Here is a 248,811-nt window from a genome sequence, read left to right as displayed (position 1 = left end):
GCAGCAGGTGAGATCTACCTGCTCTTAGCCTCTGCTAAGTGACCAAGGGAAGACCTTGCAGCATGTTTTCAGGAGAGTTTTAAGAGCAGGTGACAGGGAGGTTTGAGGACCCACAGGTAATCCCAACACTCAGATCTCAGAAAAGACAGACTGAGGAAGTTTAAAGAGGCAGCAAAGGGTAAAGGGTCCCAGAGTGTGAAGCTGAAGGGAGCCCGAAGATGTGTGTGTGTGTGTGTGTGTGTGTCTGTGTGTGTGTCTGTGTGTGTGTGTCTGTGTGTGTGTGTCTCTGTGTGTGTGTGTTGTTCCAAGCTAGCCTGGAAATTACTATGTAACTCAGGCTGGTCTCGAACTCACAGAGATCCACCTGCCTCTGCCTCCTGAGTGCTGGGACTAAAAGTGTGCACCATCACACCTGACCCAGTTTTCTCCATTTTTGACTGTGATCCACCACAACTTTAACCTTCCAAACCATCTGTGACCTGACCTTGTCATCCCACAAGACTCCACGGGTTCCCCACTGCCCATGAGATAAGATCAATGCTCTCATACTCTATACTCAGCTGTCTTTGTTCCCTGCCGCCCTACCTCCTACGGAAGCTTGTAAGCTTGTAAGATCCATAAACAGATTCCAGAACAGTCTGGGCAGCCTCGGGTGTACACTACAAAAGACTCTTCAGGGCTTCAGGCTTCTTTGGGGGCTTCTCCAGCCCTGGGCCTCCCAAGCTTAGGCCAAAGCACACAAACCTGTTTCCTTGGGTCTGAGCAATGTTTACCCAGTACTTGCCAGTGCTGGTGCCAAGTAGTTAGCAAATGTTTTGTCACAAGGGCTGGGGCACTTGGCTAGGTGGCCTAGAGCTATCCTATTCTAGAGAAGTAGGTGCTAGGTCTAGGGGGAAGGGCAAAGGCCCGGCTTCTCCGCCATTACTCCCCAAGGCTCGCATTCCTATGCTTGGGAACTGTAACCAACCCCAGGGCCTCACAATTCCAACTCTGCAGAACTGGAATTGGTTTAAACCGAGGAAATGAGGTCTAAGATGGACTTTTGGGCTACCTCGCCCTCTACCCCAGCACCCCCCAACCCCGCCCCACCAGTCCGTTTCTCCCCGAAATGGCCCAATCACACTTATTTCCGCCAGGTGGCGCTATGCAACTGCTATTGGCGGTCCGTAGCCAGCGAAGGGAGCTAGACCTGGGCGGGGGAAGTGGGCGGGGCGAGGTCTCGGAATCCTTGAAGGTGGTCAGTTTCCTGTCCTTCCTTTCCACCCTTTGTCTTCCTGCCCTGTCTCATTTTCTCTGAGTTTCTGTTCTTTCTTTTTTCGTTATGCTGATCCCGTCTGCTCCAAAGAGAGGCGCCATGTAGTCTGAGGGAGAAGGTCCTAGCGAGACCTTGTGGATGCGTGCAGGGCCATTACTGCCCATTAGGGTATTAGCGCTTTCCCAGGACGTCCCAGCCTTTACCCAGTGTCAGGATAATGGCTCTACCCCTGGGACACCCAGCTTTGATTTTTTTCAAGAGGGTTGCATATACATTTTTAAATGTTTAGTGAAAAACTCTCTGTTCTATCAGGGGTTCAGGGCAGCCCCAGTCTGGGGTGGTCTTAGATGATCCAAAAGAGGGGAGACTGAAAGATCGGATATGCGAGCTCTTTGTCACACAGGTGATCCAGTTGGATAATAAGCTGTTGGAGAGGGAGAGGCCGAGTGGGCGACGTTCCTCAAAACTTCTGAAGACCTTCTTGGATGGCCTCAGTCTCCCCATCCTTGAGGGATGAAAAATGCCGGGCAGCGGGGGTGCACACCTTTAATCCCAGCACTCAGGAGGCAGAGGCAGGGCCCGCCTGGTCTATAGAGCAAGTTCCAGGACAGCCAAGAGGACACAGAGAAACCCTCTCTAGAAAAACTAACCCCCCCCCCAAAAAAAAAACCAAAATAAAACAACTCTAGAAAAATAAAGTCCACTGACTCTTAACGCCACTTTCCTATCCCATTCTCTGAGGCCCTAACCCCGAGGGAGGATACCCCTTCAAGACTCGTTGGTCTGTTTCTACTTGCTACTCTGCCTGCCTCTCAGGTCCATGGGTATCCTGTCTGCCTAAAGCTTCTGGGAGGATTTGAGAAGGGGTATGATCTTAGAGCTGTGGGGATCCCCCTTACCTCCCGGGCACCAGGGCTCCAGTCTTCTACTATGCCTGACGCTCATTCCTGCTCCCCTTGAAAAACATTAACTGGTCTGGAGAGGTGGTTCAGTAGTTAAGAGCACTGGCTGCTCTTCCAGAGGACCTGGGTTCAATTCCTGGCGACCATCTGTAATGAGATCTGGTGCCCTCTTCTGGTTTGCAAGCAGAACATTGTATAAATGATAGATAAATAAATCTTCAAAAAAAGAAAAGAAAGACACTCACTCTTGGTCTGCCCTCACTGTTTTCTTTTCATTTTGAGGCGGGATTTCACTGTGTAGTCCTGACTGACCTGGAACTCACAGAGATCCAGTTGCCTCTGCTTCTCTAGTGCTGGGATTAAAGACGTGTGCCACTACACCTGGTTCTATTTTATTGTTTAAAGAGGCGTTTTCTTGCCCAGTTTGATTTGCAAGGTGTGTGTGTGTTTTGATTAGGCATATGTATCTGTGTGGGGTGCAGAGGCCAGGAGAGGGCATTGAATCCCCTAGAGCTGGAGCTACATTGTGGGCTACATGAATGGGCTGGGAACCAAACCCGCCCGGGTCCTCCGCGACAACAGTGGTCTTAATCACCGAGTCACCTCTTCAGCTCCTGTTTTATTTTTTTCACGAATCAGATTCTCATGTAGCCTAGGCTGGCCTCACAGTCACTGTGTAGTTGAAAATGGTCTTGAACGTCTCACCCTCCTGACTTCATCTCCCAGAGTCACACTAGGTTTGCGGAGTGGTAGAGATCCAGCGTAGGGCTTCCTGCATGACAAGCAAGCCCTCTCCAGCCGAGCTACATTCCTGTATTTGTTTTTGAGACAGGGTGTCCTCCTGTAGCTTAGGCTGGCCTCTAACCCATGACAACCCTACCTCAGTGGCTCGGCTTCCTACCTCAGTACCTCAGCATCCTACCTACCTCAGTACCTCAGCTTCCTATCAGTACCTCACCATCCTACCTACCTCAGTACCTCGGCTTCCTATCTACCTCAGTACCTCAGCTTCCTATCAGTACCTCAGCTTCCTATCAGTACCTCAGCATCCTACCTACCTCAGTACCTCGGCTTCTTATCTACCTCAGTGCCTCGGCTTCCTATCTACCTCAGTACCTCAGCTTCCTATCAGTACCTCAGCATCCTACTTACCTCAGTACCTCAGCTTCCTATCAGTATCTCAGCATCCTACCTACCTCAGTACCTTGGCTTCCTACTTCAGAACCTCAGCATCCTATCTACCTCAGTACCTCGGCATCCTACCTCAGTACCTTGGCTTCCTACTTCAGAACCTCAGCATCCTATTTACCTCAGTGCCTCGGCTTCCCACCTCAGTGCTTCGGCTTCCTATCTCAGTCTCAGTGCCTTGGCGTCCTACCTCAGTGCCTCAGCTTCCTACCTCAGCACCTCAGCATCCTCAGTGCCTCAGCTTCCTTCCTACCTCAGTACCTTGGCTTCCATTCAGCCTAATTTTAAAATCTTTAAGTTTTTTTTAAATTATTTATTTTTATGTGTGTGAGTGTTTGGCCTCCATGTATATTCATATTCCACTTGCTGGGAGGTCCTGGGAAGGGATGGGACCCCCAAGACTAAAATTATGAATGGTTGTGAGTTGACATTTGGGTTTTGGAAGTCAAACCCAGGTCCCTCATAAGAACAATAAATGTTATAAGGGCTCTTAACTGCCAAGACATCTTTCTAGCCCTAAAGTTCCATTTTTTTAAAAAAATGATAGCTTTCAAAACATTTTGTTTGTTCATTTTAAAAGATCTGTTGTTGGGCAGTGTTGGCGCACGCCTTTAATCCCAGCACTCGGGAGGCAGAGGCAGGCGGATCTCTGAGTTCGAGGCCAGCCTGGTCTACAAGAGCTAGTTCCAGGGCTACATAGTGAAACACTGTCTCCAAAAACTGAACTATATATATAATTTGTTGCCAGGTGGTGGTGGTGGCATGTACTTTTTTTTTTTTTTTAATGTTTGCGCACCAGAGGATGGCATCAGATCCTTACAGATGGTTATAAACTGGGTTATCATGTGGGTGCTGGGAATCGAATCCTGGTCCTCTTAAAGGCTGAGCCATCTCTCCAGGCCCATCGTTTGTCCTTGTTTTGGACACATGATATCCAGGCTGGCTACAAACTTGTCATCTTCTTGCCTCAGCCTCCGGAGTGTTGGGATTGCAGAGGTGCTGCCTCTGGCTGCCTCTTTCCCCTTCTTGTTCTGTACTGCTGGCCCAGGCTTCCTCTGCGGCTCAAGCACACATCACATCTAAGCTGCTGGCTTGTTACCGTCACCTTCCTCGGGACTTTTCAGCCCTTTGGCGTTGGGAGCTTCTTTGGTACTTCTCTGTGACTACAGTGTGGTGTCCCCTCTGGGACCGCATGTTCCTGGTCTGGAGAGCTCCCATCTTGCCAGTCTCTTTAGTGTGACCACAAAGCTGTGGTCGGAGGTCGGGGATGTTCCTGGATGTTGCGGAATAACTTCCAACTTCCGCAGAGGCGGGAAATACAGTGAGCACATGGTTTCTACACATTACCTAACAATCTCCGTGGGTAGCAGCATTAGGCTGTGCCCACAGGAACCAGTCCTAAAACAGACGGGCAAATCCGGATAGGCAGGCAGATGGAGATGGCCAGCCAGGCCAGAGCCTATGGCAGCATCCGCTAGAATCTGCAGAGAGGATGGGGGGCAGGGAGCAATAACGCATCCTCGGCCTAAGTGCCTTTCAGGGGCAGCCACTAGGGTGTGGGGACCCAAGGGGCTGCAGCCTAGGATGCTACTCAGAGGCGGGTCCTGGTGCTTGGGTGGAAGTGGAGAGCCAAGGGCTCTCCCCAGCTCAGGACTCTGGAGAGAGGAGAGGGAGAAGGGAACCCTGAGCTAGGGCTGCGTCTTCTATCCACATGGGGAATTGTCTGAGTTGGCTGTACCTGACCCAGGAGCACCAGGTAAGTGAGGAGCAGTGGGCTGTGGGTGAGCCTGGATCTCAGCTGTCTTCTGTGCCTGAGGAGATACTTCAAGGTCAAAGTGCAGTCTCTCAGTACTGGGTTCTGGCAGAGGTGCAGAACCTCCCTTCTTCAGGCCTCAGTTTCCTGATCTGTAAAATGGCCTGTTTCCTCTAGGGTTGCTTTGGGGAAACTATATAGGAACACATGAGCGATTCTCTGAGGGAATTGTCTGCAGGGGTGGCTGGGAACTTATGCAATCGTAAAAGTAAGTGTCTGGGAGACTCCAGGCCTGGGGACAGGGGATGGGAGACCTACAAGGCTTAACATGGGGCAGCTGATCACCACCTAGAGCTCAGGGGCCAAAGTCCATCCTCAGCACAGTTCACGCTGGGTCAAGAGGAAGGCAGCAAATACCCTCCCATCTCTGCCAGATAAACTCATGTTCCCGCAAAGCAGGGACTATGGAGACAGGATGTTTAGTGGACAAACACTTCCTGGGAGGGGCAGGGGGGGTCACCTAGTCACTGGCCCTAAGGGCCTAGGTTACTCTCACGTCTCTTTAAAGTCTTATTTCTGCCTGTTGCACTCTGAGTTGGGCCGGGACAACTTCGGGGGGATCTAGATTCAGAGGGCAAAGAAGGAGCAGGCAGAAGTCCGGGAGGGTAGAGGGTGCATTCCGAAGAAGGCGCGGCGGCCCCTGCTCTTTCCATCTGGTCTCTGACTAGATCCTTTCTCTACGCTCCCCATTTCAGGAACCTCTCTCAGAGTAGGGTACGCAGGTGTCTGAAAGAGTGATTCCTGGAACAGAAGGCAAAGGTGCTGGCGCTACGGAGCGTGGCCAGAATGGGATGAAACAGGAGTCCCAGGGACTCCGGGTGGGTTGCCTGACCGTGCCATCCTCACTCCGTGGTCCTCCAGGGTTTCTGGGCGCGGAGGCAGGGGCCTAGCTAACGGGGCTTGGGCTAGGGCGGGGGCAGCCAGGAGGGCGGGGAAGGGGCGGGCGCGGGGGCGGCGCTGCAGCAGGAGCAAGGGCCAGGGCCAGAGCCAAAGCCGGAGCCCGAGGCGACGCGAGCTGAGCAGGAGTCACCGAGGCCGCTGCCCGCTCTCCCACCCTCGCCTCCGCCGCCTCCGCGCTCCAGCCTGCGGGTGGTTGGGAGCCGTGGCCAGTCGCGGCCAGCCAGGGGGCAGCGGGTGCCATGGCCGCGCCGGAGTCGCTGCGGCCCCGCCTGTGTCGCCTGGTACGCGGCGAGCAAGGCTACGGCTTCCACCTGCATGGCGAGAAGGGCCGCCGCGGCCAATTCATCCGGCGCGTGGAGCCAGGCTCCCCAGCCGAGGCCGCCGCGCTGCGCGCCGGGGACCGCCTGGTTGAGGTCAACGGCGTCAACGTAGAGGGCGAGACGCATCACCAGGTGGGTCCCCGCACTGCGCCCCGCCCCCGGCTCCCTCCGGGGGGCGCGTCCCTGCAGCGCCGGCTAAGATGCCAACGACCCCCCCTTCTGCGTCCTACATGGTGGGACCCGGCAAGGGTCGCACAGGGGCCTGCTTGGGCTCGGTGTCGAGGTGTGGGACGTGGCCCGCCAGCTGGCCTCCTGGTGAGGAAGCTCGGTCCTGCACTAGCGGGGGAGGGAGGACATCCTGGTAGGGAGGGGCCGCACTGCGGCTACTCTGGCCAGGGCTCTGGCTGCTTCTGCTAGTTTTGGCCTCTGTGTGCCATGGAGGGGGAGGAGGTGGCTAAGGCACCTTGTGTCTTGTGGTACAGATGCTTTTCTGTCAATGTGTGAGTGTGTGTGTGTGTGTGTGTGTGTGCGTGTGCTTGCAGGTCTTTCCGGGGTCATCCATATGAGCACACTACCCAACTGTTCCAGGAGAGGGTGAAAGCATACTTGTGTCAGCGCTGGAATGTGTGTCTAGGGTTGTGTGGACACTTCAAGCATGTGTGCCGGCCATGTGTGTGTGTGTGTGTGTGTGTGTGGTGTGTGTGTGTGTCTGCATGCCTGGTTATACTAGTACTTCTCATAGACCAGTATGTCTGGGTCTGACCAAGTCAGCTCTAGGGGCAGCATCTTCTTTGGTCTCAGAAAGAGCCTCCTCCTGAGAGGCTGCCTGGCTCTGTAGAGGTCACTGTCCAGCTCTTGCTTCTGGGAGCTAAAAGAAGGCTGTTTTCTCTGCAGGTTTTACCTACCCCTGGGGTGTCTGTATCCCACTGAGGGGTAGACGCACCTCAGACCTTGGCAAGGGTCCAGCTTCCCTCCACCGTTTCTGTTTTGGATTCCCCAGTACCAAGCATGTCCATGACTTACTTGTGGGCCTGGAGAAAGCAGGGTGGTTCTTGCTGGGCCACGAGTTGAATTCCTGTCTTCTCTACCGGGCCTGCTTTCTACCTGTGACCTTTCTACAGTGACCAATGGATTTGGTTGTGTGCTAAAGAGATGGGAATAGAGCCCAAAGGTTGGCACACAAGGCAAGGGAGAGGCCGGCAGAGTTGGTGTCACCTGCCTCTCGCAGTTCCTGGAATCCACATGTTTACCCCAGGTTTCTGGGGTGCTAGTCTCTAAAGACTGTCACACGGAGTCATGCTAGACACCTTCTACCGCTCAGGAAGATAGGAAGTAAAACCAAACTCCATTTTACTGACAGATAGTGGGTGACTGGCTTGGTTCCCATTCCAGAAGTGTCAGGGTGCTGGGATCCTTCTGCTCTGTTTGTCCTGGGGGGAGACAATGATCCCTGACAGAACAGGTGAAGATGGCCTTGGGTCTGACCTTCCTATCCGTGATAGCAGATACTAAGTGAAATAGTGATGGGGACCCTGTCTTCTCACCCCCTCAGGCTGCGGGGGTGCTGGTTAACACTTCCTGCCCTTCAGATGTCCAGTGGGCATGTCTCCCTTTGAACTCATGTTAACATCCTGCATGGACCATGGTGGCCCACACGCTCTCTGCACTTCACAGGCACCCATCCAGACACACAGATGGCTGTAAAATCACACCTCTTCCCCCGCTGTACTTGCTACTGTTCGCCTCACCTGCTGGAGCCCAATCCCGCTTCCTTGAAGCTATCAGCACCCTAGTAGAAGCCCGAGGTCTTCACCTCTTTGCGGGTCCAGCAGGAATGGTTTTCTGGTCCTGGTCTGGAGGCAAATTGGGGTTCGAGATCTTTCTGGGTGTTAGAGTCACACTGTATCTCAGAGAAAGAAATCGGCCCAAATACTCACATTGGGGCCAACTCTCTCCTACACCTAGACCAAAAGACAGACCTTAAAATACACACACACATACACGCACACACCCAAAAGCACACACATGCAGATAAGCACACACATGCAGATAAGCACACACATGCAGATAAGCATATACACACATATGCATAGACTAGACTCAAACCCTGAAGCTCAGCTGAATAGTTTCTGACTCTCCTGTCTGGCTGCTCCTGGCTGCTCCTTCCTGTCCTTACCTGAGCTGAATGCAAGGCCACAAGAGGATTCTGAAGTACTTGCAGCCCAGGCTCTAGCTCCAGGGAGAAGAGGGGAGGGAGCTACTGGAAACTGGGGGTGGGGGGTGGAGCTCACAGGCCTCGCAGTCCAGCTACCCACCCCTGGCCTGCTGTCTGTGAGCCGTGCCTAGCCGGGAGTGGTGCCCTTTCTTCCATGTGCTGCCCCGGGTGTTGGCGGCTGAGCTGGTCCCGCTACCCACCCATTCCAGGTGGTACAGAGGATCAAGGCTGTGGAGGGGCAGACTCGGCTGCTCGTGGTGGACAAGGAGACAGATGAGGAGCTCAGCAGGCGGCAGCTGACCTGCACCGAGGAGATGGCCCATCGAGGCCTTCCACCAGTCCACAACCCCTGGGAACCAAAGCACGACTGGGCACGCTCGGGCAGCCTTGGCTCAGACACTGGCCAGAAGGTATGGTGGGCTGTGTGGGGGGCAATGAGCCTTTTCCAGAACTGCCATCGCTGCCTCTGATAAAATCTTCAATTTGATCACCTTTGATCATCCCAGGGCCCTTTCCCTACCACAATAATGACACTCTATGCCCTTGGTGACCGCTGTGGCCACCCTTTCTGTCTTTGTTCCCTCTACTTCAGCTTCCATTGACTGAGGAGCCTTGGCTGGAGCTGCTGGGACACTAAGGCACTGAGTGTCTGTTAGATATCTGTTGTCCTGGGCTCTGTCCATGTATCTGTCTAAGCCATCCACGTGCTCCGAAGGCCTTGGGTGGATTAGATCCTGCTATAGTGGGACGGAGAGTTCCAGGGAAATGGGAATGAGGATAGGGGCTGGCACCCAGGTGAGCTGTATGTGGGTCCTTATAAGGGGTTTCTGGGATGAGTCTTTCTCTTGACTTCCCTCCCCTAGGGAACCCCTGTGTGCTGTCCTGGGTAGAACCTCCCCCTTGTCTCCTTCTAGGATAGGTGACCTGGAAGAAACAAGGGAAGATCTGTTCCCACTTCCCAGTAGCCACCTAGGCAGGACCTGGGGCAGGAGGAAGGGCCCCAGGTTGTTTGTTCTGCTTCTTGGAGGGCCTGGTGTTATTGTCTCTTATGTCTTTTTTTTTTGGGGGGGTGAGTTTTCGAGACAGGGTTTCTCTGTGGTTTTGGAGCCTGTCCTGGAACTAGCTCTTGTAGACCAGGCTGGTCTCGAACTCACAGAGATCCGCCTGCCTCTGCCTCCCGAGTGCTGGGATTAAAGGCGTGCGCCACCACCGCCCGGCGTCTCTTATGTCTTTTAATCTCCACTTCCAGCTCTGAGAACCATTGGCTGAGGGTGACTGGAGGCCTCCCCCCAGTGTCTACACTTTAGCTGGTTGGGTCTGTGCTGATCCCTATGGGACCTGTCTGGAGGTCAAGAGATGACATTCCCAGTGGTGAGGCCAGCCTGGGCAAAGGTGTCTGCTTTGAGCCTGTTGGTGTTTCTTTCTGAGAGACCTGAGGGCCAAGCCCTGCGATCTGGATTCTGCCGTCTGGCTGTTTAAGATCAGGAGTCTTTAGAAGGAATCTTGAGGGAACAAGATGGTGCCAGGCCCACCTTCCTCTGTCTGAGGACTAAGAACCTCCCTTTTTCCCCAAGCACCCATTTCTCCTTCTTAGGAAGAAGATCCCTCCTCCCCCATGTCCAATCATTTAGATGAAAACAGCCCTGGTCACCTTCCTGTGGAAAAATTCACCCTGGGACCTTATCTGGAGATGGGGTGGCCCAGGCCCCTTGACTGTGGGTGGGTCCTTCCCTGCCATTGCTATTTCAGGCTTGGAGGGGCTGCAGGAAGCCTTAGGAGGGGGCTTCCTCTGGGTGTATTTTTAGAGGAACAAAAGGGGGTACAATGGGCCTGTCCTGTTGTAGATGGGTCAGATCTAGGGACAAGGATTCTAGGAGGTATAGGAGCCCAAGGGACAGTCTTCCCATGGACGAGAAAGGGGAGCCTCTTATGACTCCTACAAACCAGGCTTAAGATAGCCTGCCTCAGGCTGGGTGTGGGAGCCTCAGATGATGGGGGGATTGGGGACTGGACAGACTGGTGAGGCATGTGTACCTCTGCTCTGCTGTGGCAGTGTTGGGGTGTCCTCTAGGGGCTCCCATTGGAGGTTAGGACTTTCTCATCCACCCTGAACTTGTGTCTTTTGTCCCAGACTGCAGGATAGGGGAGGTGAGACAGGGGAGAATACTGATATGGCCTGCCCCTCCCTTTGGGGGCGGGAAGGCCTAGTCAGTGGTGACTCAGCCCAGGCCATTCAGGGCTGGGGGTGGCTGCAGCTGCAGTGAGCTGATTCTAGCAGTGATGACAGGGACAGCCCCCAAACAGACCCAGCAGCTAGCAGTGCCAGGGATAGGAGGTGGTGATAGACCATGTCTTTCCACCCCCTTGGTCCTACTGTGTCTGCACCTCCTGGACGACTTGGGGACCGAGTCGGGGATGGTGTAACTCTACAGGTGGTGGGTTCGTGGTATAGGATGCTGTGGAGCAAAATGACAGCAGCCAAGCTTTTGGGACTCCCCTGGTGCCTTCTGTCCTCTTTTCCCTCCCCCAGCTACTGTCTTCTGTTCTCTAGCCAAGGTCCCCTCCCTTGACTCCCTGTCTCCACTGCTCTGGGTCCTGAAGCAGGGCAGGGCCTCCCAGCAGCTTCCTTCCTTCCTTTCTTGGGACGGAAACCCAGCTGGGTGTGGGGGGCGCCGGACAGGGGAGGGGGTTCAGTCACCACCCTGTTACCCAAAGTGAGTCAGTCCCTATGTCCACACCCATCCCCAGGGAACCTGGGCCACAGCGGGAGGTAGATAAGTGGGGTGGCAGTCTCAGCTGGCCCAAGAGCTTGGGCCACTCCAGGCTGGGTCACCCGCTGCTTGCCATTCCTAGCTCACCGCTCATGGCTCGCTCCAGGAATACCATGCTTCCTGCCTCAGCCCCAGGAGCTCCTCCACAGACCTTCCATCGGGGGCTTGTTCAGGTCAGGTCAGGTGGAGTGGGGGCAGAGCCGGACTGTTAGGACCCCAGCCTTAGCTCAGTCTCTGGGAACAGGGAACTTGGGGATGTTTGTGCCTGCAAGATGGACCCCAAGCAACAATGGGGGCCTTTCTCTGCTGGGACTGGTGAGTCATTATCTGGTGGGGGAGCAGAGCCTGGCTCCTAGGGCACCCCCATATCAGCCTTTGTTTGGCTATAGGCTCAGCAGGGGTACTGGGGCTTGCCCAGCTCTATGGCTCTGTGTCTCAGAGCCCGTGGGAGCCAGAGGGCCTGTCTGAAGAAGGCAGGAAGTGTGCTCACAGCTAGGGCTGGGAGGAAGAATTCCAGCAATGCACCCCTCCCACTGCTTGTGGGGGCACCCTACCCCCACTTGCTTGTCCCCCTCTACCCCACGGGCTTGAGGGTGTGTTGCAGTTCTTTTACTTGAGGGTCTTCTGCCAGGCCTGACGCTGCTTGGACTCTGCTTGTGGCCAGAGACCGTTTAGGGATCATTCAGCCCGTGCTGAGAGGGACTGGTCTGACTTGTGGCTGGGGGTTGGTCAGAACAGCCCCGAGTTTCATGATCACAATAGCTTGCCAAGACCTACTTCCCATTGGGGAGCCCCAAGAAACCCTGCCTTGTAGGCTACCACAGAGGCCGTGGGAAGAGGCCACAGGGACCAGTGCCATGGGCATAAACTTGCATGTGTGGGCGGCTGTGTGTGTCCGTGTTGCTTGTTTATAAGTATAAGCTTGGATGTCTTGTCTCTCTGGCCACATGATGTGGGCCTGCCTCCTAGGACATGACATTGTGCCAGGAGTGGCCACACAGTCCCTCGCACTGTGTTGATGCTCTCCGCTCCAGTCTCTCTAGTCTCTGGCTGTCCCAGGGTGCTTTGACAGGTCCCTCTGTCAGGGGCCATCAGGGCCTTGCCCCAAAGCCCTTGTACCTTCAGCTGTGTCCACTGACAGATTTATGCAGTGGGGCTCTGAAGATCTCGGAGGCCTTATAACCCTGAATTCAGCCAACATTGTCCCGCCGAGCCCCCGGGGAACTAGAGAACATTTAACCTCCGTAATTCTTGGGTGTAATGACGAAGATGGTGGCTGTGCAGCAAGGGGTCCCAGGAGACTCCAGCTGGGCTTTGGGGTCAAGGAAGGGGTCTTGAGTGCAGGCTAGACAAAAAGGGGGTATCCAGGTTGAGGGGACATCCCAGAATCCTAAAGCCAGGAGTGGCCCTGCATAGAAGGATGTACTTACTCCTGCGGCTGGCTGCTACCCAGGGACATGACTAACACCACATTTAGGGTTTGGAGCTAGGCATGGTGGCATATGCCTGTAATTCTGGAACTCAGAAGCTAAAACGAAAGATGACTTTGAGTTTGAGGCTAGCCTGGGTTACAACGTGGGACCTTCTCACCAGAACACTAAAAAGGGAGGTGTAGTGGGCAGCTGGAATAGTCAGATGTATTCTGGGTTAGGGGAGACAGGTGCCTGAGATTTATAGCTCTGCCGTGAGACCTGAAGGACCCTGCTCTGTGGTCTCTTAGCAGGGGCAGGGGTAGTGGTGGACGGGGAGGGAAGTACCCCCAGCCAGCACATTGTCACCTGCACATACACCTAGAAACCTGAGCTGCCACCTGACTGCCCACCCCGGCCACTGGCCTTGTGTAATTGGGCACCGGCAGCCGCTGGCCATTCAGCAACTGTCTCTGGCTTGGCCCCTGGCTGGGGTAGGGGGTCAAAAGGCTGGCCCCTGCCTGATAGCTTCCTGGCCCAGAGATCTACTGCAGGATGCCAGAGGTAAATCAAGGCAACCTGGGGCAGTGGTGGGGGCTCCCTGTGGGTACCACGAACCCTTCCGTGTTGTGGGATAGGAAGCATTGTAGTCTAGGAGTGGCCTTCACGGCATCTACTTGAAGCCTCTTTTTCCTGGGCTCATGAGATGGGGGCAGTGGTTCCAGTTAGTGTTGGAATTCAAAAGCAAGCAGCTGCCACACAGCCCAGGGAACCTCTTGGTGGCCTTCGGGAGAAAACAAAGCTGCTCAGGCCTCCAAGGCACCAGCCTTAGGGAAGGGAGGCAGAGGAGGAGGGGGAGGTGCAGCCTGAAGGCAGTCTTGCTCCTGTGATGGGGGCCGGTATCCCATCTGGTTCCTCAGGCTGTGCTGTGACCCCTGTGAATTCTCCCATGGTTTCTCAGCAGCTATCTCACTAGAGGTTTACATGTTTGGGAATAGGCTTTGTCACCAAACCCCCACACAACTAAAGCTATGTTACAGGCTGCTTACTAAGCTCCTCGGTCATGGGGCACATAGAGTATCTGTCAGTGAAACCTGGGGTTGGTTCCTGAGAGCACAGGGCTGGGAGGCTGGGGGCAGAGCCTGATGTCATCTCCTATGTGTCTGCAGGATGTCAATGGGCCCCCAAGGGAGCTGCGTCCCCGACTCTGCCACTTGCGAAAGGGACCCCAGGGCTACGGGTTCAACCTGCATAGTGACAAGTCCCGCCCTGGTCAGTATATCCGCTCTGTGGACCCGGGCTCGCCTGCTTCCCACTCTGGCCTCCGTGCCCAGGACCGGCTCATTGAGGTACCCTGGGTTGCTGTGTATTTGTGTGTCTCCGAGTGTCCATGCCTGGGCTCTGGGTCCCTGCAGGAGGAGGGGAGATGCAGGGAACTTGAGCTGGCACCTCCTCTTGCTGCCTCGGCTGGTGGTGGCTTCGATGAATATTTGATGGCACACCTGGCTGGGTGGCATTGGGCCGACTGGGCCCCTCAGGCCTTTCTGACCCTGTGTGGGTGGTGGCAGGTGAATGGGCAGAATGTGGAGGGGCTGCGCCATGCTGAAGTTGTTGCCAGAATCAAGGCCCGGGAGGATGAGGCCCGGTTGCTGGTGGTAGATCCAGAGACTGATGAACACTTCAAGCGGTTGCGGGTCATACCCACTGAGGAGCATGTGGAAGGTAGGCTACTACCTTAGGGGCACAGGGTAGGCTCAGTGCAGTCACTAACGTGCTGTCCCCACAGGTCCACTGCCATCACCAGTCACAAACGGGACCAGTCCTGCCCAGGTGAGAAGGTGGGCCCATGCAATCCCAAGTGTGCCTCTTACTTCCGCGTCCCCAGACATGACAGAGGATGCGTCTCCTGGAGAGCTCTGCCCTTGAGGATGTACAGTTGTGAAACCTATCTGACTGGTCACCTCAAAAATACCCACTGTGTTAGCCAGTCATGATGGTATATACCATTAATCCCCGCACTTGCGAGTTTTGAGGTCAGCCTGCTCTACATGACAAGTTACAGGACAGCCAGGGCTACATAGAGACTTTGTCTCAAAACAAACACCCACTGTGGATCCTATATGGGGTCAGCACTGGGGCTCACACAGGGTGGGAGGGCACTTGAGGCTTCGTTCCTACGTGACTACTGAGTCATCTTCAGTTCTGACCTTCTTGGGACGCTGGCCCTAGCTTGACATCAGGTGACACTCACGTAGCTAATTCCCATTGCCGCAGCTGCTCTTCCCCATCACGGCTGGCCAGATCGGGCTCATCTGTTCGCTGCTAGGCGCCAGTTACGCTCTGGCCCAGGCAGCGGGAGACGTGTGATGCTCACTGCTGAACAAGGAACAGATGAGATGCAGCTGTGCTGTGTGTGCTCAAAAGTGAGCCGTGTGTGCACGTGAGCGTGTGCATGTGAGCGCGTGTGAAGATCTAGGTGTACCAGGATGGGGACGCTGAAACCACAATCTACCCTTGGTTTCCTACCCAGCTCAATGGTGGCTCCGTGTGCTCATCCCGAAGTGACCTGCCAGGCTCAGAGAAGGACAATGAGGTAACTCTGCTGCGGTGTTCACATGTGGGGTTTCAGAGGCTTAGGAGTTAATCTCTGTGGAAATACCTACCAGGACGGTGGAACTACTGTTTCCAAGAACCCTCTTGGGCTGGCTGTCCTAGGCCTTGAGGTGGCCTCTGGTGTAAGTTCCTTGGGGAGGCAGCTGCCAGGGATGTGGCTCACTGTCTGCACCTTACCTGTACCCAGGATGGCAATGCCTGGAAGCGAGACCCCTTCCAGGAGAGTGGCCTCCACCTGAGTCCCACAGCAGCCGAAGCCAAGGAGAAGGCTCGAGCTACCCGGGTCAACAAGCGGGCACCACAAATGGACTGGAACCGGAAGCGAGAGATCTTCAGCAACTTCTGAGCCCCTCTCTGCCTATCCAGGGGCCCCAGGGTCTCTTCCTGCACGGACCTTGGGCCTTTCCAGAGCTCCCCAAGCCTCAGCCGACTGGAGGGTGGTTATCATGCTACCCAGAAAACACCCATGATCCCATGAACCCTTGTCTTGTCCACTGGGTGCTGCGGCTGTCATAGCGAGATGAGGGAAGAGAGACCCAGAAATGTGTGAGAGAGACAGAGACAGACAGGCAGAAAGACTGACAGACAGAGACACAGTGCGAGAGGGCGGAGCTATGAATGGTGTTTTGCCAAGGGCCTTTGCTGTTTGCCTCGGGCCTGCTGACTGAAAGGAATTCATGTTTTCGCTTTTTTTCCTAAAAGGTCTCCAGCTCCACATGTGTTTCTAGTTAATAGTGGAGCCCCCTCCCCCACCCCCTTGGGACTCACTCTCTAAATAATTGCAATAAAACGAACCTTTCTCTGCAAACCCTTTCTTACCCACCCTGTCAGCAGCGCCATCCTGAGCAGAGACCAGGGACTCCAAGGGACAGATAGCCAGGGGCCAGCCCGCAGGGCCAGCTGTGTCTGTAGGAGCTTCCCTAGTGAGGGATGGTCCCCGGGCCAGGCCTCTCTCCTCTGCCTGGCTACCCCTGCGCTGCCTCCCACGTGCCGGGTTTTGGAATGCAAAGCCTCGGTTCTCTGAGAGGGGAGCTCCGGACCACCCACCCCTGTCCTGCTCTGCAGCCCGGACCCCGGAGATAGTGGGCCTGGACCCTGCCCTCTCCTCAGTGCTTTCAATGCCCAGACTCACTCATTGGCACCGCAGTCTGCCTCATAAGCCATAGCGCACGTGCGCACCCTCAAATTAAACAGGCCTTGCCTTGGACTCTGGCGCCTGTGTCTTTTCTGAGTCTTCAGTTGAGGGGCAGGGCCCCTTCCAAAAGACCCTTAGGTGAGGAATGACACCTCTCCTCCTGCTTCTTCAAGACCGGTCCTGTTAAGCCTGCATCCAGCAGCCCAGAGTCTAGGTCTCTAGAGTTCTCCTGTTAACATGGGGGTGGGTTCCTGGCACAGGCTGAGCACAAGTTCAGAAGCTAGAAGGTTCAGGGAAGTGCTGGGGCTGCAGGACAGAGTGTGAGAGTTCACAAGGACACCCCCCACCCCCTGCAGGCTTCCCAGCAGCTGGCTGCAGCTGGCTCTGTTTCCTCCCTCCTGGGTTTATACTCCCCACGCTTGCTCTTCCCTCCCTCCCTCCCCCACTCCCCAGGATACACTATGTCCCCACATAGCCTCCCAGGCAGTCCTGCCCCTGACATGTGAATGCCGTGCACACACCGCGTTCACATGCGTGCTTCTTGGCCCGATCCTAAATCAATTGCGCTAGAGGTCAAGTGTGAATAACCTCCCAGCTTTATTACACGCCCTGCGGATCCCCAAACTTCACTACCCACCCCCTACAAAGGCACTTCACAGACACTGGCCAGAGGAAGCCCTGGGACTCTTAAAGGTTCTGGGCAGCAGGACACAGGGCTCGGTTGAGGCAGGCCTGGCATTGAGGATGGACAGGAAGGCAAATCTGTTGGCCAAAACCCACCAGCAATCCATTGATCTCACTCCACAGCCCCCTGTGAGGGTTAGAGGCAGGTCAGTGTGGAAGTCAGCAGGGCAGCTCCCTCCAGCTTCATCCAGCTACACTGTACCTGGGTAGCCACTCCTCCAAGGCTGTGCGTGTCGCCTCTGGGGTCTTGGTCACCTTCTTGGTCCACCTCAGTCGGTTGGCGATTCTGTGTACATGTGTGTCCACCGCTGCTTGGGGACAGGGCAGGGTGAACAAGGGCATTCTGCCAGCTGGACTGTATGTACCCCGTCCCTATCTCCAGTCCTAAGCAAGAGCCCAGGGCCTTGCTCACCTGGACCTCTAAGCAAGATGGGAACCATGGAGCCTGAAAGAAGGAAGTGCATCGGCAGGGCTGGCTGAGTCTGAGCCCTCAACCTGGGGTGCAGGCAGCCTTTTTTTTTTTTTGAGACAGGGTCTCTTCATGGTCCCAACTATCCTGGAACTCACTATGTAGACCCGGGTTGCCTCAAACTCTGAGATATACACTTGCCTCTGCCTCCTGAGGGCTGGGATTAAAGGCTTGCTGTGCACACAGACACTCTGTTCAAAGCCCAGCCTGTTCTATAAAGGCCAGGGCTACACAGAGAAACAAAACAAAACAGAGTCTGAGGCAGCCGGGTAGGTGACACAGGCCTTTAATCCCAGGAGTTCGAGGCCAGCCTGGTCTACAGAGCAAGTTTCAGGCAGCCAGAGCTACACAGAGAAACCCTGTTTCAAAAAAAAAACAAAAACCAAACCACACCAAACCAACAGTGTGAGGCAGGCGTAGTGGTTCCTATCTGTAACCCAGCACTTGAAAGGTTGAAGTAGAATTGCTCTGAGTTCAAGGGTAGCTTGGGCTACAGAAAAGACTCTCTCACAAAAAACTCCCTATCCTGGGAAAAACAAAAACAAAAAACCCAACCCCTAAAGTGTGTACTCTTGATCCAAAGCCCCCTCAAGAATGGGGCCTGGATCAGGGGGGCCTTGCTTGGCTTCCTCTGCCATCTTCTGGGGTCCTAAGCACCCCCACCAGCCCATCCACCAGATGTGAGCACCGGGCTGGGTGACAGCAACTCGGCCCAGGGGGCTGGCCTGAGGTCACTGTCACAGAGCTGCCTAGCACCTGCTACTACAGCTCTTGGGGACAGAGTGGAGAGCAGGGTCAGGCTGGCTCCAGCTGTGCTCCTATCAGCTGCCCATTGCAGGGATTCAGCCTTATCCCTTCGCTGGGGCTGCCTGCCAAGCCACCCAGTCAACTGCAGTGCCTGCCCTGCCTTTCCCAAGGTTTGTCAAACATTAGCCAGTCTCCAAGCCCTGACTTGCTTACTGCCCAGGAAAAGGCTTGGGTGCAGGCTGGGGGGGTGGGGTGGGGTGCGGAGTCACATGATGGAAGCTTTAAGCCTCAGTTTCCTTCTCTGTAACACAGAGGTGATCATATTACTCAGAACCCCAGAGGCCCAATCCAGGACCACGTCATGTATGAGCCTCCTACGCTGGGCAGAGGGGCTTCCTATACATTTGTGTTGTTAAGGAGGGCAATTAGGTCACTGGCTGTGAACTCAAGTTCAGAAAGGTCAAGTGTGTGACCTAAGGTCACCCAGCTGCAAGGGTCAGAGTGCCACAGTTCTAGCTTTTCAGTGGAGGGGGTATCTTTTCTCCCTGGCAGGCAACCCTGGGGTCTCACTGAAGGTAATCAGGCCCTCAGACTACAGAGAAGTGGGCGGCCTTCAGATACTGTCCTGTCCACTGGAAGCGCAGTTCCCTGAAGGGCCCTTCCCCCACACAGCCACCCACCACAGCTCCCAGGACACAGGCAGCCGAGGACAGAGGACAGATAAGCTCAAGTGTCGACTAAGAGGCTGAGGCCAAGGTGGGGAGGCCTCGCCGCCCACTTCCTCCTGTCAGGCTCTTCCAAGGTTTGTTGTTCTCCAGGCTCAACAGGTGGCCACCAGCTCCCAGTCAAAGTCCTGGGCCCCTGGCTGCCCTCTACCCAGTGGGCAGGGCTACCACGCCACAGGTTTAGAGATGGGCTGAAGGAACACATCCACCAGGCACATGCAGGAGCCAGGGGCTGGGGGCCCAGAGAGAAGTCAGGGCCAAATCCTGGTTTCTGTGTGACCACAGGAACCCCAACCACTCTGGGCAAAGTTCTGAGAAGGCAGCATGTCTGTCCCTCCCCCAGGGAGTATGTCTTCAACCTAGCTACGCAGAGGTGCTTCAAATGCTAGATGATGGTACCCAGAAAAGGGAATCCAGAAATGACCCTCCTTCCCCATCCCAGCAATCACCCTCTTCTTCCTCCTCCTCCACCACTACCACCTCAGTCTCTGCCTCGATTTGCCGCCCCCATTCTAGAGTTTCCTGTTTGTTTCTCAGCTTTATGTCTGCTATTCCTTCTGCCTGGGACATACTTGTACCTCTTGGTCTGGCTAACTCACCAGAAGCTCTAAACTGGAACATGACTTCAGAAAGATTTCCTGGAGTTTGGCACAGTGGTGCATGATAATTATCCCAGGATTTAAGAGACTGAGGTAGGAGCTGAGAGTGGTGGCGCATGCCTTTAATCCCAGCACTCAGGAGGCAGAGGCAGGAGGATCTCTGTGAGTTCGAGGCCAGCCTGGTCTACAGAGCAAGTTCCAGGACAGCCAGGGCCACACACACAGAAAGACCCTGCATAGAAAAACCAAAACCAAAATCCAAACCAAAATTCAAACAAACAAACAAACAAAAGTAAAAAACAAAATCAAAACAGACAATAACAACAGCAATGAATACAAAAGGCTCCCCAGATCCCTGGAGCCCAGGTCAGGCTCCCCAGATCCCTGGAGCCCGGGTTAGGCTCCCCAGGGCTGTCACACTACCCACCCACCGAGAAGCCTCCTCCCCACAGGTGACGCAGTCTCCACTGACTCTGCAGTAAGTGGTGACCGCATGGCTTCCAGGTCCCTCAGAGACCAGCAAGTGTGAGTTCTTGTCATCAGAACCCTGCTGAGAGCAGGCTGGTTTGCTCAGCACTGAGAACACCCTTTCGATGTTCCGGTTTAACTCACAAAAAAATTGGGGAACCCCCAACAGAGGCAAGCAAGCTCAGAGTTAACTTCTCCCTCTGTGAGGCACAAGCCACTCACCTATGCCTGATACGGTCCCCCAGGCCACAGCCATAGCCAAGTGTGCCATCTTGGGTCCAACACCTGGCAAGGCTACCAGCTCTGCCACGGACGCAGGGATGTCCCCTTCATAGCGCTGCTGCAGGATGGCGGTTGTCTGCTTGATGAACTTGACCTTGTTCTGAAAGATGGTGTGGGTCAGCCTTGGGGTGAGGCATAGCTTAATCGGGGAGGACCCACGGGTACCCAGAGTTGCCCAACACCTGCCCTTGTCCCATGCAGAGGTATCCACCTGCCCCACCTCTCCAGGAGGTGAGGAACCAAAAGCAGTAAAGAGGGCTGAAGGAGCCCCTAGCAGGGCTCCAGTACATGCCTAGAACTTCCTCCCATTCATGTGAGCCAATGACATGTGTGGGAACCAGCTTGGGTCCCCTGCCTCAGCATTCTCTCCCTAGGACCTAGATTCAGTAGCACCTGGACCTTCAGGAAGGAAGGCTGGAGTCTGGGGCTCCCCCAAGCAACTACCAGACCAGCTGGGTGGTTCCCATCCTGTGCTTGAGTGGAGAGGGCTATTTAAAACCAATCTGATAGACGTGGCCCACGCGGTGCCAAGGGGAAGCAGCCCCACCCACGGAGCTGCTTTCAACAGATCCACCCACCACCTTGGGTTCTGTGAAGTGGGGGGGGCAGCCTCTTTGGAGTGCTACACTCCAGGGAGCCCAGGAGGGGAAGGGGAGAAGGGCAAGGGCAGGCAGCTAGGTGGGAGGATAGAGGAATGTAGAGATGTAAACAGGAAAATCCCGAAAGCCTCGGGGACAGGGAACTAGCCCCACGGTGTAGACTCCTGGCAGGTCAGAAGCACGAAAGGCCTCTGTAGAGAGAAATGTCCTGTCCGCCATCTCTGGACCACTGCCCCCTCGTGGCTCTGCTGCCAAGCATACATAAGGCTCACCCTCCAGAAGCCCACAGGGTAGATGAGCCTGCCCAGCATGTCGTCATCTGTCTGCAGGATGTTTTCCACGGTCAAGCCCCGGGCCCGTAGGCGCTGCATGGCACCCGCTGTCACCTGGTCTTTGGTCTGGCTGGAGAGCATCAGCGACAGGAGTACCTGGTACCTCTGCACCTGCTTGTGCAACAACAGGGGCCAGGATGGCGACAGATCTGAGTCAAGTCCCTGACCCATCTCTACTTGGTATCTTGGACCTCTTACCCATCAGGGATAGCAGGGTCTGTCTTGTCACACCTACGTGGACTAATTACCTGCCTCTATAGAGTGTGAAGCCCCCCGTGAATGACCTGGAATCATCCCTAGTACAGAGTCGATACCAGACAACCACTGGCTACTGTTGTTACTATTATTATTCGGTCAACGATAACACTACGCATTTTAGAGACAAGAAGGCCCAGATAGAAGTATTCAAGTCATCCAGCAGAGAAGGTGATTGGAGCTAAGACTAGTCTATGGAACCAGTGCAATGTGAGGGGCTCTCCTCAAACGTTCCTGAATGGTGCCAAATGTCACCACAGTGCACGAGGCCTCAAGTCTCAGGCACTCCTGACATGCACAGTGGTCACAGTGAATGACAGGGGATGCATGGTGTCCAGTGCTCTAAGGTAGACTGTACCATGCAGTCTGCAGGGGATAGTGTCAGTTGTGGGAGCTGGCAGGTCTTGGTCTGTTTTCTTGAGATCAGAGAGGACGCAAGCGTCTTGCTTCCATGGAAGAACAAGGAATCCCCTGGGCAGGTGGAGGTTTTTCCTACCTTTGGGGGGGCACTGGCATCATAGCAGTGCTCGGCACCCAGCTGGTCCACAGGTGCATCCTTCTTGCTTCTCATGATTCGGATGTTGGCCAGTTGCTGCTGCCAGTTCTGGGGCTCCCACACTGGCACTTTGAGGGGCTCAGCATCTTCATCCTTCTCACCACTGGAAGCCTCATAGGTCACATGTAGCTTCCGCGTCTTCCGTGGCAGGTGGCTTTTTCTTCCTTCTGCTAAAAGTACCATTCAGTCTTTGGAGCATGAGCTTTATATGAGGACAGGGTAAGGGTGCTGCTTTCCTGACAATTCACTTCTCTCTCACTTATTCATACAACTGTCCATTATCAGCCATGGCGTGTGTAAAAGTGCTCTGTCCCTGTTACAACATGACATGGTAGTCTGACAAAGTGCCTGCTGGCACGCCGAGCCACTAGTAATGCCTAATCAGCCTCTAGGATGATGCAACCTTTCCCCTGTCCTATGCCCTTTTTTTAAAAAAGATTTATTCATTTATCATGCATATAATGTTCTGCTGACCTGTACAGGCCAGAAGAGGGCACCAGATCTCATTACAGGTGGCTGTGAGCCACCATGTGGTTGCTAGGAATTGAACTCGGGACCTCTGGAAGAGCAGCCAGTGCTCTTAACCTGAGTCATCTCTCCAGTCCTTAAGAGAACTTAACATCCAAACTGCACTGTGCCACTCCCCTCTCAGAAATCCTCGTCCTCGGGATGAGCCCCAAGTCTCCCAGCATCTGCATTTGCTGCCCTGACAGCACCAGCACTTGTCTTCCTTTCGGGGCATTTGTCTTTTGCTGTGTCTCAGCCTGGGTTCCAGTCGTCTCCATGACTGAACCGCTTTGGGGCCATTGGTTTCTATGCACATTCTTGCTGTAATTGCAAGCTTAAATCCTAGCTAGAAACGTGGGGGGCTTTGATAACTGCCCCGAGTACCACTACTTGGAGCATTGTAGGTCCTTAATGGCTACAGAACAAATGAGTGCCATGCCCTTTCCTGTTTTTGCTAGGGGCCTGTTTTCCTTCAGAACCACGGTCCAGCTGGGGGGAGAAAACTTCTGGCTGGTTGTGTTCTTGGCACACAGCCAGGCCTTACAAGAAAGAGAGGCAGCTCTGAGGTTGAGCTGCTGTGCCCCAGTCAGGCTGGAACAAGTAAATGCCCCAAGCAAGGCTGTTGGACTGAAACTTTTCGCTGGTGACAAGGGTGGATGAATGGACACATCCAGAACCCAGTCTTTTTTTTTTTTTTTCGAGACAGGGTTTCTCTGTGGTTTTGGAGCCTGTCCTGGAACTTGCTCTTGTAGACCAGGCTGGTCTCGAACTCACAGAGATCCGCCTGCCTCTGCCTCCCGAGTGCTGGGATTAAAGGCGTGCGCCACCACCGCCCGGCTCAGAACCCAGTCTTACGGACCCCTGCAGATCCTGTGGGTCCCAGTCCCTCGGAAAAAGCTTGAGTGGGGCATGGGCACGTGAGACTCAAGAGTTTGTGGCCGACTGCCTACTACGCGCCGCCTAGGGTTTAAGGTCAGATCATGCGGCCCGGGACCTCAGCTTGGAGCCAAAGTTCCACGTCCCGCCTTTCCTCCAAAACCCCTCCAGGCGCAGTGCTACCTGCAGGAGCTTCTCGCGGCGTGAGCTCCTCCCCACACCCTTCTGCCGTGATCCTAGGCGCGCGGCTCCGACTGCGAGTCATCATCCGAATCCCCGTGTTCATGCCTGGGGCTGTAAACTACACATCCCGGTGGTCCCCGCGGTCCCTCGACTTGCTCAACGCGCACGCGGAACTACAATTCCCAGAAAACTCAACGCAGATAGTCAGCAAAACCTCGCCCCCGGAAGTGCAGGTTGCGCTTCCGGCAGCTGCCGTGGGCGGGGGTGTGCGCCCTTCCTGGCTGCAGGAGGGTCCTGCGCGCCGTGGGCGCGCGCGGGGTGAGTATCCTGCAAGGCTCTGGCCGCTGGTGTGGGGCGGGATGATTGAGTGGCCGCGTCGCGATGAAGGGAACTTGACCCTTCACTATCCATACCTGGGCCGCGCCCACCGCTGTCAAGTCCCAGTGCTCCAAGCCTTCCATTGCTTGTGTGAGCTCGCCTCTGCTTCTGTTGTCCTCGCGACAGCTCCTCCTCCTCCACATAAAAAGAAAACTAATGACAAATAGCATCGGTCTGTGCACCCCCGCGACGGCTGGCGGCTCGCTAGATCAGGCCGATACCTCCTGGGCTGATCCTGGTTGGGATTGAGTTACCCCAGGGGTTGTAAGGAGGATAGCCTATCCTAGACCTAGGATCCTGACAACTGGAGGTTCTTCTCAAGGGCAGGAGGGCATAGCCCTTCCTCTGGTGTATCAAATACTATGTTTCTTCTGTACAGAACACTTCCCTAGTACTGCCCTGCTCACCATGGCCAAACCAGCAAGCAAAGATTCAGGCTTGAAGGAGAAGTTCAAGATACTGTTGGGGCTGGGGACATCAAGGCCAAATCCCAGGTGTGCAGAAGGCAAACAGACGGAGTTTATCATCACGGCGGAGATCTTGAAAGTGAGTGAGCCGTCTCTGCTTTGGCTAGCCCGGCATGAAGTGCAAGGAAGGCTGGGTTTGTCTGTCAGTGGGTTCTGTGGGAGGTGGGTTGCTGGGGACTGTGTGCATAGGCTTGCTCTCCCCAGTACTGTGCAGACGTATGTGCACATCTCTCCTCAGGATCTTTATGACCGGCCCTAACGCACTTGCTTTAGGGTTTAGATAATGTATGAAATCTTACTTCGTCTAGTGTCCTGGTGGACGCCCTGTACTCAGCACGGGGAAGCTGAGGAGATAGGATTATGGAGTTGGAGGACAGCCTGGGGCAATAGTGAGACCTAGTCTTAAAAAAAAAAAAAAGCTGTGTGGTGGTGGTGCACCTCTTTAATCCCAACACTCAAGAGGCAGACACAGGTGGATCTTTGAGTTTGAGGCTAGCCTGGTCTACAGAGTTTCAGGACAGGCAGGGCTACACAGAAATTCAGAGAAACCTTGTCTCAAAAAAGACAAAAAAACAAAACACAGAAAAGAAAGCCCACTTTTCTAGATGTCGCCTGATAGTCATCCTTGCATGGGGTTAGGAACATGATGAGGTGTTAATAATTCCTAACAGCTTTTCTTCATAGTGAAGATGTAGCCCAGTTCTCACACATGGTACATCTAACATACATGGACACATGGACAATTGCTAGTATGTTGGGGCATCACATGTCATATGTAACTCACGTTTGTCCACTTGTTTATTTTTATTTATTTATTTATTTATTTATTTATTTATTTATTGTTTTTCGAGACAGGGTTTCTCTGTAGCTTTGGTGCCCGTCCCGGAACTAGCTCTTGTAGACCAGGCTGGCCTCGAACTCACAGAAATCTGCCTGCCTCTGCCTCCCGAGTGCTGGGATTAAAGGCATGCACCACCACCGCCTGGCCTTTTTGGTTGTTTTTTTTTTTTTTAATTTTTTTAACATTTATTTATTATTTATTATGTATACAATAGTCTATCTGTGTATGCCGAAGGTCAGAAGAGGGCACCAGACCTTATTACAGATGGTTGTGAGCCACCATGTGGTTGCTGGGAATTGAACTCAGGACCTTTGGAGAGCAGGCAATGCTCTTAACCACTGAGCCATCTCTCCAGCCCCTTTTTTGGTTGTTTTTGAGACAGGATTTTCTCTGTGTTTCCCTAGCTGTCCTGGAACTCATTCTGTAGACCAGGCTGGCCTTGAACTCAGAGATCTAACTGCCTCTGCCTCCTTTAGTGCTGGGATTAAAGCCGTGTGCCACAATGGCCCAACTGTGTATGGGTTTCTTACCTGCATGTATGTCTTACCCATAAATAATTTTGAACTTTTATACTTGGAACATTTTCCACTCGGATACAAACCAAATACTCATCATTTGATGATGGCTATAAATAAATATGACACGTCTGCATATAATGGGGTATTAATTAAAAGAAGAAAGCATCAAATGGTAACACATGCCCCAGCGTGAAGCACGCTACGTGAAGGACATAGACAGTCTCCATAATGCATGAGTTTAGTGTATGAAATGTCCAGAACAGGCGAATCCAGGAGGTGGCTGTAGGAGCTGGAAGGAAGAAGGAATTGGTATGGTATGTGGTTTCTTTCTATTGTGATCAAAACATTCTTGAAACAGTGGAGATGATTGTAAGCATTGTGCTAATGCTGAAGTTTGCAATTTAAAGTTATTACAGTGACCAGACTGGTTGTTGTTCATGCCCATAATCCCAGCACTTGGGAGTCTGAGGCAGAAAGACTACCTTGAGTCTTGACTAGCCAGGGTCACATAGGAAGCTACTATGAATAAATAAAGTTGTTATAATGGTATATTTTATGCTATGTGAATTTTATCTAACAAAACCTTTAGTTAGGGAAATAAAGTTACTGCCTGTCAGTCCAAGAGCTGGAGAAGTAAGCTCTTCTGTGAATTCTGGTTTACAGCTTGCCAGGTTTGGTGGCGCACGCCTTTAATCCCAGCACTCTAGAGGCAGAGGCAGGCGGATCTCTGTGAGTTTGAAGCCAGACTTGTCCTCACTGTGAGTTCTAGGCCACCTAGGGCTACATACACAAAAGATAAAAACGAGAAAAGATCTACAGTTGAACATGGTGGCTTTCTCTTGTAGCTGAGGCAGAAGAATCGCCAGGTGATTAAGGTTGCCCTGGGCTGTAATGTGAGTTCAAGCACAGCCTGGGCAACCTTAAACACCTGTAAATTCAATTTACAGGTGAAATGCAGAACAAGTTGTAGGTGGTTTGTGACTGGCAGTTAAGGAGGCCTCTTTTCTAACCATTGCCTTTTCCTTTTCCCCTTTTCTAGGAACTGAGTGGTGATTGTGGCCTCAACAATCGCATCCGTATGATAGGACAGATATGTGATGTGGCAAAAACGAAGAAATTTGAAGAGGTAGGTTTGCCTCAGTTATACTATTGGAGTTGTGTGTGCCAGCTACAAGTCTTCAATTTTCTGTTGCTCTCTTGAGCTCTCTTTCATTTTTGAGACTTGCTGGGTAGTCCTAGCTGAACCGATATTCACTGTGTAGTAGTCCAGACTGACCGTGAACTTGATATGGCCTGCCTTCCTCAGCCTCTTCAGTATGATATTGGATTACAAGTATGTGCCAGACTGCTAGATTTGGTGGGGTTTTTTTTTGTTTTTTTTTTCTTTTTCTTCTTTTCAAGACATGGTTTCTCTGTATAGCCCTGGCTGTCCTAGAACTTACTTTGTAAACCAGGCTGGCATGGAACTCAGAGCTCCACCTGCCTTTGCTTCCTGAGTTCTGGGATTAAAGTCATGTGCTACCATGCCTGGCATAATAGCTAGGTTTGTAATGATTCGATGTTTACCATTCTAGAGACATTTAATGTTCATCTTAGTGATGTGGAAACTTCTGAAAATGGCCTGAGCACAGCCCTGAAAGCAAGAGGAATGGGTTTTCCCTGAATTCCTGGAAAGGTTTATGGATGTGCATGTCTGCTCATCCACTTTTTTGGTGGGTCTGGGTTGGAGGTTGAGACAGGTACTCATAGTGCCCCATGACAGTGGCTCACTCCTTTAATCCCAGCACTTGGGAGGCAAAGGCAGGTGGATCTGAGTTCGAGGCCAGCTTGGTCTACAGAGTTCAAGGACAGCCAGGGTTACACAGGAAAACACTGTCTGAGAGAAACAAGAAAAGAAAAGAGACAGAGACTCACTGTGTAGTCCTGGTTCACCTAGCACTCACTATGTAGACCAGGCTGGCCTTGAACTTATGCCCACATTCTCACTTCTCTTTACCAGGTTAGGGTATGGCCTCAGAGAACAAATCAAGGCACCCCAGTCTTGGTTACTGTTTGGGAAAGACAGCTGATTGATGGCATCAGGCAACAGAAGACATATAGCTGGTTTATTTACTTATTTATTTTTCAATTTTATTGTGTTCCAGGCAGCTTATATAGGGCTCTCTTTGACTAATGGCCATGCCCTAGCTCTCAGGACTTTTCAGCTGCAAGCCCATCAGAAACCACTCCCCTACCATCAGGAACTCATGAGGGTCTCGTGCCCAGAGCAGCTGCAAGCACAGGAAAACAAATAGCTGGTTTATTTTGGTTAAATATTTTTAGATTTTTTTAATGTTATATGTCCAGTGAGCAGTTTCTTTCTGGAAGTCAGGTGCCAAGCGACACCTGAGAGTTCCAACATCCATGCCTAGTGTTTGTGTGTGAGATTCAGGGGAAGATGCAGATCAACGTCCATGCCTAGTGTTTGTGTGTGAGATTCAGGGGAAGATGCAGATCAACGTCCATGCCTAGTGTTTGTGTGTGAGATTCAGGGGAAGATGCAGATCAACGTCCATGCTTAGTGTTTGTGTGTAAGATTCAGGGGAAGATGCAGATCAACATCCATGCCTAGTGTTTGTGTGTGAGATTCAGGGGGAGATGCAGATCAACGTCCATGCTTAGTGTTTGTGTGTGAGATTCAGGGGAAGATGCAGATCAACATCCATGCCTAGTGTTTGTGTGTGAGATTCAGGGGAAGATGCAGATTAATATCCATGCCTAGTGTTTGTGTGTGAGATTCAGGGGAAGATGCAGATCAACGTCCATGCTTAGTGTTTGTGTGTGAGATTCAGGGGAAGATGCAGATCAACATCCATGCCTAGTGTTTGTGTGTGAGATTCAGGGGAAGATGCAGATCAACGTCCATGCTTAGTGTTTGTGTGTGAGATTCAGGGGAAGATGCAGATCAACATCCATGCCTAGTGTTTGTGTGTGAGATTCAGGGGAAGATGCAGATCAACATCCATGCCTAGTGTTTGTATGTGAGATTCAGGGGAAGATGCAGATCAACATCCATGCCTAGTGTTTGTGTGTGAGATTTAGGAGAAGATGCAGATCCATCAAGGAAATTGAGTGACTACGTATTCAGCAGTTTTCTAAGATGTACGTGCTGTAGCTAAGACACCCTCGCAACACACACACACATCGGATCTCTCAAAGTAGACTCCTAACATTTAGTAGGGCCTAACTCAGGAACATAGAATGCTGTTTCTGTGGCAGGTGCGTGTTTAGGGCTCATCTGTGCTTGTTCTGAGCACCATGGTGTTGAGTCCAAAGAAATCTACTAGAAACTCACTGGCAGTCTCAGGGAAGCTGGCACTGTTGACCTGGGCCCAGTAAAGAGTCTTGGCTAGATGCCAGGCACGGTAGTGCATGTCTTTAATCTCAGCACTTGGGAGGAAGAGGCAGGTGGATCTCTGTGAGTTCAAGGCCAGCCTGGTCTACAAGAGCTAGTTCTAGGACAGCCAAGGCTACACAGAGAAACCCTGTCTCAAAAAACCAGAAAAGAGAGAGAGTGGGTTGAGATGATCTGAAAGTCTGGTCACCAGTGCTGTCCTTTGATTGAGGGGCTGAGGTTCTTGGAGATCACAGCCTTATCACTGGCCTCTTTCTGTTGTGGCAGCATGCAGTGGAGGCACTTTGGAAGTCTGTCTCAGACTTGCTACAGCCAGAGCGACCACCAGAGGCCCGACATGCAGTTCTTGCCTTGTTGAAGGCCATTGTACAGGGACAGGTAAGGGGCAGAGCTGGATGAGTCTATGGGATGAAGGCAGGCCGTCCTTGTTTGGACTCCTGTCTTTGGTGGTCTGCCACGGGTGGGGTCTAGTGGTTAACAGAGGCTGTGGAGCCTAAGAGTGTGTGAGGACATCTTGGTGTCACCTTGGCCAGTCACTGTAGCTTCCTGAGCCTCCACCCTCCTGAGAATAAAGACTGCGAGCTGTATCCTTCTAGGGATGGCACACGGAAGCTTGTGCAGTATCTGCAATATGGCCATTGTTAGCTTGCAGTTATTGACCAATTTTCTAGTTAGTTATGGCCACTTCCCCTGCTTCTCCTTCTCTAGCTACTTAGGTCTCAGCTGACCCTTTTATGCCCATGGCCCTTCTCTGTTCATTCCTGAAGGGTCTTCCTCTAGGCCACTCTTCTTCTTAATAGTCTGGCCTCTTAGAGAGGTTTCTCCTTCCTCTTGCTGTACTCAGGTTGTGGCACCTCTCCTGGGGCTCGATCATTGTGTCCACAAGAGGAGGACACAATTCCTAATCAGAACAGGAGCTCTGTTGTCACTGCTGTCCACCTGCACCTGGCCCTGTCCAGAGCTTGATGCGTTAGGTGGCGTATGCATGCCAGTCGGCTGTTGGCCAGTGCCTCTGGCCCCTGTTTGAGCCCTATGATATCACTGACATATTGTGTAAGGCGCTTCTAGAGGAAAAACAGGGCGTGCCTGGGGTCTTGGGGTCCAATGCACTTTTTGACAACTGTATGGGAGATGCTGGCAGGGCTTTATTGACTCGTTTTATCTTTAGGGTGACCGTTTGGGGGTTCTCAGAGCTCTTTTCTTCAAAGTGATCAAGGATTATCCCTCCAATGAAGACCTCCATGAAAGGCTAGAAGTTTTTAAGGCCCTCACAGACAATGGAAGGCACATTACCTACTTGGAAGAAGAACTGGGTAGGTGCCATACAGAGAATGGGGTTCCTTTGGCCTTGGGATTTAGAGGTCTCTGGGATGAGAAAGGCCCTCTGAACCTGGAGGGGCACTGCAGTTCATGATGTGGTCTGTGGGGAGCACAGGACTGCATTGCCCTTGCTCATCGGGAGTCCTTTGTCTTGGGCGCTAATTCCAGAAGCACTCGTAGGATTCACTCAATACCTGAAGTCTTTGGCTTGGGTCCCATCTTTCTCGTCACTAATGGGTCTGTTGTCATGGCTGCGCTAGTGCTGCTTGACATCTCGCCCTGGTTGCTGCCCTTCCACCTGTCATGTGACAGAGGTTTCTGTAAGGTTTAAGACTTTGTTCCCTAGCCGGGCGGTGGTGGCGCACGCCTTTAATCCCAGCACTCGGGAGGCAGAGGCAGGCGGATCTCTGAGTTCGAGACCAGCCTGGTCTACAGAGCTAGTTCCAGGACAGGCTCCAAAACCACAGAGAAACCCTGTCTCGAAAAACCAAAAAAAAAAAAAGACTTTGTTTCCTGTTGGTGAGAGAAAAAGGAAAGAATGGGGAGTGACTCAACGCGGGCTCATTCTGATACCCAGAAGTGGGCTTCAGCGGTTCATCTGCCTCTGTGACATGGACTGTCACAGAGTTTGCCATCAGATTTTCTTTTCTTTTTTTTTTCTTTTCTTTTCTTTTGGTTTTTCGAGACAGGGTTTTTCTGTATAGCTTTCATCTCAGCACTTGGGAGGCAGAGACAGGTGGATCTCTGAGTTTGAGGTTAGCCTGGTCTACAGAGCAAGTTTCAGTACAGCCAGGGCTACGACAGAAACAACAGAAACCCGATCTCAAGAAACCAAAAAACAACAACAACAACAAAAAAAAAACAACAGAAATAAAGAAAAGGATACTTAGTTCTTCTGTCAGCTCAGCTCCATTGCCCACGCAGAGCCAGGATCTATGCAAGACTTGCTCAGACTCCTCTTGAGCATCTTGGGTTCCGTATGTTGCAGTAATAGGATGCAGGATCATTTTCCTGGGGAGGAGGAATACAGCCTTAGGTTTTCTCTTACAGCGGAGTTTGTCCTGCAGTGGATGGATGTTGGCTTATCCTCAGAATTCCTTTTGGTACTCGTAAATCTGGTCAAATTCAACAGCTGTTACCTTGACGAATACATTGCATCAATGGTTCAGTAAGTAAAAAGACTAACTAAGGACTGAGGTGCAGCTGAGTGTAAGAGCTATTGCTAGCATGCCAGAGACTCTGGATCCCACCCCCAGCTCCAGAAGAAAGAAAAGAGCTTTAATGTTATTTGGTGACAGTTCCATTGTCTTGGGTCTTAAGCTTAGCTCTTCAGGGTGAACAGAGTGGGTGACACCACCAGATATGAGGTTAGCAGTAGCCATAACTGTTATCTATCTATCTATCTATCTATCTATCTATCTATCTATCTATCTATCAGATTTATTTATTACATATACAGTGTTCTGTCTGCATGTATGTTTGCAGGCCAGAAGAGAGCACCAGATCTCATTACAGGTGGTTGTGAGCCACCATGTGGTTGCTGGGAATTAAACTCAGGATCCTTGGAAGAGCAGGCAGTGTTCTTAACCCCTGAGCCAGCTCTCCAGGCCAAAATTAGTTTCAAGTTTTGTCTTTTTGTTTTTGGTTTTTTAAGACAAGGTTTCTTTGTGTTGCTTTGGAACCTGTCCTGGAACTCACTCTGTAGACCAGGCTGGCCTTAAACTCACAGGGATCCGGCTGCCTCTGCCTCCTGAGTGCTGGGATTAAAGGTGTGCGCCGCCACCGCCCTATCTCTCTTTTTTACTTTTTTGTTGTGTTTGCACGGGTGTCATGGCACTTGTGGAGGTCAGAGGACACCTGTGTGAAGTCTGTTTTCTCCTTCCTGCCTCTTCATGTGTTCTGAGGATAAGACTCAGTTTCTAAGCTTGTGCACTAAGTACCTACTAGGCAATCCTGCCAGTTCCCTTTTTGTCAGTTTATATTTTGTAACTTTTAGACGGGGTCTCAACTATACAGTCCTGGCCTCTGACTCAGACAGATCCGCCCGCCTCTGCCACCCAAGGGCTGAGATTAAAGTGTATGCCACCGTGCCCAGCTCCTTTTTGTTGTTATTTTTTATTTAATTTTAATTTTAATTAATTTATTCATGTACACGGGTGTTTTGCTTGCATGTATATCTGTGTACTGTGTATATGCAGTGCCTGTGGAGGCCAGAAGAAGACATCAGACACCCTGGCCCTCGAGTTGAAGATGTTTAAGAGCCACTGTTTGAGTACTGGCAATTGAACCTGGGGCCTTCATAAGAACAGACTGCTTTTAACCATTGAGCTGTCTCTCCATCCCCAACTTTTAAAAACCATTTTATATGTGTCCATGATAGTAGAGGCTTTCGCTTATTTACGCCAGACATTCAGCACTAGGCTTGTGGTTGGCACAGAGGTGCACTGTGGACAAGCCATTCAGTAGCTGATGCTGTGCATTGAACAAACAATCGGAGTCTTCTGGGACATACTGTCTGAACGGACATGCTGTGTTCTCTTTTCCCTGTAGCATGATTTGTCTGCTGTGCATCCAGACAGTGTCTTCTGTGGACATTGAGGTCTGTAACTCTCAGTTTTATTTTGGGGAGGCTGGAGTGTGAGGTCAAGTGTGAGGTCAAGCACTATTTGCCATTCCCTGGTTGTGTGTGGATTCTGGAGGCTGCTCAGCTCCTCGATAGTTGGGTTGTCTGCATTATGGAGCAATGGGATGGGAAGTAGCACTTATAGTCTGGTGGTGTGTAAGTGTCTCCCAAGTGCACACTCAACGCTTGCTCACTTGACTGTGGTTCCTACAGAGGTTGCTTGGGCAGTAGGAAGGTAAGAGTTGGAGGCACAAGCAAGATGCTCTCCCCTTTGCAGGTGTCTTTGCAGGTACTGGATGCTGTGGTCTGCTATAACTGCCTGCCAGCTGAGAGCCTGCCCCTGTTCATTATCACCCTCTGCCGCACCATCAATGTCAAGGAACTGTGCGAGCCTTGCTGGAAGGTGGGTGTCTTCCAGGCTATTTCTGGGAGCTCCTTCCCCAGGAAATGTCTGCTGCCAGCACCTGACAGGACAGGGCTGTGTTGTCTTTAGTGAATGCTGCTAGATTTTCAGGATCACCAGTTAGTGACCCATTGAGGGTGTCCCGCTGGCTGTTTCAGATGGTTCAGCTGAAGCCCAGGTTTGGGAGATGTTTTGAGGGCTCTGAAGTTTTTTTGCATTTGGAAGGAGGACACAGTGAGCTAGTTTAGTGGTGGGACTGCAGAGGAGTGTTCACTGCAAGGCAGGCAGAGGCCAGGCTCCCCTTGAGCCTGGGGCATATAAGAGTTAACCCTTATGGTGTATGTGTGTTCTGTCTCCCAGCTGATGCGGAACCTTCTAGGCACCCACCTGGGCCACAGTGCCATCTACAACATGTGCCGCATCATGGAAGACAGGCAAGTGTGAACGTGCCTGGTGAGGCGCCTGGTGAGGGTAGGTGGCAGGATCAGGAGGAGGAGGCTTTGGACACTCGGTTGGCATCGATGAGGTTGGGGTTCTTCCTGTTGCTTTGGGGGGCTGTTCTTTATGACCGCCCATCTCCTGTTTCTACTAGTCCAATCAGGATGTTCACATGTAGTATCTGAGCTTCCCTTCCAACCCTCGTGGCCATAGTGTGACCTTCCTACCCTGCCACAAATCTAGACTTATGGCCCTGACTGATGCTGCCCTCACCTTCACCCCTAGTAGCCAAGCCATTACAGGTCTTGATGTTTTTGTCCCAAGGGATGGCTCAGATTTGCCCGCCGTCTGAAGGGCACCAACAGCTCCCCCTTGTGCTGCTCCCCAACCCTCCATCACTACCTCCTGAAGCTTACTGTTGTACAGCAGCCAAATGAGGCTTCTCTTACATAGATCTGACCATATTGCCCTTGGTCTGAAATCATAGTGGTCTCTCCTATGAATCAGACCTGGAGGATGTCTTAACCCTATCTTAGCCGGGCGGTGGTGGCACACGCCTTTAATCCCAGCACTTGGGAGGCAGAGGCAGGTGGATCTCTGTGAGTTCGAGACCAGCCTGGTCTACAAGAGCTAGTTCCAGGACAGGCTCCAAAACCACAGAGAAACCCTGTCTCGAAAAACCGAAAAAAAAAAAAAAACCCTATCTTATTCCCGTAAACCTCTTACCTTTTCTTTTGGCATTCTCCCCCCTGCTAAGGGTCTTTACATATATGCTTTACTCCTGGTAAAATGTTCTTCCTACCCGTGCTGACTCCTGGATGTTCTGTGAGGTCCTGATATGGGGGTTGCTGCCAGACTTCTTGAAGTAGTTTTCACTATGTCCATGGCTTCTCAGCTGTGGTTTTAGGTGTAGCCTTGTGGGAGTGTTTGTTTGTTTGTTTGTTTGTTTGTTTGCTCCCCGTCGGGGAAATGAACCCCAGTCTTCCGCGTGACAGGCGGGGATACTAGCCACTATACAAACGAGGATGTTTGTTTGTTTTTAAGATTTACTTATTTATGATGTTAACAGTATTCTGCGTAGCATTCTGTCTGCTTGTGTGTCTGCCCGCCAGGAGAGGGCTCCAGATCTCATTAAAAATGGTTGTGAGCCACCATGTGGGTGCTGGGAATTGAACTCAGGACCTCTGGAAGAGCAGCCAATGTTCTTAACCTGAGCCATCTCTCCAGACTTGCCTTGTGGGATTCTTGAGTCTCTGGCTTCACCCTGAGCCTCAGGGTCGTGTTACTCACATCAGAGTTTCGTTGTCTAATGTGAACCATAGCCCATGGTGATCTGCAGTGGCTGAACAGTTCGTGGAGGAATTACAGCGGCTACTGGCCTCCACCTTCCTCCGTGTTCCACCAACTGTGCTTCTGTACCCTAAGTACCAGGTGTCTCCTCGAGACACTGTCAGCCCAGCTACCCCACACCGACCTGGGACTCTTGCTCACATCTGTCTTTCTGGGAACATTTTCAGATCATACATGGAAGATGCCCCACTGCTGAGAGGAGCCGTGTTCTTCGTGGGGATGGCACTCTGGGGAGCTCACCGACTCTATTCTCTCAAGAACTCCCCCACATCTGTGTTGCCATCTTTTTATGAGGTAAAGGGTTTTCCATACCGCAGCGGGTTGGGAGAAGTGGGAAAGCTTACTTCAGGCTTGCCCACCTGTCTGCCTGTTGCAGCTGTGTCTGAGTGACGTGTTTTTAACTGTAGGTAAGATTAGGGCTATGGAAGGGTTGTTCTCAGGACAATGTTTTATCTTACGAATTTCATCTCCTGCCTGTCAGTGCTGAAGTACTCAGTGTTGCCTCTGGGTCAGTGTTCCTCTTCTCAGTGCAGCTTCTGGTTTGTCAAGTAGTAATCTCGCCATCTCTCTAGATGGCGTTCACAGCATTGCTTTTGTTCTGTGGTACCATGTGGTGTCCAGAGAACTCTGTGCGTGCTTGTATTTAGTCACATGACTCCCTGGTGAGCTGGGATCCTGGGATCCTCATCTTACAGCAGAATTGCTGAGACAAACTGTCTTTCGTCTGGTTGTATGGTCTCCTGGTCTGCAGGGGTCTTGTGGGGCTGTGCAGGGTGTAGTCTTTGCACTTACATTGCTGGCACCAGAACTTAGCACCTGTCACTTTGTGCTGTGACAGCACTCCAGGTCTAGACTTTGGAGTGACTGACTCCTCCAAGTGTGGCCTTTTGGAGGTAGGGGCTTTGGGTCTTGGGTCTTACATAACAGATTCTTTTCTGGGCACCACGTATGCATTGCGGGCATGTGTGGTAAGTGCTGCCCATCCATGCATTTTTTACACTCAATTCTAAGACAGGATGGGAGGGGGCTTCCTCTAAGTGAGCAAAAAGCAGCTGATCTGTGTTCCGTGCGCTGTTTCAGGCTATGACCTGTCCTAACGAGGTGGTGTCTTATGAGATTGTTCTGTCCATAACAAGACTCATCAAGAAGTATAGAAAGGAGCTCCAGGCTGTGACATGGGATATTCTGCTGGACATTATTGAACGACTGCTTCAGCAGCTCCAGGTAAGGCAGGCTTGCCAGAAAGGACTAAGACCCCAGACAGGCCTGTCCCTGATGGGGGCATGTGTGCGTCCCTTCCGTGCATTTGGACCTTTCTTGGGGTCTGAAAGCTTAGCCTGACTGTTTGCTGGTGGTTCTCGGTGGTGCTAATTTGTCTTCCTTTGAAGAGCAGATCTTGTTTTTCCAAATATGCTCCATTATTTTGACTCTAAACAGGAATATGTAGTAGGTGAGCAAGGGCTGAGCTAGTTGTCCAAGGCAGACCAAGTGACAGACAGGACAAGTCACCTTCGTGGCTTGAGTAGGTCCTAAGGCAATTTCCAGAGCATCTACACTGCCGTTTGTGACTTTGGAGGACATTAGTGAGTGTTGACCACAGTGCTAAAGAAAACACCAGGGCCACACGTTCCCATGAATGCAAGGCTGTGGGTGATGAGGTTAGCGTTCAGCATGAGCTCAGCCTGGGACAGCTGATGAAAAGGGCATGCCAGGGAAAGGGAAAACTGGGATGTGACAAGGTCCAAGTTGAGTTGTAGTTGGTCAGATGGGCTGACCAGGAGGTACTTTGGGTTTAGTAGAGGAGGTCAGAGGCCACACTTCTGAAACTGAAAGGTATTGGAACCCGGGAGAAGCAGGCAAGGGTATTGGAGCTATGGTATTTTCACCTCCTGTTTGCTCTCGTTTCCAGACCAGCTTTCATAGGCTCACCTTCCATTCCTGTGATAGGAAATGGGCCAGAGCAACGGTTTCCATATCTCAGATAGCCTAATTAAAGTGTGGGTGTGAGTGAGAGAAGAGGGGGTGGTGTGTGTGGGTGTGTTTGTGTATAGCTCCTCTTAAGCTGTGTTCAGAGGGCAAAGGAAATTAGTTTATGTGATATATCTTGGTACTATAGAAACTGGACAGCCCAGAACTCAGGACCATCGTCCATGACCTGCTAACCACTGTGGAGGAGCTGTGTGACCAGAATGAGTTCCATGGCTCTCAGGAAAGATATTATGAACTGGTGGAGAGCTATGCAGACCAGAGACCTGTAAGGACCCTATGCTGGTGGGGCTATGTATGGGGATGGTTCCAGTGGTTCTGGTTTTCAAATAAAGATGGACAGGTTCCTGTGTTCCTGGGTCTGTGCTCTGCAGGAAGCCTGGCAGGCATCAGCTAGCGGGCTTGCGTGGGTTTGCTCGAGCGTTGGTGCTAGCCTAGCCATCAGTTTCCCCCACCTGTGTGGAGGGAGGTTCTGGGCTGGTTCTGCAGAGACCAGTTCTCCCAGGGGCAGCCGTCATTTTGCCAGGATTACTCTGCTTAGCACCATGCTGTTCCATGGGTTTGACATGAGTTCCTCACTTCCAGATCTTTGCTTTTGCTAATTCCCCACCGGGCTGAGGTAGCTAATCTCTGAGCAAACTGGGTTCTCCTGGGCCATCAGCCTCGCAGCAGGTCGGTAGCATCTGCAGGAGGAAATGGCTCACTGACCCTAGAATTGTTTTCCTTTACAGGAGTCTTCTCTCTTAAACTTGATATCCTACAGAGCCCAATCCATCCACCCAGCCAAGGACGGCTGGATCCAGAACTTGCAGTTGTTAATGGACAGGTTCTTCAGGTAGCAAAGCCTCTGTGATCCCTTCTTCACCAGCGACCTGTCCAAGACCTCGGGGAGATTCTCCAAAATCACAGTTCTTGATTAGTGGGGAGGCTGGCTTTTCAGTAGGCTAATGTCCTCCTGTGCACAGGATAGTCCACACAGATGGCCTCTGGCTGGGTGGTGGTGGCGTAGGCCTTTAATCCCAGCACTCAGGAGGCAGAGGCAGGCGGATCTCTGTGAGCTTGAGGCCAGCCTGGTCTACAGAGCGAGTTCCAGGCCAGTCTCCATAACTACTGAGAAACCCTGTCTCAGGAAAAACAAAATGGCCCCTGAAGGCCACCCTTTTACTTGGTCTTGGTTGGTTGTTGAGTGATTCCATGAGGGTAGTCCAAAGCTGGGCTCTCCTGCCCAGTGTGTGCGTGCTGAAGGTGGAATGTCCTAGCCAGCTGAAGCACGTTTGCCTCTCCTAGGAACGAGTGCCGCAGTGCTGTGCGCATCAAGGTGCTGGACGTGCTGTCCTTCGTGCTGCTCATCAACAGGCAGTTCTACGAGGTATGGGTTCGTACGAGGTACGGGTTCTACGAGGTATGGGTTCTACAAGGTAGGGGTTCTACGAGGTACGGGTTCTATGAGGTATGGGTTCGTACGAGGTACGGGTTCTACAAGGTAGGGGTTCTACGAGGTATGGTTTGGGCTTTGTCCCTTCACGTGCACTCGATGGTTCCTGGTCAGGTTCTGCTGGGCCTGAAGGCTGCCGAGAAGCAAGGCAGGTGCTTGTACTTGTGGAGTTCCAGCCTAGGCCCCACTCAGACCAAGAGTTTCTGAGAAATCTGGTCTGATTTCCGAAGTCTTCTGTCTGTGTTATTCTGGGGAAGGAACCTGTTAGGCAGTGAGCTGCCATTGACCCACCCGTACCTGCACCCTTCCAAACAGTCTGGTGTGTGGTGTTTGTTTCTGTAATTTCTCCCCTCCTAGCCTTCCTGTGCCCCATATTGCCCTTTGCTTACCTTTACCACAGTCCCATCCATTCTCCCTCAGGGTTTAGAAAGGGCCTCTGATCCTCTGTTCTCACCAGAGTTGGTCTTCGTGTGCTTTTCCCGTGAAAGCTCTCCTTACGGCATCCTTGTTACAGTAGGATCTTTGATGTCAGGGTTTCCCTTTGCCCAGCACATACACACACTCATACATGCCCTCCACGGAGGAGGGTCCATTGTATATGTGTAGGTCGGAGGTGGGGTCCAGGATCTTACAAAGGCTAAGGGAAGTGTCCTTCATCGTCCAGCTTTTCTGCCATTGTTAGTGACTCCTTAACTGCTTTGGGTCTGTGCCCTGAGGGATCACAGTGCGTCCACTGTGGGGCTGGAAGCTCACCTTCTCCAACTTGTGCCCAATGCAGGAAGAACTGATTAACTCAGTGGTCATCTCACAGCTCTCCCACATTCCCGAGGATAAAGACCACCAGGTCCGAAAGTTGGCCACCCAGCTGCTGGTGGACCTGGCAGAAGGCTGCCACACACACCACTTCAACAGTCTCCTGGACATCATTGAGAAAGTGAGAACCATCTGGAGGTCTGGGCTGGTATGGACAGAGCGTCTCTCGGGCTCTGACCTGTTCTTATCGTTGTGACTAGTGGCTGTCTCTGTGGGAGGGACATCCCTCCCAGCAGATGTGTGGTGTCGAGGCTGTGTTGAGCCACCTTGCTGCTTGGCCAGTGTCCTTCCTGAGGGATCTGGGCTGGACAAGCGAAGGATAGCACAGAGCTGAGGTGCAGGCTGTGGCCCTCCCCTCCCAGCCTAGTCACTTTGTCCTCTCAGTTTTGAAATGTAGCTTGTGAGCAGCCGCTTGTGTAAAGTGTACCTTCCCTCCCGAGAAGCACAAGACAAAGGATTAGATGTGTGGGTGACCGCCTGGGAACTGAACTGGAACTCACGTACTGGTCTCTTGGAAGGTGATGGCACGCTCTCTCTCTCTCCCCCTGGATCTGGAAGAAAGGGATGTGGCAGTGTACTCAGCCTCCCTGGAGGATGTGAAGACTGCAGTCCTGGGGCTCCTGGTCATCCTTCAGGTGGGTGCTCCGGAAGGGTGAGAAGACTAGTTTCTGTCTACTCCTGCTGGAAGACCCAGCTCTGACCGGTTTACAGGGTTGCGTGGTAAATAGGCTGCGGTAGGAAGGCGTGATCAAGGTGTGAGGCCTGCAGTGTGCAGTGCGTGAGCCCCTTGCTGTGTACACTGTTTGGTCTGTACTGCTGTATCGACGAAGCCAGTGCCTGTCTGTAACTGTTTTCATTTGAGACAGCTTTATTCAGATCACTTCACGTAGCACACAGTTCCTCCCTTTACAGTGAAGAGCTCATTGATTGTAAATACGTTCCCAAGGCTATGTAGCTATCCCCACAGTCAGCCTGGGCTGCCTAGTGAGATGCCGTATCAACATGGTACACACGTGAGGACCCAGGGCAGGTGTGGTTTGGTTTTTTGTTGTTGTGTGTGTGTGTGTGTGTGTGTGTGTGTGTGAAGACACACTCATGCCACAGTAGACACTTGGAGGTTAGGGAACAACTTCAGGTGTTGTCCTCATTGTCCACCTTATTGAGACAAGTCTGTTTGCCACTGACCGCTCAGACTAGCTGGCCTAGGAGCGTAGAGGGATCCTCCTGCCTCGCCTGCAGTCTCCCATAGGAGCGCTGGGTACAGACGTGCTCTACCACATCCTGTGTGTGGGTTCTGGGGACCCAAATGCTGGTCCTCACACGTGTATGGCAGGTGCTTTCCCTCCATCTCCATAGTCCCCTTCCCCCTTTTGTAGATGGGATCCATATGGGCTAGACTGGTCTTGAACTCTTGTTCCTCTTCTTCCCATCTCCACGTGCCAGGACCGTGGTCAGCCTGCTGCACTGTGTGGACTTGGGCTGCTCTGCACTGGCTACCCCATGAGTTCTGACTTCTCTGTCAGGGCATATGGTTCTCCACAGCCAAGTCACTTCTGGGGTTTGCCTTGCCTTTATTTCTTTTTTCCTTCTCTTGTTGAAAGAAACTCTCATTATCTTGCCAAGGCTTATTTTGAATTCCTGATCGGTGCCTCCCCTTCTCTAGTTGCTGGGAATAGGTGCACTCTGTGATGCTTAGCACACAAATTTGTTCCTTTCTTTTTCCTTTTTTTTCTTTCTTCTTTTTCTTTTATTTTTTTGGTTTTTTGAGACAAAGCTTTCTCTGTGTAGCTTTGGAGCCTGTCCTGGAACTAGCTCTGTAGACCAGACTGGTCTTGAACTCAGATCCAGCTGCCTCTGCCCAAGTGCTTGGTGGAGTGCTGGGTATGCCACCACCGCCCGGCTACAGTACTCATTGGATGTGCTTCCTAATTTGCTCCCCAATTCCCTGCTGATGAGGTGGGCACATGGAGAGATGGCGCTGTGACTGAAGCGTACAGAGGACAACGGGGCAGAGGCAGCTGCATTGTCTTTTGAGAGCTGATGCTGTTCCGCACACCCGGGTCAAGGGTGTCATCTCCCTGACTGCTGTTGTAGGATTGGTGCACTCTTTCTTGCAGACCAAGCTTTATACCTTGCCTGCCAGCCACGCCACTCGGGTGTATGAGACCCTCATTAGCCACATCCAGCTCCACTACAAGCATGGCTACTCCCTGCCCATTGCCAGCAGCATCCGGCTGCAGGTGAGACTGCCGGGCGGGGCTAGCGTGCTGCCTTATCCAGGTGGCTGTGTTATTGCAGCCTAGAGAGGCAGTAGGTGGTCTAGGGAGGGTCCTGTGCAAGGCCCTTTTCTCCTCGGCATCTGCCAGGCCTGTATTGCCAAGAACCTACTGCCTTTTCTTTGGCCTGTACTCCTTGTAGCTTTGTGACTCACCCCTCTGGGGTCACACAGTTGTCCAGGATAGGGCACATTGGCTTCTAGGGTTGGCGTATAGTTCTAGTGCTAGAGAATCTCTCAGTACCCTATAGCATGGGCTCCCTTGGATGGAGTAGTAGCGAGAGGGCGAGGGGACGGCCATTGGCCGTGTGCCATGCTAATCTGCTGAGTAGAGGTCAGTTCCCAGGCTCAGGGCGTAGCCTGTTCTGTAAGGATCCTGGCCCAGCCTGTCACTGTAGAGATGTGATGGAACTCTGAGAACAGTTTGCCATTTGGTGTTGGTGGCTGTTTGGTGCTACCTGGGAACCAGATAGCTACTGGGGAGAAGTCTCCCTCTGTAGGACACCAGCGTAGACGTTCAGACTTCAGTTGTCTTTAGAGTGCTAATGGTTAGGATTTCTCTGCCTGCCCCAGAGTCAGGCTCCTGGCTTGACTGGATGACCATTTTGCTCTCTGGCAGGCTTTTGACTTCCTGCTGCTGCTGCGGGCTGATTCGTTGCATCGACTGGGGCTGCCCAACAAGGATGGGGTCGTGAGATTCAGCCCTTACTGTGTCTGTGACTGCATGTATGTGTGGCGGTGCCTCTCTTGTGCTCTAAGGGTGGACTGTCCACTAGCTGATGCTGGGTCTTCTCTGCCCCAGTTAGTCTATAAGAGGAACTGTCCAGAGGGATGCTACTCACAAGCTACGTCGGGGGGAACATGTCTGTTCTGGCTTGCACAGCGTGGTACTGTCTCAGTTGCTTGTCCACCTGCTTCCACAGGGACCTGGAGAGGGCCTCCGAGAAGAAGACCAGTGGGCCTCTTTCACCTCCAACTGGGCCACCTAGCCCCGTGCCTACAGGCCCTGCTGTACGACTTGGCCACCTACCCTACTCCCTGCTCTTCCGCGTCTTGCTGCAGTGTTTGAAGCAGGTGAGATGGGCCCTGTTAGGGCAAACTGAGCTGTCCCTGCCCTGTGGGTATCAAATTCTTGAAATAAATCCATTTTTTCACCCTTATATGAGTGAAGTTTTGCAACAACTCAGATATGTAGCCAGATAATAGTAACCTTAAATCACCATGCACTTTGTGGGGTGGCCACAAGTGGGCAGTGTGGCATGAGAGTGGGTACAGTCATGTCTCCGGGACATCCACCAGGTAAGCTGAGACAGGAGTTATCAACGGCTGGAAGCAGGTGGTATGGTTTTGTACAGTAAGAGATGCTAAAGATGCCAGGCCGGAGACCAAGGCAGAGAGAGTGGGGGTGCTGGGAGGAGCAGAAGACCCAGAGTCCCTGGAGATGCTGGAGCTGGCAGGTTGTTGCCTAGGAGTATCCAGGCCACCCGTCACAGGGTGTCAGGGTTCAGGACTGCTAGGATTTGGCTCTGGGAGTAGGGCTGTCCCTCATAGGCATGTGCGGGCAGGAGTCAGAGAGCTACGTTCGTGTCCTCCCTGCGGCTGTGGCCTCGGCTGACATGTTGGCTCCCTGCCTTTGGATGTGTGTACTCCCTTCTCCCCTCTGACGTAGCTCAACTTTCTCTTGCCAGTGTCAGTTGTGGAGGCTCAGCGGTGCAGAAGGTCAGGGTGGGTATCTGTTGGGAAGCACTCAGTGTCATGCAGAGGCGGGCAGTCACCGCGCTGTCACTGGGCAGGTGAGGGAGGCAGAGCCAGACCTGGGGAAACCGCCAAGAAGTGGAGGAGGCAGTGCTGTCTCCTGGTCTTCATCTGGAGGGCGGTCACCACTCCAATGTCCCAGTCTCTCTTTGAGAAGTGGCTACCTGTACAATTTAGGGACACAGGTCAAGGGTCAGGGAGCAGAAATCCAGAAGCTTTGTGGCTGTGCTAGTCACTAGCACACACTTCTGCCCAAGGTCTAGGGAGCCCGCTACCTTAACTATCTCCTCTCCTAGGAGACCGACTGGAAGGTGCTGAAGCTGGTACTCAGCAAGCTGCCTGAGTCACTGCGCTACAAAGTCCTCATTTTCACCTCCCCCTGCAATGTTGACCAACTGTCTTCTGCCCTCTGCTCCATGGTAATGTCACCACAGCCCCTGTGCCAACTCCTCCTGTGACATCTGCAGACCTTTGCAGTAGGCTGTGACCTTGGGCTATAATCTAGGCTTTCTCCTCCAAAATAGAGGCTGGTCCTCACAGATCTACCACCACCACTCGCTGGGGTGCTCTGTCTTTCATATGAACTTTGGCTCCAGACCGTGCTCCTAGTGCCAGCAGGCTACAATGCCAAAACTTCCCTGGGGTTCCCATCCAGTTCCGTGCCAGACATGTGCATTGCTGTCCCTGACCAAGGCCTTCTTACTGGGTGTATATGCCCCTGGGTGTATATGCCCCTGGGTGTATGTGCCCCTGGGCGTGTGTGCCCCTGGGCGTGTGTGCCCCTGGGCGTGTGTGCCCCTGGGCGTGTGTGCCCCTGGGTGTGTGTCCCCCGAGTCTCTGCGACTAGAACACTCCTGCTGTATTGTCACAAGCTGAGAGTTTTCCCAGGAAGACCTCTGCCAGGAAGGAGGGGACCTTTTGGGATTCCCTAGCACCCCCTGCTCCTGAGAAACACTGCTGTGGAGCAGGGTTTCAGGGCTCTGTCTCATGTCGTAGCTTTCAGACCCAAAGACCCTTGAGCGGCTCAGAGGTACCCCAGAAGGCTTCTCAAGAACCGATCTGCACTTGGCTGTGGTCCCTGTGCTGACAGCGTTAATATCGTACCACAACTATCTGGACAAGACCAAACAGGTGAGAGATGGGAAAGGGGGCAGCAGGACAAAGGGGCGCTCTGTAAGCTGGTTGCTGGGCCAGGGGGAGGGCAGCTGAATCCCAGAAAACTTGTAAGTTTTCTGTAACTGAGGGCTTTGATATGGCCCTTGGCTGTGCCCATTGTCCTCATGTCCCCAGCAAGACCTCCCCTTCGAGGAATTCTCCTTGGCAGGTGCCCAGACCAGCTGTAGGAAGTGCGGCCGGCTGTCAGGACTCCTGGTACCCCTTCTTTTGTCCAGAGTCACAGCAGTGCCCTTTTCCTGCCACCTCTGTGTGTCCCCCAGGTTCTGTTCTGGTCAGGAGCCTGCTCACAGTCCCGGCGGCCTGGGGAGGCCTGTCTTTCCCTGAGCCCAGGTCCCTGACTGCAGCACAGTTGGGAACTGACGCTGGGACTTTATCCACAGGTCCATTTGAATGAAATATCCCCGTGCATTGTGCCAGAGGGCAACTGCCCAAGATGGGTCAAAGATCATGGAGGTTCTCTGAACCCAAAATATTTCTGAGGGCTGGCTTCAGGAAAGCAGAAATATTCTGGGGCATTAAAGCCCCAGTCTGTGGCCTGAGCTGTCATTTTGCTGTTGTCTTCTTAGAAGATACCAACCAGGAGGTACTTGCTACATCAGTTGGTGCTTCTCCTCAAGGCCAGTCCTTTGGGAGTCTCAGAATGATGGGGGTATGACCCCTGGATATGTGACTTCATTCTATTGGCCATAGGGTGGTACCATCTGTGACAATGACTGATTTAGGCATTGAGGGGCGCTTCTAAGACTTGCCCCTACTCTCCTCCAAGAACCATCTCAAAGCAGGCAAAAGAAGGAAACAAAACTTGGGGAAGGACCTGATATACCAGAGCAGCTGGGCCCTCCTGGGCAGGGGCTAAGATACCATGTATCTCATGTCTTACTTCCCTCAGCGTGAGATGGTTTACTGCTTGGAGCAAGGCCTCATCTACCGCTGTGCCAGCCAGTGCGTGGTGGCATTGGCCATCTGCAGCGTGGAGATGCCTGACATCATCATCAAGGCTCTGCCTGTCCTGGTAGTGAAGCTGACGCACATTTCCGCCACAGCCAGTATGGCCATCCCCCTCCTGGAGTTCCTGTCCAGTGAGTTTGTATGGTTTGCTTGTGGACACACCTGTACATGGGAGTCGTGGCCAGCTGTGTGGGAGTCGGGTCGTGCAGGCCATGGTCACATATCGCAGGCCGTGGTCATATAGGACAGGCCATGGGCTAGATTTGGTTAGGAAACACAGGCTGCTGTCCCTGGCCAGTGTGGAGAGCTGAGGCCCGGGCTGGAAGGTTATATTTTGATGGCTGTGGACAGTTGCCCTGACTTTAGAGACGAAGCCTAGGGTGCTGGTGCCAGTCAGCTGCAGCTGTGGTCCTTGTTGGCTGGCTGGGCCCCCTGATGGCTGTTCTTGTGCCACAGCTCTGGCCAGGCTGCCCCACCTCTACAGAAACTTCGCTGCAGAGCAGTATGCAAGTGTGTTTGCAATCTCCCTGCCATACACCAATCCCTCCAAGTAAGTCTGGTTGCCCTGGGTCCCCCTTCCCAGCCATGGCTCAGAAAGTCAGTCTGGGCTCCAAGCTCAAGAGTCTCCTGATGCCCTCCCGCCTCTGTTCTGAACTCTGAGCCCCATGACGTTTTCTCACTGATCCAAGAGGGGGTTAGAACTGTGCCTTCTCCCCAGGTTCAACCAGTACATCGTGTGCCTGGCCCACCATGTCATAGCCATGTGGTTCATCAGGTGCCGCCTGCCTTTCCGGAAGGATTTTGTCCCCTATATTACTAAGGTTAGCGCAGGGGCATGGATGGTGTGGGATGTTAGCACTAGACAGGACTGTGGGTGGAGGTGGGGACTGCTTGGAGCTCTGTGGCACCCAGGAGCTGGCTCTGCTGAGCCGCCTTTATTGCACTCAACCTGAGGCTGGCGTGGCTCGGAAAGAACTGATTTGCTTTCCCATGGTTCCTCTCACAGCTTATGTCTCCACCCCACTCCAGGGCCTGCGTTCCAATGTCCTCCTGTCTTTCGATGACACCCCTGAGAAGGACAGTTTCAGAGCACGGAGCACCAGTCTCAATGAGAGGCCCAAAAGGTTCGGGGTCTGCTGGGGCCTTTCCTGGTATCAAGTTGGGTGGGACCCTAGGCTGTGACCTCTAGGCTAGTGAACATGAGACTAGGAATGAGGGGGTGTCACCATGCATGGTGACCTGGGCCTAAAATGCCCTTGGGCAGGACCTGCAAAGGTTGCTAGAACCTCCCATTTCTAGGCTGGCTTGTAGTTTGCAGCCCCATGGGTCGTGTGTGCCGGCCTCCTGGCTTCTCTGGCGCAGGCTCACATAGTGTCATGTTGGAGATGAAGATGTATAGGGCTGGTTCTCACTGCACCGGAAGAGGAGGAAAAGGATGAATGATGGGAGCTGTGATTGGGCCTGGCAGGGAGAACCCAGAGACACGCACTGCTTGGCCCCACGGTCTCTGGTTAGCTCAGCTTTCAGCCCTTTCAGCCAGAGCCACCCCTCTTCGTCTGGAGCTTGCTCACCAGGGACACGCTCTTCACCATCACAGCCGCTTGTGCCGTATCTGAAAGCAGAGCTGTGCTAGTCCTCATTGTTCTGTTTGCACCTCATCGCCCTGCTGCCCTGCCTGCCCCGCTCCCTGCGGGCTGCCTCAGCTCTCCCGGGTGGGATACGGCACTTTCCAGTGCAGCCTGCACTTGAGCCCCACAGCCAGGGCTGAAGAACCGCAGTTTGGCTGGAGCCGCCTCCTCTCAGGGGCTCATGGGCCTTGCGTTGAGAACTAGCCTCTTTCCACAGTGAGTTCCAGGCCTGGCCGCGATGGCCTCTCTGTGGGGTAGGCAGGGGTATCTGGTCAGCATAGCCTGGAATCTGCCGTGCGGGGCGATCCACACACATTTAATTTGCACTAATGTCTTTTGTTTTGGTATCATGCGTGAAACCTTACATTTTCTCAGTCGCATTTACAAGCTGTATTTTTATGCATTTTTGTTTTCTGTTTCTTCCCCTGCTCACTGTCCTTTGGCATGGTTCTTTTGTTCATCTCACCCTCGGGACCTCTCCATCTTGACCCTGTGGCCTGGGACCTTTCCTCCTCACCCCTCCAATGGCTTGTTCTCCCATTCCCGGGAGCTGGGCTCTCTGGGGCTTGGGGCTTCCTTCCTCGCCCGGTAGTTTGAGGATAGCCAGAGCCCCCAAACAAGGCCTGAATAACTCTGCGCCTGTGAAAGAACTCAGAGAGAGCTGTGCAGCCGAGGCCTTCCGGTGCCGCAGCGTCAGTGTGTCTGAACATGTGGTCCGCAGGTAGTGGGGCTGTGTCGGGCGGGGGGCACAGACCCTGGAGCTTGGCCCCGTGAGCACCCGGGTGGTGGTGCATGGGGCTGCATGCATGGCCTCCTCGCCTGCTGGCGGCTCTCCGACCAGAGCTGGAGGACAACCTGGTCCCCGCCTGACAGAGCCTGGTGGCGAAGGGGAGGGAAGGTTGCATTCTGTCCAAGCCCTGTACTAGCACAGTTGGCTGCACAGCCTCCTCGGAGGTCACCGCCCGGGCCCTGACTAGAGAGCTAGGATGGCTTTTCTGAGAGGACTGGGAGGCTAGTGCCCACCCGGCAGGCCTCTACCTCAAAGACAGGGGACAAGAGCTTCCTAAGTCCCAGTTGCACTCGTGCAGGTTGGCGGACGCACACTCGTCTGAGTGTGGCATCACATTCTGTAGGGCAGAGTTCCTTCTCAGGCTTCATTCTAAGGGGAGCTAGAGGCTTTTGTATAGGACTCTGGTGTCGAGGCCAGACTGGGAGGGGAGGCTGTGAGCATCTTCCCGTGAATTTTGTCTGCACTAGTGATGTGCATCTTTCCCTCACCTGCAAGCCCTTTGTGGATGTGACTTCTACCGCCCTGAGATCCAACTCCTTGCTAGTGCCTGCCTTGGGCTTCCACCTCTGTGTGGCCTCTGGTAGCTGGGGGCAGTGAGGTGCTCAGTAGTATACCCCTCTCAACTTCTCTTTTCTGGCAGATTCCTTATCAGTAAAATGTGAGTGAAGAGCTATGGCACTGAGGTCAGAATCAGAGCTCCAAAGGCCTTCCTCTGATCCCTGGGGCGAGAGTGGACCTGGAGCAGCCATGCCGGTTCACTTTGCCCAAGTAATACACAGAGCCCAGCCACTCCCCGTCCATGACAGGAGGTGGCCCTGTGGGCAGAATGCAATCTTGCTCTGTCCTCCTGTGTTCTCTGAGTCTGCATGACTAAGCTGTGTGCTGCAGCCATGGCTAACTCCTGTGTGCTTTGGGGCAAGGGTGTTTTGGTCTCGCCAATCTCTCAGCTCTGCTCCAGCCAGAGGGCTTTGCTGTGAGGCACCTATCTCCCTTCTTCTCTGGGATGACATGGTCCACATGGCTTGTGAGGTTGTAGCTCTACTGGCCGCTGTACCCGGGGCCTGGTGGGCTTTCTGAGCAAGGCCATCTTGGCCAAGCATGCATTGAGCTTTGACTCCTGGTGGTAGGTGACTCAGCATGGTTCTTCTCTTAGCCCTGACCCCTGACCTGGGTATGGTTTCCTTCTCCAGCAGAATCCAGACATCCCTCACCAGCGCTAGCCTGGGGTCTGCGGATGAGAACTCTATGGCCCAGGCTGATGACAGCTTGAAGAATCTCCACTTGGAGCTCACAGAAACGTGTCTGGACATGATGGCCCGATACGTGTTCTCCAACTTCACTGCGGTCCCCAAGAGGTGTGCGCTGTACTACAGAACTGGGATGCTGAAGGTAGGAGGGGCAGGTGCTCTGGGCGCCTGAGGCCCTACTGAGCCGTGGACACTTCTGTTCTTTCAGGTCCCCCGTGGGAGAGTTCCTCCTGGCAGGGGGTCGGACCAAGACCTGGCTGGTTGGAAATAAGCTCGTCACCGTGACAACCAGCGTGGGAACCGGCACCCGGTCGTTGCTGGGCCTGGATTCAGGGGATCTGCAGGGTGGTCCAGAGCCAAGGTGATTGTCCTTTCCTTCTGTGTACACTGTGGTCCTGGAACCCCTGGGGATCGTGGTTGACTCTGTATGGGTGCTTACGTCCTTAGCTCTGATCCTGGGGTACATGTGAGGCAGACAAAGGAAGCACCAGCCAAACTGGAGTCGCAGTCTGGGCAGCAGGTGTCGCGGGGGGCCCGGGACCGGGTCCGCTCCATGTCAGGTCAGTTTTACCCCAGCCAGCTCCTGGCAGATGCCCTTTACCTCTCAGCTGCCTCTCAGCTGGGCCCAGTGCGCAGAAGGCCCCTGCAGCTGAAGGACTGCTGGCTGGCTTTATGACTGGCCACTTCCTGATGGCACGGTTGTCTCAGTCTGTGTGTAGAGGCATGACACTCAGTGGAGCAGGGCCCTGCAGCTGAAGGGCCTGAGTCCAGCTCACCCAGAGCTGTCTCTACCGGGACTGAATGAGTTGTGCTCCAGTGGGCAAGACTTGAGTCTCTTGCTGCTCTCAGCCCGGGAGGCCACCACCCTTAAAGGACCAGAACCAGGGGCTGGGGCTCTCCTACTCCAGCTTTCCTTGGGCATGGGCCAGGTACTTCCAGGCTGGCTGGACTCTGTGCCTAAGGATCTGCTCTGGGTTGGGGACTTTGTAGTGGGCAAGGGGTGGTTACCAGTTCTTAACTCCTTGTCTTTAGGGGGACATGGCCTTCGAGTTGGTGCCCTGGATACTCCAGCTCCCTATACCCCAGGTGGCCCTGCTCCCCTGGGACCACAGACCACACCAGCGGCAAAGCCTGAGAAGGCTTCTGTGGGAACCCAGCTTCCGAAAGCAGAGAAGACGAATCTGGCAGCTTATGTGCCTTTGCTGACCCAGGGCTGGGCTGAAATCTTGGTCCGTAGGCCCACAGGTACTGAGAAGGGAGGCAGACTGAAATCCCTAAGAGGGTGTCAGTGACCCTTCCCGGGCTGTAGACCCAGAACAGGCATAGGGTATTGAGGCGCTCACTCTGATGTTGGTCCTCAGAGGTGGTAGGTGGCCGGGGCACGTGCAAAGTACCCAACAGCGCAGCTCACCCTATAGAGGTGTAGTCTCCCCCTGTAGAGAGCAAAGATGAGACTAGATGTGGGCAGGACTGATTCCTTCTGAGGCCTCTCCTAGGCCTGCAAGTGGCTGCCTTTTCTCCTTGTCCTCATGGTTGAGCCCAAATCCTTAATTTGTGGACATCAGTCATTAGCCTGGGGCCCAGCCGTGTGATCTCACTTGGCCCCGTTTCCACATAGTCACATTCTGAGGACCTGGGTTAGATCTTAGCTTGCAACAGGGGCATGACAGTCACAGGAAGGCTTAATAAAGATCCCCAAGTCCAGGAACAGTCTGTAGGGGTGTGGTACAAGAAGAAGGACATAGCTCTGGGCTTCCAGGCTCTCTCAGGAGCCTCTGCCCTGATGTGTGTCTGAGCCTGGCCTGCCTGGCCTCAGTGTGCTCATCTAGAGCAGCAGAGGGTATGAGTGGGTATCGGTTGTTGGAGATGGTGCTAGGAGTTGGTGTGGCTCTGAGAAGTATGGCCTAAGGCTTGAAGTACTACCCGCCCCCAGGGAACACCAGCTGGCTGATGAGCTTGGAGAACCCGCTCAGCCCGTTCTCCTCGGACATCAACAACATGCCCCTGCAAGAGCTGTCCAATGCTCTTATGGCTGCTGAGCGCTTCAAGGAGCACCGGGACACGGCCCTGTACAAGTCCCTGTCAGTGCCAGCGGCTGGCACAGCCAAGCCACCTCCTCTTCCACGCTCTAACACAGGTGAGCACGGGAGCATGGGCAGTGCTGGACCCCAGATGCCTTGTCCAGTGGCAGCGTGGTTCCCTCTACTGAGGCCTCCCATGCATAATTTTCAGGGTCTTTTGGGGGAGATAGTAGGGTTCAAGTCCCTAAAGTTTAGGAGCAGGCTCATGCTTGCTGAAGAAGCCCACTTCCTTGGAAACGGGTACCTGCTGCCACCACCAGGATGCTACTGGAGTTAGCAGTGCCTGGGTGGAGCTGTCTGGAGCCTTTGCCAGCACTTCCATGATGGGCATGGCTCTGGGTGAGGAGGCACTGCGGACAGCTGAGCATCCCCCAGGCCTGGGGTGGGATGCCTGAGCCTGCCTGCCTGCCAACCCTGCCCGGCTAGGCCCTTGGATATGTGGCCGTAGATGGTACTTGGAGGCTGAGGACATCCGTGTGTCTGCAGCTGACCAGCACTGACCTCCCAAAGGCTGTGCATGCTATTTGGAGAGCTGGGAGCCCTGTGTGCCGGCCCTGGCCGCCGCTGGCCCTCCCCTCTCTCCTCTCCAGGCCCGGGGCTGTGCCCATCCTCTCTGCTCGGCCTTGTGCAGTCTCTGTCGCTGACGAGGCTACTCGCGTGGTTACCTTGCAGTGGCTTCTTTCTCCTCCCTGTACCAGTCCAGCTGCCAAGGACAGCTGCACAGGAGCGTTTCCTGGGCAGGTATTGGCGCATCCCTGTGAGGAAGCCATGTGGTCTGCAGAGTGCTGCTCTGCCTCATTGCCCCTCACCTGCTCACCCCTCCATGGCTGGCTGAGCCTCGCATCACCCAACATCTGTGTAGGACACCTGTGCTTAGCCCATGGGAACCCTTTGACATGTCCTGAGCAGAGCTCTGCTTGAGGTGTATGTGGCCTCTGGCTGACATGTTGGGTAGGTCCCCTTGATCCCTATGGGCAGCAGTTCTTGGGGTTGAGTCTGGCCCTGAGGCTCTACTGAGCTCTACTGACCTTTTCCTAGCTGATGATCTGACTGTCTGTGCATCTCCCTTTCATCAGCTAGCCAAGGACCTTGGTGACAAGGCCCTACCTCTTTGCCACTGGCTCTTAAAGGTTGCCCTGCAGATTCCCTCATGTGTAGAGGAGCCAGCTCTGGAGGGCAGTATGCACATGGCTGCTGGAGTGTGGGAGAGCTGGGGAGGGTGTCACAGGCTGTACTCACCCTTGATTGCTTCTTACCCACACCCTGCCCCACTGTTGGCCTGGGAAGTGCTGCTTGGGGACTTCATTCCTTCCTTCCCTCAAGTATCAGCCGCGAAGCCTCTGTCCACAAAGTAGGTTGCAAGTCTGCATATGGGGACATCCTGTTAGCTTCTCCCTCAGATCCAAAGTCCTGGAGAAACTAGGCCATTTTCCTTAGTCTCAGAGCAGGCTTTAGACATTGTACCCTCCCAAGCTGGAGCCCTTGAATGGTCCTGCTCTCCGACCTGCCTTGCTAGTGATGCAGGAGTGGGCAGAGCTGCTACTTGCATGGCCTGCAGGAGGCACTAGAGCCAGGGCTCCCCAGGCCTTCAGAGTCCATCTCCAGCCTGCTCCAGTGGCAGCCACAGGAAGAGGGTGGAAAGCTCTGCAGGGTGCTGCCCTTCCGGCAGGAAGAAACTGGTGTTCAGAGGCCTCATGAGCGTCTGGCCCTGCCCAGCACACAGCAAGCAGCCCTGTCTGTGTCCTCCCAGACTCTGCCGTGGTTCTCGAGGAAGGAAGTCCAGGAGAGGCTCATGTACCAGTGGAGCCCCCCGAGTTGGAGGATTTTGAGGCATTAGGTACAGACAGGCACTGCCAGCGTCCTGATACCTACAGCAGGGTGAGTGCCTTGGGAAGGCATGGGGCAGGGGATACAGCTTCCATCCAAGACTCATGCTCTGTATGAACTTGATGTGACCTTGATAGTTCCTCTCCTTGACAAAAACATGGCTACTTCTTCCTCCATGTCCCTGCTCAGGCCATCTGGGTCTCGCCCTCCCTCCCTCGGTCTGTGGGGCTCTTAGAAAACACAGCCCACCAGGAGCCTGGTGCTCGAGTGCTTGAGTTCCTAACAGCGTGTCCCCCAAACTGTCTTTGCAGTCGTCGTCAGCGTCTAGCCAGGAAGAAAAGTCCCAGCTGGAGGAGATGGCTGCCGGAGGCATCCCCATCGAGCGGGCCATTTCCTCTGAGGGGGCTCGGCCTGCCGTGGACCTCTCCTTCCAACCCTCACAGCCCCTGAGCAAGTCTAGCTCTTCTCCTGAGTTGCAGACCTTGCAAGACATCCTTGGAGACCTAGGGGACAAGGCTGACATTGGACGGCTGAGTCCTGAGTCTAAGATCCGGTCCCAGTCAGGGATCCTGGATGGGGAAGTGGCTACCTGGCCAGCCCCAGGTGAAGAAGGCCGTGTCACAGCCCCACCTGAAGGTCCCCTGCCTTCCAGTTCTCCCCGCTCTCCTAGTGGTCTCCGGCCCCGAGGCTATACCATCTCTGATTCAGCCCCATCACGAAGGGGCAAGAGGGTGGAGAGGGATACCTTCAAGAGCAGAGCTGCGGCCTCCAGTGCTGAGAAAGTGCCAGGCATTAACCCTAGGTAGGCACAAATCCCAAATTGCCACCAACTCCAATGAGTTTTTTCTCTTGGCTGCAGCTCCCATACATGCCTGGGCAGAATAGGCATGCATGGAGAATCTTATGTCTTCCCCAAGGCTGGTAGGAGCCATGAGGGTGGGTTCTTGGCCACGGCGTTTAGGTCCTGACATTCTGCAGGTCCGGCCCTGCCCTGACCAGTGCCTTCTCTACAGCTTTGTGTTCCTACAGCTCTACCACTCACCCTTTTTTGGTGATGAGTCCAATAAGCCCATCCTGCTGCCCAATGAGGTAGGCCTGCCTTCCGTCTCCACTGTAGGGTGGGTCACAAGAGGGTCTGTGTTCTATGTGGGTGGAGTCAATCATCTTGGGAACAGGTGCTTTGTTTATCTGGGTTGGTGGCTGGTGGCAGGGTAGTCTCTGCCCTGAACTCACATAGGCTCTGTGTGACTACAGTCCTTCGAGCGGTCAGTGCAGCTCCTTGACCAGATCCCGTCCTATGACACCCACAAAATTGCTGTCCTGTATGTGGGAGAAGGCCAGGTAAGGCCCTGGGCCAGCATAGAATCATCTGGTCTCAGTATTGGGTCTAGTGTCTCCTGCCTCCAAGTTCGTTGATGCTCTGGAGCCCTGGGAGTGTGTTGAGCCCTGACCCAGGGGTACAGCTATGTAATGACAGCCCAACATGTTGGTATGCAGAGCTGTGAGGACTACAGGGTGCATACGTGGGATAGCAGACTACTGAGGTCCTGGGTTGAGCAATTGAGTGAATGTAGCTAAGTGGCAGGAGGCAGAGGGACATCATGGACAATCTCAGCCCAGTGATGGACATGAACTATATTTTTCTCTGCATGAGGTGGGGACCCTGTAAAGGGGTCCCCATAATGTCAGCATTTTCAAAGTATGCCTCTGGCTGCTGTTTAGAGTGATGATGATGTTAGGTGATGACCAAGTGAGAGGAACAGGCTTGGGTTTGGTTGCAGGGTTGCTGAGCAGTGCCAGGGTTCTGGGGTGGAGGAGGGAGGTCAGGTGACACAGTGCACATGAACTGGACAGCTATAAGCATGAAGGACTGAGTAGGGGAGGGTTATGACCACCCTGGCTTTCCATCAGTGATGATGGTAAACTTGCTTGTTAAGCTGGAGCTACTCTATCTGGATTTCTCCACAGAGCAACAGTGAGCTGGCCATCCTGTCAAATGAGCACGGCTCCTACAGGTACACGGAGTTTCTGACAGGCCTGGGCCGGCTCATCGAGCTCAAGGATTGCCAGCCAGACAAGGTGTACTTGGGAGGACTAGATGTGTGTGGTGAGGACGGCCAGTTCACCTACTGCTGGCATGATGACATTATGCAAGGTGTGTACTGCTCTAGGCTGGCCTGTTTCCAGCGCTGGGAGAGGCACAAAGAGGTGCTGGAAAAAACCAGGAAATTTGGAGGCATACAGAGGTCTTAGCCTGGGCCTCAGGCCCAGCGTAAGACCCAGCATAAGATGTGATGTCTTGGCACTCAGCCCAGTGTCACCCACCCTACAGCTGTTTTCCACATTGCCACCCTGATGCCCACCAAGGATGTGGACAAGCACCGCTGTGACAAGAAACGGCACCTGGGCAATGATTTTGTTTCTATCATCTACAATGATTCTGGTGAGGACTTCAAGCTGGGCACTATCAAGGTAAGTAGGATCTCCGTGTGCTGGATACCCAGGCAATGACTGAGTTCTGCCACCTACACCACCCAGACTGAGCAGCAGCCCAGGCCATCTTTAAATATGTTTGCTGGTGTATCTTGAAGTGCCCTAAGAGGGGAGTCTCTCTTGGGAGCTTGTTGTCAGGGACACAGGAGACATGATCCCAAAGCCGGTTTCTTCCTCTGTAGGATGAGCTGTGCCCTTCATGAGGAGTAGCTAGGTGAACATGTACCTGGTGAGGGTGTACAGTGCGCAGTGGAGTGTCCACTTGGAGTGGCTTCTAAGGGTCCTTGCTGTGCAAATTTCAGCACCTTTGGGTCAGCGCTAGCGTCACCTGTGAACTTAGGATTTGTGGGCATCAGAATGTCAGAGAGAGCCTGGTACAGCCCAGCTGGCAAGTCTGAATGAAGCACAGACAGTACCAGAAGCCATAGAGGATACAGCAGGGCCTTAGGGAGGTGATCTGGGTGACTATGGTCCTTGTGAATGTCTGGTGAGACTGTCCATGGCAGCTGCTTTCAGGACGAGTGAGGGGAGATGAGGCAAGACTCTGAGAAAAGCCAGTACAACTCACTGAGAAGGGGCACACGGGCAGTGCCACCTTGAGAACAGACTCAGAGTTAATATGGCAGCGTGGAAGCCGGGTCTGGAAGTTCTTTGTATGGACTGTGTGTGTGTGTGTATGGGGGAGTTCTATGTGTATGGACTATGTATGTGTGTGTGTGTATGGGGAGTTCTGTGTATGGACTACGTGTGTGTGTGTGTATTGCAAGGTAGGTTGTATACTGTAAGCAAATCTGTGTTGGGGCCCACATGCAGAGTAGATTGCATTTAGCCAGAGATGAAGACAAAAGCAGATGGCTAAATGCTGCCTGCTGAGGTGACACAGCAGTGAAGCAGGGTGGCCTTCAGCACAAGCTGGTGCCAAGATGACTTTCCTCTTGTCTGGCAGGGCCAATTCAACTTTGTCCATGTGATCATCACACCGCTGGACTACAAATGTAACCTGTTGACCCTGCAGTGCAGGAAAGGTGAGGCCCAGGCTGGGTAGGGTAGTGGTTGGCCTGAGTCAGGTATGAGCACTGTGTCTCCACAGATATGGAAGGCCTTGTGGACACCAGCGTGGCCAAGATAGTATCTGACCGAAACCTATCCTTCGTGGCCCGACAGATGGCCCTACATGCAAATGTGAGTGGTAGCTGCCACCTAGGGCCAAGCAGGTGTGTGGGTGCTCCTGGATGGGAATTCACCATCCTGCTTTGGGTTCCCCAGATGGCCTCTCAGGTACACCACAGCCGCTCCAACCCGACTGACATCTATCCCTCCAAGTGGATTGCCAGGCTCCGCCACATTAAGCGTCTCCGCCACCGGGTAAGGAAGACAGGGCTTCAGAGATGTAATGGCTGAAATCTGGTGGGGACAGAACTTCTGGGCTCACTGCCAAAGCTTTCTCTCTCTGTAGATCCGTGAAGAAGTGCACTATTCAAACCCAAGCTTGCCTCTGATGCACCCTCCAGCCCACACCAAAGCCCCAGTTCAGGCCCCTGCTGAGCCCACACCCACCTACGAGACAGGCCAGCGGAAACGCCTCATCTCCTCCGTGGATGATTTCACAGAGTTTGTATGAGGCCACTAGGGGTCCTGCAGTGCCAGAGCCATGCAGCTGGCCCTTCACTGTTTGACACCACCACCGTCTGACTGTACTCACACATGAAATAAACTGTGGCCATGTCCACCTGGCCCATGGAGTTCAGAGAAGCACAGATAGCAGCAGTCAGACAGCTTTTTTATTTGACTTTGTCTTGTCTGTTTGGGGTTGGGGCAGGATCAAGGCTAGAGCTGCAGCTGAGCCCACAGAAGCAGGCAGGCACTGTCACACATTCTCTTTCCCCCCACCCTGGGGACCAGCCCCAGTGGGGGTCTTGTCCGATACTTCTTGGCATCTTTCAACCCACAGTAGTCCTGGCCTTGCTCAGACCTGATACCAGCAGATCTGGGTGCTGCCTGGCCCCAGACAAGGGAGGAAAATGGGGCCATAGTGGTCCCAATACCATCCAGCACCTGCCCAAAGCCAGACTCGGATCCTGTAATTGGCTGCAGCTTCCCCTGCACCTCTACCACGGGTAACTTCAGCCACTAGGCCCTTCAGCCCAAGTGAAAAATAGTGACATACAAAAATATATACATTTTAACCCCATATAAATTATTGATGGTGGACATACAAAGGGGATGGCGGCTAGAGGCAAGTATGCTGCACAAACAACAAGAGAGGTAATAATTTACGGGACGGACAGGGAATAAGTGTAGCTTAGCCCTCCCTCTAGCAAGGGGAGATGGCCGCCTAGGAGTAGAGCTGGGCACAGCCCGCTGTACCTGAGGACTTGGGAAATAAATTAGCATCTTGGAGACTGGGTACTCACTTGGTCCAATACTGCTGTATCCTCCTGTGGGGAGGGGACCTAGGTCCTGGCTGGCTACACAGCCTTTTTTAAAGTGCTGAAGCCCATAGGCAGACAGGTAAGGCCACAATACCTGTACCCTAAGGAACTTATATGCAGCCATTCTGCCTGGCCCAACCTTGAGGGCAGCAGAAGGTAATACTGAGTGGTGTTCCACCCTGGCTCTGAGAGGCCAGTGTGAAGCCACAGGCCTTCCCAGGATTGGGAATGACCAGGACCCCTTGGGCCTAAGTGCTGCCGGGGTGGATCTTGTTGTTAGATCGCAGGGATGCCCTGCTGAGGCCCACTGCCTGGTCTAGCCCCTTACTGGTCCTAGCAAGGCGGCTGGGCAGAGATGTCTGAGGGCCTGGAAAGCAGCCAGGGGAAGGGGAGAGAGGAGGTCTGCTGTGTCCATGGCCTTGAAGGCTCTGGAGTTGTTGCTCCAGCTGGTAGACATCCTCTGTGGCCTGGTTGAGTCGGTCAAATTGGACAAGCAGGGTTTCAAAGACAGCATGTAGGCGCGAGGGCTCTGGTTCCAGCCTCAATGCCGAGCGGTTCAAGCCTGCACTCAGCCCATCTGGCTGGCTGGATGAGGTGGAAGGGTGTGAAGCATCTGAGCCTGCGCTGGGTGGAGGCACAACCGGGGATGACTTCGAGCCCCTGGATGAGCGAGAAGGCAGTGGCTCCATTCCTTCAAACCGGACTTTGTGGCGGAACTGGGGGCGGCACAGGGGCTCGGTCAGTCCGGCTGCACCCTGGGCTCGTAAGACCCAGGGTGTGTCCCTCTCCCCCCCACTGGGCCGTACCCACCTCCTTGACTTTGCTGAAGCCCATCCAGAGCCGAAGCCTACGCAGAAAAAGCTCCACCATCTCATAGTCCTGGGGCTCCCAGGCTGGACGGTAGAGTTCCCCGCGCAGGGCATGGTACCGCCAACGCAGGAGAACAGCTCCTAACCTTAAGGCACCCCACATCCGCAGAGCCCAGAGCCCCACACACAGCAGAGGGGACAGGTACCAGGACTCAGAAGGGCACAGAGTAGGGACCCTGGTCCCAGGACACAGCACCAGGAAGGCTCGGGCCATGTTGTGGAGAGTGTCAGCACCAGAGGAAATAAGCTAAGGGAAAGAGACACAGGTAAAGGTGTGCCCTGGGTGAGACCCTTCCCTGGCACACCCCAGAACAGCAACCTACCAGAACAGCCATCTGAGCATAGGCCACACCGAGCACCACTAGACCCAAGGTGGCACCCATGAGCTCTGGCAGAGCACGGCACAATGTCTTGCCAAAAACCGACCACTGGCGCACAAACCGTAGCTGCTGGGCAGCCTGCAGACAGAAGGCAGTCAACTTTCACCAGGCCCTGGGTTGATCCTAGTCACCAGCCTTGCACCAGCCCTTTGGCCCTTACCTTGATCAAGAGCAGGAAGAGTAGTGAGGCCGCCAGCCCACGGGCCACAGAGCCCAGCTGAGCCACTTGGTCGAAGCTAGTGAAGTGGCGCGGATAGTCGTGTATAAAATGGGTCCACTGGCGGTCAGCAATGCTCAGCTGGGCCAGGCGTACCAGCCCTGTGGCTGCCGTCAACATCACCAGTAGCCACCGTGCCCAGGCATCAGGCTGTGCCGTGCGTGCACACCCCTCTCTGCGCCAGGTGTGCACCTCGGCCACGGAGAAGTATAGGGCAAATAGCAGCAAGCACACCTGAGGAACGGGGTGTCTATGAGGGGCATGGTCAAGAGTAGCAGGGGTATGTTCAGATTCCTGTGGGGTGTGATTAGGATCCTGAGGACAGATGTCAAGTGGGAGGGCATACCGAGGTGAGTAGTGGCAGTGACAGGCCAGTGCTGAGTCGCCGTAATGCAAATGGGCGGACACTGAAGGCAGCCAGTGCATGGCCTGCTACAGGGAACTCCAGGCGCAGTGTGACAGCAGCGTGTAGCCCCACAGCAGGGCTGTAGCGGGTGAGTTCCACAAACACTGCACGGCTCCTACATGGAGGGTGCTGTCAGCAGGAGGGGCCATGTGTGCAGGAGCACAGGGTGCAAAATGGGAAGTTTGGCCAGTTACACAGGCCTGGGAAGGAGGTCCATAGGGGCTTCAGGGCTAGGTATGGGGACAGCTGGCTAGAGTGAGGCTCAGAGGCCTGCCAAGGGAACAGGTTTCCTGCTCACTTTCTCCTCAGCACGCACCTGCTGTCAAGCCAGTTGTGCAGCTGCAGGAAACCCAGCCGTGCACGGCTCTCCTCCAGACTCAGCCCCAGCTCCTGGACATAGCCTCCACTGTCATACACTGCACAGTAGCCCCAGTACCATGCGCTGTGGAGACAGGACAGAACCGGAAACTCCCCAACCCTGAGAGCATCTGGTAGGCATGCCCTCCTCTGAAGAACTTCCATCACCCAGGTGGGGACTTAGGCCCTTACTCTACTCACCCCAACAAGTCTGGTGCAGAATAGGACCATGTCTCAGAGTCATTTTGAGCCACACTCTGCCAGCCAATGCCATAGTCACTGGTGCTCAAGCTTCCTGCGGTTGAACACATGTGCTCTGAGCTGGAAGGGTCTGGGCTCAGGACATACGACACAATGGGTGACTCCCTGTGCTGTAGACTTTCCTGAATCCTCCCAGCCACCCATTCTGCAGGACATTTGATTACACTGTGACCCCTGAGATTGTGTTATTTACTGGAAAAACTTGTCTCTAGTTGTGTGTGGTGTGGCTCAGCCCCAGCGCACACCTTTAATCCAAGAGCTCTCTGCTTATTGTAAACAGGATTAAATAAAGTCAACCATAGATCAAGAGGTGGAGCAAGCAACCAGTTAACAAGAAGTGAATTTAGGATTAAAGGAAAAAAACCATAGAGAGTAAGAGGGAGTCAGGAGGAAGGCTAGAAAGACGCATAGGAAGTAAGAGACATTTGAGTTTGAGGGGTTTTTTGAGACATTAAAGGAAAAGAGAGGGGTAGAATGTAGGCTGAGGAGGAAGGTCAGCTGGGTGCTTTCTCTGCCTCTCTGAGCTAGCAGGATTTTACCCCAGCATCTGGCTCTAGAGTCTTTATTGGTAAAATTGAACAATGGAGATTTTGTTAAAAACAACAACCACCCCATAAAGCAAACATTATTACTACCAGTTATAAAGAAGAGGGCAAAGGTCATATAGCTAAGTGGAGTTCAAATAGCTGAGCTGCAGTTGCAATGGAAGGAACAGGGTAACAAGCACATATGGCCGTCCCCAGCTTACCTTCCTGCAGTCGCACCTGCCGCAGCCGCGGGGGTCCCAGCTCAGGATTAGACTGGTTCCCGTGGACATAGGGCAAGAGGACATGTGACATCCATGGCCAGAACTCATCAGACCTGCCAGAAAACGTTAGTCACTGAGGTCAAGGGTATCAGGGCCCAAGAGGTGCTGCCTCAGCAGCCCCTGAGATGATGCTGGGCAGATAATTCTTGGACTGCTACTTGGGGCAGATAATTCTGTCCTGATATTGTGCTATGTACTACCCACTAGATACTCCAGCATGTACTCTGGTCCTGACAACCTAACAGGAATCTAGATCAGAGATGTCCAATCTTTCAGCTTATGTGGGCCACAGGGGTTTCTAACCCACAGCCCACAGGTTTCAAGAGTATTCATTTTGTATGACACTGTGATTACGTTGTTGTCTACAAAGTTCAATTAAGTTATAAACAACACAAAAAGAAAATATCTCATGCTTCAAACAGCAAATTTTCTGTTGGGATTCATTCACAGCTACTGAGTTACAAGTGGTTCATGAACGGTAGGACCCTTGATTCTAGATACTTCAAAATGTTCTCTAGAGGCTGGGCTGACTAAAGACAAAACCAATATGGGCCTTGGTGGGCACCAGTGCCACCCTGGCCCAATGCAAGGTGGATGTGTGTGTCCTGAGTGTCCGTACCGGGTGATGGCCAAAAAGGCTTGGCTATCCAGCTCCTGCTTGATGGCACTCTGTAGGCGGTAGGCATGACCATGGCAAGAAGCATCCCCATAGTTGGCCAGGAGCGTCACCAGTAGAAAAAGCATGTATACCAAGAGGCTCTGTAGGACAGGGATAGAGGGCTCTGATCAGCTGATCCCATCCCACAGGGCCAGGGCAAGGTTTTATTTAAGACTAGCAGGCAATGGTAGTGCACGCCTTTAATCCCAACACTCACGAGGCAGAGGCGGGTAAATCTCCAAGTTTGTGGCTAGCCTGGTCTATGGAGCGAGTTCCAGGACAGCCAGGGATACATAGAGAAACCCAGACAGCTGTGCCCAGTGCCCTCAAGGCCAGGAGGAAGCAGGAACTTGAGATGTACAATAACAGGTGGGGGCAGCAATGATAGGAGGGCAGGACTACAAAGCCCCAGTGCTCGCTGGAGGTCAGGAGCAGAGCAAACAACAGTAGAGTGGAGGTTACCTGTAGCCAGAGCTCACCTTCATCATGTCATGAAGCTTTTTGACCTTGCGGGCTTCCTCCTTTGCCAAGAAGAGTGCAAAACCATGGGGAGGCCGTACACGGGGTACCCGTTCACTTACAGGTGTTACAGCAGGGCTTTCTACCAGAGTGTCATCTTCATCAGGGTGTAGCCGCTTGGCTATCAGTGAGAAGTAGAGGGCTTCCAGCAGGACCTGGGGTGGTAGTGGGATCAGCTGGCAAGCATTGAGACTGGCAGCCCCTCCCCTCTAGGAGTCCTCTCACCTTAAGGGGCTCCCAGCCAAGAAATGAGGCCAGGAAGCTGGAGCTGCTTGAAAGAAGCCACATGACACTCACGCTGGGGGGGAAGCCGGCACCAATCCACCCTGAGACCGCAACAGCCACTGCTACCAAGAATAGGCTGAGCCCGTGGGCCAGGGAGGCACACCAGGCAGGCAGCAGTCGCTTCCGAAGGCCTTCCACCAGTCCTGGAGACACACAGACAGCTACATGGCTTCCAGTCCAGGAGGACCTGGGAGGGATGTCCTGGTCTGTGTGAGCATACCTGTCCTGGAGAGCCTTGTCCCCAGGGGCTGTTCCCAGGTCAGGCCCATGCTGGGTGGTCTCTTCTCCCCCAGTGTCTGCAGCATCAGTGTTTCTGTTTTCTCCCCAGGAACACTGGACCTGAGCACAGACCAGGGCCATGAGTTTTGTGCACCCGCCCCCCCCAGAAAGAAGAGGCAGTGATTTCTGTCTGTATTCATGTGGGAGCAGCTCCTTCAGCATCTTAGGAGTCCTGGACCATGCACATGTGCTGGGTGTGCATGACACCCTGATCACTGTCCTTCCTTCCTATATATACACCCACTGCCCAGGGCCCAACAAAGGGACTAGTGGGTCCTTATCTTATATGTTCTGTCCTGGCATGAACCAGTGGCCCTTCTCCAACCTCATACCAACTATACAGGACTGTGGTCTAAACCTTACATGCACACTCCCCGCCCTGTAGAATGTTACAGGGGTGCACATTCCCGTGTGATTCTGTTTTTAAAAAGGCCAGTGTGATCTACACAGTGAGTTCTAGGTCAGCCAGGAATATACAGTGAGACCCTGTCTCAAAAACAAATAAGTAAGCGAACAAACAAGGAAGCAAGGCTAAGGAAGCAAGGAAGGCAAGGAAGCAAGAGGGCAAAAAGAAGACATGAAACTACCATGCTGTCTGAGGGGAAAGTCGCCACGTTTATCAGTGCTTCTTGTGACCCAAGGACTTTTAAATGCATGGCTCACACCAAGTGTGCACTGCCACTGAGCCCTGAACCTGTCTCTGACTCAGAGGTGTCTGGACCTGGGCCACTTAATGAGCAAAAGCATCTGGGTTTAGCTTATTAGGCAAGCACAGAATAGCGAATAACTGGAAATGGTTTTCTTTGAATTAAATTTGCTGAACATAAAAATTATAGAGCATTTAGCAAGTTTAAAAATTGAGGACATTTATTAGCAGCACTTCCGATGTAATAGGAACAGTAATAGTTCTCACTCATCATTCAATGTGAGGCTGTCTACAGAATGGATATGGAGACCAACACGGTTAAGACGCACAGGCTGGGTGGTGGTGGTGGCACATGCTTTTAATCCCAGCACTTGGGAGGCAGAGGCAAGCGAATCTCTGAGTTTGAGACCAGTCTGGTCTACAAAGCTAGTTCCAGGATAGGCTCCAAAGCTACAGAGAGAAACCCTGTCTGGAAAAGAAAAAGGAAAAAAAAAAAAAAAAAGATGCACAGCACAGAGCACCAGGTTTTCATCAGACTCAGCTGCATGACCAAGCTGTGCCTGTCATTATACTATACTATCAGTTACCCAGTACTGGTCCCAACTGGATGTCAGGCACTGCTGGATATTTTAGTGTATGATGGTGAAAAGAAAAAGTCTCTCTGCTCTCAGTGTATGCTCACCAGCAGCAGAAATGGGTCAGTGTTTTGGAAGCAGGAAGGGCCTGGAAAGGCATAGCATGTGTGAGTGAGACTTCACTGTATCCATACCAGGTAAAGACAATCTCTGCTCAAGCCACATCAAGCAAATCCATGAAGGAAGGAACAAATGAAACACCTCTTTGGGGAAGAGGACTCTGGGTAGAGGGAGCAGCAGATGCAGGAGGCAGGAATTTGAAGTGGTATGCTAAGTTGAGGAGCAGCAGGACCTATTTCCTAGCTCTATATGGTATCAGGACTGCACCAGTGTGGGAGGCCACCTAAGAAGGCCCTGTAGATCCCTTCTAGAGTGACTGAGAGGGTCTCTCTAGAGCCAACAGTGTGCTCCTAACAGGGCTGCTCATAAAGGAGGTGGCTTCTGCTGTGCCCTGGAGACCACACACTCCTGGGGGATATTAGCTAGCAGTGGCCACCACGCTGCAGTGAGGCTGGCATGGGGATAACTGGAGTCTGCCATCGGCCTGGCCAGTGTACCTGCTGTCCTTCTAAGCACTGACACTAGAAATAAGGAGCTAGGGAAGCAGGGTCAGGAACCACAGAGAAGTAGAGGACGTCACAGAGCAGGCCTAGCAATGGTCCAAGCAGAAAAGACCTGAGATAGAAGATGCGGCTGGGAACACTTGTCCCTGCGTCTGGACAGAAGCTGAGAGTAGTTGTAAGAGAATGATGGGAAAAGAGAGTCCCGGAGCCAGACTTCTGCCTCGGTGGACTAGAGAGGCAGGAGGGACAGAATACTTCTAGTCTTGTTGACTCTGAGCAGTTCAGCTGCATGAGAGCTCTGGGTAGTGGGCTATGGCACTGACCAGCAATTCCCTGTGTTTTTCCCTTGAACCCTTCCTGCCAAGGTCAAGTAACCCAGAGAATTCTCCTTTTCTGCATCCGGTTTAGTCAGCTCATACAACACTAACCTCTGGTTGTTTAAAATTTAGAATGAAAACGTGGATACTGAAATAGATGCAGATGACAAAAAGAATATATAATTCTACGTGAGCTCTAGTCGCTGAATCGGGAGAAACCAAGAAACTTCATCATTTTTAAGCATTCAAATAATCAAAATAGTCTCAAAATAAAAATAAGATATTTAAAAACTTTAGCATCAATTTTCACAGTGTTGATTCCAAGTCAAAATCCCTGCGTGGCTATGCAGTGAAACCTTGCCTCAAAACAAAAAACAAAATTTCTTTCCAGACCAAGCCCCTGAGGTACATCCTGGTTGTCTTTCCATTTGTCAAATGTCCTGTGTTTCTGTCCCTTCCCTAAAGGGATAACATGCTGGCCCCAGGGGATCCCATGAACTCCCCTCTATGGGGGAAAGTGGAGGCTCAGAACAGTCAAGCAACACAGGCACAGTTCAACACTGGGTGACAGCACAGCCAGGAGATCCTCAGCTTCCTGAGGCAGGTACAGGGCCCCACTACACAACCACCACGAACACCCTACCTCCTTCCAACCATGCCAGGCACTCACAGGCTAGTAAGCAGGTCTGTTTCTATGAGGGCATCCTGAATGGGAACCAGGTTGCTGGCCCCATCAGCCAGGACCTGCTGGATCAGGTTTTCATCTAGAGGAACAAGAAGTGTTGGAGTGGCATGACACTGAATAACTTGTGCTCTCCTAGAGCTTGGAAATCATTCCTTCCCACTCTGGCTTACCTGATGCTGACAAGTATTTAGCAGGCAAAGAAGGGCTAACCAGAGAGATGCCATCTTCCTCTGGGCCCAACATGCAACCAGGCCTATTCTGTGGCAATTGCTGCAGTGTGCTGCTCACAACAGACGGGTCACTGAGCAGGTCTGGCCAACTGAGAGTGCCTTCACTGGATGGCCAGCACACCAGACTGTGGAAAACAGACATCCTGACATGTACCTGACCCAAGTCTAGTCATACAAGTACAGAAAGCAACATACACAAGGATACATTAGCTTTGGAGCAGCCCCACTCCTAGAACAGTACATAACAACACCCAGAGACAGCAAAAACAGGATGAGGATGAGCACACACAGTCCAGCACCCGAGCATGACCTGCCAGGCACTACTGCTGACTCAGGCTGAAGCTTCCAGACCCTCTAGGCAGCCTCACCTTTTAGCATCTTCCAGAAACAGGTCATTCTTCACTTGCCCAGCAAGGGCCTGCTGAGAGGGGAAAGTGCCTCAGTGTGGTTGGTCTGCAGCAGCAGAAGTGACAGCCCAACCATCCCTAACCAGCTCACCCTGCCCTGAGCCCCAGGAGGAACGTTCACCTCTGTGAGGCCAGAGAGTGTAAGTAGGGAGCTGTCAAGCACAGATGGGTCCAGGTAGCTGTCAACATCTAGCGCCTGCTGCCCTGGGGATGTGGGGTTTTGGTCACCAGACACCTGTGAGGAAAGAAGAGTGACTTCAGTCTTCAGTGGCTGGTACAACGGGGCAGGAGTCACTGGCCTGGCTTTTCTGTGTGATGATTCTGAATGACCCACCCGGGGCTCTTTACTGGCTCTAGGGCTACTTGGACTTTTCTTTTCTTTTCTTTTTTGATTCTTTTTGAGCCAGGGATTCTCTGTGTAATGGCCCTGGCTGTCCTGTACTCACTCTGTAGTTCAGACTGCCCTTGAACTCACAGAGATCCGCCAGCCCAAATGCTAGGATTAAAGGTGTGCACCACCACTGCCCAGTCTGAACTCTTTTAAAATTGTTTTTGGGCCGGGCGGTGGTGGCGCACACCTTTAATCCCAGCACTCAGGAGGCAGAGGCAGGCGGATTTCTGTGAGTTCGAGACCAGCCTGGTCTACAAGAGCTAGTTCCAGGACAGGCTCCAAAAACCACAGATGGTGGCGCACGCCTTTAATCCTAGCACTCGGGAGGCAGAGGCAGGTGGATCTCTGTGAGTTCGAGACCAGCCTGGTCTACAGAGCTAGTTCCAGGACAGGCTCCAAAGCCACAGAGAAACCCTGTCTCGAAAAACCAAAATAAATAAATAAATAAATAAAATTGTTTTTGGCAGTTTGTAGTTTGTGTCTTTCTAGTAATCAACTCTTTCTTCTAAGTTCCTTAACCCACCAGTGTAGAATCTGCTTCCAAGCCCCATTTATTTCTCTGGAGGAACTAAGATGTCTCCTCCAATTTATGGTTTGGTCATTTAAATCACTTCCCCTTGGTCAATCTAGCTGATGGCTTATCAGTTCTGTTTACTAGGCCAAAGAATCACGTTTGGTTTCTGGATTTTCTCTCTGGCTGCTATACCAAACAACACAAACTATACTCCACCTCAGAGCTCTGCGGCCCTTGCCCAGCCCACCTTACTCCGTGACATCCGGAAGAGGAACAGGACAGCCAAGTAGACAGGGTAGACAACAACACTGGACACAAGACCAACAGCAACTATGTCGACACTTGGCGGGATCAGACTGGATACAGGCCCCATGCTGAGGTGACAGAGAAGACAGGATGAGTTAGGGAGAAGACTAAAAGGAAGTCAGCCAGGTTGGTCAGCAAACCTCACAGGACCCACCTGTATGTGGTATCTCCCACGACCCCATACCACACAGCATTGGCAGCCAGGAACAGGCAGAGGAGGAGGACACAGCAGGTGACCCTCTGGACCCGGGTGAAGCGGCTGCGAGGTGGCCTGTCCCATATGGAGAGCCAGATGTGCTTGTCAAAGAAGCCTCTCTGCAGCTCGGCCACTAGAAGGCGCTGGAACTGCCACAAGGCAGCTTCATCTGGGAGGATTCAGATTTACAGCAGGAATGCAGTGGGTGCCCACGTCATTCCCCTCTCCCTTTCTCCACTACCAAGGCAGGTGGGTAGCCTTACTTGCCGCAAGCACCTCTTTCTCCACTAAGCCCCCATTGGCCTCAGTCTCCACTGACAGCCAGTCGTTGACCAGAAAGAAGGTGCTTTGGGCACTCTGCAGGTCCCGAACAATGATGTGCTGCAGGAACCAGGCGGGGCTGAGCCCTGTGGAGAAAGGGACCCAGATGAGAACTGAAGCAGGCTGGCAGGATGCAGGGGTGGCAACGGCTCTTACTCAGACCTTTGTTGTCATGCCACACTCGAATTTTCCACACACTCCCAAGGCTGTGTGGGGTAGCAATCTGGAAGATATCCAGACTGTTGCGATGAAAGGCTCTGTCTCCATCTAAGTGCCGGTGACCACTACGATTGTCCTCTCCATACAACATGATGCCTACATGAGCCGTGGTACCTGGAGAGCAGAGAACTCTGGGTTTGCTATTCATTATGTACGAAACTCACATCAGCCATCCTGTCTACAAACAGTACAGGTAGCCCTGAGCTTTCAACAGTTTCTGAAATGGTTACTTTTATACTAATGTAGATTGAACACAGGGCCCTATGATAGGCAAGTACCCTGAGTTCCATATCTAGCCATTTTTTTAAAAAACGTTTTATTTTAGCACAGGATGTCATTAAGACACCCAAACTGGCCTGCAACTTGCCCTCATTTGCCTGAGTTTGTGATTTCCCCCACATCAGCCTCCCAGGTAGCTAGGATTATAGGCATGCACCACCAGGTCCAGTCTGCATAGTTCAAACAGACCCAAATTCCAAGTTCCTTAATTTGTTAACAAACACCAAGCCCACAATAGCATGGCTTTCAGTGGCCAGGGTATACGTGCCGAGCTCAGGATTGTAAACCTGGTCAGCCTGTCATATGTGTGTCAGTGACCAGGCAACAGTTATGTGCTTAGGTAGTCTACTCTCCAGAAATGAAGTCATAGCTTTTAAAACTGAGCACTCAGAAGAGAGAACTTGCCAACAATAATGAAAGCATGGCAAAGAAATAAAGCTGGGCCAGGTGGTGGTGGTACACACCTTTAATCCCAGCACTCGGGAGGTAGAAACAGGCCTTTGAGAGATCTCTGTGAGTCAGAGGCAAGCCTGGTCTACAAGAGCTAGTTCCAGGACAGGCACCAAAGCTACACAGAGAAACTCTGTATCGAAGAAAAAAAAAAAAAAAACACCTAGAAATAAAAACTGGTGGGTTTGGGGTAAAGCTCAGGAGTAGAACATGTGCTCAGCGGGAGGCCCTGGGTCTATCTCATGTGCACATAAACAAAATGAGTGAAAAATTGCAAGATTAGAATAAAAAATAAATAAAATTGTTGAACTAAGCTCTTGCCTTGGACTCTGTCAGCAAAGAAACTTTCCATGCACACGTGGGAAACTGCCACCAGAAAGGAGGAGCCGTCTCCGCAGACAAGGCTGGTGAAAGTTGCCCAGAGTTTTCAGGGAGTGTCCACAGTACTCGCAGCAAAGACAAGTCAATTCGAATATGGACTATGACACCTGCCGGTTTACTTTGTCCCAGAAGCGCTGGAGTTTACTTGTCCCAGAGTGGCTGTAGTCACACTATTCTGAAGTTTCCAAAAGCTTTCAATTCCAGGGTGTGTCTGGGACAGGCTCTTGTTATGAACCCTAGGCTTGTGAGCTTTTTTTTTTTCTTCCCCAAGACAGGGTTTCTCTGTTTAGTTCTGGCCGTACTGAAACTCATTCTGTAGACCAGGCTGGCCTCAAACTCAAGAGATCTGCCTGCCTCTGCTTCCCAAGGGCTGTGATTAAGTGCATGCGCCACCACTACACAAATGAACACCTTGGGTTTTTTCTTAAATTACATTCTATTTATTGAGTGCAAGCTACAGTGCACATATGGATGTCAGAGGATTATCTATAGGGTGTGCTCTCTCCTTTCACCTTGTGGGGCCTAGGAATCAAATTCAGGTTTGCTGGTAAGTCCCTTTACCTGGTGAGCCATCTCTGCAGCCCCAATAGCGAGTTTTAATGTTAATAACAAACATCAGGTGGGGGTAGTGGCACACACTTTACCTTTAATCCCAGCATTCATGTGGCAGAGGGGTGGATCTCTGAGAGGCCAGCCAGGTCTACATAGGGAGTTCTAGGCCTCCCAGAGCTACATAGTGAGACTGCATCCTGCCCCAGCCAATAAATAAATAAACAAACATTAAGGACTGCAGAGCGGTTACAATAGAGCAGTTTGATTTTGTGCATGTGAGGCCTGCCCTACTCTGAAGTGAGGAGCATCTTCTTGGCTCTTGGACCTGTTGTCTTTCTCTTTGTGTCTGTGCAGTGCTGTTGCTGGAACCCAGGGCCCTGCATCCTAGCTAAGTGTTCTGCCATTGAGCTACACTCAGTCTTCCTATATCTGTTGTTTCCTAATCTCTAAGCTAAGTCCTTATCACAACATTTTGAGAACTGAGCACTTGTTTTGTGATACTGCTCCCCATAAGCATCAGACAGGGTCCAGGACCGAGATTGTAGAGTCCAGGCCAGGGGAGACTCCACATCCCACCCCTAATCACCCCTTTCCTTACCTGAACCTCGGCTCCAGCCAGTCTTGACCAGGATTTCATATTTGAAACGGCCTCCCTTCCCACAGAATGGGATGACACGGACTCGGCTAACATCCAGCTGGTCCAGCTTGCGCAGGATCACAGCCATGACCACATAGGTCACCAGGCATATGGCACATGTCAACAGGACAATGTAGTTAATGCTTGCAGAAGGTTCCTGGGTAGAAAGAATCATCAGGTGCTGGTGGCTTCAGCTTATGCACTTTAGTTTCTAAGGATGGAATCAGGATGCCCCAGGCTCTCTCAATATGGAAAATATCTAGGGACAGGAGCATTACTCACAGGAAAGATGAACTGGACATGGCTGGGAGGCACAAAAAGGCTAGCGCCAAAGGCAGTGAGGTGGCGGGTAAGGCAGACAGCCTGGCTGGGTGAGGTCTCCTCCAGGGGTACAATCCCCTCAGTTCTCCACATCATCATGTCTTCATTGAAGTACTGGCACAGGGAGGTGTACAGGCCAACAGACACCTCCAGTGCAGACCAGTGGAAATGGTTGGTCAGGTTCAGGTAGTAACTCCTGCCCAGTGCCTCAGTCCTGCAAGAGACAGAGTAGTGTCACCGCCAGACTCCAAGGCCCTGAGTGTCACACCCAGCCTTCCTATTGCCCTGGCTCCATAATTAGCCCACGTACCTGTGGCTAATGCAGGACAACTTGCATTCACCCTTCTCCCACCTCCTTTCCCTCTGCAACCCCCACCTCTGTGGTCCCAGCGGGAGACACTCACCCTGGGGCAATGAAAAAGGTATAGGGCCTGTGATCAGCACCCTCAAGCACCTCCAGGCTGATCCTCCTACTGGCTGAGCAGTTGTACTCATTGGGCTGGGACACCGAGTGCAAGTAGACAGCCAGATAGGGCTCAGGTTCCTCAGACAGGTAGCGTTCTGGGGGGCCACATACATAGTATCAAACACCCACCAAAAAACTCATCACACTAAGGGCGCCCTGCAAGTTGTTGTCATGGGACTTGAGGGTCAGTCACCTAAGCAGAAGATTCTAAGAACCTCCACAAGGAAGTCAACACATGCTTCTCTGTGACTACAGGTATATGGGCTTTATGGAACCAGGGCCACAGAAAACTGAGAGCTGGTCAGGCCCCCAGGACCAGTGACTGCAAATTTAATGGTATCCGCATAAATACCCCCTCCCTAGGGACAAGGGTGGAAGGAGGCTAGGCGAGTCATGTGCCCACCCCGAACACACACCATTAAGCACTGTGTAAGTGATCCTCAGATGCAGCCCAGCTTGAGGGTTGCTGTTGTCTGCGGTGACCACAGCACTGATTGAGGCCTGGGGCTGTATAATGGTAGAGCCTGCAGAGTTGTGGGAGCCCTGGGCAGCCTGGTCTGAGTTGTTTGGCACCTTCACTGTGATGGCACGCTCTGAGGCCAGTCGCTCAATAGGGATTTGGGTACCAGTCTGTGTCTGGAATGCCATAGACGCCACTTTGGTGGAGACAGTGTAGTTGCTAATGTAGCCGAAGGGAAAGGGGTTGGAATCCACAAGGAAGATGAGTTGCACTATATCACTGAGGTTGGACAGGGCCCCACTGAAGGCCTCAGGAATGGAGAAATGGCAGCTGGGTCCCAAGGTTTTGCCGTAACACAGAAGGCTGAGTGGGTCTGAGCGTTTGCCCAGGGCCACAATCTCCTCGCCCACCAGGGTCAGAGGCTCCTCATTGAGTACTCGGGAACGCATGAGGATACACATGAGGGCTGATGAGAGGTTGTAGGCCTTGGATGCCACAATCTGTGAGGGTGGTTCAGCCCCCAGCTCCAAGGGTTGTGGGCCCTGCATGTCCAAGCTGGCCAGGTGGATGAGGTCACCTGGGCAGGCAAAGAAAGTAAGGGATGTTGAGAAGTGGTGAGAGCTGGAGGGGAGGCTAGGGAGTGGGAGGGGCAGCTTGTGTACCTGTGATATTGAGGATGCTGTCAGCAATGGTAGTGGGTGTCACAGTACCCTCGGTAGTTTCAGCTTGCAAGATGCGCATCATGCCCTCCAGCTTCTGCAGCATCTTCTTCAGGCATGAACGGCACATGAGCTCCCTGCTGGACACCTTCGAGGGAGATGAGCATGACCTCCAGACCCATCCTCAGCACACAAGCTCATGGCATCTACGAGTCCCACCTCCACACCACTAAATGGCTCTGTCTCCTCACAATGGCTGGTATTCTAGGCAGCTTCCTGCCTCTAACCTGCACCGAGGACCTGCCTGGATGGAAGTCTTCAAGGCTTTCCTTGCTAAGACTTCTATGGCTCCTCCCAACCCAAGGATGCACTCAAGTTCTTTCTGGGGCCTACATACTAATCACCTCAGCTATCTGTTTCCATGGCTAAAAGCAAGGAAGATGTCAAGGCCTTGGCTAGAGTCCAAATCTAGATACATACAAGGGCACAGAAGCCACATGGTAACAGTGACTTCTACCCAGAGCTCTCTGAATTCCTGTCCTCTGAGGACTTGACTATTCTACTGGTCCCTGTACAGAACCCACCCTGACAGAGTGCCTTTCTTTCTTTTTTTTTTTTTTTTTTTGTTTTTTTGAGACAGGGTTTCTCTGTGGCTTTGGAGCCTGTCCTGGAACTAGCTCTTGTAGACCAAGCTGGTCTCGAACTCACAGAGATCCGCCTGCCTCTGCCTCCCGAGTCCGAGTGCTGGGATTAAAGGCGTGCGCCACCACCGCCCGGCTATGACAGAGTGCCTTTCTATCAGATACAGGTCATTTGGCTCACAGCTTAGAAAATGTAACCCTCCATAGGTCATAAGGCTTTGTCAGGTAAGCCTAGTTAAGTGGGACATGACTACAGGCCTGATGAGAGGGCACATATCCGCCTATAGTAGCCAGAAGAGCATGTGGACACACACTGGGAGACAACAGTGAGGCTGCAAAAACTGGCAGAGGCTATAAAGATCTCCCTGTCTGAAGCCTTTCTCATGATGCACAGGGCCTGTGCATAGCGCAGAAGGCTGCACCTGTCTTACCATGCACTGGGCCAGTGCAGCAGTGATCTGCTGGATGTCATCCACGGTGTTGACCCTCAGGGAAATCAGGGTCTCTGTGATGTTCTTACGCATTTGGGCTCGCAGCTGCTGCTCATGGTTGGGCTCTGACACCATATCTGGGGCCTGCTCATACTGGAGAAGGCAGGGAACATAGAAGAACCATGAGAAGAGGACAGGCCTCCTCGTGATATTTATCCACGGGGAGCACTGGCATGCACCTGGTGGTGCTACAGTACAGTTATGAGGCATGGGCAGGGATTTAAAGATCAAAAATAATACAGGGTCCAGAGTATCAAGAGGGTACTGTGGGAAAGCTGACCTTGGGAAGGTCCTAGTATGTAGTAGGGTAGGAGTTAGCATTCAAAGGTCTTAGGGAACGTTATTGGTTTGAGGTGCATGGTTTCAGCCCACTCACAGAGCACACCTAAGGGATCCTTTTCTGTCCATATGCACTGACCTCATTGAGCACAGTAATAAGGGCTAGAGAGTACTCGATGACATGCTGAGGGTCAGCCTGCCTCAGCAGCCCAGGCAGCACACTGGCAGTCAGGCTGTACAGCCAGGGTATGAGGTCTGCAGAATTACCACTGGGTTCTGGCAGGACAATGGTCAGAGACCTGGAGGGTGGGAGTAGACTGTAAGTAAGTGGTGGTCAGCTCACGTTCCCTCTCCAGGGTTCAGCTCACCTGTTGAGTGCAACAACAGCAGCACCAAGCTGGTCTTGTACAACCACAGCCAGGCTCACCACAAAAAGGGGTTGGAATCCAGGAGGCAGGACAGCCCCGTAGGTGGAGAGACTGCCCTTATAGATGCAGAAATCCTCACAGTAGCTCTGACGACAGCGCCTCAGCAACAGGGCATATACCAGTGGAGCTCCACCATCCTCTGCATCACGCCAGCCTATGAACACACAGCATTTGTACAGAGTCCAGGCTCACACCAGTCTCTCCAGGTAACCCACACTCACCTGTACATTCAAAGTGCACTTTAGTGGTGAGACCACGTACAGCATCCAATGGGAATAGGTGACAGGAGCCTCCAAGTGGAGGGCGGTTGGGTGAGAGGCGGATGGAGGCACAGCCCTCCTCCTCTCCCGAATGGCCCAGCACAGTGAGTGTGAAGATGTAGCCTTCCCCATCACGAAGCGCACCCCGCCGCACCACCAGGTGCAGGCCAGTGCTCCCCGTGGATGTTGTAGTCTCATCCAGGACCAGAGTCTTATTGCTGAAAGTCCGTGCTGCCCAGCGCTGCATGACGAAAGCATGGAGGATATGGTGAGAGGGGTGCCCTGGGTACCTCCCAGGAGACGTGTCATCTGACTGCTACTCACCACTTGCTTGGAGCCACTGCTGCAGTTGTGGCAGTGACCCTCCAAGTACACGTAGGAACTACGGCTCACTTCATACACTGCTTGTGCCTTGCAGGATACACACTCAAGAGACACAATGGGTACTCGTCCACTTCGAATCAGCACCTGGAAGAGACAAGCGTGTCACAAGGAGGCTCCACCCTCTTGCACCCTGGAAAGCTTCCTAGCCCAGGCCACTCCTGTTTGGCCCAAATTCCAGGTTGTATCTTTGGGTGAGTGAATCAAGTTAGGTAAGCAGCAAAATCCAGAAGGCCTGCCATCTGGTATAACTCCAGGGCCCTGCTGGCCCAGAAGTAGGAAGCATGGGAACCACTGACAGTGCATGATGGAAGCAAAGTACCCAGGAAGTCAAGATTAGTTGTTTCTTTCTTTCTTTCTTTCTTTCTTTCTTTCTTTCTTTCTTTCTTTCTTTCTTTCTTTCAAACATTTTTTATGGTTTATTTAATGTGCATTGGTGTGAAGGTGTCAGATCCCCTGCAACTGGATCTTCAGACAGTTGTGAGCTGCCATATGGGTGCTGGGAATTGAACCCAGGTCCCCTGGAAGAGCAGTCAGTGCTCCCAACTACTGAACCATCTCTCCAGCCCTCTTTCTTTCTTTCTTTCTTTCTTTCTTTCTTTCTTTCTTTCTTTCTTTCTTCCTTTCTTTTCTTTCTTTCTTTCTTTCTTTCTTCCTTTCTTCCTTCCTTTCTTTCTGTCTTTCTTCCTTCCTTCCTTTCTGTCTTTCTTTCTGTCTTTCTTCCTTCCTTTCTGTCTTTCTTTCTTTCTTTCTTTCTTTCTTTCTTTCTTTCTTTCTTTTTTTTTACATAGCCCTGTCCCAGACATGCTTGTGACCTGGGTAGGACCTGGGTGAGTTCAGTCAGGCAAGATCTGCTGAGTGCCCTCTTCAGAACACTTTACTTGGCAGGATTATCTTCAGGTAGGTGACCTGAGAAGGCCTGGTGCTGAGGAGACATCCTCAATCTGAGGCACCAGAATAGCCCAGCACCCCTCCAGACACACTGGCAGGACCCATCCCACAGCAACAGAAGTGGCCATTACTTGCACAGTGGTCTTTACCTTTACAGCAAGTCCAGGGCAGATGTTTGAGCAAGAACTGGCTCGCTGCCCCCAGAAGCAAGGACAGGCTTTGTGGATGGGTGTAGCTACCTAGGCAGGCAAAGGACTTGGCTTCTCATTATTTCCCTTTCATACTGGCAGTATAAAGTTCATTTTTTGCAAACCATAGTGTTTGCACGACTCTTGTACTGGACCCAGGCGGTGGTGGCACATGCCTTTCATCCCAGCACTTGGGAGGTAGAGGCTGGTCTGTAAGAGCTAGTTCCAGGACAGCTAGGACTGTTACACAGAGAAACCCTATCTTGAAAAACAAAACAAAATATATTTTGTTTGGTTTTTGGATACAGATTATCATTATGTTGGTGAGATTAGAGTAGAACTCTTGCTCTTCCTATCTCGGCTCTCTCTAAATGCTAGATTACACGAGAGTGGGCTACCTGCCTACCTGTCCTCTGAAAAGTCACTCTAAATTGTGTCCTGATTTTCAGATAGAAGCAATGCTAATTTGGTAATTTTGGCAAATTAAGTTGGTAATTTACCAAAATTAGCACTAGGTTAGAGAGACCTCACAGTCCCTGGGGATATTATAGCTGTGACTGACAGAAACCAGGTTAGAGCAAGTACTGTCCTGGTGTGGGGCTAAACTGAGGGATTCAGGGCACAACCCACCGTCTGGTTGGTGGCTTCCTCCTTCCGGCCTGCTTTCCACACTATAAGGTTGAAGGTATATTCCACACCAGCTTCTAGGCGCTCCAGGGGGATGGTGACCATACTGCTCCCACGGGGCCCAAAGTTCAGCACACAGCCACCTGCCTCACTCTATGAAAGCAAATAAGGAAAATGGGTATAAGAGCTCTAACCAGTCTCAAAGCAGACCCTGGCTTAGAAGACCTTTTCCTGTGCTGGGGCTAAGGCCCACCCCAAGAATAATCCAAGTGCTAAGGCACTTACTAGACATGGATGCATGAGACAGAAGAGGCAGGAAGGACCTGTCACCCTAAGTCCCCATGGCTGACCTGTGTTGAAGCCACGCAGGCCCAATGAAAGTTGAGTGGCGTCTGGTCCCCATCCTCCAGATTAGGGTCATAGGACTTGCTCCCATCCAGCACCAGGTCCTGTGTGTCTGACCATACCCGGTATGAGCCACCTTCAATGATGGGTACCAGACGTTCAGCAGCTACTGTCACGTTGGCCTGGATGCTCCGTGCCAGTGGTGTGTCCCCAAATGAAACCACAAACACAAAGCAGTAGTGGCCCACAGGCAAAGCCAGCCGTGGCACTACCAGCTGGGGACGGCTCACATCTACACCACGAAGTACCATTTGAGTCATACGTCCTGGCCGCTGACAGCTGGCAGTACGATATATCTGCCAGTGGTACTCAGTTTGGTAGGAGACACAGTTGCGGAGATCAACATGGGCCTCCAGGTAGTTGCGCTGGGAGCGCCGCATCAGCACTTGCAAAGGCAGTGCCACCTCCACCTCAGGCTCCCTGCAGGCTAGCACCTGCACAGTCACTGTGGCCTGCGCCACAAAAAAACTCACTAGGTTTGTGGCATTCACTTCGACGCGGTAGTCCCCAGGATGCAGGTAGTTGTGGTCAGTCCAGGACTCATCTGTGTTCTGTACTGGAGTCCCATCCCCAAAGTCCCAGTGGTAGGCTACACGCCGGGGACTGGGGCTTGTAGCAGCCTCAAACCGCGCTGAGCGGTTGGTAAAACAGCGGCCACTCTGAAGTCTTACATACTGGATGATATCCTGTACTTCCACCATTAGTGTGAGGTTCACACCACCCAGTTCATTGAAGGCACGCACATGAATCTCCAGTAATCCTGCAGCCACAGGCGTGTAGGTGACATCACGGCCCGATAGAATGACCAACGAGTCACCCTGAACCTTTTGCAAAGAGAAGTACCAGGCATAGGCAACCCGGGAGCCCCGCTGTACCCGGGCTGTGAAGTTCTTTTCAGTGCCTGTGGCAATGCCTGGCTCACAGCAGTTGGGTACCTGCAGCCCAACAATAGCCTCCAGCACTAAGATACGAACCTGTGCTTGGGCCCGGCTCACATGGTTCTCAGCCTGCACATTTACCATATGGTCTCCAACCCGAAAAAAGCTATGGGAGAACTGAGGACCAGAGAGTACTTCAGGGATAGACCCACCAACCTGAAGTCGGAAAGTAACAGCAGAGCCAGCAGCCAGCAAGATCTGAAAGTGAACTGACTGCCCAGGTGCTACCACCTTGCTGCTGGCCCATAGCACCAGGCTCACAATAGGCTCCTCTACTGTGAGATTGTACATGGCTGAAACCCAACTGACTGCATTGGAAGCATTAAGCTGCACAGAGAAGTTGCCAGCAGTGGGGAGGCGCACAACAATGTTCTGGCTGTGCTTACTGCCACCCGGCAAAGTCCAGCACCAACTCACATTGGTACCTGCATCCAGCTGACCCCAAAAGGACACAGTGGAGCCAGCTGCCACAAAGATCTTATCCGGATCACTGGTTCTGATGCTCAGGCCACCCACAGGCACCTGTATGGCCACTTCAATTGTGGCATTAACTGAGCCCAACTGGTTCTCAGCTGTGACTCTGACCAAGTGCAGGCCAGCTGTAGCAAAGTTATGGGTGGTGGATGGCGTCAAAGTCTCCCAACTCAGTCCTTCCTCCAGGTACCAAGTGTAAACAATACCACTGCCACCAGCCACTTCAGCACGAAAGGTGAGGCTTACATTGACAGCAGCTGGATTAGGAGATGCATACAGGATTAGACACTCCACAGGCTCCACAAAGTCTATGGTGCGGTTGGCTGAGGCACTGCCCAACATGTTGGTGGCTCTGAGATGGATATGGTAGGTGCTAGCCTTGAGTGCAGTGAGCGAAAAGCTCTTGCCACTGCCAATGAGGGTGAGGCCGCCATACTGCTGGGCGGTCCAGCTGTAGGAGATGTTGGTGCCATCCCTAACTGCAGCTTGCAGCTGCAGTGTGGAGTTGGTGGGGAAGCAGCAGCTGCCACCACCTCCCACTATCTGCAGCCCCTCGATGAGCTGCAGAACATAGATGAAGATGCTGTCCTGGGCAGAACCCAGCTCATTCTCAGCTGTGACAATAATATTGAAAGTACCCACTGAGCGGAAGGTGTAGGAAATAGTAGGGCCACCTGGAATGGGCGTACATCGGTCACAGAGCACCCAAGAGTAGTGAACATCACTACCCACCTCCAACAAAGTGCTAAAGCTCACACTGCCATTCAAGGGCACCACTGTGCGGCTGGCATTGATGGTGAGCCCCTGCACACGCTGCTTCACGGTGATATTGAGTTGGGCCTCACTGCGGCTCACCTCATTCCAGCCAGACACACTAACAGTGAAGTCACCAGTGCTGCTGTACATATGAGTGACCTCAGGGCCCTCTTGCTGGCTTCCATCTCCCAGTTCCCACAGGTAGGTGGCAGGGCTCCCACTGCCCACTGCCGAGAACAGATAAGGCTGCTGCAGCTCCAGCACGTGGGAGCCATTGATCCTAATGCCAGTGACTAACACAGGCTCCTGTACCTCCACAAAAGCCGAGTCATTGGTAGCAGAGATGTTGTTGGACACAGTGACAATCACCAAGTAGGAGCCTGGTTCTTGGTAGATAAATGTCACTTCAGAGCCCCCAGTATGGGTGTGGGTAATATCTTCAGTGCCAAAGTCCCAGGTGTAGTGGTAGGGGAATGGCGGCCAAGAGTAGGCAACCAGCCAGGCTTCATCCCCAAGCTTCACAAACTGCCTCTCAGGTTGCAGGGTGACGTTGCGTATCTCGGGTTCCACACAGATGCTGGTGAAGTAATGTGCCTTGTTCACATGGCTTGACAGGACCAACACGAGCGGGAATGTGCCACTCCGTGTGAAGTTATGTGTCACTACTGGATGCCCATGGACGGTCACATTGGAGGAGCCATCCCCAAAGGTCCAATCAAAGAGATAATGGGCAGGGTTCCCAGTGACATGGGCCATAAGCTGGGCACTGGGCTGCATGGGGATGCAGGTAGAGGGTTCTATGCGCAATACCTCCAGGACAAACACTTGTACATGCAAACTCTGGGACAAGTGGCCAACAGGGCTGGCTGCTACTACTGTCACGGTGCAGTTCTGGGCCCGCAGATATACATGCTGCACTGTAGCCTCAGGGCCTGTGAATACAGTGCCATCGCCCATGTCAAATGTCCATGTAATGTTGTCACCTGACTCCACAGTCGCACTGACTATCGTGGGGGTTCCCTGTTCCACAGATGGGCTCAAACACACAGTCAGGCCACGCAACTCCTGGAAGACATGGATGTCTATATGTGCTGCCACACTGCTCACTGTGTTGTTAACCTCCAAAATGACTCTGTAGGTGCCCGTCTTGGTGTAGGTGTGGCTGAGTGCTGGTTGGCTCTGTACTAGGACAGGAGATCCATCCCCAAAGTCCCATGTATATAAGACACCATCAGCTGAGGGCAGTGGGTATGGGGAAAAAGTGACGGGTCGGCCGGCTACCAGGATGTTGCTGCTCATGCCAATGGTCACGTTGGGGAGCACAGTGCGCACACTCACGGGCACCTGCTGCGTCAGGTTCTCATAGGTATTGGACACAACGACGGTCAAGTTGTACTCACCTGTGGAGACAGGCCCAGGTGGGACTTCCTGCTCACAGAATCCCCACCTAGCACCTGCTACTGCACGAGGACAGTCTTGCTCAAAGCTTCAACTGCTATGCTCTTGGATCAGACCCAGAAGGTGTTCATACCCAGGCCATGTACATGTACAGGGCAGAACACCCAAGGGTCCACAATGAGCAAGAGAATGGACAAGACCGTTTCTAACACACAACTGCACAAGGGTAAACATGGAAGAAAATACCAGCACAAGCAGGAGCAAGTACATGGCATGAATACTACATGCCAAGTGGTGGAGTGGGGATATTACAGTGTGCAGCCTCAGGAGCTTTTAAAATAATTAAACAATGACCCCATCTTACTCTCCCAGGCTGAAATTGAAGATATATATTGAGGCCTTGGGGACCCTGTCAACCCACCCCGGTCCTCAATGTCTAGGTGCCCCTCCTTTACCCAAGTAAGGACTTTTCCCCACCACCAACCCAGGTTAGGTCAAAGTGGGAGTGATATGGGATGTTATACCCAAAGGTAGGCTGTCTAAGCTCAGGACCTGAAAGGCAATGGCCCCGCCCCTCACCTGGGGTGGCGTAAATATGCGTGGTATTGTGTTCCACAAGCACCTGGGCCACTGTGGGGTCCGGGACCTGGAAGGACTCGTTGTATGGAGGCTTGAACTGGCGGAGTACCTGCTCCCCATCCCCAAAGATCCACCTGCCAGGGCAGCAGGCAGACAGTGAGCAGGCAAGATGAGTAGATAGGGTGCCCCTGGCTCTGAATGCAAATTCTATAATCATTCTTTCCTGGTTCATGGGTTCAAGATATTATGTTGGCTCTACCATACGAGGATCTCTGCCCCTCATGTGGTCCTACCCACTAGTACTCCCAACAGAAGAGGAAATTGTAGCTCTGAGCCAGGATTCGAGGATAAATGCTAGGGGCTGAAATGAGAACCTGATGCCAGCCCCAACCCAGGCCCTGCTCAGCTAGCCACTCCCCCTCTCTAGGCCCAGAGGCACTCACAGGAAGGCCACCTCCACAGCTGAGTCCACCAGCACACCACCCGTCAGTAACAGTGTGGCATTGGGAGGCAATACAGAAGGCACTGCAGATACCCACAGCCCCCGCATCTTGTTCATCCGCTCCACAGTGACATTGTAGTTCACGGTGACGTTGCTCACATGGTTAGAGGCTGTCAGCTGAGGAGACAGGCATCAGTGGGTATGGCCCAGAGGCAGCAAGGACAGACCAATGGGTGAAAGGCCTCGAGCCCCGACTCAGCAGCCTCCCCACACTCACCCACAGCTGCAGCAGCGTCCTCAGGAGCAAAGCAAAGCAGAACAGAAGGCAAAGTGAGCACCCAGATATCCCAGGACCCCATGCCTCCCTCCATTGGCCCCTGCCTACCGAGAGCTTGAAGATGGCAGCACTCTGGTAGATTACATTGAAGACAGTGTTGTGGAAAGTCAAGGACGGTTTATCATCAATGGTCCATCGGAAGGTCACATCCGAGCCAGCCTCCACCATGGGGCTGTACCGCTACAGAAATGACAAGACATTGGCCAAAGCTGATTTTGCCCCAGTCTGGAGCTGACTCTGCCCCAACCCCATCTGTCCCCCTCAGACTTACTGGAGAATTTTTTGTGTGGTGCAGAGTGGACAATGTAAGTCTACCAGCTGAACCCTGACTGCAAAACACCCATGCTCATAGTCTCGGATGTTGACCCAGGTCAGTGTAGAACAGGTATATCCACAGGGGAAGCCAAAGCATACAATTGGACAAGTCATAGGAGACGGAAAGAAACGGCCCTTTCTTCCTTCCTTCATTTTGTTTTGAGACAAGGTAACTTTGTGCAGCCTTGGATGCCCTGGAACTCCCTCTGTAGAGCTCTGCAGATCTTAAACTCAGAGATCTGCCTGCTTCTGCTTCTCAAGAGTTGGGAATAAAGGTGTGTGCTACCACCAGCTGGCTATAAATGGCCCTTTCAATGTCTGCTGGTGTTAGGGTGGGCATGTCCAAGATGAGGAGATAGCGCCATCCCCCCAAGGTACTAAGGTAGCTAGCAGTTATCCTCTGAGGCTTCAGGTCCCATTTCAACAGGCACATGCATCAGGTAGCTACAAGCACAGCAGATAGCCCAGAAACACATGGGGATTCATGGAGACTCAGTGAAGGGTGGGGTCAAGTGTGATGTTTCATAAAACCTAAAAAACCTGAAGAATAGCCTAGTTGTGGTGGCTCAGGCCTTTAATTCCAGAGACAGGTGGATCTCTGTGAGTTCAAAGCCAGCCTAGTCTGTAGAGTGAGTTCCATGATCCAGGACAGCCAAGGCTACACAGAGAAACCCTGTCTTCTTTTTAAAAAAAAAAAAATTATTGATTTCTTTAATTTTATGTGTATTGATGTTTTGCCATGGGTGTCAGGTCTCCTGGAACTGGAGTTACAGACAGTTGTGAGCTGTCATGTGGGTGCTGGGAATTGTTCTTAACCACTGAGCTCTCTCTCCAGCCCCCGAGAAACCCTGTCTTGAAAAAACAAACCAAATCAAACCAAACCAAACCAAATAAAAAATCTGGAATATAAAAAAGCCTGAGAGAGTCTGCAGAGCAGCTGCTCTAGCTGGGACTGTCAGTAAAGTACACATTTCTAAATGGTGCTTGGGTGCAGCTCACAACAATAAAACCTGCCTTCCATGTATGGGTCCCTAGGGTCCATCCCCAGCACCACTAAGAGAGATAGAATCACTAAGTAGACAAGGACTCCCAGCAGGTCTCACATGGAAAGCATGTAATAGAAACAGTCAGCACGGCGGTGGTGGCGCACGCCTTTAATTCCAGTACTTGGGAGGCAGAGGCAGGCGGATCTCTGTGAGTTCGAGACCAGCCTGGTCTACAAGAGCTAGTTCCAGGACAGGCTCCAAAACCACAGAGAAACCCCGAAGGGCTTCCTCAGTGGGAGGATTCCTGTTCTCATCATTTAGAGGGCTAGGCTGCAGACCACACTTACCACTAGGATACCCTGCAACACTCGGGCCTCGGGGCTTGGCACAGCACGGAGGCCACAGATGGGCTCCTCAGCTGTCACCCTCAAGCTGATATTGGCCTTGCTGGCTCCATTCTGTGCCACAATCTCCATGGCATGATCCCCTTCTGTAAGCCTGGGTAGTACCAACACTGAGAATAGGGTGCCATTAGACTCTTCAGTGCAGTCTTGCTTGAGAATATCCACCTCAGGAGGGCAGGCATCCTCAAAGGGAGCACTAATGTTGCCCCCAAACCAATGAGCCGTGACAGTGGCATTAGCACCAGAGTCCACCTGAAGCACCAAAACTGAGCCGTTGGTTGGCACGTAGAGGTGACCATCAAGAGGAACAGGGTGAATGACTCTTAGTCCAGCCACTGGAGAGATCACATTGAAGCTGCAGGACAAATTGTGCCTGGACACACTGTTGCCCACTGTAGCCCGGACCTCATAGCGCCCAGGATGTTGTAGTCCAGGGTTAGACTCAAGGCCCAGCAGGGGGGTGAGCTGTTCTGTGGCCAAGAGCAACTGTAGGGAGCAGGCTGGGCCAGCCCAAGCTTCTTCCAGATGAATAGGCAGGTGGGTCTGCCAATCTGATGCATTGGTAGAAAGGTACAGGGCTTGGTCAAGACAACTGGAAGCCAGGGGGCAGTGCAGAAGGGTACCTGGGCCAGCATCATGTTGTATGCCAATGAGGTCACCAGGGAACACAGGGACATCCTGTCCATGGAGGGTAACCTATAGAAGAGGGAAGCAGTATTGAATTGTGTCCCCACGATAAAAGACTATAGGAACTACTGAGAGAGAGTGAACAGGACACCCATCTCAGGTCTCAGCACTGTCAATGGTACTTCATGGAGTCCCTGCTCCAAGGTACTCATGGCTGAGACAAACAGGGTATTATTGTTAACACAGGGAACATGCACAAGGAAGATGTAACAAGAGGGACTGCCACAGGTGGAAAGAACTTTCTCAGGGATAGAAAGATAGAAAGCAGGTAGCTGCTCCAAGGGAGAACAAGAGTTCCCCCTTAGATAACACAAGGACAGAGACCCTGAGAAGGAGATAAGACAGGGGCCTTGAAGCAGGATGTAGGCAAGAGAATCAAGGCAAGGCTGTTGGGCACACACAAGAAGCCTGCAAGGTATCTGATGAAAGACGAGGATCCTGGGCAGTCAGAGACATACAGGCCCACACCAGGACACATACCAAGTACTGTGTGGGAGGCCCTGCAGGCACAGAGAAAAGGAACTCCTTCCATAGCGTGTAGTTGGCTCTGGGAAGTCTCAGCCCTGACATGGACCCATTGATGCAGACATGAGGGTTGCAGGAGGCATCAAAAGGTACACAGACATTGGCTCCAGGACACCAGTGTTCCTTGGGCATACACTTGTGAGCTAGCTCAGTTCTGTTGTCAGATTCGCTGCTGCCTTCTAGGGCCACTGCTGGGAGAAGAATGTCAGGAACCTGATCACTAACAAGCTACTATTAAGAATTCCCTTCTTACCCATTACAAAACCAAACCTGGATAAGAAGTTCCTCATTTCCATCATCACTCCCCTGCCCCTAGACCATGCCCAAGCAGGCACTACCCGATCTATCATTGGGACAAGGAAACAGGAGTTGGCAACTCTGCAGAACCTGCCATCAGTCTACCTTGAAGCTGGGATTAGAAGGCATGAGAGAATTCAGAAAGCCCACCTAAGTCTCCAGCTCCTTGCCCTTACAGAACCCCACCTGCTCCTCTTGAGGGACGGTACACCTGCAGACGCAGCTGGACAGGATCTTTAAGCTCCATGGTCTCAAACTCTGCTGCACTAAGAAAGGCTTCACGGGTAGGGCTCAGGCCAGGAAACACCATGACCTAGAGGAGATGGAACTGCCTCAGCTCAAAAGATCTACCCCTTGAGGTGTAAGCATAGCCCTCTCAAGGCTACCATAAACCTCATTTCTTTTTTTTTTTTTAAAGATTTATTTATTATGTATACAACATTCTGCCTCAATATATGCCCACACGCCAGAGGAGGGCGCCAGATCTCAGCACAGATGGTTGTGAGCCACCATGTGGTCGCTGGGAATTGAACTCAGGACCTCTGGAAGAGCAGCCAGTGCTCTTAACCTCTGAGCCATCTCTCCAGCCCCATAAACGTCATTTCATATCACTTGAGAAGAAAAATCAGATCAAAACTATCTGTGAACAACAGAGAGGCTAAAGCAAGATCATGAGTTCAAGACCTCCCCGGGCTACACAGCAAGACTTCTCAGATAATGGAATGAGATGCTTGTCATCTGCACTCTGAGTATTTTTCTAAATGTCAGACTGGCTGCACTAATATTTAACAACCTCTATCAAAACCAGCTTTGAGGGTTGGTTTTGTTATTGTTGTTTTTAAAGGGTTAGGTGCTAGGAACTGAACCCAGACCCTCACTAATGCTAGACTACTGCTCTACTACTGCACCATATCCCCAGCCCCCAACTTGATTACTGGAGACAGCAAAAATGCAAGGTCTTTGGGTTCTAGAACACAAAAGGGACTGGCCTACCTTCACAGGCTTCAGGGGGTCTTGGAGAGTTTCCTGCTGTGCCAATGGATGCAGGGGTCCGGACATGCCTCCACCAGACACTCCCACAAGAAAGTTCTCAGCATCCCACACAGGCCCTAGGGGTAGGAAAGTATGCAATGGATGCCAGGGCCAGGCAGAGGTGACACTGGGGAAATATCCAGGTTGGGGCTGGACCTAGGGCTGAGTCACCTGGCAGAACCATTTGCCCCACCCTCTTATCTTATTTCTTCTGTCTTTATTTCTTCTGGTTCAGCCCCAACCCAGGCACAAGAACAAACATTCAGCAAACACATGGTCACTACTGAGCCTGAGAAGGTAAGAACAGGGAAGAGCGGCTCCTGCTACAGAGCAGTCCATACCTCCAGGTCTCAGCTCGCAGACATAACTATGTGGTGCCGAACACAGGTCTGTGTTGCACTGCCCAGCGGGCCCCAGACGCACACAGTGCTCTGCTGTGGCTGGGTGTGGCTCCCCTGGCAGCCAGTTCTGACAGCTTTCCAGGCTGAAGGCCTCACCCTGAGGATCCAGGCCTTCCTCTGCCCCCTCCACAGATGAGAAGCCGATCCACACATCCAGGCTCCTGAGGGCAGATTCAAGGGAGGGCCAGGCCATCAGGGAGCAGTTATACCTTACCTCTGGGGACACACCCCTCACAACACCCTGGCAGATGGGTCATATCACTCTCATTTCCCAGGTGGTGATACAACCTCAGAAACATTACTCAGCAAGGACCAATAACCCAGGCCCATAAGCCACATTCAACCAGAATCATATATATAGAACCAGCTCTTCTTAGAGACCTCAAATTTTGCTCAGGATCAAGGGCCACCAGACCTTGTCCTGAAGGGAAACTTTGAGGGCTGGAGCAGAGGATCAAGACTATCTTACCCATGGGTGCTACCTGATAGTTCTACCAAGGCAGAAAGGCCCTTCTAGAGGCAAGGTTTAGAGGTTCATGGCCCAGTTTGGGCACAGGCACATACACAGGAATATATATGCACAAGTACACCCACTGGTACACAGGTGGGGAGTCATAATGGAGCCCTGGTTCCATGTAAGGTCACTGTCACCATTACCTGGATGATTCTGGAGAGGGTTCTTAGCCACTCTGGACCTCTACTTCCCCTTCTCAGCACAGGCAATATAAAGGATGTGAGTGACCCTTAAGACAGGAGTTCCCACCCCACCCAGGGAACAGACTCCTAAGAGAGGAGAAGTGTACCCTTACCACCCAACCTGACACAGAAGACTGTAGGGTCTCAGTATATGTCCCTACAAGCCTGGACAGGGCACAGGAGGCTGACAAGCTTTCCACAGATGGATAGCACTGTCACTCACTGTGTATCAGAGGGTGGTGAGCATAGGGGTATGAGGAGGAGAAAGTATATCCTGGTGGTCACCAAGAACCAGTTCAGGCAGCAGGACTCAGGGCACTCCACTAGACGGTCAGGAAAGACCTGAGGCCTGAACCTAATTCAACCTGTAACACTTCCCGTAAGTGTTTAGAGAAGCTGCCCCATCCACACCCATAATTATACAGGCAGAGCTGCCAGCAATGGCCAGCTGTGGGGCAGGACACAAAGGCCCAGCTGCTCCCAGCTCACCTCCTGAGCTTCTACAGGCCTCAGACTCAGTCCACACCCAGCATCCCCAGCAACCTCTATCCACTTTGGCTCTTCTAGGGTTTGGAGGCAAGTACCTGGTAACCTGGGAGACCAGGAAGTGCTGAATAGCAGGACTGTCCACCATAGCCAGAGCAGCTCCAGCCCAGGTCCGGCATTGCTCCTGTGCTTGCAGCCAGGGTGCCTTCTCTGCTACCAGGCGGTAGCAGTGCCCATTGCCAGGGAAGATCTCTGTGTCTGAGGGGCAGAGTGGGTGCACCACTAGGGGATGGCAAGCAAAGAACAAGACATCAAGGTATGCCTGAGGCTGGAGTAGCAGGCTCTACCCTACCCCAGCATAGAAGAGGAAGCATGAGGGGTGAATCAGGGTAAGCACCTTGAGCAGGCACCTTATCCAAGGCCAGGATGCTATAGGTGACTTCGAGGGCTGAGCCTCCACGGTGCCGTATGCCAAGTTCAAGGCTCTCATCACTGTGCACGGAGGATGGGCACACAAGCTCCAGGACAGTAGGTGCCATTTCTACTTGCACCTCTGTCTCCAGCAGAGCTGAGGCAGTCCCCAAGGCCAGCACAACTGTCACGTGATAGCCCCCAGGCAGTACATAGGAGTGGGTGGCAGCAGGGCCAGCCATGTCCACCTCAGAGGAGCCATCTCCAAAGTTCCAGCGTGTGGAGTTGATGGGCAGAGGGGAAGTGATGTGGAAGTCTGCTGGCTGGCCAGAGGCCAGGGGTCCACGGGGCCTCACAAGGGCAGCCCCTGGGGAGGCAGGAAAGATGTGCTGGAGCAAAGTGGGGGCCCCACAGGCAGAGCTGAGGGACAGTGAGATGCTGGAACACCAGGACGAGCAGGCTGCAGAAGTGTTGGAGGGCTGGCCTGCCCCACAGAGACACTGGTTCTGTTCTGAGAGGGCCGCAAGGCTCTCACCAGCTGAGAAGCAGAAGGCACTGCAGGCCTCAGGCTCCAATGGCCCCTCATGAGCAAAGAAGAAAGGCACTGCTGCCACAGTGCCTGAGCTGTTGTCAGGGAGGCAGGCCACATAGTTTTGACCTGGGAACAGACAAATACATTGGGTCCCAGGGCCTTACCTTCTCCTGACTGCCTCTTGTTTCCTCACCAACTCTCTTTAACTCTCCATGGCAGAGCCCCCACCCCCAAAGAGACCTTCTAGACCATATCTGGCCACTATCTTCCCATGTATGTCTTTCCCTGGGCCTCATCAGCCACCAGGTCGGTAACTCCACTCTCCCAGTAAGGAAAACAGTGTCATCCTTGTCGTTTTGCCCCACATCCCCTGCACTCACCACAGGCACTGTCCAATAAGGGGATACTGAGGAGAGGTTGGCCGGCCAGTGGAATGGGCCCACTACACGTGGCTGCCTCAGGATGTACCACATGCACCTGTTGTTCCTTTGCCCAGCGTGGCAGCCACGCCAGACCACAGCTGCACTCAAATGGGTTCCCACTCAGGTTTCTGCAGGAGAGGGGCAGGTGTGGGGTACCAGGCCAGCAGGGATACAGATCAACGTCCCACTGCCCACAGCTCTCAAAACTGGGAGGAAGAACAAAACAGGGCAGGAGGACAGAGGAGGTGTTGGGGATAAGAGACCAGTTACTGACACCCACTAAAAACAAAGCAACTTACATTTCACTTAAATTAAATAAATTAGCAAACACTCCTTCTTCTAATGTAGAAATCCTATTGTTGCTTATGTCCCTGCAAGAAAAAAGGATTGGACAAGGTATGACCCTTTGGTGACAGGTAGCACTTCCTGCTTGCCCTGAGTAAACTTCAGTGTGGCAGGCATAACAGGGAGGGGACACTCACAGCTCCACCAGTGCCGAGAGGTTCACCAGGAGTCCAGTGTCCAGCGTCTGGAGTAGGTTGTGGGACAGGTCTCTGAGAAACAAGTGGCTGTGGTCAGGACAGGAACTCTGGGCTAGTCGAGGGCATACCTGGTTCTCACCAGAAGCTTCCCAGCATCCAAAGCTATGGTTTCTCACCCCACAAGCCCCCTATTCTCTCAAGCCACAGGAGAGCTTTTCTCATGAAAGACATGAGAAACAATCTGGGGAAAGTGAGGTAGAAGAGCTAAGGACCACACCTAGGCCCTGTTCTGAGGACCACACAGAATAATTGACCTAAACACCTCCCATGTGGCCCCTGCAGCCCTTCTCCCAAAGGAAAGCCTTGGTCTGTCTCCAGTACAACAGAAGAGTCCCACATCATCAAGGTCTGGTTATTCACACCCTTTACATGACATTCATGGTTCACTAGGGCTGGGGAACCTAGCTGGCAGTAGAAGAGAGTCTTCAAGATGTTCCCAAGATGCACTGGGGGCACAAAGATGCGACGAACGAGGAAGAATCCTGCTGGATAACCCGCACCACAATCCTAGTGACAGCATACAATATATCTCCCCAAACAAGCTATCAAAACTCTCAATTCAGGGATGTGGAGATGGCTCAGGATTGTTAAAGCACTCAATATTGTTAAAGTCCTCAACAGCAAGAGGACTGGAGTTCTGATCCCCAGAACCCTCATAAATGCTGGCTAGTGAGACTAGCCATATTGGCAAGCTTTAGGTTTGGTTGAGAGACCTTGTCTCAATAAGATATAAGAGTGGCAGTGGCGGCACAGGCCTTTAATTCCAGCACTTGGGAGGCAGAGACAGGCACATCTCCATGAGTTCGAGGCCAGACTGGTCTACAAAGTAAGTTTCAGACAGGCTCCAAAGCTACAGAGAAACCCTGTCTCAAAAAAAGAAAGAAAGAAAGAAAGAAAGAAAGAAAGAAAGAAAGAAAGAAAGAAAGAAAGAAAGAAAGGAAAAAAAAGAAAAGAAAAGAGAAAAGATGGACGAGATTAATCCCAGTACTTGGGAGGCAGAGGCAGGTTGATCTCTGAGTTCAAGAACAGCTAGCCAGGGCAACACGAAGAAACCCGGTCTCAAAAAACGAAGAAAAAAAAAGATGGAAGAGTGACCAAGGAAGATTTCTAACATCAACCTATAGCATTTCTACACATATTTGTACACATATACAACATACACATGAAAAAAATGGAAGAAAGACACCCCAGACTTAATTTTTTTTTAAGTTTTTTTAAAAAGAAGATGCTATGAAAGTTTGTATACAGGCAATAAAAATCAGAATTAAGAAATGTGGGAATGGAACATGGACCAGGGAGATAGCTCAATCCATAAACTACCTGCTGGGGGATCTGAGCTTGGTCCTCCAAAATCCACATAAAAAGCAGCTGTGGTAGAGCATATTAATTCAACACTAGGGAGATAAAGACAGGCAGATCCCTAGGACTATTAGCTAGGCAGCCTGCCCTAATTATACAAGCTTCAGACCAATAAGAGACCCTGCCTCAAAATACAATGCTCAACATTCCTTTGTTTTGTTTTCTCGAGACAGGGTCTCACTATGTAGCCCTGGCTGTCCTGGAACTCACTACACAGATCAGGCTAGACTCAAACTCACAGAGATCCACGACTCCCAAGTGCTAGGGTTAAAGGCGTGTGCTACCACACCTGGCAAGTGGACAGTATTCCTAAGGAATGACAACTGAAGTTGTCCCTTTGGGCCTATACAGACAGACACACACACACACATAGAGACAGAGAGACAGACAAAGTTGAGGCTGGAGAGATGGCTCACAGGAGGTTAAGAGCTTTTGCTGCTCTTGCAGAGGACCCAAGTTTAGTCCCCAGCATCCACATGGTGGCTCACAACCATCTGTAATCCCAGTTCCAGGGGGTCCAATGCCCTCTTCTGCCCTCTGTGGGCACTACACACATGTGGGTCACATGCAGGAAAAACACATATACGTAAAATAGAAACACACTGTAACAGATAAAGGTATGTGGAACATGAATTGCCACTTTCTACTGTACTGTAAACTGGAGCAGACAGACTGACAGAGAGGAAAGCATCACAGAAAGGCACTGGCCTTTGAGAGCCTCAAGAGAGAAGGAGGAGGAGAGCAACTACTGAAAGAGAGTCTGTCCTTGTTACTCGAGTCACCTGCAACCTGTGATGGGGCCAGGTTGTATTTACAAAGCATAAACCTGTGCAAGCACAAAAGCAAAGCATCAAGACAAGAGAGATGGGATTGGAGAGATGACTCAGCAATTTAGAACATTAGCTGCTCTTTCAGAGAACTCAAATTTGGTTCCTAGCACTCACGTTGGCAGCTTACAACTGCCTGTAACTCTAGCTCAAGGGGACCCCACACCTCTGGCTTCCAGGAACCTGCATACACATGGCAGACTCACAAAACACACATATACACACAAATAAAAAAAATTAAATAAGGTTATTTATTTATTTTTAAAGACAAGAGACATAGCCAAGTCTGGTAGCACACACAGGTGGTAAGAGAATTGCTCCAAGTTCTAGAGCAGCCAGGGCTATAGAGTAAGATCCCATCTAAAAACAAACTAAAACCTAACAGACCCAACTACATTCCAAAACAAGCAACATCTACACAAAAGGTCACAGATAAAATAAAAAAATCAAACTACAGGCTGGAACTCCTGCAGCAGCCAACACTTGGAGTGATAGCTGCTCAGAAGGCTGAGGCAGGTGGATACAGTAAGCATATGAAGAAGTACCAGGAACACAGTAAGATGCCTCAAAACAGTAACTAAAACCTAGGCTTGGAAATGCACTGGTACTTCATCTAACTAACTAACCACCCAACCACATCCTTGCTACAAACACTGAATAAACTATTCAGCAAATGCCAACAACTCCTTTTTATGCTAGTGATGTAGCTCAGTAGCTAAGAACTCCAACCAAAAGGAAGAATTAAAGAAAGTTTACATAGCCGGGCGGTGGTGGCGCACGCCTTTAATCCCAGCACTCGGGAGGCAGAGGCAGGCGGATCTCTGTGAGTTCGAGACCAGCCTGGTCTACAAGAGCTAGTTCCAGGACAGGCTCCAAAACCACAGAGAAACCCTGTCTCGAAAAACCAAAAAAAAAAAAAAAAAAAAAAAAAAAAAAGAAAGTTTACATAGTAACTTGACAACTACTGGTGAAAACAATGTAATCATGCTTTTCATCTACTAAATTTGTAGTTGTGTTATGTCACAAGTCTAGCCCCAAATTCTAGTAATAAGGAGGTAGATAACTTAGGCTTCACCTATGAAACCAAATAACATTGGTATTACTCATTTTAGGAGGTATTTCCAGTGTCAAGCTCTACCCAAAAAACTGCTACTCTCCACCTTCAGAGTCTTGATAACCCTCAGTCAACCTGCCATCCATGCATTGGGCTCTCTTTGCATACATAATCCAAAGTCCAGTGAGGCTTCTGGTACAAGAGACCCTGTATCACCACGACTCAGTGGACACTTTTGGGCCCTTCCAAGTCTATACACCACTCCACAGTCTCGAATTCTCCACAAAATTGTACTTAGTTTTCTGGTGGTGATGATATCTCAACAAGAACATGCCTCTTGGGCTGGAGAGATGGCTCAGAGGTCAAGAGCACTGGCTGATCTTTCAGAAGTCCTGAGTTCAATTCCCAGCAACGACATGATGGCTCACAACTGTCTATAATGAGATTTGGTGCCTTCTTCTTACATGCAGTTATACATGGAGGCAGAATGTTATACACATAAATAAATCAATCTTTAAAAAAAAATGCCAATTGCAAAGATTTCCCTCATCCCTCTCCAGAAATGGAGAAAGAAAACTCAAGAGGAAGCACCTTGCCAGGCTTAATCCCAGCACATGGGAGGCAGAGACAGGTAGATCTCTGAGTTCAAGACCAGCCTGGTCTACAGAGCGAGTTCCAGGACAGCCAGAGCTATGTAAAGAGACCCTGTTTCAAAAATAACCCAAATATAAAAGTAAAAAAAAAGAGTAAGTGCCTGGTACAGAGCTCCAATTCCCAATACTTTATGGGATGTGAAATGTCCAGGATGCTATAAAATCCCCACGGTCTTTATCCATGCACAAGCAGCAGTCTTTTTTTTTTTTTCTCGAGACAGGGTTTCTCTGTAGCTTTGGTGCCTGTCCCGGAACTAGCTCTTGTAGACCAGGCTGCCTCGAACTCCCAGAGATCCGCCTGCCTCTGCCTCCTGAGTGATGGGATTAAAGGCTTGCGCCACCACCCGGCCTCAAGCGGCAGTCTTGCACACTGGCTGTCCCACTGTCCTCTGCCAGCCTATGAGAGGAAGAACAAGTTGTAGAGAAGGACGTTCCTTCAGATGGAAGCAGCACTCTAAGCATATAATCAATGGATGCTATGAAGTAATTTTGTACACTGTGAAGACAAGTCACTCTGATTGGCTTAATAAAATGCTGAATGATCAATAGTTAGGCAGGATTTCCAGGCACGCTGGAAAGGAGGAGGAGAGAGATGCAAGGAGACACGGGACACAGGAAAGCAGGATAGACGGTTCATAGATGAGGTAAACAAGCCTCAGGACACAGGAAAGCAGGATAGACGGTTCATAGATGAGGTAAACAAGCCTCAGGGCAGCACATGATTAACAGAAATGGGTTAAATTATAAGACCTACTTAGAAACAAATCTAAGTTATCAGCTGAGCTTTCATAATTAATAAGAAGTCTCTGTGTGGTTATTTGAAAGCAGGCAGGCAGGCAAGAGAGAAAAATCCACCCACAAATGGCACCCAACATGGGGTACATATTTCCACATAAAACCTGAAAAAGCTTTTAAAAAAAAAAAGTGTTCCAAATACACAAAAATGGAGCCAAACATGGCATCCTAGTTCCACAGTCTCTCATGTGGCTGTGGTACAGAGATGCATTTCCTAGCAGTGCACCATGAGCTAAGTGGCAGAGTGGTTTAGGTTTTGCTCATGCAGATAGAAAAGGTTATAGATATGCAGCAAAGCAAGTCCAGACCGGAAAAAAAAAACCCTCTAAACACAATACAGTGTTTAAAATACGTGTCTTTAAAAATGTGTGCATGCTTAAGAAAGAAAAGAAAATGGGTATAGAGTCATAGAAAAAAATCATATCTAAATAATAAAAAAGAACAAGCCATGTAGAGATGGGAAATACACACAGTCTGGATCCTGTATGGTGTTGTACTGACTTTAAATTTTTTGATTGTTGATGAGCAAAATAGCTGTTGAGAGACACTGGATTATAAAAACTACTAAATTGCCGGGCGGTGGTGGCGCACGCCTTTAATCCCAGCACTCGGGAGGCAGAGGCAGGCGGATCTCTGTGAGTTCGAGACCAGCCTGGTCTACAAGAGCTAGTTCCAGGACAGGCTCCAAAACCACAGAGAAACCCTGTCTCGAAAAACAAAAAAAATAAATAAATAAATAAATAAATAAATAAATAAAAAACTACTAAATTAAGCCAGGCAGTGGTGGCAGCAGAAAAAAAAAAAGAAAAATAAGTAAAAAAAATTAAAAAAATTAAACCAACCTATATAATTTAAAAATGTCTTAACTTCAAAATGAAAGCCAAAAATTATGTTACATTGGAAAAAGGTTATGCTTTTGTTCCACAGAAAACAAAAGGCTGTGGACTTATTCAATGTCGATAGAGATTAGATTTGATTAAGGAGACTCCCTGAAAATCCTGGCTACAGACATAAAGAAATAAACCTAGAAAAACTATAAGACAAGTGATGTATATTTTACCTGTTCAAACAACAACAACAACAAAAATCATCTTTGGATGGTTTGTGTGCAACACACAGTCCATACCTGTGTTAATGCAGATATGTATGTTACTTTTGAAAGTTGATGTTTTTACAGAACAAGGGGACCAGACACCAATAAAAATGGTGGCCCAAGTGATACAGCCTCTCAGAATGCCTCTGTTGCAGTTTCTTCATAGTTCTGCATTCAGAACATCTTCAAGGCTGCTAGCTGAGATGATCCAATCTCACAGTAATCTGTGCCAGGACCTGACCATTATCCTAATTTTCTCAGGGTCCTCCAAAGATGCCAACCTCCTGTCAGACAACAGGAAATAGTCTAGAGAACACAACACCCAATTCCTCAGAGGTGAGGTGGGTAGTTTTGGGTCATTCAGTAGGCTATGGATGTCTGTCATTGTTTAGGAAAGCTGGTTACAAACTGTTATTGGTCATGGTCAGAAAAAAAACTGAACAAAGGAATCAGATTTGGAGATCTCTTTCTGAAGGAAAAAAGAGTGATGTGTATAAAAATGATGAGATAAAAAGGATGAACTGTTGAGTCTACTTTTGAAAAGTCACAAGCCGGGCGATGGTGGCGCACGCCTTTAATCCCAGCACTCGGGAGGCAGAGGCAGGCGGATCTCTGTGAGTTCGAGACCAGCCTGGTCTACAGAGCTAGTTCCAGGACAGGCTCCAAAGCCACAAAGAAACCCTGTCTCGAAAAACCAAAAAAAAAAAAAAAAAAAAAAAAAAAAAAAAAAAAAGTCACTAGTTACATTGGTATGGATTTCTTATATTTGATACAAATTTAATGTTATTTTTCAGAACATACTGTACATATATTTCTACTCTTGTTGAAGGTATTGCACCTATGCAACTCATTTAACAATGTAATGTAAATTTATAGTCCTTGAAAGTTATTATTACAAACTGTTTAGGATAATAAAGAAATACAGATTAGTAGTCAGTCACCTATAACAAACTTGTAGTCATGTTAGGTATATTTTCAAGGTCAAACAGATATATTTTAGATAGATAGATGGTCTTCAAACACTTCAAAGACCTACAAAATATGGTATTTTAAAAAAAAATTGGGGGGGGTTCAAGACAGGGTTTCTCTGTGTAACACCCCTGACTGCCCTAAAACTCTCTTTTTATATCAAACTGACCTCAAACTCACAAAAGATCTGCCTATCTCTGCTTCCCAAGTACTGAGATTAAAGGCATGTGCAAACCATGCCTGGCTTAAAAATGTTTTGTTAACACAGACCTTTTCAGGAAAGTGAGACATATCTGCTCCTAACAGTACCAATTTACTTCAGAGAAATTGAAACTCCAAATTGAGTTTGCTTTCAATGTGGCAAAACTAGCTATTTGGGCAAGAAATGATCCTGTCTTGACTGCTAACAGTATGCTGAACAAACTGGACAAGCAGGACACAAAGGAAAAAGACTATTGAACTTTGACAAGATAAGGTTGGACAGTCCTTTAAAATTCCTGCTTCACAAAAAAAGTCTGTCCCATAGTCTAGGCCTGTAGGCCAAAGACAGATACCCCAACATTACAGAGGAAAGTTGGGGTGATTTCCAGACAGACAGATGTCTCTATCATTTCTTAGTTTTGGAAGTGGCTTACACTGCACTTCTTGTTTACTCAGGTAATATTACATCCTTCTGGGGTCTTTGAGGTATTGAAACCTAGACAGTTATAGTTCTCCCTAGTTATGATAGAAGTTAAATTAGGTACAAAACTTTGGAATCATCAAGAGAAGATAAATAATGGAATATTTTCTCTAAATTTGCTAAATACAAATGGACTAGACATGGCAAATGTAATTCTTACTTGATAATTATTCTTATTGTATATACTTTTATTTGTTAAAGTTAATACCTTTCCTTTTTATTTAGACAATACCCGATCATTGTTCTTTTTTTAACCTTTTTTTCTTTTTATTATTATTATTATTACAAATTTTCACCTCCTCATTGTTCTTATTGTATACAATTTTACTGTGTTAGAGTTGAAATCTTTCCTTTTTATTTAGACAAAAAGGGGGAAATGTTGTAGAATAATCTTTTTGTACACTGTGAAGATACGTCACTCTTATTGGTTTAATAAAAAGCTGAATGACCATTCATTCAGGCAGGATTTTTCCAGACACAGAGGATGCTGGAAAGAAAAAGGGCTGAGATGTGAGGAGACATAGGGGAAGCAGGAAAGCAGGATGGACAGTATATAGATGAGGTAAATGAACCTCAGGGCAGCACACAGATGAGTAGAAGTCAGTTCATTTAACTCATAAGACCTAGTTAGAGGGGCTGGAGAGATGGCTCAGAGGTTAAGAGCACTGGCTGCTCTTCCAGAGGTCCTGAGTTCAATTCCCAGCAACCACATGGTGGCTCACAACCATCTGTAATGAGATCTGGCGCCCTCCTCTGGCGTGCAGGCATACATCGAGGCAGAATGTTGTATACATAATAAATAAATAAATCTTTAAAAAAAAAAAGACCTAGTTAGAAGCAAAACTAAGCTATCAGTCAAGTTTTCAAAATTAGTAAGAAGTCTCTGTGTAGTTATTTGGGAGCTGGTAGGCAGGACGTAAAAATTTGACTACATATGGGAACCATCCCAATGAACAGATTTTGGACTGATACAAAAGACTAAGCTATGTGACATGACTACCCATTTGCTGAAGCCAGAGGCCAGGGTCTTCCTGGCCTGGCCTCCATTCCTAAGCATGCTGCTAGACACCACCCTGGCCCCTTGCTAGACTTATCTCAACTCTGCTATCCAAGTCCCCACATGAGAGACAATGGTCATGCCAGGGGAAACATCAGTTAGATCTAATCAAGGACTTTCCAGTGGCTAAAGAGATGATAGCACAGAAACCTGTACTTTTAGGAGGAACCAGGAAGTAGACTGAGTGGCAGTGACCCTGGAAAGGCTGGTGAGGCAAGGACAGAATTTTATATTTGCCTCTAACATGGAGAGTTTCCAACCCAGTCTCCAAGACTGGAGGAATAAGAGGAAGGAAATGAGGAAGAACTCTCAAATTTCATTTTCTCAGAAAACCACCTCAAGTGTTAGTTGCTAGGGTCACCTAAGAAACCTGTGTGGGAAACATCAGCCTCGGGGGCACAACACTCCTCCCTCATCTAAACGCTTGACTCCTTATCCAGCCAGGTCCTCCAGTGTGACCAAGCTCAATGGAAACACTGAGGCCCCTTCTCCCCAGATCTCACCTGGACTTGGGTTGTGGCCCAGAAAAGAAACAGAGCCATAGGGATTCTGCTCAGAAAAGCTCCCAAACTGTTCTTGTAGAGAACAGGACAGCTTGAACAGGACTCTGACTCTAACCCCTAGGGTTAGAGATCAGCACCAACAGACAGGGTGGTATTAGGGAATGTGAGGAAAAGTAGAGGAATACATAAGATCCCTGCCTAGAGGCCCTGAACAGAAATTTTCCATGTCGCCATCTGTTGTTGCCATCACTGTTCTAAGATTATAGCCAAGACCTGACTAGCCCCATCTTCAAAGGCCTGACTTCCTGCCAGATGATGTCACTACAGTCTGATGCCCAGGAACCATATTTAGATTCCCTATAACTATCAGGAACAAGACAAAGGCAGACACAAGGTATCCTGGCAGAAGGCACACAGAAGCAAGGGGCAGCTTACCTTTGCATTGGTCCCTTACCTGCCATGAAGAGGAAAGCCAACAGGCTAGCCAGAACACTCTGACAGGGCATAAGCCAGCTAGGTATTCTGGACCCTCTAAGACCTAAGCCAGAAACTTACAGAAACTCCCAGAGTCAAGGCTAGAGGGGACCTGAGCTAGGACTCACACACACTGGGACAGCAGCCAAATACTCATACTGTCTCTCAATCTAGCAGGCCATTCCCATACTGCTTGCAACACTGGGACAGATATAACCTCAGTTCCACATGGATGGAGAGTGCTTTCAGCTTGGCCTATCTGCTGCCTCCCTCCTGCTCCACAATGGGTGACTATGTTGAGAATGGTGAATAAAGATCTTCTATACCATATAAATGTGACCCCCACCTCCCAGAGCAGACACTCTGGTGGGGTAAGGGACAAAAGACCACTCATATCCCAATACTATGAGGCTACCTGACCTGATGGGAGGGACCCCAGCCTCCCCAATTATATGTCCATGGGCTCACATACCCCACAAGAGACATCTTGTTTCTGACTCCCGACTTTCTTCTAGTAAAGAAGATCAGGGGCTCTCTGAGCCTCCATATGCAGGCTACACAAGCTGGGGTGATGCTATGAGACAGAGAAAGCAGACACCTCAGGGCAACTCTCTGCAAACAGGACAGCACTAGTATAAAGTCAAGCGTGTAGGTCTATGCAAAGGTGGAGATCAAGGAGGGTCACTGTGAACACTGCAAGTCCTTACTAAATGGGCCAGTTGTGAGGACCAGCCCTGTTCCAGAGTCATGACAGGAGGCCCTCAACAGGCTGCCCACAAGATGCAACCCAGACTAACAGCTAAGCAGCCTCGGTTTCCTTCTCTGCTGAGGCGAGTGGCCTAGGTACCCGCTCTTTAGTCTAGATGTAGGGGGCAAGTGGGATTTAAAGGCCAGCTGAAGCCCCAAAGGAAACATCTGCACATTCCAGACGCATGCAGTCAACAGGCGGGCGAGTGCCAGCCACCACCTCCCCCAGCCCATTGCTGGCCGCCATGCTGGAAACAGGGCTCAAAAGGAACAGCTCTGAGGGGCCGCTTGTGGATGTTATGTAACCCACTCCACAGGAGCCAGCTGCCTCCTCCCTCTGGCAGGTTAGGCCAGCATGGTAAGGAGGAAGCCCCCTGTACTCCTCCAAGGCTCAGCTTCATCTTCTCTCTGGGAAAACAGAGTCTCCTCAACCAGCAAGGATGATCCCCATAAACACTCCCAAGCAGAGCCAGGGCAGAAGAAATGGAAGCCATGATGAGGCAGTTCTAGTCTGGGCAGAGGGGCAGAGGCCCTGGGCTGGCCTCACTCTGGGTGCCTTTCAGCACTAATGGGTCTTTCATAGCCCAGCAGCAGAGCCAATGTAAGTCTAGTATCCTCACTCTGTTTTTGTTCTCTTTGCTTTTCGTTCCCTTCTATTTATGGCAAGCAAGGCTGGCTTCCAGGGCCGGAAATGATGTTTAAATTAATGAATTCAAGTTTAGGAAAGAGGGAGCTGAAGAAAAACACCCCAGCACACTGGTGTCAGAAAGGACAGGGGCAATCTCTGGACTATACCAACTGTTTCTCCAAGGAAAAGGGTCAGAGAGGACAGCCGTACCTACCATCACTGTGCAAGCTCCTTGAGGCCCATCTCTCACCTAGCTCAAAACCAGGACTAGGCACACAGTGGGGAGCCCAGTCTCAGAGATGACAAGGAAAGGACATCAGGATGCAGGGCAGTGGAAATGCCCATGTTAAGAGTCCTTCAGCCAGGCTGTAGGACCTCATAGTTCCAGGGCCAGGGGAGTAGAAGAGGCCCCACATTGTTACAAGATGTTCTGTAGGATCTTTATGTCCTTACAAAGCCCTTTGTCCAGATACTAAGTTCTCCTACAACTAAACTATCACTAGGATGAGATGGTGGGCATAATATAACTTGCCTAAGATTTTCTTGGGACCTACCAGCAAGAACAGAGATCAAAGGCTCAGGCCCCCAAAACACAAGGAATGTGCTAGACAGTGGGTCCTCCTCATACAGAGGGACAAGCCTAGCGTAGTCCAAGAAATAGCTGTTTCAGGAGCTGTTCACTGTCCCCATGTTAATAAGACAGTTGGGGAAGAAGGTCTGCTCACCCCACATACAAACGAGGCATTGAGGCCACTCATTCAAATCAAAAGAAGGAAAAGAACTAACACTGGAGTCAGGCGGTGGCGGCACGCACCTTTAATTCCAGCACTTGGGAAGCAGAGGCAGGCAGATCTCAGTGAGTTCGAGGCCAGTCTGGTCTACAAAGCAAGTTCCAGGATAGTGAGGGCTGTTAAACAGAAAAACCCTGTATAGGGTGAGGCGGGGGGAGAACCAGCATTGATACCTCCCTCCAGACCACTTCCTGGTGTCCATGCACCATGACATGCCAGTACCGTGCATGGCTTCTTGTGTTCCATTATACTCAGTAAGGGCAGGAGCTGTTGCAACCCTGATCTCAAGGTTCAGAGAGTCTGCGGCTTCCTCCACATTACCTGACATGTCCACAGCAGCCAACAGACCCAAGCCCTTGAAAGGGTGTCAACAGGCAAATGGGCCTCAGTGGCTGCCCTGGTTTTCTAGGGGCTGTGGTGTCCTGTAGTGGGCAGGAGCCTCAGTCCAGTCATAGTCACACCTCAACCACCTGGAGGCCAGTGACAAGAACGGGCACAGTACCAGGGTAGTGAAGCAGTATGGGGACTCAGGACCCTTAAGGTCTCTCTACTCCTACAGCTACAAGGTGGTCCCCTACTGTAACCCTTACACTAAAGGCTGCAACCAGAAGAAGGTGTCTTCTCCCACTGCCAGAGGAAAAAACCCTTCCCAAGGCGGCCTCACAGGATCCAACCTGCCTTCTTAGCACTAGGGATATCACATTTTCCAGATCCAACCTACAGGAGCTGATCAGGGAGAGGAAGCACTGCCTACCTTGACCCTCAAGTGCACCCCTCTCCTTGGCAATTAGTGCCTGGGCATCACAAGGCCTCTTTATGAAGAAGACTTCTGCCAAGCCAGAAAGAACGAGGTGTTCCGAGAAAAGACATGAGTTGCATTTTCCAGCTGTATCTCGTCCTTCAGAGAGACTGCTCACGCCCTGTGGCGCCCACACCAGGCCAGCTGGAGCCATAAGGACAGCTGAGGCAGGCCAGGCCTGAGCATGGAGCCCAGACAGCCAACACCCCAGACAGCAGCAGCAGAAGTGGGGTGTTTTCATTCCAGAACACTAGGCGGGCCGGCTGTCTGGGCTCCTGCTGCTGATGTTGGCCACAGCAATGTTCCGGAAAGGAAAATGTGTCTCCATCCAAAATGGCTTCCTCAATTGAAACCCAACCCAAGCCAGGGTTTCCCTCAGGAGCCAGGGTCATTATGCTCCTCTCCCTCTCAGCAAAGGCACCCTGGGATAAAGAAAGGAGGGAACAGAAGGGCCCGTTATGCCCCAGGAATGTTCAGGAAGGCTCAGGCATTACTCAGTGAAAGTCACATGACGACAGCCAGAGAAGGCAGAGGCAGCAACACAGGAAGCACCATGTGAGGACATTGTTTACCCACACTGGATGGAGAACCCAGAAGGGAAAGACCAGCATGGTGACCCAGGTATTGGAACACCACGCAGGAAGATCGATGCCAAGTGCAAAGCCAAGCAGGGATATCTAGTGAGACTCTTCCTCAAAACAAAAACAGGAAAGGGAAACTGAGGCTCACATACATTTTGGGTTTCTTAAAAACTCCTAGCACTGCAAGCCAAGGCTCACTTGGCTCATGGGAGCAGAATGCAGGGCAGTTTCACATCATCTCCCAAATTAGAGAGTGGGGTGAACTGGGACAGCAGATGCCACGGTGTGCTTTCAGAACAGCCTTACATCTTCATACAGGCCTTCGGTGCATAAAAAGACAACACAGAAGCTGAGGTTAGCGAGAGGAAAGCTAGGTGTGTTGGTTTTCCACTGTAATCCCTGCACCAGCGAGACAGAAGCAGAGTAACTGATGCCACATGAGAAGCCAGCCTGCTCTACATACTAAGTTCCAGGCCAGTAAGAGATACAGAATGAGACGTTAAGACCCTTTCTCAAAAACAAACAAACAAAACAAAACAACAGGGAAAAAAGTGAAAAGGAAAACAAAAAAGAAGATAGGCACAGGAACTCATACTTGCAATCTCAGCAGGAGAGAAATGGAGGCAGGAGAATCAGATGTTCAAGGCCCCTCTTAACTATGTAATAAGTTTGAGACCAACACGAGACCATCTCAAAAAAATTAAATAAAATCAGGGACTGCAGAAATGCTCGGCAGCTAAGAGTCCATGCTGCCTCCCAGAGTTTCAAGCAACCATGTCCCCTGTAACTCTAGCTCCAGGAGATGTGACACCCTCTTTTGGCCTCTAAGAGTACTCGCACATATGTGACAAACACTTACACACCACACCACACATACACACAAATAAAAATAAAATCTAGAGTTGGACATAGGGGTCCACATCTTTAATCCCAGCACTCAGGAGGCAGACGCAGGTGAATCTCTGAGTTCCAGCACATCCAGGGTTACACAGACAAACTCTGCCTCAAAAATCAATAAATCAATAAATAAAACATAAAAATTAAAGTAAAACAATATTTTAAAGCAAATATAAATTTGAAAAACAAAACAAATAAGCTAGGTGTAGGGCTCATCCTTGCAACCTCAGCACTCAAGAGGCTGAGACTTCTTCATAGCAAACTCTAGACTAGCCAGAGCTACATAGTGAGAACATAGTGAGAACTTGCCTCAAAAAACAAAACAAAAAAATTAGAAGGAGCACAGCACACTTGGTACATGCCTGTACCCCAGTATGTGGTAGACTGAGGCAAGAGGATTTCTTAAGTCCATTCAAGACCAGCCTGGGCAACAGAGCACAAACCCTTCATTCTCACCCCTACCACACACAGAGGTGAGGGGGTACTTGCTAGGAGTAGGTCTCATGAATCCTCACAGTGTTAAAGGCATCTTCTGAGGTTGGAGTTCTGTTCTCCTTGACTAGATGTTGAGGTATGAACAGGAGCTTGCCTGTACACAGTGATCTGTGCTTCTCCTATCTGTACAGCATCTGGCCTGAACACACATCCCACACTCAGACTCTCATGTTCTATCTGCAATGCAGCAGAATGGTCTTTCAGGTACATTTCCTGGTGGCTGGTACTTGAGGACAAGAGAACAGACCCCAGGAAACATGGAGAAGAAAGGGGACTTACCTAAACAGTTGTAGTGTTAGTATGTTGCCAGTGCCTCAGCCTGTCTGTTGACTACAAACCCTTACCTTTGAGGCCGCACAACCCACCCTAAGGTACTTACTTTATATTCAAGGAAATAGAACAGAGACATGCCCAGAGCTCACTGCTTTGTCAGTTAGAAAAAAACGAAAGCCAGGCGGTGGCGCACGCCCTTAATCCCAGCACTCAGGAGGCAGAGGCAGGCGGATCTCTGTGAGTTCGAGACCAGCCTGGTCTACAAGAGCTAGTTCCAGGACAGGCTCCAAAACCACAGAGAAACCCTGTCTCAAAAAACCAAAAAAAGAAAGAAAGAAAGAAAGAAATAAACCTAACGAAAAAGGACTTAGTTTCTTCTATAACTCAAAAGTAGAAAAAGAAAACTGGGAGAACCTAGCCATTAGCTAGACTCAGGCCACAACTAGTTGTGCTGTGTAGACCTCGTCTGGACCCTAGTTTAAACTACAACAATCCAGAGCTGGGCTTGGGGGGTGGGGTTCGTATCTGTGATTCCAGCTCTAGAAAGACTGGGGCAAGATGATCAAAGGTTTGAAGGTTCAATGCCAGCCTGGGCTACTTGAGATACTGTCTCAAAAAAGAAAAACAAAAAACAAACAACAACAACAAAAATCCAAACAGCTGGGCATAGTGGCACACACTTTTAGTCCCAGGATTTGGCAGGCAAAACAATCAGATTTCTTTGAGTTTGAGGTCAGCTCTGTAGAGAGCAAGTTCCAGGACAACCAGGGCTACATAGACACACACATGTCTCAAGAAACAAACACATGTCAGGTGATGACTGGTGCATGCCTTTAGTTCCAGCACTCAGGAAGCAGAGGTAGGAGAATCTCTTTAAGTTCAAAGCCAGCCTGGCGTACAGAGTGAACTCCAAAACAGCCAGGGCTACACAAAGAAACCCTATCTAGTAAAACCAGAACAGGCATACACACCTAAAACAAAACGAACTTTTAAAAAAAGACAAACAAAAATGTCCACAATTGACATCCAATAAAACCAAGGAAGCATTCCCTAGTTTAGGTGTGTTTTGAGTATTATGAGAGACTTGAAACTTCCACAGATAAAAAAGACTAAGATGCTGGTCTTTGGCTCAAAACATAGGGCAAGAATGACAGGCAAGAAGGGTGAGACTCATTACTCTGTTCTACATACTTTTCACAATAACGAGCCGCAGTAAAGCCCAAAGCCGTCAAGTAGCAGCACCTGCCAGTAATGTCACCTTTCTTTAAGCCAAGAAACGATGGGAAGCTACGTTCTCAGAAGACCAGCTGCCCTACTTCTAGGACACAGCTGTCCTGCCAAGGAGGCACATACAGAGGGGCCTGATCATAGTTGGAAAGAGGGCACTGTTCCTTGGGCACCTAACAATGGCCTGGAAGGCTGCTCCCTGCATCCTTCCTCAGCAAAACCATCTATCTGATTTCCAGTAGTCTGCAGGATAGACAGCCCACTGGACAACAGAGTGGACTCGAGAACCAGCAAGGAAGACCTCAACACCTGCCCCTCAGGCTTCAGCTTCCTATCAGTTGGTTCTCCCAGCTCTATAAGCTCCTTAGAAGCAGTGTTGGAGGTAGAAAGAAAAAATATGGAGTCTCCACCCACCCATCCACATGAAGTTATTCTGACTTCTCTTCACAGTGTGAGAAGTTAACACCTTAAGAAGTCTGTGAACTCAGGCTAAGCCAGGTTATCAGCTCTCAGAAAACGTCTTGCACCAAAACCCAGGGCAACATCTCAAGCTTCACTGTTTTGCAGAGCCCACAGACCTGTAGGTCTCCACTTTTCATTCCCTCGACAGCTCCTAGGAAGCCGGTAGAGGCTGAAGGAGAAGGAACCAATACGAACTGGGCCTGACACCCAAAGAAACCAGCCAGCAGAAGAGAGAGGTGCCCTTATTACAGCATCCATAAATAAAAGGTGGGGTGGATCTGATGCAATTTCTGTGGGTACTGCTAGATAGCTGGAGGGGATCCCTCTCCAGATACAGCAGCACCACAAATGTTTCAGTGGTCAAGGAGCACAATGACAGGCTAGGTGAAGTCCCAAATCTCAGCTCCGAAGGACACAGGGCTTCCTAGCTAAGGGGGAGTCACCCAAGAGCATTATAAAACCTGAGGAAAGGGTCTAGCTCTACTTTAATGGGCCTGGGCATTTAGTGAGTTCCTGAGGGTATTCCAGCAAGGACTTCTGGAGCTGAGTGCCCAGGAAATCTAAGCGGTTTGGATCAGTAGGCACCGAGACAAATATCTGCAACCTGTCTTCCTCATCTTTCTTGATCCAACCCTGGTCCCCAGCACTACAAAAGGTCCACACCTCAAGCTACCATGTCTAAGATGTGATATCTTGGGCCGGGCGTGGTGGCGCACGCCTTTAATCCCAGCACTCGGGAGGCAGAGGCAGGCGAATCTCTGTGAGTTCGAGACCAGCCTGGTCTACAGAGCTAGTTCCAGGACAGGCTCCAAAACCACAGAGAAACCCTGTCTCGAAAAACCAAAAAAAAAAAAAAAAAAAAAAATGTGATACCTTGAACAAATTACATCACATCTCCAACCCTGTTTCCTCGCCTGTAAAACAAGGGTCTAGCGCTACCATCCTCCAGGGAATTAGACTAGGAACTAAGAGTGACAGCCTTTAAAAAAGAGCCTACTTAAGCCTGATTTAAGGCACTCTCTCAGTGAGATTTTCTGTTACTTTCAGAATGCAAAACTGGATGGGTCTCAAATTCTTTCCAGGCAATTAATTTCCCTTCCTTAAGTTCCTAAGAAAATGCAGCTCTACCTGAGGCTCCCTCCCATTACACCTTCTACTTAACACTTCCCAAGCAGTCACCATTCGTGCCCACGACCAGCCTGCAGTCCTCTGGACCCACCTTGTCCCTTAAGCACAGACAATCCCTACCCAGTCGTCAAATTTTTATCTGGACTCCTCCCCCTAGATGTCAGCTCTGGGCCCTGACAGAAATCCCCAACCCCAGGATGCATCTCAATTAGTCTCTAATTAACGTTAATTCCGAAACCTCCTGCCACGCCCCACGCGCCTGTTACAGCTCCAGTTTGAGGAGACCCGCAGCGTAAGACATCAGTCTTCACAGAAACCGGGATCTTTGGCTACCCTTCTGGGTCACGCCGGCTGAGGTCCAAGGTTTTCCTTATTTAGTCGAGCCGACGTCCCTACTGGAGCCTCGCCCTGGGAGCGGCCAGGCCCCGCGGCGTCTTGCGGCCCGACCTCGGGACCGCGCCCACGCCCTGCGGCCGACAGCGCAGCGACGCTGCGGAAGGGCCCTATCTACCTCAGCTCTGCACCCGCAGGACCCAGTAGTGATGCTCTAGCCAGGCCGCCCGCCGCCATGGCAACCGCCCGTCCGCCTGCACTGCCTCGGCGCAACTACTCACAGCGCGGTGGCGTCAGCAGGGATGCGCAGACTAGGCTCAAGCGTCCGCAGCCAGCGGCCCGAGCAATTGACGCGGCAGGCGGCGTCGGGTGCCAGGCTGCAGAAGCAGGGGAGCGGGCAAGGCCCGCAGCCGCGCCCAGGATCTCCGGCCAGCGCTCCGAGCCACAGGCCCAGGCCTAGGGCCAGCGCCAGGCGAGCGGGCGCGCCGGGCGGCATCGTCAGCGCAGCCCGCGCATGGCCCCGGTTCCCCGAGGCCCCGTGCGCCGGCAGCCGCAGTTCAGGAGGGGCCCGCGGACCTCATGGTGCGGCCCGGGACAGGATGCCGCGGCGGCCGTGGCCTGTCTGCGCTGCGACAGCAGCTCAGTGCTCTGGGGCAGGCCGCACCTCAGGGCCTTGGCCGCCTGCTCGCGCATCCGCGCTGCACTGCAGACCTAGGGCCGGCTCCTCCTCCCACCCCACCCCCGGCGCGGCGCGAGGCGGTGCGTCCTCAGGCTCCGCCCCTGTGCTTCCCAGTCGGCCGTGGGCGGGGCTGGATGGAGAAGGCCTTGACAGGTTCCGCCCTCTGCACTGCAGATCCTGCAGTAGGCGGGGCCTGAAGGAAGGGCGTCCGCCTAGGCTCCGCCCGATACTCAAGGGTCGTTGGTGGGCGGGGCTCTACGGGAGAGGAGGTGGCCTCCAAAGGCTCCGCCCCCTGCCCTGCAGGGCCAGCTGTAGACCAGACTAAAGGGTGGAGGAGGTTCCGCCCCTTCTGCTGCGGCTTAAGAGGCCCCACCCATCAAGCTGCAGCGAGAGCCGCAGTGCGGCCGCGCGGGGACAGGGTTTTATAAGGGTCGGTACCCTACCCGCTACGGAGAGGGGCGGTGTGAGACTGGAGGGCGGCGGGCTACTCACCCCGCCTTCCCGAGCTCCCTTGTGGCTCCCTCTGGCTGTTGAGGCTTCCCCGGCGTCAGTAGGTTTCTCTGCTCCCAGCCTTCTGTAATCAACAGTCACATCACTGAAAACACCAATAGCTGCGGGAGAGATGGCACAGCAGATAAAGGAGCTTTCGATGCAAAGCCTGTTGACCTGAGCTCGATCCCAAAACCCACGTAAAGCTGAACTTATACAAGGTTGTCCTCTGACCATAGCATGCTCCCTACACTAATAAAAAATAAATTAATTTTTAGGAAAAGCTGTGGCTGTGGCCCACTGTTTTGGGAAGTTCGCTTTGTGCGTTTCTACTCCGCAAGTATTCTGCCCGTGAAGAGTACCGCTGAGTTGAGCCTACACAATAGTTAATAAATACTTGCGTCATCTCATGGACCTCCCTCTGCCAGAGGATGCTGCAGAGGCTCAGAAGTGATGCGCAAGATAGCGCTCATCTGGAGTAGGTGAAGCTCATCGTGGTGCTCTCCACCCCTAGGCGCAGCCCACCCTACTGCTGTTGAAGTGCTGCAAAGGTGCTGTCCCTCCCACCCAGCAAGCAACGCCAGTCTACAGATCCTTGTACGTAGGACCTATGACAAAACTAACATTAGTACTCCAAACCCAGCACTTCGGATAAACCTTGCTTTTTTTTTTTTTTTTTTTTTCGGATAACATGCTTAGATGATAAATACCAAAAACTACATTTTCGGTGTTTCTTTCTGTGTGTGTGTGTGTGTGTGTGTGTGTGTGTGTGTGTCTGTGGGACAGTCCTGACTCTCCTGGAACTCTCTCTGTACACTTTGCTAGCCTTGATCTCACAAAAACCCATCTGCCTCTGGGGTGCTGGAATTACAGTTGTGCACCACCACACCCAGCAATTATTTTTTAAATTTTTGTTGGCCTAGGCATAGTGGAATCACACTTCTTTAATTCCAGCACTGGTGAGACAAAAAAGGAGGATCTCTTTGAGTCCAAGGCCAACCTAGTCTCCATAACTAGCTCTGGCCAGTGAAGGCTACATAGTGAGACCTTGTCTCAAATATATTTTTTAACTTTACGAGTGTGTGTGTGTGTGTGTGTGTGTGCTCACATGTGGACGTCCATTGCTGCTGGCTAGGGCCATGAGTCACAGAGCTCTGCAAGTTCCCAAAAGATAAGTGGGTACCACCATACTTCTGTGGAGAATGGGATGCATGATTCCACATTTTACGGATGAACTAAAATGTTTGGTTCGACAAGTCCCGAAGAAGAGCGGGTAGAGGCCATGCAGGCAAAGGCAGAGATGAACAGTAAGCAAATAGTGGGCTGGGTCCTTGAAGTCACATGACCCAGAAGCAACTGTAATGTCTCCAGCCAGAAACCTGGACTAGGGAGGGATGTAGCCCATTCTCAAGTTCAACTTTTTTGCCAGACCTAAGGAAGGAGGAAGTTAATACAAGGAGGGGTTCCAACCTAACAGCAATTGAAAATCTACAAACTAATACAGAATTGTATATGGAGAGTGTTCTAGAAACAGCTTGAAAATGCTGACATGAGGACCAAAAGGCCACATACTTACCAGCTGTCTACTGTACACAGAGCACTTGCCCCAAGTTTGTCAGAACCCCAGACACTGGGTTCTCCAAGGTCATCTTGGCCCCGGCCCTTGCTGGGTCACCGTGCATTGCTAAAGTAAAGACGTCAGGAAATGACCTTTACAGAAGGCATTTTGAATGGAAGACTTGGCAGGAAGCCACGTGTCAGCAGGTTGGCCGCATGGAAGGACTGTAAACAAACTCTGTGGTCAGCTCTCCTGCAAAGCTTCAGGTGTAGGGAAGGAGAGCAGAACGGGGTGTGGAAGGACAGAGGAGCACCAAGTCCTTTTCTTAATGTGGAAAGGGTTAACAGGTGAAGGGAAGCAGGCCAGCAAAGAGAGATGAATGGTGAGCTGTGAGGACATCCTGAGAGGGAAGGAAAGGACTGCACATCCCACACTCCTCACTCGCTCCTTCATTGCTGTAGTCTGCTGAATTTCAACAGCTGTAGCAACTGAGACCATTGTTAGTCCTTTATGAAATGAGGTTACCGGAGAAACAGAGATGTCAAGAAATGTTCCAGGCCACACAGCAGGTGAGCAGCAGAGAAATATAATAGAATTATATTTCAAAGTCCAAGTTTTTCACTGCAATCAGATGACAGATTTCTAAGATTTGAGAACTCCAAGGGCAGAAAGATAGACCCACAAGAAAACAGTGAAGCAGACCGACTGGCGAGGCCTTTAATCCCAGGACTCCAGAAGCAGAGGCAAGAGGATCTCAAGGCCAGCCTGGTCTAAACAGTGAGTTATAAGGCAGCAGTGCTACATAATGAGATCCTAGTTCATAAGCAAAAACAAATGAACAAATAAAAAAACAAAACAGTCATAAATTTATATCAATAAAGCAAAATTCTAATTAAAAAAAACAAAACAGTGAAGCTAAGTAAATAGACAAATTAATCAGCTGTTTTAAAAAATACTTTTATTATTTTCACTTATGTATGTGTGTCTTTTTTTTAATTTTATTATTATGTATATAGTGTTCTGGGCACCAGATCTCATTATAGATGGGTGTGAGCCATCATGTGGTTGCTGGGAATTGAACTCAGGACCTATAGAACAGCAGTCAGTTCTCTTAACCTCTGAGCCATCTGTCCAGCTCCTGTATGTGTGTCTTTTATGAGTGCATCGCACATGTGTGCAGGTCCTATGTAGGCTAGATGAGACTATAGGATCCTGCAGCTGAAGTTACACCTGACATGGGTGCTGAGAGTCGAACTGGAATCTTCTGGATAGATAGTACACACTCTTAACTGCAGAACCATCTCTCCAGCTCCACCCCCTTTTTCATTATTATTATTATTATTATGTTGTTGTTGTTGTTGTTATTTCAAGACAGAGTTTCACTATATATATAGTTCTGGTTGTCCCGAAATTCACTCTGTAGACCAGGCTGGTCTTGAACTCACAGAGATACACCTACCTCTGCCTCCCAAGTGCTGGAATTAAAGACACTATGCCCAGCTTCTGCCCCTTTTTAAAAAGACGGAATCTCACTATGTGGACCAGGCTGGCCTGGATTTAGAGCACTAAGATTAAAGGCGTGTGTCACGCAGAACCAGAATAACCATCTCTGAAAGAGTGTTTAAAAGTGTCTGTGACTGGGCTGGAGAGATGGCTCAGGGGTTAAGAGCATTGCCTGCTCTTCCAAAGATCCTGAGTTCCATTCCCAGCAACCACATGGTGGCTCACAACCATCTGTAATGAGGTCTGGTGCCCTCTTCTGGCCTGCAGGCATACATGTAGACAGAATATTGTATACATAATTGATGGAGGTGGGTCTTGTATTTATCTGTTGCTTTCATTGGTTAATTAATAAAGAAAACTGTTTGCCCCTGATAGGACAGAAAATTAGGCAGGCGGAGTATTCTGAACAGAATGCTGGGAGAAAGAAGCCAAGTCAGTCAGTCGCCATGATTCTCCCACTCCAGACAGATGCAGGTTAAGATCTTTCCTGGTAAGCCACCTTGTGGTGTTACACAGATTATTAGAAATGGGTTAGATCAATATGTAAGAGCTAGCCAATAAGAGGTTAAAACTAATGGGCCAAGCAGTGTTTAAAAGAATACAGTTTCCGGGGCTGGAGAGATGGCTCAGTGGTTAAGAGCATTGCCTGCTCTTCCAAAGGTCCTGAGTTCAATTCCCGGCAACCACATGGTGGCTGACAACCATCTGGAATGAGGTCTGGTGCCCTCTTCTGGCCTGCAGACATACACAGACAGAATATTGTATACATAATAAAGAAATAAATATTTAAAAAAAAAAAAAGAATACAGTTTCCGTGTAATTATTTCTTTTTTTTTTTTTTTTTTTTTTATTTTTCGAGACATGGTTTCTCCGTAGTTTTTGGTTCCTGTCCTGGAACTAGCTCTTGTAGACCAGGCTGGCTTCGAACTCACCGTGTAATTATTTCGGGTGTAAAGCTAGCCGGGTGGCAGAACGCAGCCCGCCGCTCCTCACTACACACAATAAATAAACATTAAAAAAAAAAAGTGTCTGTGACTAGATATGGTGGTAGACACCTTCTTTACTCCATTTCCACACAATAAAGTTTCTTTTCCTTTCCTTTCTTTCTTTTTTCTTTTTTGTTTGTTTGTTTGTTTTTCAAGACAGGATCTCTCTGTGTAGGCTTGGCTGTCCTGGAACTCGCTTTGTAGACCAGGCAGGCCTCCAACTCAGAGATCCGCCTGCATCTGCCTCCTGAGTGCTGGGATTAAAGGCATGCACCAATACAACCTGGCACAAGTTTTCTTTTTTTTTTAAATTATTATTTTTATGTGTATGTATGTGGGCCTTCAGACCTTGGTTTAATCAGAGTGGTCAAAGGACTCATCTAGCCCCCTGGAACTGGAGTTGCAGACAGTTGTGAGCTTCAGTCTGCAAACAGGACCCAAACTCAGGTTCTCTGGAAGGGCAAGTGTCTTAACCGCTGAGTCACCTTTCTGTCTCCCTGAATTTTTTAAAAAATATTTATTTATTTATTATGTATACAATATTCTGTCTGTGTATAAAACTGCAGGCCAGAAGAGAGCACTAGACCTCATTACAGATGGTTGTGAGCCCACCATGTGGTTGCCGGGAATTGAACTCAGGACCTTTGAAAGAGTAGGCAATGCTCTTAACCACTGAGCCATCTCTCCAGCCCCCCTGAATTTTTTTTTAAATGTACTGATTTACGTATATGTGTGTGCTTGAGTAAATTCATGTGCACCGCATGCCTGCAGTTGCCCACAGAGGCCAGAGGCATCAGTTCCTGTGGAAATGGAGTTATAGCAATAGTTAGAGTGTTTGTAAGCTACTTGATGTGGGTGTTGGGAACCAACCCTGGGTCCCCTGCAAAAGCAGTAAGTGCTCTTAACCACTGAGCCATCTCTCTAGCCTAATAAATTTTATTTTAAAACATATGTCTTTTAGGGCCTACAAGATGCTCAGTAGGTAAAGACATTTGCTGCCCCCGGTGATCCGTGTTTGATCCCTAGGACCTACATAAATAAAGGTGGGAGGACAGAACTGACTCCACTCCACACCTCTGTTGCGAGACATGCGCCCACAAACATGCACACAATGATATAAAACAAAGAGAAATGAAATTTAGTCTGGTGTGATAGCACACAGACTTTAATCCTAGCATTTAGGAGACAGAGGTAGGGGGATCTCTTAAGAGTTCCAGGACAAAACAAGCTGTGAAGTGGTGGTGCACGCCTTTAATCCCAGCATTTGGGAGGCAGAGACTGGCAGATCTCTGTGAGTTCAAGGCCAGTCTGGTCTACAAAGTGAGTTCCAAGACAGGCTCCAAAGCTACAGAGATACCCTGCCTCAAAAAAACCAAACCAACTAAATAAACAAAAAACCCAAAAAAACAAACAAACAAAACCCAAACAAACAAACCAGATGTCTTGGTTGGAAGCTGGAGAGAAGGCCCAGAGTTAAGAGCACCACTGCCTTTATTTTCAGAGGACCCTGAGTTAAATTTCCAGGACCCATGTGGCAGCTCACAACCATTTGTAACTCCAGTTCCAGGGGATACAGTGCCCTCTTCTAGTCTCCATGGGCACCAGGCGCAAAACATCCATATACATAAGAAAATAAAAACAATGCGTCTTTTGTGCTTTAAAATTTATTTTCTAGCCGGGCATGCTGGCACATGCCTTTAATCTCAGCATTCTAGAGCCAGAGGCAGAAATTTGAAAAAAAAAAAAAAAAAAGAAAGAAAGAAAGGGAAGAAAAAGGAAAAAAATTTCAGATGGATCTCTGAATTCGAGGTCAGCCTGGTCTACAAAGTGAGTTCCAGGACATCCAGGACTGTTACACAGAGAAACCCTGTCTCCAAAACCAAAATAAATAATATGAATAAATAAAATTATCAAAACAATTGCGTTTTGTTACACAGACACTTTCAAGGTTTTGTTTTGTTTTGTTATTTTTTGGTTTGTTTTGTTTATATACAGGGTTTCTCTGTGTGTCCCTGGCTATCTGTCCTTGAACTCAGAGATCCACCTGCCACAGTCTCTAGAGTGCTGGGATTCAAGGCCCAGGATAGTAGGCTCAGCTCCTTTTATTTTTCTAATTAATTAATTAATTTTATTTGGAGTGCTATTTAGAGACAGGATTTCTCTATGTAGCCCTGGCTATCGTGGAACAAACTCTGTAGAGCAGGCTAACCTTGAACTCATAGAGATTGCCTACCTCTCTCTGCCTTCCAAATGCTGAGAATAAAGATGTTTCCAACACTACCCTGATTAATTGATTTTTTTATAATTTATTTAACTTTATTTTATGTGCATTGGTGTAAAGGTGTCAGCTTCCAGGGAGCTGGAGCTACAGGAAGTTGTGAGCTGCCATGTGGGTGCTGGGAATTAAACCCGGGTCCTCTGGAAGAGCAGCTAGTGCTCTTAACCATTGAGCCATCTCTCTAGCCCAATTATTATTATTTTTTTTTAAGCAGAGGCTCACTCTGTAGCTCAATTTGAACTTACTTGCAGCAATTCTCCTGCCTCAGTCTCTGGCATGCTTGGAATATATATAACCAATATATAAAGTTTTTTAAAACTAAAGTGGTAACTATTAACATAAAATAACTGGAAAACTATAAAGGGAAAATAAACAAGAAAATATGATAGCTCGGGAAAGTACTAAAAATAGAAATAACAGTGTATGCTCAAGGCCAGTTGTCTCAAAAAAGAAAAAATAAAAGAGAAAGGAAGATCAGAAGATTGGTATGTTCATCAAAACACACAAAGTAAGAAATAAGAGATGGAGAGATGGTTCAGTGGTTAAAAGTACTGACTCTTTTCCAGGCGACTGGGGTTTGGCTCCCAGCAACTTTCTGCAACTCTAGTTTGAAAAAATATGATGTTCTCTTCTGACTTTTGTGGGCCATACATGGTACATGGACATAAATGTAGGCAAAACACCCATACACAGAAATCGAACACACACACACACAGGATAGGAAAATGTATTTATGTATATATGAACAAGTTAAGGACCACAGTATTATGTCATACAAGAAAATGGAGCCGGGCAGTGGTGGCGCACGCCTTTAATCCCAGCACTTGGGAGGCAGAGGCAGGCGGATCTCTGTGAGTTCGAGACCAGCCTGGTCTACAAGAGCTAGTTCCAGGATAGGCTCCAAAACCACAGAGAAACCCTGTCTCGAAAAACCAAAAAAAAAAAAAAAAAAAAATTAAACCTTATTTGTTGCATGACTTTCCTGGGGATTCTATTTCTACACCTCAGACAGAGAGAACAATGATAGGCCAAGATAGAATTCACCCAAGTCAGCTTTCACCGAAGCCTAGCTGGGTGGAACCAGTGAACGTCACTAGGGTTACTAATAGGAGCATGAACAATATACAGGCAGCTATACCCCTGAGAACGAGGAAGAGACTTTTCTTTCTTTCTTTCTTTCTTTCTTTCTTTCTTTCTTTCTTTCTTTCTTTCTCTCTCTCTCTCTCTCTCTCTCTCTCTCTCTCTCTCTCTTTCTTTCTTTCTTTCTTTCTTTCTTACCAGACCCCATTACAGATGGTTGTGAGCTGCCATGTGGTTGCTGGGAATTGAACTCAGGACCTTTGGAAGAGCAGGCCATGCTCTTAACCTCTGAGCCATCTCTCCAGCCCGAGGAAGAGCCTTTTCATGGGAGAAGAGGGACTTTGTCTTGTATATGCAAGTTTGCCCCAACTTCTCTCATGAGGCAATGTTAAGGGATTCAGTCTTGTGAAAGTCTCGTGACGGTGACCACAACTGCTTTGATTTCAAGATGGTGATGATCATGTTATGGCCAGATGACAAAGTTCTACATTATTAAACTGTATGATCTGTGTGTGTGTGCATATGTGATGTGAGCATGTGCTCTGGGTCTTTCCTCCCAAGGACTCACTACACAGCTCTGGCTGTCCCAGAACTCTCTAGGAGCTAGCCTTGAACTCCCAGAGACCTTCCTGCTTCTGCCTCCCAAGTGCTGAGATTAAAGGCTTACACCGTCACTTCTTGTTACTCTCCCCACCCCTTTTGTTTGTTTGTTTTTGTTTTCCAAGGCAGGGTTTCTCCGTGTATCCTAGCTGTCCTGGAACTCACTCTGCAGACCAGTCTGTCCTCAAACTCACAGGCATCCACCTTCATTTGCCTCCTAGAGTGCTAGGATTAAAGGTATGTGACATCAGGACACTTTTTTTAAATGATTTTTTTTTGTTTGTTTGTTTTTTGTTTTTCGAGACAGGGTTTCTCTGTGGTTTTTGGAACCTGGAGCCTGTCCTGGAACTAGCTCTTGTAGACCAGGCTGGACTTGAACTCACAGAGATTCGCCTGCCTCTGCCTCCCGAGTGCTGGGATTAAAGGCGTGCGCCACCACCGCCCGGCTAAATGATTTATTTTTATTCTATATGTATGAGTATTTTACTTGCATGTAAGTGTACCACACGCATGCAGTCCCCACAGAGCCCAGAAGAGGGCGTTGGATCCTCTAGAACAGGGGTTACAGACTGCTAGAGACTGTTTTCTGGAAACAGAGCCCAGGTCCTTTGCAAGAGCAGCAAGTGTTCCTAACCATGGACTCATCTCTCCAGGCTCTGTCCTAGCTTTTGAGACAGTCTCTTATTGAACCTGGAGGTCAATGTCTCAGCTAGACTATATTATCTCTGAATCCCCGGAACATCCATTTGCCAGCTCTAGGGTTATAGATACATATTGCCAAGCCTGCCTCCTTCTTTCTTCCTTTTTTTTTCTTTTTATTTTTTCTCTTTCTTTCTTTCTTTCCTTTTTTTTTTTCTGAGACAGGGGTTTCTCAGTAGCTTTGGAGCCTGGCCTAGAACTCACTCTGTAGACCAGGCTGGCCTCGAACTCACAGAGATCCACCTGTCTCTGCCTCCCAAGTGCTGGGATTAAAGGTGTGTGCCACCACCGCCTGGCACTTTCTTTAAAAAAAAAAATTCTTTTTATTTAACTTTGTTTTATGTACTTTGGTGTGAAGGTGCCTAATACCTGGAACTGGAGTTATAGACAGTTGGGAGCTGCCATGTGGGTGCTGGGAATTGAACCTGGGTCCTCTGAAAGATCAGCCAGTGCTCTTAGCCACTGAGCCATCTCTCCAGCCCATCTTTCTTTTTTTTTAAATATGGGTGGAAATCAGAATTCAGGTCCTCAGACTTGCCCAGCTTGCACACCATTACCCATTAAGTCATCCCCCAATCCCCCAACTTATACACTTTAAACATATGCAGTTACTGGATTTATTAACTAGAAACCCATAAAACTATTTTTGACAAAACCAGACAACATAGGCCCTGAATCAAAAAGCACCTCCTACTCTCCTCCAACAAAGAAAAAGAGAGAAGACACAATGCAAGTTCAGTCACAGAGATGTTAGTCACGGTGGCTCTAGGGAATATGTGGTAAAGCAAGGGACTGTTTGATCATCTCATGATCTCCAATGTTACTCGAGAATTTGGGTCCACACGACTCCACTCAGCCCCCCATGTTAACAAGGGGGTCCCACTCAGAAGCTGGAAGCCAGCACTGAGAACTGGTCCTTGACTCAATAGGAGTACAGACTTAGGAACCATGACCCCCCCCCACCAAGAAAATAGAGAATGTGACTTTTATTTTCAGTGCTTTGGATGGAATCCAGGGACTCTTGAGTGCTAAATGACAGCTCGGCTTCAGCTGCACCCCAGCCCTGACAATGTGACTTGTGCAGAAGCTCACCTTCCTTTCTGGAGAAACAGCTCTGCAGAGCAAGCGACTGTCATCTTACCCTGCAAAGGAGTTTCTTCAGACAGAGGCCCACTCACCTCTACTCCCAGCCCAGGATATTAGGGCCATGAAATGAGCAGGATACTCGGGCTCTCTTTTCAGAAGAATATATGTGGCTCCTTTACATCTGGGTGCCAGAGTCAACATACATCTGACATCACCTGCTTTCTAGGGTGACTCACCGTTCTCAATTCTCTCTTTCTCTCTCTCTTTCTCTCTCTCTCTCATATAATTCAGGGCTGTTGCAGTTCTTCTGACGTTTCCATGGCAACTTTCACAAGGATTTCATAGAACATAAGGTGTTTGAGCAGGAAGGGCCCTTGGAGATCAACTCCTCCTCCACATTTCACAGAACAGGAAGTAGGTCCAGAGAGACGATGCCAAATACCCAGGGTCACACAGTAAGAAGGGACCTCTGCCCTAGGCGTTTAGATAGCTGGCAGCTGGGCTCTGCAGGTCCGGCTCCTCATGAAGAGCTCTGAGAAAAGCTTTGGGAGTTCTGCCTTTGCTGGCTAGAGGACCCCCGAAGCCCAGTCTAGCTTTCTGCTGCTTAATCACAGGCCAATCCCTTCAGTGCCAGTGGGGACAGGAGCCGGCGACATAGGATCTGTCTCAGGAAGTTCCCAGATGGGTACAGGGGTCACAGAGCTAGCTTTAGGGAACCACTGGAGGACATCCAGGGTGCAGCAAGTAGAAGCAGGGCTGCAAGCCGAACCAGTGAGGTCAAGGAGATGGCTTACATTCCTGCCTGCACTGTGCTCCAGCACAGGCCAGATTCTGGTGTGGAGGTAAAGCTGGAAGCCTAGGGCTGGAAGCCTAGGGCAAACAGAGAGACCCTGAGAGAGGCTGGGCTGGGGACTCATGGCACATGCTACACCAAGTCAATAGGCTCAGACTCCCAGAAGAGACAAGCTGGAAGGTTACAGGAAGCAGGGCTATGTGGCACACACTTTATTTATTTATTTATTTATTTTGGTTTTTCGAGACAGGGTTTCTCTGTAGCTTTTGGTGCCTGTCCCAGAACTAGCTCTTGTAGACCAGGCTGGCCTCAAACTCCCAGAGATCCGCCTGCCTCTGCCTCCCGAGTGCTGGGATTAAAGGCGTGCGCCACCACCGCTTGGCTTGTGGCACACACTTTAATTCCAGCACTTGGGAGGCAGAGGTAGGTGAATCTCTGAGTTTGAGGCCAGCCAGGTCTACAGAGTGAGTTCCAGGACAGCCAGGGTTATCACACAGAGAAACCCTGCCCTCACCCCCCCCCAAAAAAAAAAAGGTTTCAGGAGCTGAGGGACATGAAGTCTGAGCTGTAAGTAAGAGGTGAGGTTTCAAGGACCATTTGTTTGGGGACAAGGACATGTGCACCTTTTTTTTATTTCTATTTTTATTTATTTATTTTGCATGGAGCCATCTTTGCATTCTGAGGCTGAGGGCTGGACCACACTTCCCAGGGGCATACAGCCAGTCCTAACGTCCTGCATTGGGGGTCCCTGCCAGCAGTGCTCTTCTTTCCAAGAGATTGGGAGACTCCAGGCCAGACTGAGGCAGTCACTCTCTCCTGACCCTTTCTTACCAGACTGGCCCCTTCCCTCGAGCTTGCTCTGAGCTGTCTTAGTTATTTATTGCTATGCAACAAACATCTCTCAAATAAACCATGGTTTAAAAAAGGCTCTTCTCTGGAAGGGCATGGTGGCCTGGTAAAATCCCAGCACTTGCAAGGCTGAGGCAGGAGGATTATGTTTGAGGCCAGCCTGAGCTACATAGCAAAGTCCTGTTCTACATGGCATCATCCACTGAGCTTGTGTATCAGTCAGAGATCTGGCTTAGTTTCTCTCCTCCGGCTGCTTGGGTGTCTTCTAATTCTCAGGACACAAGAAACTTAGGGTTGCTTCTGTTGTATCATTGCTATTGTTCAGATTCAAGGGCAGAAGACATAGTCACTCTATTACTGGGACAAATACCAAAGAATTAGTCGTCTTCTTTTGATGCTGTTTTGTATTTTAAGACAGGGTCTAATATAGCCTTGGCTGTCCTGGAATTCACTATGTAGATCAGGTTAGCCTCAATCCACTTGCCTCTGCCTTCCAAATTCTGAGATTAAAAGTATGCCCCCCCCCACCTACCCAACTCCTTATTTTTATTTTAATTATTTAATTAACTTTGAGACAGGATTTTTGCAACAGGATTTCTTGGATTGCCAGCTCCCAAAATCATGATATGGAGACTTGATATTAATTATGAATGCTTGGCCTTATCTTGTGCTTGTTCCAATAGCTCTTATAACTTATTTTAACATGTTTCTCTTCATTTGTGTTTTGCCTCCAGGCTTTTTCTTTTTATTCTGTATGTCATACTTGTCCTGCTTTTTCCATGTCTGTTTGTCTGTCTGGAGGCATTTCCCTCTCTTTCTCTGTTCTCTCTTCTTTCCTCTGCCCTCTTTTTTTTTTTTTCTTTTGGTTTTTTGAGACAGGGTTTCTCTGTAGCTTTGGAGCCTGTCCTGGAACTCACTCTGTAGACCAGGCTGGCCTCGAACTCACAGAGATCCGCCTGCCTCTGCCTCCCAAGTGCTGGGATCAAAGGCATGTGCCACCACTGCCTGGCTTTCCTCTGTCCTCTTGATCCTAGATTCCTCCTATTTATTCTCTCTGTCCTCCAGCCCCACCTATCACTCTACTGCCAGCTATTGGCCATTCAGCCTTTTATAAGACCAATCAGGTATCTTTAGGCTGGCAAAGCAATATATCTTCACATTATTAAACAAATGCAGTGTAAACAAATGTAACACACCTTTACATAGTTACACAATATTCTGCAACATAAACAAATGTAACACATCTTTGCCTAGTTCAATGTTCCACAAGGAAGTTTCACTTTGTAGTCCTAACAGGCCTGGAGCTTACTCTGTAGGCCAGGCTCACCTTTAACTCACAGAGATCTGCCTGTCTCTGCTTCCTAAGTACAAGGATTAAAGGCATATGCCACCATGCCTACTTTCTAACTTACATTTCTTTCACCAATTTAGTAACCGCTTATTGAGGCCAGGAGCTGGCTGCCAGGGATATGGCAGTGACCAAGACAAGCTGCTTCCTGTGCCCAGAAAGCTTACATTCCCGGGTGAGAAACAGATGGGAACAGAAGAGCCATGAGATATAATGATCAAAGATGAGCTGAACTGTGGGGAGGGGAGAGATCTGGGGCTCAAGGTTTCTCAGGAGACAGCAGAGAGCTGGATTTTATGTAAACGCTCCTCATTTTAAAGGGAAGTCTATCTCCTCTGCGTCTGGAAGCTCCTCCTCTGCTGCCCTCCCCCCTTTTCTAGCTCCCCTGTACCTTCTTCTCTCGCCCTGGTTGCCTGTTCTCACTACTCACACCCAGAATTTCCCACTAGCAGCCTCTGCCCCAGAGCATCCGAACTTGAACTCTGTTTTCCTCCCATGTTCTGGGCTTATTCTGGGCAGCAGCTGAATGGAGGCTGTATGCTCTACTTCCTAGAGCAAGTAGGCACAGTAGGCACAGGTCATTGAGGTCCCCAGCTGAGATCCTGAGCCAGTCGTCCTGAGGCTGTCTTTGTGAGAGCAGGAAATCTGGCATCCTCGGGGAACACAGCAGTGAGAGTCCAGGACCCACACTCTCGGTCAGGACATCCAGATCTCGAGACTGGTCTGAAAGAGATTGGAGGTCAGTGAGGGGAGACGAGGGAAGGAGACCTGGGTTTGCGCTACAATAACAGGTCCCTGAAGGGTGAGGCCGAGACACGGGACAGGGTGACAGAGCCCAAGAGCGGCCTAATCTCTGCCGTGTGCTAGCGTGGTGATCATGAGCAGCAGCTCCTGATGCCTTCCTGGGCTTCAGTTTTCCCATCAGACCATTGGGGACTGTAGCAGGACCCACCACAGAGACCAGCACACTTCGCACACGACAGCAGTCAGTGCAGGGAAGCTTCCCAAGGCCTCTGTTGTGCAGACCAAAGCCAGGCCCTGTCTAGGAAATACTCTAGACGGTATGCCTTCTCCGTCAGGGTCCTTCTAGGCCTTGAGCCCTAGAGGGAGTGAATTATTTATGCTCTGGTCCCTGCCAGCTGAGAAGGCTCAGGAGGCCTCCAAGAGACCTGAGTTTTGGTAACAGCTATCACAACTTGGAGGACAGCTAGGCCATTCCAGAGGAACACCAAACACCCTTCCTCAAGGGCACTGCCCTCCTGCACCCACTGACCTTCCCTCTGATCACTGAAGTCTCATTCTCCAGACTGGAGCGTCTTGGAGAATCTTGAGTAAGAGGCTTCAGACAGAGCTCCTCCGGTCAGCATAGGTAAGGGTCAGATCCTGGGGGTGGTCATAACAGGTCCTGGACCAGATTGGGGTGAAGAGAATCAACATTGACCACTTTTGGGTAGGAACCTAGGATGGGAAAGACTGTGGACCAATCGCTTCTGGGGAAGCAACCTCCCATCTCCTAGGCTCTCAGGGCAGAGGTCTTGCAAGGGTTATCTCATAGAGCCTCGTGCTGGCTGTGATACCCACTTCCTTTCCCCGCTCGGATACCCATGCTTTAGCCCAGACAGCAAAGTCTGTGAGGAAGAGCACCCTACCCACTGTGCCTTAGAACAGCTGAGCCCAGAGTGCTCAGACATAGCAGGGATTGTTTGTGCAGCCTGAGTGTGGGAGCTTCCTGGATCTACCTGCCCTGGAGGGTACAGCATTGAGAACAAGTAGGTCAGGTGGCTGGCATCTCTTGCTGGGAAGAAACAGAATCTCAGGCTGCCTACACATACAAGCCTTCTGCCCCAGCACCCTCATCTCAGAACACACCCATGGCCCAGGTCTGAGGCCCAATCAAATGAGCTAGATTACTAAACTGGAACACTGACGGCTGGGGAAAGAAACTGCACCGAGAAGACCCAGAATCCTGGTGCTTCTTCACACGATATGTAGACAGCTGGGGCCCTTGAGTCTTAGCACAGAGCACCAGAGAACGCTTCTTGGGTGAACACTGGAACCTCCTGACTCCGCCCCCGGAGCGGCGGGATTATTTGCATGGCTCCGCCCCAGAGTGGCCATTGGTTGCGGCGGCGGGAGGCCGGGCCTGAGTGGCTGCGCCGCCAGGGAGGCGGGGGCGGGGCAGGCGCCGAGTGCTGGAGATGCTGCTACCGCTGTTGCTTCGGCTGCTGCTGTGGGACGGGTTCGGGTCCGAGTCTGACTTGGCCGGCACCGGGCGTGGGACGGCCCAGGGCGTGGTGGCAGCAGCAGGAGCACACTGAGAATCATGTCCAGGAAGAAGACCCCTAAGAGCAAGGGGGGGAGTGTGCCTGCTGCTTCTACGCTGCCCACCGCCGCCAACCGGTCCCGTCTGGCACATCCCAGGACTCCGTGTCCTGGCTCGGAGGCGCTGCCCAACGGGACCCCGCAGTCCGGCCGGCCCTCACTTGGTGGCACTGGAGACTTCTACGACGTTGCTTTCAAGGTGAGCTAGGCGCCTCCCCGCCATGGGAGTGCAGCAGGTGTCGTTGGATACTAGACTACTGGGAAGGCCTCTGGGGAAGAGTGGCAGGGCGGTGCGGACCCTGGCTGCTGAACTGGCCAGAGCAACACCTCACAGCTAGCTAGGCATCGGCTTACATTGTCGCGCGCGTGCACACACACACGCGCGCACACACACAGAGAACTATTAGGCTCGGGTCTGGGGTACTCAACAGCTGGCAGGGCCTGTCCCCACTCCACCTACTGTGAGACCGACCAAGCAAGGGGTTCTGAAAGATCGGAGTCCTGAAGCTGTCCCTCCCCGACCTTTGGGCCCTACCGGTGCTGCACTCTCATCAGGTCCCATCCATATGCTGCCTTCCCTCGCCCCCAAGGACTGTTAGTCTTTTTCTGGGAGGGAGGAGGAAGAGGGCCACCCCCAGTCCAAAACTGAAGCTTGTGTGACTTTGACCTCTGAAGGCAGAGGGTTTTGGAGCTTTTGTCAGCAGGGGAGTGGGGGGGAGAGACTTCGCCAGTCTGCCTCTTAGGCCTCCAGATTATCCCTAGCCCCTCTTCACTTCAAAAGCTGACTGTTTAGCCTCTACTGAGCCTTGCTGCTGAGATTTGTGTCTCTGCTGGAATTGAAGAAGCCCCTGGCACTGAGTCCCCACAGATCTCTTAGGAGGTTCCAGCTGCATTCTCATGCTGTGCTCCCCATAGGCCCCAAATGCTGCCCTCCCAGATCAAGCATGATGTCTATGGAGGAGGGGTAGGTAAGATCTTGGATGGGGACAGCGGTCCTCACTCCCCATTGATTGAGGTGGCATTGTTGGAGGGAGAGGTGACATGGGACTACCAGGGGCAGAGAAACTGGGCATCCAAGCTTTTGGGACCATGGCTGCTATGTTTCCCCAAGCTATGCTGAACCTACAGGCCTGGAACACTCATCTCTTCTCCTACCCCTCCCCCATAGCTCAAGACTGACCAGAAGGATCTTTTTAGGTGGGCAAGGCCCTCATCTCCTAGCCTGACTTCAATGACCCTCCTGTCTGCTCCAGGTCATGCTGGTGGGGGATTCTGGTGTGGGGAAGACCTGCCTGCTTGTGCGCTTCAAGGATGGGGCTTTCCTGGCTGGTACCTTCATCTCCACTGTGGGCATCGACTTCCGGGTGAGAATGGAGATTGATGTCCCGAGCTCTGACTGTGTCCAGCTGTACTCTGTGGTTCTTATACATAGTCCTCCCAGCTGACTCTCCATCTGCTGATGTGTCCATAGTCCCAGGGGATGAGAGCTTAGCTACTAAACCAGCTGCTTCCCAACATCTGAGGGTCCTGGGGAAGCCTCCTAACTGCATCCAGCTGCAGCAGAGTTCTACTCTTAGCACGGGCTGATGCTATACTGAGCTATACCTGTGCCCACGGCTGATGCTCTGCTGAGCTATACCTGTGCCCTAGGGTAGTGACAGTGAGAGGATCTCAAGGCTGCTGGTTCACTTGCTTTCCCACCAAAGAGGGCACCCAAGGCCATGGGAGATACTAGGAACTCTCTAGTTCCTACAATGCAGTGCAGCTTGGAAGAGACCTCCTTAGGATCCCAGGCACGGTCCTGGCAGCTCCAGTCATCAAGGGCCTCCCAACCCCCTTGCCCAGTCTGAATCTCATGTGCTGAGGTGCTGGTGTGTTCTTGGCAAGTCCTGAATTTGCATTTTTCTCACCCTTTAATTAGACCCAGTTAGCAGGAGGTTGGGAGAAAGGCCCATTCTGGGGATAGAAAGGGGGGTCCTCCTAGTGCGAACTGTTTCTTATTGAGGATTGCAGGTTTCCTCAAGCCCCCTAGGTCCTAGAGTCCTGGAAGAAGTAAAGGCAGAAGTGCCAGGGAGCAGGACAAGCTTGAGCAGGTGTTTCTTGCCCACCCTGGTCTCCCTACCCACCTCGTCTTGGCTCCTGGGTGGAAGGTGAGGGAGGTAGGGCTGTGTGGTTTGCACCCCTGTTCAGGGTGCAGGAAAAGCAGATGGATGAGCCTGGTTCTCTGGAGACCTAGAAGCCTTGACAGCAGGAGTTCTGGAGAAAGGGGGAGCCAGGCATCACCTCACCTGGCCCCAGCCTGTAGTCAACCCCTCTCTGGGGTGACGGGTGGGTGGGCACTCCAGCCTGGTGGCTCATCTTGAAGGGACTGGTCTAGATTTGCAGATAGCAAATTTATGAATATTGCCTATGTACCAGCCGTAGTTCTGGGCTCAGTGGGCACAGCACAGAGTCAGGCAGGCTTAAATTAAGTACTGCCCCTTAGAAATGGGTGTCCCAGTGATTGAGAGGTGGGAAAATGAAACTAGCTCTCCCAGACGGGGTGTAGTTCTCAGTGTACACAGTAGCTCATTAAGTTAAAGGTGTCTTTCCTCTCCCCATCTACAGGTGGGGAAACTGGGGCACAGTGTAGCATCCGTACCATCGATGACTTTAAGCCAGTTAAGTCTTTAAGCAGGAACAGCAGGAACAGCACACTAATATCGCTACTACACTCTTGGCAAGTGGGAACCTGTGTAGGACCCGGTGGCGGGGAAGGGAATGGGGTAAACAAGGGCCTAAAGTGGACGTAGCTGGCCATGATAACCTAGTATCAGGGCAGGAAGGGCCCAGGCAGGGTCACCTGGAGAGAATCCCCCTGGGGTTGATGCTGGAGTCAGTGGCAGGGAGTACCAGGCAGCTGCTAGGAACGTCTGATTTTAAACATAAATGTGACCTGTAGGCTGGTTTAAGTTCTCAGAGCAGGAGAACCAGGAGGTGCTGCAGAAATGGGATGGGGGGGTTCCCCCAGCCTCCCATCCATGGGGGTTCAGCCATGACTTGCATGACCCCCTCTCCTACTTCAACCTTAGGAACCCTCAGGTCAGAGGATGGCAGGCATCCTTACTGTTGCTGGCTGCTTCTGTTTCAGAATAAAGTTCTGGATGTGGATGGCATGAAGGTGAAGCTGCAGGTGAGCTTACAGGAGTACAAGTTTGGGTCTGAGACACCGGGGAGAGGTTGGGCGGTATGACCAGTGCCTGTTGCCACAGATCTGGGACACAGCTGGTCAGGAGCGGTTCCGAAGTGTCACCCATGCCTACTACCGGGATGCTCACGGTAAGACATGGGACCAGTTCTCCTCCACGGGGAGTCTGGGTGATCTACTGGCATGGGGGCAGGGGGTGAGCATCCCGCGACTTGCAGTGACTTGGAAAGTATGCGGGTGGTTCAAGGAGCCACTGGGCCCCAGGGATGTCCTCATTACTTTCTGTATCCAGCCCTGTTGCTGCTCTATGACATCACCAACAAAGATTCCTTCGACAACATCCAGGTCAGTGGCTTCCTGGTGGGGGTGGGTTGTCTATAGAGCATCAAGGTCTCTTAGGAAAGATAGGAACTGATGGACCCCTCTGAGCTCGTGCTGGCCAGTGTGCATGGGTAACATCTGGCTCCATTAGTGGGATCACCTGGATAAGGGACCAGTGAGGTGGGTACCTCTGTTCCACACATGCCGGGGCTTCTAGGAAGAGGCACTTGAAGAAGTGTGGTACCAGAGGGCAAGACCAGCCTTGAGACTGGTCCCAGCTTTCCCCACATAGGCCTGGCTGACGGAGATCCAGGAATACGCCCAGCGGGACGTGGCGCTCATGCTGCTGGGGAACAAGGTGGGAATGTGAACCTGCTACCTCCAGCCCGGCCCAACAGGGCAAGCCATGGACTGGCACTAACAAAATTTCTGTGCCTGGGTCAGGTCGACTCTACCCAAGAACGTGTGGTAAAGAGGGAAGATGGGGAGAAATTAGCCAAGGTGAGTCAAAACGGGGTGGGTGGTGAGGTGTCCTTAAGGCCGTAACACTCGGGCTGCCTGCTATTTGGTCAGCACGCAACTGCCAGCAGCTCTTTGCAGGAGTATGGGCTACCTTTCATGGAAACCAGCGCAAAGACCGGCCTCAACGTGGACTTGGCTTTCACAGCCATAGCAAAGTAAGTCCTGATAGTGAACACGGCCCTTATGATCCAGGCAATAAACCTGGAAGAGGTGCTACATTGTACTCCTGTCACCCCTGCTCCTCAGGGAGTTAAAACAGCGATCCACAAAGGCTCCCAATGAACCACACTTCAGACTTCATGACTACATCAAGAGGGAGGGTGGAGGGGTATCCTGCTGTCGGCCTTGAACCTGGAAGCAACCCTGCCTTGGAAGAGCTGTGCGGAGCCCGTAGGCTTGACTTGACCCAGTGACGGCCTCCAAGTGTTCCCATTTCCAAGATTGAGGCTAATGCTAGTCCCCTTTGCCCCAGTGGCTACCACAGAAATGGTCTTAAAGCGTACAAACCATGCCACGGCACTTTGCCGCCCTCTCCTGGGCACTTGGAGCAGAGAGGGCATTCTATACAATGCCTAGCTTCTAAGCCATTGTTTATTGCACACTGCCCATGCAGGATGCTGGCCAGGAAAGAGGGCTTCATCACTGTTATCCATTTGTTAGCCCCAAGGCCACAGCAGCCTGCTTCTAGTTGACTCTTAAAGAGGATACTAGCATGTAGGTAAATCACAGCTATGCCGGGACACAACCAAGTTACCACTCGGCAGGCTGGCCCAGTCCCTTCCACATGTCACAAAGTCAAAAACCTGAGTGAAACACCGTCATCATAAAGTCAATAAAAGTTTTTTTTTTCTTCTGGAGTTTGTGTCATCTGTGGAAAGTCATCTTCCAGGGCCAGCACGATGGCTTAGTGGGGGTAAATGCATCTACAAGAAGCCTGAGTCCTGTGGGTTATTCTGACTTCCATATGTGCAAGCACCTTCAAAATACAGTTCCCCACGGACCCTGGATTACCAAGCTTAGAGTGGGCCACAACCAATTACTGAAACAAGACAGGCCAAGAGCTCATCCTACAGCAGAGTTCTAAAACCCGGAAGCCTTACTTTCACGGTTCGCCCTTTGCACACCGCACGAGGCCCTCTACAGTACATGAAATAATGACATTTGAAACGAAGATTGCGATTGCATTTTCTCTTTATTGCTTAAGCAATTCGAATACAGATACGCAGCTTACCAGCAAACCCTCCTGCCCGTTGTTGATTCTGGAAGCAGCCGACTCACCATGCCCTGAAAGTCACAAGAAACAGAAATCTTTACTTTTGGTAACTTTTCATTTCCAGCCCTTCCAACTAAAGGCAGAGTCCCCAAGCCTCAGCCTTGTAATGTAATCAGACTGCACATGCAGTTTTCATACGAGGTGTCAGAAATTAAAGCAATTCATCATCGGCTTGGTGCTGCAAAGGAAAGCCAGGCCCGACTCAGTCTTACCTGCAAAAAAGTCAGAAGATTTGAGGGGGAAAGCAGGGCCCAGACCACCGCAGCACTCGAAGGATGGCCTGCAGTTGAGAGGCCCTTCCAGTTCCTCTTGGCGACCAAGGCCGGTAAAACGTGCTTCACATAGGCAGAACAAACACTAACGCGCGGTACCAACTCACTCCCAAAAGAACGACCGCAGCCGAGGCTCAAGCGTTTATAGAACTGCCCCTTATGTGATTGGGCAGTCTGAGGAAGAGTCCACCTTCCTTCGCTGCTGATATGCTCTTCAAGCTGTCATGCAGTTTCCACCAATCACATCGTAGACTTTCTTTCGGAGGCGGTATCTTGGGTCGCTCGAAGATCAGCCCCTCTGTAGAGCCACTGATTACTTGAGCGACGAGTGGGCTTAGCCAATTAAATTTCGGCCTGCAACATAGAGTGATTCAGAAGTCACCAATCCGGTCCTGCAGTGCCGAGGTCGCCGGAAGTCGTAGTTTAGGAAACTCAAAGTGTGATGCAGCCGCCGGAGTTCCGGGAGTCCGTGAACTACAAGTTCCGACGTGCGCAGCGCCCGGGCTTTTCCGGCTCCTGTATCTCGTATCTTTCCGGGCCGCGGGCGGAGGGGGCAAGATGATGCCGGAGGGTGTAGCCGCTGCTCCCAGGCAGCCGCGGGCGGGTGAGTGTGCGCGCGGCGCACTGGACCTGGGACTCGTTCTTCCGTGCTGTGCGGCGGGGCGCGGGCTGGCATGGGAGCGTCACGAGTGGTCGTGGGCCTAGCCTGGGGGGCGGGACTGAGACAGCTGGGGTCTCAGCGTTCGTAAGTCGGCTTGACTCTCCGCGGACCAGTCTGTCACTCCTTTCCTTCACTCTCTCTCTTTCCTTTTGCTCTCCTGCATTTATTGAGCGCTGCCTGTGTGCCAGAAAGTATCCTAGGCTCCGGAGAGTCGGCAGGGGACAGGATTCGAAACTGATAAGCTCATCTGGTACGCGGTTTCGAGACCTAGGCATTCTGCCTCTAGAGTCCTGTGCATTTTAGCGTTTCTGGATTTGTTCCCTGGATGGTAGTAATACCCACAGCCCTGTTTTGTTACAACAAAAATGTCCCAAGACTTGGATAAATGTCTCCTTGTGGCAACTCACCCTCCTTCTAAAAGGGCCGAAGACTGACAAAAGAGTTAAAAATCATGAGGAACTGTGATAGATATTACGAAAACAAACCCACAAAAGTGAAGCAGATAAAGTGAGTGTTGAGCGTTCTTAAATCGTTTGGGAGCGCTACAGTTAGCCAAAGACCTGATGGAGGAGGCAATGTCCTGAGACATTGCCGAAAGAGCCTTACAGGCAGAGGGAGCCAGAGTGATAAAGAGCTTGGAGCAAGCTAGCGATCTCTAGCAAGGGGTAGGTGAGGTAGGAGGCAGATCCGGGCAAAGTCTAACAGCCTTCTGGTATGGATAAAGATGAACTTTATAATTCAGGTGAGTCGCAGGTGAGAGGAAACCTTCTAATCCTCACTTGGCCAGTTGACCCAGCCTATATTTTTTTGAGGCAGGCTAAAATGATCAGATGAGGCTGAAGTCCTGGAGATGTCTGCTCCTTCAGTCTCATCTCACCTCCAGCCTCTCCCTGTGCACGTACAGATTCATTCCTTTGTTCACTGCTGGCCTTGGTTCAGTAACCGTTCAGCTCTGTTCTTCGGGTTTCTTTGGAACTCTATGCCCAGACAGCTTTCCAGGGGGTCAGTGTGGCAGGCAGTGCTTCAGTCACCTCCATACGTTCATGTTTCTCTGTGGAAATTCCAGTCCCTGAACCCCAAGCTTGCTCCATCTCTTGACCACTGTTCCTTCAGGAAGTGAGAACCACTATATGCAGCCTGACTAAGGTGACCACAGACCAGGAAGGAGTGGCCAAGAGTACTGTCTAAATCAGAGAAGTTCCTTGTTGTAACTTTTTTTTTTTTGGTTTTTGAAGACAGGGTTTTTCTGTAGCCTGTCCTGCCCTGAAACTAGTTCTTGTAGATCCTCTTGCCTCTGCCTCCCAAGTGCTGGGATTAAAAGCGTGCGCCACCACTGCCCGACCTTTTTTTGTTTGTTTGTTTTTTGTAACTTCTTGTAACTGTATATTAGTCTTTGGAAATGGATCCAAAGATCAGGCTCTTTAGTTTTAATCTGTGGCGACGGAATAGAAATAAATGAGGCTCTGTACCCTTGGCCCAGCTTCTAGCTCCTCGGGGATCAGACTAAACAGTCTTTGGGGATCTCCTTATTCTCCAGCACCCAGTGAGTCTAAATCTTGGATGAAGCAATGTCTGGTGTGGGGAAGAGGAAGAAGGTACAGCTGAAGGAGGATGTAAGATAGGCAGCTTAGTCTCTGTGATGGGCTGCCTGGCTCTGCTCAGCAAGGAGCTAGCCTGAGGGTTCACTGGGGCTCCTAGTTTGCCGACAGCAGTGGAGGGAGCCAAAGGAACAAAGCTTGGGGCAGCCTTTCTGTGCCCCCACACTGGCTTGTCTGTGGGCTGGCCGTTTGGCCTTTCTCAGCCTCCACTCCAGTCTGTCAGAGCTGCTGCTCCTGGTGTATCCGTAGCTATTAGTTATGTTGTCTCTGACAGCTGTTACAGTGTTTTATAGTGGAAAATCCAGTATCCTTCAAAGCCAAGCAACTTCCTCAGTCATCCCTGTCTTGAATGGTCAAAGGAGAATTTGAACCTAGGTCTGTCTGAGTCTAGGGCCCATGGTCATGATCGCCCTGTCACGAGTACCATGTGTGTGAAGTGCCAGCCTGAACCCAGGTTTAAAACTTAGCAGCTGGTTGTATCTTACTGTGGATCAGGGTTCCTGTAAGTCTGGTCTTAACAGTAAGTGGGCACCTCGCACTCTATCAGGTCTCTGATTGGCTTGTTCAGGAGGAACCCTTGGAAAGGAACCTACCAACCCCCCCTCATCCTTCCTTAGATACTCTCAGTGTCCCCAGAATGCCAGTCCTAGGGAAGAGTCATGTGACTGAAGGGAAGTAGACCCCTTGGAATGAGCTGATAATGGAGGACTTGATGCTTGAAAGTCCCAGGTAGAAGAAGATGACAGGGTAGAAACCAAGAAATAGGGCCATCCAGGGGCGGGATACCCATTGTATAGAGGGGGTAGGACAGAGCTGCTGTGAGTGTATATAGTGTGGGATGAGACTGGGCAGGTCTCTGCCCCCTACATTCTGTCTGAGTTACTCCAGCTTCTGTGGGTGGGAAGAAAAACTACTAGGGAAGCAGGTACCTGGATCAGTTGCCACAAGTTGCCACCAGTTGGATTTGTTTGAGATAGCAAGGCACTCGAGTGGGATGATACATATCTTAGGAGATCTGTCTGCTCTGGATCTGGCTAGTCCCCTCCTCTGGGAAGCCCTCTGCACTTCTAGAAAAAGCCTGATTCCTACACCGCAGACTAGGGAAAGGAAAAACAGTGAGGTGAATCTAGTGCCACTGGCAGGAGCTTGGTTGAAGCTCACTCCCTGAACTCTGAAGAGGTTCAGCCTGAGCAGGGAAGATGTGGAGGTTGGATATAGGGTGTAAGAAGAAGACAGAATGCTGGGACCCATGCAGAGTTGGGGCAGTGGGTCTACACAGCAGGAAAACTGAGGGCGGAAGTCAGGCTGGGGTGCTGGGAAGGGAAGAAGCAGAACAGGCTTCTGCCCAGGGCTTTAGACGCTCTATGAGATCTTCAAATCTGAGGGATTTGACACTCTAGCGGCCCTGGCTGGCACACCCTGCCTGTTTGGGGTGGGAAAGATGTGCTAAGGGGACATCAAGAGAAAGGCAGGGCAAGTGTGTATGGTTTTGCTATGGCAACCAAGTCTGTTTCTATAGGATTTGGCAGCCAGATCTGGTTTTGAGCCAGGGGGAGCTGAAGTAGGGGCTGGACGTTCTTCAGGTTCTGGCACTGGCTTTCTTATGCCAGGAGATATGCTTGGAACTTTAGCAAGTATAACCAGAGGGTGCTCTGGCTGAAGTCCAGCCCGTCAGCTACCCACAGCTCAGACAAGCCTCGATACTCGTCTACTGGTAACAGCCAAGGTGTGTGTGTGTCTGTCTGTCTGTCTGTCTGAGAGACAGAGAGCATCACTAATTATTGCAGGCCGGCCTTAGCTTTAGGGCGATCCTTCTGCTTCAGGCTCTCAAACTTTTTGTCTTTTTAAAAAGACCAAATTGGGGGGCTGGAGAGATGGCTCAGAGGTTAAGAGCACTGCCTGCTCTTCCAGAGGTCCTGAGTTCAATTCCCAGCAACCACATGGTGGCTCACAACCATCTGTAATGAGATCTGATGCCCTTTTCTGACATGCAAGCATACATGGAAGGAATGTTGTATACATAACAAATAAATAAATATTTTTTTAAAAAAAAAAAAAAGACCAAATTGGGCCAGGTGATGATGGCACATGCCTTTAATCCCAGCACTCAGGAGGCAGAAACAGGCAGATCTCTGTGTGTTCAAGGCCAGCCTGGTCTATAGAGTGAGTTCAGAAAGGCTCCAAAGCTACAGAGAAACCCTGTCTTCTAACCCCCCACCAAAAAAGACCAAATTGGAGAAATGACTCAGTGATTAAGAGCACTTGATCTTACAGAGGACCCAGGTTCAGTTCTACATATAGCTCACAACTGTTTGTAACTCCAATACTAGGGAATATCTTCTCTCTCGCTCTCTTTCTCTCTCTGTCTCTCTCTCGTAGCTTTCAAGCCTGTCCTGGATGGAGTTCTTGTAGACAAGACTGGCCTCGAACTCTCTTTTGGCCTTTGTGAGCATTCTGTTTATGGTACACAGGCACAGGCACACAGATCTCTGTGAGTTCGAGGCCAGCCTGGTCTACAGAATGAGTTCCAGGACAGGCTCCGAAGTTACACAGAGAAACCGTGTCTCGAAGAATCCTGGAGTTTGGTTAGAGCACTTATGGTTCTGGTGTGGAATCAGGTCCTAGTGTTTATAGTGGGTGGCTCACAACCACCTAAAACTCTAACTTCAGGGAATTCAACATTCTTTTTAGTGTCTGTAGGTACTAGTACACATGCAAACTTAAACACACACATACATTTGCACACGCAGTTTTTTTTTTCTTCTTTTAAAATAAGTCTTAGTTGGGCAGTGATAGCACATGCCTTTAATCTCAGCACTCGGGAGACAGAGTGTAGGCTAGATGGTGACCTGCTTGGAAAGAGAGAGAGAGAACCTATTCCCATCGTTTGTTTCCTGACCTCTACACACTCATGGTAGGGGCTGTGGCACACATATACAGATGCACACGCACAGAAAGATAAGTGGGGAAATCATCTGAAGAAGGAGAACAGTAAAATAAAAGATGGAGATTCTGTTTCCTAGGGGATTATGTCCTGGGCTCCACAGACATGGAAAGGGAACTTGTGTGGCAAGTCCTGGCTTAACCCACTGCCCATAGCTTTTCCTAGCTTGAGAAAGGGCTGCCAACCTTGTGGGGGAAGCTGTCCTTCCAACCCTGGGAATTAGAGGACAGGAGTGTCCAGGCTTCTAGGACACATAACCCCTAAGGGATTCCTACTCCAGTTGATAGCTTTTTTCCAGAGAACCTCAGCAGGGTAGGCTCCAGCTTCTGGTGTGTTTGGCCTGTGTGACACTTTCCCTGCGTCTCAGCCTGCCCCCGCCATTTGGGAAATCCTGTTATTGCAAAGCTCAGGCCCTGGGGAACTAACCCGAAGACTTCCTTCGGTGTGTTGCTCAATCCTGTGGTGCTGATGGTGGTTTTGCTGTCTTGTGTGTCGTGCACAGATGGGTGCTCTGGACTCTAGCCTGGGGTTAGCCTACCCTCCAGTCCCTGAAGGAGGCTGAACCCATATAAACTGGGAAACTGCTTCCTAGGCCCAGCACAGTCTGCCTCCCTCCTTCCCCGCTCGCTTGGCTCTATACTTCCTTCCAGGCTAGTTCTGTTCCCCTGTACTGGCTCTATGGACTCGTGGCTGATTTGCATATTGCCAAGTGTACTTTTTTTTTTTTTTTTTTTTTTTGGTTTTTCGAGACAGGGTTTCTCTGTGGCTTTGGAGCCTGTCCTGGAACTAGCTCTGTAGACCAGGCTGGTCTCGAACTTACAGAGATCCGCCTGCCTCTGCCTCCCGAGTGCTGGGATTAATACTTTTTCTTTCTTAACCTTACAATAGAGCCAGAGAGGAGCCAGGCACTGGCTCCTGGGCTCACAGCCCAAAGCAACAGGTGCTAGGAAACAACTCTGTGGAATGTAGGTCTGTCTCAATACTGCCCTGTGAGCCCACCTCTTGGCTTTCTCCGAAGGGTTAAATCTTTCACACTGATGGAGTGAGCCTGAAGCCCCCAGGTTTAGGTTGGTTGGAAGTCCCTGCTGCCAAGGTGTTTTCATCTAAGTCAGTTATCAAGGACCTTCCTGCTCAGGGAGGAGACTGCTGGGGGAAGAGGCAGAAGAGCGCAAGGTTGCCTACCGGCCTCCTTCACATTTCTGCTCCAGACCTATCTCCTCGGAGCTTGCCTGTCCCTAGAGAGCACAGTCTAAAACACACAGAGCCGGGCTCTGAAACCACAGGTGTGCCTGGTGGTGGCTGGTGGTATTGAGGTGGGTGCAGTGGGAGGAAGGCAGTGACTACCAGAGAGCCGCCGGTTTGCATTGGCAACTGAAGCTATGGTCAGAAGAGAGAGGCCTTGGCCTGCCTTTAAGAGAATTCCACTTACCTGTACTTGAGGGTGTCCAGAGTAACAGACAGCACGTGTCTGACAAGGTCATTTCCAGGGGCCAGAAGCTACCCTGATTTGTGAGGTGGAGGGCTGAGGCTAAGTGGGTCCCTGGCAGGTAGATGTTAGGTGGTGGCTGAAGAGGTTGGTGAGGCCTAGGCAGTGAAGAGAAAGGATCAAGAATCAGCGGGGGTTGCAGACAGGTTGGGAGCCAGTCCTTCCTCAGAGCCCTCTGGATGGGCCTAGACAACTCTGGGTAAAGCAGGACAGACTTTGTGGCCTCCCTGTGTTTGTGTGGAAGAGAACATGTCAGGAGGACCTAGTGGAGAAAGTGGCAGAAGCTGCCCGCGTGCAGTATTCCTAGGGAACTGGAGTAGAAACTGCCCCGCCTTGATCTGAGGCCTAGGCTTAGCACATAATTTACCTGGACCGTCTGAGCTCTCTCCCTTCTTGTCCCTTCCCTGTCCTCAGTGGCCTTGGCACAAACCAAGCCACACTGTGGCGTGGCCCTGGCCTGTGGAACGGATACAGCATGGCCGTGTCTCCCTAGAAGGTGGCCTCATGAGAGGTAGAGTTCTCATTTTTTGTGACCCCATGTAGCGGGCTTTCTTGGAGCACCAGCCCCCAAATCATGACGCGGAGACTTAATGCTTGTTAATGCTCTGCCTTAGCTTGTGTCTAGCTAGCTTTTTGTTTTGTTTTGTTTTAACTTAACCCATTTCTGTTAATCTGTGAGCTGCCCCGAGACTTGTTTATCTTATCTAGGAACTGTCCACCCTGCTTCCTGGCTGCCTGGCTGGCTTCCCTTTTCTCTCTGCCCCTCCTGTCCCTCCTCTGCCCAGCTATTGGCCATTCAGTTTCTTATTAGACCAGTCAGGTGCTTTAGGCAGGCAAGATAAAACAGCCACACATCTTCCACAATTAAACAATGCAGCACATCTTTACACAGTTAAACAGATATTCTGTTCCACAACAGCCCTGCTCTTTGCAGGGAGCTCTCTGCGACTGAAACAAGGCTGTTGCTTGCTTGCCCTCTTAGCTCCACCCTTGCAGAATCCTGAGAGGGGGAAGCCCGTAGGGGATACCTTCTGACAGTGTATGTAGCTGTAGTGTCTCAGGGTGGGTGTTGTCCTAGACCTGTCCTGAGTGTGACCTACTGGCTGGTCTTCTAATCGTCCCTTCCCTGTACAGACCACATGTCTACCCTTTCTCCTGCCGCTCTCTTCTGGGTAGAGCAGGGACACTGGTCCCTATATGCTTCCCTTGTGCCTTCTGCTACCCTAATTCCTGAATGGCACAGGTGGTGTGGGTAACTGCCATTGGTTAAGATCAGGGTTCATCTTTTTCCTGTGACTTGCCTTGGATGGCCAAGTTAAGAGAGAGAGACTCAGGTGACTTTGCCCATGGTTTCTTGGTGGTCCTGGCTGGGTCCTGATAGCATCTGCTATGGCAGAGAACACACTCATGTTGCTCTGGTGGGTTCCCATGTGACTAGGTCCTGGTGTGTGTGCTACACCTCAGGCCCAGTCTAATGGATGGGTATAAATCAAGACCCGGCCTTAGCCATAAGAATATTTGGCCTGCACAGGGGCAGGTCTCAAAGTGATAAGCTGTGAGCAGGACCAGAGGATTGGCCAATGCAGATTGGGCTTTCCACTTCAGAGGTAGAGCTGGGTGGTTTCCTCAAAGGGTCCAGGCCTGAAGGGATGGTACCAGTAAAGGTCACCTGTCCTCAAGGGGCCTCCTTTTCTGTAGCTGGGGCTTTTGCAACTTTGAGGGAGGGGCAGGTTGGCCCTTGCCTGCTGTGGACCTCCCAACAATGCAGCAGAGGCAGGAGGAAGCTAAGACCTGCCCTGTGATGGACTGGCTGGGTCTACCAAACGGGGGAACTTGGCTGGCTTTTAGGTACCCAGAATGCCACCTCTGAAGCCCCTCATTTGTGTTCTACCCATAGGGGACACTGCCCGAGGAACCTGGATGCCTCTCTAGAGCATGAGCTCAGCCAAGAGTGCCCGCTACAACCGCTTCTCTGGGGGGCCCGCCAATCTTCCCTCCCCAGACAGCAGTGGGGTAAGAGAGGTACCTGAGGGTCTGCCCTCTGCATACCACACCCCAGCGCCCCAGCATGCTATAGATATATATAGATATATATATATAAAACTTGCCACTATGGGCAGAACTACTGACAGTCCTTTTCCTCATTGGAGGGCCCCTCAGAATAGCCTGTGCCTGTTGATGGAGTGTCCCTGCACATGTGTGCAGGTGAGCCTCCAGTACGCAAGCATGCCAGTATGTGTGACCCTGTGCATATTGCATTAAGTCTTTTCCATTGCCTATTAGACCAGAATGGAAACGACCTTTGGGCCTACCTTTTCGACCGTCACCACCATCACCAAAGGTGAGCCTGTGATCAGGAAGAATCTGTACTCTGTTGGGATCTAGGGGCACTTCCTGGTGAGTGGGCACTGGGTGCTTGTGTTGGTGAAGGAGTGTTGTTGGTCTCCTGGCCTCTGTTTCTTTCCATGTCTCGGCTGCCAGCCAGGCAGAAGTAGGCAGTGCTGTTCCTGTACCTCACCTTTGTTATTAGTCTCCCTCCACTTCCTTCTACCCAAAAGGTGCCCACCCCATCTGGGGGGGCAGCTGTCTTGACTTCCCTGGCACCACCAGTTATACCTATATCTTATCCCAGTGACTCATGCCTCATCCGGCCATGGGCTCCTAGCATCCAAGAGGGTGTGACTGGCACAGCGTCCTTTCTAGGGCGGGATCTGGCGCTGTCAGACAAGGTGCTTCAAGAGATCATAGCACAGGTTGGGGCAGTGGGGCAGCGTCTTTGCTGGAGGCTGGGGAGGGCCAGAGTTCTGGGGCATTGTGTTCTGTTTTGCCAGTTCTCCACCACAGGAGTGCGCCAGCTACTAATTGGTTTTTTAATTGCCTTCCCATGGCTGAAGGCACGGGGTTAGCAGGAGCACACCAGTGTCTTTTAATTCTGCATGACCTGAGGGGGCTCTGAAAGGGCCTCTTCTCCCACACCCCACCCAGGAGGCTGTTGCTCACCGCCTCATCTGTCTTCAGAGACTCCACAGTACCTGTCACTACTGTTGAGGGTTCCAGAGCCAAAATGGCACGTGGTCTGCTGTACCCTGGTTTCTGGGTGGCCAGGGCTTGTCAGCTAGGCCATGAGATACCAGTACTTGTCTCATCTGGCCTTTGTCATTAGAGATGGAGAAACTGAGGCCCAGTCACAGGATAGACAGTCATATTCCTGATCTTGAATGGAGATGTTTAGCATTCTGGTTGTGCTATGACATTTGGATCTGTTTGAACCTGGGGTCGGAGTAGCCTATCCTTAGTGTTGTAGCCTATAGTGTCTATGAGGTGGTTCTCTGGTTCCCATGTGAACCCTTGATATTTCATGCTCCAGGAACCCCTCCCTGCCTTCTGGCCTAGGCTGGGCAGGGTATTCTGTGTGCAAGAGATGGGAGGCCAACAAGGCTAGCTAGCCCTAGTTTCTGAATCTGCTTGTGCCAGGGAGGAGGCAGGAGGACCTAGGCTAACAGAATGCAGTATTTACCTGTCATTTATTAGCTGAGGTCCTCAGTTTCCCCTTCTGAACTAAGGCTGTCAGAGAATTCAACCTGACAGTTACCTTGAAGGGATGTGCCCAAGTGATCTGCCCTAGAAAAGACGCCATGCCACTCACACACCCAGCTAGACATGGAGGGCCCCTTATCAGACTGAAGACTCTAAAAGGAAGGTCTTAGCTGGGCATGGTGGTGCTGCCTGTGGCCTAGCACTCCAGAGATGGAGGCAGGAAAATAATGCATTTGAAGTAACCCTGAGCTGCATAGAGAGATCATGTCTTAAAACAAGGGCCGAACCAGACATGGCGGTGTACACCACTAATCCCAACCCTTTGGGAAATAGAGACGGGTAGATCTCTTATGATTCTAGGCCAGCCTGGTCTGCATAGTAAGTCCAAGACAGTCAAGGCTTTATAGTGGGACTCTGTCTCAAAAAGCCAAACTCAAGCAAGAGCTAGATCTAGAGAGATGTCTTAGTGGTTCTTCCCAAGGACCCAGGTTCAGTTCTTAGCACCCATATGGTATTTCACATCAACTTGTAATTCCAGTTCTAGAAGATCTGATGCTGCCATAGGTAACAGACACATGTGTAATGCACAGATGTGCATGTAGGCAAGATACTCATACACATAAAGTTAACAAAAACAAGGACTGGTGATAATGCTCCTGATTAGCATGAGCCCGGTCCTGGGTTCTCTACCCAAGGGGAGGGAAATAAAGAATTTAAAGGTAGGCAGAGGGGGGCAGCTAGCAGTCCATCCTCAGTTATCTGCAGGGCCACATTGCCAGTGCTGATCTTACCTCAGGAGACAATCCAGAGGGTCCCATAGAGAGGCTCTGCCAGCAGACTGCTGTCCCTGCTGCCTCAGTCCCTTCCTCCACTGACAGTCATGTCACTCAGGCCTTCCTCTGTCTTTTTAGCGGCTGATGGGACCAGCACATACAAACAGCATCGCAGGACACCGTCCTCCTCTAGCACCCTTGCCTATTCACCACGGGATGAAGAGGACAGCATGGTAGGTCCTTAGGATGCAGAAGCCTGGTACGGTTCCTAACCCTCCTACCAGGAGGGACCAGGTCTTAGGAGGAGCAGAGAGTGGGAACAGTGAAACACCTGGAGGTCTGAGCACTCGTCACATTCCTGAAACTGGAGGGAGGCAGTGAGCAGCCAGTTTGTGGGCCTGGGCGTTAGGGCATGACCCCTGAAGGCCACGGTCAGGCAGTTTTGGTTCCATCTTAAGGAAGGTGGGAGCCACAAGAGGTTTTCTCAGGTGAGTCTGCCAGTGTGACAGAGGACAACAGGCAGAACTGGAGTTCCTGCCTGGATGGCAGGCCAGGCAGAGGCGGAGGCACCTTTTCCTCTTTTTGCTTTTATTTTTGGTAGGTTTTTTTATTTGTTTGTTTTCGTTATTGTTTTTTGAGACAGGGTCTCTTTTCATAGCCCTTGCTGTCTAGGACTATGTAGACCAGGATGTTCTTGAACTTAGAGATCTGCCTCTCTGTCTCACTAGTATTGAGATTAAAGGCATGTGCCCTGTGGGCCCGGCACTGCACTGAGCCTTATGCGAGTCAGATATATTTACCCCGCTCCCCACAGCTTCACCTCTTCAGTCTCCACCCAGCTCCTCTTACTGCAGCCTGAACCTCTGGGTTGGATACTCTCTGGGGCATCTGACAGGTTGCAGTAATTTTACATATGCACTGGACTCTTGTTTGCTGTGGGACGATGGGCAGCTGTGCCCACCTGTCTGTCCCACTAACCTGACTTCAGTTCCCTCAGAGCTGCTCTGGCCAGTAGGCAGTGGAGAGCGTGCAGCTCTGTGCTAGCTCCTGTCTGGCACTCCTTGCTCCTCTGCTGGCCACTACTGGGGATATTTGACTCACTTCCTTTAACTTTGCCCTCTAGGCCTCACATGGCATTCCCATGCAAGGTGTCACTTTGGGACATCCTAGTTAAAGGAGATGGGCCCTGCCCGGGAGAATGAAGTACATGTCTAGTCTGCCTCCTGTTCCAGACACAGGCTCAGAAAGGTGGCAAGTAGACCAGGACATTGGTCCAAGACAGGTTATTGCTCACAAAAGAGGCTGCAGGTGTCTGTTAGCCTGCAGGGAGGAGCTGGGGCGGCAGTAGCCCTTGAATGCTGTCCTCTCTCCCCCTAGGACCTCATTAAAGGTTGCTTCCCTCAGGTCTTAAGAGACTAGGTCAGCCTTGGGTAGAACATTCCTGCCATTACAATGAACCTCCTTGGCTGGGTCAAATGTAAATGTCTCCTGACCAAGAAGGCAGCTCAGACCATGGCCACCTCTCCTTGACCAGGCTTCTGCTCTTTTCTGTTCAGTAATCCGGGGTCTTAACCGCCCCAGGATTGGCTGGTGGATGCAGCCTCTCTGCAGCCCACATTCCCTCACGGGAAGCAGGAAGAAGCCTAAGCATGTCCTGTAGAATTGAATAGCAGGAAATCTCTCCATTTACACAAAGAAAATTGGCAGGCGAGAACGGGCAGCCCAGACCCAAAGGCCAGGGTCGGCTACCACAGGCAGCAGGGACTGAGGCCACACCAACCTCCCCCACACAATCCACAGCCTTGTGGACTTGCTGGAAGTGGGGTGGCTTAGGGGCACCCCTGCCTCCACAGGGCTCAACCCCCTGATAGGCTGCCTCCATCTGTGCAGCCCCCTATCAACACTCCTCGCCGCTCTGACTCAGCCATCTCTGTCCGCTCCCTACACTCCGAGTCCAGCATGTCCCTGCGCTCCACATTCTCGCTGCCTGAGGAGGAGGAGGAGCCGGTAGGTGTGGTAGGTTTGACAGGAACCGTCTTCCAGGATTGTCACTGCTACCTCGTGGAATGGGTACTGACTGTCCCCTCAGGCCATACAACATAGCACAGCGAGGGCAGGTCAGAGCTGGTTAGGGACTCTGGTCCATGTTGGAACTCTGAGGACTCCGTCTCCCTTTTCTATCTGAAGGCTGCCTGGGGATGAGAGGTGGGAAGGTGGGGCTCAGATCGGGCACTTTTCTAGTCTGTTTGCCAGGAAGAGGGGCCAGTAAGGCTGGCTGAGACTCCGTGTGCAGGTGCTGTGTGTGTGGTTGGTCACTGCTTCCACCTACCTCTGAGCCACACCCCTTGCTTTGACTCCTTGGTCCTCTCACGATGCTCTAGATTCAACAGGATTGGCCCAGTCCTGGACAGGGTGGACACGCTGGTGGCTTGGGTAGTTAATATTGCTGAGGGTCTAATCCCAAAACCCCCACCTCAGCACTCCAGGCCCACCTCCTGATCATCTGGCTTTTGCTCCGCTCTGTCTAGGAACCGCTGGTATTTGCTGAGCAGCCCTCGGTAAAACTGTGTTGCCAGCTCTGCTGCAATGTGTTCAAGGACCCTGTGATCACTACCTGCGGGGTGAGATCACAGACCCTCTTACTCCCCAACCCCAGGTACTCCCTTTGGCGCTCAGGCCAGTGCGCTGCTGGTCTTGCTCCTAGTCCCAAGCTGGCTGTCAGGCAGGAGCTCTTTGAAGTGGTGGGGAATGGTGTGAACTCTGGGCTGCCACTGACCTTGACTTAGAGGGAAGACAACTACAACTGTCCCCTAAGTCCACTTTTTGTTCCCACAGCACACGTTCTGTAGACGATGCGCCTTGAAGTCAGGTAGGTCTGTGCCTACCATTCAGACCTGGGAAGGGGAGTGGGTGGTGGGTGGTGCTTGTTCTGTTATTTCCCCCGGCTGCCAGCAGAGGCCACTGGTTTCCCATCTAGGCATGTGTGGCCTGTTCCAGGGTTGGAATAGTGATGCAAGGGCTCCAGCCTGGCAGGCAAAGGACCTCTATACAAAGCCTGATTGCTGATGTCCCCAGCCTCAGAGCTCTTGCTGTGGTGGACATGGAATGGGTTCCAGGGTGAGGGCTTGGGCTCCAACAGATGCTGTTGTCCCTGGCAGTCTCTGCTTCTGTTTCACACCATCTGTCCATTACCCCTTGACCCTGCCTAAAACTACTGGGCCAGCTAAGAGACCTCTGTCACTGCCTGCTCATCTGGGAGGTCTACTGTGCAGCTTTTTCTGCATAGGCAGCTTGGGCACCCAGTGGGCTTCCGTCGCCTGTCTGCCACTGCACCTCCTTTCCCCAAGACTTGACTTCTTACTGGGCAGAGCTGCCAGGGGGAGAGGTGGCTGGGCAGGCGGTGGGCTCAGCACATCATCCTCTCCAGAGAAGTGTCCCGTGGACAATGCCAAGCTGACCGTGGTGGTGAACAACATTGCAGTGGCTGAGCAGATTGGAGAGCTCTTCATCCATTGTCGACATGGTTGTCATGCAGCAGGCACTGGAAAGCCTGGGGTCTTTGAGGTAGACCCGAGGGGCTGCCCCTTCACCATCAAGCTTAGTGCCCGGAAGTGAGTACCTTCTGAGCCTCCCTCTCTTTGGAGCTGCTGAGCTCATTTACTTCTCTGGGACTACATTGGGGGGAGGCTTAGCTCTGCCCCCACATCCTGCATATGCACAGGGACCACGAGAGTAGCTGTGACTACAGGCCTGTGCGCTGCCCCAACAACCCCAGCTGCCCTCCCCTTCTCAAGATGAACCTAGAGGCCCACCTGAAGGAATGCGAGCACATCAAGTGTCCCCACTCTAAGTACGGGTGAGTGGGCGGGGGCGGGATGTGGGCTGGTGGGCTTCTGGGAGCTGATGCCTGGCAGATGGACCAGAGCTGGGAGCCACACCAATGACTGCCATCACAGCTCATATCCAGGTGCCCAGGAGAACAGAGAGGACCAAACAGGTTGGAAGTGGGTATCAGGGAAGGTGGGTAAAGGGGCTGAAATGGGAGTGGAGGGGAGGCAGGGACAGAAGGAAAGGAGCATCCTCCTAGCTGTTGAGCAGGGAGGCTGTTACTGGGCACAAGTTTTACTCTTAGGGAGGGAGGGATCCTTGAGGCTTTCTGGAATTACAGGATAAGATTTCATTGTGAAATGATCTAACTGCTGTCAGTGGAGGATGGGAGGGGAGCTGGATCTGAGGGGTAATAGGCATGACCGTGATGGCTTGGATTTAATGGGTAGGGAGGCTGAGGGTCAGTCTTGCCAGGCAGGCAGGTGGGCAGGGCAACTGTCCTGTTCCCCCAGGTGCACATTTATCGGGAACCAAGACACATATGAGACACACTTGGAAACATGCCGCTTTGAGGGCCTGAAGGAGTTCCTGCAGCAAACTGATGATCGCTTCCATGAGATGCATGTGGCGTTGGCCCAGAAGGACCAGGAGATCGCCTTCCTGCGCTCCATGCTGGGCAAGCTCTCGGAGAAGATTGACCAGCTGGAGAAAAGCCTTGAGCTCAAGTTTGGTAAGATGTAGCTCAGAGAACGTGGGTTCCCGCGCTGTGCTGGACCCCGGGAATACCTGTCTGTTCTTGTTGCTCAGATGTCCTTGATGAGAACCAGAGCAAGCTCAGTGAGGACCTCATGGAGTTCCGGAGGGATGCGTCCATGCTGAATGTGAGTCCCTGAGGACTGCAGAGTGGAGACACAGGAGGACAGACCTGGGTTCCTCCTCTGGCCTTTGTCCCTAGTGCTCAAGGTTTAAGGGTCTATGTTCCGTAGCTTCACCAGAGGTCAGTGTCTGTTCCATCCACCCATTCTTTGCTCTGTGCTTGGTCTTGCAGGATGAGCTGTCTCACATCAATGCACGCCTGAACATGGGTATCCTTGGATGTGAGTATAGCCCGCTGCTGCTAATGCTGTCTCTAGAGCCCTACCAGTCCCTCACTAACTTCTCCCGTTTGCAGCCTATGACCCTCAGCAGATCTTCAAGTGCAAAGGGACCTTTGTGGGCCACCAGGGCCCTGTCTGGTGTCTCTGTGTCTATTCCATGGGTGACCTACTCTTCAGTGGCTCTTCTGACAAGACGATCAAGGTGAGTGGGTCCTGTTCCACAGGCTCTGCACTGTACCTGGGCTCAGGTGGGCACTGCATGCCAGCCTCTGCTACCTGCTGTCCATGGCTGGGTTTTCTCCCCTAATGGCTGCTATCCTGCCCTTTTGGCACCGAACTGACCTGTGGGGACCTGGTCTAACCTGATCTCTGCAGGTGTGGGACACGTGTACCACCTACAAGTGCCAAAAGACACTGGAGGGCCATGATGGTATTGTGCTGGCGCTCTGCATCCAGGGGTGAGTCTTGTCCACTGGGCCAGGGTGTGCCATACTGACACCCTGTGAAACATGCGTCTGTTCCACCTATGGAACACTCACACCTGAGCAAATACTGGGATCCTAAGTGACAGTCTGTGAACTCCCAGCAGAGCCTGGCCCTGCCCTGGCATGTCAGGTGGCTAGAAGCTAGAGGGGGCACCCTTAGAGGGCAGGACAGCTCAACTGTCACCAGGATGGCAAGTGCCTTGGGCTTAACTCTAGTTCTGGTCCATGTGGCAGCTGCCATGCTGACTTCTCAGTAGGTCCTTCCTAAGCCTGGCCTTCCTCTCTTGTGTTGTGTGTGGTTATACTAGGTATGTGGGCAAGGGTCTTGCTCAGCTTCACTGCTGGTGGTGGCCTCCCTGGGACTTGGTATTTAGTATAGGTGACCTTCCCACTCGTTCAGCTCAGCCGTCAAGTGTTTCCCAGGCCGGTTGTTCATATCCAACTATGCAGACTGAGAATGGGGCTCAGCAGTGAGGCATAGCGGTGGTCCCAGGACCAAGCCAAGTTGGTTCCTGGGGCCAGCCAGGATTTCGTGTCCAAGTCTGGTAGCTTCTCGCTTCCACGTGCTACCTTTGCTCCCCCAGGTGCAAACTGTACAGTGGGTCTGCAGACTGCACCATCATTGTGAGTAGAGCGCAGCATGAGGGTGGGGACTGAGAAAGCCCGGTGTTCTTTCCTTTCTCACGATCTCTGAACTGAGGTTTACTGTCACCCCTACAGGTGTGGGACATCCAGAACCTGCAGAAGGTGAACACCATCCGGGCCCACGACAACCCTGTGTGCACCCTGGTATCCTCCCATAACATGCTCTTCAGTGGCTCCCTGAAAGCCATCAAGGTATAGGCAAGGGGTACGGGGTACGCATGTACGTGGGGTACCGGGGCAGTGGGTGCCTTTCTAGCCCAGGCTCATGTCCATTCCTTCAGGTCTGGGACATCGTGGGCACTGAGCTAAAGTTGAAGAAGGAGCTCACAGGCCTCAACCATTGGGTGCGGGCCCTGGTGGCAGCACAGAGCTATCTTTACAGCGGCTCTTACCAGACAATCAAGGTGTGCCCACCCACCCTGGCGACGGGGCCTTGCCCTCTGCTGCTCTTGTTATGGTGTCCCGAAGCCCCTCTGCCCTTTTCCATATCCTCCTCGAATCCCAGAGCCCAAGGTAAGAAAGTGCCTGGCCTGAGATTAAGTAGCATACTTTTCCCTAGATCTGGGACATTCGGACCCTTGACTGCATCCATGTCCTGCAGACATCTGGTGGCAGTGTCTACTCCATTGCCGTGACAAGTCACCACATTGTCTGTGGCACCTACGAGAACCTCGTTCATGTAAGGGCTAGGCAACCCGGTGCCAGGCCTCCGTCTGTCCTGCCCTTGTTCTGGGTCCCTTTCTCTAACCTAAACTGGGCCTGCCCCCTTTCAGGTATGGGACATTGAGTCCAAAGAGCAGGTGCGGACCCTAACCGGCCATGTGGGCACAGTATACGCCCTGGCAGTCATTTCAACACCAGACCAGACCAAAGTCTTCAGTGCATCCTATGACCGGTCCCTCAGGGTATGTGCTGCCTGGGAGCAGGAGGCCCAGAAGTGGCTGGGCTGGGGTGGGCCCTCATAGCCCATGTGCTCCCCTCCCCCAGGTCTGGAGTATGGACAACATGATCTGCACGCAGACGCTGCTGCGCCATCAAGGCAGTGTAACTGCACTGGCTGTTTCCCGGGGCCGGCTCTTCTCAGGGGCAGTGGATAGCACTGTGAAGGTCAGTGCCTGTGGCTCGGGCTTTTGACGGGTTACATAGGATGGAGCTCTGAGGGTGGGTGAGGGGCAAATGGTTCAGGCAGGTTAACGATTGAGGGCTGGGAGACTTAGACTGGCCAGAAAGGAAGCCTTGTGTTGCAGGGGATCTGAGAGAACCCTTTCTTTGCAGGTTTGGACATGCTAACAAAATCCAGGCCAAGCTTTGGCTCCCTTTGGGTCTGTCAATCAGGCTGGTCCTATGTGAATGCCTTGGAATTTCCGCCTGTCTTGTGGAGACAGGTAGACAGACTCAAACAGCTAGGCAGTGTCATCTCTGCCATGTTCTTGGCAAAGGATCTTTCTTTAGGACCCGCTCTTACTTCTCTACCAGAGAAGTGCCCAGGCCCTTCTCTGGGTGCCAGGTACGATGCTTGCCCGGCCCACCATTCATATCACTCCACAGACCTTTGTTTTGAGACAGAGTCTCACTATGTAGCTCTGGCTGTCCTGGAACTCACTGTGTCAACCAGGCTGGCCTCAAACTCACAGATCTGCCTGCCTCTTCCTCCCAAGTGCTGGGATTAAAGGCGTGCACCACCACTCCTGGCAGAACCCAGATGGACCGTGGGTCTTTTTACTCACCTTTTCTACTGGTTTTAGACTGTATATAGATTTTATTACTTCCCTGTTGAAATAAAAGCTGCACAGACTGTGGTTGTGAGTGGAGATAGCTTCTGGGATCATGATTCACGTGGGTGTACCCGGGGACAAGATGGGAGGGAGGGAGGGAGGGAGGGAGGGAGGGAGGGAGGGAGGGAGGGAGGGAGGGAGGACTTTCTTCTACAGGAGGCAGTTGTCATTCCTTGGCTCCCAACTGCCAGTCTCTGAGCTTTGCTTTTCCCACCACACATGCCCCAAAGAGTGAGCCAGGCAGCTCTGTTTTCTGCTGTTTATTGACAGCTGACAGCAGCTCCCTGTCCAGTCCCCCCTCCCCACTTCCTAGAGCCCTAGCCTGGGCCACCTATACAGAGGAGGCTGATGAATGGCCAGCATGTTCACGAATAAGGAAGCGCCAGGAATGACAGTCGAAAGGGGCCCATGTCCACACTACCTTAATTGGCCCCCTCCACCAGCCTACACCACAATTATGGTTTTGGCAAGTTATTTTTTTGTTTTTGTTTTTTTTTAAGAAATGTCAATGTTATGCCCAACACTTGTGGATCAGCAAACACGAAAGAGGAGACCAGTCAGTGTTTTTGTGGGAGGAAAAGAGGGTAAGGAAGAGAGTACTACACAACACAGCCTCAGACCATGAGCAGACTTGGCCATGGGGATTCAAGATGGGCAGGCTGGCTGCCTGTATAAGGCTGCCTTGGGGGAGGCAGAGGCAGACACAACCTTGAACACACATCTGCCCACAGTATGGCATGCATGCCCTTGCACTCGTGCCCATGTTCACACAGGGTTCACGCGGGGTGCACCCTCACACCGGCCCCCAAGGGCATGGCCACACTCAGAAGGAAGAACCCCTCCAGAGGTCTATGGGGCATGGAGAGGAGCAGGTGAGAGCAAGGCACATCCTTCATGTTCCTCAGACTCTCAGAAGCTAGATGAGTGGAGGAGAGGCCCTGGGCAGAGCCGCTCCTCCAGACTGTGCCTCCCAGGTGGTGTGTGTGCTCGTGACCAGGGGCAAGGTCATTCCTAGATGAAAGAAGAGAAGGGCAGACAGGTGGCCTCGCCCTCTGACATCTGCAGTCTCCAGCTGGACTCAGGTCCTTTCTGTTGGTAAATGGTTTCTATAGAATCAATAGTATTTCTTCTCTTTAAATATATATTTGTTAAAGTTATCTTTTTGTTTCTCTGGGGAAATCTGCCTCAGCTCATTCCCAATAAATTAATACTCTTGATAGCTTATATTCTGGGGTGCAGTGGGGCAAGCCCAACCTTGGCCCCGTGTCCCTTGTGCTGTGCCAGAGCGGCTGGCAGAGGTTCCCCAATGGGCAGTTCTGTGCTGGGCATAGGCCTGTGCTCTGCCACAGATTGGGGAGAGGGCCACAGTGGCTACCCCCCTCATATTCCCTTGGTGCTCAGTCTGCTTAGGGCAAGGGAGAAACAGCCCTCTGCAAGCAGAGCAAAGCCTGCATGGGTAGGGCCCAGCATTTGTTGCACAGGGAGCAGCAGACAGGAATGGGCACCAGCGGGCAGCACATCTGCCCAGAGCCCTTGGAGCGTCCCCCAACCCCCGTGCCAGGGGGCTGACAACCGGCCTGGGCCAGGAATGGGAGTTGTGCTTGTGCAGAGCTGGGCGTGCCCCGCCCACTCGGCCCCCGCCCACCGCTCGGAGGTGCCCGTCCTGAGGTAAAGGTCAAAGTGCGGGCCTGAACTGGGAGTACGGTGGGCACTTGTCTGTGGCCGCCTCACTCCAGCATGGCATCCAGCTGGTCGGCCAGGTCGTCGAACATGCTGCCGATGTCTTCCAGGATGCTGCCAGTGCTCTTCTCCTCGATGGAGGAGGGTCTAAGGGTGGTCATGCATCAGTGGGATGGGGCAGCACAGGTCCCCTTTACTCAAGGCTAGGTGGCTCCACAGCAACCCACTCTTAAACCCGGCTGGATGGCTCCGCCTATCCCTACCAGTCACCCATTAGAGCCACGCCTTGTGCTGGACCAGAGCTCCCCACACCAGCCCGAGGTACCTACCGAGGGCCTTGTCCATCTTCCTGCCGGATCTTCTCCTCCACTGCCTGCAATGCAGCAGCCAAACACGCACTAGTCTCCTCTAGCTTCTGCCGAGCACTGTCCCCGGGGGAAGCACAGTCTGGAGCTGCTGGTGGTCCGGAGGCCACTGAAGCGGCAGCGCGAGGGGGCTTGGCGGGTACGTGCAGCGCGGGTGCGCCTGGGGAAGGGGGCTTGGCGGGGCTGGCGCTCTGCGAGGGCGGCGAACTAGCCGGCTTGACTAGGGCTGCTGGCGGCTGGCGTGCCGGCGAGGGCACAGGCGAGGTGGTGGCGCTGCTGGACTGTAGTCCCGCCACAGCCTTGGCTGGCTTGGGTGCTGTGGGTGGCGGCGGAGGCTTGGGTGACACAGGTGGTGGCGTGCCGTGAGCGCGCTTTACCTCTGCATGGAAGAGGATGACGCTGGTACCCAGGGAATAACAACACTGTGTTCCCTCCATCTAGGAACTTGGCCCTATTCTCACTGCAGCCGCTAGGGTGTGCTATTCCACCGCAAAATGTGTCACTGCTTCCTAAGCTCCTTGAGCCTGAGCCTCAAGTATTCAGCCGCGATGGCGGTCCTCTATGGAAGAAACCAACCCTCTCCTGTATCAGGGAACTCCAGCTAGATCTTCCCGTGTATGTGCCTCCTCTTGACTATCTGTACCTCCTTTTCTGAACAAGAGGCATGTTCACTACGGGTTGGCAGAGTTGTCCCACACCACCTGGGCTGCATCAAACCCAAAAAGGAAAACCAGACTGTGAGATAGGGTGGCAGGCAAGGGACCTGTCCTGAGATTCCCGTGCTGGCTTTCTGTACCTACCTGGGCTGCCAGGGCCTGGCAGTGGCACCTTCTTGGAGGCAGGTGTAGGTGAGCCCTGTATCTTGGTCACAGGCTGAGCCAGGATGGGCTTGGGAGAGACGGGTGGCTTCACGGGCTTCCGGGCATTGCCATCAGGCAGGGGCAGAGGGGGCAGCTGCATCAGGTCAGCAGGTGGGGGTTCCGCAGGTGGAGGAGGAGGGGGCAGCTCCGGGGGCCCAGCCTGTTCAGAGGCTGGCCTTCGGCGAACAGTGGCTGTGCCATTCTGATACACAGACAGTGGTGGGGGTGGTTCAGGCCCAGTGTCACGCTCTTTAGCCTTAGGCCTGCGCTTGACTGTGTCAGACTCTGTCAGGATGAACTTGACATTCTCTTGCTGGCTTTGCTTGGCCCGGATGCGCCTCTTGAGGGTGGCACTGGCCTCTACCCGGGCAAGGGGAGGTCCCTCCACACTTGCCTCCCCCTTGGCTGGACCTCGAGGCCGTTGTCGGGCTGTACCATCCTCCAGAAAATGACTCTGCTCTGTTGGTTCCCCGGGTCCCCGGCGAGCAGTGGCCAAAAGTCCCGTGACCGGGCCGCTGAGTGTACGGCGCCGGTTTACCACTTCGCCGTCAGGCCCAATGGCCTCTTTATGTTTCACAGAGGCCAACACAGTAGCTACCCGACCCGGTTCTGGACTGGCAGGACGAGGTGTGGGGTGGCCTTCAGGGGGCCTGCGGATAGCCCGCCCCCCACCCCCAATGGAAGACAGCTCAAGCATGGCTGCAATGCTCTTCACGCTGCCGGCACTGCCTGTGTCCACGCTGCCAGTCAGATCACTAGCCCGCCGGCGCTGTGCCCGCACTCCCAGCCGGCCATCCTCCGTCTCAGCATCTGGAGCCGGCTCATCGGCTAGGTTGGCACTGGCCATGGCTGAGCTGGAGCGCTTGGGCGGAGGTGGTGGGGGCCCCTTCTTGCGTGGCCGCACAGCAAAGGACTGACTGCGATTAACATTCTTGTCAGCGCCAGCAGGAGCCCTCACTGAATGGCTCCGACCCACACGCCGCTGGACTGTGGCATAGGGTCCAGCAGCACCGGGCACCAGCAACTCATCCCGCTCCGGCTCGCTGTCAGAGGCTGCATAGCGGTTTAGGCTGTGGGCACGTTTCTTGGGCCGCCCAGGCTCCACATCAGCTTCTGGGGGCAGACACAGTGTAGGCACAGCTGCCGGTACTGCTGGGAGTGCGGGTCCTGGAGCAGTCGGCCCCGCCTCACCCTCAACTGGCTGAGGCAGCACATAGGCAAAGCCACGGTGTGTGGGCGACTGAGGCAGGGAACGGGGCGACATGGGTCGGTCTGTCGGCGGCAGCAGCTGTGGGGTGGGCTTCACCTTGGCTGTGGCTGGACCATGAGGTCCCCCGAGTGCCTGAGGAGAACCCGGCTGAGCTTTGGTGGGTGTCTGTGGGGGTGTGAAGTGGCTGGCACCTGATGGAAGGACCTGCCGTGGCTTGCCAGGCACCGGGGGCACACTGGCCCTCTTGACACTGTGGCCATGGCGGCCAGACCGCACCTCCTTGGGTGGGGTGCCAGGGGCTGGCCCCTCATCCAGCAGGTATTCCTGACTTCGTGACATAGGGCTGCCAGGCCCTTGGGGCCCGTCACCCAGCAGTTCCTGCGAGCTGCTCATGTGCCGAGCCCGGCCACCCAGGCTGGACTCCTGTCGCAGGGTGGCCCTTGGAGTGGGGGGCAGGTGGTTGGAGGACTTCTCAGCAGCAGCTGCGCCTGCTTCAGCTGGGCCAGACAGGGCAGCCTGCAGCTCACCACTGAGTTCACTGTCCTGGAAGGTGGTCATCTTAGGAGATTGGCAATCTGCGGCAGCAGGCTCAGATGGTGGTGGCGACTCAATAGCCATCATTTCAAGTGACTGGGGTGCCTTTCGGCGCAGGGGTCCCCCCTCGTACTTGGAGTATTCCGCTTTTTGCAGTTCTGCCAGTTTCCTCACAGCCAACATCAGCTTCTTTTGGTGTCCTGAGTCGGGGGTGGGGGAGAGGCTGGTCAGGAGGACCTGGAGGTACAGGCAAATATGGAAGGGCAGGCTGGAACCTTACCCAGCTTGGTGATGCCAATCTCCTGAAGATCCTCCCAAGTGATATCAGTGATGAAATCAATGTTCTCATAGCCGTTGTCCACCAGCACCTTGTAATACTGGGCCAGACCGATCATGGACAGCCACACAGCTAGGTTAGCCTATGGAGAGGGGGACAGAGAGGGGCAGCCCGAGCTGGCTGCTCACACCATGACCACCTACTTGGAACTATTAGAAGATGGGCCTGTGGGGCACGGACAGACAGAAGGACAAACAGACAGGCCTGAAATGTCAGTATTGCAGACAGCCTCAGCACAGCCTTGGTGGGAACTGCTGCCCAGCTCCTCAACAGGCCAAGGGTACACTAGGATACACACAGGCTAACACATGCAAACACACGGGATACTTATCATCTGGACACAGTTTCAGGTACAAGAAAGTGCTTCTTTGCCTAATCAGGTGGCCACAGACAGTGTCCTTAGAAGACACACCCATATGCCACACACACACACACACAATGCCACGTTAAGATCCATGTACATACACCGCACACCCTGCATGCTACTTCCAGCTATACAAAACACAAGCACCCTCTCTTGATCACGTCGCAGTGTTTCCCCACCTGCAGCAGATGTGTGATCACACGTCCGCTACACACTCACCGCGCAGCCATACCAGGAATGCGCAAGAACTGCACAGTGTCCCAAGCTCCCAGCTGATGCCACTCTCGCACCCACACTCAGCACCTTCAGTCATGCAGGTGACAGAGCGAGGCGAGGTCCATGACACCCAGATGTGCTCCTGGGAGGATCCCTGAGCTGCTGACTGAGTGGCAAGGTGGGGCCACCGGATGAGGGCAGCCCTGCTTGCCAACAGATCCAGGGCCCTGGAGGGGACAGGCTTTGGGGAGCCAGCAACACTCTCCCATGGATGGGAGCACAGAGCTAGTGTGCAAGCCAGAGGGCCAGGATCAGCCCAAAAGCCTGGATACAGGCATCTCCTTATAAGTGAGAGCATAGGCTACTGTGTGCAGAAGCACCAGAGAGCTGTCAGCCATTAGCACAGGTTAGCACGTGCAGTACAGGGACCTGTGTACATGCATATGGCAAGCATGTCCAACACCAACCCGTCCGCAGTCCACATAAGTAAACGACAGCACTATAGGGGTACTGACCATGAGTAGAGATGGCATACCCTCCTGACTTTAGGTTCCCTCTCAGCCCCTAGAGTCTTAGCCATGAGCCTGCCTAGGGGGGTTGGCCCCAATAACAGACAAATAGGCTGTCCAAATAGCTCCTTGCTAGCTGGCCGCTTCTGTAGCCCAGGCCTTGAACTCATGATCCTCCTGCTTCAGCCTCCCTGAGCGCTGAGTCCCTGTACCACCAGGCCTGGCTCCATCCTCCACTTCCTAGGACCCCAGAAGGCAGATGAGGGCTGTGACCAGAGAGGTAGCCTGTCTGTCTGTCCATCTGCCTGATGGTCCTGGCTCGGCCACCAGGGCGCAAGGAGCCTTACGGGTTTGTGTTCAGGCAGCCAGTCAGGAATGTTCAGGCCACTGATCTCTGCTGTGATCTTCTTACGATGGCCTGGCTTGGTAACACCAATGGCTGTGAGGTCCTAGGCAAAGAGGAGGCCCATTAACTAGCAAGCAGAAGGAATCTGGCTTTTGGAAGGGGAGCATCTAGCAACCAGCCCATGGCAGCTCACCTCGGGGGTCATACGGCTGATGGTGGGCAGGTCATAGCCAGCACTGGTGAAGTTAGGGGCATAGAGCTGTAGCTGGAATGTGGCGAGCCACTGACTGACCGCCTCAGCACTCTGCAAGACACAAGGCACCAACTGCAGCCTGTCCACCGCTGGGCTGCGCCCCAACCTCCACTGTGCCTCCTTCTCTGCTGGGTCCGCCGTTACGTCCACTGCACCAGTACTCCATGGTCTGTCGTCCTGGATACAGCATCTGCAGCCCTCCAGCCTTCTTCTGTGAGCTCCACCAGGAAGGTCCTGCTGAGTCTGTGCCGTGGCTTCCCCCCACCCCATGTCTGCACCAATGATACCCGGACCATCTCAGAGATGCAGATGTGGCCCCATGGGAGGGGGTTCTGGGGGAAGGACTTCCGGTAGGGTTTCTCCCTGGAAGGTGGGCTCTGTGCCCTGGTCAGAAGTCCCTCGCCTCCTCTGCTGTGTGGGATTCAGCCATCAGCCTCACAGCCACACAGGCGCACACACGCGTGACCCACAGCACCCACATACACATTTACGTGTCTCACACCCATCCCCTTCCGTCTGTGCAACCACACGCATGTCGCCCAGCTCAGAGTTGACCACCTCACATCTACACGACACCCTGCATACTTCTACAAGTGTGCGCACACTAGCTCACAGCCTGCACAATAGACAACACCTGAACACTTGTGTGTGCATGTACATATGACACAGAGACAGACAGAAGGACAGAGTCTGGTCTGTCAAAGCCTGCGGTAGCTGCTGTGGCCAGAGATGCCTGTCAGACTGCTAACCCCATCCCTCCCGAGTCCTGGCCTGGAGCTGACCAGGCCCTGTACCTTGCCCTCTGAGGCCGAGGCAGATTCCAGCTTCTTGGGTGGCTGATCCCCGTATACCTGCCCAGCATGGGCTGCTGAAGGCTGGGACCGGGCAGCACCTGGGAATGAAAGGAAGTGATAGGAAAGGGAAAGGGCTATCTATGTAGGGGGCACCTGCCTGCCAGGCCAGCATAGCTCAGTCCTTGCTCTTACCTGTAGAGCCCTCTGGAGGTTTGACGGGGCTGTCTCCTGGACTGGAATCAGAGACTGACTTTTGAGAAAGCACTGTTGCCAGGAGCTGGAATTTAGAAAGGCCACTTGCTGTCACTGCTGCAGGCCTGACCACCCCAACCTGACCAACCCTCCCTGCTCACTCACCTTAACTCCTTCAGAGCCTGCATGCAGGGCATGGCCCCCACCACTTCGGCCCCCAGCCACATTGCTCAAGCTGCCACTGCGATCACCACCTGCCAGGACAGGGACCCTGAAGTATGCTGGCCTCACAGTGGTACCCGTCAACAAAACTACTATCCCAGTGCTCTGGAGGCCCCTGGCCTACCTGCAAAAGGCTTCCTCAGCACCCAGATCTCCTCCGCGGGTGCAGAGGGCCCCAAGGAGCCACCTCCCTGGGGTGGGCTTGGCTCGCTGCCTGTTCGGGAACCTGTAGGCCAAACACAGCCTTCCTGAACCCTGGGCAACCCAGGCGCAGCTACACACGGAGAGGAAGCAGCGTAGAGGCCATTCTACTGCCCTCTGCCTTGTTGTCTCCAGTAACCTGAGAGACCCTGAATGTCTGAGACCAGGTCAGAGTGACCGGAGACTCAGGGCCAGGTGTCCTGTCACCACCCCTAAGGCCAGATAGACAAAGGGGTTGAGGATCACTGGGAGGGTCGACTTTCTCTGTGCTAGGGGACAAGTAAGGAGCCACCCAGCGGCCTGAGCCCAAATCTATCTTAGGAACCAGATGATCACAGGTGGCTGATCACACCTTCTACCTGGCCCTCTTGCCCTATCCACTAATCTCCATCCATGGCCACTCTAGAAGACAAATCAACCCCATTCTGACCTCACCTCCACCCTCTTTAAACTGTACTATGAAGTTTTCCACCTTGGCCCTGCACTCCTCCCGTGTGCTCTGCCAGGCTGAGATCCCGCCCCACTGCCTTTGCACACATGGTTCATGTTGCCAGGACAGTGTTGCCCATGACCTGGCCTCTCCCACCCTTCAGTGCTTCCTCTGACCTCCCTAACTAAGGTGAACCTTGCGTCACTTTCTCTGTGAAAGTGGTTGGTTCTTTTCCTGTGTTAGAATCAAAGTTCCCTGATTCTCCCCACCTCAGGACAAGACCACGGTCTGCCTGAGACCCCGTGTGTTTAGTGGCCACCTAAGAAGTGGTGGCAATGCCTTTAATCCCAGCACTCAGGAGGCAGTGGTAAGTGAATCTCTGACTTTGAGGCCAGCCTGGTCTACAAGAGCAAGTTCTGGAACAGTCAGAGCTGATACACAGAGATACCCTGTCTCAAAAACAAACCCCACCCCACTTCCCCCCCTCCCCCCCAAAAAAAAGAAAGGAAGGAAGGAAGGAAGAGAGAGAGAGAGAACTGGACTATGGAAGGCGTGGTGAACCAAGCGAAGAAATGCACACGACACTCTGCTGAGAGAGGCCAGCAGGAAGGGTTACTGGGTGCCGGTCCTGGCCATGGCTAAAACTCAAACTGGCTCTGCCACCGACATACTAAAGCATACTTCTTTTCTTTCTTTCCGGTCCCCAGTCTCAGACTGAGTGCTTCTTGATTTCTTCCCTCCAGAGGGAGGAGAACTTACCTGCTCGTTTGACGATGGCCTCGCCCAGCGAGGACGGGAAGTAGCCCACCCTGTCATTGCCTGTCCGGTTGTCATGGACGCAGCCTTTCCACCGGCCGTCTGGATGCTGTTCAAGTACCTGACCAAACAGATGGGTGTGTTCAGAGACCCCTCCCCCAACTGCTGCAGGATGATGTTCAAAGCATGCCAGAGACCCTCCCATCCCTGTCACAGCACCCAGGAATTGTCCTCACCGTGATAATGTCCCCAGCCTTCACATTGAGACTGGTCAGGTCATAATTGTTACAGTAATCCTTGGTCGCCCGCACCTGTAGAGCTGCTGAGGCCTCTGAAGACACAGGAGTAGACCCCCAGTCCTGGGAGCTACCCTCCCCAGCCCATCCCAGCCCTCAGCCCCTCCAGGCCCCACCTCGGAGAAGTTGCTTGATCTCCTTGCTGGCCTGCGATGTAGTGAATTGGTGCACAATGTCCAGAGCTGTCTGGCTGTAGGTGTTCCTCACATGGGCATTGATCCCACTCTGCGAACACCAAAGGCCAAGGCCTTGTCAGGGGTTCCCAACCTGGCCCCAACCTTCCTCTCTATGTCCTGGGTCACTAGACTCACGTCCAACAGCAGCCGAACCACTTCTGTCTTCCCACAGAGTGCAGCCTCATGAAGGGCCGTCCCAGACTTGGTCTGACGGTTAATGTCGATGCCGGCCTGAAGAAGGAGTCTGTGCAAAGGCGGAGAGAGTAGACAAGGCCTTTTAGCCACCACCCTCTCCTCAGAACCCTCACACCAGACCTTGATTCTAACCAACATTGTTGGGGCTGGAGGACGAGCCACCCTGCCCTCATGTAATGATATGATGTCCGTCCGTCCTTCCTTCCTTCCTTCCTTCCTTCCTTCCTTCCTTCCTTCCTTCCTTCTTTCCTTTCTTTTTGGTTTTTCGAGACAGGGTTTCTCTGAAGCTTTGGATCCTGTCCTGGAACTAGCTCTGTAGACCAGGCTGGCCTTGAACTCACAGAGATCCGCCTGCCTCTGCCTCCCAAGTGCTGGGATTAAAGGTGTGTGCCACCACCACCCGGCGTGAGTGTATGCATGTGAGTGAGTGTGTGCACGTGGATGAGTGTGTGCAAGTAAGCGAGTATGCATGTGGGTGAGTGAGTGGGTATGTATGAGTGAGTGTGTGCATGTGAGTGAGTGTATGCATGTGAGTGAGCATGTACATGTGTGAGCATGTGCAAATGAGTGGGTGCATGTGTGCATGTGAGTGTGTGCAAGTGAGTGCATGTGAGTGTGTGCAAGTGAGTGGGTATGCATGTGAGTGTGTGCATGTGGATGAGTGTATGCATGTGAATATGTGCATGTGACTGTGCATGAGTGTGTGCAAGTAAGTGAATATGTATGTGGGTGAGTGGGTATGTGTGAGTGTGTGCATGTGAGTGAGCATGTGCAAGTGAGTGAGTGGGTGTGTGAGAGTGTGTGAGCGTGTGCAACCGAGTGCATGTGAGTGAGTGTACGGGTACATATGAGTGAATGTGTGCATGTGAGTGTGTGCATGTGGGTGAGTGTGTGCATGTGAGTGAGTGTATGCATGTGAGTGAGCGTGTACATGTGTGAGCATGTGCAAGTGAGTGGGTGCGTGTGTGCATGTGAGTGTGTGCAAGTGACTGCATGTGAGTGTGTGCAAGTGAGTGGGTATGCATGTAAGTGAGCATGTGCAAGTGAGTGAGTGGGTGCGGGTGTGCGAGTGTGTGCAAGTGAGTGGGTATGCATGTGAGTGAGCGTGTGCATGTGTGTGAGTGTGTGTATGTGAGTGTGTGCATGTGAGTGAGTGGGGTTGTCTGGAGCTGGAGTAATAGGAGGTTGTGAGCTGCCCAACCTTGGGTCCTCTGGAAGAGCAGCAAGTCCTTAAGTGCTGAACCATCTCTCTGGTTCTGACCAGCAAGCTCAAGAATCCTCTTGTCTCTCCCTCCCAGTGATGAGATTATAGGTACGGGCTGCCATGTCTGGCTTTTACATGGGAAACTCAGTCTTCATGATTGCATGGCAAGCACTAGCTGAGCCATCTCACCAGCACACCACCCCCATCTGAAGACCGGATCTCATATAGCCCAAGATGGCGTCAAACTCATTAGGGATGAGGATGACCCTGAACTTTTTAAAAAGATTTATTTGCCGGGCGGTGGTGGCGCACGCCTTTAATCCCAGCACTCGGGAGGCAGAGGCAGGCGGATCTCTGTGAGTTCGAGCCCAGCCTGGTCTACAAGAGCTAGTTCCAGGACAGGCTCCAAAGCCACAGAGAAACCCTGTCTCGAAAAACCAAAAAAAAAAAAAAAAAGATTTATTTATTATGTACACAGCATTCTGCACAGCAGAAGAGGGCACCAGATCTCATTATAGAGGGTTGTGAGCCACCATGTGCTTGCTGGAAATCTGAACTCAGGACTTCTGGAAGAGCAGCCAGTGCTTTTAACCTCTGAGCCACCTCTCCAGCCCAACCCTGAACTCTGAATCTTTCTGGCTCCACCCCCTCAGAGTAGTGGGATTACAGATTTGTACCACCATGCCTGCTTCAAGGCCTTTTATTTTTCATTTTAGGTAGGATGTTGCTAAATTACCTAGGTTAGCCCTGAACTCTCTGTCCTCCTGCCTCAAGTGATGGGCAGGACAGTCCTGTGCCACCACCCTGGAGGTTCCTTTCTCATCCTCAAGCCAAGAACAGGAGCCTTGTGCTCAACGATCCAGAGGCCTAAGGCATGCCCCATTCCTGTCCTGTACCTGATAATGTCGATATGGCCATTTTTGGCTGCCAGGTGCAGGGGGCTGGTGCCGTTGGAGTCGGTGGTATCCCCTGGTCTGGGCTCCAGCAAGGCTGCACACATGTTGCTACTTAGTAGCAGCTGGACCACCTTGAAGGAAGGAAGGAAGATCAGGGTAGGGTGGTCCTGGCTTGGGGCTGCCCTGGCCCCACTACAGGGGAGAAGGACAGGCAGGAGGTGCCTCACCCATCTCTGGGGGAAACTTACCCCTACTCGACCGAACTCACAGGCCAGGTCCAGAGGTGTCTTTCCGGAGTTGTCTACCATGCAAGGGTTGGACTGATGCTGTAACAGCATCTCTGACTGCAGGACAAGGGTTTGGTTACCCCTGGGGCCACCCAACCCTCTGCCTGACTGCCCACCCAGACTTCCCATGAGGCCTCACCACATCGTAGTGACCATGCTGGGCGGCCAAATGCAGGGGTATGTGGCCCTCGTCGGATGGGACATTTACTGCTGAGCCTGCCTTCAGCACCAGCTTCATGGGCTCCTTCCGGCCCTGCCAGGCTGCGTAGTGCAATGGCCGCATGCCTGGGGACAGGTATGGTTTGTTGGAAACTAAGTCCTGACCCTAAATCCAACCCTCTCTAAAGAGGATATGTCACCGTCTCTAAGGTACTGTCTTCATCCAGGCAGATACCTTGGGCTGAAGGCTGCCAAGATTCCACCCTTGGCCTCGTCCCCTGCCCTTGGCTTCAAGGCCCCCCAGACCAGGCTTGCCTTTGTTGTCCTTGATGTCTACAGCAGCCTGAGCCTCCAGCAGCAGAGAGATCAATTCCGTGTTGCCATTCAGGGCAGCATGGTGCAGGGCTGAAAAGCTGGGTAGATGAAGGGCAGGTCAAGGAGTAAAGCCAATGCCCAGCCTTCCCTGGGGCCCACCCAGCCTTCCCTGGAGCTCCCCCACCCTGGGGATCCACGCTGACAACTCACCCATCTGGGTCCTGGAAGTTGACATTGATCTTCTTGGTAGAGCCTAGGAGCTCTGTGGAGAGAGAGAGACGCAGTGAGGAGAAGCAGCCCAGACCTATTAAGAGCTGGGGAAGATGACGGTGACCTGCCTGCCTCCTGGAGCAGGTCTATTCTGTAGTCACACACCCAGCTCAGCAGGGACTCAGCTCTAAGTATTCAACTTGTCCTCATCAGGGAAGGGGAGTCCAGACCATGAACCCACATGGGTATACACATGTGCACATGCACGTCTCCCTTGGGATGTTGCCTCAGCACCTGCCATTGGTGGGAGGGAGAGAGCCGGGCCCCATCTGTCTCTCAGAAGGACCCAGATGGGGCCGGGGGTGGTTGAGGAGGCTGGAACACCCGGAAATGGGGTATTTCTGGGGGAAAGGACTATATCCAAGTCCTCTGCTGCCAGCTCTGGCTGCCATGTGGATAAGCCCTACAACCCTGCAGGAGAGGGAGACGTTGGCTCATGGGCAAGAGTCTCCAGGTGACCCATGCCAATGGCCACTTTGCCCACAAAAGCCACGTTCATACCGACTAGTGCACCAGGGTCCACACTCTCCCTTCCGAGAGTCTCTCATCCTGTGGCCTCCCTCACCCTGGCCTCTCTACAGCTTTCAGAAGAGGGAGCCCACCCAAGCCATCCCAGCGGGCCCTTGTCCACCAGACTCTTGCCAACCCCCTGCCTGTCTGGCCCATGGTTATATAACCCATTTGTGGGTCAGTCACTCTGGGCGGGGGGGGGCTAGAAGGACAGAAGCCCCTTTGTGCAGGCTCAGGACAGTGGTGGGGGTGGGGGACGGGGACCCAAAGGCAGGGGAGCCAAGAGAGTAGAGTCACAGTGGGCTGGCTGTAGGGCTTAGCTTGGATTGGCTCAGCCTCAGCCACGGGCACAGCATGTGGGTCTCTTGACAATCCCTGAAGCACCTAAATTTCAATCTTTGTTCTGACACTTCCTAGCCCTGTGGCCTTGGCCACTGGCTCTTCTATGAGCTAGAAAAGGTGGTATCTATCACCTGAGTCGGTGACACTTGGGGCATTACCTCAACACCACGGCTTACTAAAAGTAGCTGGGCAGACCTCACATCTCACAGAACCTCTCCTGGGTAGAATGAAAGTACTGCCACCTTCTGGTGGCTCCCACGGTCTCAGATAGTATCAGTACCAGTTCATTAACTGTACACTCTTTCCCCAGTGGTCAGCCAGACCAAACCTCGGCATCAAGAGGCAGCCTTGGCAGCCAGGTGTAGTGACACACGCCTTTAATCCGAGCACTTGGGAGGCAGAAGCAGGCTGATCCCAGTGAGTTTGAGGCCAGCCTGCTCTACAGAGTGAGATTCTGTCTCAAAAAGTAAAAAAGAAAAGAGAGTCAACCCTGGGCTGTTTGTCATGGACCTATCATGTTCTCAGGCAAATCCCCCTTACCAGTTGTACCTGAAAATACCCTCAGAACACACCCAGGTCCCATGCTTTTCACCATACCATGGCTATCACCGCGGGCCTGACTGGCACTTCAGACAGGATCCCCACCACTGCCTTCCTACTGGTGCCACCACTGACTCCTTGTACCCCTTGGTTTCTCCTCTGCACAAATAGGTCGGAGCACTGTTAAAATGCAAGTCATAGCCAGACAGTGGCGTACACTTTCAGTTTCAGCACTCAGGAGAGAAAGCAGGAAAATCAGGAGTTCAAGGCCAAACCTGACAACACAGTAAGTTTGAGGCTAACCTGGGCTACATAAGATGCTATAACAAGGGGAAAAAAAGGGAAAAAGAAAGGAGGGAAAGCAGGCAAAACAAAACTTCTGAAAACCACTGGGCGGTGGTGGCGCACGCCTTTAATCCCAGCCCTTGGGAGGCAGAGGCAGGCGGATCTCTGTGAGTTCAAGGCCAGCCTGGTCAATAAGAGCTAGTACAAAAACCACAAGTTACCAGCCATATGTGGTACATGTGCCCATCACTGTAGCACTCTGGAGGTGAAGGCAGAAGGATTACAAGTTCCAGCCTACCTGGAGCTGCAGATGAGATTCTGTCTCAAAAAAACAAAGCAAAGCAAGCAAACAAAAAACCAAAAAAAACGTGGTATGGGGCCACAGCAATGAGATGGCTCAGCAAGTGAAGGGGCTTGCCAGCAAGCCTTGAAACCCAACTGGTGGAGAGTGAAAATTGACTCACGCAAATCGTCCTATGACACATACACCATGGCACGTGTATGCCACATACATAAATAATACATACATACAAACACGAATTAAGAAGAAGGAAGCGGGGGCTGGAGAGATGGCTCAGTGGTTAAGAGCGTTGCCTGCTCTTCCAAAGGTCCTGAGTTCAATTCCCAGCAACCACATGGTGGCTCACAACCATCTGTAAAGAGGTCTGGTGCCCTCTTCTGGCCTTCAGTCATACAGACAGAATATTGTATACATAATAAATAAATAAGTATTTAAAAAAAAAAAAAAAGAAGAAGAAGGAAGCGAGTCGGACAGTGGTGGCGCACGTCTTTAATCCCAGCACTCGGGAGGCAGAGGCAGGTGGATCTCTGTGAGTTCGAGGCCAGCCTGGTCTACAAGAGCTAGTTCCAGGACAGGAACCAAAAACTACAGAGAAACCCTGTCTCCAAAATAAAAAAGAAGAAGAAGAAGAAGAAGGAGGAGGAGGAGGAGGAGGAGGAGGAAGCGCCAGTGGAGCTTAGGCCTAACCTGGTCCAGTGAGATAGTGAGACCCTATCTCAAAGCAAAACCCACCAACAAAACGAAACACCAAAGTGGGAAACAGCAACACTTGGAAACCCTCCAGTGCCATTTCACTGGGGTGGAGGCTCAGGCTGCAATGTCTCACGTGATTGGCCCTTGCTTTTGCTCTGACTTCTCCCCAGCTGCATGCCTTCCTTAATGTCCCTCTAACACTGAGGGCACCACGGCCACAGGGCCTTTGCATGACCCCCTCCTTCACACACTTCATGTCTTTCGTCCAAAATGCTGCCCTGCCCTTCCTGAATTAGTTGTTTTCCTCCCTAGCCCCCTTCACCACCAAGTGCACCACATCAATTTTCTTCATGCTTTGGTGGCTAAACAAGGCCATTTCCATGGCCAGCTGCATGGGTGGGTGACCCGTGCAGTTACTCAGAAAGGTACCCGACTTGAATACTTTGATTTCAGATAAAGGTCCTACATTATCATCTTTTTTATATTTCTTATGGTTTAACTTTTTTTGTTGTTGTTTTTTTCGAGACAAGGTTTCTCTGTGGTTTTGGAGCCTGTCCTGGAACTAGCTCTTGTAGACCAGACTGGTCTCGAACTCACAGAGATCCGCCTGCCTCTGCCTCCCGAGTGCTGGGATTAAAGGCTGCGCCACCACCGCCCGGCTATTTAACTTTTTTTATGTTGTGAATTGGTGTGAATGTGTCAGATCCCCTGGAAGTGGATTTTCAGACAGTTGAGCTGCCATGTGGGTGCTGGGAACCGAACCCAGGTCCTCTGGAAGGGCAGTCAGTGCTCTTAACCACTGAGCCATCTCTCCAGCCCCCTACACTATCATCTTATATGAGGCCCTGAAAACTATAAATGGCTGGGTCTGCTTCAGTCCCCTGCTACGACCTGATGTCACCGTTCCGTGGCATCCCCTCAGAGCCTTGCTCAACTCACTTTGCCCACTCTTCTCAGATGAAAGCAGTCAGGTCTCAGAGTCTCCAAGGCTCACCAAATTCTTGTTCTCCCTCCACCATGGGGCCTCCAGGCAGCTACGGAGTCAGGTTTAGGGAGTGGGAACCCCAGGCACACTGCTCTGAGGTCAGACAAGCAGAGCCAATGTTTTAGAGGGGTATAGTGCTCAAGACTCAGAAAAGGACACAAGGGAGGAGGGAGGGCTCCATCAAGAATGGGACTGCCAGCAGGTCGTGGCGCTGGGTACCTTTAATCCCAACATTTAGGAAGCAGAAGTAGACAGAGGAGTTTAAGCCTCCCTGATCTATCTCCCAGCTAGCCTGCAAGGATTACATAGTGAGCTCATATCAAAAGAAAATTAGTGCCGGGCGGTGGTGGCGCACGCCTTTAATCCCAGCACTCGGGAGGCAGAGGCAGGCGGATCTCTGTGAGTTCGAGGCCAGCCTGGTCTACAAGAGCTAGTGCCAGGACAGGCTCCAAAGCTACAGAGAAACCCTGTCTCGAAAAACTAAAAAAAAATAAAATGAAAAAAAAAAAAAGAAAATTAGTTAATTTAATTTTATTTATTTATTTTTTAAATATTTATTTATTTATTATGCATACAATATTCTTTCTGCATGTATGCCTGAAGGCCAGAAGAGGGCACCAGACCCCATTACAGATGGTTGTGAGCCACCATGTGGTTGCTGGGAATTGAACTCAGGACCTTTGGAAGAGCAGGCAACGCTCTTAACCGCTGAGCCATCTCTCCAGCCCCCAATTTTATTTTTTTTTTTAAAGGGGACTGCTCCCCATACATGGGGAGCAGTCACCTTTCAAAGGACGCAAATCCACAGTCCCATAGGGAGGGGAGTAGTGTAAACTGCTCAGAGGGCACTTTGAGGCCTCAGGGCATCTCCAGTGCCTGCAGGAGATACTGAAGATGTCGTGCTGGGGTGGCCATCCCACAGCAGGGCAGGCTCAGGGAATGAGTCAGGAGCAAAAGACAGCTGGAGGCGGCCTGGGAACTGAGGAGGGGGCAAGTGGTGGCCAAGCTGAAGGCCTCAGGAGCCCCTTTCTCGTTTTTTCAAGACTGGGTTTCTCTGTGTAGCCCTGGCTGTTCTGGAACTCACTCTGTAGACCAGGCTGGACTCAAACTCACAGAGATCCACCTGCCTCTGCACCCCCCATCCCCTCCCCGAGCAATAGAATTAAAGGTGTGCGCACCGCCCAGTCCCTTTCACTTTTTAATAGGTGTCTGCATCCACACAGTACATAGGCATGGGGTGCAGCTCCCTGGCAGAGTTTAGGTAGCGTTCATGAAGCCCAGATTCCATCCCCAGTAGCACACACATATACAAGTAGTGCACAAACCTTGCCCCCCCTGTTTCTTGTGACCCCAGACCTCAAGCTGCTCTCCAGAGACCAGCCTGAGGACAGATCCAAACTCCAGGTTGGAAGGATTTGTTATTTTTTTTTTTTTTTTAACCACAGATCTCACTATGCTGCCCTGGCTAGCCTGGAACTTACTAGGGTGGCCTAGAACTCACAGAGATCCTCCTGACTCGGGCTACAGAGTACTGGGATTAAAGAGGTGTGCCACACATCCTGCTGGAAGGGAATTCTTAGTGGGCCAAAGTGAGAGAGAAACAGGTTCTGGCAATTCCTACATGGGGTCCTCAGTCTGCCATGGGGAGGTAGGCTAGGCCACAAAACTAGACAGGACCCCTTAGCAGCAGAGGGGTGCCCTTACATCTCACCTCCAAAGTTGTCTCTTTTTCCCTCAAGGATAACTGCTAAGTGTGCATACATGTGCAGGCTCCCTTGGCGGCGAGGTGGGGGCTATAGAGCCATGGGCTGGAGCGAAGAGCTGGGCACCCAAAAAGGTTCAAGAACAAGATTGTGGGGAAATCTCTAGGCTGACTGGGGAGCACACTCTCTTTTTTGAGACAGGGTCTCTAGAACTCACTCTGTAGACCAGGCTGGCCTTGAACACACAGAGATCTGCCTGTCTCTGCCTCCCAGTCGCTAGGATTAAAGGCGTGCACCGCTATGCCTGGCTGGTGGGGTGGGGGAACACACTCTTGAGGATACTTATGGACACCCCCCACACCCCATGGCCCAAACTCCAGCTGTACTTTGCTAAATCAAAATACATCTTACTCCAAAGCAGGCCAGCGTTGCCATGACAACTGAGCTACTTCACGAAGGGATTTCTGTTTGATTTATTACACCGCCCCTCTGACTCAGAGAGTAAAGACATAAGAGCCAAGACAGGTGCCTTTGCTGTCTCTGGGACCACACTAGCCAGAGGCAAGGGACCTCTCACCCCCCCACACAACAGCCACACGGAAGGGAAAGGGAACCCCACATTTGTGGTTCCCACTGGCTGACAACAGAAAAATGCCAGCACCATTAGAATTTACTAAATTCAAACTGTCTCCTCTTCATCAGTGCCTTCTTCCTGTTTTCATGCTGCTGTGAGGTGGTGGGGACCACAGATGTTCCATCCTCCAGATAAGGCCATAAGGCCTAGAGAGTCAGTATGACCAAGGACACAAGGCCACTAGGTGGAAAGCTGTGCCTTACCCTCTTCTGTCTGCCTCTCCCTAGAAGTTCTTCCACTCAGTCTTGAGGCCCTAGTAAGTGAAGCTTCCCAGCTGGCCTGCGTGCCCTGGAACCACCACTGTCCTCACCAACAGTCCCATGTCCCAGCAGCCCCCTGGAGAAATGGGATCCCCCTTCCCCCAGCTTATACGCAGTCTATGGCGGTGGGTGGGGAGTGATGGCCCCCAAGTCCCATGTGTTGACCTACAGGGCCCAGTTTGTGCCTGCGCAGGTGCCCTGACACACTGACACGGTCATACGTGTGCAGCTGCACACTCAGCTAGTCCACACGCCCATCCATCCATCTCCCGAGGCCCCTAGGGAGGCTCCAGGATGGATAGGGTGGAGAGCTAGAATCAAAGCCCCAAGCTCCAAGCCCTTCTCTGGACCCCCAGCGCACAAACTTGAGATGGTGTGGGAGTTCCTTTACTGGTCCTTGGCCCCCTTTCCCAGGAGAGAAGCCAGGGATGACCAAGGTCTGCAGAAACCTGCAGAAGCAGTGAGCCTTCAGTCCTTATCCCCCAGGCTGTCCCTGCCTCAAACCCAGCCTGCCCCAGGGCTGGGCGACCTTGGGCCTCTGCTTCACTTCCTCATCAGTAAATGGCCCCCACTGGCCATGCCTGGGCAGCCACACCCCCAGCGTGGTCCTCCCCCCCTCCCCCTTTCCTTGCAAAGCCTGTTATTAAACATAGGGTGGGGAAGAGAGGTCTGACAGAGATTGTTAGCCTCTGGGTCGCCCCTCACCGTAAGGGCCCCTCCCTCTCTCCACAGTGTGTCTTGATGGGGGGGGGGATCCGCCTCGCCCTTAAAAGCCCAAGTAGAAATCACCAGCCCGCAGCCTGGGAAGGGAGGGGGTCCGAGGGAGGATGTGATTGCCAGCGGCCTCAGGGGGATCGTGGGTGCCGCAGGTGCCCGCAGGGGGCTGGGCAGACGGTCCGGCGCTCGCCGCCGCCCCTCCTCCAGAGCTGGGGCGAGAAGGGGGGGCGCGGACCAAGGGTCTGGGCGCTTCTGGCCCCGCCCCACCCCCGGAGACCCACAGCATCCCTTCCCCGCCCTGCACCCCGGCGGTGGGGGCTCCGCCCGCGCCCCGCGCGCCCCCCGCACTCACTGGCCTTCCCCGGCCGCGGCCTCTGCAGCAGCCTCTGCGCGGTCCCCACGTCCTCCGCCTTCACCGCCTGCACCAGCTCCTGCTCCTTCCCCATGGCGCCACCGGGCCCGCAGCGACCAGGCGCTCGGTGCTCACGGCGGCTCAGATGCAGCGGCGGCCCCGCGTCTGCGATCGCATCCTTTCCAGCCCGCGCTGCCTGCGCCGCCCGCCGCCCAGCGTCCTGCGGGTTCGGGTTCGGGCTCGTTCTGGGGTTTCGGGCTCGGACTGGGGCTGGGGCTCCGACGCGGAGGGACGGATAGCGCGTCACGGGCGGGGGGCGGCCCAGGGGCGGGAGCCGGCGGCGGCGGCGGCGGGCACCCGGTGGCGCGCCGCGTCTGAGCCGCCTCCCGGACGCCTGGGTCCGCTCCCGCGGCCGCTGACCTCCGTCAGCCCGCGCCGGCCGCGCGCCCGGCTCCGAGGCTCCGCCCCCGCATGGGCCCTTCCCCCCCCCCGCCCCGACGCCCCCACCTCACGTTTGGGTGCGCGGGTCAGGCTAGGCCCCTGCGGACAGCGGGGAACCGAGGATGACCGCCGGAGACAGAGGACGGTGCGCGGGGGGGGGGGGGGTGGGGGCTGGCCACGGAGTACCGACTCGGCGGCGACGCAAGGCTAGACCTAGGAGAGGTTTCTCGAGGCTGCGGGACCTGAGGGGGAGGGACTCGGAGACAGTGGGAGGGCGGGGAGCCGGGCACCAGTGCCACCGGTGCCGGCCCTCCAGAGGCTGTCAGACATTTCTGGCCCGTGGTTCCTGTGGGAGGTGTTGAGGGATTGCGAAGAGGAATCTCCCAATAATGAATTCGGTGTCAGGGAACCCGTACCCCCTCCCCCCAACTACACCTTCTTCCCTGGCAGCCTCTGGCTTCTCTCTACAACAATGCAAGACGACAGTTCTCCTTCGAGGACAGCCTGGAAGGGAGCTTGACTTTGTCACTCTCAGCATCTACTAGGATGTGACTGTCTATGTTCACCAAGAAGGAACTTAACCTCCTATCCTCCGCACCACTGCCCACTCCGCCCAGCCTTGCCGTGCCCCCGCCCCTCCTCCCCCGCCCCATTCTAGCCCAACCTAAACAATCTCCAGCCACAGGTTCCCAGTCAGGATCTTCCTGCTTGACCAACGTCTCCAGAGGCCTCACCTTTCTCCTTCCTACCTGAAGGTTAGGGCTGCTCCAGGCCTCTCCTTACCTTGCCTGCAGCATTGTAAATCAGTTGAGCTCCACGGCTTGGGGAAGGTTCTGCCCCCTCGGGTTCCTTATTTACAACCGGGAGCGGAGCATCTTCCCAACCCAGCAAGACAGTAGAGAGAATCTGGTGAGGTTCACACGTGCACCCCGACTCACTGTTCTGGTGGTTCGGGACCATGCAGCAGGTCCAGAAGGGCAGGGGAGAGGAAGCAGCAGGTACGGGGATTCCAGGATCATGTAATCTTTCTGGTCATGGAAGAGTCTTCTCATATGTGCTGGGCTCTCAGAAAAGGTCTCCGAATGCAAAAATCCTTCCCCTAACCGCTTACAGCGAACAGTTTGTGGTTACTCACAGGCTCAGGGGCTGCGCTGGTCATCTGTACTAAAGCTGAATTTACTGTCCACATGTTACAGGTTGAGAAAACAGCAACCAAGCTCTGGAAATGTTATGCATTCCCGAGTGTGTGCCACGAGGTCCCTGGGCCTCAAGGTCGTGGGTCTGGGCTTGGAACCTATGTGGATCCCTGCCTCAGTTCTTCTTCTTCTTACTGGCTTTGTCAGCCTGAACTGGCCATTTTATCTTTCTGAGTCTCTCATCTACCCTCTCTGTTAAAGGTGGGTCAACAATGTGTCCCTTCCATCTACTCCAGGGTTAATTGTGATGCTGTCCCCACAGTTAATCCTGGACATAGTAAAATGCCCAGCAAATAGTTGCTGTGAGTATTGTAATGTCCTGGGGCCTCCCTGCAGGGATTGCAACTGTATTAGGTTCATCTTCACATGATACAGTGCCAAGCATACAGGAAACACTACAAAAATATGTAAATATATAAAAAGAAAACCACTATTATCATGACTATTATTGCCGTGTTTGGAGCTTCTAAGGACCTGGGGCAAAAATACAAACAGAAGCCCACTCACCAAATGTCTGTTTCAATATTGTAATTCACACTAATAACCTGTTAAATAAAATATGTTCTAGCCTCCTACCTTAACAAATATACCTTCACCAAGACCTGGAAGGGCAAGTTTAAATTTAGTATTCTTGGACTGCGTTTGGTAATGAGCTGGCCCTTGCCTGTAGCTGTCCAGATTCAGCATCAACTACACCCCATAAACAGGTACCCAGAGCCACTTCTCGGACCAGTTGTGGGCATCCCCTTGTGTAACCCACTCAGAAAGAGGGATGTGCAGACCAGAGAAATCGACTAGATCCTTTTGGGCAGAAAATCCAAGGGTCCCAGTTAAATATTCATATTGTGGTCTGCAAGGGACATCCAGACTCTAGGTGGACTTCTGCATCCAGTCATTCCTTACTTCAAAGGGTGGATGGTAGCAGAAAGAAAGTCAGAGGCTTCCCCTGCTAGGTCAAACTAGATCCCAGTGGGGTCCAGGAGACCACGGTACTATTGACTCGTGGCCATGATGGACAAGCTCCTGATGCTCAGTTGCTTCGGCTGTAAAATGGGACAGCAGCTCTGTCTGGAGGGCTGATGGGAAGGTCTGCGTGGATACAAAGATGTTTACCTGCATGGATCCTCCTCCCCATACCTGGGGATGGAGCATCATAACAGGCTGTCGCCTATCCCTACTGGGACAAAGGATGCAGATTCGTGGGTCTGGGGCAGCCCTCCAGGATGTCAGGCCTCTGAAGAAGATACTGGGAGGAGGGGCAGCTGAGCCAGCAGAATTGCTGAGCTGATGGCAGGCAGCTTCACTGCAGCCCTGACTGGCTTTCTTCCCAGATGCTTAACTGCCGCCAGCCAGCCCGCAGCCCCTGCCTCTGCCTGTCAGCTGTGTACCTGCTCAGGGCATTCCCAGCTCCTCATGTATACAATGGTATTACTGAATGTGCCATCTCTTGGGTTGCTGGAAGCATGTCAGGTGTCACTTTTGTGGGTGCCACCCCTGTAAAGTGCTGTGCCAGTGAGTAGTATCTTAAAAGCCACATGCTCCAGATTCCTGCTACCCCACAGAGATGCTGGAGCTGCTCAGAATGGTCAGGGCCACGCCCAGTTCTACAGCTATCTCTGGGTTGGACCATCTACAGCATCCCAGCCTTTAGCTCCTGGCCACACCCAGAGTCCTGAAGAAAGGGCAACAGCTCAGAAAACAGGTGACACACACCTGGTCACACTTCTCCTGTGTTCTTGGGTCCCATCATGATTGATACCAATTCAAGCATCCTTCGATGCTGGCTCTCCTCTTCCATCCAGTATGCCTAGGGCTCACCAAAGCTGCCTCTGAACCTCCAGGGGTGCTAGCTGCCTTTGGGGAGCTTATGCATCATCAACAGGAAGATAAGTAAGGTATAGGAGGGCATATGCAGGGTCCCTGTGGATCAGTCTGCTCAGCTGGCCAGAAAGAATGTGGTCAGGAGAGGGAGGGGTCTGAACTGCAGCTGGGCCAAATGGATCCACCATCTTCCAGCCATGAGCCTTCAATGGCAATACTACAGCTCGGAGCCTGTCTTCTGACAGGATGTCCCCAGATGGGGACTGATCCTCCTAAGTGGAGTTGCTGCAGAGCACAAAGCATGATGTAGGGAAAGGCCTCACGATGTTTCAGCAGTTCCCCAAAGTCAAACAGCTGGCTAGAGCAATGGCTCTGTGACTGAACACAGAGCTAACACGGCCCAGGAATTCCATTCTAAGACAGTTCCATGGCGAACGAAAACATGTATGCAAACAAATGCTCAAACACAAACATTTATAGCAGCACTGTGTCACAGAAGCTGGGAAGAAGGAAACAGTTCAGACATTCACCATCGGTGAACAAGACGTGCACACATTCGGGGGACACTGTTTAGCCACAGAAACGGATGAGAGGGACCCATAACGGCTATACATCTGCTATTCCATTGGCATGACATGTCCAGCAGAGGCCAACACACAGAGACCAGAGGCCAACACACAGAGACAAGATTAGTGGTTTCCAGGGACTGGGTTGGGAAAAGAGGGCAGGGAGTAATGCCTCTTCTCTATTTATTTATTTATTTACTTATTTATTTATTATGTATACAATATTCTGTCTGTGTGTATGCCTGAAGGCCAGAAGAGGGCACCAGACCTCATTACAGATGGTTGTGAGCCACCATGTGGTTGCTGGGAATTGAACTCAGGACCTTTGGAAGAGCAGGCAATGCTCTTAACCTCTGAGCCATCTCTCCAGCCCCACTTCTCTCTCTCTCTTCAAGACAAGGTTTCTCTTTGTAGCCTCGGCTGTCCTGGAACTCACTTTGTGGATCAAATCGGTCTGATCTGCCTGCCACAGAGATCTGCCTGTCTCTGCCTCTCAGATGCTGGGATTAAAGCAAAAGCCACCATGCCCTCTCTCCCCCCACCCCAAGACAGACAGACAGGGTTTCTCTGTGTAGCCCTGACTGTCCTGAAACTCTTTGTAGACCAGGCTGGCCTTGAACGCACAGAAATCCACCTGCTTCTGCCTCTGAGTGCTGAGAGTAAAGGTGTGTGCCACGGCCCCCACTGCCACCTCATCTGGTAGTCATATAGAGGTAGTAGTTGCACAGTGTCAATCCACTAAATGTCACTGTGCCATTGAATTGATGTTTTTTAAATCATTCTTTTTAAAAATACGTTTACATAATTTTTTAAAATACATTGAATTGATTCTATTTTAAATTATTATATAGCCAAGTGAGGCTGGCCTTGAACTCTTTTTTTTTTTAATATTTATTTATTTACTTATTATGTATACAATATTCTGTCTGTGTGTACGTCTGGGCCAGAAGAGGGCACCAGACCTCATTACAGATGGTTGTGAGCCACCATGTGGTTGCTGGGAATTGAACTCAGGACCTTTGGAAGAGCAGGCAATGCTCTTAACCTCTGAGCCATCTCTCCAGCCCTGGCCTTGAACTCTTGATCCTCCTGACTCAGGTTCCCAAGTGTCAGGATTACAGATGTGTCCTATTGACTAAATTGTTCACTCTGTTTTTATTTATGTATTGCTGGGCTAACCTAGAATGTGCCAGGCAGTCTCTCTACTACTGATTTGCATCCTTTTCCTGAACTGTTCAATTTAAATGGCCAACTGTGGGACTAGAGAGATAGCTCATCAGTTAGGAGCAATTCTGTTTTTGCAGAGGATCTGAGTTCAGTTCCCAGCACATACATCAGGTAGCTCACAACCACCTGTAACCCCTAGCTCTAGGGGATCATATATCCTTTCTTGGCCTCTGAAGGCACCTGCATGCATATATGCATGCTAACACAGACACACACATACCCATAAACAAAAACAAACCTTTAATAAATGGACAATTTTATGCTTTGTGAGCTTCACCTGAACCAGCACAAAGTCCCACAAAGAGCAAGCTCATAAGATGAACGTGAAGGTGCTGAGAGCCAAGAGCTGTGTCGGCGCAGGGTGGAGGGAGAACAGCCTAAGCACAGGCAAAGGACCTAAGTAAGGGCGTGGCGAGAGATCTCTGCGGAGCCAGTGGCCTGGGGGAAGGAGAGATTAGGCAGAGGCAAGGGATAGGAGACCCAGGAACCTGGAAGTTCTCTGGTACCCCTGAAGGGTCTTGTGGGTTAATAAGGCCAGATTTCAGTTTGCAAAAGACCACACAGGCACGGCGGTGATTCCAGCGCTCAGGAAGTGGGGACAGGAGGAGGTCAAGGTCATCTTTAGTTACACAGAGAACGTTCCAACCAGCCTGGGGTGAGTGAAATTGTGTGAGGAAGAGGAGGAGGAGGAGGAGGGTGGGGCAAACAGGTTGACTGTTAAAGGGGGACTAAAGCAGGGCTTTCCAAGACGTGAGGAGTGGCGCACGCCTCTAATCCCAGCACTTGGGAGGCAGGGGCAGGTAGATCTCTGTGAGTTCAAGGCCAGCCTGGTTTACAGTTCGAGTTCCAGGAAGGCCAGGGCTACACAGAAAAACCCTATCTCAAAAGACAAGGAACAAAGACGTGAGGAGGTGCGTGCCAGGTGATATTGTTGGCTCACAACGGCAAGGACGAAGGATGTGCTCGGATGATAGCCAGTTATAACAGAAAGACAACTGGTCAGTGAGAGTTACTTTAGACAGGAAGGTAGTGTCAGTGAGGCATTTGTGTGCAAACAGAAAAGGGGGAGAGTTTTTTGGGAGGTGGGAGGACAGGAAGAGAGTCCATTGAGGTGGAGCTGGTACTGGTACCAGGGAACAAAAGAGAAGATGCGATGCCATCCCCAGTACACAAGAGGTGGAAAGAAAGTATCTATCGGGTTTGGCAGATGAAGCTGGGCAGTGGCCTTGAGGAATTTCCCCAGAGAGCTGGGGGGGGAAGCTACGGAATGAGGGGGAGGTGGGAAGTGCAGTTACCAACGGTGGCAAGGACAGCTCTTTGGAGGAGACAGAATTTAGCTGGAAAGAGAATACTAGGGTTGTTTTTTGTTCTGAAAGCACTAAAGGGGAGGCTGGAGTTAGCACTGAAACTCAGATGCTAGTATACTTGCCTAGCGTGTGCAAAGTCCAAACATCCACAGTGTCAGAGACAGGGAACTTGAAGTTCAAGGTCATCCTTGCCTAGTAAACTTGAAGTCATTATAGGGTACCAAGCAAACCCTGGATGAAACGACAAAGTGTGGGGGGAGGGGAGTGTGTATGGCATACACCTTTAATCCCAGCACTTGGGAGGCAGAGATAGGCGGATCTCAGTGAGTTCGAGGCCAGACTGATCTAAAAATTGAGTTCCAAGACATCCAGGACTGTTACATTAGAGAAACTGTGTCTTAAAACCCCACCCAGCAGCCTGGTCTACAAGAGCTAGTTCCAGGACAGGAACCAAAAGCTACGGAGAAACCCTGTCTCGAAAAATCAAAAAAAAAAAAAAAAAAAAAAACCCACCCAGGGGGCTGGAGAGATGGCTCAGTGGTTAAGAGCACCACCTGCTCTTCCAAAGGTCCTGAGTTCAATTCCCAGCAACCACATGGTGGCTCACAACCATCTGTAATGAGATCTGGTACCCTCTTCGGGCCTGCAGGCAAAGTACTGAGGATACTGTATATGTAATAAATAAATAAATCTTAAAAAAAAAAAAACCCACCCATGCAAAAAACAAACACAAAGCTGGGGGTGGTGGTGCACGCCATTAATCCCTAAAAGCAGAAGCAGGTGGATCTCTGTGAGTTCGAGGCCAGACTGGTCTACAGCATGAGTTCCAGTATAGCTAGGGCAGGACAGAGTAATCTTGTCTCAAAACACCAAAACCAAACAAACAAGCAAAGCGAACAACAAAAACACATTAAGGGGTACAGGTGAGGAGGACCTGGGGAAAAGTGTGGGGGAGGGGGATGTCTATGATCAAAGACCTGGGTGCATGGACAAGAATTGGCCTTGGCCAAGGAACTGGACTCACCCTCTTGTGATCATAGGAAAAATGGGTTTGCAGTCCCATTTCTAGTTGCAGTGGAAAGAATCCATGGGAAAACAAGGCTAACTTTGTGGAGTTCGGAGGACTGTAATAAAGACGAAGTCATGAGAATCTGCAGTTCTTTTTTTTTTTTTTTTTTTTTTTTTTTTTTGGTTTTTTCGAGACAGGGTTTCTCTGTAACTTTGGTGCCTGTCCTGGAACTAGCTCTTGTAGACCAGGCTGGCCTCGAACTCACAGAGATCCGCCTGCCTCTGCCTCCCGAGTGCTGGGATTAAAGGCGTGCGCCACCACCGCCCGGCCAGAGAATCTGCAGTTCTAAAGGGGTTCCTAGGCTAACTTGTGTGTACTGAGGATCAGGCTGGGGCTGGACAGGTCTGAAAAGGCCCAGACTAGGGTTACCAGATAAAGCAAATAGAAGTACAGAATGCCCAGTTGCATTTGAACTTCTTGTAAGAAAGTAATCCTTTTAGTACAACGTTTGAGATATGTTTATACTTTAAAAAAAATTACTGAAAGTTTTGTTGGAAATTCTATCTTGGTAGGTAGGGTAGGGGATTGTGTATGTGTGCAGGGGTAGGGGACAAGGACAGTGCAATCCTTCCTGAGAACCAAGCCTGGAAAACAGGCAGCCGCACCAAGGCTGTGATGTCCAGTTAGTACAAGTCTGGGGTCGGGGCTGACGCCCCTCCGCGCTCGATCGCTTCTGCAGTTCCTGGTTTCAGAACTTTCAAATATCTCTGGCAACTCCCCCACTCATGGTCTCGCCCTAAGCAGCTATCGATAATTCTACGCTCGGCCCGGCTTCTATCGACTCGCTCCTACTCGCCTCGCCGTCCTGGACCAAGGCAGAGTGCTGAGCGTGTGTAAGGTACGGAGTCCGCGGGACGAGGGCTGAGTACTAGTCGCTGGGTGGCTAGGACGGTGCGGTCGGGGTAATTAGGCTGGTAGGACAGAGCCAGAGCAATCTGCAGAGCACAGGGGAGTTCGGGGGTCCTGCCGCACAGCTCCCCCACCCATCAGAGCCCAATGCCGGTCAGCTACGCATGCGCAGCAGCCGCAGTGCCCGGCTTCCCCAGTCGCCCTGCGCATGCGTTGCCTACCCTTGCGGCAGACGGCGCCTCTGTGATTGCCCTCTGTGTGTGACTGCCTCCTGCTGGCTGCAGGCGGGTTGGCGTCTCCTTCCGTGCTGATGAAGCGGAGGTACAGGCGCCAAGAAGTGGAGGAACTGAGTCGCCTATCTTGAGACTGCCAGCGTGACTCTAAAGATTCATTTTTCTTATCTCTAAAGTGATAATACTCGGCCGGGCGGTGGTGGCGCACGCCTTTAATCCCAGCACTTGGGAGGCAGAGGCAGGCGGATCTTTGTGAGTTCGAGACCAGCCTGGTCTACAGAGCTAGTTCCAGGACAGAACAGGCTCCAAAACCACAGAGAAACCCTGTCTCGAAAAACCAAAAAAAAAAAAAAAAGTGATAATACTTAGTGTAGTGTGCGGATTGTTTTCTCATACATGTATCTTTCCCTCTAGATGTTTTGACCTTTGGACTTTGCCTATCATCTAGCTCCTGGCCTCGTGCAGGCCTCATTTTCCCCAGCCATCAAACAATGAACACCACCCCAGGCACAGTGGGCAGTGACCCTGTCATCTTGGCAACTGCAGGCTATGACCACACAGTGCGCTTCTGGCAGGCACACAGTGGCATCTGCACTCGAACAGTGCAGCATCAGGACTCTGTATCCTTCACTTAGGAGCAGGCAGGGTGGTGGTGGCCAGGATTAGGTATGAATGCCAAGTGCCTGGGGAAACTCAGGCCACGTGGTGGAGGTCTTGATAGTCTGTGGCCCCAAGGCCTCACTTTCCAGGGTTCCCTTCCCATCATCCTTAACATGCTCAGCAGGTGAATGCATTGGAGATCACGCCAGACCGAAGCATGATTGCTGCTGCAGGTACCTGAGATTCTTGACCTCAGCCCTTCCTTGACTGGTGGCAGGACTACCTGGCGCCATGCTTCAATTTAGCCTGTGTCCCCAGGTTACCAGCATATCCGCATGTATGATCTCAACTCCAATAACCCCAACCCCATCATCAGTTATGATGGAGTCAATAAGAACATTGCATCTGTGGGCTTTCATGAGGATGGCCGCTGGATGTACACGGGCGGGGAGGACTGCACAGCTCGCATCTGGGACCTCAGGTGTTGAGTGCTGGACTGGAGAGGGTGGCTGTCTGGGAAGAGGGCAGCCGGGGGTTGTCTTTGGGCAGGTACCCCACGGACAAACTAACCAAGGGGGTGTTTGAGGGGAGAAGGAAAGCAGGATGGACCTTCATCAAAGCCAACCCTGCTTTAGGCTAGCGGCCAGACTTCCATTCTCCTTCTGCTGGCCTCACACTGTCATCTGTGGGGAAGACCCAAACTCCATAAACTTCCAAGGCTCTTATTAGCAGAGAATGAGGGATTTTGGCGGGACACCAGTAGTATGCATTAGACACCATGTATAATCGTAACTCCCCACAGGTCCCGCAACCTGCAGTGTCAGCGTATCTTCCAGGTGAATGCGCCCATTAATTGCGTGTGTCTGCACCCCAACCAGGTGAGGAGCACTCATGGGGCCAGGTCCCTGGGGGCTTTGGAGGGCAGAGATACTGCTGCATCTTACCCCCACTACATCCCAGGCAGAACTCATTGTGGGTGACCAGAGCGGTGCTATCCACATCTGGGACCTGAAGACAGACCACAATGAGCAGCTGATCCCTGAGCCTGAGGTTTCCATCACGTCTGCCCACATTGACCCTGATGCCAGCTACATGGCAGCTGTCAATAGTGCTGTGAGTACCGGGATTGGGTACAGGGCCATCTCAGCACCTAGCCCCTCATCTTCTGCAGATGACTTGATTCCTTGGTCATCCCTCAGGCCTAAGTTTTCTGCCCAGCTCCCAAAGTCAGGCACCTGCTGTGTGCCATAGCCCACCCATCAAACTAAGCACCTCAGCCAATATTTCCCTTTCTTTCATGTTCCAGTCCATGACTTTGATCTTCCCTGATACTGACAAACTTCTTTATGGCCTTCCTGGGATGCCTGATCTGTTCTCCTTCAACTGTAGAAGTATCCTTTAGCCTTACTAACAGGCTGCACTGTTCTGAGACCTTAAGATGCTCTGGCTCCTTCTCATAGACTGCAGGATGCTCAACTTTGGTCCTTGCTCTCATCTCTAGTGTCGTTTTCTCCTTTTAAATCCTAGAACATCACTTCTTCCACATGTTTGCGTTTCCTCCTCCCAGCCTTGGGTTGTTACCTCTTCTGTCTGGGTGCCCTCCTTACTGCCTCCCTCCTGCACATCTCTGCTGGCCAGCAGCAACCTCTAGGGAGCTGTGTTTGAGTCCTCGGTCAGTGTGGACTCTTGCTTTTGACCGGCTGGGCATGGTTCCTTGTTGGGACCAAGCTTCCTGTAGACATGACCCAAGATGCCAGCCTTCCTACCCTGGCCCAGGTGTCCATGGATCCAAGTCCAGTTCTGAGGGTCTGGGTTTTGAATGACTGCCCTTCTGTCCTATAGGGAAACTGCTACGTCTGGAACCTAACCGGGGGCATTGGTGACGAGGTGACTCAGCTCATTCCCAAGACAAAGATCCCAGCCCACACACGCTATGCCCTGCAATGCCGCTTCAGCCCTGACTCCACGTGCGTGTTAGGGTTTGGGGGAAGAATGCATCTGCAGGGGCTGGGGACACTATCTTGTGTGTGGTCAGTGGATACAGGGATACCCAATGTCCAACCCCAGGCTCCTTGCCACCTGTTCAGCTGATCAGACATGTAAAATCTGGAGGACATCCAACTTCTCCCTGATGACAGAGCTCAGCATCAAGAGTAGTAACCCTGGAGAGTCATCCCGTGGCTGGATGTGGGGATGTGCCTTCTCAGGGGATTCCCAGTACATAGTCACAGGTGAGCCCTGCCCTCTGTCTCCCCCACAGTGCCTTGGCCTCTGGAGAGGCCACTCAAAGTTGCTGCTTTCTTCTGCCTGCACCCCCTTTGCAGCCTCCTCTGACAACCTGGCCCGGCTCTGGTGTGTCGAGACTGGAGAGATCAAGAGAGAGTATGGTGGCCATCAGAAAGCTGTCGTCTGCTTGGCCTTCAATGACAGCGTGCTGGGTTAGCCTCTATTCCTTGAGGCTGCACTGGGAAGTCAGGACTGCCTGGTATACTGGCTCTACGTGGATGAGACTCTCAGGTCAGCCTCTGCATGTCAGGCCAACTGGAGCTGACCAGACTACCCTGGCCCCGCCTGGCCAACCTAGACTTGCTGGCCACTCTGCCCTGGGACTCTCTCCATGCCCAGTCTGTTGTCAGAAGGTTCACCAAGACAGGCTGCGTGTGCCTGGACAGGGAGTCTTTGCTCCCTTTAGGAGGCTAGACCCACAGGGATTGGAACTGTTGAGATTTGAGGTTGGTGCTTGTTTCCCAGGTATGTCACCCCACTTGCTCCTCTCTACCCATGTACAGGTCCTGAGGCCCCCAGAAATTACCACTATGGCCAGGTAATCTGGGTTTATTTGTCCCTACTCTCAGCTTCCGTTCACTGGTGGTGGTGACCTGACCAGCTGGCTGACATGTGGGGACAGGATCGGCCTGTGGGGACCAAAAGCTGGGAGGGCTCGGTAGGGGGCTTAGTCTGGAAGGTAATAAAAGCAGACAGACACACAGATGTTGCTCGGGAAGCAGATGTCAATGCAGAGGTAGATCAGCCGCTGTCTCTGGGGCCCTGGGGAGAAGGGAACTCATGAGTCCCAAGGGCTCCGACCCAGTACTGTCCTGCAGGAGCCATAGACCTGTTCATTCAACCCTTCCCCAACTCACCCTCTGCTCGTCGGGTCCAGTAGATGGGAGTGTCCACGCAAAGGTGTTGCACTGAAGCTCCCACTTGGGTAGGGTCCACAGTATGGCCCCCCAAAACTGCCATCAGCTCCTGCTCATAGTGGGTCTCTTGGCCAGGTACATGGGACTCCTGGGCCTGCAGAAAGACTCTGGTGGGCCATCGTATAATACTTTCTTGATCCTGGCTGGGTAGGGCATTCGTGTTCCACCCCAGCCTGATGGCCCTTCCACCTGCTCTTGTCAACAGCCTTAGTCAGGGGAAGATAGAGCTTTCTGTTCCCCTGAAACCAGAGCCTTGGCTGGCCCAGCCAGGCTGCACAGAGGACCTTTTGTTTGTCCCCTGGCCTTGGGGAGGGGATTTGGAGGGGGTGGCAAGCCAAGTAGTACTGCTCACCCTGGAAGTGTTCACCAGCAGCCTTAGGGTCTCCTGATCTTGGGCTTCCATCAGCCGGAGGAAGCAGGCCTGGTGCTCTGCAGGGCGGTAACAGATGTAGCCCTGGGGAGGCAGACAGGTAAGTCAAGGCCACCACATACCTCCACTCTACCCCCCTCCCAAGCTTACTCACACTTTGCCCGTCGAACAGCACAGCCCAGCTGTGGTTGCTCTGAAGCGGAGTCACCACGATAGTTGCCATGTTCTGGGCCACGTCCACTAGAGTGGTTTGGTTGGGCCAGGGTACCCTGGAGCTTGAGGTCTTTCGGAGCATCTGCAGCAAAGGCTAAGAGGTATTTGGAATTCAGCCCTAACATCTGTATTTCCACATTACCTGAGTTGGCCTTTGTTTCTGCTGCTCCTCTGGCTATCTGCTCAAGGCCAGTATTTAGGCCTGGCCCAATGGGAGATACTAGTCTGCCTGCTCCTTCCCACTCTGTGTACCTCTGGGTTTGAGGTGTGGCTCACCTTGGGAGGGCTGTCCGTGAAGCCAAGAAGCCCTCCTGCCATGGCCCCTGCAGTGACCAGTGTCAGCAACAGCAGCATGCCCGCTGTTCTCCAACCCCTATGGCAGGGTTTGGTCTTCACCTGGGGGCATATTACTGTCAGAGGGGCTTCTGGGTTAGAGATCAGGGAGCGACTTGCTCAGGAAAGGGGCTGATGGTAGGTGGCGACACCTTTGTCTCCTATGGTGTCCCTGTGTCCTTGCCGGGGGTGGGGTGGGGGGTGGCAGAGACACTCACCTCAACAGGCCTGGACCTGAGGCTCTCAGTGTGGATGTGCCCTTGCTCCATGCTGCAGCCCCTGCTGACAATGCACTGATTGTCTACAGCCCCTTGGAGGAGTCAGCCAGGGAAACCTCAGGATGCCTTTGATGAGTCAAACTGTACCCTCCCCTCCCAATCCCACTGCTTCCTTCCCAGCCAGTATCTGATATCCCGGGGTCAGAGCCAGGACAGCCCTCTCCCCCACTGCTGGTCATCAGACATGTCTCTGGACACCTGGCCTGTGCAGATCATGGTTCTGGGAGCGAGTGAAAGCAGGGCCTTGGTAGGAAGTCAGAACTGGCTAGATCTTGGCAAGGACGATTTTGTCTGTTTTGGCATTTTCTTGGAATCCGTTACCTCTGGACTCCTGAGCTAGACACAGACCATCAATAAATGTTCAATGAACCATCAGTATGAGGCTAATTGCTTTCTTTACCTGTAAACTCCCAAGCCTCTTTCCAGACCCCATTAACACCAGATGGGGTTGTGGATATTCCCATGTGCACACAGTGGGCTCCAGGCTGCACTGGACAAACAGCTTGCTATGTATCAAGAGTGGCTAAGCCAGCCTGTTCCCTAGCATGTTTTTTCCTCACCAAGCTGATTGCTCTGGCCCTGATCTGTCTAGCTACATGGTAGCTCAGCTGCACACATATCCACACATTTTACCCAGTAGCTGTATTCTATTCTGGTTTTTCACTACATACTTCCTGTTTCTTCAGGACCTGTTTGTTCCTCAGAAGAAGGTGGGGCTGCAGTGGTCATGTCCACTGTGTAAGATTTTGGAACTGCGATCCTGCCCTGCCTTGTCTCCTGCCTTGCCCCCATCCATAGTTAGACAGGTGTTACTCAAAGTATATAGAGGAAGGCAAACCTTATCAGTGTGGGTTTGAGAGTTTAATGTGCATTTGAGTTCACAGTGAAATAAGGTGGAAATGTAACACGCAGGTTCTCAGGCTACTGCCCAGTACAAGAGGGGCATCCCTTGCTGCTGCACCTACCAGTGCTCCTGTGTAGGTGATAAAGCCACAACAGAACAGTTATTACCCTACCCTGACTCACAGAGCCACCCTCACAGAGGATCAGCACCAATGTTAAAGGCACTGCTGCCTTCATGTTGAATTATGGCATTATTCCACTCCCAGCAACCCGACCTGGGAACAGCTTCAGGCATGGGATATATTTTATTGCTTTGAGAACTTGGTGAACAGGTGAAGTGCTGTGATCATGAGTAGCCACAGGGCAAGGAGCCAGGAAGGAAGGAGTCAGCCAAAAGGAACAGCTTCCTGGGTTAGCCCCACGAACGCTGCCCAGTCTGCTCAGCAGACTGCTAAAGGTCAGAGACTTGCAAAGCAGAGCAAAAGGCCAGAGATGCAGAGAAGCCAATTGGTTGGTAGGGTGGGCCTTCTGGCTGGCCATCAACAAGGAAATCCAGGATGGAAATAGATGGCTTCGTGGAGCACCAACATATAACCCAGCCACAACCCAAAGGATACAGGCCAGGGAGGTTGTGAGACAATTGTTCTCAGGACTCCTCTTTCCTTCGGTACCCAGAGGGCACTCTGGGAAACAAGGCAATCCTTAGGATGCACAATGGCTATGCTGCTGATGGCGGCTTAAGGTTTTTTCAGTGGGATTTACCCACTGCTATTAATCCACACACTAAAGATGCAATTCCACACCTGACAACGTTGTTGAGTAGCTTAAATTTTTTTTTTTTAAAAAATAAACACTGTTCTAAGGTCCCTGTACAGCAGTATGGAGTTAAATGCAGGCACCCATACCCGCTCAGCAGAGCACACTCAGTGAGACATTTGGGTTTAAATTCACACAAGAGAGCCCAAGTTTAGCTAGGCTGTTACTGTGCATGAGACTGCAATCCTGGGCATCAGAACAGACAATTGTGACATCAAAGTGGTTTTCAAGGAAGCCAAGATGAGTGGAAGCTGTCAAGGGCAGTATCCTAAACCCCAACAACAGCAATCCCTCCTGGGAGCAGCTTCCTCCACTCCCACCCTGCAGGGGAGGAACTGGGAACACAGAAGCAGGCTCCTTTGTAGTGTGGTCACAATGGAGGACACCCACCCCAGTTTCTGGTCTACACAATTGTCTCATAAGAGCCTTCCTTTCCTCTCTGCCCATCTAAGGGTCTGATCCCTGAATACATTTTTTAGTAAAATGCATGACACACACCCCTTGACCTACTTCAGACTCATCAACAGGGCCTAAGCTTACCTGAATCCTGGGCAGATGCTACGCCCACCCTATAGCCTTCCAAGTTTAAAAGTGCATCTTAAAATATAACCATCTGTAAACAACACCCCCAACGTTTGCCTACAAGGTTAATGTCTTCCCCGGCTCAGTTCTAATTAACCTGCAGCCATTTCTAAGCCCCACCTATTAATTTAGGTAACTGATTTAAAATTCTTTTTTTATTCCAGAGATTAAAGACACTAGATCTTTAACCTTGAAGGGCAGGCAAGAGGTCGGCTATGCTGTCAACATAAAAGTCAGGGACCATTTTCTTCTTGTTCATGCAGTCACTTTCCTGATTAATCTTCACATCTTCAAGCGTGGAGACTCCGGTGAGGGTCAGGATAGTCTTCAGGCTACAGGTGGCGCCCAGGAGGATGTCTGTGTCCAGGCGGTCTCCCACCATGACGGTGCGCTCTGGGTTGATCCCATACTCCCGGGACACGCAGTCGAAGATGAAGCGGCTAGGCTTCCCGATGATGTCCGCCTGGCGCTGGGCGGCCATCTCCACGGCTCGCACCAGACAGCCGGTACCTGCAGGGCGAGGGAGGGAAGGGGACGCTGGGGGTCAGAGGACACGGAAGGGCTGGACCCGCCCTCCAACCTCCAGCCCTTAGGCGCACGGACCCGCAATGAAACGGCCGTTCTCCAGTGGGAGCCGGTTGTCCATGTTGGTGCCCACGAGCAGACAGTCGGGCTGCTGCAGGTACCGCACGGCCTTGGTGAGTTTCATGTAGCTGAAGTGTGGGTCGAAGCCCACCACTACCGCGCGCACGTCGGGATCGAGCGGCACGGCCAGCCAGTCGCTCGGGCTTTCGCCCTGCAACGCCTCCGGGCCCACACCCACGCTGGCGACACCCACGGCCTCCAGCTCGGCCGCTAAGGCCGGGCTGCCCAGCACGTAGGCCTTGGGGTCCGGCACGCCGGCCAGGCGCTGGCGCAGATAGAGCGCGCTGCAGTAGGCCGTGCCGAAGACCTCGAGGCACGCGTCGGGCCCCGCCGGGCCGCCGAAACCCAAACGCCTTAGCTTCTCGGCGTAGGCCGTGCGAGTCTTGCTGCTGTTGTTGGTGATGAAGCCCAGTCGCTTGCCGCGGGCCCGCAGCGCCCGCAGGGTCTCCGGCGCGCCCGGCACGGCCGTCTCGCCGCGCCACAGTACGCCATCGCAGTCGAACAGCAGCGTGTCCACGTCGGCCAGCAGTACCCTGGCCCGCTCGGCGTTCAGCCGCACGCAGCGGGCCTCGTCGCCGCCGGCCTCCGCCTCCGCCATGGCCGACCGCTGGCCGCCGCCGCCGCCACCCGCCGCCACCGCCGCCACTACCGGCCGCTCCTCACAGCCGCCCGCCGTGGCCCCGGCTCCGCCTCTGCGACGCTCATTGGCCCCGCTCCTCGCGCGCACCGCCCATTGGCCTCCGCTTGCGCCAATCCCTCGCCGTTTCCCGCGTGCCGCAAGGCGCACAGCCGCTACCGTCGCGGGCCAGGCGCGCGGAGGCGGGCAGCCATTGGCTGGCTGGTCCGGATACGCCGATGATTGGCTGGCAGAGCGCCAACCGGCAAGGGGAAAGCGTACGCTACGGAAACGCTGCGGGCCGTGAATGGCACGGGACGTAAGGCGGCTGATCATGGATGGACGTGGGGTAGCTCGCTCATTGGAAACTGGTGGTCAGCCTAGGTGACGGAGACTCCAGGTCAGGGACCCGGGGCCAGTCCGGCCGCTGATTGGCTACCTCTTCTGGCGGTCTTGGCTGGGCGGGGCTATCCGCAGGAGCTCGGCAGGAGGGGCCACCGGCGTTGCAGTCACGTAAGCGCCTTAGTGGTGAAGTCGGAGCTCGCACAGCGTATCTTTATTTGAAGCCGTGCCCAGCCTGTGACCTTAACTACAAATGGTTCTGTGCTACCTGTTCCAGGGATGGAAATCGTGTCTTTGATTCAAAAAGTTGTTGATAACCATCTTGCACCCCCTACTTTTGTTTTAAAAGGTTATCTGACCACTTAGGACTTACCTTTTTCTGACTACCTTGTTATGCCCACCTTGCAACCACGTCTTTGTTTCAGGAGATCGTTAGGACCTTATGTTTTGCTCCTACAATCTGCCCTATTTTGCCTGCCAAATTCCCTATTTGGAAACCCCTTACCCCTGAGTTTTCTAAAAACCTCGTTTTCCTCACATCCAATGTTGACCTCTCAACTCCTCCTTAGGAGTACACGAATTTAAAAAAATACTTGGTTTAAATCATTGTTTGCTTTAATTAATTCGGCCATGATGCTTTGGGTTGGTGGTCTTTCTCTTCTCGCCGCTGGGATTAACAGAGTACGATCTTTAATCGAGATTCCTCTAGGCCACAGGTGAGAATTTTAAAAAGATTAGAGCAAGCAAATTAGAGTGAATGCATTGGGAAGAGATTCGTTATTGATTGGATAGTAATATAAGAGCACTTTTGTGAAATGTTGGAATTGTGCTATGTCTGATACTTGATACATGCACATATTATGTAGACATAAGTGCATCATTGTATACTATGCCTCAATAAAAGTATTAATAGTTGATGAGGATGATAACAGCTACCAATTGCTAAATGCCACACTGTGGGCAACGTCCCCTGGATCCCAACCCCACTGTTTTGCCATTACTGGTTCATGTCACTTGGAAACTGAGAAACCGTTTTTGAAGAACTGAAGGAGTACCCTTGCGGAAGGAAGTTCAGGTTTAATCATAAACAGAAATGAACCTAGTATATCTTTTCTATAAGATGGCTTTTAAGCCTAAGATGGAGAAAGACTGGCTTTTCATCCCTCCTGAAGACCACCCTAAGACCACCCTAAGTTTAGTTCCCAAGCACTCAAATTAGGCAGTTCACAAGTGCCTGTCACTCCAGCTCCAAGGGACAGTGACTTTCTTTTCTTTCTTCTTTTCCCCTTTGTTTTATTCATTTATTGTGTATACAATATTCTGTGTACAAGCAAGCCTGCAGACCAGAACAGGGCACCAGACAGATGGTTGTGAGTCACCATGTGGTTGCTGGGAATTGAACTCAGGACCTTTTGAAGAGCAGGCAATGCTCTTAACCACTGAGCCATCTCTCCAGCCCCGCCCCCCCCCCCTTTGGTTTTTCAAGACAGGGTTTCTCTGTAGGTTTTTGGAGTCTGTCCTGGAACTAGCTCGGTAGCCCAGGCTGGCCTCGAACTCACAAAAATCCACCTGCCTCTGCCTCCCAAGTGCTGGGATTAAAGGTGTGCTTCACCACTGCCTGGCAAGGGACAGTGACTTTCTTCTGCCCTCTGTGGACACTTATGCACACATGCACGTACACACACATAATTAATAATATTTTAATATTTATTTTTTGGTTTTTTCGAGGCAGGGTTTCTCTGTAGCTTTGGTGCCTGTCCCGGAACTAGCTCTTGTAGACCAGGCTGGCCTCGAACTCCCAGAGATCCGGCTGCCTCTGCCTCCTGAGTGCTGGGATTAAAGGCGTGCGCCACCACCGCCCGGCTTTAATAATATTTTTATTTATTTTATTTTTATTTTTATTTTTATTTTTATTTTGGTTTTTTGAGACAGGGTCTCTCTGTAGCTTTGGAGCCCGTCCCGGAACTAGCTCTTGTAGACCAGGCTGGCCTCGAACTCCCAGAGATCCGCCTGCCTCTGCCTCCCTAGTGCTGGGATTAAAGGCGTGCGCCACCACCGCCCGGCTTTAATAATATTTTTAAAGATTTATTTTTACTTTATGCATATGAGTATTTGCCTGCATTTATGGTAATTTTGGAAACCAGAAGAAGGAAGGAGTGAACTGAGGTGTCGTGAGCTCTCTTTTGGGTGCTAAGAACTGGATGACCAGCATGGTGGCTTACACCTTTAATCCCAGGATTCAGAGGTAGAGGTAGGTGTATCTCTGAGTTTGAGGTCATCCTGGTCTACAAAGCAAGTTTTAGAACAGCCAAGGCAGTTACACAGACAAACCCTGTTTCCACAAACATAATAATAATGTATGTGTATGTGAAATCTTTCGAAAACTATTATCATTGTTTTCTTTTTAAATTAGGTGTTTGTGTGCCCATGTGTGGCATGGCAAGTGGGTCCTTGGGACACAACTCAGGTTGACAAGCTTGGCTGCTAGTGCCATCTCACTGGCCCTGTCTTTGTTCATTTGTTCTGAGACAGGATTTTATAAACTGAGGCCAGCCTCAATTCAATATATACTGAGGGTGACCTTGAATTTCTGTTCTGTCTGTGTCTTGCAACTATTGAGAACATAGGTAAGTGCCACCATGTCAAGTTTGTGCATGCCAGGCAAACCTCTGTCAATGAGCTATGTCCCCAGGCCCCTTTTGTTTGATTGTCTTTTGTTTTTTCAAAACAAACTTTCTTGAGTTCGAGACCAGCCCGGTCTACTGAGCTAGTTCCAGGACAGGCTCCAAAGCCACAGAGAAACCCTATCTGAAAAACCAAAAAACAAAAAACAAAACTTTCTACTCTGTAGCCTGGGCTAGCCTGGAACTTGGAACTTTTGGCACTCCTTCTGCCTCAGCTTCTGAGTGCTGGGATTACAGGCATGAGCTGCCATGCCTACTCTAGGACCATCTTATAAGTGAGATGTACCCTTGGTTATCATGCTTCCTTAACTCAACAGAGTGCCTGTGAAATCTGTCCTCAGTTTATTTTTAATTTTTAGTGAATTATCTCTTGGGCTGTTGTAAAAACATGTGGTTTTGTCTGTTTTCTTGCTGATGAGCACTGGGTCATTTCCAATTTAAGACTCTTGTAATGTCTCTGTGACGATTCTTGTTTCTATGTATGAATATATGGACATATGTTCCCGTATCTGGGGTGTATCATTTGGAGTGGAATTGCTAGGACATAGGCGAGGTATGTGTTTATCAGCATCACTTTGACTTGCGCTAGCTGTCAGACTAAAAGCAGTTCCCAGTTTCCCTGAGGGTCTGCCCTGTATCAGTTCCCAATGTGTCAATCTCTTGCTTTGCTCTTGAGCCCCAGTTCTCCACAAGGGTTTTTCTGAATCACTTCTACCTTCAAACTCATCAGACAAACCCAATGACCTCAATACTCCTAAGGTCCTATTTATGGAATATCCTATCTCTGCTGGCCTGGAAAACTTGAAGGACAAGGACCACAGCCTTGGAGGGCAGAGACTGCAGGGCTCCTTCCTGGAGTCCATGCTACCTAGGAGAACTCCTTCATCCCTCTGATTTCATATTTAGTCTGGGGAACTGAGCTGGAGCGAGAAGAGCTGCGCTTGACAAAAGATCACAAAGACTGATTCTATCACTTAGAAACCCCAGGCCACAATGGAGAATGCCAATTACGAACAGATGTGACCAGACTTCCGAAACACTGACCTGATTGCCTTGGTTTACCCTTGTCAGTAAGTTCACAGACAACAGCACCACTCCTGCTGGGAGAATCACAGGACAATCCTGAGAAACAGGTGCTGTTAACACACCTCTGTGACAGGGAGAAACTGAGCAACAAAGAGCCATCTGCTAACTCCAAACCTGAACACTGCCACCGGGTCTTCTGTTGGTGAGAGAGACAGCATGCGTGGTGGAAGAGTACAAAGGAGAGAAGACCTCCAGGCTGAGGGGAGCGCATGGTGGAGTGGCCATATGGATGGACTGGAGCCCATCTTGATGCTTTCCTCATGCACAGCTGCTTCAGTGTATATCCTCTAGTAGATGGCACCAGTGTCATGTCCTCCCAAGTGAGGAACATCCCTGAAATGGCATAGCCAACAATACAGGTTAGATGTGACAGTTAATCTTCATTGTTGTCTTTGGGGTTTTTTGGGTTTGTTTGTTATGATTTTTCTTGTTTTTTAGAGGCAGGGTTTCTCAGTGTAGCCCTGGCTATTCTAGAACTCGCTCTATAGACCAGGTTGGCCTCGAACTCAGAGATCTGCCTCCCAAGTGCTGTCTGCCTTCCAAGTGCTGGTATCAAAGGCATGCGTCACTACCTGTCTGGCTCTTGTTTTTGTTTTTTGTTTTTTGTTTTTTTTGAAACATGGTGTCTCTGGGTACCCCTGGCTGTCCTGAAACTCACTCTATAGACCAGACTGGCCTCGAACTCAGTGATCTGCCTGCCTCTGCCTCCTGAGTGCTGGGATTCAATGTGTGCATTACCTCCATCTGGCTTTATTTAGATGTTTTATAAAATGTCTTACTATGTAGACCAAGATGTGCTTGAATTCATAAGCTTCTGCCTCCTGAGTGCTGAGATTAAAGGTATGTACCATCATACTTGGGTCCTCCTTTTTTTTTTTACTCTGTGTATGTGTGTGTGTGTGAGAGAGAGAGAGAGAGAGAATATGATGTGTATATGGTATGTAGGAGTGAGTGTAAGTACGTGAATACCACAGTGTGCACATGGAAGCTAGAGGCCAGCTTTTAAAAGCTTGTTCTCCACCACTGCTGTGAATTCCAGGGAGCAAACTCACTATGTCAGGCTTGGGTGGCAAGTGCTTTTACCTGCTTAGCCATTATGCTTGCCCATCAGAAGGATTTCTATTGGCTTCCAGGCCAGCATGCAGCTACAGAGTAAAACCTTGTTTTAAAACAACAGGGGCGGCCGGGCGATGGTGGCGCACGCCTTTAATCCCAGCACTCGGGAGGCAGAGGCAGGCGGATCTCTGTGAGTTCGAGACCAGCCTGGTCTACAGAGCTAGTTCCAGGACAGGCTCCAAAGCCACAGAGAAACCCTGTCTCGGAAAAAAAAAAAAAAATAAAAATAAAACAACAGGGGCTGAGGATATAGCTCAGTGGTAGAGTGCCTGCCTAGAATGACAGGATGAGCTCCATCCCCAGCAAAAAACAGGGCATGGTGGTACATACCATTATATGGTATATATATTATGGTGGTACATACTATATACGGTATATATATTATGGTGGTACATACCTATATATGGTATATATTATGGTGGCACATACCTATATACGGTATATATTATGGTGGTACATACCTATATATGGTATATATTATGGTGGTACATACCTGTATATGGTATATATTATGGTGGTACATACCTATATATGGTATATATTATGGTGGTACATACCTGTAATACCAGAACTTGAAAAGTGGAGGCAGGAAGAGCAGAAGGGCCGGAAAGATGGCTTAGTGGTTAAAAACACTTGTTGCTCTTGTGGACCTAGGTTCAGTTCCCAGCACCCATATGGTGGCTCAATAGTGCCTGCAACTCCAGCTGCAGGGGAGCCAATGCCCCGAGGACATCTTCCAGGAACACAAATGATATATTCGCACACACGGGCAGCAAAGCTCTAATAAAAAAAAAAAAAAAACTAACTTCAAGGTCATCCTTTAACAAGGGAGTTCAAGGGCAGCTTCAGAATCCTAAGACCTTGTGGGGGCAGGGACACCACCTCACAGTTCCTCTGCCTGGGTTAGTTATGTAAGGTACAGCTGAAGCCAGGCCAAACCTAGGAGATTGAGGGCAGCCAAAACAATTTATCAAGATCATATCTCAAAATTTAAAAGAACAGTTCCTCCTTCCTTGTAACCTCCCACTCTCAGGGGTTTTCATGTTTTTTCCTTAATCTGCGTTCTCTCTGGAAAGAAAAATTCAATTTAAAAAATTAAAAAGGCTGGGCGTGGTGGCACACACCTTTAAATCCTAGCACTTGGGCGGCTGGGAGGCAGAGGCAGATCTCTGTGAGTTCGAGGCTGGCCTGGTCTACAAAGTTGAGTTCCAGGACAGCCAGGGCTGTTACACAGAGAAACCCTGCCTTGAAAATAAATAAATAAATAAATAAATTAAATAAATAAATAAATAAATAAATAAATAAGCAAGCAAGCAAGCTGTGGTGTTGCACACCTTAGATCCCAGCACTAGGGAGGCAGAGGCAGGTGGCTGTCTGTAACCTCAGGGCCAGCCTGGTCTACAGAGCGAGTTCTAGGTGCTAAATATACCCTATCTCAACCCCTCCAGAGAAGTTAATAAGGAGGACTTGTGAGTTCCTGTCTATGACTGTGGGTCTTTAACACTTGTCCAACAGGAGGCTATCTGGGTGAGGGAGTCTGTTTACTGTCCACTAACTGCAGTGACTCCTGCAGTGACTCCTGTAGTGACCGACGCCTGAACTGCATGGGCTCAGGACACTCTGACCTTCAGGGAGAGCCCTAGCAGGAATCCTGGTCTGCCTTAGAGTCCACCCAGCAGATTCTCTATCTCTTCTACCTGCTCATGTTTTGTTACTCCCAAGTCATCTCCCTTTGGGTTTTATTTTGATGATTTTTTCCCCCCAGTTTTTTGTTTCTTTTGTGAGATAGGGGTTTCCTATGTAAACTCATTATTTTGTAGTTTCAAATTCACAATGATCCTCTGGTCAGATCCCAAGTGCTGGAATTATAGGTGGACACCGCTATCCCCCCTCCCCCACTCACTCTCTCCCTGGACAGTCTTCTCTCTTCTATTTCCTGGACACTGGCTTTTTCTTTAACTCTTCAGTACATCTTTGAGGAAGTATTCCAGGATTCTGGGCTCATCTCTTCCAGGAGAGTCTTGTGCTAAAAAAACCAAACCAAACAGAAAACCCAAACAAACAAACAAACAAAAACCCACCCTACCAATAACTAAACAAAACATATAAACCCAGCCCAACCTACTACTTCCCTCATTTGCCCTTATCACATAGATCTATCTAGAGCCCATAACTTCCTGAGCTCAGTTCCTCCTTTGGCTATGCCCTGAAATCTTGGTGGCAGGCAGAGATCCTTCCAAAATACACATTCTCTGATAAAACAGCAACGGTGAGTGATTTGTCAGCAGAAGGCAGTTCCACCAATTCTATCCTGATGTGGGGATAACCGTAACTCTTTCTCCCTTCCTCCCTCCTTTCATTCCTTTCTCTTTTAATTTAATTATTATTATTATTATTTTTTTTTTTTGATTTTCAAGACAGGGTTTCCCCGGCGCTTTTGGTTCCTGTCCTGGAACTAGCTCTTATAGACCAGGCTGGCCTCGAACTCACAGAGATCCGCCTGCCTCTGCCTCCCGACTGCTGGGATTAAAGGCGTGCGCCACCACCGCCCGGCTTTAATTTTTTATTTACTATATATACAGTGTTCTGCCTTTACACCAGAAGAGGGCACCAGATTTCGTTACAGATGGTTGTGAACCACCATATGCTTTCTGGAACTTAAACTCAGGACCTCTGGAAGAGCATCCAGTGCTGTTAACCTCTGAGCCATCTGTCTCTGCCTCCCAAGTGCTGAGATTAAAGGCATGTGCCACTACTACCACCCGGCCCTTAGCTGTTTCTTAAACATCTCGGCTCATACCAAGCCAAAGGTTCCGGGTCTCAGTCTCCCACGTTGACATCACAACATGGAAACAACTTTTGCTCAGTGCCCTTCCGAGGGCAAAGCTGCCTGCTTCCTGCTGAGGAACCCACTGCTCTTCTGGTCCTGTGTCTGGGTCAGCTTTCCTGGAGACTGGTGACCTACCAGGATCTCAGCCTGCATCCTCCTGGTTACTGGGAATCACTAAGTTAGCAGAGTCCCCTGAATTCCCAGCCTGGATCAGAGCCCCGAGAGCAGACCTGGGACAGGTATCCTGACAGTTTTGTGCTTTAGGCTTTTCATCTTCAAAACAATGATGATGGGGCTGGAGAGATGGCTTATTGGGTAAGAAGACTTGCAGCTGGGCAGTGGTGGTACACGCCTTTCATCCTAGTACTCAGGAGGCAGATGCAGGCGCATCTCTGTGAGTTTGAGTCTGGTCTACAGAGTTAGTTCCAGGACAGCCAGGGCTACACAATGAAACCTTGTGTCCAAAACAAAAACCCAACAAGCAGAAAAAGCAGACTTGCTGTTCAAGCAGGAGGATACACGTTTGTAAAGAACTAAACTGAGTATGCCCGTGTATACCTTTAATTCCAGTGCCAGCGGAAGAGGCAGAGACGGGATCACTGGGGCTTTCTAGTTGCCAGCATAGCCAAAATATGGTGAGGGCTAGATCCAGTGAAAGATTTTGTCCCAAGGGAATAAGGTGAAGAGCAGATGGGAAAACCACCTGACCCCACTGGCTTCCAAAACCACACCCACATGTGTATGTGCCCGCAACTCGCTCACATGTGTATTGCCCACGGCTCGCTCACCCACATGCATATGTGTCTGCAGCTCACCCACATGTGTATGTGCCCACAGCTTGCTCACCCACATGTGTATGTGCCCACAGCTCGCTCACCCACATGCATATGTGTCTGCAGCTCACTCACATGCGTATGTGCCCGCAGCTCTCTCACCCACATGTGTATGTGCCCACGGCTTGCTCACCCACATGTGTATGTGCCCGCGACTTGCTCACCCACATGTGTATGTGCCTGCTGCTCACCCACAAGTATGTACCTGCGGTTCGCTCACCCACATGTGTATGTGCCTGCGGCTCGCTCACCCACATCTATGTACCCGCCACTCACCGACGTGTGTATGTGCCCGCGGCTCGCTCACCCACATGTGTATGTGTCCACAACTCACTCACCCACGTGTGTATGTGCCCGCGGCTCGCTCACCCACATGTGTATGTGTCCACAACTCACTCACCCACGTGTGTATGTGCCCGCGGCTCGCTCACCCACATGTGTATGTGCCCACGGCTCGCTCTCTTTCACCTTGAAGATAGAACAGGATGGAGACAATGGATTACCTCCTGAACAAAAATTTTCATAGCTGATAAGATTATTTCTTTTTTTAGAACTTTCTACGTAGACCAGGCATGGGGCTAGAGGGCTGGCTTAGTGGTTAAGAACACTGGTTGTTTTTCCAGAGGAAGGGGTGGTGGTGTTTGAACTTCAGAATCCACATGGTAGTGAGCAACCTTCTGTAACTCCATTTCATGAACCCTCATCTGGCCATTGTGGGGACTGCATAAATGTGTATACCCTATCTCAAAATACCAAAAAATAAATAAATTTTTAAAATGTGGTGTATAGATAAATATGTAGGCAAAAAGCCTGTATACATAAACTAAAACCTTTTTGGGCTGGAGAGGTGGCTCAGTGGTTAGGAGCACTTGTCCTTTCAAAGGACCCAGGTTTGACTCCCTGTACCCACAGGGAAGTTTATCACTCCTTGGGCATTAGGTATGCATATGGTGCAAAGCAATCATACAATAATAAATCAATAAAAATAAAGTTTTTTAAGAGTTAAAGGTAGCCGGGCGGTGGTGGCGCACGCCTTTAATCCCAGCACTCGGGAGGCAGAGGCAGGCGGATCTCTGTGAGTTCGAGGCCAGCCTGGTCTACAAGAGCTAGTTCCAGGACAGGCACCAAAGCTACAGAGAAACCCTGTCTCGAAAAACCAAAAAAAAAAAAAAAAAAAGAGTTAAAGGTATTTTTTTAACAATTTTATTTATTTATTATGTACAGTGTTCCGCTTGTATGTTTGCCTGCAGGCCATAAGAGGGCACCAGATCTCATTACAGATGGCTGTGAGTCACCATGTGGTTCCTGGGAAATGAACTCATGACCTCTGGAAGAGTAGGCAGTGCTCTTAACCTCTGAGCCATCTCTCCAGTCCTATAATATGTTTGCTGCACTTTCCTTTGCTATGTTAAGATAGTTGTTATTCATGGGGGGGGGTGGCACACACGGGGGGTGGGTGCACACGCCTTAAATCCCAGCAATTGGGAAATAGAGGCAGGTGGATCTCTGAGTTTGAGGTCAGCCTGGTCTAGAGAGCTAGTTCCAGGACACCTAAGGCTGCACAGAGAAACCCTGTCTCAAAATACAAAACACACACACATACACACACACACATGTTAATTCATTTTTATCTCAATAAAATAAATTTACCAGGCCAGGCATAATGGCTCATGCCGTTAAACCTAGCACTCAGAAGCAGACACATCATGAATCTCTTGAGAATTTGAAGCCAGCCTGGTCTAAATATTTAGTTTTTTGTTTTGTTTTGAGACAGGGTTTCTCTATGTCCTGGAACTTGTTTTGTAGACCAGGCTGGCCCTGAACTCTCTGAGATCTGCCTGCCTCTGCCTCCTGAGTGCTGGGATTAAAGGCGTGACCACCACCTGGCATATTTATTTATTTTTATTTTATGTGTATAAGTGTTTTTTCTGCATATGTCTCTGTATCACGTATGCCTCGTCCCTGGAGAGGCCAGAAGAGGGCATCAGATGCCATGGAATTGCAGTTATAGATGGTCGTTAGATGCCACGTGGATTCTGTGATTCAAATCCCTATCCTCCGGAAGAATAGACCCTGCGCCATCTCTGTAAGCGGACTTTCCACTAGCCAGCTCCCAAATAATCATATGGAGACTTCTTATTAATTATGAAAGCTTGGCCGATAGCTTAGGCTTGTTTCTAGCTAGGTCTTTTTTTTTTTTTTTTTTTTTTTGGTTTTTCGAGACAGGGTTTCTCTGTGGTTTTGGAGCCTGTCCTGGAACTAGCTCTTGTAGACCAGGCTGGTCTCGAACTCACAGAGATCCGCCTGCCTCTGCCTCCCAAGTGCTGGGATTAAAGGCGTGCGCCACCACCGCCCGGCTCTAGCTAGGTCTTATAACTTAATTAACCAACCTATTTTTATTAATCTCTGTTCTACCACGTGGCCTTTACTCTGCCTCCCGAGTGATGGGATTAAAATTGTGTATCACCACCATGAGCATCTTTTTTTTTTTTTTTTTTTTTTTTTTTGGTTTTTCGAGACAGGGTTTCTCTGTAGCTTTGGTGCCGGTCCTGGAACTAGCTCTCGTAGGCCAGGCTGGTCTCGAACTCACAGAGATCCGCCTGCCTCTGCCTCCCGAGTGCTGGGATTAAAGGCGTACGCCACCACCGCCCGGCACCAATGTGATTCTTAAGAAGATGCTCCAGAGCCGGGAGGTGGTGGTGCACGCCTTTAATCCCAGCACTCGGGAGGCAGAGGCAGGCGGATCTCTGGGAGTTCGAGGCCAGCCTGGCCTACGAGAGCTAGTTCCAGGACAGGCTCCAAAACCACAGAGAAACCCTGTCTCGAAACACCAAAAAAAATAAAAAAATAAAATAAAAAAAAAAGAATCACATTGGTTTACTTATGTGTTACTTACTTGTGTGTGTGCGTGCATGTGTGGGCCTGAGTGCCATGACGGACAGTTTGTGGGTGTTGGTTCCCTCCTTCTGTCACGTGGGTACCAGGGACTGAATCCAGATCATCAGTCTAGGAGGGAAGTGATTTTACCTAATGAGTCATCTGATAAATGGTATCTTAAAACAAGACTTACATTGTATTTGTGTGTGTGTATGTGCGAGCGTTGTATATTTGTATTTATATCTGTGTTTATATGCTACAGGGTGCATGTGAAATTCAGAAGCCAACTTCTTCTTTGTTGGCCCTGGGGCTCAAACTCAGGTTCTTTTTTTTTTTTTTTTTTTTTCTGAGACAGGGTTTCTCTGTGACTTTGAAGCCTGTCCTGGAACTAGCTCTTGTAGACCAGGCTGGTCTCAAACTCACAGAGATCCGCCTGCCTCTGCCTCCCAAGTGCTGGGATTAAAGGCGTGCGCCACCACCGCCCGGCTTCAAACTCAGGTTCTTAGGTGTGTGGCAGGTAGCAGGTATCTTTTTTTTTTTTTTTGGTTTTTCGAGACAGGGTTTCTCTGTGGTTTTGGAGCCTGTCCTGGAACTAGCTCTTGTAGACCAGGCTGGTCTCGAACTCACAGAGATCCACCTGCCTCTGCCTCCCAAGTGCTGGGATTAAAGGCGTGCGCCACCACCGCCCGGCAGGTAGCAGGTATCTTACAAGGACTGCTAACCTAAGAGGATTAATCCAACAAAATATTTTCAAGAAGCTACTTAAGTATCATCTTATAAAAATAAAAGGAACTTGAAAAAAAAACAAAAATATAAAAGGAACTTATATAAGAATGTTCAGAGCAGCCGGGCGGTGGTGGTGCACGCCTTTAATCCCAGCACTTGGGAGGCAGAGGCAGGCGGATGGATCTCTGTGAGTTCGAGACCAGCCTGGTCTACAAGAGCTAGTTCCAGGACAGGCTCCAAAACCACAGAGAAACCCTGTCTCGAAAAATCAAAAAAAAAAAAAAAAAAAAAAAAAAAAAGAATGTTCAGAGCAACACTATTCATAATAGCCAAAAAGATATAAGAAAGTCACAGGGTGCTGGTGGTTCACACCTTTAATCCCAGCACTGAGGAGGCAGAGGGAGGCAGATCTCTGAGTTCAAGGCCAGCCTGCTCTACAGTGAGAGTTCCAGGACAGCCAGGGCTGTTATACAGAGAAACCCTGTCTCAAAAAAAAAAAAAAAAAAAAAAAAAGAGAAAAAAAAAAGATATAAGCAGATCGAATATGATGAATGAAATATAAACCCATTGTTTATACAATGTACTATTACTACTTTTATTAATTGAGACATTCTCATGTGTGCCAAGTTGGTCTTGAACTCCCTATTTAGCCAAGGATGGTTGTGAACTTCTGATCTTGCCTCCACTTCCCCCAAATGCTGGAATTAAAGGCCTGAGCCACTCTGCTTGTTTTTATGCAGTGTTAAGTATTGAAGCCAGCATATTGTGCATGGTAAGTGAGCCATCCACCAACTGAGCTACAGACTCCAGTACAGGTTTTGAGGACAGAAATGTCCTGGAATTAAATGTGCATATTTACAGCACTGAGTTACAGGACATTGTGAACTACAAAGTCCGACCCTGTTTCAAAACCAATCAACCAATCAACTAACCAACTTGGGACTAAATTTTGGGGATGAGTGTTCAACAGTGTCGGTGTACTAAGTGTCACAAATGGTCATTTGTATGTGTACTTCTCAAAACCTAAAAACGAAATGAAAATAAAAGTCTTTGGGAAGGAGCATACGAACTGTCTCCCACTGAAGTTCTTTTCTCATGACCAGAGTAATCATTAGGGAATTCAACCCTGGTCGGAGCCCAGGATTCTGAACCCTAAAGAGTTAAGATTCTCGGGGCTGGAGAGATCTTACGGTGGCTAAGAACGCACTGGTTCTTAGCCAGAGGACCTAGGTTCAATTCTCAACACCTACATGTAACTCCATCTGTAAATCCAGTTCCAGGAGATCAAACACCCTCCTCTGGCCTTCGCGGGCGCCAGGTATGCACATAGTGCACAAACATACATGCAGACAAAATATCCATATACATTTAAAAAAGAGAGCGAGGGGGAAGAGTTGAGATTCTTTACACGGGTAGCTCACCCCCAGCTAAGTCCAGCCAACGGAACACAAGCCACGCCCATTTCCGCCCTCGATAAAGTCCCACTCTCGCCGCTCTGAGATCCGGGCCCCGCCCCCTTTGCCTGTCCGTCAAACTCATCCTGGTCCCGCCCCCTGCCTGTACTCCACGCCGCCCTCGGTTCGGCCCGTTGTTATGACGACATGGTCGTAAATCCGCCATCTTCCTGTGGCGCGTTGCGACATGGAGGGCGCGATGGCAGTGCGGGTGACGGCCGCTCATACGGCAGAAGCCCGGGCCGAAGCCGGGCGTGAAGCGGGCGAGGGCGGGGTTGCGGCGGCGGCGGCGGCCTTGTCCTCCGGCGGCTTCCTTGGCCTCCCAGCGCCCTTCAGCGAGGAAGGTAACGAGGCTGCAGGAGCTTGGCGCGGCCCGGGTGCTGGCGGCTCTGCCCGGGCTGCGAGGTGCAGACTCGCCATCTGCAAACCTTCACAACTCTCATGGGCTTCCCTGCGGGCCACCCCCAGCCGGCCGGGTCCCGATGCAGGGGTTCATAGGGCGCCCAATTCTCCAGCCCCCTGGAGTAGACCTAGCAAACGTCGCTCGCACCTCTTCAGCGATCCCCAGCCCTAGCTCCAGCGTCCCCTCCTTTGCCGCTGGGGCCTTGCTTGGCCCGGGAGGAGCAGGAGACTGAGGGCGGGGCCGCAGGGTCCGGCCGGAAAGGGATCAGGGACCTGACGTGGGGAGGCGGCACCGCCCCACTGAGGACCTGGGTCTTCTCTCCAGGAATGTGCAGCACACTCCCGCCGTCTCGGCTTTTACCATTCCTTAACCCCGAAAGGCGAACTATTATTACCACTCTTCACTTCAGAGATGGGGATAATTGAGGTTCAAGGATTGTAAAATGGTTGGGTCACTCATCTCGTTCCTGTCAAGGATCAGATTGGCGCCCTTTAATTTCCCCTAGGAGGACGGGGAAGAGCTAAAAGCTTGTCTGTATGCCGAAGGCTGTGTTGGGTACACTAAGGATTACTTCTCTGGATACTGGTATCTTTCAGAGATGGTTCAGGTGTCTGCTCTGAGTTAGTTCCACCAAGCTGTAGATGCGACAGGAAGTGGTTTAGCAAGAAATACTGTCCTAAGGGTGTTCAGTCTCACTGTAATCGGGTTTCTTCCGTATGCCAGCTTGGAGAGGGGCAGTTATGGTCTCAGAGGGATCTCTTTAGAGATTCTGGGTTTTTTTTTTTTTGTTTGTTTTGTTTTGTTTTTATTGTTTTTTTGAGACAGGAGCTTACTACGTAGAGGCGTTGCTGTCCTGGGACTCATTATGTAGACCAGTCTGGCCTTGAACTCAGAGATTCTCTGCCTCCCCAGCGCTGGGTGGTATTAACAGCATTTACCACCACACCTGGCTTATAGATTCTTGGGTTTGTTTATGGCAGTGATTCTCAACCTATGTAATGCTGCAACCCTTTAATACACTTCCTTATGTTGTGGTGACCCCCCCAACCATAAGATTATTTCCTTGTGCCGGGCACTGGTGGCATATGCCTTTGATCTCAGCACTTGGAAGGCAGAGGCAGGCAGATCTCCGAGTTCGATACCAGTCTGGTCTACAGAGGGAGTTCCAGGACAGCAGAGGTTACACAGAGGAACCATCTCCAAAAACAAGCAAACAAATTATTTTGTTGCTACTTCACAATCGTAATTTTGCTACTGTTACGAATTGTAATGTAAATATCTGATAGCTAACCACCAGAGCGGTGGCGACCCACATGTTGAGAACGACTCCAGTTGTGGCCTTTTCTCATTGTGAGATGGGCTAGGTGTGTCCTTTTCTGGTTCAGTGGCCATTCATTCATTCATTCATTCATTCATTTGAGACAGGGTTTCCCTGTAGCCTTGGCTGTCCTGGAACTCAATCTGTAAGATCAGGTGGCCTCACAGAGATCCTACCGCCTTTGCCTCCTGAGCGCAGGGATAAAAGGCATGTGCCACCACTGCCTGGCCAGTAGCAATGTCTTGGTGCTGAGTCAAACTGTAAATAAGAGGGGTAAGAGATGGTAGGCACTTCAGTGCTTGCTTTGTGACTGTGAGCTATGTGGAGGGCACCACCCTCTTTCAGGTGGCCTGTGTGCCTGTCATAGCTTGGGTTTGCCCTTTTATTTGATTGTTAATTTGTCATTGAGTTTACTCCTCCCTTGTACCAGGCTAGGTTTGGCTTTAATCTGGGACTGAGTGTAAGATAGTGGAAACTAGTAGATTGTTCTGGAAGCAGTCTGGTTGGTACAGCTGAGTGACCTTAAAGCTTAATAATTTTCTTAGGTTGGACTTAGTCATACCTTTCCCCAGGGTGCTGGAATGATTTGCTTAAATTCTTAGGTGCTGAGCTGAAAGGAAGACTCAGTGTTAAGAGTCCTTGTTTTGTTGCAGCTGGGTGGTGGCGGCACACCTGTGGTGCACAGACAACCATGCAGGCCAAACACCCACACTTGAAGTAGGAATAAACAAATCTAAAAGAAAAAATGGCTGCTAGTGTTGGTGCACACTGGCACCAGGGAGGCAGAGCCAGGTGGATCTCTCTGAGTTCGAAGCCAGCCCAGTTTTGTTTGTTTGTTTGTTTTGGGTTTTCGAGACAGGGTTTCTCTGTAGCTTTGGAGCCTGTCCTGGAACTCGCTCTGTAGACCAGGCTGGCCTCGAACTCACAAAGATCCTCCTGCCTCTGCCTCCCGAGTGCTGGGATTAAAGGCGTGCGCCACCACCGCCCGGCTGCCAGCCCAGTTTTAAATAGTGAGTTCCAGGACAGTCAGGGCTATGTAGAAAGACCCTGTCTCAAAGAGAGACACCCAGAGAGAGACAGAGAGACAGAAGGAAAAAGAAAAACAATAGAAAAAGCAATTCTCACATGCTTATTATGTAACTCCTGCAGGTCCAGGTGTGGATGCAATGATGGTGAGGGACCCAGATGCAGTATCTGGGATGTGTAACTGCTTTGGACTGCTTTATCTTTGGAGTATACTCTGGAGCAGGGTTGGTACCCAGTGGGGACCAATGTAACATCATATAAGAGAGAAAAGAGTGGTCACGGTGTGGATGTATCTCACTGGTAAACGTTTGCTTAGCATGTTCAAGGCTCATTCTCAGCACCATATATACAGATGCATAAAGTAGTGAGCTTGATGGGTGACAGCTCCTGCTAGTTTTCAGAACCTGGAGTATTAGGCAGAGCTCTGTGGACGTCCACCTTCCAGCCCCTGCAGTGCTCAGATGGATATACGTAACTGATCAGCCTATTTATCCTTCTCAAGATGTGGGAATTGAGATGCCTCACAGGAAATCACTAGCAGTCCTAAATTTTTTTTCTTTCAAATTCTGGGGTCTACTGCATGTTAGGCAAGTATTCTACCACTGAACTCTTCCCTAGCTCCCCCGTAATCTTAAATCTAGGTGCTCTGCTGTCCCCAAACTTGCATAGGTGAGTTCCTACGTCTCCCAGCCTCTTTCCCCAGCTCTGTGGTGCAAAGACTTTGGATATGACAGCTTCAGTTTGTCCTTGCAGGATAAATTTGCGGTCAGGGTAACCTGTGCAAAATACTGGTCCCCCTAATAGGCCTTGTTTCTGTAGACCTCTCAAATATGAGGTTAGACCTTAGTGTTCCCCAGCCCTGAATGTACTCCAGGATATCCTCAGCAGCTCTGGGGCGAGTAGACAGATCAGCTCTGGTTTTGGTGCCATCTTTGGTTATCTCTTGTCTCAGCCTTGAAGGATACGGGATGAGGCCCTGACTGCCTCCAGTCCCCCTGACATGAGACTCTTTGCAGATGAGGATGACGTGCACAGATGCGGCCGCTGCCAGTTGGAATTCACTGCCTTGGAGGACTTTGTCCAGCACAAGATTCAGAAGACCTGCCACCGGACCCCTCAAGAGGCCCTGCCTACCACCCCTCCTGCAACTGCACTGCTGGGCCAGGAGGTAAGCCCTTCCACACTGCTCTAGTTTGGCTCATCTCCCAGAAGGAAGAGGAAACAGTATCTTGAGCACCCTGAACAGCTGGTTTATGACATGTAACCAGTTAGAAGTCAGACATGGCTATGGGTGAAGGAAGACCAAGTCGTACCACCAGGAGTGGAGTGGTGCTTTGGGTGACCTGGGGTAGCTCAACCTCAGCAGCCTACATAGATTGGGGGCGGGGATCCTTCCTTTCTTCTGTGTGAAGGGTATCTTAGCTTAAGAGATCATGGCAGCCTTATCTCCTGTCTTGTATACATCTTGAAGTAGGGCCTACTGGGTCCTGGGACCTATATAAAGATAGCCCACTTGATTGAATCCCAGTGATGTCTGGGGATGTACTGACATAGTCTTACTAAATGCTGTTGTATAGACAGCATTCCCATGAGTCAGTGGTAGAATTAAGAAGAGGCTATGGCCAGGCTTCGTAATACAGGTCTGTAATCCCAGCTGCAGGGGAAGCTAAGGCAGAAGGATTTGAAGTTCAAGGCCAGTTTGGGCTACAATATAAGTCTGAGGCTACCTTAGATGACTTATACTAAAAATAACATTTTCAATGAGGCTGGAGAGATGGCTCAGTGGTTAAGGGCACTTGTTGCTCTTGTAGAGGACTCGGGTTCAGTTCCTAGCACTTGTATGGTAGCTCATAACCATCTGTTCCTACAGTTCTGGAGATTCTGATGCCCTTTTCCTGACCTCTATGGGTGTTAGGCATGCATGTGATGTACATACATACATACAAACAAGCAAAACACTCATATACATAAAAATAATTACATCTTTTATATCTTTATTAATGGAAAGAGGCCTAGGAATATAGCTGAGTAGTGGAATGTTTACTTAACTTGCACAAAAGTTCTGTCTCTAGTGCCTTTGCTCAAGAGAAGGAAACCTCCAGGACAGTAGTTCTCAAACTGTGGGTGGTGACCTCTTTGAGTTGTTGAACACTTTTTACAGGGGTTGCCTAAGACCATCAGAAAACACAGATATTGGGACTGGAGAGATGGCTCAGTGGTTAAGAGCATTGCCTGCTCTTCCAAAGGTCCTGAGTTCAATTTCCGGCAACCACATGGTGGCTCACAACCATCTGTAATGAGATCTGGTGCTCTCTTCTGGCCTGCAGACATACACACAGACAGAATATTGTATACATAATAAATAAATAAATATTTAAAAAAAAAAGAAAACAGATATTTACATTATGATTCATAACAATAACAAAATTACAGTCATGAAGTAGCAAGAAACATAAATCATGGTTGGGGTCACACAACATTAAAGGCCTACTGCTCTAAGGAAACCTCAGTGGCCTCAGGCTACCAGCAGGGAGGGAATGGGGTCAGGTGACATTGGAAAGGGATTAATTTTTCAGCCTTGCACTCAGTACTTTCCCCTCACTGAGCACACTCCACGAAGGTCTCTCCACAGTCCTGGGTCCTTCTTTCTGACACCTGGCTGGGCTGTGCGTGGGCTCCTTCACTCCTACAGCTAGCGCGGCTTCATGCCTTCTAGGAGTCCCTTGCTGTATATGCTCTTGATCTGTGTCCAGGCTATGGTGGTCAGCGGTATTAGTCTGATCATGACTCGGCCCAGGCTGGGAGTCAGGCTTAGAGCCGTGTTCCTTCGAGAGAAGAAGAGCCCCTCCCACCCCCTTCCTGCAGCTTGTGGAAGTTTCCCAAGTTCCCCTCTTCCACAGAGGAAAGTTATCTGTAAATCTGGAATTCATTTGTCTTTTGACCCCATTGATAGGTGGTGCCAACTGCAGCGGAGGGAGGTCCAGAGGAGCCCATTACTGTGGCCCACATCGTGGTGGAGGCCACCTCTCTGGCAGCAGACATCAGCCATGCTCCTGACCTTGTTGGTAAGCTGGTTGTCCATGGGTCGCCCTCAGCTCTGAGTCATTGACTTGATTATAGTCTGGGCTGGAGGGTCTTCACTGCACACATCCTCCAATCTCCCAAGAGCAAGGCCTGTCCTCTCCGCAGAGGGGCCCAAGCCTTGTGTGAGCCTGGACCTTCCTTACTGCCCTGGAGTATTGGGGGCATTTGGGAATGTTCAGTCTATGCACCACCATGAACTTCTCCCTTTTATGTGCTGTCGCAGGCTGTTTCTGGCCCTGTCCTCAGCATCTTCTCCATGTCCCTGTCACCCCAATTCGACCTTCCTGCCCCTAGGCAGCCCCTATCAATGTACACCACATGGTCCCTTGCCCCAGCAGTTGCCTTTGTAGGGTCAGTGGGTGGACAGGCTGTGGCAGATGTCTCGGCTGGCCCTGACTTGTTGCTTGACCTTGGTTTTCATCCCTTTGCTTGTTTACACTGGCATGGATCCTTGCCCTGATTCTTGATGGGCTTTTATGAGCATATAACGCCAAGCCTCTTTGATGGCTAATGCTTTCAATTTAAGTACTCACTGGTGTGCAGTGGAAAGGGGGGCTACTAAGAAGCCCGAGTTGGGTCAAGTGCTCATTAATTGGAGACTGCTGGCTATGCAGGGAGCATTCAGAGGGCATTCTGGGCTCGAGCAGGTGAAGGAGCCAAGGACCGAGTTCAGGAAAGGGATGAGTGGCTGAGTGTTCAAAAGCCATTGGAGGAGCCAGGCAGTGGTGGCGCACGCCTTTAATCCCAGCACTTGGGAGGCAGAGGCAGGCGGATCTCTGTGAGTTCGAGGCCAGCCTGGACTACAAGAGCTAGTTCCAGGACAAGAACCAAAAAAGCTACGGAGAAACTCTGTCTCGAAAATCCAACAAAAGAAAAAAAAAAAAAAGAATAAAAGCCATTGGAGGGTAATGGGCTGAGTCCAGTGTGGTTGATGTTGGGAAGGGAACGATCATTTCTCTGCAGGGACTAAGGCAGATGAGTGAACGGGAAGTTGGACAGGAAAGGATTGGGACCGTGGGTAGAACTTGACCTTGAGAAGCTACGAGAATCAATTGGGACAGGAAGAGGAAGGATCTGTTGACAAAGCTAACCTGGGGCTTGGGAAGGGAGCCTCTAAGTACATTACCCTTCCCAGTGAGGCACCTGGACACCTGTCTGGGTTTCCAATGCCTTTTTCAATGTTCCTGCAACAGGAAACCTACTCCTTGACAGTCAGACTTAGGAATGTTGTCATGGGGGGTGGGGCCCTGCTCCTGCCCTGGCACAGAGTTTAGTTTCTGTAGTGGGAGGTGTTATTTGGGAAAACAAGTTCACTGGGTTCTGTTGTATAACCAGGCTCTGCCAGCTGGGCCCTTTTCCACTCACTCCCAGTAGTCAAGCTTTTGTTTAACACAGCAGTCCTTACTTCAGGGACCCTCTGCTTCTCCTGTACCTTTTGTAGGCACCCCAAGGGGAGAGGAGTCGGGGTCATTAGCATTTCTGGTGACCTGGGTAAGAAAAGGTGGTGAGGGCTGCGTGGAGTGACTGTATGGACGCTAGGCTCTTGGCATCTGGCCTAGCAGACAAGTTTCCTCTTGGGCCAGTGCACCTGTACTCCTCACCCATCAGGCTTCTGTCCTTTGGGAGCACTGGGCTGGAGCACGGGTGAGAAATACCCTTAATTGTTTCTGAGTCATGGTGCTCACTCACTCTGTTTTGAGAGAACGGCTTGTCACAACAAGACCGGCTGGATGGAGAGGGCTTCACAGCTAGTTCCCACTCACCGCTTCCATGAGGAGAAAATGTGAAGTGTGTTTATAGTATGGCTTTGCACACTGTCAGATTCCAAAGCATCCTGTGAGAAGTGCAGAAACCTGACTTCCTTTCTCTCGCCATCTCAGATGTCCAGTTTCTCCAGTCAGGTCTGGACAGGGATCGGGCAGCACCCAGATCTATCTTTTCTTTGTATTGGTGAAACTGGAGCCACCCAGCAGAAAAAATGCAGGGAGCTGAACTAGAATGTTCACTGCCTATTTACCCGAGTATCTGGGCGTAAAACCCTCGTGTCTCTTGCTTTAAGGATGGATATCTCCTCATGGAGAATGCCCACATTGGGGCCCTGAGCTACAGGCAGCTCTACTGACCCGAAGGTGGTTAGGCACATGTCAGGCTGCCTCTAATAAGTGCTGCATAGATTTCCCTCAGTGCAGACTGGATTCAGACTCTAGGCCCTGGGGCTGGGGTGGTGTGTGGTCTAGACAGTTCTGTGGCTTTCCTGTGGACTCCTGTGGAGGGATCCCCATGGGCAGGGCCTATAGTAGTGATAGGTCTTGAGGCTTATGTTAACTTGCCTCTCCTCAGGAAGTGGGCACATCAAAGAGGTCATTGTGGCTGCCGAGGCAGAGCCAGGGGATGGCGAGATGGCAGAGGTTCCAGGCAGTCCTAACCATCAGGAACTTGGGCTTATTGGGGAGGGCGAGCAGGCCCAAGTCAAGCTGCTGGTGAACAAGGAAGGCCGCTACGTGTGCATGCTATGTCACAAGACCTTCAAAACGGTGAGCCCCTGGGGCCAAGGGCCCGTTGGCTCCCCTGCCTGCTCCTGTCCAGTGAGGTTCCTTGAGCCTTACTGCCCCTCCCCCACAGGGCAGCATCCTCAAGGCCCACATGGTAACGCACAGCAGCCGCAAGGACCATGAGTGCAAGCTCTGTGGTGCTTCCTTTCGAACCAAGGGCTCGCTTATCCGGCACCACAGGCGGCACACTGGTGAGTGAAGTGGGGTCAGAGCTACACTAAGTAGCCTGTTGACAGGCTCTGGGGGCACCCTACAGCTGGCCTGTGTCCTTGGATGAAGAGACGGGGCTCCATGCCTTGTGTCCCTTCAACACAGGACACTGTGCCACACTGAGGGCTGATTGTCCTTTCACAGATGAGCGCCCTTATAAGTGTGCCAAGTGTGGGAAGAGCTTCAGGGAGTCAGGCGCGCTGACTAGGCACCTGAAGTCTCTTACCCCATGCACAGAGAAGATCCGCTTCAGCATGAGCAAGGACACAGTTGTGGGCAAAGAGGAAGTGCCTGCAGGTCAGCTTGGTGGGGAGGCAGCCTGAGTTCTTGGGACAGGTGTTGCCAAAATTGACTGCCGGGCTCTTCAAGGACTCATTGAACTCTTCCTTAAAGGGTCCAGTGCCTCCACTGTGGGGACAGTTACATCATCAGTGACAGGAGACCCCATGGAGTCATCACCTGTGATTCACCTGGTGACAGATGCCAAGGGCACTGTCATCCATGAAGTCCATGTTCAGATGCAGGAGCTTCCCCTGGGCATGAAGGCCCTTGCTCCTGAGGTAGGTGCTGCTCTGCCCTTTGATCACACAGTGCTAGGACTCAGAAACTGCCTGCAGCAGGTCCAGGAGTTACAGCTCACCCCACCCTGGGAGGCACATGGGATTGTGGGGAGAGCTCGTTAGATGGCGTGTCCAGGCAGGGGAGCTGCCGGGGTTTGAGGTGAAGTCCACGGAGAATGAGCTGGAATTTAGTCAGGGAGAACAGGCAGCTGGCAGTGCCCCATGGGGCTGCCATGTGGCATGGGTGAGAATGGGTACCCTGTACCGGGCTGCCTGACAGGCCTCCGTCCTTCCTTCTTTCCCCCTACGTCCCTTACAGCCCCCAGACCCTGAGGAGCTCCCCTGTTCCAGCGAGAACAGCCGTGAGAATCTGCTTCATCAGGCCATGCAGAATTCTGGCATCGTCCTTGAGCGGGTTGCTGGGGAGGAGAGTACTCTGGAGCCAGTCCCTCCTTCTGAGTCCAGTCCCCAGTCCCTGGGAGAGGGACCCCCGGAACTGCCACTGCTGGAGGTGGAGCAGATAGAGACAGTAGGTTTCCGTTACTGGCATGATCTTTCTGTGAGGTTGGCCTAGTGTCTGATTAGTATGCTGGGGGGTGGAAGGGGCTGCCACCTCCTAATGCACTTAGCTTTTTTTTTTCTTTTGAGACACAGTCTAATGTAACCCAGGGTGTCCCAAATTTACTATGGAGCCATTGTTGGCCTCAGTTTTTGATCCTCCTGCTTCTGCTGAGTACTGGACTCGGGGACATGCACCGCTGTGCCTGGCTTGAAAAGCGGCATTGCTTTCTGCTGTGATTTTGTTCTCTGTTAATTTCTTTACCTAAGGCCAAGAGAGAAGAGGGCTGGCTCTTCTGTTTGGCACCTTCGGAGCGTAGTTACAGGAGGTGCTAGTGGTTGGTCTCTGGTCCCCCAGCAGGTGGCCAGTGAAGCTTCAAAGGTGCCTAGGACACACCCATGCCCTCAGTGCAGTGAGACTTTCCCAACAGCAGCCACCTTGGAGGCCCACAAGAGAGGTCATATAGGTGAGTAGCAGGGAGAGTAGGCCTGTGGGCTGGCAACTGGTGGGCTTGTGGGTGGTGAAAATGGCCTAATGCTGAGTGTGGCTTCAGGGCCGAGGCCATTCACCTGCACACAGTGTGGCAAGGCCTTCCCCAAAGCCTACCTGCTCAAGAAGCACCAGGAGGTGCATGTGCACGAGCGCCGCTTCCGCTGTGGAGACTGTGGGAAGCTTTATAAGACCATCGCTCATGTGCGGGGCCACCGACGTGTCCACTCAGATGAGAGGCCTTTCCCTTGTCCCCAGTGTGGCAAGCGTTACAAAACCAAGGTGAGCCTTTGGCCCTGCAATCCTTATGCTTGTACCCACCCTCCATTGTCTTAACTGGGGGTCTGGTTGTGTCCCCTGTCACCTTCTTCCCAGCCTAGACCTGGGGGTGGGGGCTATGGTTGAGGACAGGCTGTCACGGAAGGGTTTCCCTAGAATGCCCAGCAGGTGCACTTCCGGACACACCTAGAAGAAAAGCCCCATGTGTGCCAGTTCTGCAGCCGAGGCTTCCGGGAGAAGGGCTCACTGGTGCGGCATGTGAGGCACCACACAGGCGAGAAGCCTTTCAAATGCTACAAGTGTGGCCGTGGCTTCGCAGAGCACGGCACACTCAACCGGCACCTGCGCACCAAAGGTCTGAGCCACAGGTGGCAGGAGAGGGTGAGGGCTGGGGTCAGTTGTCCCTGACTGACTGAGCTGAGCTTCCCTGTTGGCAGGGGGTTGCCTGCTGGAAGTGGAGGAGTTGCTGGTATCTGAGGAGAACCCCTCTGCGGCTGCCACTGTGCTAGCAGAAGACCCCCACACTGTGCTGGTGGAGTTCTCCTCGGTGGTGGCTGATACCCAGGAGTACATTATTGAGGTAGGTACAGGGCTGGTGGGGCAGTTTGACTCAGGCCAGCCCAGGCTGACCTAATTGGCTTTCCAGGCTACTGCAGATGACACAGAGACCAGTGAAGCCACTGAGATCATCGAGGGCACCCAGACAGAGGTGAGGGTCTAGGGGAGGTAAGGGAGGGTCATCAGGCTGCTGAGCTGTCCCTCGAGCTGAACTGTGGTCCTTGCAGGTGGACAGTCACATCATGAAGGTGGTACAGCAGATTGTGCACCAGGCTGGTGCTGGGCACCAGATCATCGTGCAGAATGTGACCATGGACCAGGAGGCAGCCCTGGGCTCAGAGGCAGCTGCTGCTGATACAATCACCATTGCCACTCCCGAGAGTCTCACTGAACAAGTGGCCATGACACTGGCTTCAGCAATCAGTGAGGGCGCTGTGCTCACAGCCCGCGCAGGTCCAAACAGTACTGAACAGGCCACTGTGACAATGGTGTCATCAGAGGACATAGAGATCCTGGAGCATGGAGGAGAGCTGGTCATTGCTTCACCAGAGGGTCAACTTGAGGTGCAGACTGTCATCGTGTAGCTTGAAAGCCTCTGCTGTGGTGGAGTGAGGACCCCGAGTGCCTGCCCACACCTGCCCACTCAGAAGACTGAAGTTCAGGCCCCAGAGGAGCTGAGAGACTGTGGATATGCAGGGTTTTTGTTTGTTTTTTGCTTTACAATAAAACATGAAAATCTGCAGCGTGTGATGTTAAGGTTGAGGCAGCCTCTGGCTGGCACCACTGCCTTCATAGGTACCCTCTAGCCACAAACTTGGCTTGCAGCCCTGGTGGCGCCTCAAGGCGCGTAGGTGTCTCTGGCATGTTGACAGACGCCTCTTGATGCTGTCCTACCCGGCTGGATCCCGGACTCCAGCTTTCACAGGCCTGCTTGGGTGTGAGGTGTTCCTTCTCACCTGTCATATCGGGGACTTCAGGAGGCTATGGGTTGGTCTAAAGACCTAGGACTCTGGATCAGCCTGAGTAGCTGATGCTTTCGTCTGTGATGGGCAGGTGTTGGGGAAGGTGCAGGAGATGTTAGCAGGCTAGGGCTGGTCTCCTTGATTCATTATCCTGTTTCCCTGATGGGCTGCAACTCAAGGCAACTTATTCTGGGCCATCTAGCTTGAGAGGTGGAGACGAGTGAGGCTGGCCATGGGCATGGTTGTCCTTCACTGTAGTGCTGCTGAGATTCTTCTAGGGGGCTGCTAGGAGCTTCTGCCATGATTCTAAGTAAGTGGAACTGGTTTGGCATATGCCCTGTCTCTCGGGTCTCTGGAATGGGAGCCAGGTCTGGAATCCACCCCAATGAAGGGGCGGTTCCCATTGTAGTCCAGCCCCTTCCTGGTCTAGGGCTTCAAATACCTATGGGTGCTTTGGAACCAGAGCTACTGTATCCAAGACTGCAGTTCATCTTGGGCCACATGAGGCCCTTAATCTGGATTGAATCTCTCTGACTGACTCAGGACCCTTGAATTTTTGATACCACCTTATTCACAACCCAGGTAAGTCTAGGGGTTGGGCTGGAGGCTGGGTGGGAACAGAGGCCTCCCATCCTTAGAATGAGAGGTCATCATGTGCCCCCCCTTCCCAGCCCACATATGTACACACTGAAGAAACATGGAGAATGCAGGGATGCATAGCAATGTGGGCGCCAGACCTAGTTGGTTACAGCTGCGCTATGGCCTGGTATGGGTTGGTGTTACTCTGGGACATTTCCTGTCTTCAGGCTTCCTGCTTTGCCATGGGTTGGCCCTGGGCCTTGCTGACAGCACTGTGGGCACTGGGGGCCATGGGGGCCGCAGCGCTGCGTATTGGAGCCTTCAACATTCAGAGCTTTGGTGACAGCAAAGTGTCAGATCCGGACTGTGGCAGTGTCATAGCACAGGTGAGGCCCAGTGGGGTAGCAGAGGAACGGGATGAGGGCAACGGGGGCGGGGGATGGGAGGTGGGGTGCAAGACGGGACTAGGAGCTAGGCTCTGGGCAATCAGGCTGATTGGGACAGTGTACCTGTGGGTTCTTCCTTTAGATCCTGGCTGGCTATGACATCGCCCTGGTGCAGGAGGTACGAGACCCAGACCTGAGTGCAGTGTCCTTGCTCATGGAGCAAATTAACAGGTGTGGCAGGGCCGGGCACCACAACCCCAGCCACAATCACAAGCTTGGTTTGGTGCCTTGACCCAGGGACTGGCGCATCTCTCCACAGAGTGTCCAAGCACAAGTATGGTTTTGTGAGCAGCAAGCCACTTGGACGTGACCAATACAAGGAGATGTATCTGTTTGTCTACAGGTGAGTGGTGGGGTGAAGGGAGGGGACATCGGCAGGGGTGACCAGCTCCGCAGACCACTTGGTCCTCTGCTCCCAGGAAAGATGCGGTGTCGGTTGTGAGCACATACCAGTACCCAGACCCAGAGGATGCCTTCAGCCGGGAACCTTTTGTGGTCAAATTCTCAGCTCCTAGCTCTGGTGAGGTTGATGCTGCCCTCTCCCAGACCTGTCTCTGCCAGACTGTCCTTGAATCTCATGCCCCCACCTTTCTTCCACAGCCGCCAAGGAGCTCGTGCTGATCCCCCTGCATGCAGCACCGCACCAGGCAGTGGCAGAGATTGATGCCCTCTACGATGTGTACCTCGATGTGATTGACAAGTGGAACACCGATGTAGGCCACCCCCACCCCCACTCCCTAACTCACATCCCAGAATACTAAAGGTGGGCTCAGGTCTGGACCACTGCGCCCTGATTTACCGCTGTGCTTGCCCACAGGACATGCTGTTTCTGGGCGACTTTAATGCCGACTGCAAGTACGTCAAGGCCCACGACTGGGTATCCATCCGCCTGCGCAGCAGTGAGGTGTTTAAGTGGCTCATCCCGGACAGTGCGGACACCACAGTGGGCAACTCCGACTGTGCCTACGACCGGATCGTAGTGAGTGGCGCCCACCTGCGCAGGAGTCTGAAGCCCCAGTCAGCCGCTGTTCACAACTTTCAGGAGGAACTGGGCCTAGATCAGACGCAGGTGAGTGTGGGGTAGGGCTCACGAAGAGGGACCCAGCAGACACACCAGCCCACTCAGGAGGGGCTCACATAAATACTTGCCGTGAGTTTACACTGCTGTTCCCTCTACAAAGGCAACCATAGCCAAGGATCCTTAGTGCCAGTCACCCAGGAAGGGACCGTTGGCATGTTTCTGTTCCTTTGCCACATGGGGGCACCATGAGACCCACGGGTGGCCACCCGGACTTTACCACCCCCCTTCTCAGCTGGGACACAGCTTGAGGACGTGTTTCTCTGCTGAACTGCTGAGGCTCCACCCCTCTCCTTCCAGGCTCTTGCCATCAGCGACCATTTTCCTGTGGAAGTGACCTTCAAGTCTCACTGACAGCTGAGGCCTGGCCAGGATATGCCACCTGCAGACTCTGTCCCTAAGGAATGGCATCATAATGGATCACCGGGTGGCGGGCCACCCACCCATCGAGAATACAGGGCAGGGCCAGCTGGTGTGGACAGTGGCCATGGGCACATTACAGGATTACTGGGAGCCTGCTTCCTGTCTGTAAGGAGTGCTGGCATCACGTGACCTACCTCATAGGGCTGCTGTGGAGAACCCGTGGAAAGCACCGGAGCAGCACACACTAACTGCATGCTTAGTAAACAAGCCGCTCTTGGCCAGGATTACCCACACGTTGGATGAGGCCTCTATGCCTTCTGAGACCTTGGTTCCTAGGCTGTAAAACTTGGTCTTAATGCCCAGTCGATCTGTTTCCATTGCTCTCAAGGAAATGGATGGCTTAGCTTGTCCACTTCCCAGCCTGGTGGAAACCGGTCACTTCTAGACCATGCCAGTTCCCTGTCCTTATTTCCTTTGTACAAACTTCAAATGCTTCCCATGCTCATTCTGCCCTTCAGGGATCCTGATACACTCATCTGAAGCAGAGGCTGTTTGTTTTGTTGTTGTTTTTTTGTTTGTTTGTTTGTTTTTCGAGACAGGGTTTCTCTGTGGTTTTGGAGCCTGTCCCGGAACTAGCTCTTGTAGACCAGGCTGGTCTCGAACTCACAGAGATCCGCCTGCCTCTGCCTCAGGAGTGTTGGGATTAAAGGCGTGCGCCACCACCGCCCGGTCAGAGGCTGGGTTCTTATCTTGCTCTGCAGGAGCAAGGGAGGCTGCACCCACCCAGTGTGTGAGCTGTTCTGGGACTTTCTGGGGAGGAACCCCACACAGCAAAACAAAAGCACCTGCTTGGCACTCAAGTCCTGCCTAGAGCCCACACCCATGCTTGGGTTGAGCCCTTCAAAGGAGTCTTATGGTCTTATGTAGCTTCTTCCCTGGAGTCCTGGGCAAGGCCCTGAGGATGGAGGTTTATGCTTGGGTGGGCCATCACTTTAGGAGCAGGAAATTGTTCCATGGACACAAGGCTCTCACGAGGTTTCTGGTTGTTAAAACTTCTCATCTTTGTGTGTATTTATTTTGTGTGTGTCTATGGAGGTCAATAAAATATCTTTAGTGGCATTAGAGAAATCGGTCTGAGTCACATAGAAAAAAACCCTTGTGATGAGTTAGAAAAGTTTGTTTGTTTTAGCATTTCTGGGAATTGAACCAAGGACCAGAATGTACTAGGTAGGTGCTCAATCAAGCCTCATTCTCAACCTACAAGTCTGGCTCTTGCAAAATCTACACACGATTCAGGACTTTGCACTGAATAAGCAGTACTGGGCTGAGGACGCGGCTCAGTTGGCAGGGCTGGCCTAGCACGCACGAAGCCCTGGGTTTGGTCCCCAGCACTCAGGTTGAGGGAGGAGAGGCAGTCCTCATCTAGGGCAGGAATGGTGGCGTGGTCACAGGAAGGTAACAACCCTTTAGTCCTCCTCCACATTCCTGTTCCTCAGGTTCTTCTGATAGCTGTCTATTCTTTCTAAATGAAAATGTACTGGCCTTACATTTCCTCCGGCGATCTTAGTAGATAACTGGGGACAGAGACTGTCTGGACTTAAAGGTTCCAAAAAGGCAGCCAGTAAAAGGCCAAGGATAGGTCAACCTGCAGACATTCTTCACAATTCTGCTTTAAGATGGACAAGCAGTGTGACGTTTTGTGTTCACCAGGCAGAAGGGTGCTTGTGGTTAGAGCTGTAAGGCGGTAGGCTTCAAGGAACAGCTTCTTTGTATGAGCGTGTGACTATGGATAACCAGAGGTCAAGGGGTATCTGCCTTGTTTTGAGACAAGGTGTCCCACTGGCACTCACTAATTAGGCCAGAGAATTCTAGGAATCTGCCTGTTCCTGTCTACCCAGTACTGGATTACAGTGCACCCACCATGACTTGCTTCTTACCAAGTTCACTATGGCATGGTGACCACTTTACTGACAGACCCATCCCCCCTGCTAACAGGACTGCTTAAAAAAAAAAAACAAACTGTGTGTATGTGTGTATGTGTACCATGTGCATGTAGTGTCCTTGGAGCAGAGAGGGCACTGGATCCCGGAGTTACAGAGGGTTATGAGCCACCATGTGGGTTCTGGGAATTGAACCTGGGTTCTGTGCAAGAGCAGTCAGTGCTCTTAACCACCAAGCCACCTCTCCTTCCTGAACAGGACATTTTTAAGGTCAGAAACACAAGAGCTAAGAATTTTTAAGTTGAAAAATACCTTGTTTATAATCCTTGGGACCAGGGAGACCCCAGAAGGCACGCGTGACCAAACATCCGTGGGGTTCTAGCCCCTCTTTTGCTTGAGCTTTTCCAAGTACACTTGCAGGGACTTCTGGATAGAGTCTCGGGAGATGAAGCTGACGAAATACTGGATGTCAGCCTCCCGCTGCTTGATCAGGTTGTCTGCCGTGGCCTTTCGCATCATGCTCTTGGTCAGCTGCCGAGAATGGTCTAAAGAAAATGGGGCTACTTGTGAAATTCACCTTCAGAGAATGTGGGGCCGTTCCTGCTGTTCTACATTTTCTGCAGGTGTTGAAACACAGGCTCTCAGGAAATCACAGAGAAAGCTGGGTGTCTTAGCATTTGGGCAGCTACGGCGGGATGGGGAGTTCAAGGTCAGCCTGAAATGAACACCTTGTCAAAACGAACAAAAATACAACGTAGAAACAGACAGGAGGGAACTGTAAGAGTTTGTTATTGCTGCTTCTGAGACAGTCTCTCCAGGGTGGTCTTTAACTTGTAGGTCTTTTTCAGTCCCCTGGGTGCTAGGATTATAGTCACATGCCACTATGCCTGCTTGCCTTAAAAAAACAACAAAAAAACCCAGGCATGACCTTTTAAAGATTTATTTATTATGTATAGTGCTCTGCCTGTGTATATGCCTGTAGGCCAGAAGAGGGCACCAGTTCTCATAGATGGTTGTGAACCACCATGTGGTTGCTGAGAATTGAACTCAGGACCTCTGGAAGAGCAGTCAGTGCTCTTGACCTCCGAGCCATCTCTCCAGTCCAAAAATTTTTTTACTGTCATTTTTAGGACTGGGCACACAGGTCAGTGGTAGAGAACATGCACAATACCCTGAGTTCCATCTCCAGAACCTCAAATAACCAACACACCATTTTCGTTGAATTGTATTATTGACCACATTTCTGTATCAGTAGATACTTGCTTGTGGATGTAGAGACTGGCTACTTGACTCCAAGGAGGTCCGCCCAGAAGGCTCTTTTCAGGGAAATTCAAAAGAATACTTTGTAACATTTGGGACATACATGACATTAAAGTTTTAGTGTCTTAACTGGTAGTACATGCCTGTATCTCAACATGAAGAAGTGGAGGCAGGGGGATTCCAAATTTGAAGACATGGGTTAAGTAGGTTGCTTCAGGGAAATCTTAGCTACACAGTGAGACCCTGTCTCAAAAGAGTCAAACACCAAAGTCTTGGTGTCCCTGCAGCTTCACAGGGTGCAGCTGTGTTCCTGATGGCTTCCCCTTCTGTAAGAGCCTTTGTGTGTTTCTGATGGCTTCCCCCTTCTGTAAGAGCCTGTGTGTGTTCCTGATGGCTTCCCCCTTCTCTAAGAGCCTGTGTGTGTTCCTGATGGCTTTCCCCCTTCTCTAAGAGCCTGTGTGTGTTCCTGATGGCTTCCCCCTTCTCTAAGAGCCTGTGTGTGTTCCTGATGGCTTTCCCCCTTCTCTAAGAGCCTGTGTGTGTTCCTGATGGCTTCCCCCTTCTCTAAGAGCCTGTGTGTGTTCCTGATGGCTTTCCCCCTTCTCTAAGAGCCTGTGTGTGTTCCTGATGGCTTCCCCCTTCTCTAAGAGCCTGTGTGTGTTCCTGATGGCTTCCCCCTTCTCTAAGAGCCTGTGTGTGTTCCTGATGGCTTTCCACCTTCTCTAAGAGCCTGTGTGTGTTCCTGATGGCTTCCCCCTTCTCTAAGAGCCTGTGTGTGTTCCTGATGGCTTCCCCTTCTGTAAGAGCCCTGCCACAGCAGCACGGAAGCAGATAAACAGCGCAACCTACGTTCACAGAACCCGACTTGCCCCAAAGCTGCCCGCTGCTTGCTTCTCACCTGGAATGGCCAACCACTGGGCCATCACTGAGCGAGTCTTGCTGAATACCTGGTCCTCAGGCACCACCTCGTCCACCACACCCACCTTGAGGGCCTCTGCTGGTGGGAAGAGCATCCCCAGCTGAAGGGCACGCTCTGCTGCTCGGTGCCCAATGGTGTTCACAAAGTTGTCTTTGAACCTGGAATGAAGACATCCTTCACCTGAGTGCTGGTGGTGGATATGTGTGTGTGTGTGTGTGTGTGTGTGTGTGTTGTCAAGTAGAGTATGAGTGCAGTCCTTCATCTTACCAGAAGGGGGCAACAATGCCCAGCAGGGTCTCATTTAATCCTATGGTGTACTTGGGGTTGTCAGCCATAATCCTGTAGTCACAGGTAAGAGCTATGAGGCAGCCTCCAGCTGGAGAAGCACCCTGTACAGAGAAGCAGAGCTTTGGTCTGTAGGTGTTCCACTGGTTCCTAAACAGGGCTGAGAGTGGGCATGAGCTCTTGGCACTGCACTGATCTGAGCCAAGCCTGCCTGATAGGTATGTAAACTGAGACTGGCCACCCAGGAACCAGCAGCGGAGATCTTAAGAGGTAAGTTTTACCCATGGGCTCAAAGGCCTTGACTGTGGCTCTTTAGCTTTTAGGGGGCCAAAAAATGACCCTTAGGACAGCAAGTTGCATCTCCCTTTCTAGGTTTTATCTGATGCTAATGTTTATTTATTTTTTTATTTTCGAGACAGGGTTTCTCTGTAGTTTTTGGTGCCTGTCCTGGAACTAGCTCTTGTAGACCAGGCTGGCCTTGAACTCACAGAGATCCGCCTGCCTCTGCCTCCCGAGTGCTGGGATTAAAGGCGTGCGCCACCACCGCCCAGCTGATGCTAATGTTTAAAACGAGTATTTAGACACAGCTGTCAGGCCATGAAGTTGTTCCTGGCGGTCAGTCCTACCAGGATGCCTGGGAACCCCAAATGGCAGTGTCTGCAATGCGTGCACCCTAGTGTCCCACGCTGAGACAGGCCTCTTCCCCAGGCTTGTGTATCTCTAAACCTCTTCAGTCCTCCCTTTTCGCTTCTGTAGCCCTGATCCTTAGAGCTATCCCCTCAGAGAACCCTGCCCTTTTTTTTTTTCATTTCTTTTTGTGTTATTTTTCCCCCACAAGACAGGGTTTCCTGTGCAGTCCTGGCTGTCCTGGAACTCACTCGGCCTCTGTGCTGGGATTAAAGGTGTGCACCACCACCACCCCATAAGAACCCTGCTTTTCTTAAGTCAAACCCCAATCCTTTCTCTACTGCTCTGTCTTTCCAAGGTCAGGTCAGAATATCACCTCCGAAGTGTTGGTCTGTTCAGGGCTCATTCCAGCCCACCAGGCCCTGGTCCCACCCAAGTGGCTTTTTTTCTGCTAGGTCTGTCTGGCCCCAGAAGGTCAACGCCTGAGTGTCCCCAGGGGGTGGGGTGGGGCACTCACATTGATGGCGGACATTATGATCAGCTTGGACAAGTAGAGCCTCAGCCACAGCTCCTGCACAGCCTTCCAGTACTCAGCGTAGTGGGCTGGGTTCCGGCCGTACATCTCCGTCAAGTCTAGACCAGCTGAGAAAATACCCGGGCAGTCCTGCCAGGAGAAGCCAGGATCATGTTCGACCAGTAAGAAGTTGCTTCCAAGGAATCAGAACTGAGAGTGTCAAGGACATGGCCTGGACCCTCCCCTGAACTGACTCTACTTTCTGGAAGCTTCAAACTGGAAAGGACAGAACAGGTTAAGGGGGGTACTGCTCAGAGACACACATGTGCCAGGCTGGCTCAGTTCCTCATTCAGCCACGTGTTCCCGTCTACCTCCCAAGGCCAGGCAAGGGCAGTGCTGGGGCAGAAGGATCTGAAGAACTGCACAGCCACACATGTGGGTCCTCAGTGTGATGTCTCAGGTCTGACATAGCCACCAGAGCAGGCGTGAGAACACAGGTGGAGGAGAAGCCAGTGGGGTACAGGAAAGCATTAGGGACAGAGCCTTGTGTCAGCGTCAGCACCAAATCCTGGGAAATAGCTCAGAAGCTTCCAGGTGAAGAAATGCACTTGAGGATTTCCCCTCTGCATGGGTTCGGAGCCAGGGCTGAGTTCACGGGTGGGAGAACTGGCGCAGGGCAACGCCTGCTCCGGGAAGACCAAGAGCGCCCTGTCAGGACCTGAGTGGACACAGACATCCACCCTGTCAGGACCTTGAGTGGACACAGACATCCGTCCTCGTGATCTTGGAGTCATAATGCAGCTGAGTCCTTTTTTCTTGGACATGAACTGATGCACGACACTTGTGTTTTTATAAAATGCATCCCTCTTCTGTAATGTAACAGAGACAACTACGCTAGATTTAGATGTTACCCCAACCCCAGGGTCTCTGTGTAACTCTGACTGTCCCGGAACTATGTAGACCAGGCTGGCCTCAAACTCAGAAATCCACCTGCCTCTGCCATCCAAGGGATGTGTGCCACCATGCAGGTCAATTCAGACTTCTAATGAGAATGGGTACGATGGACCTGTGGGTCATCTTCACACTGGGTAGAGGATGGCAGAAGGGGCCAGGCTGAGAGGACAACGGTCACATGGAATAACAACAGGAGCAACAAAATATTTGGTATTGGCGGTGAATGTCTGTAATCCCAGCACTTGGAAAGCATCGCAGATTTAGGTTTTTCTTTATTCTTAAATTGTTTGTTTATTTACTTATTTACCTTTTGTTTTTCAAGACAGGGTTTCTCTGTAGTTTGGAGCTTGTCCTGGAGCTAGCCATCCACCTATCTCTGCCTATCAAGTGCTGGGATTGAAGGCATGCGCCACCACTGTCTGGCAAATTTTTATTTATTTTATGTGACTGTTTTGGTGTTGAATCCCCTGGGACGGTAGTTACAGATGGTTGTGAGTCACCTTGTGGGTGCTAGGAACTGAACCCAGGTCCTCTGTAAGAGCAGCCACTGAGCCATCTCTCTAGCCCCCAGCGGCAGATTTTGTGTGAAGGAAGATAAAGCAGTACTACTGGTCACCCCAAACAGATCTGAAGAGTCAGCCCATCCCTGTGATGGGGAAGACACCCAATTGTTAGGTGAAGAGCGGCTTTCTAGTCACATTGCAGGTCTTACCTCTAGCGTCTGTGAGTACGGCCTGTGCAGGAAGAGTCTAATGTTTATTCCTACGAATAGCAGTATAAGCTTTTGACTTTTTTCTCTTCCATTCCTCCTCCTCAGTATCATCAGTAGCAGAAGCAGCTGAACCCTTTATCCCCCCATTAGCTGGAAATCCAGTCCCCTTGCAATGAATTATAAAAGAACCGACCTAGATTAATTTGCGGTCGAGGATGTGTTTATGTTCTTTTTCACAGAAAGAAAATAAAAGCTGGACGCGATAACTGCGTATCCAGTGAAGGGGTGGCAGACCTGATGACGTCATAGCTGCAAACACCCCACAGAGAGGAGTGCTTCCAGATACCTGGGACACACACAGACCCAGAGGCCCTGCTGAGATGACCTGGCCACGATGACTACAATTTTCTGCAGTTTGAGTCCTGTTTGCTGTGGAGCTGAGATGCAGACTGAACATTTGACTGTTTCAATTTCTGGGACACAGAACTCATTTTGGTTAAAATATTGGACCTGAGAACTAAGACGAAGCTTTCCCCTCAGGGAAAGAAAGACTCAAAATAAGGAATGACTGCCAGTCAGTGGTGGTGCACGCCTTTAATCCCAGCACTCGGGAGGAGGAGGCAGAGGCAGGCGGATCTCTGAGAGTTCAAGGCCAGCCTGGTCTACAAGAGCTAGTTCCAGGACAGGCACCAAAAAGCTACAGAGAAACCCTGTCTCGAAAATCCAAAATAAAATAAATAAATAAATAAATAAATAAATAAATAAAATAAGGAATGACTGAAACTCCTCTTCACTTAAGAAGGGGGCAGCCTAAGGGTGTAACTGCTGTTCAGAGACTGGAACTGGTATTTGATAACAGCAATGTCATTGTACTATTACCAGTATTGACCTGAATTTGTAACAGCATATAAGATGTTGAAAAAAGTTGGTATTGACCAATAATGCCGAGAATCATGTACTGACCTAAAGATATTTGGAAAAGTTGGTATTGACCAACAATGCTAAGAATTATGATATTTTTAAAAATATTTATTATGTATACAATATTCTGCCGGTGTGTATGTCTGCAGGCCAGAAGAGGGCACCAGACCTCATTACAGATGGTTGTGAGCCACCATGTGGTTGCTGGGAATTGAACTCAGGACCTTAAAGAGCAAGCAATGCTCTTAACCACTGAGCCATCTCTCCAGCCCCAAGAATTATGATATTGACCTAACAACTGCTGAGAAAAGTTTGACACACCCTGTAAATGTTGGGAGTTAATGCATATGTTAAAGAATTTTAGATTTTGATACAATGTAAAAAATTTAAGAGGTGCTTAAAACTAGGTGAAAAAGTGCTCTCGCTGGGCGGTGGTGGCGCACGCCTTTAATCCCAGCACTCGGGAGGCAGAGGCAGGTGGATCTCTGTGAGTTCGAGGCCAGCCTGGTCTACAAGAGCTAGTTCCAGGACAGGAACCAAAAGCTACGGAGAAACCCTGTCTCGAAAAATCAAAAAAGAAAAAGAAAAAGTGTTCTCAACTTAGGCGATTCTCTTCTCTTTAAATAGACTGTAGCCTTTGCGAGCGTGATTATTCATAAAGCATTATAATTTATCCTGACAAGAAAGTATGGCTCCAAAACAGAGCCCAAAGGTATCTCTCTCCACTAATCTCTTTTCCTTACAGAGATCAGCAGTCAATGATGGGTTTAAATCTTCTTCTTCCCAGATGCCTAAGACAGGAGCTTGCATATATGAATGCCTGTTCCAAAGACGGGGGAATTTAGGTAAATGAAGAGGTCTTATCCCAAGCCAGGCGTGACCGTTCTGTCCTGTTGCAGAAGCACAGGCTTTATTAAAATTAATAAGACAGAGTGGATTGTAGGCCCATATTTCTTTTCTTTTTTTTTGGTTTTTTGAGACAGGGTTTCTCTGTGGTTTTGGAGTCTGTCCTGGAACTAGCTCTCTTGTAGACCAGGCTGGTCTTGAATTCACAGATATTTGCCTGCCTCTGCCCCCCGAATGCTGGGATTAAAGGTGTGCGCCACCACCGCCCGGCCTATGTAGGCCCATATTTCTATATGGTGTGGCAGCCAGGCTCTAAAGCCCTAGGCCCCACCTGAGGTGGTCACGTAGCCTTCCAGACAGGCTGTCTCTACCCTAACAAAGGGTCAGGATGTTGTTTTGCTCCTTTCTTTGTAATTTGACGATGCCTGATAGAGATGCTGATTCATGTCTACGTGACAGCTAACACACAGAGCAGACAGGTAGATGTGGATGTGACTAAAAGCTATTCACCTGGTTACCTAGGAAACAGAATGCTAATATATTTCCCCTCAGCTAAGTTTTGGTATAGAGACTGTTTGGAGAAAAAAACGAGAGGAATTCTTCAGGATGTGAACTCAGGACTTCATGAGGGATCACTGAGAATCTCCCTCCCGATAAAGCCATGTGAGTTGTGTCTTTATTCCCATGCTTCCATGCCGGTCCAGAGAGAGAGTTTATGTTGGGGCCGAGAGAAGTAATTGAGGGTCTGGGCTAGCACTGGACCCCGACACAGCCCACACAGACCTAGTTTCTCGCTCTTTCATCTATCCTGGGCGCAACTAACTTTATTACTACCCCCATTGGTATGAAACCACCAGCCATAACACAGTATCAACCCCCCTTACTCATGTGATCTGTCCTAATTACAGCAGCTCTTTCCCCCTTCCCTCCTGATCCTTGCTGCAGGAATTTCTGCACTCTTAACTGCCAGAAACTTAAACACAACCTTCTTTGATCCTGCTGAAGGAAGAGACCCAATTTTCTAGCAACACCTTTTCTCATTTTCAGCCAATCAGAAGTTTACATTTTCATCCTCCAGGTTTCAGAATTATTTCTCATATCATTACTTATTATTCAGGCATAAAAGAACCATTTGGATATATAGGAACACTTTGAGCTATGATATCTATTGATTTTTTATTATTTATCTTATGAGCTCATCATGTATCCCAGTAGGCCTTGTCACAGACACTCGCCACAGTTATTGCTACCCCAGCTAGAGCTTCTGCTGACTTGCTACACTTCACCGAGGAAACATTGCTGCTACACCAAGAGCCCCAGGTTTTGTTTTCCTATTCCTATTTCCTGTGGTAATCTGAAGGTAACTGGTTCCTATAATCTCATAGGAAGTGGCACTATTAGGAGGTGTGGCTTTGTTGCAGTAGGCATGGCCTTGTTGGAGGAAGTGCATCACTGTGGAGGCGGGCTTTAAAGTCTCCTATGCTCAAGCCACACTTAGTGCCTCAGACTACTTCCTGTCACCTGCAAGTCAAGATGTAGGGCTCTCAGCTCCTTCTCCCAGCACCATAACTTCCTCCACGCCACCATGTCACAGCATGATGGTAATGGACTAAACCTCTGAGAATGTAAGACACTCAGTTAAACGGCTTTCCTCATAAGCGTTTCCATGGCTGTGCATCCTCATAAGCCTTTCCGTGGCTGTGCATCTCTTCACAGCAGTAGAAAGCCTACGACAGGGGCCTCACTAGAACTGTCCTATGCAGCTCGTCAATCGATATTACGCTCACTTCCACTGTCGTCTTCTCTATTATGGCTGGTTTTGTCCACGGATTTCCACGTTTTTCAGGGTATAGCAAGAGCTCGTTTCTCGTCACATCTGTAGTAGTAAACATGACATTTTTCCTCACCATTTTCTAGGGCTCTCAGGAATACCAAGACACTGCTGACCGTCCATATGAAATGCTGTGTCCTCCACAGGGTCATCCATTCACAGATGGCTTTTATTATAATCTTTATAATCTGAGAAGCCTTTGCCTCCCAACAAGCGATTCTTGCAGTGGAACAGTCATTGACATTCCAGAGGAATGCCATGTCAGTGCCCCAGTTACCAAGGGGCCTAACTGGTTCCCAAAGCCTCCAATGACCTGGTTTTACCATAAAGCCAATGACGACAGACGTGGGCGGTGACAACAAGAAATGACGCCCTAAGCGCTCTGAGGCTTGGAGAAGGGCGGAGTTGACACGACTGGAATATGCAAGGCTTGGTACCTGTGACTTTACCTCCTTCTATGATGCCACAGTGGGCTTGTGTGACACCCCTGAGGCCGGGAGGACTTATGTACTGAGTAGGGGGACTTCAAGTGAGTTAAGTGGACCAATTCCCGTAGGCGGTCAGCATCCACCTAGGTCACGTGCAGGCACAAGGCCGGAAAGCCTGGGGTGGGAGACTTCAGTTACAATAAATGATTCTGTAATGAAGGCCTTTCTATACAACAGGGTGCAGTGGTCTTGGTATTTCATGCCATCATTGATACACGGTGAGAGTGTTTGCTAAGGCCTAAGGACAGTCAGATAAAAGAGTTAAAATGGGATCACATTACGAGGTCAGAGGTCAAAGGGTAGAGAGAGCACTCCAGTTAGTGGTACTGGGCTTGGGTGAACTGTGGTACACATGCGTTTGGTGGGTCATTATGAGTTACCGCATAAAAAAGGCTAACCAGGATAAAAACACAGGCTTAAAAAGGGCTACCGTGAATTCTCGGGCAGGCCGTTAGCAGGATGAGAATAATGAACGTAATTGTGGCATTGGTGGGCTAGTGCTTATCAACGCTAATGGAGCACCAATTAGATGCGGTAAGGCAGCCTGCGGTGACATCAGCTGGGAGACCAACTGCTAAGGCTATGGGCTGAATAAATAAACTAACAGTCACAATGATAATAAGCACAGGAATTAATGAGACAGGAGTCTGGCGGCCTTTGTCCAGGGAAGTGACAGCTTCCCTGCCGGTCAGCCTGACCCTTTGGGGCTTGATGACTTTTAGCTTCCCGCACCTTTACTGACCACGATGCTAAGACATGCTACTGGCCAGTGGTCCCTGCTGGTCTCTGTGTCACTGCGGCATACAGCACAGGGAGACGCCTAGTCTTGATGCCTACTTTGAAAGGTAGTGGCACTGTCTTCCACCTTAAAAAGGGGCTGAGAAAGTACGATGGGACACTTGCCCAATATTCAGATGACCCTGGGTTCAATCTCCAGCATCACCCCCCCACCAAAACAAAAAACCAAAAAATCCTCCAAAACCTCAAACCCCAAACCATTCTTTACTGGGAAGTGGAGATGCAGTGCAGACCGCGGAGGACTCGCCGAACGTCCGCCAAGGCCTGGGTTTGGTTCTCATACCTCACAGGCTGGCACAGTGACGCTCTGGCCTTGACTGCACAGCAAGCTGGAGGCTAGCCTGGGGTACAGTAACCTAACCAAACAATGGGAACGAAGGGGCTGAAATAACCTGGCTCCACATCTGACTGTGTCCTGGCACCGAGGAGGGCAGGGGACCCAAGTTCAGACTTCTTGCCCACTGTATGACCTCCTGACTTCAGTGCCCACTGCTCTCACCAATGCTGCTCCCGGCATGTGCCAGCGCTTGTAGGCAACACCCAGGGTTCCCTCCAGAATAGAGACGGCAGAAGAATTTGCCCCCATACCTGACCTAAGATGGCCCAAAGGCAAGGGAGCACACACTCTCAAGGCTCGTATCCTGCTGGGAGAAGCTCAGGTACCAGCAGCTTCTGAGGGGTGGTGCCCTGGGAGCCCCTAGCTACATTTGCTAATGACTAGATGACCTTAGGTGGCTCCAGGGAAGACAAAGTTCTCACAGAGACTGCTAGCAGGTTCACAGGGATAGCCCAGGCCTGGTACACACCCCATCCCATCCGCTGAGAGCCTGCTCCTCAGGACACCGTGTCCTAGAAGCCCATAATGGTAATCAGGGTTGTTGGGGGCTCCATGCCCTGTAATGGATTGCTCTCTGCCCACAGTCAGGGCTGGGGTGTGTGTGTGTGTGGCTCAAACAGGCACCTACCGAAGTGAGGATGACACCACGGAACGTCTTGTCATTCTCTAGTTTCTCCAGGCTGATGACAAACTCTGTCAGAAACTCCAAGCTCAGGGAGTTCACTGGGGGGTTCTTGAACTTCATCACTGCAACTCCTAGTTCAAAACAGAGGGGATCCTCGAAAAGGGCCCAGTCCAGGCCACCCCTGGCCATCCCTAGCCCTCAGTCCGTCTACGGGAGTTGCAGAATTTGGGGTTTCAAAAGTTCAGGCAGTGCATGCTTTTAATCCCAGCACCTGGGAGGCTAAGGCAGACCGGTGGATCTCTGTGAGCTAGAGACCAGCCTGGTCTACAGAGCAAGTTCCAGAAGAGACAGGGCTACACAGAGAAACCCTGTCTCAAACAAACCAAAAATAAACAAGTGAACGAATAAATAAAACAAAGAACTGTACAATCTAGTTACCAGAAAAAAAATCAACTCCCCCACTAAAAACCTAAAACCAACTCATATTTTAAGATTACAATTTCGTGTTAAACTGTCCTTGGCTACTGCAGCCCACAGACTACACGGTGGACGCTCTTGAAAACTATCTTTTTTTTTTTTTTTTTTTTTTTTTTTGAGACAGGGTTTCTCTGTGGTTTTGGAGCCTGTCCTGGAACTAGCTCTTGTAGACCAGGCTGGTCTCGAACTCACAGAGATCCGCCTGCCTCTGCCTCCCAAGTGCTGGGATTAAAGGCGTGAGCCACCACCGCCCGGCTTGAAAACTATCTTAAATACAGGCTTGATAAAGTCCCAAACCTCAAGAGGCGCTGGGCGGGACATTCTGGACGCCCCATTTCTGCCTCACTCTGACTCAGTGTACCTTTAAGGTCCTTGTTTTGTTTTGTTTTCAAGACAGGGTTTCTCTGTGTAACAATCCTGGCTTTCCTGGAACTTGGTCTGTAGACCAGGCTGGCCTTGAACTCAGAGATCCACATGCCTCAGCCTCCTGAGTGTTGGGATTAAAGGCATGTGCCACCACTGAACAGCTCAGATCCCTTCTTTCAAATTCATTCAGCCCAGAGGCAGGAGACAAGTTCTGTGGCACTTCAGGCCTCCCTAGGTAAGAGCTTCAGGAAAGGAATCACTGAGACTCACCTGAGCACAGACCTTGGGGCCCAGGCAGATGGACTAGTCCACATGACAGGCACCAGAAAGTAGCTAGTAGTCCCATCTGCTGCACTGGTTTGACAATAACGAGCCAGGTTTTGATTGGATCAACATTCTCCATACAATCTTAACTTTTTTTTTTTTTTTTTTTATTTTAAGACAGGGTCTCATTATACAGTCTTGGCTAGCCTGGAACTCATTATATAAACCAGGCTGGCCTCCAACTCATAGAGATCCGCACATGCCTTTAATCCCAGCACTCGGGAGGCAGAGGCAGGCAGATCTCTGTGAGTTCTAGGCCAGCCTGGTCTAGAAGAGCTAGTTCCAAGATAGTCCCCAAAGCTACAGAAAAATCCCATCTTTAAAAAAGAAAGAAGAGAGAGGGGGAGGGAAAAGGGAGGCAGGGAGGAGGCGGAAATTTTTAATTAAAAAAAATTTAATAAAAAAAAGAAAGAAAGAAAAAAAGAAAGAAAGAAAGATTGATTCACCTGCCTCTGCCTCCCAAGTATTGGGATTAAAGTTGTGTACCACCACTGCCTGGTCTGAAATTTTAACTTTTAAAAGAGGCAGGCAGACAGAGATCAGTTTTACCTCAGTCAGGGCTATATAGTGAGGACCTGCCCCAAAAACAAAACAACAAAACTCCCAAACAAACCCCAAAATAGGGGATCTGATTTCATTTTCTATACGGAAAACAGAAAAACAAACAAAATATAAAAAACATAGCCATGTAGCCGGGTAGTGGTGGTACACTCCCAATCACACGTGTGCGCCCTCATTCACATGCCATACACATATGTAAAAGAAATGGAATAAAAGGAGCTGCCCACAAGCCAGAGGACACCACAGGGTGAGGTAGGACCAAAGCCAGAAGACACGGGAGACTCCTGCTGGAGCTTCAGAGGACCACAGTCCTTCCTGCCCCTGGCTTTGGACTTCTGCTCTTTAGAAACGTGGCCGTCATCTATCCCATCAGCTCAGTGTGCCGTATTCTGTGTCCACTCGGACTGCCATTATCAGAAACCTACACTTCAGACAGAAGCCAAGCAGTCCTGCCCTGGAGCCCTGAATGACCCGTCTTTCCAGTATCCGCACCAGATGGCTATCTGATTTTGAAGGCTGGAGGTGGATGCCCTTCTGGCAAGAAACCTACTTTAGTTAGAAGGAAAGGGTTTCCCTTGGTACGCCAAAACCTGAGGACACCAGCTGCTCCTCAGCTGCACTCTGAGCTGACTGCCCTAGGCTCCCAGTCTCAAGGACACCAAGGAGTTGACAGCCGAGCTGGATCTGTGCCACGACTTTGACGTCCTGAAAGAGGACGTGGGCAGAGTTCTACTGATTGTCCTTCCGTTTTCTCTGATTTGAATTTATCACTCTGTGCGATTCCTCTTGTTCTTCTGCAAGCCAAGTCTTCAGAGGAAGAGGGAACATCTCAGAACTAGGCGCACAAGAGCTTCTAGTGGGGCTCAGCTCACATTTCTGTAGTGGTTTCGGCAAATGCTGCCTGCCGTGCCCTCCGCTGCCCTCAGTTTCCCAGTGCGTTCTGTTTGCAGCATGAAAGAAAAACCACGGTCCTATTTCCAGGGGCATTGCAGCCACTAACTACTTGCCTGCAGAATTTGCAAAATAATCAAGAGGCATTTCCAGCTGAGGACCTGAGTGTCCAGGTGTTAATGAAGACCCTTCTCTGAGAATGAGGACAAAGGTCTTCTTTTAAGACCTTTGACGTAAGTGGAAGAAGTAACTGTGACCCAGTTACAGGCCCATATAAAACAAACACCTCAGACTTAGTTGGGAGGAACATATCTGAAAAGCCCAGTATGGCAGTGGGCACTAGGGGAAAGGTAACAAGGCAAAAGGTGAAGACAGCTAATGGAGGAGACAATTTAGATGAACGTAGTCACCAAATTCCTGGAGCAGGGTGAGTATTAGATACAATCTTCGTGAATGATGAGTTCAGCAGACTCTAAAATGAAACATAATTGCCCCTGATTTTTGGCACAAACGATTTGAGAAGTATGCTAATCGGAAGTGCCTGCTAAGGGAGAAATGTGAAACGGATCAGAGTCCATCTCCACCCGAGCGAACCTTTGCCAAACAGACAGACCCTGCATCAACTCTGGAAGTAACTGCTTTCTGTGCCAGCCAAGTTCACACCTAGTGTGTTTCTGTACTGGCGGCTTACAAGTGTAACGAGAGGGGCTAGATGGATGGCTCAGTGGTTAGTCTGGGCATTTACTCCCAGCACTAGGAGGCAGGGGCAGGTGGATCTCTGTGAGCTTGAGGCCAGCCTGGTCTGCAGAGCGAGTTCCAGGACAGCCAGAGATACACAGAGAAACCCTACAGAGAGACCTTTTCTTAAAACACCCTCCACCCCGCAAAAAATAATATTGGCTGCCTCTTCTAGAGGACCTGTGTTTGATTCCCAGCAGTCACCTGGCAGCTCACAACTGTCTCTAACTTCAGTTCCAGGGGATTTAGCAGCCTTTTTGGCTTTCACAATACTGTGCAAACTACATGCAGGTTAGGAAGGAAGGAAAGGAGGAAGGGAGGAAGGGAGGAAAGAAAAGAAACCTATAAACATCAAATAAATTGTTAAAAAATGTGCAAACATTTGCAATCCCAGAACTTGGGAGGCAGAGGCAGATGGGTTAGGTTCAAGGTCAGTCGCAGCGACACAGTTACACATCCGTCTCAAACAAGAAAAAAAAAAACAAACTAAAGGGACATATGGGCTTTTCTATTTTGCCTTTGAACTGGAGGTAACACTCTATTTTTAAAGCCAAAATAAATAAAATAAAACCAGTTGCTATTTTACCTTTTCTACAAGAGATATATACAAACATACACACACATACATGCGCACACACATGCACAAACATATGCTACTGACACATGCCAAAACTGTGAGAGAACACGTCACTAAGCCCACTGTCTAGTCACCTGTAAGTGTACGACCCAGCGGCTTTAGCATGGTATAGAGTTGTTACTCTACCCATTCTGATAGTTTTATTCATTTATTTGTCTATTTTTGTGGTACTGCTATTACACCCAAGGCCTGGCAAATGCTAGGGAAATGTTCTACCATCAAGGCACTTCTCCAGCCCTCTCATATTTTAAAATGTGTGTTTCTGTGGTACCTGAGAGATGTAAATCTGGTCTGCACCTACTGCTGCTGGACTCCTCAGGTCAAGCCCAAGCCCCTCCTCACTCCACGCCAGCAGCACTGTCACACGGGAACCCGGACCTTGGCCTCAGAGTCTCCGAGGGGCGCATCCTTCCTTTACAGGTGTCAACACTGAGGGTTGAGAGGCCAGGGTCAGGGTTAGCACGGAGCCTAAGCTCTGTGCCCAGCTGGGTTCAGTCTCCTAAGCTTTTCTTCCAGAAACTCATTAGCTACCCGTCCCGGAAAAATCACACCTTTTTCTCCCTGCATCCTTAGAGCAGCATTTCATTTGTATTTTAATAAATAAAACGTGCCTGAGGATCAGAAAAGTAAAACAGCCACACTGGTCAGCCTTACAGACCAGGCAGCAATGACACACACCTTTAATCCCCGTAGCCACACTAGCTTGCCATAAAAACCGGGTAGTAGTGGTGCGCACCCTTAATCCCAGCCCTTGAGAGGATTATAAGAGGGGAAGAGACAGCTCTCAGTCTCATTCTGAGGTCTCCTGAATGCAGAATCACCATTTTCAGACTGAGGTCAAGGTAAGAGCCAGTGGCTGGCTGCTTTGCTTTTCTGGTCTTCAGGCTGAACCCCAATGTTTCTGGTCTTCAGGCTGAACCCCAATGTTTCTGGTCTTCAGGCTGAACCCCAGTGTTTCTGGTCTTCAGGCTGAACCCCAGCATTTCTGGTTTTTATTAATCGTGCTTCACACCCTCACTCTAAAAAATAAAACAGGGCTGGAGAGATGGCTCAGTGGTTAAGAGCACTGCCTGTTCTTCTAGAGGTTCTGAGTTCGATTCCCAGCAACCACATGGTGACTCACAACCACCTATAATGAAATCTGGTTCCCTCTTCTGGCCTGCAGGCATGCATGCAGGCAGAATACTGTACACACAATAAATAAATAAATCTTAAAAAAAAAAAAATAAATAAATAAAACAAACCACAGGCAAATAGGCCCTACATGTAGCCAAGGCTGACCTCAAATTCACCATCCTCCTGCTTCAGCCTTCTGAAGGGCTTCCCAGGCGTTTGATGGTGTGGGGGTGGGGAGTGACCCTACTTGCAGCTTCCAACTTTAACTAGGAAAATAGTTGCTGGGGTCTGTGCCATGAGCCAGTGTTTGGAAAATATTCTGGTCATTTTCATGTTGGTTTTTTTTTTTTTTTTTTTTAAGAAAGCCAGGAGTGGAGGCACATTGGTACATTTCTTTCTTTTCCTCTTCTTCTTTATAATTTATTACACTTTACATTGGTGGGAAGCTAACAGATCCCCTAGAACTAAAGTAACAGACAGTCAGACAGTTGTGAGCTGCTCTGTGGGTGCTGGGAATTGAACCCGGGATTTCTTAACTGCTGAGCCATTATCTCTCCAGGCCCCATGTAGGATTTTTGAGACATTTAGCTGCAGTTGGATTTACAAGCATAAGCCACAAAGCAGGCTACAAACGGTTTATTATTTGTTTGTTTTTAAATAATTAATTTTATTTTATGTGCATTTGGTGTGAAGGTATCAGATCCCAAGGAACTGGACTTACAGACAGTTGTGAGCTGCCATGTGGGTGTTGGGAATTGAACCCAGGTCCTCCGGAAAAGTAGCCTCTTAACAGTTGAGCCATTTCTCCAGCCCACTACAACTGTTTTTAACTAATAGTTTAGGTAATAGACCATAACTTTAAAAACTTTAACCAAAACTTTAAAAGCTAAACCGGGCAGTGGTGGCACACGCCCTTAATCCCAGCACTCAGGAAGCAGAGGCAGGCGGATAATCTGAGTTTAAGGCCAACCTGGAATACAAAATGAGATCTTGGACAACCAGGGCTGCACAGAGCAATCCTGTCTTAAAAAACAAAACAGCCGGGCGGTGGTGGCGCACGCCTTTAATCCCAGCAGTCGGGAGGCAGAGGCAGGCGGATCTCTGTGAGTTCGAGGCCAGCCTGGTCTACAAGAGCTAGTTCCAGGACAGGCTCCAAAACCACAGAGAAACCCTGTCTCAAAATAAAACAAAAACTTTAAAAGTTTACACGTTTCGTCATTCAAACTACCCCGTGTGACATTAAGTTTTAAACAGAAAATGAGTTTACATTAGTTTTTTTTTCTCACTGCTTTTGGAAATTCAAAGTGCTCAACATCTGACTTCACTCTGAAGTGTAGCCTTCGGGCGACGGAGCAGGAGTCCCCACCCCCGTCACTCACCTGCCTTGTCCTCCGTCTCCACCAGCACCCGCTTGTTAGCGAAGCGCCGCGCGCCATCCAAGGCCTCCCTGCGCCCGAGGCGGGATCCTGCGGACAGCCCGGAGCACCGTTAGCAAGCTCGGCATACTCTCACCACCGCCGCCCAGGAACCCAGCCCACTCCGGGGCCGTGCACCGGCTCCCCCTCCCTGACCACGCACCGGCGTGCAGCAGAACGCGACTCGCAGCAGCCAGCGCCATCTTGGCTGTCGGCAGAGTCCCAGCGACGCAGCCAGCAGCCAGCAGCCAGGCGCTGCAGACTCCTCCTCTCGGACCGGCCCTCCTCCTCCCTCCCACTAGGTCAGGGGCAGCCGGCACTCCGCAGCCTCCAGAGGACTGGGCGCGGCCCGCCTCCCGAATCAGTAACTTGTTCTGGGTGAGCCCCACCCCCAGAGCAGCTGGCAGCACCAGGTAATGAATGAGATCGTCAAGGGTCGGACACGGGGAGGGAGGTGTCCGGAGATTCGGGAGCATTTACCAAAGGTTCCTGACAGCTGCCAGATCTCATCCAGGCAATACATTAACGCCTATCAGAGGAGCTGGGATCAGGAACATAAGCTAAGGCTGGCAGAATGGTTGCAGGGTGGTGAACAGATTGCCACGCTAACAGGGAGGGCTGTCACCGTGGGTTTAAAACATACCCTCACAAGTGTATGTTTTTGGGTTGGGTGGTGTGGCTCAAGCCATTAACCCCAGAGGCAGGAGGACCTCTGTGAGCCAGTCTGGTCTACAGAACAAGTTCCAAGACCTCCAAGTTTATTTTTGTCAGTACTGAAAGTCCACAAATAAGAGCAGCCGCCTGTATGGCACATGCACTGAGGGAGGAACCTCAATGTTTACTCCGGTTTTAAACGTTTCCAAGTCTTCCTTCTGGCATAGACTTTTCTGTGGTGTGGGGGATGGAAAATCGGAAACTCAGGACCAGTAGGGGGCAGGAAATTATTTCCCTATCTTCACAACACAGCAGTAGCAGCCTCAGGCAGAATCAGCTTCTCATCCACGGTATTGACCTCACTCCAAACACAAACCCTGGGTCCCCCTGGCTGAGAGCTTTTAGAAATGCCACTTCGGGAATTAAGCCTAAAGTGAGTTCTTAGTTGGGCAGACACAAATTTTGACTGTTCTGGACTAAGGAGGCAGCAACACCAGCACTCAGTTTGCATCTAGTCCGAGGTTTATTCAACAGTCCTCTCACTCTACACAAGTACAAATGACTTTATCTAAAATACTACAAAGTCATAAAACTCAAAACAAAATTTATAGTACTGACTGTACAATAAAAGCAAAAACAGGCAATGAATACACTGCCACGGTTAACCTGCAACATCCCTGTGAATGGCAGGTGACAATGAGTGTGGTGGCAGGTTCCATGAGGACCCTGTAGAACTGGCTCACCAATTCAGAGAATAACAGAGACCTGGGGGTAGGGAAAGATAAAGGTGTTTAACCCTAGAAGTTGATGAGGACTCCAAAGGGGACATGGTCAGGTCTAACAGCACAGCAGCTTGGTCCCCTTTCCGCAGATGTGGCACAGCAACAGCAGGAGCGCGACCTGGCTGCCTAGGTCCTAGGTCATCTGTGGAAAACCGTGTGTTGCAATATGGAGGCTTGCTCATCCCAGCTGGCTCTGCTATAAACCAGACTCTCAAGAACGGGAAGGGTGAACTTTCTAGCCAGAAAACTACAGGGCACTTTTATGGGCACAGTCCTGAATCAACAGTACCTCTGCAGCCAGAATCCTCCTGCAGAGGAAATATCTCAACTGCTGTCTTCAAAGCCCACCCCGTTATGGGATCCTTCCCTACAGATCCTCATTGGCTAAAGAAAGGACAAAACTGAGTTGGGGGAACATAAGTTACAGAGGTACGAATCAACGTCCCTGCTTATCGGGAGGAGTTGGAGCTGGAGCGGCTCCTATGGCGGCGGCGGCCAGGAGATCGAGACCTCCTACGCACAGGAGACCTGCGCCTTGGAGAGCGGGACCTGCAGGAAGAGAGAAGTGGTCAGTCAAAAGCAAAAAGCCCCAAGAAGCACAGCTGTGGGGGCAAACTGGCCTTTTCTAAGATAACTCTAATTTTACAACCCTATAAAGTGTGGCTTCTGCTGTCTGACCCCAAAGCTCCTCTCTTAACCCCTCCTGTAATCTTTTTTCTTTTTGGTTTTTCCAGTCAGGGTTTCACTGTGTAGACCAGGCTGTCCTAGAACTCAGAGATCCACCTGCCTCTACCTCCCCAGTGCTGGGATTAAAGAAAGGCATGTGCACCATGCCAAGCAGGCCGCTCACCCAGCGGAGAGCTTGCACTGGTTTCAAGGGACCCATGCTAGCTTAGACTCTAGAGGTGGTTCCTTGGAAGGGCCTCATCTGTGCCTGTCAATACACATATTTTGACTGTCCTTTCTCTGACCAGTACCCAACGGCAACATGCTGACCTTCTTTCTGTATTCAACCCCAAATGGGCAACAATGAAGGAGCCCAGAGTTGCCACAGCAATTTATTGGGTTTCTAAATCACATAAAGAAGCCAGATGGGTCAAGGGCAATTCCAATTAATTCACCTCCTCCTCATCCGTGGGGGTGACCTGCGCCACATGGGAGGCGGTGGAAGCATTCTCCTGGGTGGGCTGAATCGCCGTGGGGGTGGCCGAGGCCAGGGTGCCAACACGGCAGTAGCAGTGATTTCTTGGCCATCAATTTGTCCTGTAGAAAAAAGGGACAAAATCATAAGATCGCTAATATTAAGTACTTACCATACTCATACCTGTGATGGTGTGGTGGTCCCACATGCCTGGAATCTCAGCACTCAGAAGGTGGAGGTAACACTTAGTTAACCTCAGCAACATAGTGATATATATATATATATATACTGCCTCAAAGTCAAATCAAACAAAAATATCAAAATTAACCCCAGCATTGGAGAAGCAGAGACAGAACAGGTAGATCTCTGAGAATTTGTAGCCAGCCTCGTCTACACAGAAAGGTCCTGGTAAGACCAGACGGGGGTACATAGGTAGACCCTGTCTCAAATACAAAATAAAACCCTACCTTCCCCAGGCAAGCACCAATCTAGGTGCTCAGTATACCAAGGTAAATAATCATAAAATAACACAAGGAACACCAGGAAAAGCTAACACAGGGATGAGATTTAAGACACTAACTGAGGCACCGGAACAACTTCCCTGAAGACAGACAATCCACACACTGATGGAAGAAGGTCATTGGTTAATCAATAAAGACACTGCTTGGCCTGTCCTACTACAACACACAATTCTTTTTATTTTTTAAATATTTATTTATTTATTATGTGTACAGCATTCCTTCCATGTGTGACCGCAAGCCAGAAGGGGGCGCCAGGTCTCATTATAAATGGCTGTGAGCCACCATGTGGTTGCTGGGAATTGAACTCAGGACCTCTGGAAGAACAGTCAGTGCTCTTAACCACTGAGCCATCTCTCCAGCCCTACAACACACAATTCTGAAAACGTGTTGAAACCTGTTAGGTAGAAGACACAGAACCACCAGCTATGGAACAAGTTACAAGATAGCTCGGGACTTAAGGGCAGGATGAGGCTCTTGGCAGGGACAAGAAGGTGCCATCAGTAGCTGAGCTTTTTTCCCAGGGTTTTACTACATAGCCCTGGCTGTCCTGGAACTCACTAGGTAGACCAGACCAACCTCAAACTCACAAATCCACTTGCTTCTGCCTCCCAGTTGCTGGGATTAAAGGCACACCTGGCCCTGAACTTCCTTTTTTAAGGACAGTGGGAAGCTCAGGCTGGGGAAAGAAAAAAAGAAAAAAGAAAAAAAAAAGGACACTTGTTTGAAGAGTTCTACAGCTATCTACATAAACTAATTTCCAAATAAAAGGAAAGACAAGAGAAAATTTAGGGATGATTTCAAAAGCAGGGAGGACGCACTGTTGGACACAAACCTCAGGAACTTAAAGGGTTCCGGAGAGAGAAAGGCAAAGAGCACTGAGGTGCAAACTTAGGGACACCTAACAGCGACAGACTTTTCACATCTAGGGTCCCTAGAACCCAAACCTAGCCTCAGTGTGGACAAAGGCTCTTGCCTGCAATACCCAGAGACTAATTCAGGCACCCTCATCACAAAACCCAGTCTAACTAGCGCCAATGAAGAATGCCACTGCATTAACTGAACAACAGATAAGACATCAAGTAGCCAACTGCCAGCAAAGGCCACTCTAGTTCCCTGAATCTCCCCCATCCTTCACTCCCGTGTTTTTGGAGACAGGGTTTCTCTGTAGCTCTGGAGCCTGTCCTGGAACTAGCTCTTATAGACCACTCTGGCCTTGAACTCACAGGACATCCACCTGCCTCTGCCTCCTGAATGCTGGGATTAAAGGTGTGCACCACCATTCAACGGTTATTTCCCTGGATTTTTAACTGATCAGCAAAAAGGCACTCTGGCAATACCAGATGACAAGCACTTTGAAAGTGAAGGTGTCACTCATAGAACCTGAGCTGATATGAACAACACAGGTAGTTTATGCTCAACTCTTGAAACACTTGAGGGAATTAAAGTGGCTAAGTATCAAAGAAAACCCATACAGAAAGGCAACAACAAAACTCCAATTAAAACTTTTAGATATTTGTAAAGCTTAATAGGCATCTGAGGACTCTAAGGTTCCCCAACACAGGTTAATGGCTCAGATGGTATTGTGAGCTGCTAGCTCTCAGTCTCTGCAGTAATGAGATCCAGCACTCTCTTCTGGCATGTAGGCATACACGCAGATAGAACACTATATACATCATAAATAAATCTTTTAAAAAAATGTATATTAAAAAAAAAAAAGCTGGCAAGAAACAAGCCAAGCTAAGGCCTCCGTGTGTGATTTATTTGGGAGCTGGGTGGTGAGCCCCTCAAAAGCCAAAATAAGAGATTACACAATAGGGCTCCACTGAGACTTAAAAGAACTCCAAATGGTCCCACAAACAACTGGTCTCTGTGAGGACAGAGGTGACAGGGCTGAGGGTGGCCACAGGGTCACTCACCTCCATCCATGTGTTTCAGTGCCTTCTCCGCTTCATCTGGATTCTCAAACTCTACATATGCGTAGCCTTTGGATAGATGAGGATGCATCCTTTCTACAGGCATGTCAATCATTTTAATTTTCCCATAAGTAGAAAATATTTCCATGATATGATCCTATAGAGAGAAAGGCCACATCCTTGTTTACCTATCTATTACTTGACGGTCAAAGGGAATGCACTAAATGCTGAGTAAATTCCCACTAGTGTGAAAACATTCTGCCACATGACAAGATGTGTCACTGGGGTACAAGTCTCCTGGATATAAATAATAAATTAAGTCCAATAAAAAGGATTAAGCAGTGTTCTAGTCAAGTCATGGATCACATTCTAGGTGCACCTGCTGCAGATCCAGCTTGCCCAGCCTTCATGGATTAGTGACCCGTACCTTGGTCACATTCCTGGTGAGCCTCCCAATGTGCACTTTGGTGGGCTTAGGTGAAGGGCTCCGCCTTTTCCTCTCTTTCTCATCTCTTTTAGGTGGTTTGGATCTGAAAATACAAAACACCCAGAAATTCAGTTTCCACCAACCAGTTTGAGGATAGAGTTCAGGGCAACATCTCAGATTTGGTCCCCAACATGGAAAAAGGAAGAAAAATATCAACTGGGTGTGGTGGTATCTGCCTAAAACCCCAGCACCCAGGAGGTCATGGCAGGAATACTACAAGTTCAAAGCCAACCTACACTGCCTAGTGAAAGCCTGCCTCAGCAATGGTGTTAATGTTTCTACTTAGCTTGAACAGCCAAGAATTCTTTCCAATTCACTTATATTATTACCTATGGTGGTCTGAATGAGAATGGCCCCATAGGCTCATTTATTTGAATGCTTAGTCATTAGGGAACAGCACTATTTGAAAGGATTTGGAGGTATGGTCTTGTTGGAGTCCTGGAGGTGAGCCTAGAGGTTTCAAGGACCCAAGCCAGGCTCGGTATCTATCTCTTCTGCTGCCTTCGCATCCATGTAGAACTGTCACCATGTCTGCCTGCATGCCACCATACTCCCCACCACATGAGGATAATGAACTAAACCTCTGAAACTGTAAGCCAGCTCCAATTAAACACTTTCCTTTATAAAAGCTGCCTTGGTCACGTGTCTTTTCACAGCAAAGAAACACCAACTAAGATGTTATCCTTGATTTAGAAACTCTTCAAATTAAGACACCCCCACCCCCAACTCTTTTATTCTGTGTGGGCAAGAGCCAGGGCAACACGTGTGGAGGTTAGAGGATAACTTGTAGACCACCCTGAGAGCTGGGATTAAGGCATGCACCACCACTTTCCCATGACATACTTTAAATCAATCAATCAATGAATCAATCAATCATGGGCTGGAGAGATGGCTCAGCAGTTAAGAGTGCTGGCTGCTCTTCCAGAGGACTTGGGTTCAATTGTTCTATTCCCAGCACCCACACGGCAGCTCACAACTGTCTGTAACTCCTGTTCCAGGGGATCCCACACCCTCACATAGACATGCAAGTGGGCAAAACACCATTGTGCATAAAAAACAAACAAATAAATGTACTTTTGTGCTATAGTGCATACATATGTGGAAGTCAGATGGCAACTTGTGGGAGTGAGTGACCACACACCCACCACGTGAATCCTGGAGATTCAACTCAGATTGTCATAAGCTTGGCAGCAAAACCCTTTATTGCTGAGGCATCTCGTCAGTTCCTGATCTACTTTTCTTATTTATAGCCATGGCAACGAGCAGGCTAGCCACCGTGCACTCACTTGGAGCGGGAGCGCCGCCTGTTGTCATGTCTGCGCCGGGAAGGGCTGGGGGAGCCGGAGGAGCTGCTAGAGCTGGAGCTCCGGGATGAGCTGGAGCTCCCAGAGCGGCTGGACGCAGAGGAGGAGCTGGAGCCACTGCTTGAACCTGTGCTGGTGCTGGAGCCTGAGCTGGAAGTCGAGCTGGATCGAGACCTGAGGAAAACGTGGGGCATCAGAGAGTCAACAATGAGCAAGAGTCAGGTTTCCGCACAAAGACTGCCCAGCAGGAATGGACCTCCTGGTTCTTTCAGTCGTCAGCAAGGACACCCGACAGGTCCAGAGAGGAGACAGGCTGTTGTCGCCCGCACAGAACCCTGACCTTCACCAATGGGGAAAAGGCAGGAGTCTAGCCAAGGTCAGGTCACCACCTCAGCTTGCAACAGGGCTGTAGATACTCAGGCAGGCTTTCAACCACCAAAACCTGAGCTCGAGGGGCTGAAAAAACAGCTCAGCAACTAAAAACACTTCCAGAGGACCTAGGTTTGGTTTCCAGCATTCACATGGCAGCTCACAATTGCCTTGTGATAGTTTCAGAGGACCCAATGCCCTTTTCTGGCTTCTGTGGGAAGTAGGCACACACATGGTATGCATGCATACATGGAGGCAAAACTCATATACTTAAAAAAAAAAAGGCTCTAGACTGAAGCCATCCAATCTCAATTCAGAATTAAAGAATGACTAATACTTGCGAGAGAAACAGTTCATGACATCTAAACATCACATTTCTTAGTATCATAAAAGAGTTCATATCCGGCCGGGCGGTGGTGGCACACGCCTTTAATCCCAGCACTCGGGAGGCAGAGGCAGGCGGATCTCTGTGAGTTCGAGACCAGCCTGGTCTACAAGAGCTAGTTCCAGGACAGGCTCCAAAACCACAGAGAAACCCTGTCTCGAGAAAAACTAAAAAAATAAAAAAAAAAAAAAAAAAAAAAAAAAAAGAGTTCATATCCATATGCAACATACATTACATATAAAGACCATATATCATATATGAGATGAAACTCAAAATCAGCATGCCATAACTTAGGGTCTTGTCAACAACCCTAGGTCTGGTTGCTTTTAAAGTAGTTAAGAAAAGGTACCCTTCCCTCGGCCTCAATTTAATTGGCAAGTCTTAGGCCCTAATGAAATCCAGTCAAAACAAAGTGGGAAGCTCTTGTGTAACACGTTATACAGTACTACCCTCCCAGCCAAACTGCTGTCATTCTCAGTGCAGCTGGGCCTGCACGCCAAAGGTCATCACAGCTGGGCTGGTCTCTTGGAAGGAAGAGACAGGGAGGTGAAGGGATCCTCAGGGAGTATTCAGCCAGCACTTCCAACCAGCTGTAGGATGCAATTCTGCCCTAATTGCGCATGGCCTCGCAGATGCTTTAAGTAGGGGATTATGAAGGGTGGGAACTCCATCTACACAACCACAGGGGAGTCATCACCCCTACCTGATAGTAAGCCCGCACCCACGGCACTAGTAACCCTAACAAACGCAACAGTTCCCTGGAGTGTCAGTGGACATTGACATTGGTTTGTTGGTAGGAGCACAGGAAGGAATTTAACACCCAAGGCTGATCTCTGACTTCCCTAACACACAAACGTGTCACCCTCCTAAAAAGAAAAGGTCGTCTTGGTGGGCTTCACCGTGAAGGAAGACAGGGCTGCAGCAGTGGCCCCTCTGCCCCACCTGGTGCTGCTGCTTCCACTTGAAGCACTGCGTCTCTTCCGAGTCTTATCCCTGCCACGATCCTTCTCACTCGACTCTTTAGTGGCCCCTTTATCTTTAGAGCGATCCTTGGACTTCTCGTCAGAGCGGTCCTTGCGCTTGGTAGGAGAAGGAGCCCTGCATGGTGAGGAAGAATGTGAGGTTGCAAGCTCCCTTGATCAAGCCCTGGAATAGTACAACCCAGCAGTGGGGTCCAGAGGGAATACTAAGATCCCAGGTGATCACAGAGAAAAACCATCTGTGGGTTAGGACACTCACTGTAGAACTCAAAATTTCCCCTCTCTGAGGGTCCCTAAAACAGCAAGCACCCCCAAAATAGCACTAGAAAAATCTTACAGAAGGATTACCTAGTGCTGGACTTTTTATTATTTTCTTTGACTCCTAGCAAGCTCTTCTTTTTCACTCCTGATAAATCCATTCTCCCCTTCTGAGGTGTTCAAAGCAGCAATGTCGGCCTCACTTATCTGAACTCTCACTTCTAACTCGAGTCTGAGAAACGATCCCTAATCGATTGCAATTTACGCCAAAGAGCAGCCTAGTAACAAGATAAAAGGATTTAAATAGAGTAAACGAATTGACAAGGCAACAAATCTACTTTGCAACAAAAAGTTGAGCACACAAGAAAAGAGCAAGGGAACACAGCAAACAGCAAGTGTCCACACAGCCTGGACACTCAGAGGACAGCCCTTACTTCCTCATGTTTTTTTTTTTTTTTTTCCTACTCCCATAAGAGGCACAAATGGAACGGCCACCTTAGTTTTTTTTTAAATAGGAAAAAATTTACAAAATTTATTACATGCCCAACACATAGGAGGAATATTAAGATTCCTCATTGTTTTCATTAAAGAAACGGGGTGGTAATTGTACCTATCAACGTTATTTCAGAGCATGCACAACTCTAGAGTTCACTGCTAAGTTTGCTGGCTTTCAAAAAGTACTAGATACCACAACGGCTTTAGAGGAGAAAACCCCAATTGGTAGATCAACTGCCATGCTCAGATTTGTCTTCTTGCTGTAATTTCCTTTGTGGATAGACTGGAGTGATGATTAGGTCATTTTGAGGATGACAAACACCAAAACATTAAATATTCAACACAAATGGACAAAACAGAAGAACATAAAGCCAGGCTGTGGTGACACACATATTTAATGTCAGCACTTGGGAGACAAAGAAGGTGAAGAGATCAAGGCCAGCATGCTCTACAGGGCTAGTTCTAGGACAGCCAGGGGAGCTACACAAAGATCCCCGTAAGACTGTCAGGCGGGTAAATATAAAGCAAATGTGGGGAAATGTGACCTGATGGATCTAGGCAGCAGTTAGGCAGGCACAAATACTGAATTCTTTCTGCACCTTGAAACTTGGAATGGGGTGAGATCTTACAGGTTGTTTAAAGGTTTAGCAATATGCTAAATAACACTAACAAAAACTGAATTTAGAAACTGCTTCCTGTGCTCTCTTCTTAGGGAGCAAAATACAAGCAAAGGCCTCCTTTCTTCAACTGTAACCAAGAGAGAAAGAATAAGACCATTGGGTTTTGATTTCATAGACGGCACTTCTAAATGCTGCTGAGTAAATATTCTAACCCAAAAGAGAAGAGCCTTTGCTTCTGGACAGATGAATGGAACAGCTCCTTTCCAGGGCTATAAAACATGCTACAGACACCCCCCAGGGAAGACAGCAACCCATGGTCTGGAGTACCCAAGCGTGCCTGCATTTGACTCTGTGCTTCCCTAATGTCATCTCGGCCATGGCACTCATTCTTACCCATGTTCTTTACTGAGACAGGATCTGTCTATTACATAGCTCTGGCTGCCCTGGAACTATAGACCAGGCTTGCCTGGAACTCTTCCTGCTTCCGCCTCCCGAGTTCTGGAATTAAAGGCGCGTGCCACTACACCTTGCTGGTACTCACTGTTAGTTTTATAAATTTTTTGTTTAGAGACAGGACTCTCTATTACGTAGCCTTAGCTGTCCTGGAACTGCCTATGTAGACCAGGTTGGCCTCGGCCTACGGAGTGCAGGGATTAAAGGCGTATTTTATAATCTAGCCGAGGCTGGCTTCAAATGTCCTATGCAGGAAAGTTTGATTGTTGATTCTCTTGCCTCCACCTGGGATTATAGGCTTTCTATGTGGGGCTGGAGACTGAAACCAGGACCTCATGCATGGTAGGCAAAAGCATCCCATCAACTGAGCCATGAACTAGAGCTTCATCTCTCCCGACCTCGGCTGCCTGTAAATCCGACAAGGCACCCAACTAAAACTTCAAGTTCAGCGATAAGTGACAGTCAAAGGGCTTTCTTCACGTCTGGAAACTACACCCACACCTGCTCTTACCTCAATACACCTGACTTCTGAATGCTTAATCAAGTCCGTAACAGCTCACCTTAAGATTAATTTTGGGAGAGATCACACAGAGCAGGACTGCCCAGTAAGAATGTGAGCCATGAACACAACCTCGAATTTCCTTGCAGCCACATCAAAACTACCGTAAAATTTTTCTTGTAAGGGCTGGGCAATTGTGGTACACACCTTTAACCCCAGCACTTGGGAGGCAGAGGCAGGTGGATTTCTGTGGAGGCTACCCTGGTCTACATTGAGAGTCGCTGCTTCAGAAACAAATGGTCTGGGGAATAGTGGAGCACGCCTTTAAACCCAGCACATGGGAGGCAGAGGCAGGAGGATCTCTTGAGGCCAGCCTGGTCTACAATGTTTGGACACATTGTTTCCAAAACAAAAAGGACAAACCAAAAAACCTCAGAGCCTGATCCACTCAACTAGGACTCTACTGACGGACAGTCCAAAGTTAATAGGTTTTTCTTTCTTGAGACAAGGTCTCATTATGCAGCCCTCAAATTCAAGAGACATGACACCCGAGTGCTGGCATTAAAGGCAGTGTGGGGGTCCCAAAATTAGTTTTTGAATAAGATAACAAAAATTACCTTTATAGCATAACCAGTATAAAAATACTAAATATTTGTGTTTTCCCATACTAAGTTATTTAATTCTGGTATGTGCTTTAACATTTCAGTTTGGGTTGGTACCAGTGGCAAAGAACAGATTCCACTTGGGCACCCCCAGCCCAACTATGAGAAAGTGCTTTTATGAAACAAGCAGAACCTGGTATTTTTTAAGCAGTCTACAAATTGTAACCATAGGGTGAGCAAACACTTTGCTGGCTGTGGTCGAGTGCTAGAAAGCAAAGGTGAGGTTCTCTGTTCTCCCAAGTGCAGGCACCAGCCCAGGACCTTGGTCACCTCCCCGTCTTCCGGAAAGGCGTGCGTCCGACAGCCAGAGAGAGGAGAAAACAATTAGTTACATCTAGAGCAGAGGCCGTTTCGGCAACCTTCAAAGCACTCTCGACATATAAAAGCACATTTGAGACGCGGTGCCTACGAAGAAGCACAAGGTACAGAAAGGACGCCTACTCCACGTCTCTACCATCAACCGTAACCTCTCAATATTCCCCCTTCCAGCTCGGTAACCGTGCTCAGTCCACCCTGGGGGCCGGATCCTCGAGGCCCGGAGCTGAGGACTGCACACAGAGTTCGATAAACACTCGTGGGAAGAGATCTAAAGGAAAGCCAACCTTGTAGGCCGGTTCACCATCGGCACCGTCCGCTCCGGCCACTATATCGACCTCGCCTCCCACCCTCTTTCTCCACTCACAACTCAGGCAGGGCCCGGCGTGGCGAGCCGAGGTCTCCAGCTAGACGAGAAAACAAGAGAAGAGGCGGCGCTCGCAGCTGCCGGGAGCCCCGCAAGCTAAGCCGGCCGCCGCCGAGCTAACGGTGCGGGATCGCCCTTCCGTCTGCGACCGCGGCGACCACTTCCGGGCCGCGGCCTTGACGCCTCCCACTCCGCCCGACCTGAACCCCTCTTTCTCTTCGGGCTGTGCGCGTCGCCGGCAGACCTCTACCACACCGCGGGGCTGCGGGACGCAACCGGCTCCGCGATGCGCCCCACCAAGCCCGGCAGGCGGTCCCCGAAGTACGGATGCGGCCGGATTCCTCCCCCAACTTACATCTTCCCGAGGCCGCCACCTCCTCCCGCTCTTCTCAGACCCGGAGGTCGGCGCCGCTCTGTCGTCAGAGTTGAGAAGCGGGAAGACGGCGTCGTCGCGCAGCGATGACGTCAGGTGCCTCAGCCAATGCACGAGAGCGGTGGAGAATGAAAGGACCGCGGCTGTTTGCAGGAGGGTGTCGCTGCGTTTAGCTTTTTCTTTCCTGCTGACTCGGTTTACGCGTCCTGGAGCGCGCGGTGATTGGCTGGCCGGGACCGCAGGGCTCCACCCTTTTGCGTCTAGCGGCTCTGGGCGGAAGAAGCTACTCTGGTTGCCTCTCTTACGGACTCTGAGTACCTGATCTACGTCGTCTGTAGGGCCTAAGGTCCTGCAGGGAGCGGTGCTCCGCACAGTCTTGGCGGGAGAGGGTCAAAGCAGAGCCGCGCGGTTCTGAAGGGACAGGCTGGTACAGATGGTGGGTTCGTGCAGTCAAAACTCTGATAGTATAGTGGTGATCGCGTAGACGCGGTCTCCGTGCTGGTGGGATTCGGTCGACTGGTGCGGCAGGAGACCAGGGAGGCCGAAAAGAAAGGAGTTTGAGGAAATGTTGAAGACTTGCAACAGGGGAGGCGACATTTCTGAAAAGGGGCAGAGGGAACAACAGGTGAAAAGAAAGGCATTCAGGTTCGCTGGGAGAAGAAAAGGAACGCCAGTCTGGGTGAGGGTCACTGTCAGGACATAGAGGTCCCTGTCTGGGCACAAGACTATAGAGTAGCGCTCTCCGCCCCCGTGGTGTCCCCGCCTCCCAACTCAGCCTGGCACATTCCTTGCTCTGTGATTATTTGCGAAAGTAATGGATACGCACACAGTTCCTGCGGTTATCCGAACAGGTTTGAGGCGGCAAGGAAGAGAGGAACAGATCTAAGTTGAGCTTTAGGAGGAAGGAACAAAGGTGGCTTAGATTTGGATTACATATTGCAGTGAAAGATAGAAAAGAGGCCAACGTGCAGTTGGTGACCATAAGAGACGGAGGGAGAAGATAACAAGAGTCCAAGGAGCTGGGCACAGGCTAGGAAAAGGAGCCTGCCTCTGCAGTCTTGGGGTGGGGTTGGCAGATCCAGTCAGTCTGGCCAGGTACCCCTGCTGCTCTTAAGATTTGTTGTGTGAAGCCGGGCGGTGGTGGCACATGCCTTTAATCCCAGCACTCGGGAGGCAGAGGCAGGCGGATTTCTGTGAGTTCGAGACCATCCTGGTCTACAAGAGCTAGTTCCAGGATAGGCTCCAAAACCACAGAGAAACCCTGTCTCGAAAAAACCAAAAAAAAAAAAAATTGTTGTGTGGGGCTGGAGAGATGGCTCAGAGGTTAAGAGCATTGCCTGCTCTACCAAAGGTCCTGAGTTCAATTCCCAGCAACCACATGGTGGTTCACAACCATCTGTAATGGGGTCTGGTGCCCTCTTCTGGCCAGCAGGCATACACACAGACAGAATATTGTATACATAAATAAATACTTAAGATTTATTGTGTGGGATATTTAACATAAGCTTATTTTCCTGTATTATTGTCATATCTGCCCTGGTCAGGCATGAGTGGTAAGTGGATATATTAGCTGTTCTCTAGAGGAACAGAACTGATAGAGTGAAAACAAATAAGTAAATAAACATGTTGACTTCCACGATTCAGTCTGGGTCACCCAACAGTGACCGTCTGCATCCTGGAAAGGCTGAGAACTTGTAGCTTCGCAGTCTAAGAAATGGACACCTTTGTAGTCTTAATCTAAAAACATGGAGGATTCCTGGCCTTCAGCACAAGTTGGAAGGCTGAAGAAGTT

The 248,811-nt window shown here is 51.1% G+C and overlaps 14 protein-coding genes and 1 non-coding gene across 56 annotated transcripts; 7 read left to right on the top strand and 8 right to left on the bottom strand.

The window, feature by feature from the left end:
- Positions 1 to 6,117: 6,117 nt before the first annotated feature.
- On the top strand, positions 6,118 to 16,592 carry Nherf2 (NHERF family PDZ scaffold protein 2). Of its 2 annotated transcripts, XM_057775954.1 has the most exons (7): positions 6,118 to 6,510; positions 8,803 to 9,003; positions 13,943 to 14,122; positions 14,342 to 14,495; positions 14,560 to 14,603; positions 15,304 to 15,366; positions 15,574 to 16,592. In XM_057775954.1, exons 1-7 carry the CDS (start codon positions 6,298 to 6,300, stop codon positions 15,730 to 15,732), a joined length of 1,014 nt encoding a protein of 337 aa, XP_057631937.1. In that variant the 5' UTR covers positions 6,118 to 6,297; the 3' UTR covers positions 15,733 to 16,592. The 2 variants fall into 2 exon arrangements, with proteins under 2 accessions (XP_057631937.1, XP_057631938.1); XM_057775955.1 differs by lacking the exons at positions 6,118 to 6,510; positions 8,803 to 9,003 and adding an exon at positions 11,357 to 11,537.
- A 518-nt stretch (positions 16,593 to 17,110) lies between these two features.
- Nthl1 (nth like DNA glycosylase 1) lies at positions 17,111 to 23,983 on the bottom strand. Of its 5 annotated transcripts, none has more exons than XM_057775575.1 (6): positions 23,804 to 23,983; positions 22,178 to 22,407; positions 21,367 to 21,540; positions 20,436 to 20,595; positions 17,408 to 17,513; positions 17,111 to 17,283 (listed from the first exon to the last, which is right to left on the bottom strand). In XM_057775575.1, the coding sequence occupies exons 1-6, from the start codon at positions 23,904 to 23,906 to the stop codon at positions 17,175 to 17,177; spliced, it is 882 nt and encodes a 293-aa protein (XP_057631558.1). In that variant the 5' UTR covers positions 23,907 to 23,983; the 3' UTR covers positions 17,111 to 17,174. The 5 variants fall into 5 exon arrangements, with proteins under 5 accessions (XP_057631558.1, XP_057631556.1, XP_057631554.1 ...); XM_057775573.1 differs by having other exon boundaries at positions 17,111 to 17,332; positions 22,178 to 22,404; XM_057775571.1 differs by having other exon boundaries at positions 17,111 to 17,332; positions 23,804 to 23,982.
- Positions 23,984 to 24,051: 68 nt separating this feature from the next.
- Tsc2 (TSC complex subunit 2) lies at positions 24,052 to 57,772 on the top strand. Of its 8 annotated transcripts, none has more exons than XM_057776084.1 (42): positions 24,052 to 24,121; positions 24,561 to 24,727; positions 27,047 to 27,133; positions 29,669 to 29,779; positions 30,570 to 30,714; positions 31,772 to 31,889; positions 33,272 to 33,320; positions 33,622 to 33,747; positions 34,108 to 34,181; positions 35,703 to 35,829; positions 36,616 to 36,759; positions 37,652 to 37,789; positions 38,253 to 38,356; positions 38,809 to 38,890; positions 39,735 to 39,890; positions 40,288 to 40,404; positions 41,887 to 42,009; positions 42,664 to 42,770; positions 42,968 to 43,118; positions 44,096 to 44,218; positions 44,796 to 44,930; positions 45,865 to 46,054; positions 46,380 to 46,473; positions 46,642 to 46,744; positions 46,953 to 47,047; positions 48,144 to 48,272; positions 49,535 to 49,696; positions 49,797 to 49,949; positions 50,036 to 50,148; positions 50,621 to 50,833; positions 51,522 to 51,725; positions 52,342 to 52,410; positions 53,420 to 53,547; positions 53,808 to 54,298; positions 54,510 to 54,585; positions 54,751 to 54,837; positions 55,465 to 55,651; positions 55,829 to 55,968; positions 56,936 to 57,014; positions 57,080 to 57,171; positions 57,256 to 57,354; positions 57,446 to 57,772. In XM_057776084.1, the coding sequence occupies exons 2-42, from the start codon at positions 24,590 to 24,592 to the stop codon at positions 57,608 to 57,610; spliced, it is 5,424 nt and encodes a 1,807-aa protein (XP_057632067.1). In that variant the 5' UTR covers positions 24,052 to 24,121; positions 24,561 to 24,589; the 3' UTR covers positions 57,611 to 57,772. The 8 variants fall into 8 exon arrangements, with proteins under 8 accessions (XP_057632067.1, XP_057632066.1, XP_057632071.1 ...); XM_057776083.1 differs by having other exon boundaries at positions 49,532 to 49,696; XM_057776088.1 differs by lacking the exon at positions 48,144 to 48,272.
- Pkd1 (polycystin 1, transient receptor potential channel interacting) lies at positions 57,756 to 108,879 on the bottom strand. Of its 10 annotated transcripts, none has more exons than XM_057776073.1 (46): positions 108,455 to 108,879; positions 90,287 to 90,358; positions 90,104 to 90,175; positions 89,763 to 90,010; positions 88,837 to 89,508; positions 88,538 to 88,721; positions 87,198 to 87,418; positions 86,818 to 86,933; positions 86,011 to 86,137; positions 85,483 to 85,718; positions 84,259 to 85,011; positions 82,659 to 82,790; positions 82,275 to 82,450; positions 81,832 to 81,965; positions 77,632 to 81,254; positions 77,285 to 77,434; positions 75,519 to 75,662; positions 75,156 to 75,435; positions 74,875 to 75,088; positions 74,646 to 74,805; positions 74,168 to 74,320; positions 73,099 to 73,243; positions 72,393 to 73,013; positions 71,915 to 72,071; positions 71,472 to 71,724; positions 71,151 to 71,346; positions 68,834 to 69,004; positions 68,614 to 68,757; positions 68,309 to 68,519; positions 68,096 to 68,222; positions 67,065 to 67,178; positions 66,905 to 66,957; positions 66,477 to 66,661; positions 66,292 to 66,385; positions 63,402 to 63,520; positions 63,122 to 63,342; positions 62,857 to 63,051; positions 62,339 to 62,478; positions 61,660 to 61,772; positions 60,852 to 60,981; positions 60,610 to 60,735; positions 60,234 to 60,408; positions 59,831 to 60,121; positions 59,614 to 59,748; positions 59,232 to 59,537; positions 57,756 to 59,137 (listed from the first exon to the last, which is right to left on the bottom strand). In XM_057776073.1, exons 1-46 carry the CDS (start codon positions 108,667 to 108,669, stop codon positions 58,670 to 58,672), a joined length of 12,972 nt encoding a protein of 4,323 aa, XP_057632056.1. In that variant the 5' UTR covers positions 108,670 to 108,879; the 3' UTR covers positions 57,756 to 58,669. The 10 variants fall into 10 exon arrangements, with proteins under 10 accessions (XP_057632056.1, XP_057632060.1, XP_057632059.1 ...); XM_057776077.1 differs by having other exon boundaries at positions 60,852 to 60,945; XM_057776076.1 differs by having other exon boundaries at positions 63,122 to 63,324.
- A 15,427-nt stretch (positions 108,880 to 124,306) lies between these two features.
- Positions 124,307 to 129,322, top strand: Rab26 (RAB26, member RAS oncogene family). Of its 2 annotated transcripts, XM_057774857.1 has the most exons (10): positions 124,506 to 124,642; positions 125,359 to 125,411; positions 125,697 to 125,807; positions 127,574 to 127,615; positions 127,695 to 127,761; positions 127,923 to 127,975; positions 128,244 to 128,309; positions 128,396 to 128,452; positions 128,552 to 128,628; positions 128,720 to 129,322. In XM_057774857.1, the coding sequence occupies exons 3-10, from the start codon at positions 125,700 to 125,702 to the stop codon at positions 128,820 to 128,822; spliced, it is 573 nt and encodes a 190-aa protein (XP_057630840.1). In that variant the 5' UTR covers positions 124,506 to 124,642; positions 125,359 to 125,411; positions 125,697 to 125,699; the 3' UTR covers positions 128,823 to 129,322. The 2 variants fall into 2 exon arrangements, with proteins under 2 accessions (XP_057630839.1, XP_057630840.1); XM_057774856.1 differs by lacking the exon at positions 125,359 to 125,411 and having other exon boundaries at positions 124,307 to 124,642.
- A 514-nt stretch (positions 129,323 to 129,836) lies between these two features.
- On the bottom strand, positions 129,837 to 129,919 carry LOC130878867 (small nucleolar RNA SNORD60). The gene has a single exon (XR_009057484.1). It is a non-coding gene; the product is annotated as a small nucleolar RNA SNORD60 (small nucleolar RNA).
- A 583-nt stretch (positions 129,920 to 130,502) lies between these two features.
- Traf7 (TNF receptor associated factor 7) lies at positions 130,503 to 148,871 on the top strand. Of its 7 annotated transcripts, none has more exons than XM_057773575.1 (21): positions 130,503 to 130,622; positions 138,605 to 138,720; positions 138,991 to 139,048; positions 141,156 to 141,250; positions 142,908 to 143,024; positions 143,546 to 143,638; positions 143,853 to 143,886; positions 144,445 to 144,628; positions 144,739 to 144,873; positions 145,358 to 145,575; positions 145,653 to 145,726; positions 145,894 to 145,942; positions 146,017 to 146,144; positions 146,318 to 146,400; positions 147,012 to 147,051; positions 147,148 to 147,264; positions 147,354 to 147,476; positions 147,632 to 147,751; positions 147,846 to 147,977; positions 148,060 to 148,179; positions 148,348 to 148,871. In XM_057773575.1, the coding sequence occupies exons 2-21, from the start codon at positions 138,643 to 138,645 to the stop codon at positions 148,360 to 148,362; spliced, it is 2,013 nt and encodes a 670-aa protein (XP_057629558.1). In that variant the 5' UTR covers positions 130,503 to 130,622; positions 138,605 to 138,642; the 3' UTR covers positions 148,363 to 148,871. The 7 variants fall into 7 exon arrangements, with proteins under 7 accessions (XP_057629558.1, XP_057629560.1, XP_057629557.1 ...); XM_057773577.1 differs by having other exon boundaries at positions 142,908 to 143,033; positions 144,739 to 144,867; XM_057773574.1 differs by having other exon boundaries at positions 142,908 to 143,033.
- A 125-nt stretch (positions 148,872 to 148,996) lies between these two features.
- Positions 148,997 to 169,645, bottom strand: Caskin1 (CASK interacting protein 1). Of its 7 annotated transcripts, none has more exons than XM_057773563.1 (20): positions 169,237 to 169,643; positions 161,855 to 161,906; positions 161,645 to 161,742; positions 161,310 to 161,455; positions 161,132 to 161,227; positions 160,884 to 161,014; positions 158,724 to 158,832; positions 158,529 to 158,637; positions 158,353 to 158,447; positions 158,120 to 158,237; positions 156,854 to 156,955; positions 156,673 to 156,761; positions 156,508 to 156,592; positions 156,316 to 156,413; positions 155,462 to 155,572; positions 155,270 to 155,371; positions 153,777 to 153,915; positions 151,693 to 153,696; positions 150,857 to 151,271; positions 148,999 to 150,674 (listed from the first exon to the last, which is right to left on the bottom strand). In XM_057773563.1, exons 1-20 carry the CDS (start codon positions 169,328 to 169,330, stop codon positions 150,575 to 150,577), a joined length of 4,293 nt encoding a protein of 1,430 aa, XP_057629546.1. In that variant the 5' UTR covers positions 169,331 to 169,643; the 3' UTR covers positions 148,999 to 150,574. The 7 variants fall into 7 exon arrangements, with proteins under 7 accessions (XP_057629547.1, XP_057629548.1, XP_057629552.1 ...); XM_057773567.1 differs by lacking the exon at positions 169,237 to 169,643 and adding an exon at positions 162,416 to 162,514; XM_057773564.1 differs by lacking the exon at positions 153,777 to 153,915 and having other exon boundaries at positions 148,997 to 150,674; positions 151,693 to 153,733; positions 169,237 to 169,645.
- An 8,006-nt stretch (positions 169,646 to 177,651) lies between these two features.
- On the top strand, positions 177,652 to 182,692 carry Mlst8 (MTOR associated protein, LST8 homolog). The gene is made up of 9 exons (XM_057774613.1): positions 177,652 to 177,701; positions 178,360 to 178,565; positions 178,727 to 178,778; positions 178,864 to 179,026; positions 179,348 to 179,423; positions 179,506 to 179,658; positions 180,388 to 180,512; positions 180,613 to 180,776; positions 180,870 to 182,692. Exons 2-9 carry the CDS (start codon positions 178,437 to 178,439, stop codon positions 180,986 to 180,988), a joined length of 981 nt encoding a protein of 326 aa, XP_057630596.1. The 5' UTR covers positions 177,652 to 177,701; positions 178,360 to 178,436; the 3' UTR covers positions 180,989 to 182,692.
- On the bottom strand, positions 181,463 to 182,697 carry Bricd5 (BRICHOS domain containing 5). The gene is made up of 5 exons (XM_057774615.1): positions 182,608 to 182,697; positions 182,273 to 182,425; positions 182,101 to 182,202; positions 181,689 to 181,842; positions 181,463 to 181,593 (listed from the first exon to the last, which is right to left on the bottom strand). Exons 1-5 carry the CDS (start codon positions 182,683 to 182,685, stop codon positions 181,499 to 181,501), a joined length of 582 nt encoding a protein of 193 aa, XP_057630598.1. The 5' UTR covers positions 182,686 to 182,697; the 3' UTR covers positions 181,463 to 181,498.
- A 1,049-nt stretch (positions 182,698 to 183,746) lies between these two features.
- Positions 183,747 to 186,532, bottom strand: Pgp (phosphoglycolate phosphatase). The gene is made up of 2 exons (XM_057774614.1): positions 185,787 to 186,532; positions 183,747 to 185,693 (listed from the first exon to the last, which is right to left on the bottom strand). Exons 1-2 carry the CDS (start codon positions 186,424 to 186,426, stop codon positions 185,368 to 185,370), a joined length of 966 nt encoding a protein of 321 aa, XP_057630597.1. The 5' UTR covers positions 186,427 to 186,532; the 3' UTR covers positions 183,747 to 185,367.
- A 14,026-nt stretch (positions 186,533 to 200,558) lies between these two features.
- E4f1 (E4F transcription factor 1) lies at positions 200,559 to 212,170 on the top strand. 4 transcript variants are annotated; one of them, XM_057775837.1, is made up of 15 exons: positions 200,559 to 200,736; positions 204,156 to 204,307; positions 206,093 to 206,204; positions 208,564 to 208,757; positions 208,846 to 208,966; positions 209,130 to 209,282; positions 209,379 to 209,545; positions 209,865 to 210,074; positions 210,462 to 210,570; positions 210,658 to 210,875; positions 211,029 to 211,227; positions 211,310 to 211,452; positions 211,519 to 211,581; positions 211,658 to 212,057; positions 212,093 to 212,170. In XM_057775837.1, the coding sequence occupies exons 1-14, from the start codon at positions 200,580 to 200,582 to the stop codon at positions 212,012 to 212,014; spliced, it is 2,355 nt and encodes a 784-aa protein (XP_057631820.1). In that variant the 5' UTR covers positions 200,559 to 200,579; the 3' UTR covers positions 212,015 to 212,057; positions 212,093 to 212,170. The 4 variants fall into 4 exon arrangements, with proteins under 4 accessions (XP_057631820.1, XP_057631822.1, XP_057631819.1 ...); XM_057775839.1 differs by having other exon boundaries at positions 210,465 to 210,570; positions 211,658 to 212,170; XM_057775836.1 differs by having other exon boundaries at positions 211,658 to 212,170.
- Positions 212,171 to 212,285: 115 nt separating this feature from the next.
- Positions 212,286 to 215,887, top strand: Dnase1l2 (deoxyribonuclease 1 like 2). The gene is made up of 7 exons (XM_057775841.1): positions 212,286 to 213,357; positions 213,500 to 213,588; positions 213,677 to 213,760; positions 213,837 to 213,937; positions 214,018 to 214,130; positions 214,235 to 214,486; positions 214,796 to 215,887. Exons 1-7 carry the CDS (start codon positions 213,097 to 213,099, stop codon positions 214,847 to 214,849), a joined length of 954 nt encoding a protein of 317 aa, XP_057631824.1. The 5' UTR covers positions 212,286 to 213,096; the 3' UTR covers positions 214,850 to 215,887.
- Positions 215,888 to 217,072: 1,185 nt separating this feature from the next.
- Positions 217,073 to 234,754, bottom strand: Eci1 (enoyl-CoA delta isomerase 1). Its single transcript, XM_057775070.1, has 7 exons — positions 234,605 to 234,754; positions 234,406 to 234,492; positions 227,920 to 228,047; positions 220,407 to 220,553; positions 219,245 to 219,366; positions 218,957 to 219,135; positions 217,073 to 217,343 (listed from the first exon to the last, which is right to left on the bottom strand). Exons 1-7 carry the CDS (start codon positions 234,642 to 234,644, stop codon positions 217,177 to 217,179), a joined length of 870 nt encoding a protein of 289 aa, XP_057631053.1. The 5' UTR covers positions 234,645 to 234,754; the 3' UTR covers positions 217,073 to 217,176.
- An 841-nt stretch (positions 234,755 to 235,595) lies between these two features.
- On the bottom strand, positions 235,596 to 247,144 carry Rnps1 (RNA binding protein with serine rich domain 1). 5 transcript variants are annotated; one of them, XM_057776303.1, is made up of 9 exons: positions 247,002 to 247,020; positions 246,567 to 246,686; positions 243,326 to 243,513; positions 242,940 to 243,095; positions 241,226 to 241,417; positions 239,880 to 239,982; positions 239,456 to 239,609; positions 236,999 to 237,140; positions 235,596 to 236,426 (listed from the first exon to the last, which is right to left on the bottom strand). In XM_057776303.1, the coding sequence occupies exons 3-9, from the start codon at positions 243,394 to 243,396 to the stop codon at positions 236,327 to 236,329; spliced, it is 918 nt and encodes a 305-aa protein (XP_057632286.1). In that variant the 5' UTR covers positions 243,397 to 243,513; positions 246,567 to 246,686; positions 247,002 to 247,020; the 3' UTR covers positions 235,596 to 236,326. The 5 variants fall into 5 exon arrangements, with proteins under 5 accessions (XP_057632286.1, XP_057632285.1, XP_057632288.1 ...); XM_057776302.1 differs by lacking the exon at positions 246,567 to 246,686 and having other exon boundaries at positions 247,002 to 247,144; XM_057776305.1 differs by lacking the exon at positions 243,326 to 243,513 and having other exon boundaries at positions 247,002 to 247,073.
- Positions 247,145 to 248,811: the final 1,667 nt, after the last annotated feature.

The sequence above is a fragment of the Chionomys nivalis genome, chromosome 7, assembly GCF_950005125.1.
Source record: "Chionomys nivalis chromosome 7, mChiNiv1.1, whole genome shotgun sequence".
In the NCBI taxonomy this organism is placed as follows: Eukaryota; Metazoa; Chordata; class Mammalia; order Rodentia; family Cricetidae; genus Chionomys; species Chionomys nivalis.
The sequence above is the reverse complement of the archived record's forward strand: the minus strand, read 5'-3'. Positions and strand labels throughout refer to the sequence as shown.

Excerpts from the sequence above, each read along its gene's own strand:
- Dnase1l2 (XM_057775841.1), top strand. The coding sequence starts at position 213,097 with ATGCAGGGATGCATAGCAATGTGGGCGCCAGACCTAGTTGGTTACAGC. Across the intron at positions 213,358-213,499 it reads GTGGCAGTGTCATAGCACAG|ATCCTGGCTGGCTATGACAT; the intron begins GTGAGGCCCAGT and ends TTCTTCCTTTAG. Across the intron at positions 213,761-213,836 it reads ATGTATCTGTTTGTCTACAG|GAAAGATGCGGTGTCGGTTG; the intron begins GTGAGTGGTGGG and ends CTCTGCTCCCAG.
- Nherf2 (XM_057775954.1), top strand. The coding sequence starts at position 6,298 with ATGGCCGCGCCGGAGTCGCTGCGGCCCCGCCTGTGTCGCCTGGTACGC. Across the intron at positions 14,123-14,341 it reads CCCAGGACCGGCTCATTGAG|GTGAATGGGCAGAATGTGGA; the intron begins GTACCCTGGGTT and ends GGGTGGTGGCAG. Across the intron at positions 14,604-15,303 it reads ACGGGACCAGTCCTGCCCAG|CTCAATGGTGGCTCCGTGTG; the intron begins GTGAGAAGGTGG and ends TTTCCTACCCAG.
- Bricd5 (XM_057774615.1), bottom strand. The coding sequence starts at position 182,685 with ATGCTGCTGTTGCTGACACTGGTCACTGCAGGGGCCATGGCAGGAGGG. Across the intron at positions 182,203-182,272 it reads TGCTGTTCGACGGGCAAAGT|GGCTACATCTGTTACCGCCC; the intron begins GTGAGTAAGCTT and ends CTGCCTCCCCAG. Across the intron at positions 181,843-182,100 it reads TGCTGGTGAACACTTCCAGG|GCCCAGGAGTCCCATGTACC; the intron begins GTGAGCAGTACT and ends GTCTTTCTGCAG.
- Rab26 (XM_057774856.1), top strand. The coding sequence starts at position 124,445 with ATGTCCAGGAAGAAGACCCCTAAGAGCAAGGGGGGGAGTGTGCCTGCT. Across the intron at positions 125,808-127,573 it reads CTGTGGGCATCGACTTCCGG|AATAAAGTTCTGGATGTGGA; the intron begins GTGAGAATGGAG and ends CTTCTGTTTCAG. Across the intron at positions 128,310-128,395 it reads TCATGCTGCTGGGGAACAAG|GTCGACTCTACCCAAGAACG; the intron begins GTGGGAATGTGA and ends TGCCTGGGTCAG.
- Caskin1 (XM_057773563.1), bottom strand. The coding sequence starts at position 169,330 with ATGGGGAAGGAGCAGGAGCTGGTGCAGGCGGTGAAGGCGGAGGACGTG. Across the intron at positions 158,448-158,528 it reads GATCAAGCAACTTCTCCGAG|AGGCCTCAGCAGCTCTACAG; the intron begins GTGGGGCCTGGA and ends CTGTGTCTTCAG. Across the intron at positions 151,272-151,692 it reads GCCAGGCCCTGGCAGCCCAG|AGGTAAAGCGCGCTCACGGC; the intron begins GTAGGTACAGAA and ends TCTTCCATGCAG.
- Traf7 (XM_057773570.1), top strand. The coding sequence starts at position 138,643 with ATGAGCTCAGCCAAGAGTGCCCGCTACAACCGCTTCTCTGGGGGGCCC. Across the intron at positions 141,251-142,907 it reads GGGATGAAGAGGACAGCATG|CCCCCTATCAACACTCCTCG; the intron begins GTAGGTCCTTAG and ends CCATCTGTGCAG. Across the intron at positions 147,477-147,631 it reads GCTCTTACCAGACAATCAAG|ATCTGGGACATTCGGACCCT; the intron begins GTGTGCCCACCC and ends ACTTTTCCCTAG.
- E4f1 (XM_057775837.1), top strand. The coding sequence starts at position 200,580 with ATGGAGGGCGCGATGGCAGTGCGGGTGACGGCCGCTCATACGGCAGAA. Across the intron at positions 209,546-209,864 it reads TGAAGGCCCTTGCTCCTGAG|CCCCCAGACCCTGAGGAGCT; the intron begins GTAGGTGCTGCT and ends CGTCCCTTACAG. Across the intron at positions 211,453-211,518 it reads CCCAGGAGTACATTATTGAG|GCTACTGCAGATGACACAGA; the intron begins GTAGGTACAGGG and ends TTGGCTTTCCAG.
- Pgp (XM_057774614.1), bottom strand. The coding sequence starts at position 186,426 with ATGGCGGAGGCGGAGGCCGGCGGCGACGAGGCCCGCTGCGTGCGGCTG. Across the intron at positions 185,694-185,786 it reads GAACGGCCGTTTCATTGCGG|GTACCGGCTGTCTGGTGCGA; the intron begins GTCCGTGCGCCT and ends CTCGCCCTGCAG.
- Pkd1 (XM_057776073.1), bottom strand. The coding sequence starts at position 108,669 with ATGCCGCCCGGCGCGCCCGCTCGCCTGGCGCTGGCCCTAGGCCTGGGC. Across the intron at positions 82,791-84,258 it reads TGTTGCAGGGTATCCTAGTG|CGGTACAGCCCCATGGTGGA; the intron begins GTAAGTGTGGTC and ends TCATTTCTGTAG. Across the intron at positions 67,179-68,095 it reads TCCGGATGTCACGGAGTAAG|GTGTCTGGTGACCAAAACCC; the intron begins GTGGGCTGGGCA and ends CTTTCCTCACAG.
- Rnps1 (XM_057776302.1), bottom strand. The coding sequence starts at position 243,396 with ATGGATTTATCAGGAGTGAAAAAGAAGAGCTTGCTAGGAGTCAAAGAA. Across the intron at positions 243,096-243,325 it reads AATAAAAAGTCCAGCACTAG|GGCTCCTTCTCCTACCAAGC; the intron begins GTAATCCTTCTG and ends CTCACCATGCAG. Across the intron at positions 237,141-239,455 it reads ACTGAAACACATGGATGGAG|GACAAATTGATGGCCAAGAA; the intron begins GTGAGTGACCCT and ends TTTTTTCTACAG.
- Mlst8 (XM_057774613.1), top strand. The coding sequence starts at position 178,437 with ATGAACACCACCCCAGGCACAGTGGGCAGTGACCCTGTCATCTTGGCA. Across the intron at positions 178,566-178,726 it reads CAGTGCAGCATCAGGACTCT|CAGGTGAATGCATTGGAGAT; the intron begins GTATCCTTCACT and ends TAACATGCTCAG. Across the intron at positions 179,424-179,505 it reads TGTGTCTGCACCCCAACCAG|GCAGAACTCATTGTGGGTGA; the intron begins GTGAGGAGCACT and ends ACTACATCCCAG.
- Nthl1 (XM_057775571.1), bottom strand. The coding sequence starts at position 23,906 with ATGAACACGGGGATTCGGATGATGACTCGCAGTCGGAGCCGCGCGCCT. Across the intron at positions 22,408-23,803 it reads GCCGCGAGAAGCTCCTGCAG|CAGAAGGAAGAAAAAGCCAC; the intron begins GTAGCACTGCGC and ends TGGTACTTTTAG. Across the intron at positions 21,541-22,177 it reads ATGCCAGTGCCCCCCCAAAG|CAGGTGCAGAGGTACCAGGT; the intron begins GTAGGAAAAACC and ends TTGTTGCACAAG.
- Eci1 (XM_057775070.1), bottom strand. The coding sequence starts at position 234,644 with ATGGCGCTGGCTGCTGCGAGTCGCGTTCTGCTGCACGCCG. Across the intron at positions 228,048-234,405 it reads GGAGACGGAGGACAAGGCAG|GAGTTGCAGTGATGAAGTTC; the intron begins GTGAGTGACGGG and ends GTTTTGAACTAG. Across the intron at positions 219,136-219,244 it reads GGCATTGTTGCCCCCTTCTG|GTTCAAAGACAACTTTGTGA; the intron begins GTAAGATGAAGG and ends TCTTCATTCCAG.
- Tsc2 (XM_057776083.1), top strand. The coding sequence starts at position 24,590 with ATGGCCAAACCAGCAAGCAAAGATTCAGGCTTGAAGGAGAAGTTCAAG. Across the intron at positions 46,745-46,952 it reads TTGTCCCCTATATTACTAAG|GGCCTGCGTTCCAATGTCCT; the intron begins GTTAGCGCAGGG and ends ACCCCACTCCAG. Across the intron at positions 48,273-49,531 it reads TCTGAACATGTGGTCCGCAG|CAGAATCCAGACATCCCTCA; the intron begins GTAGTGGGGCTG and ends TTCCTTCTCCAG.